We start from the raw sequence: 288,358 nt of genomic DNA, 5'->3' as shown, positions 1-288,358 counted from the left end.
GCATTTCTATACACTAGTAACAAATTATCAGAAGGAAAAAATGAGGGAAAAAATACCATTTATGATTGTATCAAGAAGAATAAAATATCTAGAAATAAATTTAACCAAGGAGATAAAAGACTTCTACACTGAAAACTATATAACATTAAGGAAAAAAATCGAAGACACAAACAAATGAAAAGGTATTCTGTGCTCATGAATTGGAAAATTGATATTATTAAAATGTCCATACTACCCAAAGCAATCTACATATTAAATGCAATCCTTATCAAAATTCCAATGGCATTTTTCACAGATCTAGAACAATCTTAAAATCTGCAAAAAACCATAAAAGATCCCAAACAGCCAAAGCAACCTTGAGAAAGAACAATGCTAAAGGCATTATAGTCACTGATTTCAAATTACATTTCAAAGCCATAGTAATCAAAATATTATGCTATTGGCACAAAAATAGACACATAGATCAACAGAACAGAACAGAGAGCCCAGAAATAAACCCATGTATATATGGTCAATTAATTTATGATAAAAGCCAAGAATACACAATGGAAAAAGAAGTCTCTTTAATAAATGGTATTGGGAAAATTGGACAGCCAAATGCAAAAGAATGAAACTGGACCACTTTCTCAAACCATACACAAAAAGTAATTCAAAATGTATTAAAGACTTCAATGTAAAACCTGAAATCATAAAAGTCATAGAAGAAAATATATGCAGTTGGTAAGCTCCTTGACACTGGTCTTGGCAATGATTTTTTTTTTTATTTGACACCCAAAGCAAAAGCAAAAATAAGCAAGTGAGACTACATCAAACTAAAAAGCTTCTGCACAGCAAAGGAACCCATCAATTAAATCAAAAGTCAAGATACCAAGTGGGAGCAAATATTTGCAAGTCACATGTTTGATAAGGAGTTAATATCCAGAGGGTCACCTGGGTGGCTCAGTTGGTTAACCATCTGACTTTGGCTCAGGTCATGATCTCAAGGTTCAAGAATTAGAGCCCTGCATCGGGCTCTGTGCTGACAGCTTGGAGCCTGGATCCTGCTTCAGAGTCTGTGTCTCCATCTCTCTATACCCCTCCCCTGTGCGCTCTCTCGCTCACTTGCTCTCTCTCTCTCTCTCTCTCTCTCTCTCAAAAATAAATAAACATTTAAAAAATTTTTAAGGGAATTACTATCCAGAATATATCAAAAACTCATACAACTCAATAGCAAAAAAACAAACAAACCCAACTGAAAATTGGGCAGAGGATCTGAACAGACATTTTTCCATTATAGATATACAGATGGCCAACAGGTACATGAAAAGATGCTTAACATCACCAATCATCAAGGAAATGCAAATCAAAACTAAAATGAATATCACCTCACACCTATTAGAATGGCCAGTATCCAAAAGACAAGAGATAACAAATATTGGTGAAGATGTAGAAAAAAAGGGAATCCTTGTGCACTGCTGGTGGGAATTTGTTGGGAAATTGGTACAGTCACTATGGAAAACAGTATGAAGTTTCTTCAAAAATTTAAAACAGAAGTATCATATGATCCTGCAATTCCACTTATGGGTATTTGTCTGAAGAGAATGAAAACATTAACTCAAAGGTTGTCTGCACCCTCTTTGTTCACTGTAGCATTATTTACAATAGCCAACACATGGAAGCAGCCTAAGTATCCACCGAGGGTTGAATGAATAAAGAAAATATGATCTAGGGGTACCCAGGTGGCTCAGTTGGTTAAGCATCTGACTTCAGCTAAGGTCATGATCTTGCGGTTCAGGGGTTCAAGCCCCACATGGGGCTCTCTCCTGACAGCTCAGAGCCTGCTGGGCTGGAGCCTGCTTCGGATTCTGCATCTCCCTCTCTCTATTCCCCTTCCCTGCTCACTCTCTCTCTCTCTCTTGCTCTCTCTCTTTCTCTCTCAAAAATAAATTTTTTGATGGGTATTGAGGAGGGCACCTTTTGGGATGAGCACTGGGTGTTGTATGGAAACCAATTTGGCAATAAATTTCATATATTGAAAAAAAAAAAAGAGAGAGACCATTACCCTTCCAACAAAGTTAACAACATTCACATAACTAAAATATACCAAAAAATGTTTTTTAAAAATGCCAAAAAAAAAATAAAAAAGAAAAAAAGAAAAAAAAAGAAAACATGATCTATATACACAGAGTGGAATATTATTAAGTCATAAAAAAGAAGGAAAACTTGCCATTTGTAACAACATGAATTAGAAGTTGAGGCATTATGTTAACTGAAATAAGTCAGAGAGAAAGACAAATACCATATGATGTCACTTATATTCAGAATCTAAAACCAAAAAAGTGAGCTCACAGATACAGAGAACAGACTGGTGGTTGCTAGAGGTAGAGGGAGGGAAAGGAATGTGTGAAGGAAGTCAAATGGTACAAACTTCCAGTTATAAAATAAATAAACACCGCAAATGTACAGAATGGTGACAATAGTTAAAAATACTTTATTGTGTATTTGAGAGTTGCTAAGAAGCTAAATCTTAAAAGTTTTCATCACAATAAAAATCTTTGTAACTGTGTTGTGAGGATGTTAACTAGAATGAATGTGGTGATCATTTTGCAATATATACATACATTGAATCATTATGTGATATGCCTGAAACTAATAGATGCCATCTGGCAATTATATCTCAATTATATAAAATTCTATAGTTATTCTTACCTAATTCATGACAGTCCTAAGCTAGTTTCTGGGATGAAGCCTCTACATTAAGAAACTTAAAGGCAAATAAGAAAAGAGAGGGGTAAACAAGTAATTATAAAATGGTAGAGTCAGTTCTAAATTAAAAAAAAAATATGGAAAAGTAACACAATAGAGGGAGTAGTATAGTATTTGTGAAGGCAATACAATAAAAGATGACTCATTCTGCTGGGAGTGTCAGAGAAGGCATCACAGAGGTCTGCCTCAATAAGAGTATGCCAGGGGAACAATGGGGAACATTACAGCAGAAGGAACAGGAAAACACCCAGAGATTTTGAAGAGTAGGAAACATTCAGGAAACTACAATTCAGTGTTCCTGGGACACATGTGGATAGGAGTGGTTGGTAAGAAAGAACACGTGCAGGAGATATATCACAGAGGACCTTATTATCCTAAGTTCGAGTTTTAATCCACAGTTGAAACAGAATTGCAAAAGGGTTTTAAGCAAGAGAGTTTTGCATCTTAGGACAATAACTCTGGTGGCAATAGGAAAGGTGAATTGAGATGGAAGAAGTTGAGAGTGAAAACTGTTGTGGTTGTCCCCAAAATAGATGATGCAAGTGTGAAATTGGGCCGTGGGAAAGGAGAGAATGGGATGGTTTACAGAGATATTTATGAGGCAAGAGTTGATGGTTGTGGAAAAAGAGACAGGAAAATTAAGGATCAGGGTGCCTAGGTGGTTCAGTTGGTTGAGCATCCAACTCTTGACAACAGTTCAGGTTGTGATATCTCAGTTCGTGAGTTTGAACCCAGTCTCAGGCTCAGCACTGAGCGTGAGCCTCATTGCGATTTTCTCTCTCCCTCTCTCTCTCTCTCTCTCTCTGCCCCAACCCCTGCTCACTCTCTCCCTCTCAAAATAAATAAACATTTTTTAAAAAGATGAACTTCAATTTTCTCTAAAAAAAGAAGAAAATGGCTCAAAAGGGAAAAGGCACAAATGTGAAAGAAACCTGCTAAAGAAGGAATAGATTCTCTTGTCCCATCCCCAAAAAAACTTTTTCTTTTCCCTAAAATCATTGAAACAAATTTCTACACTTTATATAAAGACACTTAATTATAAAGATGAAAAGCCTAGAACATTAAAATCTAATCAGATATAGCTTTACTAAGTTTTTACTGATTTTTAAATAAGCACAGTTAGATAAAACTAAGTCTTCCACATCTAGGCTTATATGTGCCTTAGAAGAAGCATACAGGTTTCATTTTTCTTGAGCAATTAGGAAAGTTTTCCATTTTTAAATGGGAAGAAAAATCCAATTTGAGAATATTTTCTTTCCTCAAGTTGCAGTCAAGTACATAATTGTTTTTTTAAATGATGATAGAAAAGTCAATCACATTATCTTCATAGTAACCATTTCTCAGGCTTACAACACAACCACATCCCAACTGGATGTTCACAGTCTCTGAAAGGATGCTGCCCTCTTCAGCATCTACCTTCCTTCCAAAGAAACTTATGCCACTTTTATGTAATTGAGGCAAGAGGATTTTCCTATTGAAGTATCAAGATAATTACCAAATCTCAGCTTTAATTGTCCCAGTGAAGAACTGGTCTGAAAAAAACAAGCTCTTAAAAATTCAGAAAGTGATTTCATGTACATTTTGTAACTTCAAGAGGGGGACTTTGCAATCCAAGTATCAGTTTCTGCAACCCCTAAAACAGCTGTGGAAGAACGCTAGGAGGAACAATACAACGAAAACAATAGAGGCATGGTTTCTTGTCAGAGAGCAATCGGGAATAAATGGAATATGTCCCATACTTCATTTAATTGGGTATAGAAAAGAACATAGACAAGACTTATTATGTAGGCACAAGTAAAGAGAAATAATATTTTAATATTAATTAAAATATTAAAAGTTGATTGGACAAGGTGGAGAAACTTTGCAGGCAAGCAGAAACACTGCTAGCTTAGTGAATGAGGACATTGCTTTTCTTAGTCTAGCTTAATGTTTGATGATATCTATGCTCTCCCCCACATCTTTTCAGTTTAGCCTTTTGCAGCCCTGAAAAGGGCCTAGATTCCCTACAGGCTTACAATTTCTAGACACCATGTGATCCTCAGAATTTTTTTTTCCACTGCCCAGCATCCATAGGTATCCTTGCCAACAATTCCTCCACTTCCTTTGGGAAATACTTTTTCACAGGGTGCAGTCTTGGTGGAACTGTAATCCAGGAGCCCTGCCCTCAACTATTGGTGAAATTCAAAGTCCCTAAAGAGTCTCTCAGAGAGATGAGATACTTCCTCTACCGACCCTCCAATGGCCTCAGAGTGGGGTCTTCCAGATTCCCTATCCTAGTTCTTCAATTTCCCACACATTTACTTTAGTTATAGCACCACATTTCTGAGCCTGGTTCTCCACACTTTCCATCAATCCCAGGGACTCTCTGAGATCCTTCCCAACCAAAAAATCTCTTTTGCTTAAGGTGACTATAAGTGGTTTCTTCTACTTGCAACTCAAATACAGTGACAGGTTCATAACACTGACAATACTGTTCATCATTTTTAAACTTTTCTAATCAATCTAAACTAAACCCAGAACACAATTTTGGTTATAGAAGAGACTCTTAATGGTAATAACGCATAGAAGGTAGTGTTGCAAGACATTATTACCACACTTCCAAAGATCTCCATAAAATACATCTTCCTCAACAGCAAAGGATTCAAGCAGATTGAAGAGTATCAGGAAACCCAATGATGCTGGGGGTTCCCAATTAGATGAAACTGTTGTTTACCTTCCCAGCATTAAATTATATCTCACTAAATCTCTCGATATCAGATAAACTTAAATTATCCTTTAGCCTCCTAGGCAGAGTTCCTACACTTAACTTAATTTCCCTTAGCCTTTCCCTAGCAGCTTTTACTTGTCTTCCCTGGGCATGTCAAGGGATGGTTTCAATAGGCAGGGCAGAGCATCCCTGAGAAACCCAGAAGAGTTTTATCAACTGGCAACAGCATATACCCTGTTTCAATTAACTCACACTCCTTACATATTAGTAATAATTCACTCTGAGCAGGTGCACTGTGTTTTTATTACACAGTATTTCCATCACTGCGCAGCTGCGTGTCCTTAGATGCGCCAGACTGAAATCAGCTTTCTCCTACCAGCAGGCTTCACCATGTCTCACTCTAGGTGAAAGGTAGAAATCAGGAGTAAAAAAAGAGTACAAATGGGATGCCTGGGTGGCTCAAACAGTTAAGCATCCGACTTCAGCCCAGGTCATGATCTCGCAGTTTGTGAATTTGAGCCCCACGTTGGGCTCTGTGCTGACAGCTCAGAGCCTGGAGTCTCTTTGAATTCTGTCTCCCTCTCTCTCTTCTCCCCTGCTCTCACTCTATCTCTCTGTCTCTCTCTCAAAAATAAATAAACATTAAAAAAATTTTTAAGTACAAATGTTAATATCCTTCTTTCACATTAAAAGGAATCAAATGTCTAACTAAAATTTAAAAGAATAAGAAATAGCAGTGAAAAAAATTAAACAAAATAAACCATTTGAAGAACTAAAGTTATTATAACACTTAAAGAATGAGAAGGGAAATGAAGAAGAGATAAAGTAAATAAATTATGTCTTTTCATTTGGAGTTAAAGCTATATTAGTTTTCTATTTCTGCATGACAACGCCTTACAAATTTATCAGTTTAAAACCACACAAAATTATTATCTCACTGTTTTCTGTGGATCAGGAGTCTGGGCACAGGTCAGCTGGCTCCTCTGCCCTGGATCTCACTAAGCTGAACTCAAGGTGTCAGCCAGGGCTACAATCACATCTGAGGCATAGAGCCCTTTTCCAAACTCACTAATTGTTGGCAGAATTCATAATCTTGCAGTGTGACTGAAGTCTTCGATTTCTTGCTGCTGTCAGCCAGGGACCGTTCTCCACTCCTAGGTCCTAGCCAGATGGCTCTCTCTTCTCTCAAAATATGACAGCTTTCTTCTTCAAGTCTGGTAGGGGATTTTTTTTTTATTTTTTTGGAAAGGCCTGGTCCCTTTTTTAAGGGCTCATCTGAATAGGTCAGGTCCACCCAGGATAATCTTTGCATTAACTAAAAGTCAACAGATTAATAATCTAATCATTAGAGTGATAGCCCATAATATTCACAGGACTCACAAACTCTCAAGAAAAAGGGACTATCCAGGGCATGCCTGCCATGGAGAAAGAATCTTTGGAGCCAATTTAGAATTCTGCCTACCACAACAGTCACGATCTAAAGTGGGTAAATCAAAATACAGAGGAACAAGCATACTAATCAAACTTATATTTAGACGTTTTACAGCTAAAAAAAAACAGAGTTAAAGATAGGTTGCTTTTGAGAAATGGATCTGGGCAGGAAGGAAAATTGTTGCTTTTTATCAAATGCTTTTATGTGCTATTTGATTTTTTTAATCCTGTACATACATTATCCCAATTAAAGCAAAGGAAAAGGAAAAGCAAGTTCATTAACAAATTATATGGTTTGTTTTTACTTCGTGTGTCATCTAAAGCTGTGAACATCCCTAACTTCTTGATATAACTCTCTCCTGTTTTTCCTCCTATCTTTCATACTAGTTGTTTCTTTTCATTTTATTTATTTTGCATTACACAAAAAAATAATGCTATTGTTGAAAATTAGAAACCACAGATAAGAGCAGTGGAAAAATCTCACATCACAGGCTCATTTTCCTATACTCCTCTTAGGTGTTCAAGTTAGTCTGCATTGACTTATTGTCTTAATCCTCCATTTACTCTCCCTGGATGACTTCATCCATTTCTGTGGCTTCAACTATCTTCTCTGTGCTGGTGATTCTCAAATATATACTTAAAGCCTTGACTTCCCTCTTGAGTTCCACACACATATTTTTAATTTTCCTAAATGTCTCTAACTACATAATGCACAAACATCTCAAATCCAGTTAAGTCCAAAATGTAATTTATTATTTGCTACTGCCAAGCCTTCTCTTTCTCATAGTTTCTCTACCAGTTGATAGTATAACCATTCACTCATTCTTTCAAACTATAAATTTTGAAGTCATCTGTCACAATTGCCTATTCCTCACCATTCATGGTCACCAAGTCCTCTTGACTATACATCAGACTAGTTCCACATCTGACACTATCTCACTATCACTGACACCACCACTTGGTCAATACTCATTTCTCTTATTTCCATCTACCAATCTCCTACCTTGCAATCTATCTTCCATGCCCCCAGAGGACATCTTCCTAAAACTAAAGTTTATCATACCACTCACTGGTTGGAAACTTTCTTTCTCCCTAATTTCCTCCAAATTAAAGCCCAACCCCAAGGCACCTGGGTGGCTCAGTCAATTAAGCGTCCAACTCTTGATTTTGGCTCAGGTTATAATCTCATGGTTCATGAGATCAAGCCCCACATTGGACTCCACACTGACAGCACAGAGCCTGCTTGGGATTCTCTCTCTGCCCCTTCCCTGCTCTTTCTTTCTCAAAATAAATAAATAAACATTAAAAAAATAAAAATAAAGCCCAGTCCAATTCTCATCCTCATCTCTATTAGCTCCTCATCCCTCCCCTGATGCTCCTTCTCACCTTGCTCCCATGCAAACACAATCTATCTTCTAGCCATGTTGAATTTCTCACCATTTTATAAATATATCATATTCCTTTATAATTACTCAATTCTACACATGTAATCCCCTCTGCCTAAAATGTTCCAGCCTCCTATCCATCCACTCTTGTTCCTCCCCTGTCCTTCTCCCTCTCACCTTCTTGCACACTGCTTCCTATAGCAAACTTCTCACCATTTTATGAACACACCTGCCCTTTAATAATCTTGTGTCTCTTCACATGCTTTTCTCTTTACATGGGATGCATTTATCCAACTCCTCATTTTTCAAGACCGAACTTGAATTCCTCCTCCTCTACCAGAGATTTCCTCACCTCCTCACAAAAAAAACTCATTCCCTTAATTCACAACATACAATTTGTAATATGATTACTGTATTTCTCATTATTATTTCACTTATTATCTTCCTCATGCAACCAAGATCATCTTCAGGACAGGTAAACTCTATTACTTGTATCTATATCATTAGTACCATATACAATTCCTGGCACATACATAATTTTATATAACAAAATTAATTTGCACATATATGGTCAGTTAATTTATGAAAAAGGAGACACTATAGTGCAGATCCATCTGGAAAAGTGAATCTTTTTCTTACCGCACACCATGTACAAAAATTGATTCCAGATGAATTATAAAGCTAAATGTGACTTAAACATAAAGCTTCCAGGGGTGCCTTCATGGCTCAGTCACTTAAGCATCAGATTCCTGATTTCAGCTCAGGTAATAATCTCACACTTTGTGAGATTGAGCCCAACACTGGGCTTTGTGCCAACAGTGCAGAACCTGCTCGGGATTCTCTCTCTCCCTTTCTCACCCTGCCCCTCTCTTGCTCACACTCTCTCTCTCTCTCTCTTAAAATAAATAAATAAATATATAAATATATAAATATATATCTATATATATATATACATACATACAGCTTCTGGAAGATAAATTTAGAATATATCTCTATGACTCTGGAGCAAGCAGAGATTTCTTAAACAGATACAGTATGTGTTAATCATACAAGAAAAGATTGCTAAATTGAACTACATAAAAATTAGGACCTTCTGGTCATCAGAAAACACGGCTAAGAAAATGAAAAAGCACATCACAGAGTAGAAAAGATATTGGCAAAATATCCATCTAACAGAGAACTTGCACGAACTATAAACCAATTTTTTATAAAAAGAAGAAAAAACAGACACAAATAGGAACAAATATGAGCAAATGACTCATAGAAGAATATAATAACCTATATAAATATGAACAGTTTTCAATTTCATTAGTCATCAGAGAAATACAAATCAAATTCACAAATGAGATATCAACATCTACTCACAGATTGGCTAAATTTAAAGACTGCCAATATTTAATGTTGGTGAGACTGTGAAACAACAGGAATGCTCATGCTAAGACACTGATAAATTCAGAAACAAAATGTTGAACAAAAGAAGTCAGACACAAAAGAGTACATACTACATGATTTTATTTACATAAATTTCAAGAAAGAGGCAAAATGCATCTGTGGCAACAGAAATCAGAGATGGGTATAATGGTTGGGCAGGGACAGAAGGCAGACTTCTGGGGATGCTAGTAATATATTCCTACCTGGATGCTGTTTACATGGGTTGGTTCATTTTGTGAAAACTCATCAAGCTGTACATTTATGACTTCTGAAGTTTTCAGTATATATGGTATACTTCAATAAAAAGTTTACTTAAGGGGCGCCTGGGAGGCTCAGTCGGTTGAGTGTCCAACTCTTGATTTTGGTTCAGGGCAGGTCATGATCCCAAGTTTGTGGGATCAAGCCCCACATTTGAGCTCTGCACTGAACGTGGAGCCTGCTTGAGATTCTCCCTTTCTCCCTGCCCCTCTCCCCTACTTGCTCTCAAAGAAAAACAAAAACAAAAACAAAAAACACAAACCTTAACTAGCACTGGTCTTACATTCTGCAGTATTAATCATTTGCTGTTTGGATTGTGATTTCTACAACCAATAAAAAGCTAAATAGCAAGTGACCATGTTTCTATTTCTTGGACTCAACTTCTGAGCTGAGATCATTACCCCAGCATGTCCAATCATTTGAAAACATTATAAGAGGCTATTATACTTGAATGTCCCTTTAACCTGTTAATTTTTCAAAGGACAAAAGTGTGAACAGGTGATTTCAATGTGTTTACAGCTAATTGTCTAATAACATTCAAAAACAGCTTCAAAGGGTTAATAAGGCATTCTGTCCATTACTGAGAGGTTTCACCAGGAAGATTTCAAGTGAAAATTTTGACTGTTATTGTCAAAAATCAAGTTACTCTTTATCTTCCTTTAGAAAGCCATGTTAGGTTACTGTGGTAGGCTAAAAATGGCCCCCAAAGATATCAGATCCTAATCCCTTAAACCTGTGAATGTTACCTTATAAGCAAAAAAAGGTCATTGCAGATGTGATGAAGGAGCTTGAGATGGAGAGATCATCCTGGATTATTCAGGTGGCCCCTAAATGCCATTACACATTTCCTTAGAAGAGGGAGACTTGACTATACACAGAAGAGAAGGTAATATAAAGACAGAGCAGAGAGACATTTGAAGATGCTGGCCTTGAAGACTGAAGTGATGTGGCTGCAAGCCAAAGAATCCTGACAGCCACCAGGAGATGGAAGAGGTTAAGGATGGATTCTCTCCTAGAGGACACTTCCAGAGGGAGGGTCACCCTGCCAACATCTTAATTTCAGCCCAGTGATAAAGATTTTGGACTTCATGCTTCCAGAATTGTTAAGAGAATAAATTTCTGATGTTTCAAGCCACATAGCTTATGGTAATTTGTTATAGCAGCCCCAAGAAAATAATACAGGTATTAAACATCAACCCCATCTCTACTTAGTAACACTGATAAACATGAAAATTGTGTAATAGCTCTAGAAATAATACCTTTTTTTCAAACTTGTCTAGTAAGGGCATTTTCACAATTTCCCTACTGATTATTATAGATGGTGGCATCCTATATAACACAGAAATACTCACAGCAAGTGTCAAGATATGAAAAATACTAGAATATAATGTTTTATGGTACATCACGGGAATCTTAAAAAATATGAATGTTGCAATGTGTCTACTCTCAAATTATCTTTTGTCTGCTAAGGGCTAGGCCTTATTACTACTTAAAACTTCAAATGATGTTAAATACAGAATGTAAGTCTTCTAGCTAAAAAACTCAGAGTATAAAAGGCACTTATTAATTCATTAAGGATTATTTAAAATGCAAGTACATCAGGACATACTGAAATTTCAGAAGGTTCTCAAACAAAACTTAAGTGCCTCACAGTAATTCATTAATCCACTTATCTTCATATGAATTCTTCAGCTAATTATAGCATATTGTATTCTTGATGAATATTTCAATGTATACCTCAATTCCCTCAAAATATTAATGTTTTATTCAATGCATACTTATGAGGTACTAATATATACAAAGCAATGTGCCAGTTGCTGATGTTGGGAGATAGAGGAGTGGGCCATAGCTAACAAAAACTTTTCTGTGTTGATTTCTGCTGTATAAAAAGTATAAGCAATAAGACAGACCTACAGGAAGATAAATATGGATAACTACATTTACTACAAGATTGCTTTTCTAAGTGCTATAAGAGAGTTTTAGGTTAAAAGGTTAGAGTTCAGGAAAAAAATAAATTTCTATACAGCTAGGGTGGAAGAGGGAGAAGGAATGAAAATCGTTCACAGAAAAGGTAGCCCTTGAATAATCTATCATGCCAAGATGAATAGTCCCAGTGGTGAGAACAGCATACACAAGTACAGATGTGACAAAGTGCCATGTGTCCCAAGTTACTGTACAGAGATCACTTTGGTTAGGACATAATTTTGCAGGAAAAAAAAAGATAAATTGGAAACAAATAGTAAAATCATTAAATGCCAGGCTAAGGTTGCTGGACTTTGTCTACTAGCCATGAAAACCCACAAGAAGTTCTAAAGCAAAGGAGTGATAAGATCAGGAAGAAAAGATGGGGAAAGCGATTCAGGTTCTAGCTCTGCCACTTACACTAATCTGAGGCAAAGTTACTTGTCTTCCTGGAGCTGTTTTTTTCTATAAATGAAGATAACTTAAATAATGACCTCATAGGATGGATGTGAAGGTCAGAAATAAATAAGGAATGTAACAATACTGTATAAACTTTAAAACAGGGTAAAAGGCATAAAATACAAAGTTTGAGAAACAGCTGGGTGGCTCAGTTGGTTAAGTGTCCGACTCTAGGTTTTGGCTCAGGTCATGATCTCACAGTTCTTGAGTTCAAGCCCTACATCAGGCACTCCACTGTCGCTTGGGATTCTCTCTCTCTGTCTCTGTCTCTCTGTCTCTGTCTCTGTCTCTGTCTCTTTCTCTCTCTCTCTCTCTCTCACTGCCCTTCCCATGCTCGTTCTCTCTCTCAAAAATAAATAAACAAACTTTAAAAGTAAATAAAATAGTTATTAAAAAATAAAAATAAATAAAATAAAATAAAACACAAAGTTTGTGCTTGCACTGATAATCCACGCAGGAGTTAATGGGCCTGAAGTATCAGTTGGGAATTCACAACTGATTCACAACTTTTTGCTTTGAAGATCTGAAGCTGAAGAAATGGAAAACCAGTATAATGGGGTACATGTGGAATTTGTACAAACTTTAATCAACTTTTTTTGTATAGGCACAATACAAATGTTTCTTTAATGGTTCACATTTTAAAAAATCCAGAGTGAAAAATCCTTCCTTTTGTCCTTCGCTTCAACCACCAGTTCCCTTACCTGGAATCAACTTGGAGTCTCTGGTATGAGTCACCAGTACCTTTTGTCTGGATTACTGCAAAAGCATCCTAATGGATACCCTGCTTCCTCCTTTGCCCATATATTCTCCACACAGCAGCCAGAGTGGTGCTTTTAAATATTTATTTTTTAAATGTTTATTTATTTTTGAGAGAAAGTGCAAGCAGGGGAGGGGCAGAGAGAATGGGAGACAGAGAATCTGAGGCAGTCTCTGTACTGACAGCAGAGAGCCCGACACAAGGCTTGAACTCACGAACCATGAGATCATGACCTGTGCGGAAGTTGGTTGCTTAACCACCTGAGCCACTGGGTGCCCCCAGAGTGGTGCTTTTAAGCATGATCACATCATGCCACTTTTCTCTAAAATGCCTTAGTAATTTCCTCTCTTATTCAGAGTAAAAGACAAAATCTTTGCTAATGTTGTTAGAGGCCTACAGGATTTGCTCCCTCCCCCATTACCTGTTTGATACTGTTTCCTCCTTCCTCCTAGCATTCCAACGTTCTGACTTCCCTGTTTTCCCCTGTTCCTTAGCACTTGTTTCTTCTACCTGAAAAGTGCTTACCACTATATCCTTAGGCCTGCTCAGGCTTCTGAGCAGATAGCTCCTTATCAGAAAGGCCTTTCTTGATCATCCTGATCACCCAACATTCCCTAACCCCGTTCCCTGATTATTTTTCTCCATTCAACTTCCATGACTGTTTACAAATATACCCAGGCTTTTTTATTCAAATGTGGTAAGGCCAACAGATGAGAAGATTGCTACTGAAAAAATAGTTTGTTACAGCTTGCAAGGGGAAGAGGAATTCAGTGCTATGCAGGGCCATATAAGGAGGGATGGCAGTAGGGGGCTGCTGTCAGGGTGCAGAAGGAGTGAGGAGGAAGCATAGGCCAGAGCCATTATTGTGGTTTTTGTGGGGAGGAATGGGAAAGACAGAGCAAGCAGCTGAGCAAGTTTAGGATTGGCTAGTTTGATTTTGGCAGGCTGAGATATGCAGATGGTCCTTAGATTCCCATATATTAAGGCATAAGCTTTCATTGACAAGTGAAAAGAATACCCTATCATGGCAGTTAACTGAGGTTTTATTTAATATAGTCAGATTAATCTTTAGAGTACTAACTGGCTTTTCTTATGTCCTCCAACATACAAAAATGGTTTTATACTTGGAAATATTTCTGTGACATAGTTTCACTATAGTCTTTTAGTAATAATTTGAAAATTTATATAATTGAATACTTTAAATTTATAATAATCTTCTTCCCCCAAAGTACTCTTTTCCCTTATCTATACTGCCTATCTAAAAAGAGGATTCATATAATTCATTATTTCAAATTTTTCAAGCATATAATCTAGTTCAATATTCTTAGACCAAAAAACTTTTATAACTGATCCATGAATTCAGCAAAGTCACAGGATATAAAATCAATGCACAGAAATCAGTTGCATTTCTATACACCAATAATGAAGCAACAGAAAGAGAAGTCAAGGAATCAATCCCATTTACAACTGCACCAAAAACCATAAAATACCTAAGAATAAACCTAACCAAAGAGGTGAAAAATCTATACACTGAAAACTATAAAAAGCTTATGAAAGAAATTGAAGAAGACACAAAAAAAATGGGAAAATGTTCCATGCTCATGGATTGGAAGAAAAAATATTGTTAAAATGTCAATACTACCCAAAGCAATCTACATATGCAATACCTATTAAAATAACATCAGCATTCTTCACAGAGCTAGAGCAAACAATTCAAAAATTTGTATGGAACCAGAAAAGACCCTGAATGGCCAAAGCAATCCTGAAAAAGAAAACCAAAGCTGGAGGCATCACAATCCCATACTTCAAGCTGTATTACAAAGTTGTACTCATCAAGACTGTATGGTACTGGCACAAAAACAGACACTCACATCAGTGGAACAGAATAGAGAACCCAGAAATGCCCACAAACGTATGGGCAACTAATCTTTGACAAAGCAGGAAAGTATATCCAATGGAATAAAGACAGTCTCTTCAGCAAGTGGTGCTGGGAAAACTGGACAGCGACATGCAGAAAAATGAACCTGGACCATTTTCTTACACCATACACAAAAATAAACTCAAAATGGATGAAAGACCTAAACGTAAGATAGGAAGCCACCAAAACCCTAAAGACGAAAGCAGACAAAAACCTCTGTGATCTCTGCCACAGCAAATTCTTACTCAACACGTCTCCAGAGGCAAGGAAAACAAAAGCAAAAATGAACTATTGGGACCTCATCAAGATAAAAAGCTTCTGCACAGGGAAGGAAACAATCAGCAAAACTAAAAGGCAACTGACAGAATGGAAGAATATATTTGCAAATGACATATCAGATAAAGGGTTAGTATCCAAAAGCTATAAAGAACTTATCAAACTCAACACCCAAAAAACAAATAATCCAGTGAAGAAATGGGCAAAAGACATGAATAGACACTTCAAAGAAGACATCCAGATGGCCAACTGACACATGGAAAAATGCTCAACATCACTCATCATCAGGGAAATACAAATCAAAACCACAATGAGATACCACTTCACACCTGTCAGAATGGCTAACATTAACAACTCAGGCAATAACAGATGTTGGCAAGGATGTGGAGAAAGAGGATCTCTTTTGCATTGTTGGCGGGAATGCAAGCTGGTGCAGCCACTCTGGAAAACAGTATGGAGGTTCCTCAAAAAATTAAAAATAGAACTACCCTACGACCCAGCAATTGCACTACTAGGTATCTATCCAAGGGATACAGGTGTGCTGTTTCAAAGGGGCACATGCACCCCAATGTTTACAGCAACACTATCAACAATAGCCAAATTATGGAAAGAGCCTAAATGCCCATCAACAGATGAATGGATAAAGAACACATGGTATATACATACAATGGAACATTACTCAGTAATCAAAAAAAATGAAATCTTGCCATTTGCAACCATATAGATGGAACTAGAGGGCATTATGCTAAGCGAAATTAGAGAAAGACAAATATCATATGACTTCACTCATATGGAGTGGAATTTAAGATACAAAACAGATGAACATAAGGGAAGGGAAGCAAAAATAATATAAAAACAGGGAAGGGGACAAAACATAAAAGACTCTTAAATACGGAGAACAGAGGGTTACTGGAAGGGTTGTGAGGGGGGGATGGGCTAAATGGGTAAGGGGCATTAAGGAATCTGCTCCTGAATCATTGTTGCACTATATGCTAACCAACTTGGATGTAAAGTAAAAAACAATAAGTAAATTAAAATATATATATATTCTTACTATGCTATTTATATTCTATATATTTATATTCTATAATCAAAATATATATATGAATTTCCACCATTATATACAATTATTTCAAATTGTCACTTGAGATAAACAGCACCATTATTATTCAAATCCTAAGTCTTGATGTAAATATTGGAAATACTGAAAATGTGAAGAACTTTTAAACCTTGAGATTATATTCATAAAAGAGATTTTACATGTTGCTATCTTCACTACCTTAAACTTAAGTGACTTTTACCAGCATGTTTTGAAGAATCTTACTCATTTTTGCAAAGATTCCCTAAGTGAGGTAAATATAACTATTAATTTGGAAAGATAAGCAATCTACAAATTATTACAATCCAAATGAACCAAGATAAATGTCTAAACCTCAGAAAAGATTTGTGATAATTTTAAGACCTGAAAGCTTATTTATTATTAATTGTTTAGGAATGATTCACAGCTATTTATCATAAGGTAAAATTCAATCTGCAATGAAGAATCCACAATTATTTAAAACCTCAAGTTAGCAAATCAATTATCTCATAATGACAGCAAGGGATACCAATTTTAGTATCTACTATTTTAAGTCTACTATATTAATAGAGATACTTGAAAAATAAAACTCTTGAACAGTAGGTATTAACATGCTAAGGCAGCACAAGTTTGTGGCAACTACATAATAGGACCCAGTAAATAATGTCTAAATATCCACAAGTGGATATAGAATATAATTCTATGAACACTAATTTCTTCAAGTAATTGTTTTATATTACTCTAAATCAGCAATATTTGAATTTTTTGGTCCAAGAATCCGTGTGCCCTCTTAAAGACTATGAAAGCCCACCAAAGAGCTTTTGTTTATGTCAATCAATTATTACCATGTTAGAAATTAAAACTGAGAAAATATTGGAATATGTATCAATTTACTTATTGAAAAACCATAATAAACTCATCATATTTTAACATCAGAGCAGCTATGCCATCACATCATGTAGCCTCTGGAAAGGGGGAAAGAATAGTCTAAGTATTATGGAAACAGTTTTGACCTTGCAGACTCCCTGAAGAAAAGAACTACTTTGAAACTGCTGCTCTGAATCTTTTGCTTATTGGCAGGAAAAGTTGAATTTGTCTATTAGATCAACAAGAAAATGCAGTTTTCAGAAGAATGAACAGTAACCAAGCCAGTTCTTAAGAGTTTTCACAAAGAGCCCAGGTCCAATGACTAAAGCAAGGGCTGCAGCTTCCATCTTGACACACGGTTCAAGTCCACAGACTGAACCAGCAACAACATAGAATTAATATGCTCACAAACAGATGTAATGTTTGTGAAATGAAAATGGCCATCAGCAATTAGTTAACTGTGACAATGCTCTTAGTTATATTTAGTGATTTCTTTATGACTGTCGAATTCATTAGTTAATTACACATCAGTACTGTAATTAACTTATAATAGTGATAAACTATGCTTCTGTTCATCTTGTGATGTTTAAAATCTCTATGTGCTAAAATTCCTAAGGATAGTTAAATAAGCTCTTGAACTAGATTTGGTAAAATAGCTACACACACACACACACACACACACACACACACACACACACATATGGCAAATGCATATTCATTTGGCATACATAAATATGCATATATATTCACAAACTTCCTAGTCTCCTTAATTTGCCATATTAATTTCCTCCTTTTAACCCAAATCAAAATATGAACATTTTTCTATTACTCAGTGAATTCTAACACAAACTAATAGACTTTTTAAATAATTTTTGATGTCTATATAGTGGACATTTGTCCACCATCAGTCTCTTGCCTGATTAACAATACTCTAAATAATCCTGATTGATGCAATCTGAATAGGCTTCAAACTGGTTGAAAGCCAAGAGAAAAAAAGCTAAATTAGTAACACCAAAAAGTAAATCCATTCTAAAACTAGAATGTAAGCATCTCAAGAGCAGAGATCTTTGTCTATTTTTTAACTGATGAATCTCAGACACTAGTACGGAGCCTAACACATAATAGGCATGCAATAAATGGTTGTAGAATAAATGAATGAATGAATAAAGGTAACTAATTATCTTAGCAACATATACAACCAAAATTTACCAATGTGAGTCATTTTTCCACATTTTCTGATTGAGACAATACAACAGTGTTCAGGTTTAACTGTTTGGAAAGTTAGGTGTCATATGGGTCAAATATAGAAAACGATTTCCTTTAAGTAAGAACCATCTCCCTAAATGTAGACTGATATTAGTCTGAAATACAGAAAGTTACTAAAGTTATTCATCTCTCCCCTGGGAGACTGTAGATTGTTTATAATACAGCTGCCAAATAAAGTAGGCTTCTCCTATTTTTCAACAGCTCTAATAATCATGAGTTGGCCTAAAAGATATTTTTTAGGTTAATGATATGCTGTCATTATAGGAATGAGCTGCCTTAAATCAAAGCAAAATAGCATTTACTATTTACAAAAGAGTTTGTTAAAGGCAATATTTAAAGAATAAATTCCCTCAAGTCTTAACAACCTAAGATTTTATTCTTAACCTAGCTTTAATCAGTATATTTTGACTTTCTTATTTCCAGTAATTTTAAAACATCCTTTTTCATTCAATGTTCTTCTTCTTTTTCTTCCACTGGGGTATTTTGTTGTAAGAAACTACAGTCAATCCTGATTAGTCCAAACCAAAAGATAACCTTAATAATTGGATACTAGGATAGCTCACAGAATTCAAGAATAACTTGAAAACATACACCCAGAAAGGGCAAGAGCAAGGGCAACTGAAGATATCAAACATGGAAGTTCACAGACTGCGTTTAAGAATGTTGCCATTGGGGTGCCTGAGTGGTTCAGTCTGTTGGGCATTGGACTTTGGCTCAAGTCATGATCTCACAGTTCCTGAGTTCCAGCCCCGCGTCTAGCTCTGTGCTGACAGCTCAGAGCCTGGAGGCTGCTTAGGATTCTGTGTCTCCTTTCTCTGCCCCTTGCCCACCTCGTACTCTGTGTCTCTCTCAAAAAAGTAAATAAACACTAAAAAAAAAAAAAAAAAAAAAGAATGTTGCTATTGATCTGATCCAGTGCCTAAAACCTCTACTCTTTATGTCTCAATTCTAAGTTTTAAATTCTTGAGAGAAAGAATGTGATTGAGCAAGGTTAAATCAGGTTAACCATCCTGGATAATTCAGTTACAGACAGAAAGTCAGTATATAAATGTAGTTACTGGGTACCCATTGCATGTGTTGAAGATCATTTCACCTCTTCTGAGTTGGCCATTAAACAGTAATCACATGAGGTGTCTACTACAAGTATCATCATAGACCTACCTACCTTTGCTCATTTATTTGTTGTAAATTGATGGAACTTTCTAATTTTTGTTGACTTTTTTCATCATTAAGGATCATTTGTGATTTTTTTCTGGCATTCAAGAAATTTTATAAATGAGTAAAAGAAAATAGCTTAAAAGATCATATCCATCTGAGACAACCAATATATGTCATGTTTTAGAATTAAACTAAAAGTGAGATTGAACAAAGTTCAAAGAAAATTAATTATCTTTGGTTGAAATAAATGTGATTTAAAGTGACATGTTCCAACAAAGAAAATGGTAATAAAAATTTTTAAATACTATTTGTCATTTCCAAATAAAGAAGAGCCAATATAATTATGGTTTAATAAAATAACACATCCCAGGGGGGTGCCTGGGTGGCTCAGTTAACCATCAGACTTCGACTCAGATCATGAAATCATGGCTCATGGGTTTGAACCCCACATCAGGCTCTGCACAGAGAGTATAGAGCCTGCTTTGGATTCTCTCTCTCTCTCTCTCTCTCTCTCTTTCTCTCAAAATAAATAAATAAACTTAAATAAAAACACATCCCAGAAATTGGAAGGATGAATTGGACAATTTGAAATAGTTTGGCTTAAATATGTTTTAGAGGGGCGCCTGGGTGGCGCAGTCGGTTAAGCGTCCGACTTCAGCCAGGTCACGATCTCGCGGTCCGTGAGTTCGAGCCCCGCGTCGGGCTCTGGGCTGATGGCTCGGAGCCTGGAGCCTGTTTCCGATTCTGTGTCTCCCTCTCTCTCTGCCCCTCGCCCGTTCATGCTCTGTCTCTCTCTGTCCCAAAAATAAATAAATGTTGAAAAAAAAAATTTAAATATGTTTTAGGACCATTTTCATTCCCCATACTTAAATCTACATTCATCAAAACAATTTTATGATCAATGAAGTATTCCTACCTAGCCAGAAAAGAGGTACTCTGTAGAACAAAAAATAATAATAATAAGGGCACCTGGGTGGCTCAGTTGGTTAAGCATCTGACTCTAGATCTCAGCTCAGGTCATGATCTCACAGTTCATGAGTTTGAGCCCCACACTGGACTCTGTGCTGGCACCATATAGCCTGCTTGGGATTCCCTCTCTCTCCCTTTCTCTCTGCCCCTCCCCTGATCATTCTCTCTCTCTCTCTCTCTCTCTCTCTCTCTCTCTCTCTCTCTCTCTCTTTCTCTCTCAAAAAACAAATACAGAAAATTAAAATAATAATAATAATAATAATAATAAAATTTAGAAAGAAAAAATAAAATCATCACTGGCTCTCTCACCATTACCACATTCATATAAATTTAAATACTGGTATTAATCAGAACAATACTCCCTGTCCAATAAATTAGGTTATTGCAGGACACACCCAGACTAGATCAATCCTTGAAACCATATAATTTAGCTTTTCTGAGTTAAAGATTGTTATTTTGGAAGCTTAGGGACCAAAGCAAAATTTTTATGGATATAGAATACAGAAGATAAGGTGCTCTAGATCACAAAAGATGTGTGGTGAGAGAAAACAGGAAAAGAACGTGTGAGCGTGAATAATGGAAATAAACTGGGTTGTGCTCTGAAAGGAGTTAAGCAAGCAGAATGGAAAGATTGGGATATATTTTTTAATTCATTATTTTACTCGTTCCTACATTCTTTCAATCAATTGATAGATAGAGGTGGACTAATGAGTGACGTCCTTGGCTACCAAGAACTGATCTATTTTGATTTCATAGCTAAAACCAGAACCCCCAACACAGGTTCAATCCCAAGAAGGAGTAAAAATTCAAAACCTCCTCCCCACAAGTATTTTACATGTAATAACTTATTTATCTTTAACTTTATGGGTTTGTAAATAATAAAGGGAGAAAGTACATTAATGAGACCAAACTGAAGATTTTTATCTTAAGAGTTCCATATGGATGAAAGATACCAAAGGAGCAATGCTGATCTTACAGATTTTCAAATTAACCACCTCAAATTGAATTTTTATGATGGGCATTTATATCCTATCTTTCAAAAGTAAATTTAGAACTTAATCTGTTTTATTTGGAGCTCAGAAATGTCAATTATATCACCTAAATTTGTGAGTCTGGGCCAGAGTGAAACATTTTAATTTCAAACCTAATCTTTTACACTAAGTAGGTAGTTCCCACATGGCTGTCCACAGTGAGGCTCTGATGAAATATTCATTAGTCTGCAGTAAAATGGGAAAAAATAAGAGCAATGCAGCAAGTTTTTCATAAAATTAAACTTACTTAATTTTTATTTCTGTCTATAATATTTGTTATAATTAATTTTTTGGAAAAATGTTATCATACACTAAATAACATTATATAATAAATGCAGGTTACCAACAACTAAGATATAACCTTATCTGGGGTTATACCTGGGTGGCTCAGTTGGTTAAACATCTGACTCATGATCTCAGCTCAGGTCTTGATCTTAGAGTCATGAGTTCAAGCCCCATGCTGTTCTCTGCACTGGGCATGAAGACTATTTAAAGAAAACAAAAAATAAAAGCAAACAAACAGAAGACATAACCCTAAATTATCCACAACTTAAAAAATCATTAAAAAAATTTTATCAGTCTGAATACAGTCAAGAGGTAGAAACCACACCAGCTATTTAAACAGAGTGATTTTAAAATAAAGAACTGGCAACTGGAAGAGTAAAAAAAGGACACAGATATCACAGAAATAGCAACTGCAGGAAGCAGCTAGCACCACCTTTATAGGGTTAGGTGAACAAGGAAAGTGGTTGTTAACATTTAGAAATGTAGAAGAGGGCCGTTGAGGAGACTCCCAACCTCTGGGGAGGGGAGTTGCTTGCCTGGTGCTTACATTGGGGGCTGGAGAGGTGGCTAGTGTTGGAGAGGTGGCTAGCCTGCAAACCATCTCAGTTAACGCTGTAGAAGGGAAAATGCAGCTGCCTGGTGAAAGGGTCACTGGACCAATGCTCACAGGATTAGAAAGAAAAGAAAACTAGAAGCCAACAGGATGGCTCAAGTCCCTTCTCTCTCCTTCAATCTCCCATTCTCCCTCTAATGCCACCTACTGGCAGAGCCTAACAGGGAGCCAGGTGACAGCAGAAATGGAGTTTACAGAGTCCAAGCCCCAGCATCACAAAGCAGAATACAGAAGGGCGTAAGAATTTAGGGACTTAATAACTAGCACAGCAACGTTGATCTTTGTTTATTAAATTTTTACTTATCTATAAAATACAATTTAGTGACTTCATTTGCAGAAACTATGAGAATGTCAGTTCTCATCCTACTTTTAATGTGATTTTTAAGGATAAAGACATTTGGAACCCTTTATCCTCTGCAAAACATTCCTAAATACATGGTCTCATTTGTTTGGTTTTGTTTCATTTTTTAGTCTTTTTTTTTTTAAGTTTGTTTATTTTTGAGAGAGAGCACATGCATGAACAGGCAAGGGGCAGAGAGAGAGAGAGAGAGAGAGAGAGAGAGAGAGAGAATCCCAAGCAGGCTCCACACTGTCAGCACAGAGCCTGATGTGGGGCTCAATCCCATGACCCTGAGATCATGACCTGAGCTGAAATCAAGAGTCACTTAACCGACTGAGCCACCCAGGCACATCTGCAGTCTCGTTTGATTCTCACAAAGCAGATAACCTAAAATATTCCAAGATTTCTGTTATGTCAATAATTCTGCTTCTCAAAAAACAGAGTAACCAATAAAGAAACTGCTTTTCTGAACCTCATTTAACAAAAAAGAGACTGACTAGAGAAGTGAAGTGACTGAGACCCTGGGAGAAAGCAAATATGCAATCTCTCACCTTTTTATCCATGTAGTCAGAGAGAAGACTGCTTGGGCACTCTTAAGAGTCAGGTTACTTACTCTCCAAGCTCCATGCAAGCACTTCATAACTCCTTTTTCTTTTTCTTTTAACATCCTTCAACAACACCCTCTCATTTGAAGCCCCCACCATTATATATAGCTACTGTTGTCATTCCATTCAAAGCACTCCCCAATGTTCATGAAGATCTCTAGCATCTGGCTCAGGATGCTCCTTGACATCCGAAGTCCTGTCACATTCCACCTGATTTAGTCACTCACATGGAGGATCCACTAAATAGTAACTGCACAGTTGTCTGACCTGGACTGCTACAACAAACTCAGCCTCTACTTGAAATCTCTCAGGAAATACTCAAAACATTGCCATCATTCAGAATCACTGCATTTCTGGAATTCTGAACTGTGAAACTAAACAACACCTAATTTCTCTAATCATCTCAAGGCTTACCTCTCAGTGAGCCTACCTCTCTAATCACTTTCCCAAACTATTGGCCTCTTTCCTTTAATTATGTCTTTCCAACTTAACCAGGAGTTATCCTTAACGTTGATTGAGTGCTTACTCTACCAGGCACTATTCTAAATGCTGTATGAGTATTACCTCATGTAATTCTCACAACACCATCACAAAAGAGATACTGCTACAATCTCATAGCCAGTTATTTCTATGCCTTCAATTTTATAGCCATGTCTTCAATGTGTATATATGTATAAGTGTGTCTCTATGTGTGTGTACATATGTATATGTATGTCTCTATGTGTGTATATATGTATATGTGTCTCTATGTGTGTGTCTATATATGTATATAGATAGACACACACATAAACATATACACACACATAGAGACACACACATATATAGACACACACAGAGAGAGACAGAGAGAGAGGAGAGGGGCAAAGGGAGAAAGAGAATCTTAACCAAGCTCCACATTCAGCACAGAGCCCAATGCAGGGCTCAATCCACGATCCTGGGATCAGGACCTGAACCAAAATCAAGAGTTAGACACTCAACTAACTGAGCCACCCAGGTGCCCCAACACAATTTTAAATAAGGATTTTCCCACCTGTCATTTTAGTAAAGATTAAAAAGAGTAATGATCTTGTGATGGAGAGAATAGAGGTAAAATATTACACTATACACCATTGGTTGACAGGCATTATATATTAAAAGAAAGAATAAAAAATAACTTGGGCTAGCTTAAGCAAAAATTGTGGCATTTATTAAAATGGGGGTGTCATATAAAGATAAATGGCTGCAATGGATCCAGGAATCACAAGAAGTTAGAACAAGGAATTGGGGAGCTATCAGAAACACAGGTGATGTTAAGTATTTCCATAGTCTCTCCATCAGATCTAAATATATATATATACCTGTATCTGCACTCAAATTCTGTGCAAACCGTGAGTAAAAAAGATTAAAAATAGGATGTGCAGTACAGTATCACTTTTGCTCAATATTAAACAAAAGTCTTTTTAAGGTATGTATTTATACTAGAAAAAATCCAGAAAAAAAATTAATATTTGGGGTCTCTGATGGTAGAGCAGGTTTCAGGCAATTTTTAGATTTTTCTTTTGGGGGCGCCTGGGTGGCGCAGTCGGTTAAGCGTCCGACTTCAGCCAGGTCACGATCTCGCGGTCCGGGAGTTCGAGCCCCGCGTCAGGCTCTGGGCTGATGGCTCGGAGCCTGGAGCCTGTTTCCGATTCTGTGTCTCCCTCTCTCTCTGCCCCTCCCCCGTTCATGCTCTGTCTCTCTCTGTCCCAAAAATAAATAAACGTTGAAAAAAAAAATAGGCATAATCTTTAAAAAAAAAAAAAAAAAAGAAAAATAGATTTTTCTTTTGGCTTCTCTGTATTTTTTACTTTTTCACCTGTACTGATATTTACTCTATTTTACCATTCAAAAAAAAAAAAAAAAAAAAAAAACCATTCCCAGTGAAGATCCTTCCTTCTCCCATTTTCTTATGGAGCTCATGGGGCAAAGAGGACATATTTGCATTCCCCTTATTCCCCCCTGCCTAGAAGCAGGTATTGATCTAATACCAATTCTTGGCAACTGAATCTCATTGAAATTCTATACCAATCACTTCAGATCATCCTATGTCCACTATTATGTACTATCTGGCAAGATAGTGTTTTTTTTTTCTACTATCTTACCATGGTTATTCAATCTTCTACTCCATCTTCACGTACTACACCTTCCATGGTAAACACTGCCAACATGGTTCCTCAGCCAATACAATTCTGATATCCTTCTCCATCTCTTGAATCACCTGCCTGCACCACTGTATCTTTGACCTTACCATTTCTTTATTTTGCCTTGCTGAATACAAGTTCCCTCCTTTCACCTGTTACACTCTTCACTCTTAATTGTTCTTATTCTATACTCTAATTATAACCATGCCCTTCTATCCCTTAATATTCTTTTAGTCAATCACCCTTTTGACACAAGTACTTCATTTACTAAGTGCTCACTGTGTATCAGGCAATACTATGTGTTGAGGACAGAGATATGTATAAGACTGAACTGAAAAACAAATCAATCTAGTAATCAAAACAAAAACAAATTGCTCAGCACATGCAAAAAAGAGAAAAATATATACAGTAATAAAATGGTCAGGAAGATAAAAATAACTATCCTGGAAGGGAGAGAGTAGTCATAAGCCTCATGAGAAAGTGGAGCTATCTCTGATAGTTTGTTGTTAGGGTACAGAAAAGCAACTAATTTTTGTATTTTGATTTTGTATCATGCAACTTTACCGAATTCATTTATTACTTCTAACAGTTTCAGTGTGAGGTCTTTATATGTCATCTGCAAAAAAAAAAAAAAAAAAAAAAAAAAGATTATTTCATTTGTTCCTTTTCAATTTGGATTATTTTATTTCTTTTTCTTGTCTAATTGTTCGGGCTACAAATTCCAGTACTATTTTGAATAAAAGCAGCAAGAGTGGTTACCCTTGTCTTGCCCCCAATCTTAGAGGAAAGGTTCAGTTTTTTACTATTAAGTATAAGGTTAACTATAAGCTTGCCATATATGACCTTTGTTACATTGAGGTACCTCCCCATACCCAGTTTGTCGAGTTTTTATAATGAAAGGATATTGAATTTTATCAAACAATATTTCTGCCTCTATTGAAATGATCAGAATAGGGCACCTGGGTGGCTCAGTCACTTAAGTGACTTCATCTCAGGCCATGGTCTCACGGTTCATGAGTTTGTGCTCTCATCAGGCTCTGTGCTGACAGCTTGGAGTCTGGAGCCTGCTTTGGATTCTGTGTCTCCCTCTCTCTCTGCTCCTCCACAGCTCACATTCATGCTCTCAAAAATAAATATTTTTTTAAAAATTAAAAAAAATGTTGTATCCTTTATTTTTAAAGTGTTGTATATCAATTAATTTGTGGATGTGGAACCATCATTGCTTCCATAGAATAAGTCCCATTGATCACAGTATATAATCCTTTGAATGCATTGTTGAATTTGGTTTGCTAACTTTTGAGGATTTTTTCATCTACATTTATCAGAGATAATAGACTGTAATATTCTTGTATTGTAGTGTCCTCATCTGGCTTTGATATAAGGATAATGCTGACCTATTAAAATGAGTTTGGAACTGTTCCTTACTCTTCTATTTTTGGAAGAGCTTGAGAAGGATGGGTATTAATTCTTTAAATGTTTGGTAGAATTCACCAATGAAACCATCCAGTCCTGAACTTTTGTTTGTTGAGAGGTTTTAATTACTGCCTCAATTTCCTTTCTAGTAATTGGTCTATTCAGATTTTGTTTTATCATGATTCAGTATTGGTAGGCTATATGTTTCTAGAAATTTGTCTATTTCTTTTATCTGTTTCTTTCCTTTGTATTTCTGTAATATCAGTTTGTAATGTCTCTTTTATTTCTGATTTTGAGGGTTTTTTTTCCTGATGAGTCTAGCTAAAGGTTTGTCTATTTTATCTTTTCAAAAACCGGCTCTTAGTTTCACTGATCTTTTTTATTGTGTTTTCAGTCTTTATTTCATGTATTTCCACTCTAATATTTGCTATTTCCATCCTTCTACTATCTTTGGACTTAGTTTGTTCTTCTTTTTCTAGTTCCTTGGTGTAAAGTAAGTTGTTTATTTGAAACCTTTCTTCTTCCTTAATGTAGGCATTTATCACTATAAGTTTCTCTCTTAGAACTACTTTTGTGGCATCCCATAAGTTCTGGTATGTTGTGTTTCCTTTTTTTTTTTTTCCTTGTGTTAATTTTTTTAATATAATTTATTGTCAAATCAGCTTCCAGACAACACCCAGTGCTCATATTTGTCTCAAGATACTTCCTTTGATTTCTTTTACCCATCTTTTCTTCAGAATCATGCTGTAATATCCAAATATTTGTGAATTTTCCAATTTCATTGTAATTGATTTTTACTTTCATAATACTGTGGCCAAAAAAGATGCTTGATATGATTTCAATCTTCTTGAATTTACTAAGAGTTGTTTTGTAGCCTAACATGACCTATCACAGAGAATGTTCCACGTGTACTTGAGAAGAATGTGTATTCTGTTGCTTTGGATAAAATGTTCTGTATATGTCTATTAGATCCATCTGGTCTAACATGTCATTTAAATCCAAGTTTCATTATTGATTCTCTGTCTGGACAATCTATCTATTGTTGAAACTGGGATAGTGAAGTTCCCCTCTATTTTATTGCTATTTCTCCCTTCAGAACTGTTAGTGTTTGCTTTACATATTTAGGTACTCAGTGCATAGTATTTACAGATGTTATATCCTCTTAATGAACTGACTCCTTTATTATTATAATCAACTTTTCTCTGCCAGTTTGACAGCATGGTCTCATATAGGAGATGAAGCTTGTCAATCAGCTCCTAATTGTCTCTCAAACCTTTATGACTGTCCAAGTCACCATCTTTGTTCTTGTGGCTCCCAGTAGGTAAGGGTATGTAAGACCCCCAACTCTTATCACAAAGGGGAGGATTACAGTCAGCACTTGTGATGCGGTTTAGAGTGGAGTTCTGGAGTCAATGGCCAAAAAACAATTCTTGAAACATTTTTGGTGCAAAAAAGGTGTTTTTATTTTAGCATGGAAACAGGACCCATTGGTAGAAAGAACTGCATTATAAGTGTGAGGAGTGACTGAATATGTAAGATTTCGTATCCTATGGAGGGGGGTGATATTAGGGCTCCAGAAAATTGAGTCTGTAAGTTTCTGGAGGTCTAATTATTGAGATTGGTTTTTTTTTCTTGTAAATCATTAAGACAATTGCAAACTGATGGAGACTCAGGTCCTGCATGACTGTGATCTCTATAACAATTTGTTTTTCCCTTTCATTAGTTCTTGGGCAGCCAGGAGTGTCTAAGGAATGTCACACATATCCCACCTTGAAGGGGGTAGGGGGCTTGGCGGTGTTAGCTTGTACTCTGCCATCAGCTTTCCTCTTGCTCCCTCATCACTTGGATGCAGGCTAATTACAACCTGTACCCTCATGCAGCAACTATAAAAGTATGTAGTTCAGTCCCTTTCAGGGAGAACCTGGGTAATGGGTATTTTTGCCTACTCCCTTTGTGTCAAGCCTAGGTATATAGTCAGAGAGGGGTATTTCTGCACCCATTTAAAAATTACTTAAGGGAAAAAAAATAGTTACAAAAGTCAAACCATAAAAGACTCTTAAATACAGAGAAAAAACAGGGTTGAATAGGGAAGTTGGGGGTGGGGAGATGGGTGACAGGCATTGAGGAGGATACTTGCTGGGATGAGCACTGGGTGTTGTGCTATGTAAGTGATGAATCATGGGAATCTACTCCTGAAGCCAAGAGCATACTGTATATTCTGTATGTTAGCTAATTTGACAATAAAATATATTTTAGATAAATAAATAAATAGGGGCACCTGGGTGGCTTAGTCAGTTGGGCATCCAACTTCGGCTCAGGTGATGATCTCATGATCTGTGAGTTCGAGCCCCGTCGTCAGGCTCTGTGCTGACAGCTCAGAGCCCAGAGCCTGCTTCAGATTCTATGCCTCCCTCTCTCTGCCCCTCCCCTGCTCACACCTCTGTCTCTCTCAAAAGTAAATAAACATTTAAAAAATTAAAAAAACAAACAATAAATAAATAATTTCCTGTTTGCTATAGCCCTATAGGACTCATGCATGCAAGCCCTGTTGGCTATTAGAGCTAGGTGGTTTGGGGGCCCATCCTTCAAACTATAGCCACAAAAGCTGGGGGCCCATACATGTGTACAAGCTCCTTCCAGAGAAATCTTGGCAATTAAGTTTTACTGTTGTATTTAGCTGAATGGAAAAGGCCATGAAAATTTCCAAGCTTCCCCCGTCTTTAGAGGATATCACAGCCAACCACTAGATACATGCTAAATTAAGTCAGACCCTCAGACAATAGCATGTAAAGTATGCAGTCAGACCCCTTTTAGGGAAAGACTACAACATGGACATTTTTGTCCCATCCCTCAGTGCTGAGCCTTGGGGGCATAGCTGTGGCAAGTGTTTACTTGCTCCCACCTATTAGGAACTGCTTCTTTCTTTGCTACAATCCTGGGAGACTCTGCATTGGCTATCAGAGCTAGATGACCTGGGGGCCTCTCCCCCAGGCAAAAGCTGCAAAATGAGGTGTCAGCTGTGTGTAGAAGCTGCTTTCAGGGAAATACTGGTGATTTGGTTTTATTGTTGAAGCAAGCCGGAGAGATAAGGCAGGGGAAGAGCCCATTGTCTCTTTTGGACTCAGGGAAGGATTGCAGAGAGCCCCTAATGCATGTTAAAATTAAAAGCTGGAGCCTCAGACAGCAACTTGTAAAGTATGCAGTTGGATCCCTTTCAGTGAAAGACTGGAAGATGGGTGCTTTTTTGCCTCCTCCCTCTACTCTGATCCTGGGGAGACAATTGTGTCAAGTGCTTACACACCTGTTGCGAACTGCTTCTTTGTATGCAAGTCTGGTGGGTCTTGTAGATGGAAAACCCTGTTGGCTTTCCAATCTAGATGTCTTTATTCTGATTTCTGCACATTAGATATAAAAGCCACCTCTCCCAGTTTGGCAGAGTAGTTTCATGTAGATGAATTTCATCAATCAGTTCCACCCAAGCTCCTGGTCATCACTCAAAACTTTTATGATCGTTCAAGCCACTGCCTTTGTTCTTAATGGCCCCCAGTAGGCAAGGGTGTGCGAGATCCATCTGTGTCACAGAAAGGATTGCAGTACCTCAGTTGGAAGTCATAAGCTGGTGTGCTAGATGTACAGTCCAAATTCTTTGTTCCCCAGAGAGAAGCTGAGTTAGGAGTTTCCTTTTAATTTTATGACACTGTACAAGGGAAGGGTTTACAGCATGTCTCAGCGTTTCCTACCCATTTGATATTATGTCTTCTGCCCAATGTGTGGAGTTGCTCAGCTAGTTTTTGGATTTCTTTCAGAGGGTACTTCTCTCAGTATAGCTGTACATCTGGTGCATCCACAGAAGAAGGGATGTTCAGGAGCCTCCTATATTGCCATCTTGGTCAGATCTCCAAATGCTAGATATTTCTACTAGACGTTGAGAAAATGGCTCACTCGGTACATGCCCTAACCTCTTCTACAATGCCAGGGCTAAAAAGCTTAAAAATGATTTCCCAATCTCTTTCACCCAGGTTTCCAGATTTTATTGGACTCTGGCATCCACTTGTGTTGGTGACTTGGAACAGCAGTGGCATAGTCTGGGATAGCAGCTGGAAGAGCAACTTCCTAAATTGGCAGGCTATTTTTTGTTCATAGCAGAAGCTCTGGAACTGATAGTTGTGGTGATGGCGTCTTTCTGATATTACAGCATCCTAACTGTGGCAAAGGAAACAATCCCTTGACAGCCAGTATCAGTCTGGGAACCATTCCTGGAAGCTCAACCTACAATCTGTAAGCTGTTTAATACTCTGTTATGAACCTCTTTCTGCTTAAACTAGTTAGAGTGAATTTTTATTCCCCTTACCGAACAATGACCAAAATACTACTATTTCCTCTGGAGAAAATTTCCATCTTGGAAGAAGATAATTTGTAACCAAGATGGCAATTCAGAGACAGATTTCACTCCACATATTTGACTTTAAGTCAGTAAAGTGGGAAACACACTCATAAACAAAGAATGGCAAGCAATGGTTTGTAATGGGCTTCAGTGGGCATTTGGGGTATTGAAATTTGGTGTAGCATTTAAAAGTATATCTGAATTCCTTGACTATAACTTAGTTTAATAAAATAACATGCTACTGTTTTCTGCTATATATTCCTTCCTCTAAGGAATGTATCAGGCATTTTCCATATAAACACATTCAAGGAGCAGTAACTACTCATCTACATGTACTGCAGGCCCTGGAAAGGTCAAGCACTGGGTTTGAACTCTAATAGGAAGCAGAAGAGTACTCAGAATCCAGGTCTCTTTAGGGCTGGGCCGTCAACACTCTTCTGCTGAATTTAGCTGCCCTTCTTTCCTCACCTCTGTGTCCTTGAAAGGCTCTTAGGATCACATCCTCTACCTTTAACCCTATTTCAAGTAGTGACTGATGAACAGCTGAGGAAGATGTGTGACACTTTCTGTGGCTTTGACTTCTATGATCCCATGATTATTTTCTAGGTGAACAAATAATAGCTATAAGACCCAGTAAGTTTTTGTAGCAGATAGTCTACAGACAACAGATATTTATTGAATGCCAAAGGTATAAAGCATTCCAAGTAGTTGAGATACATTAAAAAATAAATAAACCAAGTTCTTGCTCTTAATTCACAGGCACTGACCATTTCACTTCTGACTGTTCCTGCTTACTTCTATCACAGAGATCAAACTGAAACAAAAAAAGGCACAGACGCAGACCTTAATCTAAGATGTGTTTCTACACCTACAAAATAAAACTCAGTGAAAATCCCTTTGACTACAATAAGTAATTCCCTCCCAACAGTTTATGCAGACCTAAAAAAGTCTAGAATTTAACCATTTTATACTCCCTCTGTGTGGAAAAACAACCAAATAATTCCTCTATGGAAATTTTCTGTATCTTGATAGGGCTTTGGGTAACCCTGGCTTTTGTATCAGTCAAAACTTATCTAATGGAACACTTGAGATTTGGATATCGCTGTGACATAAATTTTACCCAACATACATAAACTGAAAATAAACATTAAACTCCAGTTAATTATATGCATGCTGAAATATCTAGGAGTAAAGTATACTTATGTCTGCAACTTACTTTGCAATACATCAAAAATATGATGGATGGATAGAAGGCAAATATAATACTATGTTAAGAATCAGACTCTAGGTAATAGGTTCTTTCAACAATTCTTTCAAATTTTCTTTATACTCAAAATTTTCATGAAAGTTTGGTTGGTGGGGAGGGAATGGTCCCCTACAGACCAATCAATTTGCACAGTGGTACCAATCCTGGGATCACAATGAGTTACACAGATAACTCTATGGAAAAAATAAAACATCAGCAGCAAATAATACAAATATGATAGATGATGAAGTGCGATTTATTTTCTAGGCATATGGAGGACAGGGAGGAAAGAACATTAAAAAGCTTTTTTTTAACGTTTATTTATTATTGAGAGACAGAGAGACACAGAGCGTGAGCAGGGGAGGGGTAGAGAGAGGGGGAGACATAGAATCTGAAGTAGGCTCCAGGCTCTGAGCTGTCAGCACAGAGCCCAACACAGGGCTTAAACTCACAAACTGCAAGCTCATGACCTGAACTGAAGTTGGTTGCTTAACCAACTGAGCCACCCAGGCGCCCCAAAAAGCTCATTTAATATCACCCTGCTACAGAAAAACCTGCAACCACTAGCTGAAAACCATGAGGGAAGTTTTTTAAAAAATATCTGCAAGGTGTGTTTTTTTTTAAGTATTTTTATTACACTTGAAAACGGAGGGTTTGGTTTCTGTTTCAGGGTAATAAACTGCCACTACTGCCTTCAAAGGAAGGGGATCACACTGAGTGAAGAGCCCTCTACTGTAGAGCACCTTGACAGGTTTGGAGGTAGGGGTAAGACAGGAAGAGAGAAGGAGGCAGAGGGAGAGGGAAGGGAAAGGGGGCAGGGAAATATGAAGGAAAGCTTAACAGAAAGAGGGAAAAGAATCTGAAGTCCAGGGCCAAGAAGGCAGAAAGAGGAACCAACTAGATAAAAGCTGAAACAAAAGAATTCAATAAAACCCCATGGTGGTGGGTGGCCAAAGGACGTTTTGAGACCTGAGAGGCTGCCTGATTCATTTGAGGTTGGCATTGCTGTTATAGAAACTCAGCTTGCTATCCTTTCTCCAAATCTTCACTAAAGGCTCTTAAAGTCATGAATGTTTAATGTGAATGGGCTTTTAGGCAGGGAGCTCAGTTTTGTTTCTGGGTCAATGGAGTGCAGAAATCCTGAGGAGGGCTTTAGACTCCCACAGGCCTTGGAATGAGAGGTGTCGAAGTCAATTTTATGGAAATCTCTAGGGCTCAGGATGAATGGGAAGTGGAGAGGGCAGACATTGGCTTATTCAAGTTAAAACTTGCCTGCAGAGGAAAAAAAATTTCAAACTCACTTTTTTTCTCATCCATTTTTAACCCAGAAAACCCTCATTGTCAGGTTTGGAAACTGAAGAGTCATCTTCAACTTTTGGTGAGCAGTCTCTTTTCATGGGGTAACACTGCCACCTACTGGTAATTGTAAAAAAATACCTTTTATAATAGTTTTAAACTTGCAAACCTTAGAGAATTGGGTAACTTTAGAGTCTTTCATTTACTGGCAAATTCTTCCTTTGTGCTCAAACACGAACTTGTAGGAGATTCCTAGTCCTCAAAGACTTTATATTATCTAATGGCAAACTTAACAAAAGCACCTTCTTACCTTTCAGGATTCAGGCATCATTTCATCAGTATAATCTTTCTTGACAGTAGATTCCCATCCTTCTGAGACAGAAATTGACTACTCCCTCCCTTGGGCTCTACTCCACCCTGTACACATTTCTTTCTTAGCACATACTACTGTACTTACTTTATTACAATTGTCTGTCTCCCATAACCAGACCATAAACTCCTTAAAATTTAAATACTGTATCTCTTCCACATTTATATCCCCAGTATCTGGAACAGAATCTGCACATTACAGCTAATATATGATAAATGAAAAAATTAATGACAATTAAAAAGCACAAGAAAGGCAAGCACCACTCTATAAAATTTTTATTAATTCAAAACAATTTTTTTTTAATTTTTTTTCAACGTTTATTTATTTTCGGGACAGAGAGAGACAGAGCATGAACGGGGGAGGGCAGAGAGAGAGGGAGACACAGAATCGGAAACAGGCTCCAGGCTCTGAGCCATCAGCCCAGAGCCTGACACGGGGCTCGAACTCACGGACCGCGAGATCGTGACCTGGCTGAAGTCGGACGCTTAACCGACTGCGCCACCCAGGCGCCCCAAAACAATTTTAAATACACATTTTAACTCTAAAAGTGCACATTATGTACTTCTTTGTGTAACTTTTACCTTGTCCAAAAAAACACGTTTTTACAAAATCCATATATATGAAATCAGTAAAGAACAAACAGGAAGTTATGTTACCACATAATTTTCCCATCAGCATATAAATGCATTAACTCTTGATTATCATAGGATAATCTAAAATAGGATATTAGTGGACTCTGTCATCAGCTCTTAAGAAAATCAAGTAAAAGGAAACACTCAGAGTAAATACATTTTATTTGATAATGAGTCAGTATTGCTAAAGAAATCTGAAGCTTGTATTACTTGAATTATCCATATTAGTTACATAACCCAGGATCAGAGAGTTGAGTTTGGGATCTATTGAGATCCTCGTATCAATTCTAGGGAACCCGAGAGCACCCAGATATCTCCTTGGAAATTAATTTCCCTATGGGGAAAGATAATTGGCTCTCGACTAAGTCTGAGTATGAACAAAAACTAAAGAACTCCTGCCTTCAAAATTCTCTGGGAAGGCATTTCCAGGGAATATGGCCACTCACCTTCAGTCAAGATAGGGTCGAAGAATGTGCAAAAGAAGTGTCAGCCTTATGACCTGGCCCTGTTTCACAATGTTTCACAGGGCTCTGCGCACATGCACTGTTAGCAGATAACCTGGACACCTTACCTAAGCAAAATCTGATGTAAATTCCTTTATGTTCTTCCCATTTGCATCAGATGTTCCATTTACCATTCATTCTTCTTTCTTTCTTGTCTTCCTTTCTAAGGTTGATCTCATCCTTTCCCAGTTAAGTTCTGAGACCTTAATTCATAAACCACCTTTCTTTAGTCTTTCTCCTTTTCCTGCACCAGTTCCTCCCTATATATTAAAAAACTCTTCATGAGTCCTGTTTCTGAAGATCCCAGTGACATATCTTAATCTCTTCTTACTTTCACTGTTAACCTTCACAAAGATTTTACTTACTGCTACAATTCTCTTCTCCTTTTATGGCACAATTCCTTGAAATCTGAGTTCTCCCAGATTCATGTGTTTGCAGTTTCCCCAAAATGACCAATAACCCCCCAGTTGTCAAACTCAGTTACTCCTACTCTATTTCTGAAGCCTTTGACAAAAGTGATTATTGCTCTTTACCAACACACGGTTCTCCCACTCTTCTGCACTCCATCCTCTTCATACTTCTCCTGATCAGTTATCAGTTTCCTTCCCTGGAACCTCGTCTGCCATCTACCTCTAAAATAGAAGGTAGAAGATGTACTAAACAGATTAGTCCTCATCTCGGTCTCATGTGACACACATTTCCTTAGGGATTTCATCCATTATGTATGTCCTCATTGACTTGGCAAAGACCTATTAATGGTCAACCATGTGACCAGTACTTCGTTCCTTGGAGCTTGTGATTTAGCAATGAACAAGAACTGGCAAGATCCCCATTATCATTTATTGATATTCTAGTGTGCATGTGTGTTGGAAGGGAAGGGTGGATAGTGACAGGTACTAAATAAATTAAAAGGGCAAATGGACAAGAAAGTATCAAAATAAATTTCTGAGCTTTGTCAGAAAAACCCTCTGAGTTCAGCTTTCCCAAGGTTGGCATAGGTCAGCCCCAAAGCATCTAGCTATGGAGCTTGCCAGTTGAGGTTTCTGAGTCTGGGTGACGATCATGTCTCAGAGTAAGCTACCTAAGCTGAGTTGTCTCTAACTTCTGGCCAGATCTCTAACACCAACAGCCATGTCAGCCAAGAAACATCACTAGGCTCTGACCAAACTGCAGGAGAAGAGTCCAAATGCTGACAGGGAGAGCAGCAGGAACAACAAAGGACATCACCACAGCAACCAGAGGAGCCTTGAGACAGTACATGAATCTAAAAATTCTGACTTCTTCAAGCAATGAGATCATAGAAGCCACCTCTCCATCACAAACCCAGATGCTATCTTAAAGTGAAAAGCTAACAGAGACCCTGAGCAGTTATATTAAAACATTAAGCACTGTTGAAAGGAAATTTTTTAATTCTTACATGAGCCTAAGTTTTAAACCTGATTAAAACAATTTCCTTGTAATTTTTGCTGCTGTTATTTGTTTGCTCCCTCATACACTCATTCCCCCAGGGAACAGGTTGAGGACCACAAATGGTATATCAGAGCTGTTGATAGCAAATAAACTCTTCACTGTAGTTATGAGTTATGAAATGGGTAGACTTATGACATGGCCACATTTATGTCTCTAATTCTGACTTCTTGCTTGAGTTCCAGATCAGGATTGCTTTTTTTTCTTTTTGTTTTTTAGGACTTTTTAAAAAATATTTGTTTGTTTATTTATTTTTGAGAGAGAGAGAGGGAAGGGCAGAGACAGGGAGACAGAGAATCCCAAACAGGCCTGTGCTGTCACCACAGAGCCTGAACTCATGAACGGTGAGATCATGACCTGAGCCAAAATTAAGAGTTGTACACTCAAACAACTGAGTCAGCCAGGCACCCCCAGACCAGGATTTCTAAGTCTGGTGGCCAGAAACAAAATGTATCTCTCCCACCTACAGACCAACTTTTTCCTGAATCCTTTGAATCATTAAAATGAATTTCTGATTCTCCTAATCAATCACATTGAAAACTTTGGAGTCTCCAAACTGTCAGAAACCTAACCTGAAACACTGCTCAGATATGTTTATTTATATTCTCACTGCCATTCTACTAACTCAGGACCTCTTTAACTCCCATCTAAAACATTACAAAGTCTCGGGGCACTTGGGTGGCTCAGTCGGGTAAATGCTGACTTTGGCTCAGATCATGATCTCACGGTTCTTGAGTTCAAGCCCCGCAACAGGCTCTGTGCTGACAGCTCAGAGCCTAGAGCCTGCTTCAGATTCTGTGTGTGTGTGTGTGTGTCTCAAAAATATAATAAACATTTTAAAACTTTTTTAAATAAAATATTACAAAGTCTCTTAACTGGTTTTCCTGGGGACCGGGCATGAGGATGGGCTTGTGGGAGTAAACACAAAGGGTACAGATGTTTGCATCACATATTAATACCCACAGAGAACACCTACCACAAAAGAGGCACAAAACAACCAAGTATACAGAATACTAACCAACTGATATCTCGTAGCTTCTGCCACTGTCCCCTTAGTGCTGGCATAATGGACAAAGTAGCCATGGTGGCAGGGATGAACATTACACAAGGACCCAACAATATGGGCTCCTTCTCACCCAGGCTGATCCAATTACTACTGCAGATTATCCAACCTGCCAATAACAGAGACCAAAGCTGTGCCCCCCAATATGGCACATTCCCTCAAAGAGATCAACCAGGCACTTAGTATCAATTGATTACATTGGACCCTTTGCACTCTGGAAGGCACAGTGATTCACCTTGGTAAGAATCAACACATATTGGTAGTATGTGCCTTTCCTGACCAGTAGGATTTGCCCTTCCTGACCATAAGGCCTTAGCACCACTTCCTGAGAGCTAACAACATTTCAGGTCCATTCTAACTACATCCAATATAATATTACTTCAGACCAAGGGATCCTCTTTATAGTAAAGGATATAAGCAAAGACCATGGGATCTACTGGTCCTATCACATACTGCAACATTCAGAAGCTGCCAGCCTAAAAGCAAAGCCATTCTAAAGGCATGGCTGAAGCACCCCTTTGGAGGTGATATCATGAGGATAGTATCCACCCTCCTCCAAGATGCAGTTACACTCTAAATCAATAACCATTATATGGGGCCACACTTGTTATAAAATACATGCAGCCAGGAAACAAAGTGGGGGAAGCAGAAATGGCCTCACTTCCTATCATTCCCAGTGACCCATTTAGCAATTTAGATTTCCCTTCCCAGCAATGCTAGGTTCTAAGATCCTAGAGGTCCTGTTCTTATCAAGGCACACAGTCCATTAAACTTTAAGTTACAACCTCCACCTGGTCACTTCAAACACCTTGGGCCAAGAGACCAGAGGGCAAGGAAAGGAGTCACCAATCTGTCAGGAGTGATAGATTTTGGTCATCAGGAAGAGGTAGGACTTCTATTACTAAAGTGCAAGGAAATATATTTTTATCACCAAGATGACAAACATGTTTGTCATATTAAAGTATATATGAAAGGTATCTCTTCACACTCTTTTGCCCAGTTTTCACAACAAATGGACAGATACAACAGCCACAGTCTGGAGACTATAGTGAGCATGATGACTAGGCCTCAGAACCTCTCAGGTATAAGGGACTCAATGACCTCAGGTTATCTGCCTAGACCAGCAGAGGTATTGGCCAAAAGTAAGGGGAGATCTAGAATTGGTAGCAGAAGGATATAATGAATTATTAGTTGTGGCCCCAAGACCAGCTGTACCAAGAAAGCCTGGAGTTAAAGAGTTAAGTCCTACTTACCTACCACTACTATTTCCAGAAAGAGACCAACCGTCCTAGAGAAGCTATTCCCAGATGAGGCAAACTTATCATATGAAGCAAACAGATGATAGTAGAAATTATCAGCACGCACTGTCCTGGATTTTCATAAGGAGCAGGGCACTCACCCCCAATGTATACAGTGAGAATACTGTATGCAGCAGCTCACAAATGGCATCTCCCCAGAAACTGTCCTCAATTGAAGGGAGCTTTCTCACGTCAAATAGAAGCTCACATCAAATAAACGGACCATGAGAGGTATAAGGGCCAACCCTGTTGCCTCAATTCAGGACAACTCTAAAGAGCCATCTCAGGTCCAGAGCTCCCCATTTAGAAGATGAACTGCATCACAGTTCAACAACTCTCTCTTGCAATCCTGCTTTATTTACTCCCTTATGGGTGTTTTTCTCAAAAGTACCCCCAAATAGATCTTCTGCATGCACTCTCTGCCCTTTTGACATGTTCCCGTTCATCTTTGAGCAACTCCTTGCTTTCTGGCATGTTAAAACAAAGCAGGTTCACATTACATGTTCCCTGCCCTGGAATTAGCCATTTCTAAAGTAGTATTCCTGAATTAGAAGAGAAATACTATAAAAGAAATTGTTGAACCTAGGTAAAAGCCTTTCAAATTTTTATTTTGAAAATCTTCAAGTTGACAGCTGGAGAAATCAGAATACTTCTTTAGAACTTACAGTAAGCATTTTCCAAGTCTGTCATTACCCAATGAGATTGAACCATGTGTGTATACTGTCAACTTTACCGTTTACCACTATTTCCTCTCTTTTTTATCTTCTCATATCCTACAGTTCCTATTCACTTTTGCTAGTATATTTCCTTAAGACTTCTCTACTCTCTGAATCCTCACACATCTGCAACTATCTTTCTCCCTGAGAAGTAACTGACAGTTTAGCCTACTATAGGATTCATGGGGTATAATTCCCTCACTAGTCCATTCACATTATCCTACCAGCATCTAGTCTCCAAAGTTGCACACAGGAAACTCAATCTCAGTCTGATTTTTTTTTTCCTTTGCAAGTAACTTCTTTTTTCTGCATAGAATCCAGTAAGATTTTATCATTATCCTTAGAGTTTGAAAATTTTATAGGGATAAACATAATACCAGTTTTTCTTATCAACCTTAATTAAAATTTGGGTTGGTGTGAGGGATTAGGGTATCCTTCAAGATGCAAACTTAGATCTTTCTTCTGACATGAGGTCTTACTATTTTCTCTTTCTCCCTTTCCCCACTTGCACTTTCTCTCTCCAAATAAGTAAATAAATAAATTTTAAAACTTTATAAGACTTTTTATGAAAAACATTAGGGCCCACACATTTCAAATTGCTCACTCCAGAAGCAATTGCTTTCAACTCTTTCTGCTCTTTAGTATTTATCCCCAGTCTCTAAATAAATTCTTATAATCTTACATTCTTAGTGACTTTTAATTATAAGCTAATACCTACTAATAACATTTATTACAAAAGATGAGAATGTAGTTCTCTTTTACATACAACCACCATTGCATGCACGCACATGCAAAGATGATAGTAGACATGCACTGTCCTGGATTTTCATAAGGACCAGGGCACTCTCCCCCAATGTATACAGTGAGAAATATATTTTTATCTCACACTCACACACACACACACACACACACACACACACACACAGGCTCCTTGGTTTTCTGAAATCTTATCATAATGATAGATCAAAATCCATTATTTTTCCCTACCCAATCTTTCTCCTCCATGCTGCCCCCACCCACTAACCAGATCTTTTCAAGGGCTGTAATATCAATACCACAGGATCGATGCAATAGGACACATATTCATTGTTTAGATTAATATCCATTGTTTATATTGACTATGTAAATACTACTGATATAGTATTTATCAATAGTTTACTACATAAAATTTACTACAATTATGTTCCCTAGTTAAAAATTATCTTTTTTCATGTTTTGCTTTCCTGTATGTATGTATGTATGTATATATATATATATATATATATATATATATAATCTCCATCCCATATTCTCCAGAATTGTGTGTAAATCTTTTCTCAATACACTCAAACCTAATAGGTATTTCATTAATTTCATCTTCTTGAAGAAGTCTCTTTGAGCCTTCTGACCTATTTCAACCTAAACTCATTTATTTCCAGGCCTGATGCACAGCTGTCATTTAGAATCTCTCTCCACCAATATTAAGTAAATTTTTTTGCCTCTCTTTTGTGTTAAGATTCTATTTGCTCAATTTTGTTTTCTTCTCCCTTGGTTTACGTCATTATTTTGATAATGCACAAGTTCCAGTAATTTCCATAGGAATACTATGTGAAAAATGAGTCTTTAAGTGAATGCCTCTGTCCCAATGTATCTTTTTGCATGTATTTGTTTTTAGTTTTTAGGTATTTCTTCCTCTTGATTTTTCCAACCCACTAATTCAGGGAGATCCCCAGGGTAAGTCTCCTTAAATTCATCTACTGAAGTGTTATTTCAAAGATTTTCGTGTGTGTATGTGTGTGTGTGTGTGTGTGTGTGTGTGTGTACTGGTTAATTTTATGTGTAAACTTGACTGGCCATAGGGTACCCACAGGAAACATTATTTCTGAGTGCAGCCGTTTCCAGAGATTAGCATTTGAACTGGCAGACTCAGTGGACTGCCTTTCTCAATGTGGGTGGGTATTATCTAATCTATGGAGAGTCTACATAGAATAAAAGGTGGAGGAAGGAGGAATTTCCCCCTTTTTTCCTGCTTCATCTTTTGAGCTGAGACATCTCATCTTGCCTTCTCCTCACCTTAGACTGGGATTTACACCACTATCTCCTCTGGTTCTCAGGCTTTCAAATTTAGAATGGATTACTCCACTGGCTTTCTTGAGTCTCCAGCTTCAGGCAGCAGATCATGGGAATTCTCAACCTCCACAGGTTCTGTTTCTCTGGAGAACCTGGACTACTATAGATTTTGGAACTGAGAGTGGGGTGCTGCTACAACAAATGCCTAATAATGTGCAAGTGGCTTTGGTACCGGTTAATGGATAGAGGCTGAAAAAGTTGAGAGATGCATACTCGAAATAGGAGCATTAAAGGGTAATTCTGGTGAGGGTGCAGAGAGAAAAGAGCTGAAGAGAAAACCTCAGTCTTCTTAGAAAATAAATAATTCTGGGGCACCTGGGTGGCTCAGTGGTTGAGGGTCTGATTTCAGCTCAGTTCATGATGTCATGGTTCACAAGTTCGAGCCCCGCATCAGGCTCTGTGCTGACAGCACGGAGCTTGCTTAGGATTCTCTCCCTCTCTCTCTGTCCCTTCCCCCACTCACACTGTCTCTCAAAAATTAATAAAGATTTAAAAACATACATTTAAATAATTCTGAGCAGAATGCTAGTAGAAGTATGAACCATAAAGCCCACTATGATTAGGTTTCAGACAGAAATGAGGAACATGTTATTGGAAACTAAAGAAAAGATGATCCTTACTATAAAGTAGCAAAGAACTTGGCTGAATTGTGTTAATGTTTTAGTGTTTTGTGGAAGGCAGAACTTGAAAGCAATGAAACTGGGTATTTCCCTGAGGAGATCTTAAGCAAAGTGTTGATGGAGTGGCCTGGTTCCTCCTCACCACTTATGGTTAAATGCGAGGAGAGAGAAATAATAATAAGACAGAATTGTCTAGCCAAAAAAAAAAAGGAAGTAGAACTTAAAGGTTTGGAAAATGAGAAACTGTTTTTGGAAGAGGACACTAAAGGTATAGCAAAGTGACCATTTGATAAGGAGATTAATACAAGTAGGAACCACAGACCTAAAACATCCATCTCAACAGAAGCCAGGTGCTGTTCTTCCAGATAAGGAAAGAATAACACCACCACCACCCACTGCCAAGGTAAATCAAAGATCATCAGAGCTGCCATTTCCATCACAAGCACAGAGTGAAAGAGCCCAGGGGACAGAATGGTTTCAAAAGGTGAGGCTGCGTCTTTCTTAGAAGAGTCTAAACTAAGACAATATGGAATCTTACTTCTCTCAGTGAGAGAATTTACATTTTAATGTGTTCACAGTTTTATAGAAATTTCCACAGAGCAAACTATAACAAACATTTAAAAGTAAATATGTTACAATCCAGTCACTGATAATTCAATAATACTAAAAATAATTGTTAAATGATTTGAAACATCTTAATGACTTAAAAATTCTTGAACAAAGAGAAAAATCACAAACTCCCTAGAAATTAATGAAAAGGTAAATACATAAAAATTTATGGAACACAGCAAAAGCCATATTTTATGCATATTTTATGCAAAAGCATAAAAAGTTATGTCCCTAAACCCTTTCATTATGAAGACAAATGACTATAATAGCAGGAATGCTATATTTATCTTAAGGATTTAAAAAAAAAAGGCACAGGGGCACCTGGGTGGCTCAGTCAGTTGGGTGTCCAACTTTGGCTCAGGTCATGATTTCATAATTCGTGGGTTCAAGCCCCGCATCGGGCTCTGTGCTGACAGCTCAGAGCCTGCAGCCTGCCTCAGATTCTCTCTCCGGCTCTCTCTGCCCCTCCCCCTCTTGTGCTCTATCTCCAAAATAAATAAACATTAAAAATTTTTTTTAAAAAGCAGAAAAAAAGGAAAATTGATAATTTCAAAATATGTTTTTTTAACTGCTTAAGAATATAAAGCAAAACAAACATTAGCAAGATTAGAAGAAATGTATGATTTCCAAGAAAACACAAACCAAATAGAAACCAAATAGAAACCCCAAACTAATAACCAAAAAAGAGACTGGAAAGGTGACTATTATTTTAAATAACACACCCAAAATACCTTTAAATGTGAATTCTAACAATTAAGGAATAATTATAATGTTATTTAAATTTTTCCATATTGAAAAGGAAACCCTCATGTAATGCTGGTGGGAATGCAAACAGGTGCATGGAGAACACTATGGAGATTCCTCAAAAAGCTAAAAATATAACTACCTTATAATCCAGCAATTGCACTATTAGGTATTTACCCAAAGGATATAAAAATACAGATGCAAAGGGGAACATGGACCCCAATGTTTATAGCAACATTATCAACAATAGCCAAATAGCCAAACTACGGAAACAGTCCAAATGCCCATCGACTGATGAGTGGATAAAGAAGACGTGGTATATGTATATACACACATACACATACAATGGAATATTAGTCGTCAAAAAGAATGAAACCTTGCCATTTGCAACAACGTGGATAGAGCTAGAATGTATCATGCTAAGCGAAATAAGTCAATCAGAAAAAGACAAATATCATATAATATCACTTATATTTGGAAGTTAAGAAACAAAACAGATGTACATACAGGAAGAGGGGGAGAGAAGAAAGAAATGAAACACAAGAGACTCTTAACAACAGAAACAAACTGAAGGTCAATGGAGGGAGGTGGGTGGGAGATGGGCTAGATGGGTGATGGGTATTAAGGAGGGCATTTATTGTGATGAACACGGGGTGTTGTATGTAAATGATAAATCACTGAATTCTACCACTGAAATCTATTAACTAAAATTAAAACATTTTTTGAAAAAAAATAAATTATTCCATACCAAATAAAAGATGAAATGTTTCCCAATTCATTTCATAAAGCCAGCAAAACTTTATTACCAAAATTTAATTTTAAAAAAAAACCCAAAACTATTACCTTTCTAATTATTTAAGTTTCTAGGACTATATAAAAAATAATAACCCTAATACTTACTGACCAAGAAACTACTTACTTTGCTCATGAATCTGCAATTTAAACAGGACACAAAGGATATAGCTTGTCTCTACACCACTCAGCATCAACTGGGGTGGCTCAAAGGCTAGGGACTGAATTTAAATAAAGCCTCATTTACTAACACGTTTGGTGGCTGATGTTGTCAGATGAAACCTTGGCTGGTGCCAGAGTATCTCCACATAGCTTCTCTATGTGGCCTAGGCTTCCTTACTCTATGGTGGCTAGGTTCCAAAGGTAAGATCCTGACAGCCAGACAGAAACAGTATCACCTTTTATGACCTAGGCTTCCTTGAAAGTCATAAGGTATTACCTCTTCCACATTCTATTAATCAGTTCAAAGTCCAGCCCAGGTTCAAGAGCAAGGGAAATAAACTCAGTGGCATGGTTCTAGAAAAGCATGTGGGACCACAAATATTGTCGAAACCAATCTTCAAAAATACCGTATGCCACAGTCCACCTTCTGGCCACAGCAGTTCTCATCCTTCCAACATGCAAAAAATATACTCATTCCTTTCCCCAATATCCACATTATCAGGCTCAGGCTGGAAGTCCAGCCTGAACAGTTCCTTAAATATAGCCCCTGAGTACAGTTCCTCTTGATGTGAAGAGCTATACACAAAAAAAGAGAAGTTATCTGTCTCCACAAACATGAACACACAATGGTGGAGCAGGCATAAGTCCATTACAAGTTTGAAACTCAGTTGGGCATATGCTGCTAGTTCCTCAACTAGGGGTCAGTTGTACTGATGGGAATGGTTTACTGTGGTTCATCTCTCCCCACTCTGGGCTATAGGTTTCATGGTAAATAGCCATGTTCTTGGCATGCTTCTTGTCTGTAGAAGTTTGAGATCCAAAGCCTCTTTTCATTTTGTACTATCTCTGTGCCTTCCGGTATAAATTAATATAAGACTTTTAAAGACTTGTGGATCAAGAGAATGAGAAAGCAAGCCACAGACTCAGAGAAGATATTTGCAAAAGACATATCTAATAAAGGACTGTTACCTAAAATATATGAAGAATTCTTAAAACTCAACAGTCAGAAAATGAATGACCAGATTAAAAAATGAGCAAGAGATATCAATAAACATCTAACAAAGAAGATATACAGATGGCAAATAACCATATAAAAAGACACTGAACATCATGTTATTAGGAAAGTACATATTAAAATAAAATACTACTACACACCTACTAGAATGGCTAAAATCCAGAAAACTGACAATACTGAATGCTGGTGAGGATATGGAATAACAGGAAATCTGATTCATTGTGGGTGAAAATGGAAAATGGTACAGACCCTTTAAAAGACAATTTGACAGTTTCTTACAAAATTAAACATATTCTTTTATAATACAATACAGCTATCACACTCCTTGGTATTAACCCAAAAGAGTTAAAAACTTAGGTCCACACAAAAACCTGCACATGGTTTATAGCAGCTTTATTCGTAACTGCCAAACCTTAGAAACAACTAAGATGTCCTTCAGTAGGTGAATGGATAAACCAAGCAGACAACAGAATATTATTCAATGTTAAAAAGAAATGAGCTACCAAACCATGTAAAGACAGGGAAGAAATTTAAATGCATATTAATAAGTGAAAGAAGCAAATCTAACAAGGCTACGTACTGTATGACTCCAACTATATGACACTCTGGAAGAGGCAGAACTATGTAAAGAGTTAAGATTAGTTTGTCAGTTGGGAAAGCAAGCTGGTGCAGCCAGTCTGGAAAACAGTATGGAGGTTCCTCAAAAAACTAAAAATAGAACTACCCTACGACCCAGCAATTGCCTACTAGGTATTTATCCAAGGGATACAGGTGTGCACCCCAATGTTTATAGCAGCACTATCGACAATAGCCAAAGTATGGAAACAGCCCAAATGTCCATCGATGGACGAATGGATAAAGATGTGGTGTGTATACACACACACACACACACACACACACACACACACACACACACAATGGAGTATTACTCGGCAATCAAAAAGAATGAAATCTTGCCATTTGCAACTACATAGATGGAACTGGAGGGTATTATGCTAAGTGAAATTAGTCAGAGAAAGACAATATATGACTTCACTCATATGAGGACTTTAAGAGACAAAACAGATGAACATAAAGGAAGGGAAATAAAAATAATATAAAAACAGGGAGGGGGACAAAACATAAGAGGCTCATAAATATGGAGAACAGAGGGTTACTGGAGGGGTTGTGGGAGGGGGGATGGGCTAAATGGGTAAGGGGCACTAAGGAATCTACTCCTGAAATCATTGCTTCACTATATGCTAATTTGGATGTAAATTAAAAAAAAAAGATTAGTTTGTCAGGGGTTGGTGGGGAGGGCTGGATGAACAGGCAGAGCATAGAGGATTTTTAGGGCAGGAAGAATATTCTGTATGATACTCTAATGATGGAGGTGTCATTATACATTTGTCCAAACCCATGGAAAATACACCAAGAATGAATCCTAATGTAAACTATGGACTACGAGGAATAATGATGTGTCAATGCAGGCTCACTGATTTTTAACAAATGTACCACTCCAGTGCACAAGAGGGGCAGAGAGTATTTGGGAACTCTGCTTTCTGCTCGATTTTGTCCTGAACCTAAAACTTCTCTAAAAGCTTTTTTTTTTTTTTTTTTTTAACTGTGTGGGCTTCCTGTGAAGCATTGTATAATCCATTCTGTTACACAAAAGCCACACCCATAAATTTCAAAATAAATCCTTGAGCTTCCTATAAGGTCCTGAGGGACAGTGCTCTTAAAATTCTTAGAGAACCTTTTGTTTAATAAAGATCTGAGGTATTGCAGGTCCTCAGATCCTTAAAGAGACTATTGTCTTTGTGAGGCATGACATTAAAATCTCCAGAGGACTCAAAGAGTTTTATAATCATTCCCTTTGGCTTCATTGTTAAACTTAATTTTCTGACAATACCCTAGAATCTCTTTCCATTAGACTTTTTTTTCCAAGTTTTTTTTTAAGCTTTTTTTCCATTAGGCTTTTCTTAAGAATTATCTGCCATCTGGAGAAACTAGAAAAGAGTTTTATTTTTGAACTCAGTAAATTCTAGTTCCTTTATATTTAACAATTCTTTCCTTAGCTTATCTCTCTTAGCCCAATCAGACTACTTTACATGCCAGAGTGGCTTATGAACAACAAAAACTTATTTCTCATAGTTCTAGAAGCTAGAAGCCCAAGATCAAGGTGCCAGTATGGTTGGGTTCTGCTGAAGATTCCCTTCTACGTTGCAAACTGACAACTTGTCACTGTTTTCTTTCATGGTGGAAGAGGCTAGTCAGCTCTGTGGGGTCTCTTTTATAAAAACATATTATAAAATCCCATTTATGAGGGTTCCACACTCATGACCTAAGCACCACCCAAAGGTCCCAACTGTTAATATCATCGCACTGGGCACCAGGATTTAATCTAAGAATTTTGGAGGACACCCATATTCATACCATAGCACTCTCTCCTATCATATTTGACTACTAACAGCAAGAAATGGCCGGAAAATATCCCTGGAAATACCTTTATCATGCAACTCATTATCATCATGCAAAACATTTCCTATTTTCCACATTACTATAAGTGACATTATTGCTAAGCTTTCTGCTATCACATATCAATAATCTTTTCATTATATATCACCTAATGATATATATATATATATATATATATATATTTTTTTTTTTTTTTTTTTTTTTTTTTTTTTTACTTTCCTTTAAATCTCACTGACTTCCAGAGCACCTGGGTGGCTCAGTCAGTTGGGCATCCGACTCGATTTCGGCTCAGGTGATGATCTCATGGTTTGTGAGTTCAAGCCCTATGTCGGGAATCTGTGCTGATGGTATGGAGCTTGCTTGGGATTCTCTGCCTCTCTCTCTCTCTCTCTCTCCCTGCCCCTCCCCTACTTGCTCTCTCTCTCTCAAAATAAACAAATAAATATTTTTATAAATAAATAAATAAATAAATAAATAAATAAATAAACCTTCACTGACTTCCTCCTTAAGGGCTATCCCAGGCTTCCACCAACAGTCTCTTCAAAGTCCTCCCATCATCTGCCCACTGTCTAGTCTTGTCTAGTTTAGCTTCAGCTACTGCTACATTTTTCGGTTTCTGTTTTATGGCACTCCATTTCCAAATACCAAAATCTATTTCAGTTTCTATGGCTGCATAACAAATTATCCCAAAATTTAGTGGCTTAAAAGACTATTTTGTTCAAGAATCTGCAATTTGGGCAGGGCTTTCTTCTGCCCCACTCAAAGGAGACATAAACAACAACAAAGAATTATATATACTATAACAGATTTAGAGTATATACGAGGGGCACAAATGAGGTAGCAGCTAATTAGCTCTGGAAAATCATAGAAAAAATAACACCTGAGCCCAAGTTGGGTGCTGACATGAAGAGGAGCAGGAATATCAAACAGGGAATCATATTTGAAAAACTGCAAGCATATTGGTATGAATATGTTCACTGAGGAAGGAGAACAGAGAGGTAAGAACTAGTAAGAGTTTGGGGCGCCTGGGTGGCGCAGTCGGTTAAGCGTCCGACTTCAGCCAGGTCACGATCTCGCGGTCCGTGAGTTCGAGCCCCGCGTCAGGCTCTGGGCTGATGGCTCGGAGCCTGGAGCCTGTTTCTGATTCTGTGTCTCCCTCTCTCTCTGCCCCTCCCCCGTTCATGCTCTGTCTCTCTCTGTCCCAAAAATAAATAAACGTTGAAAAAAAATTAAAAAAAAAAAAAAAAAAAAAAAGAACTAGTAAGAGTTGAGGCTAGAAAGGAAGGCTGAGAACACTGTTTCTATAGGAGTTACTAATAAGAGGCCTGGGATCAAATCAGCTGTTAACACTACCAGAAGCTACAGGGGAGCAGCTGCTACTGGGAACTAATGGAGACTGAAGAACTGCAACCACTAAAGAAAGGCCCCTAAGATGAGAGTCAGTTATAAGAAAGAATGCTAAGAAGTGCTGTCATGGAGAGAGGTTGTCAAAAGGTACTTCAGTGATACCTGACAGAAAAGCTACCAGTAAGAAAAGCAAGAAATGTCCTCAACTAGAACAGCCAGAATGTCAGACTGGGGTTCCTTGAGCATTCTGTACCTCTAACTCAAATGCTCAACCTTTTTCTTGGAGAGAGAGAAGGCCATTCCCACTATCTACTTACTAGGCAGAGGTAATAGTGACTATGAGAATTTCAATACAATTTCTCTCTGGAAAATCAAAAGAAACTCAGTGAGGCCTGCCGTTACTTATGCAGGCTGAATTATTCTCTCAGGTTCATGATGGAAAGCATAAACCTGGAAAAGAAGGTGGTATTTCTCTCTCTCTCCTTCCATCCCTCCCTCCTTCTCTGTGTATGTGTGTATATGTGCATGTGGACATGCCTTTCTCTCTTTAACCTATTAGATTTCTATATAACCACACATTAATAGCTTACATCAAAGCCACCAGAAGCCAATAGCATTAACCCTATACTAAATCCCGATTGTCTAGTACACGTTTTCTCCTTAAAAGTGAAGATTTTATTTGGCAGTGGCACTTTTTAGAATAGAAGTATGAACAACATTTAAGAAAAGATTACTCTATAAAATAAACACTATCTTAGTGAAACTTCCTTTCCTGAGAGAAAATCTAACTGCGCTTTGTGCCTAAAGGAGTCATGATAGCAACAGAAGATGCTGTCAGTTCCAATAGCTCAAGTGGACAAGAATTATAGCGGAAACTTCAAATAGGATCACTGGTGCAACAACTGTAACCACTCAGATAAGGATTTCAAATAGGTATGTATGAAGAATGGAAGCAGAAAAAATGGTCTCCCGTTAAACTGACAAACCATGTGCACTACTCCCAGTAGTTTAAACTTCACTTATACTTAAAAACATGTTTATATAAAACTTAAATAGAAACTAATCAGATGAAAAAGGGGTTTTGGGGGGGGGTTGTTTGTTTAAGACTTGGATTCAGGGAGCTCTACCAGAAATTGGTAGATCACTATTTTACAATTTCAACGCGGATATGACTCGGTTAGTTATCTGTGTTTTTCTGATTTCTGCCCCTGTAACCAACAGCCAATATATTGCTATAGCTTCTGTTAAGAAAGAAAAAAAAATCGAAAAGAGAAAGAAGCTCACTGACCAGAGACTGGCCATGGCCCCTATGTGGGCAGTGCCTTTGTGGCAGCATCTTATAGGCTTCTGACCTGGCTGCAGCTAGAGTGAGAGAACACTGGATCCAACAATCTCCAATTAGCTGTAAATGAGTTGGCAGAATTATATGGAACTGCACAGAACCACCATATCCAAGGAACTGCCTAGAACTGCTTTGTTGGCAGGGGCGGTGACCATAACAAGTTCTACACAGGCAAAGCTGTATCCCACTTTGGAATCTCGACATTAATATATTCTGTTCTCAGCTCTCAGACCTCAGCCCCATATCAGAGGGAACAGGAAAAGTCCCACTTGCCAACTGGCTACATTAGTCTATTCTAAAATTTACATTATTGTTTAATTATTGTTAATAATTAATTATTGTTAATTATTTAAATTATTGTTTATTTAGTAGTTATATTTAAAAGCCTTTTTAAAATGAAAATCTTTAGATAAAATCTTGACTGTAGGGCAGAAAAAAATCCTTACATTCTTTCATGTATGCAGCAGTTTCTTTATCCCAAAATCATCCCTAGAGAAATCCTAATAAACCTAAAAGGACTCACATTCCACTCCAAAATAAATAAATAAATAAATAAATAAACAAACAAACAAACAAACAAACAAACATAAAGTTCCCCACTCTATCCAAAAGAAAATAAAACAAGATGTTTTTCCTCAGTTTAACTAAAAACCTTTGAAGGTCTTCTAGCTACAACATTACCATTTGGACTAGCTGAGTAGAATCTTGTGTAATCTATTCTCAGTAGTGAACAAATATATTTTGGAGGATAGACAAGCAGGAAAATAAAAGTAATTGTGTTTGGGGATGTCTCGATGGCTCAGTCAGTTGAGTGTCCAACTTCGACTCGGGTCATGATATCACAGTTAATGCGTTTGAGCTCCGGGTAGGGCTCTGTGCTGACAGCTCAGAGCCTGGAGCCTGCTTTGGATTCTGTGTCTCCCTCTCTCTCTGCCCCTCCCCCACTCATGCTCTATCTCAAAAATAAATAAACAATAAATGAATTTTTTAAAAAGTAATTGTGTCTGGACAGTGATCTGGGTAGGAGGAGGTTGGAAAAAAAAAAGGAGAACATTGCAAACTACAGCATTAGACACATACTACAAAGTACACTCTATCATACAGCTTAAAGATTCTCAAAAACAAATCTATTTTCTGCAAAATCTCCCTAAGACACCTCACTAAACTGCAAATTCATTTTGGAGGCAAGTGGTCTAACAATACAGAAACAAGAAAAGGGAAAACTGCACAACTAGAACAAAACATAGGGGAAAAGCTCCTTGCTATTGCTGGTCTTGGAAAGGACTTTATAGACATCAAAAGCACAAGCAACAAAAGTAAAAATAAATAAGTTGGACAATATCAAACTAAAAACTTCACAGCAAAAAAAAAATTAACAAAATAAAAAGGTAACCTAAAGAATGCAAGAAAATGTCTACAAACCACATTTTGGTAATGGGTTAATATCCAAAATATACAAGGAACTCACACAACTCAATAGGGAAAAAAAAAGCCAATTAAAAGAGTGGGCAGAGGACCTGAACAGAAATTTTTCCAAGGAAGACATAACAAATGGCCAAGAGGTATATGAAAAGATGCTCAATATCACTAATCATCAGGGAAATACAAATCAAAACCACAATAAGATATCACCACACCTGTTAGAATGGCTAGTAACAAAATGACAACCATTGTGGCAAGGATGTGCACACTGTTCGTGATAATGTAAATTGGTATGGCCACCCTGGAAAACTGTATGGAGGTTCCTCAAAAAATTAAAAATAGAAATATCATATAATCCAGCAACTCCACTTCTGGGTATTTATCTGAAGAAAACAAAAACACTAATTTGAAAAGATATATACACCCCTATGTTTACTGTGGTATTGTTTACAATAGTCAAGATAATGGAAGCAACCTAAGTGTCCATCAAAAGATGAATCGAGGGGCGCCTGGGTGGCGCAGTCGGTTAAGCGTCCGACTTCAGCCAGGTCACGATCTCGCAGTCCGGGAGTTCGAGCCCCGCGTCAGGCTCTGGGCTGATGGCTCAGAGCCTGGAGCCTGTTTCCGATTCTGTGTCTCCCTCTCTCTCTCTGCTCCTCCCCCGTTCATGCTCTGTCTCTCTCTGTCCCAAAAATAAATAAACGTTGAAAAAAAAAATTAAAAAAAAAAAAAAAAAAAAAAAAAAAAAATGAATCGATAGGGGTGCCTGGGTGGCTCAGTCAGTTAAACATCTGACTTCAGTCCAAGTCATAATCTCACAGTTCCTGAGTTTGAGCCCTGCATCAGGTTCTCCGCTATCAGTGCAGAGCCTGCTTTGGATCCTGTCTCCCTCTTTCTTTGCCCCTCCCCTGCTCTGTCTCTTTCTTCCTTTCTCTCTCTCTCTATCTCTCTCTCTCTCAAAAATAAATAAACATTGGGGTGCCTGGGTGACTCAGTTGGTTAAGCGTCCGACTTTGGCTCAGGTCATGATCTCTCAGTTTGTGAGTTCGAGACCCACATGGGGCTCTGTGCTGACAGCTCAGAGCCTGGAGCCTGCTTCAGATTCTGTGTCTCTCTGTCTCTCAATAATAAATAAACCTTAAAAAAATTTTTTTAATAAAAAATAAATAAGCATTGAGCAATCCCTATCAAATAACACCAGCATTCTTCACAGAGCTAGAACAAACAATCCTAAAATTTGAATGGAACCAGAAAAAACCCCAAATAGCCAAAGCAATCCTGAAAAAGAAAACCAAAGCTAGAGACATCACAATCCCAGACTTCAAGCTGTATTACAAAGCTATAATCATAAAGACAGTATGGTATTGGCACAAAAACAGGCACTCAGATCAAGGGAACAGAATAGAGAACCCAGAAATGGACCCACAAACGTATGGGCAACTAATCTTTGACAAAGCAGGAAAGTATATCCAATGGAATAAAGACAGTCTCTTCAGCAAGTGGTGCTGGGAAAACTGGACAGCGACATGCAGAAAAATGAACCTGGACCACTTTCTTATACCGTACACAAAAATAAACTCAAAATGGATGAAAGATCTAAACGTAAGACAGGAAGCATCAAAATCCTTAAGGAGAAAGCACGCAAAAACTCTTTGACCTTGGCCGCAGCAACTTCTATTCAACACGTCTCCAGAGGCAAAGGAAACAAAAGCAAAAATGAACTATTGGGGCCTCATCAAAATAAAACACTTCTGCACAGTGAAGGAAACAATCAGCAAAACTAAAAGGCAACCGATGGAATGGGAGAAGATATTTGCAAATGACATATCAAATAAAGGGTTAGTATACAAAATCTATAAAGAACTTATCAAACTCAACACCCCCCCCCAAAAAAAAACAAATAATCCAGTGAAGACATGGCCAGAAGACATAAACAGGCACTTCTCTAAAGAAGACATCCATATGGTAACAGACACATGAAAAAATGCTCAACATCACTCATCATCAGGGAAATACAAATCAAAACCACAATAAGATACCACTTCACACCTGTCAGAATGGCTAACATCAACAACTCAGGCAACAACAGATGTCGGCAAGAATGCAGAGAAAGAGGATCTCTTTTGCATCGTTGGTGGGAATGCAAACTGGTGCAGCCACTCCGGAAAACAGTATGGAGGTTCTTCAAAGAATTAAAAATAGAACTACCCAACGACCCAGCAATTGCACTACTAGGTATTTATCCCAGGGATCCAGGTGTGCTGTTTCAAAGGGGCACATGCACCCCAATGTTGATAGCAGCACAACTGACAACAAAGTATGGAAAGAACCCAAATGTCCACTGGTGGATGAATGGATAAAGAAGATGTGTGTGTATGTGTGTGTGTATGTATGTGTGTGTGTGTGTGTGTGTGTGTGTGTGTGTGTGTATATTACTCGGCATTCAGAAAGAATGAAATCTTGCCATTTGCAACTACGTGGATAAACTAGAGAGTATTATGCTAAGCGAATTAGAGAAAGACAAGTACCATAGGACTTCACTCATATGAGGACTTTAAGATACAAAACAGATTAATATAAGGGAAGGGAAGCAAAAATAATATAAAAACTGGGAGGGGACAAAGCATAAGACACTCTTAAATATGGAGAACAAACAGAAAGTTGCTGGAGGGGTTGTGGGAGGGGGAATGGGCTAAATGGGTAAGGGGCATTAAGGAATCTACTCCTGAAATCATTGTTGCATTATATGCTAACTTAGATGTAAATTTAAAAAATAATTAAAATAAATAACAAATAAACATTGAAACAAATTTTTAAAAAGATGGATAAAATGTATATACACACATACATACACACACACACACATACAAATATTACTCAACATAAGAAAAGAATGAAATCTTTTTTTTAATGTTTATTTTTGAGAGAGAGAGACAGAGAGAGACAGAGTGTGAGCAGGGGAAGGGCAGAAAGAGAGGGAGGCACAGAATCTGAAGCAGGCTCCAGACTCCGAGCTGTCAGCTCAGAGCCCGATGCAGGGATCGAACCCACGAACTGTGAGATCATGACCTGAGACGAAGTTGGACACATAACCAACGGAGCCACCCAGGCACCCCTGGGAAAGAATGAAATCTTGCCATTTGTGACAACATGGATGGACCTAGAGGGTCCTATACTAAGTGAACTAAGTCAGACACAGAAAGGCAAATAACATACAATTTCATTCATATGTGTAATCTTAAAAAATAGGGAAAAAAAGGAACAAACAGAAACAGATTCATAAATACAGAGAACTGGTGGCTGCCAGAGTGGAGGGGTGTGAGGGGTGGGCAAATAGGTGAAGGGCATTAAGAGGTACAAACTTCCAGTTATAAAATAAGTAAGTCACAGAGATGAAAAGTACAGCATAGGGAATATAGTCAATAATATTAAAATAATGTATGGTGACATATGGGGACTACACTTATGAGCACTGAGTAATGTATATAAATGTCAAATCACGGTGTATGTGAAACTAATATCGTATGTCAACTACACCTCAATAAAAATTTTTTAAAGAAAATAAAAGTACATCACAATTTTAAAAAAAACAAGAGACAAGGTAAGGATGTAGAGCAAAGGAAATCTTTGTGCACTATTGGTGGGAATGTAAACTAGTATACCCACCATGGAAAACAGTGTGTAGGTTCCTCAAAAACTAAAAATAGAACTACCATATGATCTAGCATTCCCACTTCTGGGTATACACCCAAAGGAAATAAAATCAGGAACTTGAAGAAATATCTGCATCCCCATGTTCACTGCAGCATTATTCCTAATAGCCAAGATATGGAAACAACCTAAGTATCCATGGACAAATGAATAAAGAAAATATGGTATGTATATGTGTATACACATACATACACACAGGCGCGCAATAGAGTATTAGCCATTAGAAGGAAATCCTGCCATTTGCAACAACATGGATGGACCTTGAGGGCATTATGCGAAATGATATAAGTCAGACAAAGACAAATACTATATAATCCCACTTATATATGGAATATGAAAAAAAGCCAAGTTAAAAAAAAAAAAGAAAAAAGCCAAGTTAATAGAAACAGAATAGAATGGTGGTTCGAGGGGTTGGGGGCGGGGGGGAATGGTAAGATGTTGGTCAAAAGTACAAACCTCAGTTATAAGATGAATAAGTTCTAAGGATCTGATGTATAGTAAGGTGACTATAGTTAAAAATACTGTTTATATATTTGAAAATCACTAGATCTTAAATGTTCTCACTACACAAACACAAAAACAGTAATTATGTGAGGTGATAAAGGTGTTAACTGACCCTATTGTGGTGGTCATTTCACAAAATGTATCTGTAACAAATCATCACATTGTATACCTTAACCCTATACAATGTTATATGTTAACTGTATCTCAATAAAGTGGGTAAAAAAAGAAAATGACTAACATAGAAAAAAATGATTAACATATAACACACAAATAATGAGCAATTAGGGGCACCTGGATGGTTCAGTTGGTTAAGTGTCTGACTCTTGATTTCAGCTCAAGTCATGATCTTATGGTTCATGAGTTCAAGCCCTGCACTGGGCTCTGCACTGACAGTGTAGAGCCTGTTTGATATTCTCTCTCTTCTTCTCTTTCTGCTCCTCCCCTGCTTGTGTTCTGCCCCCGTCTCTCCTTCTCTCTCTCTCTCTCTCTCTCTCAAAATAGATAAATTAACTTAAAAAATAAAAAATGATTTTAAAAGAGCAATGAAAAATGTCTACTAATTTTACAAATTTATCCACCTGTGTTAATGTTTGCCTTCACTGACTAAACATTAATTTGGGAGAATATCATCTTGACTATAGGTACTTAAATATATAAATTCAAAACCATGCCATATTAGAAAGTGTCTGGCTATCCTTCACATTCATACATTTCTCAGGTCTCAATAATAGCATTTCCTTGTAGGCTACAGTAAGAACTATGATCTTCACCTTAAGGGTCACAGAAAGTTATTGATACTTTTTAATTTTTTTTAATGTTTATTCATTTTTGAAAGATAGAGCACAAGTAGGAGTGGGGCAGAGAGAGAGGGGGACACAGAATCTGAAGCAGGCTCCAGGCTGTCAGCACAGAGCCCGACACAGGGCTCGAACTCACAACTGCGAGATCATGCCCTGAGCCAAAGTCGGACACTTAGCCAATTGAGCCACTTTTTAAGCACAAGAGGATACAACCAGATTTGCATTATAAAAGGAAGACCTCAATTGCAGTGTGGAGAATGAATTTCTGATGTGGGGGGGGGGGTGGGGGGGGCTAGAAGGGGTAGACGAATGATCCTATTGTAAAAATTGGATAAAATAATATTGCAATGGTACATATTGAGTAGAATCTTGGATAATAATCTATGCCTAGATTATGGACTAGTGTGGTAGTAGCAGAAAAAATTAAAAGAATGAATTGCAGAGGATTCAGAATGTAAAACTGACAGGACTTGACTTTGCATAGCATTGAGGAAATGAGGGTGAGGGAGCTCTCAAAGACAGATAGACGGCTGACCCTTAACACGGTGTGAACTGCACAAGTCCACTTACATGTGGATTTTGTACAGTAATGTAAATTATGTTTCTTTTTTAATGTTTCTTTATTTTTGAAAGAGAGCTCGTACATGCAAGCAGGGAAGAAGGACAAAGGGAGGGAGAGAATCCCAAGCAGGCTCCATGCTGGGGGCGGGGAGGGCCGATGTGGCGCTCAATCTCACAACCATAAAATCATGACCTGAACCCAAACCAAGAGTCAGATGTTTAACCAATTGAGCCACCCAGGCACCCCACTCTCCCTTATTATTTTCTTAATAACATTCTCTTTTCTCTACCTCACTGTATTATAATAATACAGTATATAATACATATGACATACAAAATATGTGTTAATCAAACATTTATGTTACTGGTAAGGTTTTCAGTGAAGAGTAGGCTATTAGTAAAGTTTGGGGAGAGTCAAGTTATATGCAGATTTCCAAGTATGCAGGAGTCAGCACCCCTAACCCTCACATTCTTCAAGGGTCAAGTGTATACAGTTTATATAGATACACACACACACACACACACACACACACACACACACGCAACCATAAAACTTTGTTTTCAAAGGTAAAAAATATTTAAATATACAGTGTAATATATTAATTCCCTACAGTGGATGGCTGAACATAATTCTCTACCTCTCTTTGAATTAATACCCTTTGCAATATGACTTCATAGCTCTTCCCAACAAAAGATATAGTCTATTCCTTTACTTCTTGAATCTGAGCTGGCTTCTTCACTTGTTTTGCCAAGAGTCCAACAGAATCACATTATAAATTCTAAGCCAATTCCAAGTCTCTACTTCAGAAGTCCTTGCAATTCTGCTACCTTGCTTAGATCCCCGAAACTCTCATGTAAATAATTCTAGGTTAGCCTGCTGCAGGATGAGAGAGACACAATTGCCTCCAATGCCTCATCCAGGAGCTCACCACCCTCATAAACACAGCTATCGAGTTAAACTACAGTTGAACACAAACGTGAGGGAGCCGAGCTGAGACCATAACCACCCAGCTGATCCCAGCCTAACCTGCTGACCCATAAGATGGTGAGCTAAATAAATGATTGCTGTTTTAAGCCAGTAAGCTTTGTTAAACCTTAGGAAATTTCCTATACAACAAAGGACAACCAATAAATCTACCTAAGCTTTTGAGAGATTTATAATAGCTAGATAGCTAGATTTAATGATTAAGTGAGTGATGACAACCAGAATGAAACCAAATGGCAATGAAGGAACATCACTAGCAGCCAAGCCTCTGCCTATACATCCTAAACTAAAGCTTTCCAGTAGATTAACCCACCACATAGAACTCTCAGTCAGGCTCCCACTCAGGAAAGAAATCTATCAGAAGTATATCTACTTATTCAATAGTAAAGAAAACTCATGTCAGCTTCCAATAAACATCAATGTATCCTTTATTCTTAAATAAAAATAAGCTTGAAGAATTGCCAAACATATGAGGAAAACTGAGAGCAGGAAAGGAAATAAACTATTTTCAGAGATTATTCCCAAAGATTATTAGTCCCAAAGAATATTCAGGGAGAAACAATGTAAAAAAAAAAAAAATTCTAACCAGTACCTTTACAGAATTTTAAGATAATGTATCTATAAAACACGAACAGGATGCCATAGAAACAAACAGCACTAAAGGAACAGAGTTCTTTGAAAACAAATGACTCCTGAAAACATTTTTAAACAGAAGAACTGAAAAATAAAGGACATTTCCTGAATATACACCAAAATGAAAGAAAAATACAAGGAAACAAAAGATACAAGAAATAGAGAACAAATCTAAGAGATTCAACATGAGAGTAACTTCCAGTGAGAGAAAATCAAGAAAATACAGAGCAAATAAATAATAAAAGAAAATCTCAGAAAACTGAAGAAAAATACAAGCCTTCACACTGAAAAGGCTATATGAAATACCAATCAGATTAATAAAAATAAAATCAATATTTAAACATATTCTTTAGATTTCTGAGATGAATTATATAAGGAAAATATCTTAAAAGCTTCCAGAAAGGCAAGAAATAAGCAGGCATCAGGCTTCTCAGTAACAGCACAAAATTCTAGAAGGCAATGTGCCACGTCTTCAAAATTCTGAATGAAAAATGTTTTGAACTTAAAGCTCTATACCCACAGGTACATCAAGTATAAGAATCAAACAAAAACATTTTCAGGCACTTAAGAACCCTAAAATTTGTTACTAAGCAATGTTCTGAAGACACTGAAAATGTTATTCAGTAAAACAAAGTGAGAAACAAAGAAAACATTGGATCTAAGACACAGAAGATCTAACCCAGGAACACAGAGAAGGGAAGATCCAGAATGACAACTATGTAGCCAATCCCGAGAGTAACAGATCCCAAGTGGAACAGAAAGACAAAAGTCTCTAAAAGAACTGTCACCAAGAAGAAAATGGATTTTATTTTTTTATTCTTCTTAAGTTTATTTACTTAGAGAGAGCGTGTGTGCATCAGCGGGGGTGGGGGGAGTGTGGGGGAGGGGGGGTTGAAGCAGAGAGGGAGAGCAAGAATCCCAAGCAGGCTCCACGCTATCAGCATAGGGCCGAACGCAGGGCTCAATCTCAAGAACCGTGAGATCATGATCTGAGCCAAGAGTTGGACACGTAACCGACTGAGCCAACCATGTACCCCAGAAAGTGGATTTTATAACCCAGTATGTCAGAGAAGCCAGATAATTTTCAGAATGAAGATAGCTTGTTCTTTTGTCAATCAGAAGAAAAAACAGTAAGTCTTAACTCTAGAGGAAAAAACAATACATAAGAAAGTCAAGGTTCAATTATAAAGAAAATTAAAATATTACATAATTTTGAGGAATTTATGCAGAAGAAAAATAATCCATTTGACGGTGATCCCAGAAGCATTCTCCTTAGGGTGACGACTTTGGACATAAACAAAGAAATGTAATCACAACATACTATTTGGTTCTGTTTTATATAATCATAATAAGTTGAATAGTTAAATGCTGTTCATTGGTTTTAATTTTTAGAATAAACTGAAAACATAAAAGTTAACTATGATTACAGAAAAATTAGAACATTAACAGCAATTATTCACATAGTACTTATTTGGTACCAGGCCCTGTTTTAAATGCTTCACATATATTAAATCACTTAAGTAAGCATCATAATAATCTTGTGAAATAAGTACCATTATTATCCCCATTTTACAGTTGAGGAAAGTGAGGCACAGAAAGATTAATTAACTTGCCAGTTCATACAGCTAGGATGTCAGAGCTTGGGTAAAAACCAGGCAGCCTAGCTCTAATGTACATTCTAATCTACATTCTTAACAATGTCATACTTCTTTCTTTTAATAGAGTATAGACATTATCAACTGATAACTTTAGAGAAAATAGATATTTGGCAGGAGTTAAAAGGCAGAAAGGAGGTAAAAGAGATAAAGTAAAGGATATGAGTGATAATATCCTCACTTTATAGAATGAGAACTAAGAGATACCACTAAAAGTTAATGGAACAGGAAATGGAGTTTAGGTATATTGGAATTGCAAAGATAGAGGAAATAACATCAATAATATATAACTGTATAAAATCTGAAGTAGCACAAGAGTAGCATAAATGAACTAAATCCTCATCTTTTATGGCAAGTCATCAACAGCTATTGCCTTAGTTGATGAATCAAGAAATAATGATATAAGTACATTATTTTAAGTTATAGAGGCAACCATTAGGGGACAAAAATAATTAGAATTTTTTGCAGCATTTTAGATAGGCTAGTACAGTACAGCAGTTAAAAGTAAAGTATAAGCTCTGGATCAAAACTTCCTGGAATCAAAACCCCACCTCTAATTCATTTGGATATTATGAAGATTAAAAGAGTTAACAGATGTAGAGCATTAGAACTGTGACTAACCCATGTAAGTCAGCCTGAAATAAAGGTTAGGTGAATTAAAGGAAAGAATTAAAGGAAAGAACATAAACACATGAAGGAACACACACACACACACACACACACACACACACACACACACACACACTTACATGCAGTTCCTGACTTAGCCAGTATCAAAAATCTCATCAGCAGTAAGACTGCCACTACGAGCAGGAATAGATGTAGACTATCTCAGCACTGCTTCCGCTGGCCTGTAGAGTCATGCACTCTAGAGCAAGGTAGGGTCTAGCAATATTTGACAAGCTCAACTGTTAAGGTTCCATTTCTCTTTTATGTTGAGGGCTTACACCACCATTTGGGGAAGAACAGGCCTTAACAAGCTATACCCTTTAATGGGAAGAAATTATAAACAATCTGGGTTCCAGGATCCTGGTTCTTGAGCCAAACCTAGTGCCAAGAAGGCTACAACTTCACCTAAGAGGTGAAAACAGAATCAATATCCAGGTGTCCCCGAACAGCCTTACTTTCTCTATGTTTCTAGTGGTTAGAAAGACTGCTTCCCCATAGATTGCTTCTGAGGAGTAGAACTGGGGTTCTGATTTCTGTAGAAGACGTTAAAAATCATGGTCCCTGCCATATATCTCATTAGCTCACTAGGAAAAAAGGACACATATAAAAATATGACGAACTTTACAATACAGACAAGATAAAGTGAGTGGAATAAAGATCAGAACTTTGCAAAATGAAATTGAGTAGAGAGAAGTCAAAGCATTTCAAATAAAAGGAATACAAACAGCAAAAACAGTAAAGCAGCAACGCAAAAGGAAAGCTTAAGCAATGTTAAGTACTTCAGTTTAACTGGAAAAAAATAGATTTATATGAAACTATACCGTAGAAGGCCACAGAGATGCTGCAGCCTTCGGGGATATGTACCAAGCAGAGCCTTTGGGGGTATGTACCAAGCAGAGATATGAAGGAGTAAGATATTTCAAAAAGTTTAATCTCTTTCTTTCTACACTTACTCTCCAGATGACTCAATTGGTCTCACAATTTTAAATATCATCTCTATGCTGATGACTCTCAGACCTCCTTCCTGAACTTCACTCTAGTATACCCACATGAACCTGGACAGTCTTGCTCAGCATGGATGTCAAGCAGACATCACAAACTTAGCACATGTGAAGCTTAACTCCTTAAAATCCCCTGCCAAATCTGCCCCTCTCAGAGCTACCTACATCTCAATTAATGGCAATTCCATCCTTTAGCTGCTCAGGCCAAAGACCTTCAAATAATCCTTGACTCTTCTTTTCCTTTCATACCTTACATCCAAATCCATCAGAAAATTCTGTTAGCTCTACTTCAAATATTCTCAAACCAGAATACCTCTCACTACTCCCACTGCTATCACTGAGGTCTGAACCACCATTATCTCTGACTGGGATTGGTGGTAAAGCTCCTAACTTTGATTTCCCTACTTCCCCTCTCTCCTTAATATGGGTAACAATGATTTTGCTAACACATAAGTCAGATCATTTCACTTGTATGTTCAAAGGCTAGCCATTCATTCAGAGTAATATCACACTCCTAATTGTGACCTACAAACCGTATCTTTCCAATCAATACCTCTCCCCTAACATACACCCTTAATTACTACTACTCGTCTTCCAGCTCACTATGATCCTCACCGCCCCCACCCCCTCATATTCAAACATGCCAGGCACACATGCATCTGAGGTCCTCTGCACCTGCTGTTCCTTTTGCCTGGAATACTCTTTCCCACAGATATTCCTTTCCCACTTAATTCTTTATTCAAATGCTACCTTTACAAAAGGGTCTTCCTGCCCACTTTATCCAAAATGTCAACTTTCACGTTGACACCCCTCTTCATATACCATCATTTTTTTTTCATCTGCAGTCATCATTTAACACACTATTTATTTTGCTAATTTGTCATTCTTCTATCCTTACTAGACCAGGAGTCATACATTTGTTTGTTTTGTTGATTATTACATCCTTAAGCTCTTAAAGAGTCCTTGGCACATAATAAGCACTCAATAAATATTTGTTAAGGGGCACCTGGGTGGCTCAGTCAGTTAAGTGTCTGACTTTGGCTCAAGTCATGATCTCACAGTTCGTGGGTTTAAGCACTCCACCAGGGTTCGAGCCCTGCATCAGGCTCCATGCTGACAGTGTGGAGCCTGCTTGGGATTCTCTCTCTTCCTCTCTCTCTGTCCCTCCCTGACTCTGTCTCTCTCAAAGTAAATAAATAAACTTGAAAAAATAAATACATATTTGTTAAATAAATGAAAGAACATGGCAATGCTGTATAAAATGCATTAGAAGGAGAAGAAGTTATAGTTAGAATACCATATTCCCAAAAACATTTGTTGACTACCAACTATGATGCAAGGCTTCTGGCACAGACAAAGATGAAAAAGACAATGATGAGAAGGAGACACAATTAACTATAATCCAAAATAGCTGTTCAGAACTTTCATGTGAAAAGTTACAGAGAAAATGGTATAAAAACTGGACAGAAAATTCTATTGCTAGGGGACTAGTGTACTAATAGGCAGCAGGTGATCAGGTGCTATATTGGAGAGAGTGCCTTAAGAATGGAAAGGGTCAGATAAGATAAAGATCACTATAATGGACAGAAATAGTTGACAGGATTTGGTGACTAGCTGAAAAGGGAAAGACTTGACCACTAAGAGTTAAGCGAAAGAAAGAAAGAAAGAAAGAAAGAAAGAAAGAAAGAAAGAAAGAAAGAAAGAAAGAAAGAAAAGAAGAAAAAGAAAGAAAGAAAGAAAGAAAGAAAGAAAAGAAGAAAGAAAGAAAGAAAGAAAGAAAGAAAGAAAGAAAGAAAGAAAGAGAAAGAGACGGAGAGGAGAGGAGAGGATGAGGTTTTAAGCAGATGTAAAATAAGTCCAACATTAGACACATTTTGTTTGAGGTAACAGCAGACCACATAAGAGAAAATTTTAGGACATAGCTCTAGATTCAGAACTATGACTCAGGGTTAAGAAATACAGACTTAAAAGTTATTTTCCAACAGAGAGATGACTGAACTGAAAAAGGTAAGATTTCTAAGCAAAAGACTAAAGGCAAAAGCCATGGGAAATAGGCAAACTTATAGACAGGAGGGGAAAGAGGTACAAATGAACATGACAGAGAAAAAGTTAGAGAGGAAGAAATAAAACCAGGACACCTATATATATATGTGTGTGTGTGTATGAACCATAGCTATAGCAATTTATCCAGGTTTAAAAAAAATAAGTTACCATCCATTTTCATATTTAATAATTTTGCAAACATGTTCATTTAGGTACTCAAAATTTCAGATGAAACCAAAGCAATATTTCAGTTCAATCTTGTCTTAGAATTGTCAGACTGGGGGCGCCTGGGTGGCGCAGTCGGTTAAGCGTCCGACTTCAGCCAGGTCACGATCTCGCGGTCCGTGAGTTCGAGCCCCGCGTCGGGCTCTGGGCTGATGGCTCAGAGCCTGGAGCCTGCTTCCGATTCTGTGTCTCCCTCTCTCTCTGCCCCTCTCCCGTTCATGCTCTGTCTCTCTCTGTCCCATAAAATAAATAAATGTTGAAAAAAAAAATTTAAAAAAAAAAAAAAAAAAGAATTGTCAGACTGGTGTTAACGAGACATTTTCCTGGTAACTTCTGAAACAAACAAACAAAAAAAACAGGTAGTGTACTTTTGCACACTTAGTGGGGTATGCATAAGATAAAGGATATGATACAAGACTGTTACCTAGGAAACTACTTAACATGGTGACAAATTGCTCAGCCTTCTTTATAATGTAATTCAACCCTGCTCAGCATCTGCCCCAGTTCCATATATATAAGGAGTATTCAATATACATTCATTTATAATGATAGCAAACAGGACAAGTAAGAAAACATAGAAATAGATAAATTTAAAATAATTAGTTCAGGGTAGAGAAGGGAAATGGGAAGTTACTGTTTAATGGATACAGAGTTTCAGTTTGGAAAAATGAAAAAGTTCTGGAGATGAACGGTGGTGACAGCTGTACAATGTGAATATACTTAATGCCACTGAACTGTACACTTAAAATGGTAAATTTTATGTTATGTATATTTTTCTACAATTAACAAAAGTAACTACTTCAGCTCATATTCTGTGCTATAAGCTAAATGTTAATTCTCTAGGTACAATTGTTACACCAATATTTTTTAATCCCATGTCTCTGAATTCTGAACTCATATGACTATACTTCAGTAATGAGGAGAAAAAGCTTTGTTCCAAGGTGAAACTGACAAAGAAAAATAGAGAACAAGATGAAAACAGGTGGGATTTTTTTTTTAACATTTTACCTTTTTTTTTTTTTAATTTTTAAGTAACACCTATGCCCAATGTGGGGCTTGAACTCACAATCCCAAGATAAAGAGTCACATGCTCCACCAGATGAGCCAGCCAGGCACCCCCAAAACAGGTATTTATAATTTAAAATAATTTGTATTAATTATTCTTCCTTAATTTTACTTACTTAGCTTAATATTAAAGCTAGAATAAATTTAGCAACAACATATTAATAAGCCAACTATATAATTTTTCTTGAAGATTTTTTTTTTTTTTTTTGAGAGAGAGAGAGAGCACATGAGCAAGGGAGAGGAGCAGAGGGAGAATACCAAGCAAGCTCCAAATTCAGCGTGGAGCCTGATGTGGGGTTCGATCCCATTACCCTGGAATCAAGACCTGAGCCGAAATCAAAAGTCAGATGCTCAAAAAAAAAAAAAAAAAAGTTAGATGCTCAACCGACTAGGTCACCCAGTGCTCCCAACCATCTAATTTTTTAAAGGCTGAATTAAAAAGAAACGTTTCAAAGAGGCAAAATTTTAAATGTACTCACTACTAGTCTCATGGAAAATTAGCAACAGACATATGGGAATCAACAATCTTTAGCATACAACAGCTAAAGCAGTAACCAAATACATAGAAAATGCTCATGTTATCTGGTATCTGGTCAGCTTTCTGTGCACTTGATTTTTACCTCTGCCAGGACTCTTCTCTCTGACACCTCCTCTGTCACACAAAACGTATTAGCATATTTCCTGCATTTGTAATCCAAAACCTTGTTATCCCTGCTGGAAATGATGCAGTGCTTCACAACAACCCAAATGCTATTCATCCTTTAAGAAGAATAAATGAAGAAGAACAGAGATTGATTGAAGACCTGAATAAAGAAAAACTGTACAAATCAAATACTCCACCTCCACCTTCCTCTTCCACTTCCATTCACAAAGCATACAAGAAGTGCAATATTTACTCCCAGCTAAAAACAGCAGGAATATTGGGGCACCTGGGTGGCTCAGTTGGTTAACCAACTGACTGACTGACTTCAGCTCACGTCATGATCTCGTGGTTTGTGAGTTCGAGCCCCGCGACGGGCTCTGTGCTAACAGCTCAGAGCATGGAGCCTGCTTCAGATTCTGTCTCCTCCTCTCTCTGACCCTCCCATGCTCATGCTCTGTCTCCGTCTCTCAATAATAAATAAACGTTAAAAAAATAAAAATAAAAAGCAGCAGGAATATAACTGTCCTTTGCAGCAAACATGGCCAACTGTTGACCAAAATGTATATACCTTCTTCTATAGTGTAAGGCTGTCCCTAAGAAGTAACTGTTTAGCCAAAAACAGCATTTCTCGGACCTTCTTACATCTAAGCAGTACCCCGTGACTAATTTTAGCCAATGGGAAGTAAGTAGAAGTAACATCATTTCTTTGCCAAAGCAATTACGAAGTGCCTTCTCCATTCTCCTTTCCCTCCACTAGAAGAGGTCAATCACAAGGCATTTTAAGGATGGCAGAACCACAAGACAGAGGAATTTTGAGCAGGCAGAAGGAAAGCTGTTTCCTGAGAGGAAGACCTGCACTGAACCATTTAGTGAAAAAATAAATTGCTATTTTGTGAAAACATGGAAATTTTCATGTTTATCTGCTTCAACAACTAATATCCTTATTAACTAGAGCCTTTCTCCTAAAAAGAAAAAAGAAGGGGAGGGAGGAAAAAACATCACCATAAAAATTAACTTTACACTTCGGTTTTAGTGACTCAGAGAAAAGCATTCCTCTTTGTGGCATCTGGAAGACCAGCAGCCTGATGGCTTTCTGTCCACTCGCTATAAGGGAAGCCTACAAACTGGCATGTTCCATCATACATACATATTAATATGACAAACTAGGCAGATGGAATGGGAGCGACATGAATAATTACAGCCAAGAGGTCAGATGTGGTAGACTGAATTTTCTTGTTGTACCCTATCCTGTCCACTTATTAGCAACCAACTCATGCTTTCAACATTCTGCCTTGAATTTTCCTTGCCCAATACTCACTTTTTTTTAGTAACATTTGCTGTCTTCTGTGTTACTACAGACAACAGTTTTATCAAATATTTTTCTACTACATTATATAGTTTACCAGTTTTTCCAGCCTCCTATAATAGTTTTCTTGGTGACCACCACCCAGTCTCAAAGCCAATGACACAGTTAAAATTTTTGTTACAGCAGCACCCTACTTCTAGGTACTCATTTTTATATTAATCAGATTTTGTACGCAAAATAAGCAAGCACAAAATCTCAGTAGCATACATAAAATAAACATATGATTTCTCACTTAGAAATAAGTTCTTCAGGTGAATTGAGGCAGCTCTGGTTTCATGCTGCAGGTGAAGTTGACATCTTCATGTTTCTCCATCTGGGTTCAATGGTGCCCAACAGATGACTGGGACATGTTTTATTATACAAAGGTTAGAAACTCCCTAAGTGGCAAAGAGAAACATTTAATGCCTTGTAAGGTCTACACTCAAAACTGGTGCACTGTCACTTCCTGCATTCTCTTGGCCAAAACAAGTTGCAAGACCAAGCCTCCCATTAATTGGAAGAGGAATTATACCACGGTGGTGGATGAAGGAGAAGTGAGGAACTGCTGAACAGCTATCTAATCTACCATAATACACCCTCCTGTACAGGAAAAAAACTGTGATTGTTGTGTAGCAAAAGCACATTAATATAAGAATTGAAGAGAACACCTAAAACTCATAATTAACTATCAAGTATTAGTAGAAAGATTGAGAGAGATGTGGGAGTAAAAGTCTTCATCTTTTATAAAAGGGAGTAGACAGATGATGTTTAATCAATCAAGGAGTGTAGGCAAAGCATGTAATTTAAAGTTACCTAAAGAACCAAACACCCAAATAGTTAAAAATGTTTGTCTCTGGGGATAGGCCTAACAATGGCAGGCAAGGAATGAGAATTGCTGCTTTTCACCAAAAGTACTTTTTTGTTATTGTTACCATGTTCACGTATTACTCCAATTAAGAAAAAAAAGTAGTTAATCCTCTACTAGAAAGTTCTTGCTTAAAGGGTAGATTTTAGAAATGTTAAAATCTTCCTGTATATAAAGTGAATACTATGGAAGAAACTGTACGCTTCATGTGAATGAAAAATTTGTTATTTTTGTTTGTGGCATAGAAGTATGAGTTCCCCCCACCCCACTACACCCCTGTTAATATCCAATATAAGTGAAGAAGTAGTTCACATTCCTAGCGAATCCAGTCAAAAGCTGACAATTTTTTATATTTAGAAATTCATTTGATAATATTGTGGCTTTTAAAAATTCTTAATTTGAAAAAAGTTACTTATAAAATTTAACACTTATGTGATACTCATAACATAAGGAATTGGCACAAATACAATCCACTGAAGAAGGTACACATAACAACAAAAGGAAAGTAGAAAACAAACACTAATATATTGTATCATTCAGAGAATAATTAACTCAAACTAGGAATAGAAAACATAGGTCATTCAGGTCAAGAATTCCAACCATGGCAGGGGTGCCTGGGTGGCTCAGTTGGTTCAGAGTCTGACTCTTGATATTGGCTCAGGTCATAATGTCACGGTTCGTGGGATCGAGCCCTGCATGGGGCTCCACACTGACAGCACCAAGCCTGCTTGGGATTCTCTCTCCCCCTCCCTCTCCCTCCCTCCCTCCCTCTCTCTCTCTCTCTCTCTCTCTCTCTCTGCCCCTCCCCTGCTCATGCTCTCTAATAAATAAATATTAAAAAAAAAAAAAAAGAATTCCAAACCATGGCAGACGTCACAATCAAACATGGCATTCTTCCCATCAGAAAAAGAGAACAATCTCAAAATCGAAAATCCTCAACATAGCACTCCTTCACCTCTAAAACTGATTACACTTCGCATATCAAGTGAAACCCCTTTGCCCTGGAGCAAAGTAACATTCCAATTAATGTTGTTGTATGAAAATATTCGCTTCATTTCTCCTTTTCAGCACCTAATAGGCTTAAGAGATTTTCCCAAAGGATTAAATATTAAATTCTACAATGAGAATATTGCAGTAATTGACCATGAAGGATATATGTCTTCATGACAGTCTTACAGCTATTCAACTAGTATAACCTGAAAAAGTCTAATGAGTACGCCAGGAGTAAAGAAAGCCAAAGAAACTATTTGAAGACTAGTCAATAACTATCTAAAAGATCAGTTGTCAGCATAGGCTATTTTTGTTCAATACAGAGTTCAAGGAATCTCTGGATAAAGTCACTGAGCCATGTACTCTCTAGCCATGTACTAGAGAGAATTCAGAGTGGTTGCTGGCCTACACCTTGTTCTGAAGAAAGCTTCTTCTCTTCATCCTAATTAATCCCCACATCCATATGTAAAAGAACCAGCACATTACTCCATCCTCCTAAATTCAGCTACGTGGACTATGGCAGTGGAAACCTCACTAAAATGGAGTCAGAAGGTTCAGCAGGCAGGCAAGGAATGAGAATTCCTTGCCTCATCAACTCCACTCATCAACTCCAAATCCAACAGGAAGAGATGCACCTTGCAGGTGGATACTACTCCACTGCTCCAGTAGGAAGATTAATCCATCCCAGCTTCTCAGTTGGTGGTAACCCAGTCACAGCTCAGCCAATGAAAAGTCACAATACTTTGAACTCCCAGTTTACTCCAAAGGACTTTTTGTTTATAACAGCCTTCCCAACGTCACCCTTTTCTTCTACAGAAGAGTGTTCCTCTCCTTTTTCAGGTGGACTTGCCTACAGTTTTGTCATAATTTGCATGTCCTAGATTGCAATTCTCTGCTATTCCTGAATAAACCCATTGTTTGCTATTCCTGAATAAACTGGCAGTTTTATTTTTAAGGTTAACAGCAGGAACACTTTGCCTTAATCAATAGGAATGCCGCCAACTGTTCAGTATCCTATCTCCCAAAGATAACCCAGTCAGATTCTCTCAAGAATTTCAAATGAAGACAAAGAACAAATTTGCAAATGAAGGTATTGAGCTAGAATACCTTGTAGATTAGTAAAGACTAGCAGTTTGGGGCCCTAAGCAAAATGAAAAGGCAAAGGAAGCCTACTGAGAAAAATGAAAGAGAGACTACTGAACTCAGAGATAAAGAGAGTAAGCTCAGTTCCTGTTTTTAGTTCCCCATTCTAATCTCTGGGAGGCTCAGGTATGCTCTGATGTCTGTTTATGGATGTCCTGTAAACTCCCTATAGTGTCTACAGGAAGGAAGGAAGGAAGGAAGGAAGGAAGGAAGGAAGGAAGGAAGGAAGGAAGGAAGGAAGGAAGGGATTAGGAAGGAAGGGATTAGGAAGGAAGGGAGGAAAGAAGGAAGAGAGTTAGGGAGGGAGGGAGGAAACAGAAAAGTCCCCTCATTACTTAAGCTAGTTAAGCAACCAAAGGACCCAATTTAAATGATTACTTAGAGACAATGCCCCTTGAGTAATAGTCCTATGTGGGATACTAGCTATAATGTGAGCTGTCAAACTCCAACTAAGGTAATTAAAATCAGCCACTTACTGGTTGTAACTAGAAGTCAAGGAACCCTATTGGTTGAATAAGCTGCATCAAAAACAGCAATACTTGATTTTCAATATATTTTTAGCAACACAAGATACTCTAATTAAACACCCATCCACTGGAATAAAGGCAAGAAATCGATAATGCTATAAACACTTTAAACCTTTTTTTCTTTCCTATTTCTTTAAACTCTGAAAGGAATGAATGAAAAAAAAATAGCTCTGGGAGTGGACTTAAAGCACAGGTTTTAGCTAGCATGCCTGCTATTAGAACACAACGTGGCCACAGCCCGCATGTATGAGAGCTCTTAGGTAAAGAAATGGTAACCTGGTATCCTACATGTAATCCGGTTTTGTTTAGCCCACAGAATATTTGTAATTTGAATGAGCTGGCAATCAGGACATTTCACCCTTAAAAAAAAATTGTATGTTAGTGTCTTCTGAAAATCTAAAAACCTTCCACCTTCCCAATGGGGGAAGCATCCTCTGGTAAGTTACAGTCCTCCCCACTTACTACCACATTGCTCAAGACCCAATTCTTCTCTCACTGCTTCTGTCTCTTAGAATATGTGCTATTAATTTCTGCTTTATTGATATAGATCTTCCAATTCACAAACTTGCACAACAAATTTCTGAAAATTTGGGAAAAAATTAGGGAAAAAAAATGTGTTCCTTTGTCTTGCAGTCAGTTCATCAGGGCAGACTTTCCCTGCCCTAAGACAAATTCCCTTCAATCCATCTTTTTCCTGTAATATGACCTCACCAGGAACTATTCCAATCCATCAGACAGGGTGGAGAGAAAGGAACTGGGTTCCCAATTCTATTTTCCCAGGAGGTTCCTGTGCCTCTAAGTAAATTTATGGATGCATGTTAAGAGATAATTGGAAGGAAATTATGTTATCTCCATTTGCCAACAGTGTCTGAAACCCAGACCTTGTTTAGAAAAAAAAACATTTTTTCAAAAGATGCTTGTCTTTAGGCAATTTGCATGTTTATTGGTACCCTTAGTCACCTTTTCATGATGTAGCTAAAATAAAATCTGTCATGGTATTTTTTTCTGTTATAATATTGCAAGTGATTCAAAATAAAAGTTATATTTTTATAACTACTGTTTGACAACTTGCCAAATAATAATGGAGAAAGAGCTACAGTACAAATATATTTAATATCCTAATAACCTAATTGGAAAAAGCACTACGCTTGGCATGTTAGAAAAGAATACAATAAGAATACTGAATGTTTAATTTCTCTCCAAAAAAACACATTAATACAAATTAAGATAACTTCATGAAACTTGAATCAATCATAATAAACATAAGAAAAATGGTACAAATACTTGACCACCAACAGACCAGACCAATCAACCCACCAGAGCACATTATCTATCTTGATATTATAGTCTTATCCACTATCCGTTGCCTGGGTTTCAGATCCAAATAAGTATGGGTAGTTGCTATAGTGACAATGTGCCACTTTTGGAACTAGAAGCTTAGTACTACTGAGTACTTATGAGCTTTATAACGTCATTACTTCTTCCCACACTTTGAATCCTAGCTCAGACATGATAACTTCATGCAATGCAATTTCATTCTGCCGATATAAAGTCAGTTTTGTTATTCTATCAAAAATAGTTTATACTTTATCAAGTATAGTATACATAAATGTCAAGAGAAATAATCTAACTCTATTAACATGCTAAGAATATACATACTCAATAAAGATTGAACTGATAATATTAAAGATGTCAGATTAATAAATTATATGCCATCATTGGAATATAGTTTTATTATTATAACTAGGCAAGACCATATCTTATTAATTTGTGTCTTAGCTTATTTTCATTAATAATAGTATAACTACCATTCTTCATTTAATATGAAAGTAAAAAAAAATTTTTTTAAAAACACTAAGAAACTCAATTTTATTTTATAACAGATTGATTTATTTTTATTTCCTTTAGGAACTATTCCCACTGATTAAAACTAAGAATTAATGGTATCTAAGGAAAATGTAGTTTGTTGCTAGCAAAATGCTAAGAATAAGGAAAAATAATCTCAAATCAATCAGAGAATATCTCCAGATCATCAAAAATCAGAGCCTGGAAACCCTCATACATTGCTTCTAGTATGGAAAAATGATAACAGCCACTTTGGAAAACACTTTGGCAGTTTCTCAAAAAGTCAGAAATAGAACTATACCATACAACCTATCACTTTCATAGGTATCTACCCAAGAGAAATGAAAATATGTATCCACAAAAGTCTTGCATATGAATATTCACAGAAACATTCATAATCACCAAAATCTGGGAAACTAAATGTCCATCAATTGGTGAATGGGTAGATTTAAAAAAAATTCATAAAGTGGAATACTATTCAGCAATACAAAGGAATAGATTAATGACACGTTACATCATAAATGAACCTCAAAAACATTACACTAAGTGAAAGAAGCAGGACACAAGAGATCAGGTATTATATAATTCTATTAACATGAAATCGTCAGAAAAGGCAAATTTATAGACACAAAAAGGACATTAGTAGCTATCTGAGGATAAGACTGGAAATTAGCTGTAAATGGGCATGAGGAATCTTATTAAAGAGATGAAAATGTTCTAAAACTAATTTACAGTGATGGCTGCACCATTGGGTAAAATTACTAAAAATCACTGACTTGTATACTTTAAATGCATGAATTTTGTAACGTACAACTTATCTAAATAAGTTTTGTCTTCTTATTTAAGTCAGAAAATATCAGAGCTGCAGGGAACCTTGCCAAAACTCTCTATTTGTACAGACAGAGAAAATGAGGCCCAAAGAGGTTAAGCAAACTGTTTAAAGGTCACCTAGCTAGATCATGGCAAAAGCAAAAAAGATCAAAACTTAGCCTCATGCTCCAACTCAGTCCAGTGTTACATCTACTAAAAAATGTTCAAGGAATTTTTTTAATTATAATAATTACACAGAATTCTTTGAGACATGTTCTAGAAGCATCAAAATTTGAGAATCAAAAATTGATTAAAATATACCAAAAATCAACAAGTGTATGACATTCAGAAAAGTTAAAGCTACAAAAACTCATTTGTCACTCTTTGAGGCCCTAAAACTTACTTTCAAAATTGGTAATCAAAGAACTAAACATTTTAACTTTCCAACAGAGGGTGTATTTCGGGGTAAGTAAATGTCGCCAGTTTATAAAAGTAAGCTTCTACTTTACAGAAGAATGCAAATTAATAAACTCATATGGAATGAAAGAATTAGAAACTATCATTTTGCAACCCCTAATAAAATTATTGGGCGAGAATTATCAATTATTGTTAAGTCCATTAAGTGATAGGGGAGTTAGACATTTTTAGGAAGCAAAATAACACCTCATAGATTACTTTGTTTTAAGGAGAAAAACAAAACAAAATACATAAATTTAGGAGGGAGATCATGATGTCACCAACATAATCAAGCCTTTAGCATTAATGTCTAGGTTTATTAGAAATTCAAGCACTAAAGAGGTAAGCTTAACACCAAGAGAAAGTAGTCAATTATAGAAGGGGAGATATTTTACAGGATAGTAAGTCTCCTCTCTTTAGCTAATCAGAAAGAAAAAAAATGTGTTGGGGGGATGACTATTCTAGATTAAAAGAGACTTGAAATACATAAAAAAAAAAGTGTGGTCTTTAATTGGATTATGGTCTGTATAAAACAGCTGTAAAGGTCAATTGGGAGATAAATGGATAAATCTGAAAACACAGAATATTAGATATTAGAATATTACATAACATTAAGATGTTATAATTAAAACTGATATTTCTGCTATAGAGTTAATATGTTTTTATGGAGATGCATACTGAAGGACTTAGAAGTGGAATATCTATCTAGAGGTCTATATTCACTTCAAAATATTTCAATGTTTACGAAATAAAAAATTAAAATCCAAGTCTCAACTTCCTAACTCACTGCTGTTTCCATTAAGTGTTCATTAATGTATTCATAAGGTATAATAATTACATAGAAAGATCACTTCCATACAGAGGTTGAGAAGTGACCTACGATGAATGATAGCTTTTTTTCTCAGCAGAAAAGAACTCAGAGGTCACAACACAATATCGTTAGCAACATGGTACGTGCAAGGCACCAAAAACCATCGAAGCTGCATGAACGGAGAGCTGTGCCCTCAAAAAGTTAAAAATAATCTAGTAGAACAGCTTCTTGGTGTTTACCACAGAAGAACACGGCTGTTCCAAGATCGTAGCTAAGGCTCTGAAGCGGCAGCCTCACTAAAGCAATCCTCAATTATTACATAAAATCACTTATTCCTTTCTGACTTCACCGCCCCTTACAACCAGTTAACTACTTCCCAAGTTGTGATCAAGTAAAATGGGACACTTATTCAAAAACCCTTCTCTCAAATTAGGGGCGCCAAACTAAAGAAAACCTTTATCATAACCACAAGCTTCTTTTCAAGTGGGGCCTTTAAATCTCACAATGGGGAACTCAGAGACTCCCTCAAACCCTGAAAAGGCTAATAAATCATCTAACCAGACCTCACTGCCTTTTCTTCCCCCTCTCCCTCAAAATCCAAAGGGTGGCGCTGTCCTCACTCCTTCCCCACAGACCAGGTGTGCGCGGAGGTCACCTGCACGATGCGACCAGTAGGGAAGGTCCACCTTCGGCCTTGGTCTGGGCTCTCGGCCGCGCCGCGCCGCGCCGCCCCGCCCCGAGTTACTCCTCTCCCGACACAGCCCGTCCAAGTTAGCCCGAGAGTCCACCCGCCTCCCTCTGCTTAGTGGCTCTCTCTCAGAAATCTCAGAAACTCTTTTAACAATACTCTGGGCAGATGGATCGGCTGAGAAACACCTCGCACGCTGGCACTCTGGCTGAGTCCTTAGCCCAAGAACTAAGAAACTTAGAATGAGAAGCATCACGACCCCTCATACTGACCCTAGTTCCTCCACTTCCACAGCCTGAACGCCCAAATTAACTAACTTACACTCTTGACGGGGCTCAGTCGCCGCCAGGAGCTGGGACGAGCCGCCTAGCGCAGTAACCAACCGCGCTTCCCGCCCCGCCCCGCCGGCCTTCGTGCGTCAAGAGTCACGTGCCGCATCTCCCTTCCCTGCCGGCAACTGGGCGCTCCCCTCTTCCGGAAGTCGCGCTCAGCCTCGCCGGCTCCTCCCACCACCGGTGACGTCAAACTCAGCTTCTACCACTGCTCTGCCTCCGCGTCCAGGCGCGGGGAGGGTCGCCGTTTCCTTAGGAAAAGTCCTGCCGCTTCCGAGGCGCTAAACATTACAGGCGAGCGTTTTGAAGTTACTGAGTGTATAGACTTTGGACACGCGTGAGTAGAGTTTAAGGAGCCAGAAGCTGGCTATCTAGAAGCCACACCCGTAGAGGCCTTCCCCCCTCTCCGCAATTTCTGTTGCATTTGGTTCCGCCGAGACCCACGACGGTTCCGCCCCCTTCTTCCTTGTCATTGATGTTGTTGTTCTTGTCAGTGCCGCAGCCCCGACCGCCGGGAGCTCGAACCCGAGCCGGGGCCGCCCGGGTGGCGCGGTGGCGGCGGCAGCGGCTGCGGCTGCAGCAGCTGCGACGGCTGCGGGGGCTGCTCCGGGGACTGCGGGGACGGCCGGGGGCTGGCAGCCGGCGGCGGGGCCGGATGGCTCTGTGCGGGCAGGCGGCAGGCGCCGCGTCGCTGCCCAGCGAGCTGATCGTGCACATCTTCTCCTTCCTGCCCGCGCCTGACCGGCTGCGGGCCTCGGCTTCCTGCTCGCACTGGCGCGAGTGCCTCTTCTACCCTGCTCTGTGGCCCCAGCTCCGCATCTGCCTCCGCGTCTCCCCCGCGGAGCAGCCTCGGCTCGAATTCCTCATGCGCAAGTGCGGCTGGTTCGTGCGAGAGCTGCGTGTTGAGTTCGCCGCCGAGAATTACCTGAGCGGTGGCGGCGGCCCAGGCGACGGAGGCGGCGCGGATCCTGGGACTGGCGGGGAAGAAGTCGAGGCCCTGCAGCTCTCAACCCGTTGGCTGGAAGTGCTGCGCACCTACTTAGAGCTGGTACTGTGCGTGCTGGTCAGCATCCGGAACAACAGGTAGGCTCATCATGGACCTCCATCCATCCTCCTTTTCCCCCTCCCCCTCTCCCGGGGCCCCGTGTCGCTTCCTCCCTCTCGCCCCGAAAAAGATTCAGTGAGGATACGCCTGGAAGCTTTGGCGTTGCTTTCTTTCTTCAGTGACTGCGGGTGTCAGTTCCAACCCGGCGATTTCTTTTAGGCGGGAGGTCATAACGGGACTCATCATAACACTTTATAAACATTGATGGACTTGGTGTTTGTCAGACATCACTTCTGGCGCCTTCCAGGCACTGTCTCATTCATCCTCTCGGTGGCCCTGGGATGAAGCTGACAGGCGCCGTCATTCTTCATTTTACAGATGAGAGAACTGAAGCTTGGAGGGTGAGGCCTGTGAATGAGTCTTGAGAAAAACAAAACATAACCCAGTGTTTCTGACCCTGAACCTGTCCATTCAAGATAGTTCGTAGTGGGGGAAGAAGTAGGTATACAGCCGGTGTCTCATAGTTAAAAGACTGCGTAAAAGCAATCTTTGACAGCCATTTTTTTTACCAGGAATAGTTTTCATTAACTGGGCCAGGCACAAAGAGTAGGAGTGTTTGTTAGAGGGGTGGGGGAAGAGCCTGATCATCAGGGTTGGAAGTCCCTCCCCTTGCACTTCCAGACTCAATTTATCCCCAGTGATTCACCTAAAAGTAGCACAGTACAGCTTAGTGTTTGCGTGTGCTAGGGGAACTGGCCAGTGTCTGCAAAGAGTAAGCACATAACTGGCCTGGTTTTGCATCAGGACTTGACTGTCATTCTGGGACTAACTTCCTGTTTTCTGACTTATTATCTTTATCAGCATTTTCCTTTATTTGCCTGTTGTCCTTTCCAAAATCCTATTAGTTTTTTGTATCTGGATATTCTAACCAACCTTACAATTAAACTATGAGTTGGAAAAAAGTTCAAAAGTTCCAAAAGGAGCAACTTTCATAGTAATGATCGTTTAGCAGTTTACAAGTACATTATCTTATTTGATCCTTTCAGTGACCCTGTGAGTTAGGCAAGGCAGCTGTTAATCCTATTTTATAGAAAGGAAACTGACGCTTAACAGGGTCAAGTGATAAACGCATTGTCATACAGCATTTTCTACAAGAGCAGTGTCCTTCCTTTTGCAATAAATGAATTGTGTTGAGCAGCATGAATTATGTTGAACAGGGTTGAGAGGAGGTGCTGATTTAATGCTAGGTAGATAGATATAGATATACTGTGTCTGAATCAAGAGTGGGAGGTAAGCAGAAAGCTCCAAGTTGTACCTGGAGCATGGCTCCATCTTTCCAGTGGCCTGTGTATTTCCCCAGCTTTTCACATCAAGCCATAACATTTTCGTACATTGATTGGATGTAGCAAGAGAGGCTGTTTGAAGCTGTAAATTAGAGACTCTCAGTTGAATGTATGGCTAGAGGACCAAACGACCCAGAGTTTAAAAGATTCAGAGTCAGTGAGCGCTTAAAATACTGATGAGACCAAGAGTGGAAGTGAATTCAGTGAGCACTAATTAGATTTTTCTGTTCTGAGATCAGATGGCACTTCTGAGCAACCATCCAAAAAAAAAAAAAAATTGTGTGCCTTTGGTCCAAGTATGATCAAGCCTTACATAGTACCTAGTTCCTTTTAAGTGTTTTAATAACTGGTTGGTTGGATGCATGGATAACGTTATATAGGCAAAATAGTGATATATCACCTCTTCCTCTTGTTAATTCTTCTCTCCCTACTTCCCTTACCACTGCTGGATTTTTTGGGTTTTTTTTTTTCAGGCTTATTGAGATATAATTGACAAATACAAGTGTACCTACCACCTTTATTAGCATCCTAATCTACCTGTCTATATTGCCACCTCATGCCTGCCCTTTTGGTTCATCTATCACTTCTGTACAAATATAGCACACTGTCATCCCTGATTTTAAGGTATTCTTGTCATTTACTATATGGATGGTGCTGTGTGTTGTGCTGCTTGGTAGGACATTCATTGTATGTGTCTGGAATCAAAGTATAGTGTTATTACATATATTATCTGTACTAATGATATTTCAAAGGGTTTTTTAAAATTATCTTTATGTGCTTGGAAATAAGTTAATTTAACCTTTATTTTTGAAAATGTCTGGAGATTTTAGTAATATTAAAAGTACTAACATGAATGTTAAAAGCATAAATGGGACTAGTTTTCTTTAAATTGTAACAAATTTGAAAATGTTTTAGATCAAGTTGCTTATTTGGTAACTCTGGTAAAGCCTATACTTATTTCCTTCTGTAAGTACTTACCTACAGACTCAGGGTCAGTAAAGAAGAAAACCATTTCATTTAGAGTTTTTTGGTCTCTCCAAAAACATTAAATTTAACAACTAATGAAAAAAAGGAACATTTAATATTGTTCTTTACACTTCCAACTTAAATTTACAGTGGTTTTGCTTTACAATATCTGCCATTTTGTAAGTACCAAAGGGGGTTTGAAACCTACCAGTTCACAAGTATTATGCTTCCAATCTTTGTGGTAAATTCCTTTATATAATTTACACAACTCAGACAGTTATTTTGTTGTGTTCCAGTTATTTTCATGCACCCAGGAAAAGAACTAAAACTATAACCTTGGATTGTGGGAACTTTTCAAGGGTACTCTTCCAAGAGGATAATTGGCATTGGTTTTTGCTTGATTCCTGGGTTTTATATGCACATGTACTCTCAGAGTGACCGTAGCCTCTTTATAGGTATCTTAGGTGTTAGGAACAACTGACGAAGATCAAGGATGTCCAGAAATGTCTCTCAAAGGGTAAAACACAGTCCTCCAGGTTTCAGAGCTCCCTTCCCTTCAGGAGGCTACAATATCTGCCATTATTGTAAGAAACGGAAAGTAAGAACAAAAATACAGCAGGTATTTCTCATTCATCTGTATTATAAGTTAAATGGGCAGAATTTCTTCTGCAGTTCTGTAAGAAATTGTTCTTAAAAGTTCAAAACAACTCAGATACCACTTTTCAGATTTAATCTAGTTATTGAGTAGTGCTCGTTTGACTACTTGGGAAAAATGAGAGTTCATGGACAATAAAATTAATGATAATAGCTAATAGACTAAGATACTAAAAATACTTATTTTTAAACAGCAGGCATAGGTTCATTGCCATGATCTAGTTTATGCTTTTCTAGACTGTATAAGTATTTTACAATTTACTTTGTATGAAATTCTAAATTGGGGGAAGTACTTTTTTTAAAGATGAGTACTACAGTAGGCCAGAGAGATTTTATACGAGGGTAATTTTCCTCTTAAAAATCTGGGCTACAGCTCCCAACTACATGTATGTAGATTGACCATTCCATGGTTATGTCTGCTTATATAACCTCTCACTAGTAAAAGATCTATTAATAATAGATCTGGTTCTATTGATTTGGCATGTTCAGTGAAGAAGAGCCTTAACACTTTGTATTGTTTTCTCAACATCAGTCTACCAAAATCCAAAAACAGGCCATTTAAAAATACATCTTAAATTAGGTTAAAAATTCTTTGGACGTTTCATATTGTTATCTAAGACAGTAGGAAATACCTTTGAAGATGTTGTGTTCAACAATCCTCAGCCTTATTTTTCTTGAAATATTTTCCCCCACCATAGTGTAGTAAATACATGTAATAATAGCATCTTACTTGTGAGAGCTTTTATTATTCACTTAAAGAAGCCCATTTGAAGAATAAATATTAACATATATCGGGACTCTGACCAGTGTACCGTGTCCAAGAGACAGTTGCCCATAGAGAAGAGAGGTGAGATGATGCATACCCAACAGACTCCTTACCTTAAAACTGACAAATTAAAGTGGTTCCATAGGGATAGCCTCAAGGTCATTGAGAAATGAGGAGACTATCCTGTTAAAGAAACTAACCTCCTCAGAGAGCTGCTGTGAATTAGGGTTCTCTGTAGTCCATAGATACATTCTTACAATGACTGAGAACTGATAGATGGAGGATAGGAAATAAAACTTAGCAAAGGATTGTCAAAGTAAAATATTATTTTTTCTGTGTTAAATGAAGCTGTAGAGCAGCTTTTGAATGAAGTGATTAAATTATTTTCATTTTAATATGTTAGTTCTGAGGCAGCCTTGGAAGAGTTCACCCCACTTGATCAATATACATAGGGCCTAAATGATAGCTATTAAAAAAAAATCTGTTTTTTCCTCCAAATATTGAGAGCCTACTAGGTGCCAAACAGTGAAGACAAACTCACATTCTCATGGACTCAACATTCTAGAAGAGAAAGAAACAATAAATGAAAGAAAGATTATTTCAGGTGTGAAATAAAATAAAATCTAAATGTAAAAGAAGACTATGTAATAGTGATTAGATGGCAAGGGAAAACCTGTCTGAAAAGCAACACTTGAGATGCAATATGAGTGACAAAAGTCACCCATCTGAAGATTTGAGCAAATACCAAATTAAACAGGAAAAAAAAATTAAACACCAAAGCCTTAGGCCAGACAAATTTTTGATGTGATGGAACAGTAGGAAATTATGGCAGGACCATGAGAATGAAAGTGGGAGGGTTGTCAAGATGCTGTCTGAGTTGTAGAGGGAGGAAGAGATGGAGTTGGTTATGTGGGCTTGTGGAATGAAGTTTGAGCTACATTCTAAGAATAGAAGAAGTCACCAAGAAATATTTAAGGGCAAGAGTAATGTGATCTAATTTGGCTTTTAAGACAATCACTCTGGTTGCTGTGTAATGAATGAACTATACGAGAGAACAAGAGATGATGCGAGGAGACTTGGGAAACTTTTGCAATAAACTAGGCAGACATGATGGTAGCTTAGAGTATGGTTGGAGACAGTGGAGATGAAGAAAAGTGGATAGATGTAGAATGTATTTTGGAAGTACAGTCAAGAGGACATTTTTCTCTGTAAGAATCACTGATTTCTTGTCCTTAGTATTGTTAAAATGAACTTTTAATAAATAGCATGTTCAATAGCAATTTTAATTTTTTTTTTTTCAACGTTTATTTATTTTTGGGACAGAGAGAGACAGAGCATGAATGGGCGAGGGGCAGAGAGAGAGGGAGACACAGAATCGGAAACAGGCTCCAGGCTCTGAGCCATCAGCCCAGAGCCCGACGCGGGGCTCGAACTCACAGACCGCGAGATCGTGACCTGGCTGAAGTCGGACGCTTAACCGACTGCGCCACCCAGGCGCCCCTCAATAGCAATTTTAAACGTCAGTCTTAAGCTTTTGTTGTCTGTAATCTCTGGGATGTAAGGATGATGGTGATTCTTAGAAGGTAATTGAGTAAGTGAATTGTAAACAAGTGCTAGAAGATTGCTTTTAGTTAATGGATCCTAATAAAGCTAATAAAGAATACTATTAATAGGCCGATGACTTACTTCAGGTCCCTAAAATTGTGCTGTATAGTTTGAAAGCCACTAGTCACATACAGCTTTTTTATAGCTTTTTAATTTTTAATTTCTTAAAATTAAAGATTAGTTAGGCACACTAGCCACATTTCAAGTGCTCAAGGGGCGCCTGGGTGGCTCAGTTGGTTAAGCGTCCGACTTTGGCTCAGGTCATGGTCTCACGGTCCATGAGTTCGAGCCCCACATTGGGCTCTGCGCTGACAGCTCAGAGCCTGGAGCCTGCTTCCGATTCTGTGTCTCCCTCTCTCTCTCTGACCCTCCCCCATTCATGCTCTGTCTCTCTCTGTCTCAAAAATAAATAAACATTAAAAAAAAAAATTAAAAAAAAGAAGTGCTCAGTAGCCCAGTGTAGCTACTGGCTACCATTATTGGACAACATGGAAGAGTATTGCCATGATGACAGAGAGTTATATCGGACCACTGTTCGCTAAAGTGTTTGTTTTTGTTTGTTTCTTTTGGCTATGATCATTCATTAGCATTTGTGAGAGAAGGAAATATGTTACCAAAAGTGTTATGTGGATACAAACATACTTGGTATTAAACATGGACTAAGAAAAGAATTGACCTGAAAGAAATTCGTGCAGTGATGTAGATTATTTTAACTTTTATCCGGTTAGAAAAGTAAAATGTTACATTTTATGAGCCCCTTTACAGCACTGGGAAAGGTTTTAACCTTTTTAAGAACATTTCTTTGAAGTACCAAGTTTTTATGTATTCCCTTTGCCATAGTTCATTAGACTTGGCTGTATTAACTTTAATTTAGGGTGGCTATGTTTTGCATTTTTCCAATGATACTATTTATTTACATCAAAGAAATAATTTGGAGCTTCTGAAATGGAAGGAAATATAGTAGTTATTGCCACCAATGAAGTTCCCCAATTCTAAACGACAAAAGAGAGAACAATAAGGTCATTATGACCAAGATACCAGAAATTTTGGGGTCCCGGTTATATTAAACAGTCCAACAGAAATCCCAGAAAAAGATAAAAGGTTTTCTGGCCTCTGTAGTTAGACCTTGAGGAATATTTCTTAGGCTCATAGGTGGTTAATATTATTTTCAAAGCATTCCCTGAACTAACTCAATGAATCCACAGGCATACCTTGTTTTATTGTGCTTTGCTTCTTATTGCACTTCACAGATGTGTTGTTTTTGTTTTTGTGTTTACAGATTGACATTTTGTGGCAACCCCACATTGAACAAGTCTGTTGGCACCATTTTTCCAACAGCACTTGCTCACCTTGTGTCTCTGTGTCACATTTTGGTAATTCTTACAATATTTCAAACTTTTTCATGATAATTAGATTTGTTATGGTGATCTGTGGTCGGTGATCTTTGATGTTACAATTGTAATTATTTTAGGGTACCACAAACCATTTCCATATAAGACAACAAACTTAATCAGTAAATGTTGTGTGTTTTGACTGCTCCAATTACCAGCCATTCCCTAGCCTTTTTCCTTCTCCTCAGGCCTCCCTGAATCCCTGAGATACCACAGTATTGAAATTAGGCCAATTAATAACTCTGAAATGGCCCTGAATGACAGGAAGAATCACATGCCTCTTCCTTTATTTTTTTTAACTTTTTTTTTTAAGTTTATTTATTTAGAGAAAGAGAGAATGAAGAGGGAGGGTCAGAGAGGCAGGGGGACAGAGGATCCCAAAGTGGGCTCTGTGCTGACAGCAGAGAGCCCCACGCAGGGCTCGAACTCATGAACCATGAGATCATGACCTGAACTAAAGTCAGACACTCAGTGACTGAGCCACCCAAGTGCCCTTCTCTCGCTTTAAATCAGAAGCTAAAAATGATTAAGCTTAGTGAGGAAGGCATGTCAAAGGCCAAGACAGACCAAAGGCTAGACGTCTTGTGCCAAATAGTTAGCCAAGTTGTGAATACCAAAGAAAAGTTAGTGAAGGAAATTAAGAGTGCTATCCCAGGGAACACACAAATGATAAGTGGAACAGCCTTATTGCTGATAAGGAGAAAGTTTTAGTGGTCTGGATAGAAGATAAAAACAGCCACATTCCCTTAAGCCAAAGCCTAATCCAGAACAAAGCTCTAACTCTCTTCAGTTCTGTGAAGGCTGAGAGAGGTGAAGAAGGTACAAAAGAAAAATTTGAAACTAGCAGAAGTTGGTTCATGACATTTAAGGAAAAAAGCCTTCCCCGGAACATCAAGGTGCAAGGTATAGTAGCAATTGCTGATGTAGAAGCTGTAGCAAGTTATCCAGAAGATCTAGCTAAGATAATTAATGAAGATGGCTACCCTAAGCAACAGATTTTCAACATAGACAAAACAGCCTTCTGTTGGGAGAAGATGCCATCTAAGACTTTCAGAGCTAGGGAGGGAGAAGTCATTGCCTCACTTCAAAGCTTCAAAAGACAGCTTGGCTCTTTTATCAGGGGCTAATGAAACTGATGATGTCTAAGTTGAAAACGGTGCTCACTGACTATTCTAAAAATCCTAGAGCCTTTGAAAATTATAGTAAATCCATTCTACCTGTGCTCTGTAAATGGAACAACAAAGCCTGAATGAACAGCATATCTGTTTACAACATGGTTTACTGAATATTTTGAGCCACTGGTTAGACCTACTACTCAGGGGGAAAAAAAAAATCCTTTCAAAATATTACAACTCATTGGGGCGCCTGGGTGGTTCAGTCAGTTAAGCAGCCAACTTCAGCTCAGGTCATGATCTCACAGTTCCTGAGTTCAAGTGCCACATCTGGCTCTGTCTGTACTGACAGTTTGGGATTCTCTCTCTCCTCCACTTGTGCTCTCTCTCTCATAATAAATAAATAAACTTAAAAGAAATAGTTCATTGACAATGCACCTGTTCACCCAAGAACTCTGATGGAATTGTACAATGAAATTAATGTTGTTTTCATGACTGGTAGTTCAACATCCATTCTGTAGCCCAAGGAGTAATTTTGACTTTCAAGACGTACTATTTTTAAAAATATATATTATAAGGCTATAACTGCCATAAATCATGATTCCTCTGATAATCTGGACAGGGTAAGTTGAAAACCTGGAAAAGAATCACCACTCTAGGTGTCATTAAGAACATTCATAATTCATGAGAAGAGGTCAGACTACCATCATTAAAGGAGTTTGGAAGAACTTGATTCCAATCCTCATGGGTGACCTTAAGGGGTTCAAGATTTTGGTGGAGGAAGTAACTGCAGATGTGGTGGAAATAGCAAGAGAACTAGAATTAGAAGTGGAACATAAAGATGTGACTGAATTAGTGCAAACTCATGATAAAACGTTAATGAATGAAGAGTTGCTTCTTATGGATGGGCAAAGAGAGTGGTTTCTTGGAATAGAATCTACTGCTGATGAAAATGCTGTCACGATTATTGAAATGACAACAGAGGATTTGGAATATTACATAAACTTCGTTGCTAAAGCAGGATGGTTTGAGAGGATTGACTCCGTTGTGGGTAAAATGCTATCAAACAGCATTGCATACTACAGAGAAATAATTTGTGCAATGAAGAGTCAATTGATGTAGCAAACTTTATTGTCTTAAGAAATAGCCACATCTACCCTATCCTTTAGCAACCACCACCCTGATCAGTCAGCAGCCATCAGCATGGAGGTAAGACTCTCTACCAGTAAAAACATTTGGTGAAAGCTCAGATGTTGGTTAGCAATTTTTAACAATAAAGTTTTTTTTCTAATTTTTTTAAATGTTTGTTTATTTCTGAGAGAGAGACAGAGCATGAGCACAGAGGGGCAGAGAGAGACACACACAGAATGGGAAGCAGGCTCCAGGCTCCGAACTGTCAGCACAGAGCCAGCCACAGGGCTCCAACTCACAAACCATGAGAGCGTGACCTGAGCCACCCAGGTGCCTCAGCAATAAACTATTTTATAATTAAGGGATGTACACTTAGACATAATACTCTTGTGTACTTGATAGACTACAGTATAGCATAAAAATAACTTGTATATGCACTGACTGGGAAACCAAAAAATTCATTTGACTTAGCTTTTTATTATGGTATTTGCTTTACTGTGATGATCTGGAACCAGACCCATAATATCTTAAAGATATGCCTGTATATGGGTAGGTTTTTATAAAAGGCTGTCAAAAATTCTCATGGTTGTTTAATTCATAGGGAAATTCTTATGCTAAAAAGAAAACTAGCCCTTTTCATGAAATTTTAATACGCATATATATGTTTTGTAAAACATACAATTTAAATACGTATATTAAAATTGTATGTCCATTTAACTATGGTTGAAAAGGTAATGCAGATAAATGCAGGGGCACCTGGGTGGCTCATTTGGTTAAGTGTCTGACTCTTGACTTCTGCCCAGGTAATGATCTTACAGTCATGGGATCAAGCCGCATGTCAGGGCTCTGCACTATCCAGAGCATGCTGGGGATTCTCTCTCTCCCTCTCTCTTTGCCACTCCCTCCAGCTCTTGCTCTTCAAAATAAATAAATAAACTTTTTAAAAGTGCATATAACTGGTTTGAGAAAAGTTTCACTTTTCTGGCAAATATGATATTTTAGAGGGATTCCTAATGCATCTCGTACCTAATGTACACCTGTACCCTAAATTTGTAATATGTTAGGTATAGCTAAATAGACCCTAATTTTTGTCATGAACTAAGGTAAATATATTATTCAACAAGTATTTATTGAATGCCAGGCCCTGTTGTAGCAACCGGGGATACAACAGTAGTCAAAGAGTCCTGCCATCATAGAGCATATTCTAGTGGGGAAAAAAAAAAGACAAAAAACAAGTAAGTAAAATATATAGTATCATAGTTCATAATACATGCAGTGAGGCAAAATGAAGCAGTGAAGGGAAATGGGAATGGTGGAAGTAGAAAGGAGTGTTGCTGTGTAAAATAAGGGAATTTAAGAAACATCTCAACCACTGAAATAGTATTTGAAAGAAGTAAGGGAGGGAGCAGCCTTCTGTGTCTCTCTGGAAAGTCATTCTTGGAGTAAGTAGCAGTTAAATGGAGGAACTCAACTGTGGGACTTTGACCAAGGGAGTGCTTAAGTACGATAGCAGAAAATGCCTTGGAATATAGAACACTGCCCGCCCCATATGGGGAATGGTGATGTGGAAATCAGTAGCCCTTTATTAGGCTCTTATAAAGACTTTGACTTTTACTCTAAGAGGAGGAGCCATGAAAAAGTTTTGAACTGAGGAGTGACATATATAATATTTCAAAAGGAACATTCTAACAGAACAAACTGATGGTTTCTAGAGGGAAGGGGGATAGAGGAATGGGTAAAATGGATGAAGGAGAGTAGGAAATCCAGGTTTCCAGTTATGGAATGAATAAGTAATGGGAATAAAAGGCATAGCATAGGGAATATAGTCAGTGATGCTGTAATAGCATTGTATGGTGACATGGTAACTATACTTTTGGTGAGCATAACATAACATATAGAGAAGTTGAATCTGTTTTGTACACCTGAAACTAATGTAATATTGTGGGTCAACCATACTCAAAAGATTTAAAAAAAAAGGAACATTCTAGATGCTGTGTTGGAAATCGTTTGTAGCAGGACAAGGGTAGAAGCAACAGGCTGAGTCAGGAGGCCTTTGCAATGATCCAGGCAAGGGATGATGGTGCTGTGGACCACTGTGGGAGCAGTGAAAGTGATGAGTAGTCTGATTGTATATTTTTTATCTGGAGGCCTTCTAGAAGGAGAATGTAAATATAAGAAATTAGACATAATTGTCCAGCTAATATTATAATGCCCTTTTAATTGCTACTCCCTAAATATGTCTAAACATATTTTTCCTTTGGCCATTTTTATTCATTTTGTTTTCCTTTTGCATTAATGGTTTGTACTTTCTTTAAAAAAGAAAATACCCAGCGTGTGAACAGTTTACTTTCTGAAAATATGGCTTATCTTTGGTATTCAACTCCTTGTACCGCGAAGTACTTTCAAACAGTGCCCTGTTCATATAGTTCTTATGTAAATTTGAGTCAGTCTGTTGAATTGCCCCAGAAACTTCCTGGTCTCCCTTACTGCAGGCAGTCACTTGGAATTTTCCTTTCCCTCTCTTCTCCTCCCTCATTTCCTGCTTCATGTAAACCCATTACTTCTTTGAATTTGCTTACATCTGGCCCTCATATGAGCTATGGGCTCAAGATGGTAGGACTAAGTAGAAAGGAAAAAGCTGGTAGTGCTCTACACAAGGATTCTTCCTTCCCTTTGCCCCAAATCACTGGTCTCATCACCTGTAACCATAGGCCCAGATAAATCTGTTTTCCTACCCAGACATTCCTCATGTGTACTCTTCTTCTTTTACATCTCTTAATCTGGGAAAAGGGAAGAAACAAAGCAGAATTGAACTACCTTTTATTCAGATGTTGCTAGTAACTTCAAAAAAGAATCTCATTCTTATAAACCTCAAAAGGACTATTTTGGTTAAAGGCAAAGGAGAAAGGTAATCACCTGAAGCAAGAGACTTTGCTCCTCCATAGCTTATACCCACCTTCTCAAGCCTAACACCCTCCTGATACCAAACTCCTATTAGAGTCACCACTACAGTCATGGGGCTCGATAAGACCCAGTTGTATTGTCAGCACTGCAAAGAGCTGAATACATGTGTTCCCCTAAAATGCTAAACTAGTTTTCCCAGAGAAACAGCAATATTAAGCAACCATAAGGATATGTACCATTATTATTCCTATTTTACAGATGGTGAAACAGGCACAGAGTAAAGTGAACTTGCCAGTTACACAGAGAAATGACTGCCTGATTTTCTAACTCTTTTAATGAAATTTTCAAACACACACAAAAAATAGACACAAAGAACCTATCATTCAGATTCAGTCATTAAGGATTTTGCCACATTTGCTTTCTTTTATCTTAAGTGTTTTAAAACAAATCCAACATATTGATGTCATTTTACACTACACACTCAGTATGAAGCTCTGGAAGTAGTGGGCTTTTTTTTATATAAACACAATGCCAGTTATACACATTAATAAAGTTATTAATAATTCCTTATTCTCACCTGATTTTTTTTAAACCTTTATTTCTATGCCAAGAGTCTAAACTTACGGACATATGGACCTTAACTGCTATAATTTTTCATATCATTGGCACACAATATATATTCTAATAATTGAATGAACAAACAGTAGGAGAACAGTGTATAGGCTGAGTTTCTAAGGTGTAAGTACTTAATGATCTGACAGCTCTGGTTTTTTGAAATAGGATTAAAGAAGAATGCAGTTAAGTTGAAGAAATAAATTATCTTTTGGCAATAATACAGTCTTTTGCATGTTCCAGAAGATTGATTATCAAACATCATATGTGATTTTGTACTTTCACAACACATCTTTAGGACTTGGAGAGGGACTGGTGATAGTAAATTGTATCCTATTATTATTACCATAGAAACAGAGCTAAATTAACTTGAAGGATTCAGATGAAAGAAAAAGTTTGTAACTAACTGTAATACTTTTCCAATATGTTTTTATTACATGCCTTTTGAGCAAATGCATGTTATGTACATTGGGCAGGAAAGAACCCTGTTTGTTTCTTAAGTTCACTCACTGACTCAGCAATAAATAAATGAATACATAAATAAAATAGGTCACAGATTTCATATTTAAGTAAAAGGATTATGTGGTGCAAATGATTTGTTACTGCTATTAGCTTCAAAATGAGTCATCTGTTTATTGCCATGGTTCAGTATGTTCTATTCTAACTTTGTTGCCTAGATGTTCTTTTCAGTCCCTTATTTACCATCTGAAACAATAATGAGCCGCCTGAAGGCTATATGCAGTTTTCTTGGCTTCACCATATGATCTATAATATGATTTCAACATGATATACTTGAAGGCTGCTGTTTGAGTTGTCAGTGGGGTTTTTTGTTTTGTTTTGCTAGGTTTAAAAGTAAATTGTTGTTTTCTGTATCACTTAATTAAAATTTTCTTTATTTGGAGTGGAACAATAAGTACCTAAAAACATTTTTCCACAAATGGCCATCATATACTACTCTAAAATATGCCACTTATAATTTTTATAATAACTTTCAAAAAGACAATTATATTCTAGGACATGGTTTAATTATAAAGAACAACATGAAATGGGAGTCAGAACCCAGGTCCTCTACTTAGCTCTGCCCTAACTAGTATTACAGTCTTAGACAAGTCACCTCAGTTTCCTGATCTGTAAAGAGATGATTGAATTTGATGATTCCAAAAATCATTCTAGCTTCAAATGTGTGTTTATGATTACATAAACACATACATGATTTCCATGTGGAAATTTTATGCATTATTATTAATTTTACTATAACAAGATTATTACCATTGCATTGCTGCAAATAGAATTTTTTATATATGTTTGTTTATTTTTGAAATAGATGGGATGGGGATGAAAGATAGGGGCAGAGAGAGGGAGACAGAGGATCCAAAGCAGTCTCTGCACTTATAGCAGCGAGCCCAATAAGGGGCTCGAACTTACAAACCATGAGATCATGACCTGAGCTGAAGTCAAGAGTCGGACGCTTAACTGACTGAACAGGCACCCCACCAGAATTTTTTTTTAATCTTTGTTTATTTTGAGAGAGAGAGAGGCAGAGCATGAGCAGGGGAGGGGCAGAGAGAGAGGGAGACACAGGATCCAAAGCAGGTTCCAGGCTCCAAACTATCAACACAGAGTCCAACATGGGGCTCCAAACCATGAACTGGGAGATCATGACCTGACCCGAAGTTGGACACTTAATGGAGTGAGCCACCCAGGCCATCCCCTCAACAGAATTTTTTTAAATTGCCTTTGACTGGCATGTTTTGAACATTGCTGGGATGTTGAAAAATATTGTATAGATGGAGCTAAAACAGAAATATCCCAAAGAGTCTCCTTACATTAACTTGTCAGATTTTACTAATGTGCAGGTTGTTAGTTTATGTAATGATTTTAAAATGAATTAACTTATGGGACGCCTGGGTGGCTCAGTCGGTTAGCGTCCGATTTCAGCTTAGGTCATGATCTGACAGCTCATGAGTTCAAGCCCTACTTCAGACTCTGATGACAGCTCAGAGCTTGGAGCTTGCTTTGGATTCTGTGTCTCCCTCTTTTGGCTCTCTGGCCTTCCCCTGCTCACACTCACTGGCTATGTCTCTTTCTCTCTCTAAAAAACAAATAAACATTAAAAAAATTTTAATGATTTAACTTCTTATAATGATAAAAAAAAAGCTACATAAACCTAGTTTAAATTTATTCTCTCTGTCCCAGTTGAAGATGGCAACGTAGGAAAACTTTGAACTCACTTCCTCCAAATTACACCTATTAATAGGTCAGTTCCTCCTGAAGAAGATTTAACTAAGGACTGAACAGGTACTGAAAAACCAAAGGTAAAGAGAATGGCAAGAGAAAGCAAGAGAGACAGAGACATGCCATGGCATTAAAGAGTTACTGGCATATACAGCCACAGCTCCACCCAACCAGCAAAATCACCAATGCACACACAGTCTGCTCAGGATACACTGTACACAAGACCACTCCTTCAGCTTTAGGAGAAGTAGTTGTTTCGCCTAATGCATACAAACACAGACAGTCAAGCAAACTCGGGAGACAGAGGAATATGCTCTATAAGAAAGAACAGGGGGGAAAAAAAAACACCTCAGAAAAGGAACTAAATGAAACAGAGATCAACAATCTGCCTGATAAAGAACTTAAAGTAATGATCATAAAGATACTCAATGGGTTGGAAAAAAAAAATGGAAGAACTCAGTGAGACCTTCAATAAAAATATAGAAAATACTAAAATGCTAAAAAGAGATCATTGTAATTTTAAACAGGGTTAATACAATAACTGAAGTAAAAAACACAGTAGAAGGGGTGCCTGCCTGAGTGGCTCAGTCAGTTAAGCCTTCAACTCTTGATTTTGCCTCAGGTCGTGATCTCATGATCTCATTTTAATTATTATGCACTGTGGTGTGGACCTTTTGGGTTCATCTTGTTTGGAACTCTCTGTGTTTCTTGGAGATGGAAGTCTATTTACCTCCCTACCTTAGGGGAGTTTTCAGTTATTATTTCTTCAGATAAGTTTCTACACCTTTCTCTCTGTTTCTTTTGGGACTAATATAGTGCAAATGTTTGTTTACTTGATTTTATCTAAGAGATCTCTTAATCTATCCTCATTTTAAAAAATTCTTTTTTCTTTTTGCGATTCAGCTTGTGTGCTATTACTCTATCTTCCAGATTGCTGATATGTTCTTCTGCATCCTCAAAAATTACTGTTGATTCCCTCTAATGTGGTTTTTTTTGTTTTGTTTTTTTTAGAGAAAGAACAAGTACCCACACATGAATGGGGTAGGGGCAGTGTGAGAGAGACAATCTTCAACAGGCTCCATGCCTAGCATCGAGCCCGACACAGGGCTCAATCTCACAACCATGAGATCATGACCTGAGCCAAAATCAAGACTCTGCCAATTAACTGACTGAGCTACCTAGGCACTCCTGGGTTTTTTTGTTTGTTTTTTTAAGAATGTATTTGAACTTAAATGACCATCAAATTAATGTAGACTGCTGTTTACTTAGGATGACATGTATGAACCTCATGATAACCACAAAGCCAAAACCTATGATAGATACGCCAAAAATAAAGTGAAATATGGCACAAAAACAGACACTCAGATCAATGGAACAGAATAGAGAACCCAGAAATGGACCCACAAACGTATGGCCAACTAATCTTTGACAAAGCAGGAAAGAATATCCAATGGAATAAAGACAGTCTCTTCAGCAAGTGGTGCTGGGAAAACTGGACAGCGACATGTGGAAGAATGAACCTGGGCCACTTTCTCACACCATACACAAAAATAAACTCAAAATGGATGAAAGACCTCAATGTAAGACAGGAAGCCATCAAAATCCTTGAGGAGAAAGCAGGCGAAAACCTCTTTGATCTTGCCCGCAGCAACTTCTTACTCAACACGTCTCTGGAGGCAAGGGAAACAAAAGCAAAAATGAACTATTAGGACCTCATCAAAATAAAAAGCTTCTGCACAGCAAAGGAAACAATCAGCAAAACTAAAAGGAACCGACAGAATGGGAGAAGATATTTGCAAATGACATATCAGATAAAGGTTAGTATCCAAAATCTACAAAGAACCTATCAAACTCAATACCCAAAAAACAAATAATCCAGTGAAGACATGGGCAAAAGACATGAATAAACACTTCTCCAAAGAAGACATCCAGATGGCCAACCAACACATGAAAAAATGCTCAACATCAGTCATCCTCAGGGAAATACAAATCAAAACCACGGTACACCCGTCAGAATGGCTAACGTTAACAACTCAGGCAACAACAGATGTTGGCGAGGATGCAGAGAAAGAGGATCTCTTTTGCATTGTTGGTGGGAATGCAAGCTGGTGCAGCCACTCTGGAAAACAGTATGGAGGTTCCTCAAAAACTAAAAATAGAACTACCCTATGACCCAGCAATTGCACTACTAGGCATTTATCCAAGAGATACAGGTGTGCTATTTCGAAGGGGCACATGCACCCCCATGTTTATAGCAGCACTATCAACAATAGCCAAAGTATGGAAAGAGCCCAAATGTCCATCGGTGGATGAATGGATAAAGAAGATGTGGTATATATATATATATATACAATGGAGTATTACTCGGCAATCAAAAAGAATGAAATCTTGCATTTGCAACTACGTGGATGGAACTGGAGGGTATTATGCTAAGTGAAATCAGTCAGAGAAAGACAAAAATCATATGACTTCACTCATATGAGGACTTTAAGAGACAAAACAGATGAACATAAGGGAAGGGAAACAAAAATAATATAAAACAGGGAGGGGGGACAAAACAGAAGAGACTCATAAATATGGGAGAACAAACTGAGGGTTACTGGAGGGGTTTGGGGAGGGGGGATGGGCTAAATGGGTAAGGGGCACTAAGGAATCTACTCCTGAAATCATTGCTTCACTGTATGCTAAGTGTGATATAAATTTTTAAAAATAAAAAATAAAGTTAAAAAAAAATAAGGCAAAAAAAAAATAAAAATAAAGTGAAATAAAGCCAAATACAACACTAGAGATACTTATCCATCACAGAGAGAACAAGAGAAGCAGAAAAGAACAATGAACTACAAAAACAACCAGAAAACAAATTTAATAAATGGTAGTAAGTATGTACTTATCAGTCATTACTTTAAATGTAAGTGGCCTAAATGCTCCAATCAAAAGACACAGAGTGGTAGAATGGATAAAAACAGTAAGACCCATCTATATTGCTTCCTACAAGAGACTCATCTCAGACCTAAAGATGCTTACAGACTGAAAGTGAAGGGACAGGAAACATTCACCATGTAAATGAAAGTGAAAGAAAAAATCTGGGGTAGCATTACTTAGACAAAATAGACTTTTTTTTCTTTTTCTTTTTTTTTTTTTTTTTTGAGAGAGAGAAGCAGGGGAGGGGCAGAGAGTGAGGACAGAGGATTTGAAGTGGGCTCTGCGCTGACAGGCTGACAGCGGCAAGCCCGATATGGGGCTTGAGCTCATGAACTGCAAGGTCATGACTTGAACCGGTTCGATGTTCAATTGACTGAGCCACCCAGGTACCCCCAAAATAGACTTTTAAACAAAGATTGTAATAAAAGAGAAGGGCATTACATAATAATAAAGAGATCAACCCATCAAGAAAATAGAGGACTTTAACATTCCACTTACATCAATGGATGGATCATCCAGACAGAAAATCAATATGACATATTGTACCATCTGGACATAACAGATATATACAGACCGTTCCATATAAAAACAACAGAATACACATTCTTTTCAAGTATAAATAGAATACTCTCCAGAGTAGATGACATATTAGGCCATTAAACAAGCCTCAATAAATTTAAGATCAAAATCATACCATATATCTTTTCCAACCCAACAATATGAACCTAGAAATGAATCACAGGGGAAAAAAACAAAAAACAGGAAAACCACAATAATGTCGAGACTAAACGACATAACCTCTAAACAACCAAGGGATCAATGAAGCAGTCAAAGAATAAATAAAAAAATACATGGCGACAAATGAAAATGAACACACGACAGTCCAAAATCTCTGGGACACATCATAAGCAGTTTGGAGAGGGAAGTATATAGCAATATAGGCCTAAGAAATAAGAAAAAAAAAATCAATCTAATTTTACACATAAAGGAACTAGAAAGAGAACAAACAAAACCCAAGGTGAGTAGAAGAAAGGAAATACTAAAGATCAGGACAGAAGTAAATGACATAGAGACTTAGAAGGAGGAGGAGGGGGAGGGGAAAGAAAAAGAAGAAGGAGAAGAAAGAAAAGAAAAAGGAAAAAAAAGCAAACTGAAGAGCTGGTTCTTTGCAAAGATAAACAAGATTGACAAACGCTTAGATTGATTAAGAAAAAAAGAGAGAAGACCCAAATAAAGCCAGAAATGACAAGTAACTGATACCACAGAAATATAAAGGATTGCATAGCAATCACACAAGAAAAAGAAATGAGAGGCATCCATATTGGTAAAGAAGTTGTTAAACTGTCACTTATTTGCAGATGACATGATGCTATACATAGAAAAATCCTAAAGATTCCACGAAAAAAAAATACTAGAAAAAATGAATTCAGTAAAGTGGCAGGATACAAAATTAATAACTAGAAATTGGTAGTGTTTCTAGACAACAAAAGTGAAGTCACAGAAATTAAAAAAAAACAAAACACTACTTATAGTTGTACCAAAAAGAATAAAGTACCTAGGAATAAACTTAACCAAAGAGATGAAACTATATGAACTATAAAACACTGATGAAAGAAACTGTAGACACTAAGAAATGGAAAGATATTCCAAGTTCATGGATGAGAATATTGTCAAAATGTCCATATTACCCAAAGCAATCTACAGAGTTACTGAAATCCTTCTCAAAACACCAACAGTATTTTTCACAGAACTTAAACAAATAACACTGAAATTTGTATGGAACAACAAAAGACCCTGAATAGCCAAAGCAACCCTAAGAAAGAACAAAACTGGAGGTATCACAATTCTGGACTTCAAGTTATGATACAAAGTTGTAGTAATCAAAATAGTACAGTACTGGCACAAATATAGACACAGAGCAATGGAACAGAATATAAAACCCAGAAATAAACCCACACTTATATGCTTAATCTTCAACAAAGCAGGAAAGAATATCCAAAGGGGAAAAGAGAGTCTGACTCTTAATTTTGGCTCCAGTCATAATCTCACGGTTGTGGGATCAAGCCTTGCATAGGGCTCCTTGCTGGGCATGGAGCCTACTTGGGATTCTCTTTCTCCCTCTCTTTCTGCCCCTTCCCTGTTCATGCGCTCTCTCTCGCGCTCACTCTCTCTCTCTCTCTCTCTCTCTCTCTCTCTCTCTCTCTCTCTCCCTCCCTCTCAAAATAAATAAACACTAAAAAAAGAGTTTCCGAAGTAAAGCATTTTTATTTTCTCTAAAAACTGGGAAACTCTGGGGTTTTTTGTGGTGGTGGTAGTTTTGACAGCTGTGATTTGATTGAGAAGTGGCATTTCTGGGCCGTCTGGGTGGCTGAGTCTGTTAAGTGTCGGACTTCAGCTCAAGTCATGATCTTGCAGCTTCACGAGTTTGACACCTGCATTGGGCTCTCTGCTGTCAGTGCAGAGCTCCTTTTAGACCCTCTGTCCCCCTCCCTTTCCACTCCCCGACTCATTCTCATTCTCCTCTCTATCAAAAGTAAACATTTTTAAAAAGTGGCATTTCTGATAGAAAGGCTTTTTCTTGGAATATGAAAGCTTGCCAGCAAAAGTGACAAACACTCAGCCCTCTAGGCCCAAAATAAATTAGGTGTTCGTCTTATTATACTTATTTTGATTCTCTAACCTACTTTTGTGTGAATCTTTTATAGTAATCTCTGTCATTGGTTGACATCTGCTTGTTCTTTCTGACCTTACATACACATAGAAGTAGCTCCTAAAATCTGGCAGTTTTGATAAGGGATATACATTGGTAAATGTGGTTAATAATATCTTCTAACTGTCGACAGATCTAGAATTTTTGTTGTTTTAGTGGTGTGTGTGTGTGTGTGTGTGTGTGTGTGTGTGTGTGTGTGTGTAAATATCCCTACAGGACTCTAGGCCTACATCATTGGTACCTAATCTTTTTTGGTTAATCTGTGAAGAGCTGATGAAAGCTAGTGATCCTTCTTCCAGAAAGTGCACATGAACTCGGCATTTTACCATCAGTTTCTAGGATGGACCCCACGAACTGTAAAGCCCAATTTTTGTATCATCTGGATGTATTTTATTTTATTTTTTTTTTAATTTTTTTCAACGTTTTTATTTATTTTTGGGACAGAGAGAGACAGAGCATGAACGGGGGAGGGGCAGAGAGAGAGGGAGACACAGAATCGGAAACAGGGTCCAGGCTCCGAGCCATCCGCCCAGAGCCTGACGCGGGGCTCGAACTCACGGACCGCGAGATCGTGACCTGGCTGAAGTTGGACGCTTAACCGACTGCGCCACCCAGGCGCCCCTCATCTGGATGTATTTTAGATTATCGTGATTTTTAATTTTATAAAACTGTAAACTAGTTTTCCTTATTAAATTTGTCTTTTTTTTTTGCTATTTCATAACAATATTATTTCTTAACACACATTGAAATTTTAAAAATTGGTAAGTAGATAATGTTCATCAGAAAATAGAGATCATCAAGATTTATATTAGTAGCTAAGCTACTTTTCACTCATTCCTTTTCCATCCTAACCCCAAGTATAATATAAATCAGTCTGTGGATAAAATAATTCAGTTTAAATTTATATAAATGAATAATGCTTTAAAATCTATCAGTGAGAGACTCCTATTCATCATTCCAAGACCAATTAATTTGAGTAGTCTTATAGTTGAAAATGTTATTCTCATTAAAAGTAGTAATGCTAAAAGTCTTAGAAACTCTGCAAATAAATTGAGCCAATACTGCAGGCATATATTGTAGCTGTTAAATTTCAAGAATAACCCAAAAGAGATGGGTGGTCATTTGAGCCAGAATGACAAAAGAGTTTTAAATTTATGGGAGAAAATGGTTAATACTCATTTACTCTCTTTGTTTTTATTTCTAACTGAACCCTTTCACTCAGCGCTCAGTTCGATGACTAGGAATTTATAGAATCAGAGAACTTTACAGGTGAAGATGACTTAGACCAGAGGTTTAGTGATATGAGAACTTAACTTAGAGCAAGATTTTAAATAATATGATTAAAGTATCATCATGTTTAGAGGAAGAAATTAGATGTTGCTAAAGTGATAGGTTTTTGTCTTTTTTTTTTTTTTCAACGTTTTTTATTTATTTTTGGGACAGAGAGAGACAGAGCATGAACGGGGGAGGGGCAGAGAGAGAGGGAGACACAGAATCGGAAACAGGCTCCAGGCTCCGAGCCATCAGCCCAGAGCCTGACGCGGGGCTCGAACTCACGGACCGCGAGATCGTGACCTGGCTGAAGTCGGACGCTTAACCGACTGCGCCACCCAGGCGCCCCTGTTTTTGTCTTTTTAAATAACTTAAAAATTATTTTATTTCACAAAACTGTAGTCAGTGGATTTTTTGCATTTTGGACACTTGATTTCTCATTCAGTGCTCTTTCAAACACCACCTTTATTTCTCCTGAGCAACCTTTTACAAATATGGATAACATTATTCTTGCTGGTTATAATGTAATATTTAATATATATAATATTTAACATAAATATTTTATGTTAAAAAAACATAAATTATTATTTATATAATTTATTATATAAATTATATTATTTATATAATATATAATTATAAAATTATATAAATATATATATATTATTTTTATAATATAAATTATATTATTTAGTATATTTATATATTATTTATATAAATATTTTTTTAGCAGCATTACCTAATACTGTGAGCTTAGCAATGAGCATTACTTGGTAAATAGATTCCAGCCAGGGAAAGAAAGCTATTGGGTTGGGAGGGATAAATAAATTTGATGTGGGAATTAAAAAGACAAAATATTTTATACAAATTTGTAGTACTAGGAGTTGTGAAGTCATTTTTGGGTAATAGATTATTTGATTACATAGCAAGAAATAATTTTAGTCACAACTGAAAAGGAAAGTAGAAATAGAAAAAATGTTTTATGATTTAGATTCATTAAAACCAAATAACATCTGTGAAGTGACATAAAGAAATTGGGGGGAAAGTGTACTTTTATGTGCTAATAACTCTGATGGAATATAGTCACCATAATGCCAAGAATTGTCAAAAATGTCAAAACTTTTTGTTGATAGTTTTGGCTATTAGCCATGATTGTGAAAGACAGTTTTTCTGCTTTTTTTTTTGTTTGTTTGGTTGTTTTTTTGTTTGGTTGTTTGTTTGTTTGTTTGTTTGTTTGTTTCATATATACAGACTTGTATATTCCATCTGGGAGATAGGTGTTCTTTATTTACCACATATAGAACAGCAAAAGTAAAACCACAATTCATTAAATGAACTCCCAGTTCCACTTGTGGCACCTTGATATGTAGGAGTCTCTGATAATTATACTTAAGAAAATGTTTGGACTAAATAGATTGAAGTAGTAGAAAAAAGGAGATTAGAGAAGGACAGAAGAGAAGATAGAATGTGGATGATCTCTTTCTCCACTATAGCAGGGACAGACGAAGGCAGGAAGAAAGTAATAACCAGACCTTGATGCCAGTGATACAGATTGAAATGTTTGGGAAAAGTAAAAAAATAAACACCAGCCTAGTCATCTTAAATTTTGGGAGCCTAATTGTTAGTTAATAAGTGGAGAAAACTTGCCATGTAGACATATATAATTCATGGTTAATTTCATTTCACCTGCCTATATATCTTTCCATTCCTGTTTCTCTCAAGAGAATGAAAAAATGAGGATTTCTCCTTCCTGGGGAGGACTTGCTTTTGAATCAGTCATGGCCGGGGTGCTTGGTTGCCCCCAAGCTTCCGACTCTTGGTTTTGGCTCAGGTCATGATTTCAGGGTTCATGAGATGGAGCCCCACATCGGGCTCTGCACTGATAACACAGAGCCTGCTTGGGAGTCTCTCTCTGCCCCTCCCCCACGCTCTCTCTTACTTGCTCTCTCTCAAAATAAACAAACTTGAATCAGTCGTGCTGGCAGGTTGCTTTTTTCCACGTCTGAGATACAAATAGCAGTGGAGATTAAATATGATGTCTTCAAGATAAATGAGTTACACTCAGTGGAAAGTTAGAGATGACATCACAGGTGAAGAAAGGTGAACTTATTTGCTCCATTCATTCAAACTGGTTTTCCTCTTGATCATTTGTACGTTTTTTCAAGTTGATGGATTTGACTTGTATTTGAGTTAATAGGAGAGGTGGAGGAAGACCACATGTTTTTTTATACGTACTTTATAATATCTGCAATATACATTGGCAGTATAGTCAAGGTGTGTTTGGAGTTGTAGAATTTTTTTTAATTATATATAACATTTTCTGAAGTCACCTCCTACTTTTTTATAGTTAAAAACTACTCATTGGTCTTAGAGTTTATATTGTTACATATAGTCAGAAAGCTGAAAAGTGATGTGGGTGTTCCGCTAAATATTTTAACCATAAAACCAGCAGTATTAGCTATATACCCTTAATTATATTTCTGCTGATGACAGTATGTTTTTAAATGAAGCTAACCAGAAAACTAGAATATGCACATTATATTCTTTTTGTTTATTTATTTTGAGAGAGAGAGAGAGAGAGAGAGCATGCAAGCAGGGGAGTAGAGGGGGGAGAGAGAGAGAGAGAGAGAGAGAGAGAGAGAGAGAGAGAGAGAGAGAGAATGAATCTCAAGCAGGCTCCCAGCTGTAGGCACAGAGCCCAGCATGGCCCAAACCACGAGATCATGACCTGAGCTGAAATCAAGACTCAGACCCTGAACTGACTGAGCCACCCAGGTGCCCCTGCACATTGTATTCTTTAGAGCAGCACTGTACAACAAAAATATAATACAGACCACACGTGATTTAAATTTTTCAAGTAGCCACATTAAATAGTAAAAAGAAATGATGAAATTAACTTTAGTATATTTGACCTAATATATCCAAATATTATCATTTGAATATGTGACCAATATAAAATATTAATGAGATTTTATAGTTTTTGTATTAAGTCTTCTAAATGTATTTTTATACTTAGAGCACACCTCAGCTCTGACTAGCCATGTTTCAAGTATTTAGTAACTATATTCCCCATATTACATGGTGCAGATTTAGAATATGACAAGAAGAATATCACTAGTATGAAATTAATAATTCAGGTTGGTTTCCATCTGTCACGGGTCCCTTAAAATATATTTTATTTGTGAAAAGATTTTTTTATCTTTTCATAAATGATAAATTTAAATACATTTGTGGAGGCATCTTGGTAGTAAACTCAGTGAAATATTTTCTACTCACCTGGTATTATCACCTTACTGTTCTATGGAACTATATGAAGAAATGTTTCTAAGCCCTTTGAGGTGCTAACCTTTTCCTTACTGTCTCCCTTTAAAGGAGATTTAGTTCTCTATTTCATAAAAGAACTCCTGATAGGAAAAAAAGTCAAAGTAATGGAGAACATAATTATTGTTAATAGCTGTCAATACTCATAAACTAATCTTTAATCTCCCTTTACATAGAAGATCTATCCAGAAGAAAACATTTTTTTTAAGTCAATTGAAAACATTACCCTTAAAATAATTCTCTGATGTGATTATCTTTACAAAATCTATCCCAGGCCCACCTCCCCTTATGTATCTATTTCCCATTGTTTTCATTTATATTACGGTTTTGATTACTATTTCTATTTAGGTAACTCTTGAGCTTACCTTCCCAAAATATTCATTTGTTTAACAGATATTCATTGAACACCTATCTTGTGCCAAAAATTATTGCTAGGTACTTATAAGAAACAAGAGTTTACCCCTTTAATGAGAGAGGTAACAAATCATAGTAAAGCATATTACCGTTTAATAAAGACATTTTATAAAGTCCCAAGAAATGGCTAAAACTACAGAGGCTGAGAGGATTGCCTCAGAAAAGGCTTTGATAGAGTAGTTGGCATTCAGGTATCTATTCAGAAGGCTGAATAGAAGTTTACCAGGCAGACCAGGAGAGGGAATAGTATTACATTTAAAGAATAGTAAGTAGCCCAGTATAGCATTTTTTGAACCACATTTTGAAGGATCTTACTGTACCAAGCTAGCCATTTGCCTGTTTCTGATAGCCAGTTAGGGGTATGATCCCTTAGGAATTTTTAATCAAGGCAATACAGAATTCAGGTTTGTGTGCACCTGTGATCAGGAATATTCCTGCTTGCCCAGGAACCTGTTGGGAGACAAGCCTCCTTGTGCCTCAGGGCAGACCTGCCAACGTTGGTCTAACTGTATCCTGAAGCAGCCCTATGAACGAACTCCATCCTTATTCAGCCATGGTCTGAGGGCAGTCCCACACACCTAAAAACCCAGCAGATGGCACACTTGTCAGTGCCCCCAGACACAGGCCTGCAGAATCTGGTCCCAGCCATGGACCCTGAAACAACCCTGACACTCAGTTCTAGCCCCTCTCAGCTGCATCCTGGGCACCCCTGCCCTCCCTGAGTCCCAGAATAGGAGCCTATCTCAGGGATCTGGTGGAAATCACTCCTGCCCACACACCTAGTAACTGGCAGCTGTTTGCAGACCTAATAGCAGACCTTTGTCCCAGCACCAGCCCTACTGACAAAGGACTCAGAGGCAGTCCTGTCCACCAGGAGACCAGACAGGATCCACACCTGCCAAGGTGTCTGGTAATGGGGTCCACAAACCATAGACCCCAGTGCAGGTCCAGCAGCAGCCATGTGACTTGGCTTCACCAACTTGAATGTGGTCCTGGATGCAATCTCACAGTCTAGAGACCCAATAGGAGGAGGTCAAACTTGTCTATAAAAACTGGAAGAAGTATTTGCTCCCCCAGATACACAAGACACCGATTCAAGACCACATAGATCATTAAAAATCAGGCAAACATGGAACCACCAAAGGAAACTAATAAAGCTCAAGTAACCATCCCCAAGGAAATAGAGATCTATGAATTGCCTGACAATTCAAAATAATCATCTTTAGGGCGCCTGTGTGGCTCAGTCAGCTAGGCGTCCGACTTCAGCCCATGATCTCACAGTTCATGGGTTCGAGCCCCGCCTCGGGCTCTGTGCTGACAGCTCAGAGCCTGAAGCCTGCTTTGTATTCTGTGTCTCCCTCGCTCTCCGCCCTTCCCCCACTCATGCTCACTCTCTTGCTCTCTCTCAAATAAACATTAAATTAAAAAAAAAATAAGAATCATCTTCAAGAAGCTCAGTTACATGTAAGAAAACAGACAACTGAATAAAATCAGGAAAACAATGCATAAACATTTTTCCATGGTCATTAAAATATTGATTTCTGGAACTAAGCTTTATACCTCAGTCTTCATTTTGCAAAGCTTATGCCGTTCTTGTATTATGTTGCTTTTCATTGTGTGTAAAAAACAATCTGAAAGTAGTTCATTGGATTCTAAGTGAGTTATAAGGTAGAAACTTTTCTAGGTATCCCTTCTATTTTCTATTTTTAATATTTATATTTTTACATATTATTTAGTTAGACAGTCATTTTAAATTACTTTTCTTGTAGGAACCTCCAGAAGTTTAGCCTTTTTGGAGACATAAGTGTTCTACAACAGCAAGGAAGTTTGTCAAATACATACCTCAGCAAGGTGGACCCTGATGGCAAAAAAATTAAACAGTAAGTTGTATAGTTAGTGGAAGGGGGTTTACATTAGTAATAATTTGTTTTTTCTGAGAAATTATAAGATACAATGAGAAGAGTAATATTTTTTCTAAGAAGAACATATGTCCTATAAATTGGAAATATTTTAACTATAAAATATGCCATTCCACAGCATAAATCTTTAAGACAAATCATAGAATTTGGGTAATTATTATGATTTAAAACTGCTATTTATCTGTTTGCCTTCTCTGTAACATAAATTGTATATCATCAATCTTTTCTACCATACTGTTGCAAAATGCTGCTTTCCTAGGGTAAAGAACGTATTTTTATGTGTTTAATAGAGTTTATTCATTATATTTTAATGTGAATTTTAATGGTAGAAATAATATGGTAATACTATTTATGTGTTGGATAGACATTTACTGAGAGAAAATGGATCTCAGCATTGCATGCCATTTCATTGCCCACTTTCAAAAGTCAGTGTTTAGAGGTTAGAGCTAAATGTTAACAGGATCATTGTGGCATGTGTTCTTACAGAATTCAGCAGCTGTTTGAAGAAATACTGAGTAATAGTAGGCAACTGAAATGGCTGTCCTGTGGGTTTATGCTGGAAATAGTAACCCCAACCTCACTGTCATCTCTCTCAAACTCTATTGCCAACACCATGGAGCACCTGAGTTTGCTGGACAACAATATTCCTGGTAACAGCACCCTGATCACCACAGTCGAACTGGAGCGATTTGTGAATCTACGCTCACTTGCCCTGGATTTCTGTGACTTTACAGCCGAGATGGCAAGAGTCTTAACCGATAGCAACCATGTGCCTTTGCAGCGACTGTCTCTCCTGGTCCACAACGTTTCCGTGATGCACAAGTCTCTGGACAACATGCCAAATGATGAGCATTGGAAAGCCTTGTCACGAAAGAGCACCAGCCTCCGGGTCTATATAATGGCCTTTGATATCAAGAGTGAAGATATGTTAAAGATTCTGAAACCCAGTATACCACTAGAGAGGATTCATTTTGACAGCTACATCACTTGTGTTTCAGGAGCTATTGTTGATCTTATATCCAGGCAGTATGATAAGTTCCTCACTCATTTTATATTAATGAATGATGTGATTGACACGTCTGGTTTTCCAGATCTTAGTGACAACCGAAATGAAGATCCATTGGTTTTATTAGCATGGAGGTGCACAAAGCTCTCTCTTCTGGCAATTCACGGTAGGTGATTTATCTAAGAAAACAAACAGATCTACTTGCAGTAGATATGTTTCTTCCCCTAATCACAAGATCTCTTAACACCATAATACAGAAGGAGAAAGTATGATTTCTTTATTGCTTGCTGCCTCATCTTCTAGATTCTAGATTTTAACATACTAATTTGTATGATATTTTTTAAACAATGGTTCCATTAAATGGGTATATGCTTTTTTTCTTACCGATGCCTTTCATTTTAATGTTAACTATTCTCATTTAGAGAGAGTTGCTATTCTGACAAGTAGAAGAACATTTTACTTCCTTTTCTGGAACATGTAACACATTTACAGAATACAAAACAGAAAGACTATATGAATGTCTTAAACTCACTTTATTAGTTGTGTTTTATTATGTTTTTAAATTAATTTTGAGCCTGCATTAGTGTAGGACCGTGTGTGTCTTTCTGTTCAAGTTTTGCTTCGTAATTTGGCCAGAGGTAGCAGCAAAGAATAGATCAGTATTAAAGATAATAAAATAGGGATTTTTTACAGACAAAGAAATACCAGGTTATTGAAAGGTTAATTTCAGCCAGTGTAACCTTTTTTTTTCTTTTAAGAAATTAGAAATTAGATACAGCCAAAGCCCCTGTCATCCACTCCCCTTTATTCTTTCCCAGAGATCATCAATATCCTCAAGTTAGTACAAGTTTCTGTGACTGTTTTATACTTCACATATTTTCTACTCACAATTAACAATTTTAGCTTTGAAGTGTCACTTCATAACTTTGGACAGTGAAGCATCATAGGAAAGGATTTTTTTAGTAACTAAAAACAACAGTTTCGTATGTATTGTTAATGGATACATATGTATGAAATAAAAATTTATGATACAGCACTATCCAAAGCTAGTTATACTTTAAATGTCCTCAATCTTACTAAGTGCAGTGATAATCAGAATAGGATTACAGCACCTACCAATGCACCACCCACGGTGATGGTTTTGGAAACAATATCAAACTTAGTCTTTTTTTTTTTTTTTTCCTGAGCTAAACAATCATACTTCCTTTTCCAATCTCAATATATTTTTAAAGGAAAAGGGCCAAAGTAATAAGTGACATACAAGTTTGTGGAAAGGACTAACTTATCAAATAGACAAAATAAAATGCAAGGAAATGACAGTTCTCATCTTTTGTTTATTTTTAAGGTTATACAGTGTGGGCACACAACCTCATTGCCATTGCTCGTCTTCGTGGCTCTGATCTAAAAGTACTTGAAGTCACTGAAGAAAGCATTGATTTTGACCAAGGTGAACTGGCCGACCAGGATGTGGATCCAGTGCATAACCTTATTGAGCAGGTATCCCTGGGCCTGGGTCAACCTTGGCACGCGGTCATGGACATCGAATCACTCAGTGTCTTCACTGAACCAAATCGTCATTTTTACAGAGAGATGCAGAGCTTCAGCGAAGACATTTAGCTTTTTTTAAAAATGTACAATTCCTGTGGTTACATATGCAAGTAGGGTCCTATTATGTTTTTTTTCAGTAGTGTGAATTAATCCCTTTGTGCTGTGTTTAATCAGTATTAGCTTTATAGAATTATATATGTATATTCTACTTCTTGATCAAAGAACGTAGTCGGGTATTGGTTTAGAAGTTCAAAGTGACAGTGTATAGGGCTTTCACGGTTAATGGACTTGTTATCCAACCTTAAGGATATACAACCGAAGGTTGTCTGAGGTTGCTGGCTAACTTTATTTTTCACTGAGTTACTCTGCCTTTTGATGTTTTTATTCTTTGTGTGTCAGAGTTCAGAGCTCAGGAGCCAAAATATTTTTATACATATATAGATATATATCCATAGCCTGGTGGATTTGTATGCAATGCACCGCATTCATGCATTGTGACAGCATTTCATTAATTCTTATTTGAAATGGAAGAAGGGAGGATAGTATGATCCCAAATGAGTTATCTTTAACAGAAAAGCCAAGACTTTAACTTTCATTACATATATAATAGTTGACATCACCAATTACCATTCAGAATTTTGTATAGTACTAGGTTAGAACACTGCTTAATCCTTTTTTTTAAAAAAATGCATTTACCTAAATGTGAATACTCAAATTGTTAGACTTTTTAAAAACTATATCTGACATAATTTATTCATCAATTACATTATACATTCAAGTTAGCTTTTTAGCCCAGATTTCAAATAGTGGAGGAAGAAACTGTATTCCAGGGTAAAACCTCCTAAAGCAAAATCTTTAAAAAACCGAGCTGTAAACACATATGCTTGCAAACAAACATTAGTCGTGAAATCCCTAGCAACGAGTCACTGGATTTTTCTCTGTCAGCGCGCGTGTCAGCTGCCAAAGAATAGACTTAACTGAAGAAGTGCCCACATGCTGGCAGGGGCCGGCCCACTCTGGCCAGCCAGATACTGCTAGATTGTAATATTTAAGGTCGAATTTCGACCTGTGGTACACAGCTGTGCTGTGGCTCAGTCAGCAACCTCAGAACTCTGAAAAAAACAAAACAAAAAAAAGAAAAAAAAACCATGCACCTGTTTCACTGTGAATAGTGAATGTAAAGGAAAGAAAGGAAAAACTGAAAACTTGTTCTATCACAGGTATGAGCTGCTATGATACATGAAGAACATTCCATGAAGTATGTTTTAAAACCTTGTTATATCTGAGAGGCTTTAAAAGCCGATTTAACTGTTTCAGGGCAACCGCGGTACAGACGTGGTCTCTGTGAGACTTCCACCTGACCCCAGTTTTAAGTGGTACGAATGTTGTGCATTTAATGTTAAAGGACAGTCTGCAATAATAAAGTAAGTAGCCAACGTGGGTGCCCAGCAGTGCTGAGACCTGGCTGCTCTATTGTAAGCTTTGGAAACACAATTTATGCAACAGATGTCCAGATATGATTCTATTTATGGAAAAAGTTTATATGTATTTTACAAATGGTTTTACCATCTTATATTAAAATGACCTTTTGACAGGTGTGCACTGTTTTGTCTCCAGTGAGCACATACCATGAGGATTTTATATGTACATCAGTAGTGTGAATCCACTGGCACAGTGTGTGTAAATGCCAGATGTGGTGAGATTTTATCTTATAAATGTGATCGGATAAAATAAATCCTGACAGAAACTGTAAGGAAACCAGCTGAATGTTTGACCTGATGACTGATGTTGTATGGTTTATGTTAAATGTATATTCTTTTAATCAACGAATAAAGCATTAAAAAGTGATCATTGTAATATACTTTATTGTATGCAAAGCATGAAAACTTTTAGTGTTAAATAAACTGCAATCATCCTTATATTATGTATAATCATGTTAGCTCCTGTTGCTCCTATTGTAGGCGGGTACAGCAAAGCTTAAATTTGGGTATAGTTCATAAAAAGTCTTAAATAGTTTGAAGCGTCTCAATTTTTTTTTTGTTTTGTTTTACTAACTGGCAAAATACAAGCTTAAGAGCAAACAATAGGCTGGTTAGCACAAAACCCAAGTGTATTACGCATTTAGAATACATTACTGATACGGTAAAACTTAATTTATAGACTATATATAGGAACTTTTTACAGTTCCTGTACTGGATGCAAAAATACTTTAGTATGCCAGTATTAAGCAGTTCATAAGTCCCTATATTGCTTTAGTTTGGCTTTGTAATCTCTATTCTTGCTTGCTGAGACAAACAGCTGTCATTTATGAGAAAGCAAATGGCTCTCTTCCTTCATCTATCTTTCCTTACTCATTCCAGACACTGACTCTTTTCTAGGCATTCCCTCATCTTGGAATAATCTGGTGTTCACAAGCAACTGTCATTATACCTACTGCTTCCTTGTTTCCTAACCATATCTCTTTTGAGTGAATCAACATGTTTATGTATTTAAAATACAAAAATAGTAACCAAAATGTACGAAAAAAATGTGTTAATATCTATGAATAGCATACAAGTGAAGGCTTGGTATAGTAGAGCACTAACCTAGGCGGCAGCACGTTTTATACTCTAAGCTCTAATGCTACATGAGCAGACTCTCCCTTGAGCTTCAGTTCTGTCATGTGTAAAATTAGGGATTGAAGTTAGTTATCTAAAACTCTGATTCTTCACTAAAAGTTTTAACTGTTGTTAGCCTAGCAGCTCAGAGACATACACGATCATCTTGGAGCAAATGTATTAAATAAAATATTTTCAAAACCTAGTTTACTGAACTATATGAAATTTACATAGCTAAAATTACCTTCCCATTTCCCCCACCACCCTAGGAATAAAGAAGATAGGGAGTCGGTGGGATGGGTCTTGGTAAGGACAGTGTGCTCATAGCTGAACATACAAATTCAGAAACTAACTTGCTTGGGGCTTATGGCATGAATCAGGTGGGATCTTTATGAAGCCAGTAACATAAAGTGGTGCTAATGGAGTAACACACAAGCAAATGTGAATAACATCCAGCCATCAAACCACAATGTTTATATCAATGCTTCCCAATCTTTTTCATGTCCTGACATATACAGAATACATTGTACAGCACACTGGTATAAACTAGAAAAAACTGGAGGTGGGGGGGGCGGGAATCATTGTTTGATTATATAATTGATGAGAAAAAAAATGCAGAGGATTGGGGGTAAAATACTAAATTTGTATAGAACTTTCAAATAAAATGTCAAATGTTTTAACTGGTAACCTCTTAAAACTTTTAATAGTGTCATCAATGAGAAACACCCCACAAATAGGTGATAATTTTTAAACTTTTTTTTCACAACCATTCAAAACTTTATGCAGGTAAAATTATACTTAAATCTAACAACCCTAAACATAATAATGGTAAACGTAATGTTGAGATTTCTTGTAATGTGAATTAATTTCAAATTCAAGTGATTTTTTTCACTGAGGTATTTCAAAATAATGACGAAGCTCTAATTTGTAGTCTCCCACACGTAACCCTGCAGCTAGTTTAGTGACCACTGAGAGCACACACCAGCCACAGACAGAAAATAGCTGATTTATACACAAGCAGTTAGAAACCTGCAGGGAGCCCTCCTCCCACGCCTGAGCTTCCAAGCCCCTCACAACCAACCAGCTACATCCGGGGTTTCACACCTGGGCTTCCTACCTGCTCCATGGACACTTGGGACATACTTCTCTCACAGCTTCATAGACACTCCTTGCCCTTGATGGACAAATAAAGCCTCTGCATCACACAGGCGAGTAGTGAGTACCCGAGTCCACTCTCTATCCAGGGCACACTGTCAGACCCGGCTCCACTCTAGCTGTACGCCAAGAAGAAAATGAAAGCATCAGGAAGCAACCAGCCAGGGCTCCTAGCCACCCCAGAACTCAGCCTGGAAGGGCATCACTCTGGTACAATCTACTAGCTAGCCTGGGCTGCTGGTTGTGAAAAGAAAATGGGAGGTATACTGTGAACAAATTTTCAGTTGAATCATCCTTCCTGTCTGAAAGATAACAAAATTACACAAATGAGGGCAATAAAATGCCAAGTGTTGACAAGGAAGAGGGAAACACATTTGGAACCTGAATATCCGCTTTAAAGAGCAAATTTGAGGGGTGCCTGGGTGGCTCAGTGGGTTAAGCATCTGACTTTGGCTCAGGTCATGAGCTCACAGTCTGTGAGTTCAAGCCCCACATCAGGCTCTGTGCTGACAGCTCAGAGCCTGGAGCCTGCTTCGGATTCTGTCTGTCTCTCTCTCTCCACCCCTCCCCTCCACCCCTCCCCTGCTCATGCTGTCTCTCTCTGTCTCAAAAATAAATATTTAAAATAAACTTCATATATTGAAAAAAAAAATGGAAACCAATTTGACAATAAACTTCATATATTGAAAAAAAATAAAAATAAAATAAATATTTAAAAAATATTAATTAAGAGCAAATTCACAGTATCTTGTAAAGTTGAAGTTGCCTTTGCCCTATGACCCAGAAATATCACTTCTAGATACATTCTCTAATACCACCAACCATGGGATCAGACACAGTGCTTCTGTGGACTTACAGCCCTGGCCTGACCTTCCTTCAGCCCTACTGACCCAGAAACTAGAACTGCTGCATGGCCCACATGCTTTGAAAGTCTCCTGCCTACACCAGCACCTGGACTCCCACTGCCTGCCCGGAGTGTGTGCACACTGGCCCTGTTGATCCCAAGGGTCACTCATGGGGCTGCCATTGCCTGGCCCACCCACTGGCCCTGAAGGCCTCCCATCTGTCACCCTGACTCCGACTACATACTGGTTGCCGTTTGCCTGCTCCCCACGTGCAGCATGGACAGAGAACTTCTCTGCTGTCCCAGGGGCTGAACCACATTCTCACCAAGAAGGGCTGAACACCCCCCTACTCCAAGGTTGTCCTACCATGAGGGCCCACCCTCAGACCTAGGGGGCCATACAGAGTTTCTTTATACTCTTTTATCATATAATATCGTATAATTCTTTATATTAAGCTTTCCCTGTTTACTGTGTGGTTTGTCTCCTGATTTCACCCAGACTGCTACATAACCGTTCCAATTATCCCACAGCTTTTTATAAAAATATAATATACCGTTGTTAATGAGTCTTTCATGGATTATTTTCTGCAACAAAAATATAGGGGCGTCTGGGTGGCTCAGTCAGTTAAGCATCCAACTCTTGGTTTCAGCTCAGGTCATGATCGCACAGTTCATGGGATCGAGCCCCACATCAGGCTCTGTGCTGACATGATGGAGCTTGCTTGGGATTCTGTCTCTGGCTCTCTCTGCCCCTCCCCTGCTCGCTCTCAATCTCTCTCAAAAATTAATAAACATTTAATACATATACATATATATATATATATATATATATAATTTAACATGTATAATTTTAGAAAGCTGTGTTAACTTTTTTCTCCTACATTTAGCTTTTATACATAATGCATAAGTAATCAAAAATATAAGTTTAAATTGGTATAACTTATCAGAACTGTGTCTTTTCTAAGTAAGTTCTAGGTCCAACATGGGGCTTGACCTCACAACCACAAGATCAAGGGTTGCATGCTCTACCAACTGAGCCAGCCAAGCCCCCCAGAACTGTATTTCTTAATGAATGAGGCTGGAGTTTTTTGGTGGGTTTTTTTGGGTTTTTTGTTTTTTTCCAATTCATACTCCATGGATGGATGTTACTTGCTCCTGAAATGAGTCAGGTCCAACATCAATTCCATTACCTATTTTTCATTTTTATAAACACAAGTACTGAAACATCTTTTTCCCATAAATAAGGAGATGGGAAGACAAAGAGTTTTGTTACAGCAGTGGCACTCATTCCTCAAAGTCCTAAAATTTTAAGACCAAAAAAACACAGTGAAATATCATCAAAAATTATTTTAGGGGTGCTTGGCTGGCTCAGTCAGTAAAGCATGTGACTCTTGATGTTAGTGTCATGAGTTCAAGCCCCGCGTTGGGCACAAAGCTTACCTTAAAAAAATTGGGGGTGCCTGGGTGGCTTAGTCAGTTAAGTATCCAACTTAGGCTCAGGTCACGATCCCACAGTTTGTGAGTTTGAGCCCTGCATCAGGCTCTGTGCTGACAGCTCAGAGCCTGGAACCTGCTTCAGATTCTGTGTCTCCTCTGCCCCTCTCTGGTTCTTGTTCTGTCTCTCTCAAAAATAAACATTTAAAAAAATTTTTTTAACTGAAAAAGAATGTTTTTAATTAAAATTATTTTAGATAAGTCAGTTGAAAGAAATCATTAGAATTATTTACTTTCTCAGTACTGACACCAATATTTCAAATAGTCTCTCTAGAGTTTCAAAGGTTTGTACACCTTAGTATGACACATCATAGTGACATTAGAACCACATTAAAGGTATGTGTTTCTTTTGTAAAATGGGAGAAGAATAACTGCAAAAGGGAGGGTAGGAAAAAGAACCTGCATCTTCTTCATAAATTCATCCTTGGGAAGAACATCTCTGGAAGAGAATACACACTGAAGATAAAATGCTGGCAACTTTCCCAAAAGCATACTACTTGGAAATTCTTTGCATACTCGGAGGGATGTACCCATTTGAAAACTACAGCTCTAGAGAACTACTGCTTATACGACAAAGAAACAAATACTAAGATGCTTATTTCCACATAATTACCATAAAAAATCAGCAACCTAATGTCCATTAATAAGAGAATGAATTTGTTGTGCATATCCAGAGTGGAATACTATACAGCAGTCAAAAAGAACTAACTAGATATACATTTATTAGTATGGATGATCTCAAAATAATATTGAGTGAAAAAAACCAACAGCTGAAGGATACATGTAATGATGATATTGATGTACATTTTTTAAAGGCAAGAAAAATAAATCATAAATAAACACATTTAACTGGAAAAAAAAACATTCACGTCCTCTTTACAAGAGTGCTCACCTCTGGGGCATGAGAGCAAGAATTGGTATGGGCATGAGGGCAACTGCATCTGCGACATTTTTTCTTGAAAAGAAATATATAGTAAATGTTAAGTTTGCTCTATCTAGGTAGTAAATAAAAGGGAATTCATTATATTATTTTGTTCTTGTCTGTATTTTTAAAATATTTATCATTGAAAATGTCAGTATGATCCAAATTACCAATAAATGCATGTTTACTATTGATTTGGCTCATGATCTGGCCAAGTCTAAAATGTGACCAAGGCAAGACAGAATATAGCCTCTCTCTCACTCATGGATGAATGCATCACAGTTAAGATGAAAGAGGCTCAAATCTCTACTGAGAGTTTAAAGTCTAGGTTAGGTTGTAAGCAGAATGTTTTAATATGTCACTGCAATCAATATTTCAATTTAAAGCACTATTCTCTTTAGAGTAATTCTTATTTAATACAGGCATTAAATAAAACAACTTCAGCTATTTGGAGTATAGCCAAGGATCCAGAAGTACATATAAAACCCTTGTGGGAAGGGCACCTGGGTGGCTCAGTCAGGTTGAGCAACCAACACTTGATTTTGGCTAAGGTCATGATCTCTGGGTCATGGGATGGAGTCCCACATCAGCCTCTGAGCTGACAGCACAGAGCCTGCTTGGGATTCTCTCTCTCTCTCTCTCTCTCTCTCTCTCTCTCTCTCTCTCTGCCCCTCGCCCACCATATGCTCAGCCTCTCTCTCAAAACAACAACAAAAAACAAACAAAAAAACCTTGTGGGAACAAGCTACTCCCTGCACTAATGCTTAAAGGCATCCCATCAGAAAAGCCACTTCCACTTCCTTTTAGCTCGCTTATTCTTACTTCCAGAATAACTCTAATAAGACTATTCATCTCATTTCTCAGACCGTAGCAGATTAGATGTGGAGGAAAGGAGTGACTCTGAAAAGGAACAGAAGTTTATACACCTGAAAAGAGAACATAACTAATCTAAAGTCATTTTGGAGGAACTTGAAACAGACTCAATTACCCCTGTAATAAGCTTGAAATACATGGCAGTGATAAATATGTCATGACCCTGAACCAATAGGAAAATGTATTATCTTCAGAACATCTGTATAGTAAGTTAGTGGAACATTTAGTACATTTCAGGAAGGTTTTCACACAACATAGTTAAAAGTGTGTGTTTAAAAGAATGGACTTTAATCAAAAATATTCATTTAAATGAAACTTTCTGAGAAAACATTGATTAAATTAGCTAGGAAACAAGATGACATGTGCTGAATAACTGATGTGTGCCAACCACTGTAATAACCACCTCACTAGAAAGCACTCTACTTAATCCTCACAGCGACCCTGTAGTACATATCACACCTATTTCACATATGAGTAAATGGAGGCACAAAAAGGTTAAGAATCTTGTCCAAGGTCATAAAACTAGTCGGTGGTAGAGCAATATTTGAACCCAAATAGAACCCCCTATATTATACAACTTCTATTCTAACACTCTTAAATAATATAACCATACTGTTATTTGGCAGACAATACAGTTTTTCAACTTAGTTTTTCAAAAACATAGATATTACATTTTTTGAAGCTCCATATTCTCCATGCCCAGTATTCTTGCTGTATTTCGTGAACTGTGTTAACCACCCTTGGTATATTTCAGCATGTGTGTGCGTATTCACCAATTCTAGTGACTCACAAAGCAACAGAATAATTCATGCAGGAGGTACATGAATTTATGTCTAGCACATATAAAGTGTGGTGTGTATGTGTGAAAAGATCTGAAAATGCAAAGAATAGAATGTGAAAATGTAAACTATAGAATCTATGTGTATAATTTTCTTTTACTCTTATTTTCAATAACAAACATTATACAATTAATATATGGTTAGCCTACCTACTAGCAAGAGACAAGCAGGATAAAATTTGTCACTACCTTGTAACTGTAATTATTTCTGGAAGCTAAGAACTCTAGTTACTTGGGAATGAATATATATATTATTCAATATATTAAATATTTTATCCAATATATATATTGAATATATAAACACAGTTAATATAATGTTTATGAGGGACCAAAATTATATATTGTTTATATATTGTGTATATGTATATAAAAAATATATAGAGAGAATCTTATATATCTATATAAGATATATAAAATATAAGATATATATAAGATATATAAGATAATCTATATAAGATATAGATTATCTATATTATATATATATAATATAGATAATCTATATCGATTATCTATATAAGATCTATATGATATATAAAATATATATATAGAATCTTTATATATATATATACATATATATATAAAAAATCTGTATATATAGAATATACAAACATAGCTAAGATAATGTTTGTAAAGGACCAAAATATGGTCTGTTAACTGACTTGAACATGTTTTCTACTAAATTAGTAAAATCAACAGACTATTTTGACATCTTACAATCCAAAGGGTCATCAAATTAACAGATCTAAATTTTTCAGACTAACGTTTTTAGATTGTTGTTACAATGTTCATACTACCCAAAGTGATCTATAGATTCAATGCAATTCCTATTCAAAATTCCAATGGCATTTTCCATAGAAATAGAAAAAAATAAATCCTAAAATTTCTATGAAACCACAAAAGACTCCAAATGGCCAGAGGAATCTTGAGAAAGAACAAACCTGGAGGCATCACACTTCCTGACTTCAAACTATATTACCAAGCTATAATAAACAATCAGTAACGTTTTGGCATACAAACAAACACATATTCCAAAGGAACAAAATAGAGAACCCGGAAATAAACACATCCATATATGGTCAATTAAGTTTCCACAAAGGCACCAAGAATATACAATGGGGAAAAGGCAGTCTCGTCGATAAATATTACCTGGAAAACTGGATACTCACATGCAAACAAGTAAAACCGGACCTCTATCTAATACCATATATAAAAATCAACTCAAAATGGATGAACAACTTGCACATAAACCTGAAATCATAAAACTCCGAGAAGAAAACATAGTTGGGGGTAAGCTCCTTGACACTGGTCATGCAGTATTTTAGATCTGACACCAAAGCAAAAGCAATAAAAGTAAAAATAAACAAGTGGAACTACATCAAACTAAACAGCTTATGTATAGCAAGGAAACCATCAACAAAATGAAAAGGCAACTTACGGAATGAAAGAAAATAGTTGTAAACCATGTATCTAGAAAGGGGTTAATATCCAAAATATACAAGGAACTCATACAGCTCAACAGCAAAAAAACAAATAACCCAATTAAGAAATGGGCAGAGAGGGGCGACTGGGTGGCTCAGTCGGTTAAGCATCTGACTTCAGCTCAGGTCACAATCTTGCGGTTCATGAGTTCGAGCCCCGAGTCAGGCTCTGGGCTGATGGCTCATCAGAGCCTGGAGCCTGCTTCCGATTCTGTGTGTCTCTCTCTCTCTGCCCCTCCCCCATTCATGCTCTGTCTCTGTCTCAAAAATAAATAAATGTTACAAAAAAAAAAAAAAAAAAGAAATGGGCAGAGAATCGGAACCGACATTTTTTTCCAAAGAAGACATACCAATGACCAACAAGTATATAAAAAGATACACCACATCACTAATCATCATGGAAATGCAAATCAAAACTGCAATGATACCACCTGTTATCTATTATCAAAAACGACAAGAGATAACAAATGCTGGTGAAGATATAGATAATAGGGAACCTTGTACACGCTGGTGGGAATGTAAACTGGTATGGCTACTATGGAAAAATAACATGGAAGTTCCTCAAAAAATTAAAAGCAAAACTACTATATGATCCAGCAATCCCACTTAAGGGTATATACCTAAAGGAAATGAAATCAGTAGCTTCAAGAGATACTTGCACTCCAATGTTCATTGCAGAGCATTATTTACAATAGCCAAGACACTATAATGTGGAAACTAAGTGTTCACTGATAGATGAATAAATTGTGGCATATGTACAATGGAATATTTTTCAGCTCTAAAAAAGGAAATCTTTCCATTTGCAACAACTTGGATGAACCTGGAGGGCATTATGCTAAGTGAAATAAGTGGGAAAACAGAAACAAAGAGTAGAATGATCACTGTCAGGGGTTGGGGGTTGGGGGTTGGGAAAATAGGAAGAGGGTGCTTAAAGGGTATAAACTTTTAGTTATAAGATGAGTTAAGGCACAACATGGTGAACAGAGTTCATAATACTGTATTTTATAAGTGAAATTTACTAAAAGAGTAGAACTTAAGATTTCTCACACAAAGGCGCCTGGGTGGCTCAGTCAGTTAAGCATCTGACGGGTCATGATCTCATGGTTCAGGAGTTCAAGCCCCCCATCAGGCTCTGCACTGACAGCATGGAGCCCGCTTAGGATTCTCTCTCTCCCTCTCTCTCTCTCTCTCTGCCTCTCTCTCTGCCCCCCCCTCAAAATAAATAAACATTAAAAAAAGTTTTAAATCCTCAATTTGTTCTAGCAACCACATCATACTATTGTGCTAGATACATACTATGCTCCGTTAACTTAAAATCCATGCATCCTTGACATAGGAACTACTACCAAAACAATTCCTGAGCTCTGAAAATGATACTTCACACCTATCCTGCACCAATATTTTTTTTACATTTTCCACACAAAGGTGAGTACTATACAGCAATTTGGAAACCTTAAAAAAAAAATAGCTTTCTAGAAAAGAGGTGCAAGATTGTTCCCGTGTGTAATAGACCCTATTGTTTCTGCCTGCCCAGCAATCCATACAGAACCCTTCTTCTAACAGAAAATTTATTCCATGTAATGCAAACTGGGATTATCCTGTCCAACAAAAGGAGAGAGCTCCTGATCCCATCCTCCAACCACAAAACGCTGGTTTGGAAATGAAACTTTACTCCAAGGCAGAAAAGTAAGAGCCATCTCCAGGAACTCTGCTGGAAATTTCAAAATAAAGGCTATCTCTCTTTCTGGGATTTTAAACACTAACTATCGCATCCATATAAATCTAAAGATGCTGCAACTACATGGACAGATAATATCTCTGGGAATAAAACAGAGAAAAGTGGAGCTAAGAGATTAGAAGAGAAAGACCACGTTTTGATGACATAATTTAAGCCACTGGATATAACTGTAAAATTCCCAGTTACACAAACCAGCATTTATTCCATTGATTTTTCTCAAACTCGTTTCAGTTGCATTTGTCTTACAAGCAAGAAACATAATACAATGTAGTAAGCTTAACTGTTCTTTACAGACAGTTATCAGAGAGCTCCCATATTCCACCAAAAAACACAGCATCTCTTTTGTAGCACTCATATCAAATCGTCCAAGTAGCTACTACTTGGGGAAAAAAAAATAGGAAGCTTAGTTTGCAAAGGTTATAAGGCTAGATGCTTTTTTAAATAGATTCATAGTAAACACTGAACCACACCTGAAGCAGAATAAAAATCATCAAGTATACTCACAAAATAATTTGTATCATCTTAATCATGTCTACAAACTGTCTGGCTTTAAAAAGAAAAAACTTTTTTTTTTTTTTCAACTAACCTGGTTCCAAAGAATGTGATCTCCTTTCTTCTTAACAATCCTCTGTCCCCAGTCCCAAATTCTGGCCCCAGAATATATTTTAGGAATATATCCCTAAAAAATTATCCTAAATCTAGTGGGGTAAAGATATTATGCAGAAAGATATTAAACTCTCATTATTTAATTCTTTAAAAATTCTAAAAAAAAAACAAAACAGATTAAGCATTCAACAAGAAAAGAATAGTCAAGTAAACTATATTCACAAAAAGGAAAGTAAAACAACCATTAAAAATGATTTTACAAAGACTAATAAAAATTATTTAATTAGATTACAGTTAAGAATATAAAGTTATAGACACACATAATTACAATAATACAAAAGACATGTGAAGGGTAAAAAGACTGAAGGAAGTACAACATAAATGCAAAAAGTGGTTTTGCTTTGCTGGGTGGTGACCCTGGACTTTCTTGTGCTTTTGACCATTTTAACTTTTCTTATAGGACCATGTATTCTACTGAATTTTCTACTGAAATTTTCCACTGAAAAAAATCAGAACGTCAAAGTGGAAGAAAAAGTTATCCAAACAGGACCAAAAGGTATTCTTTCTTGAAATGTCCAAGCTTACTGCCTATCAGTCCAAAATAACGAATGCTCAGTTCACTATCTTGAACTCTGACCTACTCCTTTAACTATCCTTGCAGATGGTGACAACAGCAACAATAGAAAACTTAAGCTTCAAGGTAACAGACTAAGCACGTCCATTTACACCACCTGCCCTTCAAGGCCCCACTGAAATAAACACAAAGAAGAGCCAAGAGAAATAGACCCCCATAAAGATGAAAAGAATGAAAGAGGTCACCAACAAATGACGTTTCAAAATTTTCTGGAGGACAAAAGAACAGATGGAATTAGGTTGGGGGATAAAATAGGTCAAGAAAGCTACAGCCTAGAATCTGTTATCAGGGGCTGAGAGTCAGTATGCCTGATAGAGTCTGAAGATGGGCTCAGAGCCAGTTAGTATACTGTGTACACAACTGGGGTATGAGTGTGAAAATAGGGAGATTACTTGAAGAGCTGCACAAAGATCACCTAAAAGTTGGTACCACCATTTCCCTGCACAACCCCAAGCACAAGGCAGTGAGCCAGGACTGGTCTCCAGCTAAAATACTAGAGAGATACTCCCTAAAGAATTTAAGCCGTTTGGAACAAGCAACACTTCTAGAGTGAATGGCGGTATCCTAGATGAAGGAAGCCCTTCTAATTCTGTTATCTGGAGGACCTATACCCAATTAGCCAGTTCCCTATCAGTCATCCTAAGGAAAAGCCTGTCAGGCACAGATTCTGTCTCCACCCCCACCCTCCATCTCCCACCACCTGTCCCAACACACACAAAGATCTCCCAGGAAGAAACCAAACAAGAAAACTATCATTTGTTGCACAGTAAGAGTTATGTATAAGCTAGCATCAGCCAGCCAGTTCGTCTTCAAACTCAAGGCTAACCAAGTATATAAGGAGAAAAAGCCCAAGATAAATAAGAAGAATTATTAACCCTAGAGAAAAGAAATAAATCAGAAAAACACTTTTAAGAAACCTCTAATTTAAAACAGAGAAACTCAAAAGATTAGATCTTCACAAAAAGGACAGGATCTATGAAAAAAGTAGAAAATAGAATTTAAAATGTTCTCAAAGAGTAATGATTGCTGAAAACAAAAACTTTTATGTGAAACATTGGAAAATATACTTGAGAAAATTTTCCAGGAAAAAAAAAAAGAGAGAGGGGGAGGGAAAGAGTTGAAAAATTTGAGAGAAAAAGTAAAAAAGGAACTTACCAAAAAAAAAAAAAAAAATCCCAGAGTTTTGGGACACACATCTTCATAGTTTAAGTGCCTAACACAATGTGGCAGCCAGGAGTACACCAGTCATATCCCGCCTTCAAGAGAGAAACTGCTGCAAGTATCGTCAGCTGCCGGCCTCTAGCTGCTGCACCTTCAGCATTCACACCAAGATTGGGTTCTCTCTAGGGGTGCTCCCGCCCAGGAACAGAACATGCAAGGGTCCTAGAGCAGAGCCATTCTTACCCAGTGAGGGACTCCTCTAACCAGGCAATCTTTGTCCTGGGGATTGCCATGGGCCCAGCTCGGGCTCTCCTGGAGCCGCACTAGAATCAGAGGCTCTTCCTACACGCCCCTCCTTCCTTCCCTCCTCTCCTCTTCACAGATGTCAATCTGAATCACAATCTGAAAGGTCCTCTCCACCTAATTCTGCACTATCTCCCCTTAATCCTTCACAGGTGTTCTCCTTCAATAAATCTCTTCAATGTCTAATTCCATCTTGGAATCTGCTCAGAGGACCTGGACTAGCCAGAAATGAGTGAAAAAAGTCTCACATGTAGATGCAATCTGTGGTTTTTAGAACACCAAAGATAGGGGCGCCTGGGTGGCTCAGTCGGTTGAGTGTCCGACTTCGGCTCAGGTCACGATCTCGCAGTCTGTGAGTTCGAGCCCCACGTCGGGTTCTGTGCTGACAGCTCAGAGCCTGGAGCCTGCTTCGGATTCTGTGTCTCCCTCTCTCTCTCTGTCCCTCGCCCACTCATGCTCTGTCTCTCTCTGTCAAAAATAAACAACAACAACAAAAACACCAAAGATAAAGAAAAAAACCTAAAAAGTTTTATAAGAAAAAATCAGGTTACCAACAAAGACAACAGAATCAAAAAATTTTAAGTTTATTTTTATTTATTTTGAGAGATAGAGGAGCAAGCAGGGAAGGGACAGAGAGAGAGAGAGAAACAGAATAGCAAGCAAACTCTGTGCCGTCAGTACAGAGCCTGACACAGGCCTCAAACTCACAAACCGTGAGATCATAACCTGAGCTGAAAGCAAGAGTCGGACGCTTAACTGACTGAACCACCCAGGCGTCCTCAGAATCAAATTTCCTTCAGACCTCTCGGCAGCAACGATGGATGTTAAAAAAAAAGAACAATATATTGATATTAACTGGTACTAAAATGATGTTAAAAGAACAATGTGTTCAAAATTCTGACTTAGAATTCTATACCGGTATAAACTAACACCAAAAAAGGGAGTGGAGGGCTGAGATTTTAGGCATGAGGAAGATTCAGATTTCACATTCCCTACATCCTTTTTAAATAAATAACTTGAGAGTGAACTCTAGCAAAACACTTAAATTTAAAAAACAAAAACAAAAACAAAAACAAAAAACCCCAGCAAGATAGAGGCTCTATGAAACAGAGGAGTAATCCCAAGAAATCAGCAAAAAGGCAGGCTCTGTTCATAGGCCTAGAAATCAGCCTGGTTTGCAACAGGAGGACAAAGGACTCCAAGACTAAAATGTTTAAAAAGAAAACAGGGGCACCTGGGTGGCTTAGTCGGTTAGGGTAAGTGTCTGACTTCGGCTCAGGCCATGATCTCATGGTCCATGGGTTTTGAGCCCTGAGTCAGGTTCTGTGCTGACAGCTCAGACCCTGGATCCTGCTTCAGATTCTGTGTCTCCCTCTCTCTCTCTCTGCCCTTCCCCTGCTCGTGTTCTGTCTCTCTCTCTCTCTCAAAAATAAACATTTAAAAAAAAATTTTTTAATAAAAAGAACATACAAATAGTAAAACACACAACAGAAAAGACATGAAGAATTTTTTAATTAACACATGATAATGGCAAGTAATATGAGGGAGAGAAAAAAAGAAGGGAGAGGACTTGGCTCAAGTATAAAGTTAACCAAAATATGTCATTACTTTAGGCTATTATTGATAAACACAGGAAAAGAGAGTGGGGTAAGAAAAAAATCACTCATTGACCTTGATATTTAAGAATATTCTCTTAAGGGTGACCCAGAAATGATACTGGGATTCACAGAGAAGGAAATGTAAACTTAATACATAATTTGGCCTGATAGTGAACAATATTTAAATAATGATAATGATGTAAATGCTGTTTATTTTGAATTTTAGTTCAACTATGGACCAAGTATAGAAGATGGTTATGCTTGTATGCATATTATTATTATTAGCAACCCTGAAAATATAATGTATAGCTAAAAGAAAATAGGATTTTGACCAGAGTTGGGGAAGTGGGGAGAGGAATAAAGGAAAAAACTATTAACAAAGGTTTAATTTAAAATTACAAAGGTAACAACAGACAACTTTAACTTGGATAAATATCAAAAATGAAGAGGAAAGGAGAATGGGAATAGCAAGAGTGTGTGGGAAGTCCTAATTTTTCATCTCAAGGAATCAATACATGAACTGATAAATGTAATAAATCAAGTTGATAAATCAAGGATCAGAGGCATAAGCATACCCTCTAAAATTCTAAAACCACCAGAATTAAATAGGAAAAAAGAATTAAAAGAGAGCCTAACTAGGAAGTATAATTGGGAAAAAGAAATAAATGGGAGAAAACTTGCTATTCATCCTAAAATACTATTATTTGATTTATCCCCATTTGGTTACAGTTCTTTAATTAAAAAATATTTTAAAGCTAAATATGTTCATTTACTCTGGAACCCCAAAGTATTCTAAACTACTCAGCCCATATCAAGTCTTTCTGTCTTCTACCGTGCTCTCAACTGTTCTCCCTGCCTCCTCTATGATTTTGCTTCTTCACTTTATTGCTGTTCTCTCTCATGTTTGATTTGCCCTCTCTTCTCTCTTCTCTTCTGTCTTAAGTCAAAATAGTTCTCCTCCATCCTGGTGCAAACAAAAAAGTTCCACTTGAATGGAATGTTCTCCATCACTATTGTTTCTCTTTTTCCTTTGACTTTACAAATTTCCAAGTAGTCTAGGGACGCCTGGGTGGCTCAGTCAGTTCAGTGTCTGACTTCGGCTCTCTGTATGATCTCACAGTTCGTGAGTTCAAGCCCTGTGTCTTAGCGCAGAGCCTGCTTCAGATTCTGTGTCTCCCTCTCTCTCTCTCTGCCACTCCCCTACTTGTGCTTTCTTGTTTAAAAATAATAAATAAGCATTAAAAAAAAGTAATCTATTTCCCCTAAAACCTGGCTTTTAAACACTAAGTGTAATGATAGTCTTATAGTCCTCAATCTTCATAATACTTTATCCAAACAATTCATTTCATGAAGCCTTTCTGTTTAGCCCTTTTTCCTAAGGCGAAGGTGAGAATGGAGAGGAAGTAGAAATACCTCACAAGAAATGTTCCAGAGAACACCTGGGGAAATGCTGGCACAAAGGGTTCCAATACAAGTACAGATTGCTTTGTTCAAGAACATTTAATCTTTAGAAAACAGATGAACATAAGGGAAGAGAAGCAAAAATAATATAAAAACAGCAGGGGACAAAACATAAGAGACTCTTACATATAGAGAACAGAGGGTTGCTGGAGGGATTGTGGGTGGGGGGATAGGTAAATGGGCAAGGGGCATTAAGGAAGACACTTGTCAGGATGAACACTGGGTGTTATACGCAGGGGATGAATCACTGGATTCTACTCCTGAAATCATTATTGCACTATATGCAAACTAACTTGGATGTAAATTGAAAAAAAAAAAAAAGAATATTTAATCTTCTGTGTTTTGGAACTGAAGAAAACTTCCAAGTAAACAACTAAACTAAAATCAACCAGCTTCTCAACATAAGTATTGTAATATTTATTAGCTATACTTATCTTTCCTTTCATAATCATATTAATGTGCACGAAGACTAATAATAGAATACCAACCTGAGTTAAGGAAACATTCAAAAGATATTAAACTGAGTCCCAATACAATATTCCTATAGTGAATTTCAACATTCCCCACTAAAAACAGTAAATATCTTACAAATTAAAAGAAAAGCAAGCCAGGAAGAAAACTGTACAGGATGCTACTGAGTGAACTGTGAACACCCAGTGAACTGAGTGAAGATCCAAATTCTAAAAACTTACCATTAAACAATATCCCAGTTTTCTTTGAAATATAATCAACGTTGAGGCACCTGGGTGGCTCAGTTGGTTAAGCATCAGACGACAGTTCAGGCCATGATTTCACACTTCCCAGGTTCGAGCCCCACGTGGGGCTCTGCGCTGACAGCTCAGCCCCTGGAGCCTGCTTTGGATTGTGTCTCCCTCTCTCTCTGTCCCTCCCCGGCTTGTGCGCGCTCTCTCGCTTTCAAAAATAAATAAAACTTTAAAATATATATATAATTAATGTTGACTTTTAAGTGTATTAACCTGTTGCTTTGGTCATTCATGTTCACTTCGAAGAAAGAGTGCACATTCTTGGTAAGATAATCAAATGGGCTAAACCCATATAAAGCACTAGTTTTGAGCCCCAAAGCTATTGGGAAAAGTGAAAAAACTAACTTAGTGAGTCATATTTAGGGAAAACTAGCTGATTTTATTATTATCAATACCAAACAAGTCTTTAAGTCAATTAAAATTTATTTAATTAAGCATAAAGTTACTTTCACATTTGTCTACAACCATAGTAAATACAGTTCTTGGCAAAAAGACACAGTCTTTGGAGTTTAAAACATCCCCAACTGCAAGATTACACATATAAAACTCCCATTATTGTTTATGTGATAGTGAATTCATTAATCAAATTAAAATAATTATACTATCTAGAATAAAATAAAAAGGAAATAATTTACTCATAAGATTCATATTTAAATCATCTTTATTTACAAAATACTATCCTGAGAATTAAAATTCCATTAAGCTTCAATTTGAGCAAAAGTATAATTACTTAAGTAACAGCAGTTACTTAAACTGAAAATGAGAGAGAAGTCAAAATTACTTTTGAAGAGAGATCAAAAATATTGTCAAGTTTCTTGCTGTGGTTCTGGATGTTCAGTAGTAGGCTCATTTGAAGGTGGAATCAACCCTGATGGGAACTCACTTCTACTTTCTGGATGTGGGGGTGGGGGGAAAAATCCAGCTCTTGGGGGAAGATAATGAGGAAAACCTCTCGGTGCATAGACATTTCTCACTGTTCAAAGAGATTGGTAAAAGACATTTTTTAACTTTAAACACCTGTACCGCAGCCCTAATAAGTGATTAGCTTATAACTTACAGTACCTATATTTATATTCAAAAAGTGACACCAGAATAATTATTTGAGCTAACAAATGAATTTTTACAACACTGAGAAAAAAACAGACTCTCTCTCTTCAACTGCGTTAGGATTGAAGGGAATATCATTAATTTTAGACAGTTTTAATTTTATGAAAACCTAACATCTTAACATTTTTGAAAAGAACAGAAATGATTTCAAAATATATAAACATTACTTTTAAAAGTTTTTATGTAATGTAATTTTCACCAGACTTAAAATTCAGATCACTAATTTCCAATTCTATTTGGATATTATCCTAAAACATTTAGTTATATCAAAGACTGTCTTGGAATTCCCCAAAATTCACTTTAATTCACCTTAAACTTTAAAATAGAGGAGAAATAAGGTGAGAAATAACCATATCAGGCACATAACAACCTTCTGCCTTGTGTTTGGTAACCATGTGTTTACTCTACAGAAACCTATAGTTCTAAATGGCAATGTATAGATATAAAAGCAAAAAATGATTCCTTTTTTCTTATATGTGACGCTATGAAAAAATTTCAGTGAATTCAACAATTAGTCCAAACACAATAAACATATTTTAGGTTTTAAATAAGTAGGACTACATAGGAACTACTTATGAAAAAGACTTTTAAAAACACTTTAGCCAGTAATTTTAATGTTAAAATGTATGTTGTAATTATTTTTACTAATTGATGCAGTAACCAGTTTCTATCAAATAAGATATAAATAATTTTGGTCTTAACATAAGACTGCTACAAAAGGCCAATGATTTTCCCAATTACTGAAACACAGAGTAATTCCCATATCATTAGGATGAATCAAGTTGAGGCCTCATTACAGTCTACTAATAGTTGGCTACCTTCCCAATTTGAAGAATAACAGTATACTTGTGGTGAGAAAACTTAATATATGAATAGGAAATAGAATTATATCTTTGATTTACTCTATAAAACACATATTAGGTTCAAAGAAAAAAAACATACCTGCAAATGGAGGATGTGGTGGGCCAGGGAAATCCCTTGGTGGGAAAAAATCTCGGGAAGCTCCATACATGCTCCCTGGAGGAGGTGGAGGAAAAGGAGGACCTCTTCTCATGAAGGGGCCCCTTGTATCCATTGGAAACAATGGACCCCTGATTGGAGCAAGAGGTGGAGGAACAAAGCCAAGGCCAGTTGCTTCACTTTCGGCAGGGAGAGATGAATCAGGCACATTTAAATTCTATAACAAATTGACATACAGCAGTCACTAAAACAACAGCAAAATTTGCAGTAATGTTCCTGAAAACCTTAGGTTTAAAAGAAAGCACCTAGGCACCTCGCCAGAAAGCAGTCTATAACCGTCTTAACAGTCCCCTGAGAAAGATTCAGTTTTCTACATCAGACTGATTTTTGCTATCACAAATATTAACTCAAAAGAAAACAGTTTTAACCAAAACAAAGTAATATTCTGGCTAAAGATAAAACAGAGAGGGTACCTGGATGGCTCAGTCGGTTAAGCATCCAACTTGATTTGGGCTCAGGTCTTGATCTCACAATTTGTGAGATCAAGCCCCACAATGGGCTTGTGCTGACAATGTGGAGCCTGTTTGGTATTCTCTCTCTCCTGTCTCTCTGCCCTTCCCCCTATTCACACGCTCACTCTCTCAAAATAAATAAATAAATAAAACTTGAAAAAAAAGAAAAATAGTTGAAGAGTATCAAAATATACATTCTTTATCAAGCATATACTGAAAAAAAGAAAAGGTGTTTATATTTTCAACATAAAGTGACCAAAAGCAAAAATTGTAAACATAGTAACAAAAATATACTTTAAAACATTGAAATAAAAATCCAAGGGGGAAAAATCCAAATTCTCGTTTAACTTTAGTAAACTAAGACTCTAGTCTGTAAATTGTACTTTTTCACCACAGAGTACAATCCAGAAAAGAAACAGCTATAATGCTATGCAGGAAGTATATATAGTTGTCAAAATGGGAGAAGTAGTTTTGTATCAACAACTATATTGCCAGCTAAATTTCTATTCTAGTAAACCAAGAGACTGGAAAGCTCCTGAATACATGGATAAAATTCCACTTTCAATACTTACACCAAGATCGTCTTTGCTATCATTTCTACTGGATTCCATTTCTGAAGACATTGGCCCATCTAAACATAAAAATTAAACCAATTAAAATACATAACTGTAGGGGGACCTGGGTGGCTCAGTCAGTTAGGCATCTAATTTCAGCTCAGGTCATGATCTCGTGGTCTGTGAGTTCAAGCCCAGTGTCAGGCTCTGTGCTGACAGCTCACAGCCTGCTTCAGATTCTGTGTCTCCCTCTCTCTCTCTGCCCCTCCCTGCCTCATGTTCTGTCTCTGTCTCTGAAAAATGAATAAACCTTAAAAAAAATTTTTTTTTAATACATAACTGATCACTCCATTCCTAGAATACCTCCAGATCACAAAGAATTGATATTTCCCCACTCCCCCTGTCAGTACCTAAACCAGCCTGATACCAGCATCCTGCATTAGGGCCATAAGAACAGCTTCAGGACACTGGAAATTTTGGCACATTCAAAGTTCTGCAAAGGCACATGGCAGAGATTTTTGTGGCTTGTTCCTAGGCAACCCTGCTGTAAGAGCATCATAAGATTTCTGGAAGGTAGCATCCCTCTCCCTTCTTCCTCCTTTCCTTCCTTTCCTTTCTCCCTCCCTCTCTTCTTCCCTCCTTCCTTTCACTATTTCATTCTACCTTCCTAATTCCTCCATCAGGTAACACAGACTAGCATTTGAACTTAGCCATTATTTGAAATAAGTGTTCCTGGACTTTGTTATCATCAAGAACTGCTCAGTCTATGAGAAGGTAAATTCAAACAACCCTCTTCTCTGACCACAACTACCTATCCTTGCCTAGCCTACTCATTTAGTTATTCTCACTACACCTGTTCTTGTCACTGAAGCTTCCAGTCCTTTAGTCTAACTCTTCAGTTTCCTCCTCTCCTCATTTTCTTCCCTAATTAACTGGACTTCAGAGTCCATCACTGCATCCAGTCATCAATGTCCTTACCCCACTGGCCATATTTTACATGTGCCTGACAATGTTCCAGCCCTAGATTAATCCAAGTCTCCAATTCCATTCTGCCTATATCTGAGCTATTTACCACTTCTGAGGGTAAAATAAACCATAGATTCGTGTATAGATAGGCTCCACTCCAAGCTGATGGATTTCTAGCCATACTTTCAGCTGCTTAGTGATTAACTTTCTTTCTGTGTCTTCCACATCATGTTTCTCCTCAGCATTTTAAACCTCCATTCTCTTCAAACCTACTACACTAAGTCCCTTAGAAACTCCCTTAACTTTTTGTAATCAAACAAATAAATGTATCAGCAACTATATTCCTATCATCTTTCCTCCTATTATCATGGAAAAGGATCCTTATAGATGATTTTTGACCCTGATTCTGTGCTCAGAATCCCACCCTTACAGCTTCCTCAGAGATCTTCCTCTCTGTTACCTCCCTCCTCCCTTTCAGTTAAACCCATTCTATTAGCAAGTCTCTCCCAACTACATGAGACAGAAAAATGAGACAGAAAAAGGAAATTCCCCTACAGCTATCCTTCTCTTCTGTAATCAATAACTGTTCTATATATATTGTTTGGAATGCCTCTCATTTTGTGCTGTTCACACTGCCATCTATTTAACAACATCCACTACTCCACTGAAATTACTTTTGTGGAAAATTAAAAGACACTTTAGTCCTCATTTTATATTATTTCTCATCCTTGTTGACTACTCTCTCCCTCTTTAAATCTTCTCAGCCTTCAATTTTTGTAATGGTACCCTTCTTTCTCTCTATCTTTCCTTGCTAGTCACTCTTCAATCTCTTTGGTGGGCTCCACTACCTTAACATCCTTAACATCCTTAAATGGTGGTCTTCTCAGAGTTCTACCTCAGCCCTATTCTTTCATTCTCTTTTGAAAAATCCCACCCACTCCTATAGCTGTAATTTGATATATACTACTAATGATTTCCAGACATGTAATTCAGATCTAGATATCTCCCCAAGGACCAGAAAGCTTGAACTGCCTATTTGAATATTCATACAGGTGTATCACAGGTGTCGCTAATTTTTTAAGTTCAAAATGCAACTAATAATCTTTCTTGTCAAACTTGCTGCTGCTCCTTTTTCAATGAATGGCCCAGATGCCACAGCCAGGAACCTGGGCATCAGCCAAGACTCCTCGTCTCCCCCACAATCCCACATGCTTTCAATCCTAAATCCTCCTAATTCTATTTTCTCTAGGTCTGTTCACATCTATCTCTCCCCTCTGTTAAAACACCACCCTCACCCATGTAGATTCCTGTCACAGTCTCCTAAAAAGCTACCCTGCCTCCAATCTTGACTGCTCCCTCCAATCCATTCACATAATACAACGACAGTAATTTCTCTAAAATACAGATCTGATGATATTGTCATTTTTAAATCCTTTAATATGTTCCATTACCCTATGAATATGGTCCAAATTTTGACCAGCTTTGCAAAGCCCTAAGAACTCTATGCACTGCTTAACCTTTTTACTACTTGTTTCAGTATTCCCTGACTCACACTCCATGTGGCAGCCATAATTTATTAGGACGTCTTAACTCTTAATAGCATCTTTAAAGATGCTATTCTCTTCTCCTAGAACATGACTGCCATTATTTTGATCCAACTAATTCTGGACCTTTAATTCTCAGCTTAAATGTACTCCAGGAAAATTCTAACTATCCCACACTCGAAACACCAATACCTCATCTTGGTAAGTGCCCCATATGGTCCCATAGCATTTTGTATTCATTACTTTGTTACTGTGTAGTGTAACTGCATATAGGTCTTTACTAGACCTCAAGTTGTAAGGAATGCTGAGCTCTATTCACCACTGAAATACAGCAACTACCATAACACCTGTCAAATGGTAAGCTTTCTATAGACATTTAGTGCATCAAAAGTTAGATCCACTACCATCTCATTTCAATAATGGATAGGGATCAAGACCATGGCTCTGGACACAGACAAGCTTGAGTTCAAGTCTTGCCTCTGATACTTCCTACCTGAGCACCATTTTGAGACTTGATTTGTTCATCTATAAAATGAGACAATAGGGGCGCCTGGGTGGCGCAGTCGGTTAAGCGTCCGACTTCAGCCAGGTCACGATCTCGCGGTCCGTGAGTTCGAGCCCCGCGTCAGGCTCTGGGCTGATGGCTCAGAGCCTGGAGCCTGCTTCCGATTCTGTGTCTCCCTCTCTCTCTGCCCCTCCCCCATTCATGCTCTGTCTCTCTCTGTCCCCAAAATAAATAAACATTAAAAAAAAAATTTTTTTTTTTAAATAAAAAAAAATGAGACAATAGCGTCTACTTCATAGGTTCATTGTGAAGATTAAATAATTCACTTTCATTCAACAAATGTTTATGAGCACTAGTGCTAGTCAGATTTTAATACGTTTCAATCAGAACTCTCATCATTCTTCTCCATGTGACATATACTGACAAACCAATAATATTTATTATTATATATTTATAGAACTTTTACAAAAGTTTATACAGAACTTTTCTATTTACAAAGTACTTCAACACATATTAATTCATTTAACCTCATAAGACTTTGTCAAGTGATTAATATCTCAGTTTTATAACCATTATTCATCAATGACTTGAGCTCTTTTCTTTGTTTTTACTTATGCTGTTCATCATTACTGACACAGATCCCCACCTCTCAACCAATTTTTCAAATTCCCTCAAAAGCAGCTCAAATGCTACCTCCTTCATGGAGTTTTCCTTGATCCTTCAACTACATGAGAGTTCTCTCAGTGAACACAGCATATTTTCTAATGGAACGTACTATTCTGATCAGTATTAATTAAAGATAAAGATTTCTTTCTCCGCATTTAATTACTAGCTTCTTACAAGCAGAAACTACATCTTATTATAATTACGTTATCTGCCATATCATGTAGGGCACCTTCTAAATAGTAGTCACTTAAAAATGATCTGATTAATTGGATATTATTCAATAACAACAAAAAAAGGACATGTAAAAAATCTTAAATAGCAGTAGTTTAAAAATAAATATTTAATCACATAATACTTTCACTCCATTAAGCTTGAATCAATGGGGGAAAACAATTCAAAATCCAAAGAGTTAGAAAGAACTTATTTCATTATAACTAATAAGAGAAAATCCAGGCCATACATCTGCTTCTTTGCTTATTATTCAAAAAAGATTGATTTTCTACAATAAATAAAATTCCGTTTGCTGAGGAAACCTTCTACCAATAAATTTATTTTAATTTTCTATTTACTTTTCATTTTTTTAATGTTAAACAGTTCTGACTGGTACACTGGATATATATATTTCCCGACTTCAGTGGTTTGCTGTGAGGTGGTTTAAAGAAAAGAGTGCCTGGGGAGACTGAGTGGCTCAGGTGGTTGAGTGACCAACTTTGGCTCAGGTCATGATCTCACAGTTCATGGGTTCGAGCCCTGCGTCAGGCTCTATGCTGACAGCTCAGAGCCTAGAGCCTGGAGCCTGCTTTGGATTCTGTGTCTCTTTCTCTCTCTGCCCCTCCCATGCTTGTGCTCTCTCAAAAATAAATAAATATTTAAAAAAAAAATTTTTTTTTTTAAAAAGAGTGCCTGACAAATAGTAGGTTACTCAGTAAATGTTAGTTAAATCTAAGTAAGAAATGACTAAATAAGGTAACTGGTTAAACCAGCAACAGAGCATGCATCCAAATTATTTTTCTGGTGGATTTTCACATATCCATTTACACTAGCTTACCCTCCCTGATTACAAAACAGGATACATGTAAGTGGACTGGAAAAATTTTTATAATTAATCATGGAATAGAGTAAAATTTGCCATCAGAGGTACATATAGTAGACCCATTACAGTAGTGCCCAAACCAACCATTAACATATATGCAGATGCCATGGGTACAAACAATATATCAAGAAACATAAAACTAGAAAGTTTTCAGGAAATATTTTGGCATTAAGAGCTATTGGAGGTAGGGGCACCTGGGTGGCTAAATCCATTGAGTGTCCGACTTCAGCTCAGGTCATGATCTCATGGTTCATGAGTTTGAGCCCCCATGTCGGCCTCTCTGCTGAAAGCTCAGAGCCTGGAGCCTGCTTCAGATTCTCTGTCTTCCTCTCTCTCTGACCCTTCCCTACTCGTTCTGTCTCTCTCTATCTCTCTCTCAAAAATAAATAAACATTAAAAAAAAATTTTTTTTAAAAAGAGCTATTAGAGGTAGCAGTTACTAGTCCTTTTTTCAGCTCCCAATTCTTTAGTGTGCCATCATTATTAAAAAACACATACACATACACAAAGTATTTCTTACCCAATTTATCCAAAGATGGCATATTAAAACTTCTGAGTTCTGCTGGTCCAGACAGTCTACCAGAATTAGAGTAAAATCTGTCTTGCCTTTGTGGAGGAAGAGATGGATCAGGATATGGTTGGACTAGAAAATAAGTTTTTAAAATATTTTCATCAATATAAAAATAAATCAAGTTTACTTACATTTAATATATTGAATATAGACATTTCTCTTGCTTCCTAAAAATTGACCTATATTCTTGGTAGACAATAGTAAGTAATTTTAGGAAAATTATTCACTAAAGGCAATAACTTTACCTTTGTAGTAAACACAATTATAATATGCTACTCTAGATTTTGAAAGTTTCAGTTCAGTGAAGGAAGTAAATACATCAACATATCAAAAACATCACTGAGAAGATCACTACTGACAAAGAAAAAAGAGAGTATGTTGTAAGCATATCAAGAAATTTAGCAGAATAGACGATGATAAAAGAAATAGTCACCAAAGCAAGAAGTATTATTCAGAGGTCATCAAGGATGAAATTTTTAGTAACTTCAATATTTTGGAATTTAGCATCCCTCCAAAATGAAAGGGGAAGATCTCACAATGCTCAGATTAAGGACACCTAGACAGACACAAATCTGGGCACAGACTCTGACTCAGGTGCTTCTACAGCTAACCACCTTTGCCCCCAGGTGTCACTTATGATAACAAAATGATCATTCCTGGGTCCTTGTAGAACTCCTCATTCTTGAAAAAATGTAAGTAGTCCATCTCATCTTGGCTAGGCAATGGCAGATTTTTATACATTAGGTATGATATGCCCAACTCCAAAAATAAGAGGAAAGTCAAAGGGGGTGAATTATGTGACTCTCTCTTATCCAGATGGATAAGGAAAAACAGCTGCAAATTGCCTTCCGTGACTATTCTAAGCAGCAATTCATAATGCGAACTCCATACAATGTTGGATAGGTCACCCCTCATCTGACTCAGCCACAAGGGACCTTACTGACACACCTCTCCCACACAAAGCCATGAAAACCACTTGGCATCAACCAGAGTTAATAGAATTATATTTAATGAGCTCCCAAGGGTCAAAGGATGTGCATTAGGAGAGAAAGATCTGGACAGTCTCAGGCTCATTTCCTCCCCCTTTCAGAATCTTAGCAAAAAGCTGTCTCTATGAGTCTGAATTAGCCCAGTGAAAAGAAAGGCCAATATAACCACTGAGATCTAAAAGGAGTTTTCCCTTTCTACCGCAAACATGGGATTAATTAAATGGCAGAATTTGGCCAAGGGGATAAAAATGGGTAAACCTGAAAACTTCCCAGCTCTTTCTTTTTTTTTTTTTTTTTTTTTTAATTTTTTTTTTTTCAACGTTTATTTTATTTTTGGGACAGAGAGAGACAGAGCATGAACGGGGGAGGGGCAGAGAGAGAGGGAGACACAGAATCGGAAACAGGCTCCAGGCTCCGAGCCATCAGCCCAGAGCCTGACGCGGGGCTCGAACTCACGGACCGCGAGATCGTGACCTGGCTGAAGTCGGACGCTCAACCGACTGCGCCACCCAGGCGCCCCCCCAGCTCTTTCTTAATCAAGCCTCAAGATACCATACCATATCATTATTTTGCTTCTAAATTACATCTCCACAATATCAGCAACCTCAGAAATAAAAAATTTTGCTACAAGCTTACTATTTTATAAATCATATACCCATGTTGCCCTCCACTGGTCAATATAATTAACTCCTTAAATCTACCAAGACCTATTGTGTACATGGCAGTAGTGATACAAAGCTGGTTTTGATACAGTCCACGCTTTCATAGTCTAATGGTGACAGAAATAAATACAGTGTGGTCAATGCGTTAATAAAGAGGTATACAAATTATATGAGTGGTAGCCTAATGAATTTTGATTGGAGGAATCAGAAATGGTGTTGTTACCAAGGAGGTGAAGCTTGCCCTGAGAGAAAAGGACAGATGAACAAGTAAACAGGGTATTATGCTCAAACACAAATATACACATACACACATAAACACGCCCACAAACATACACACATGCAATATGATAAAGCTATAACCAATGAGACTAAAATAGAGAAAATAAAGACATAGTTCCTTGCTTGCTTGCTTACCTTTGTTTTTTTACCACCCTTATAAAAGAAGACATGATTAAGAAGAAAGAATGGGAGAAGGAAAAGGATCAGGGGGAAAAAATGAATAAAGGCTGCCAATAAGTGTACACAGCATTCTGAAGCAGTTTCATAAACTAAGAATTTGAATAAAATCCAAGATGTCTATGTCAAATAAAAATGCTGTCTATCTCTTTTCATTCCATAACAAATCTTGGACTGTGATAGTTCCCTCAGTACCTATTTTAATAATCTGGGGTTCTATCACATAAGAGAAACATCAAGTTGGTTAACAAGAGAAGCATAAAGATGGATAAAGGATTGGGATTTTTTTTTAGGTTTAATACTGCCTAATAACCAAGTACAATAAACATCTTCACTCACAACATGAAAAAAATAGTTTATCCTAATAATTAAGGAATTTAAATGGAATGAAAAGCAAAATTTCCAGAAAGCAGATGATAGCAGCATTGATACAGATAGGTTACGAGTCTGGAATAAAGAGACCAATGGTATAGAAAGAATGTCTAAGAAATAGATCTATGCAAATATGGACATTTAAGATAAAAGTAATATCTCAAATTGATGAACCAATATATATAATATTAAAATAACTGTCTATTCAATGGAATAAAATAATTCCTCGCACTAAACACTAAAACAGAAATCAAACCCAAATTGAAAACTTAAAAATTAAAACAAAATTCTAAGATTTTTGAAAGAAAGAAAACAGAGAATATCATTTTGATCTAGGGACAGGCCTTAAACAAAACAAAAATTCCATAAAAATAAACATGGATTAACTTACCTATAAGAAAATTTGAAACTTATGTATAACAAGAGCATGTGTAATAACAAACCAATAGAGTATTGCAAAAGACAAAAGATTAGTATCCAAAATGTATTAAGATTCCTATGAAGGGGGTCCTGGGTGGCTCAGTAGTTAAGCGTCTGACTTTAGCTCAGGTCATGATCTCACAGTTGGTGAATTCAAACCCTGCATCAGGCTCTCTGCTGTCAGTACGGAGTCTGTTTGGGATCCTCTTTCTCCCTGCTCCTCCCCTGCTTGTGTACATGCTCTCTCTCTCTCTCTCAAAAATAATTTAAAAAAAAATTAAAAAAAAAAAGAATTGCTAGAAAGCAGGAAATAAAATGGGTCAGGCAATTTGCAGCAAATAAATACAGGTAATACAAATGACCAATAAACATGAAAAGATGTTCAAGCTCACTAATCAAAGAACTACAAATAAAAAGGAGACAATAATTTTAACTCCTATTGCTGGAAGTATTCAAAAAGTTTTATATCAAGTATTGGAGAAATAAGTACTCTCAAATCCTTTATGTACAGCCACTCTTGAGGACAATATGGCAACATCTATTAACACTAAAAACAGGGCACCTTGGTGGCTCAGTCAGTTGAGTATCCACTCTTGATTTCAGCTCAGGTCATGATCCCATGGTTTCTGGGATTAAGCCTTGCGACAGCCTCTGCACTGAGCATGGAGCCTGCTTGGGATTCTCTCCCTCTCTCTCTGCCCCTACCCTGCTTGTGCACGCACATTCTTTCTCTCTAAAATAAATAAGCATTTTAAAAAATGATTCTCTCTCCCTCTCTCTCTCCTGCTCATTCTCTCTCTCTCTCTCTCTCTCTAAAATAACAAAGAAAAGGAAGGAAAGGAAAGGAAAGGAAAGGAAAGGAAAGGAAAGGAAAGGAAAGGAAAGGAAAGGAAAGGAAAGGAAAGGAAAGGAAAGGAAAATATGCTTATCCTATTACTCAGCAATTTCATTTCTTCAGCTCATCTCTAAATAACATATATGCAAGGGGTGTTAACTGCAGCATTGTTACTAACAGTGAAACACTGAAACACCCTAAATGCTCATCAAAGAACACTGGATAAATACATTGTGGTATATTTATATACAGAAATACTATATAGTAATTAAGGTAATAAACTTTATATTAAAATAGAAAGAAATCAAGAACATAATGTTGATAAAAAACTTGATAAAATAGAAAAAACTTTTTTTTTTAATTATATATGGTCTGTAAGTTTACACACACTAAATGCATGAGTAGTCACCTCTGGGAAAGAAGGATAGTAATGGCTCCAGGAAAGGAAGTAGAATAACCTCATTTATATAGTGTGCTATTTTTTTCTTTATATGTTTTATTTACATGTTCTCTCTCTCTCTCTCTCTCTCTCTCACACACACACACACACACACACCTGAAGCAAATATTAACATGCAATTTTAGAAGGTAATAGGCAAGATTTTACATTATCTTTGTTTTTGTTCCTTTTTCCATAAAACAGGAGTAACACTGTTGAGTGTTAGAACAATCAATAAAAAGCACTTAACATAATAACTGGTGCAAAATAAGCATCCAAAGTAACTACATAAGAAATTAAACATTTTATATTTATAAACCATATTAAAGCATAATAGTCACTGGTCTCATTCAAATTTATGACCATAAATTTCAAATAGATACTCAACACTGCCCTGTAATCATACTACACTCCAGTGAAGTTTGAGTTCCTTCACTCTACTAAATGGCTATTGTGTATCTTTTTCTCTCTCTTCAAATCTCTGATAACTCCCTCCGCTCATCCCAAGTTAATGATCTTGCCACACCAAGAATTGATGGAACTAGACAGCTTCACTCACCCTTACCCAGTCTCTACATCTGTACCTACTTGTGCCTTCTTTCTTTTTCAAACGAATAAAGTGACTTAGCTCCTATCTAATTTCTCACTTATAGTCTGGATCCCATCCTTTCTGTTTACCACTCAAGTGTTTCACTTTTATAATTATACTGTCTCCCATACATCATCAATTTCACTTTCTACCTTGCATTATTCCCATCAGTAAATAAATGTTGCAATATTTTCCATCTTAAAAAAAAAAAAAAAAACTCTCCCTCCCAGCTACCATTTCATCTCTCGCTTTTACTGAAAGCAAAATTTTTTGGGGCGCCTGGGTGGCTCAGTCGGTTGAGCATCTGACTTCAGCTCGGGTCATGATCTCGCAGTTGTCGCGTTCGAGCCCCGCGTCGGGCTCTGAGCTGACAGCTCAGAGCCTGGAGCCTGCTTCGAGTTCTGTGTTTCCCTCTCTATCTGCCTCTCGCCTGCTTATGCTCTGTCCTCTGTCTCAAAAATAAAGATAAACATTTAAAAAAATTAAAAAAACAAAGAAAGCAAAATTTTTCAAAACATCGTCTACATTTCTCCCCGCATCCTACTCTCTCCTCAATCTACTCTCTTCATAAAGATTGGAAAACTAAAGATTTTTAGAGTTAATTAAACATGTATAGCAGTAACCTGTCTACCAAACACAACCAATACAAATCATTAGAATTTATATAGGATCATTACAAGAAGTGATAGTGATACAGAAGATATACACTCCAAAACAAGGGGTAGCCCAAAAATGTAGAAACAACTTTTAAGCAAATACCATTCCCTAAGAGGATAAAAGCATCATTGAAGCTGTTAGGACACCTTATTAAGTATATGAAGACTCCAAAATCTCAACAAGGAGATCAAAATGGGCCTAACTTAAGACCAACTCTTATTTCATCAAGTGAATCTTGTATAAAAGAATGTTCACCATGAAGAACAATTATCTGCATAAAAGTTTACAAATTAGAGCCAGTAAAGTAAAAATCTATGCCTGCACTTCTAATGCTATCTAAAGTTGGCTTTATGCTGCTTTTGTTTCTCAAGGTAAAATTTAAAACTATCATCCTCAATTTGGCTGTATGTATCTCTTATTCAGCCCTTCAAGAGATAAAGCATGTTTTTAAACATCCAAGGCTGAAGACCAGACAATTCATAATACTATCAAAGAGCTGCTAAATCTCTTTGCTACCCCTCACATATCTTATCCAAACTAGTAAAAGATAAGCAATGACAAAAATAAGAGAAACTACATACATACTTCTTGCTCTTTTAACAGAAACTCTAAAAATATTAAAGCTTTAAAAAAGGAGGAGAAGTGACATAATCCTCCTTTAATTTACATCTGTCTACTCTAGCAGAGAATTAAGATTCTTCATTCTTTTCTATTACTTCTTCCTGATGGAAAAGGAGGCTGTGTGGCCAGTTATAGAAGTATAAGGATATTGAAATTAGTGCACTAAAATCAAAAGGAGCACTGAAATCAAGAAAACCAAGGAATAAAAAAATGAAAAAAAACTAAAACTTTGTTTCATTAAAGTATCTGTGGTTTTCTTACTCTTTTTTCTCAGCTAAAATACTACCAAAAATATTTATATGAATTTAGACGTGAGTAATACCTTTCTTGTTGGATTCTTAGTAGATTCATTTATGTATGACAAATCATTACTCTGATTAATACCTGCAGTAGAAATTAACTATAACTTCTTTGTGGTATAATTCTCAAGAATTATTTAAAAGGCTAAAAGCCAAGGTTTCTGCAAATTTGTTCCCTCATGGTCAAAAAGATATCATTTAAAGTCTAGCAGCATTAGTTTTCTTATTTGAATTATTTGCTACTAATACTGTTGAAACATGTCACTAATCATAATTTATATAAGATACAAGAATATTTTAAGATTCATGACTCTTAAAACATAATGGTAAATGCTAAATGTTAGTTAAGAGACAGTATTTTAAGATTTTCTAAAAACTCACTTAAATTATTACTCTTTGTTTTGTAAAAAAAAAAAAAAAAGAACAAGTGCAAAGAAAGCAAGGCAATTACTTAGGAACCATTTATTAGAAAAACTAAACAAAAAATTACATTATTTCTTTCTTCTAAAGAGTAATTTTAGGGGCACCTGGGTGGCTCAGTCGGTTGAGCGTCCGACTTCAGCTCAGGTCATGATCTCACAGTTTGTGAGTTTGAGCCCCAGGTCGGGCTCTGTGCTGATAGCTCAGAGCCTGAAGCCTGCTTCAAGTTCTATGTCTCCCTATCTCTCTCTCTCTGCCCCTCCTGCCCCTGCTCACACTCTGCTTTCTCTCTCTCTCAAAAATAAACATTTTAAAAAAATTTTAAAGAGTAATTTTAAAATCTAAGACATTATAGTATACAAATATATTTTTTACATATAGTTATACAAGTGAAAACACATTGTAAAAGTATAATCCCTCTGATATACTGCATTCATGATCTCAATTCTTCACCATCCTTGTACCTTTGTCTTCAAGAGGCAGAATATATTTCCTGCCCACTGATTCTAAATTATGTCATGTGACTTGCTTTGGTCAATCAAATGTTAGCTGTTCTGACTCAGAGAGATTTAAAAAAGCATGTTTTTGCTTTTCTACTCCTGTACTTCAGCAACAAGAATGAGAGACTCAAAGAATGAAGCTCCATTTCTTTTTTTCTTTTTTTTTTTAATTTTTTTTTTTCAACATTTATTTATTTTTGGGACAGAGAGAGACAGAGCATGAACGGGGGAGGGGCAGAGAGAGAGGGAGACACAGAATCGGAAACAGGCTCCAGGCTCTGAGCCATCAGCCCAGAGCCCGACGCGGGGCTCGAACTCCCGGACCGCGAGATCGTGACCTGGGTGAAGTCGGACGCTTAACCGACTGCGCCACCCAGGCGCCCCTGAAGCTCCATTTCTTATGGAGTAAAGCACTGAGTCAAGTAAGTCACTTTGGTTAAATTTCTGTTGCATAAGTTCTTATTTATTAAGAACTTACAGGGGTACCTGAGTGGCTCAGTCAGTTAAGCATCCAATCCAACTCTTGATTTCGGCTTAGGTTATGATCTCATGGTTCGGGAGACCAAGCCCCATGTCAAGCCCTGTGTCAAGCCCGCCTCCAGCCCCACCACCAGCCCTGCATCAGGTCCCGGAACAGGCCCCACAAGTCGAGTGTGGAGCCTGCTTGGGATTCTCTCTCTCCCTCTGTCTCTGCCCCTCTCCTGCTCCTGCACTCTCTTGCTCTTTCTCTGTCTCTCTCTCAAAATAAATAAACTTTAAAAAAAAAAAAAAAAAAATGAACTTGTAATGGGTGAGTTATTTAGAACATATTCTTGTTAAAATTCTAATCCAATTACTGTATGATAGGTGAATGTTAACTTATTTATATTATCCATCAATAACATTTTTTTCCTGCAAAGTTGAAAAGATTTCTAAGTTCCTAAGATGAAGAAAAATGAACTGAAAACAGCCTTGATCTGAATGCTAGTTATCCAAATGTGCTCAAATTATGAAAAGACCAAGTTATATGCTAAAGAATACTTGCACTTCCTGTATATGTACTGTATCCAATAAAAAGGATTTCATTTTTACTTTTGATTTTAAAATAAGGATTCCCAGAAAGCTGCAAAAATAATACAGAGGGGAAAAAATAATAATAATACAGAGAAGTCCTACACACCCTTTACCCCATTTCCCCCAATCTTCCGTAACTAGTGTGCAATATAATAACCAGGAAACTAATACTAATACAATGCAAGTATATAGTTCATGCCAACTTATCACATGTGTACATGTGTGTAATCACCACCACACTCAAGCTACTGAACTATTCCATCACCAGAAAGATCTCCCTCATACTACCCTTTATAGTCTCATCCACACACCTTCCCTTACTATCTCTAACCCATGGGAAACCCCTAATCTGTTTTCCATTTCTATCATTTTGTCAGTTCGAAAATGTGATATATATGTAATTATACAGTAGCTGACCTTCAGAGATTGTTTTCATTCAACATAGTGCCCTTGAAATTTATCCAAATTGTTCATGCATCAACAGTTCATTATTTCTAGTTTGATTCCACTGTAAACACAGAATACCGTATATAATTTCAATTATTTTCAATTTGTTTCATGGCCCAGGATATGATTTATCTTAGGAAATGTTCCTTTGGGGCTTGGAAAGCATGTATATTCTGCTGCTATTGGGTGGCGTATTCTATAAATGTAGATTAGATCCTATTGGTTAACAGTATTATTCAGTTCTTGTATATCCTTGCCAAATTGTCTAGTTGTTCTACCAACTGTAAAGAGAGATACTGAAGCCTTCAACTATAATGGTACATTTACGTTTCTCCTTTCAGTTCTATCACTTTTTACTTCACATATTTTGTAGCTCTCTTGCTTGCTATATAGACATTTGTGTTTGCTATGTCTTCTTGATGCTTTTTATCATTATGTGATGTTTTTCTGTCTCTGGTAATTTTCTTTGCTTTTAAGTTTACTTTATCTGATGTTAATAATAACCACTAGTGCTGTCTTCTGATTAATATTTGCATAGTATTACCTTTTCCCATCCTTTTATTTTCAACCTATCTACTTATACTATTATATTTGAATGAGTTTTGTACTCAGCAAAGAGTTGAGTCATGGTTTGTTTTTTAATTCATTCTACCAATTTGTCTTTTAACTGCTGATGTTAGACAATTTACAATCAATGTAATTAGTAATACATTAGGGCTTAAGTCGTTTTTTTTTGTTTCTATTTGCTCCCTATATCCCCTCTTCAAAGTATTTAACAGTGCAAAAACAAATGATTCCTTAGAATTATAGAATTTCTTATATTTCTGCTTACTTGTCTTAAATCAAAAAAAAATTTTTTTAATTCTTGCCAAGTTCTAACATGTTAAGGAAATATATGAAATTTACAAAGCATGCTTCATAGGACTACATTATAGAAAATCTCAGATAACTACAGAATCTATATTCCTCAGAAATTCAGTTATTTCAGTTGCCATTTTTTAACACCACTGTTTTTTAAACTAAAAACATGACCCTCATGTCAGAATGATCATTCGTCTTCAAAGCAGCTACTATAAAATTATTCTCATGACATTTAAAAAATGCTTACAATGAATAAAAAGATAAGAAATCTCAGCAGACAGTAAAAGTATTTAAAAATGAAAATTCTAAAACTGAAAAATACAATATCTAAAATAAAACTTTTCCACAGGGCATTTGGGTGGCTCAGTCGGTTAAGCCTCCAACATCGGCTCAGGTCATGATCTCACAGTTCGTGAATTCGAGCCCTGCGTCAAGCTCTGTGCTGACAGCTCAGAGCCTGGAGCCGGCTTTGGATTCTGTGTCTCCCTCTCTCTCTGCCCCTCCCCTGCTCATGCTCTCTTGCTCTCTCTCTCTCTCTCCTTCAGAAATAAACATTAAAAAAATTTTTTAAATAAAATAAAATAAAACTTTTCCTAGATAGGTTTAATATATATTAATAGCAAAATGAAAAAAACAAAAATAAATTTTTTAAATTAAAAAATATTAATAGCAGAATAGAGATGACAGAGAGAAGAGTCAGTAAACTTAAAGACAGAGCAACAGAAATTATTCAACTTTCAAAAGAAGGAAAAAAACCTGGAAACAAAATGAAAACAGACTTAGGTATCTATGAGATAATACCAAAAGTCTAAAATTATAGGCTTCAGGCAATTTTTAAAGGACATGTAAAAAATTTTCTAATTTTATGAATGAACAATAACAAAGTCAATACTGAGTTCTAGTCTCAGCTATCTACCTAGCTACTTTAACCTAAGACTGCCAACTAATCTCTTGGAGGACTGTGTGCTCTTTCCATATAATAAGGGCAGTGGTTTTATATGGATTAGTGGTTTTTAGATTTAGCTATTCCTCAGAACCTCCAAGGGAGTATTTTAGAAATATAGGCCTTACCTCTGAAGTTCATGTTCCAAAGGTCTGATCTGAAGGGGGACCCAGATATGTCTGCATTTTCCTTGAAGTTTCTTAGGCTACTTCTGAAGGTAAGCCAACTTTGAAAACCACTACACCAGATTTTACTTGGAGAGTTAGCACATGTGACAGGGATTCTTGGTATTAATAGCTTGTAAATTCTCAAAGGAAAGTTCTCTACACAGATGTAGCGATATGATAATACACCAAAATCTTGCAATCAAGTTCTTAGAGAAAGGGGCTGTAGTTTATTATCTTTATTTTTATCATAGCAAAACTTTTTAGTGAATGTTAAAGTCAAGAAAGAATCTTTGAAAGATGTTCTATGCCACTCCCCTAAAAGATTTTTTTTTTTTTTTTTTTTTGAGAGACAGAGCATGCAAGCAGGGGAAAGTGGTAGAGGGGGAGGGGGGGGAGAGAGAGAGAGAAAGAGAGAGAGAGAGAGAGAGAGAGAGAGTCTTAAGCAGGTTCCACACTCAGAGCAGAGCCTGACATGGGGCTTGATCCTACAACCCTGGGATCATGATCTGAGCCTAAATCAAGAATCAGACACCCAGTCAACTGAGCCACTCAGGCTCTGCAGGAGCCACCATTTCTTAGAACATATACACACTACTACTACAGCAAGAGCTGATTCTTGGAATTAAAGTTATTTTACCATGATATTCTTACTCTCTCCAACTCCTCAGGAAGGAATCTGAAGTAGTATGTTTTTTTTTAATTTATACAAAGCAGGCATAGCTCACTTCACATAAGAGGTGTCCCTGAAACACTGCATAAATAAAAGTTTAGCAAACTAAAAAATTTTAAATACATTCGTTGGGAGAGTAAGAGCTATTAGAAGAATAGCAGTTATTGCCTTCCTTCAGGATATTCTGCTGTGACTCTTCTGGTAAATATATTTATTTTAGCAGTTAATCTAAGGTATACTGTTTAATGAAGAAAGACAATTACAAGAAGGTGAATAGTGTAATTGCACAGAAGTGATGAGGGAATTTTTCTATTTATGTTTATGAACATATACCAAAAAAAAAAAAAAAAAAATCCTAAAATATATAAAACTAAATACCTGGAAAAGCATGCTAAGATGATGAGGGAGATTTTTTTCACTTTCCTAATTACACATTTCTTCATTGTTTGGACTTTCTAAAATAGACATGTATTACTTCTATGAGCAATAAAAATAATAAAGATATTCCATGAGAGGGTTGGGAGGGAAACAAAGCAGCTTTCTGTAACATGAACAATTACCCCTAATTATTATGGTTAGAAATTTGTGTTATTATTGTTTTCCAATATGTATCAGCTTTTCTTAAAACAGGACATACATGTACTCCTCTTTTCTTCCATTCTTCTGTTTCATATACTGCTTACCTTTGAAATATAAATAATTACACTCTCTCCATACCTGATGGAGGGATCATCATCCTACGATCCTGCTCCCATGGAGGTGAAAGGGACCCAGTGTCAGAAGGTGCTCTATGGGCATCAGTTAACCTATCACAGCTTGATTCTCCTCTTTCATTGGTATTCTGATAGTCCAGAGGATTCCCTGGGCCTCTTGAGCCTAATTAAAGAAAAAATTACAATTCTGTTTTATCTAAAAAAATATTATAAGACCTATCATCAAATGAAATCCAGGCAGCTTTTAAAAAGTGAAAACAATCAGATTCCAATGAAGTTTCCCTAAGACATATTAGACTGTAATTCCATCCTACCAAAGCCTAGGACAAAGACTAGGACAATGAGGAAAAAATAATCTTGCCATGTGTATAAACAAATAATTGCCTATAAAAGTCATTTATAAATGTTACCACCATCATCATTTACATAGGAAATCAGTGGCTAAATTATAAATTATAAATATTAACTCTGAAAAATAAAAGTATGAAGTGAATTACAAAGTAAAGACCTCTATATCAGATGGAATAAAAAAATTATGAGGTTTTTGTTGCTTACACTAATATGCCAATAGTCAAAAAGAGCATGATTCTTTTAACACAGTCATCTTAGAGGTTATATACCTATTTCAATAATTCTACAACTATTCAAAGTATTTTTAGAACAACTCTTTTAGAAATGTACTTGGATTAACTTAAGAGACACTCAAGAAATCGCATCTCGGGGCGCCTGGGTGGCGCAGTCGGTTAAGCGTCCGACTTCAGCCAGGTCACGATCTCGCGGTCCGTGGGTTCGAGCCCCGCGTCAGGCTCTGGGCTGATGGCTCAGAGCCTGGAGCCTGTTTCCGATTCTGTGTCTCCCTCTCTCTCTGCCCCTCCCCCGTTCATGCTCTGTCTCTCTCTGTCCCAAAAATAAATAAACGTTGAAAAAAAAAAAAAATTAAAAAAAAAAAAAAAAAAAAAAAAAAAAATCGCATCTCAATGCTGAAACAGGATTCTACTTCTGTCCAAAAATGATTTTAACCAGTCTGATTACAAACTTTATACCCACCAGATAAATTTGGCTTTAAAGGGCTTTTAGCAATTTCTGAATATCAAATTCACCTTCAAAAAGAGCTCACAACTCTGAAGGCAAGTCTAAAACAAGAGTTTCAAAAACAACAGCACTGTTGGAAGAAATACTTTGAACAAGGTAACACTCATTCGGATAAGGAAATCTGGCATGCTTACATTTATAAAGAAAGACCATCATTATAAAGTTCCCTTCTTATGACCACAAAAAACACAGTACCTCAATTAATATCACATATTCAATTAAAATGGAAAAAACAAATACAAAAATTTTTTCAACATTAAATAACAAAATATGTTAGTACTTCATTTATCTGTCACTGAGGGGGGAATGCGGTCTTCTCAAAACTATATTGCCCAGAAAACAAAAGCTTTTTTTCTTTTTAACCTTCTAAGGAATAGATTTTCTTAAAAAAATTTAATAGAAATCTTTCTAAAATGTCTCCACAGTTCAGTACACCTTTAAGCGACTAAAACTATTTCAACTTTTCTTGGTAACTTGTACAAATCAATATAAGAATCTTTTTTAAAAAATACATAATAATCTTTTAAAAAAATTTTATCTGCTCTCTTTTGTACAGTCAGGAGGTAAACTGACTTTTATATTCTGAAAGTAAGTCAACTATCTCTTTTCCTCATAGTTGTGTATTCCCCAAATCTTTCTTTCCAGCTTGTTCATCCTTCTAATAAGGTCATTAGAAGAAAAAGGCTAGGAAAGCAGAAAATTAAACTGGAAAAAAAATGTGCGTCAATTAGGCTGAGTTCATCTAGTGTGAAACACAGATCTTTAAAGAAGACATTCAAAGACCTTCTCTTGATTGCTTCCTTTCAGAAGACCAAAATACAGACCAACCAACCGACTACCAGGGAAAAAATTACAAACTTAAAAATGCTAAAGGTTAAAATTTTCATTCAGACTAAAAGTTACATGAAATTTACTCTAAAAAGAAATTATTTTCCTTATGTTCCATCTGATTCAAACATATATCTCATTCAAACTTTCAAATTTAAAAAGATAATAAAAGGAAGGAAAAGGGCACTATTCACCCTTCTTCAGTGAGTCATAGTAACTTTTATTCCAAAGCAACTCTTTTAAGACCTACTAATAACTTACCTAAAACTTCTGTAGCTCTTCAAACAAACAGTAAAACACCCTTGCAAATAATCTAAACACAACATTTCTCAAAAGTAATAAAAAGGAGAGGAAAGTAATTTAAATAGGAGAGGAGAAATCAAAGGTAATTCTTACTTATTACAAATATCCAATTGACTACAAGCAATCCTTGACTTATGTCATTCAACTTCTAGTGATTCACATTTGCAATTTAGCCAATTATACCTTTATTTCTAGGGAACTGTTTTTCAGATTGCTGGCTGCAAACCATCATGGTGCATGAAATTAGTCTTAATGAGCAACTTTTTTAAATGAAATGGAACAGAAATGAACACAAAATACCAGAAAGCGTCAAAAATAGTAAAGGTAGTACTACTTCATGTAAATGGCTTCTATTACATTTATGTTGGCATGTAATGTGACATGATATAAAATATATTTCTTAATATAGGTCAAAAAAACAGGAGGAAAATAGATTTGAGGGCACACATGTGAATTTCAAAATTAGTCTCCTTCCTCAAATGCTCAAAGGAAAGGTCTCCCAGGGCTCCAAGTGTCAGTCTGCAACTCACTCTTTCCCTAGGAGTTTTCAGTTCAAAGCCAACACAAGCAAAAGTTCTCTCTGAAATATCCCCAGGCTGTGGGTCCAATCAGCAGTGGGACTGGGAACTGGGAGGGACCAATGGGAAGTATACCAAACTGAGGATACAAAGACGTAAAGAGGAAATGGGCAAAGGGAGAATATCCCATAACCCATAGAAATTTTATTTTCTCATTCTTTGAAGGGAATCCCAAAGAAAGAGCTCCAAAAATATTTAAAATAATGGCAGTTTCAACAGAACAGGACAGCATCCCTGAGAGACTATTTTTGGTAAGTAGTATCCATTTGAGTATATGAGCTGTGAGAAGTTGGATTTAGTTTGGTGTTTTTATTTAGTCTCAATACTTTCCGTTCCTACCTCAGACTCAACATGCTAGATTCACTGATAAAAAGGGGGGAATAGAGACACAACACTGATGAAGAATGTTATTAGCTCTTATACAACACAGATTTGGGGCTAAAAACCTAAGACTTTTGACTTGGGAATGAACAGCACTGTTTACCTTTTAATTTTGCCACAATTCAAGGGAAAATTTTAAAGCAACTTGACAAAGTGAGGTGAGAAATCAAAAGAGGAAAACTCCAGGTACACAGGTAATGCCAGGATGAGCGCTGATGAAGTAAATGGAGAAAGACCAAGAGCTAATGCACAGGCTTGAAGTAGCTGCTAGAATTTGCAAAACCCCATACAGGGTAACAAAGCAATCTTGGGTCAGTTTCTCAAAGTATTAAATCATTTCCGTCTCCCTTAAGGCACCCATCAAAACTCTTCTTGAGAAGTACTCAAGATAGTACTTCTGTATTACTCCACTCTAAAAAGAAGGTTCTTTCTTTTACTTTCTGATTTTCTAAAATAAAAAGATCATGATAATGAAGTAAAAAAAGATTTTAGAAATTCTACATTTTAAGAATGTTTTGTTAAAATACAATTTTATGCTAAGTTATATTGTTATCATATTTCATGTATTCTTTGTAAAGTGTTGTATCATGTAGTATAATATATAGTTTTTAAGAAGTCAAATGATCTAAAAAGATTAAGGGCTTGACCAAAACATAACCTACTATACCTGTTTCTAAGAGAAAAATATATTAAAATTACATGTCATAGAGCTCCTTTTCCAAACAAAAATAACCCACAATAAGTGCAAGGAATGCCTGTATTTTCCAAAGATTTATTTTAAAGATCATTTTAAAGATAAGTTGAGATGAAAATATAAAGTAAGGAAGAAATCTAGAGTAATAAAGATGTTTAAACAATATACCTCTTCCTCCTCCCCCTGGAAGCAAAGGTGAGAGTCTGAGTGGACCCTCCAACAAAGTTGGAGGGGAGAGAAAAGCTCTCGTTTCAGATGAAGGTCGACCCAATGGTGAGGGACCATATGGGGAATGCTCTGGAATAATTAAAACAGCATATTTAAATTCATAGTTTCAGTTAGCTACACTATAGATTAGAATCCCATTTCAACAATTTCCATCAAGTCACCCTATTGTCAATTTAAGTTTAATCCACATCCTAAACACTTAGCATGCTCTGGGTTTTATTAATACGGGATAGAATTAAATATGGAACCCTGTGGTTTAAAGTCTGTCTACCAAGTGGACACTGTAGTCAAGAAAAATATTATTCTCTTGGTAATAATACACTTAAGTAACCATACAATATTAAGCAAAGGATACTGGTGATATTTTAGAACCATGAGAGGATTTGGGGGCCATGAAGTTTGTTTGGTTTTGCTTTTAATGGCAGTATGCTTCCAGACATTTCAGCTGATAAGAGTTGTAATATGGAAGGGCTCAGCTGAAATTAGGGCCAGATAGGCTAGGCCATGTTGAGCCATGAATTATTTGAGTGAAGCTCAGATTTTTCAAAATAGAAATGCAAAATCCTCTGAAGCATCAGAAACAACTTTTGATTCATTACCACTGAAAATTCAGTTTACATATACTTATTTATCAAATAAATCACTTTCTAAACCATATAACCAGGAGCCCTATCATTTTACAAACTTCACCACTCCCAAGTAATGATTATGCTTCCAAAGATCTAAAATCAACATCAGAAAGCAAACTTAAATACCACCAAAATAATACTTTTTAAATATGTTAAATTTTATTATGTAGCTTATATAACGGTCAAATGCAATTACAACAAACGATCAAAGCATTATTTAATCTTTACAAGACTTCTGCATTACGTTCAGTCAAGAATTCCTTCTGTATAATTGCCCCCCACTCCAACCTTTGTTACTATTTGAAATTAATAACCTGTTATTTTGTAATGTAAAAACATTTTCATTCTAATGAAATTAGACTCTCAAAAGTGATTTTTACAACTTTGAAATGGTTATTAAAATGGGATTCTACCTATATAAAGTTAGGTTTATTTTCCCTGCCTTAGATGCTTAATTCCAATTCAACCAAAAATTATTTTGAAAAATTTAAACTACTTGGAACAGTATGAGATCATTAAAGATGCTAACTCATTAATGAATAGACAAAAATATTAAATACATCTTCCAAAGACCTGGTCCTCTCTTGGAGGTAATTAAAGCAATCAAATCTCAGATTATTAATGTTTTCCCACCTTCTTAATTGATACTTTTAAATAATTAAAAACATCTGTTTTAAATCTTGTTTTTATAATTCAAGCAAATCCCAATGAGTAGTGGATATATAAACAGTCACAATGTTATTCCCTTTAAGCACTCCTTACTCATTTTCCCAAGAAATATTGAGTACCTTACTACATGCCTTTCACTTTGCTTTTCAAAGAGCTCAATGTGCTAAATATACATCATCTTACAAAAGCCCACTAAGAAATAAAGGCAGCAATTATTTACATTATTTCCAGGGTAACAAAACTCAGAAACTTGGGAGATTTTGCTAGAACTCAGATTAGAATCCTGGCTCCAAAATCTAAAATATTTATAAATAATAGTATTAATTTACACTAATATAAAAGGTATGTGCAATATATACATATATATGTATTTTAAATGAGGGTTTAAAAAAAAAAAAGACTACCTCTGCCAAATGCTGTATTTGGAACATCAAGTGCATAAGGATCTTTTTCTAAAAGTTCAAATTTAAACTCTGTTTCAGTTAATCTGCAAATAAAGAACAAACATCTCTAAGTTACTCATCTAAGAAAAGCACCCACATTTCAAGAAAAATGCCTCTTCCAAGTACAAGGATCTCTTCACTATCTCAATATTTACACAGAAGAAACAAATCTTTTAAAATTATTCTGACCAGTAATAAATGGAATTGTTGAATCACTAAATCATACACCTGAAATATAACACTGTGTATTAACTACACTGTAATTAAAATTAAGAAAGAAAACAAAATAAATAAATAAATCAATATTCTGACCAAAACACCTTTCCATAACAGGTAACAGGGTTCTTTCTGCCTAGTGATAGTGACGTTTTATTGAGGTTTGAAATCACTTTGTTTTGTTCTGTGTTCAAAACTAGACTTCAGTGAATACTATTACACAGAATCCAAATTTTAGAAATAGCAGGGCTTTCCAAGGTCAACCAGTTCTAATGTATCAGTTTACAAGTAAGGAAACTGAGCTAAAAGTTTACATGATTTATTCAAAATTAAAGTAACAGGATTAAAACACAGGGTTCCTAGCTCTGCATCTCACCTGCTTTCCATTGTAATGTTACCCAAATGATTCTAATCACAACACAAAATAGGAATCCAGTGAACTCATCCTACTATTTTATTCCTAAACCTTTTATCTTAAAATTGTGACTTTTTTTTTTTTTTTTAATATGGAACGCTTCACGAATTTGCGTGTCATCCTTGCGCAGGGGCCATGCTAATCTTCTCTGTATCGTTCCAATTTTAGTATATGTGCTGCCGAAGCGAGCACAAAAATTGTGACATTTTAAAAGAATCTTATTTCTAGTTCTTGATCATAAGATCTGACATAGAACATTTAATCACGCAGTTTTAATTTCAAAGTAGAAAAGACAAGCAAAAAGACTACACTATCATGGAATAATGTTAATGGTACATTCTGGCAAGAAATTAGAACACCTGGGAAGAGATGTTTGCTCCTAGAAAAGCATTTATTCTTCCCTTCGATCATACATTGTAAGCTTTTATTCTTTCATTTTATTATTGCATGGCAATGTCACCCAATACAATAAAACAAGAGAATGAAAGAAATAATAAAAATGGATTCTACCCATATCTACTAAAAGATGCCAATACTCTGAGAATTACCACATCAGAGATCTATCTTTTCTCTTTCCATCCCTTGTAATTGTCTTCTTCCTACTCAAGTTAAAAAAAAAAAAAAAAAAAAACTGGGGTGGCGGGGCAGTGCCTGGGTGGCTCAGTTGGTTAAGCCGCCAACTCCTGATTTCAGCTGAGGTCACGATCTCATAGTTGGTGAGATCGAGCACCGTGTTGGGCTCTGCACTGCTGCTTGGGATTCTTTCTTTCTCCCTCTCTCTCTCTCTCTCTCTGCCTGCCCCTGCTCACATGAGCTCTCTCTCTCTCTCAAATAAATACACAAGAAAAAAATTTCTTTAAGTTATGCTTTTTACAGAAGAACATGTAAACAATTTACTTCTCTTAAAGTAACCTAAGACAAATGTTTCAAACAAAAAATCTAGTACCTTATAATTAATAAATATTTCACCACTAGATATGCTGGATTCACTGCAAGTTTGTCCCTACAAAAATATTATATAATAAACAAAATACAACTAAAAATAAAGTAATAACTAAAGCTTAAAGTGTTCCCACTAAGATACTTACTTTTGTCTACTGTGAGCATTTTCTTTCCTTAAATCATTAAGATTTCTTTCAGCAGTCCGAGCTGCCAACTTAAAGAAAACAATACATTTTCATTTTTTTAAATACGTTTTTAAAATAACACTTATACAAATGTAAAATGGAAGATAAGCATTCACACATATCACAATACATTAGAATGCATTTCAGTAAACTCAGTGTAAAAAATTTTTAACTTACAGAATTTTTTTTAAAGGAAATGAGTTTCCTATAACCAAAAGACATGAGTCTAAGGCTGGAGTTTGATCATGTACTTGCCAATAAATGCGGTTATCTAGATGTGAAGGCAAGAATTAGCACTATTTGGTGCTGTCAATATCCAAATAACATGACAGAAGCAATGTAAGAGGACCCAAGCTTAGGGTGATGAGAATGGAGACTCAGAATCATTATGTACAGGTACTCTGGCTATAAAAGCAGATAACCAACTCTGGAGAGAAATCACTATAATTCTGTGAAACCATAAAGATCTAAAACAGTTTCACAACATGCCTGTACAGGCCATTTTTTTAAATCGCTGAATATAACCAAAGCATGCAGTCTGTTTGTTAAGATCATATTCCCACTCCCATAAGCTTTTACATTGGTTTAGTGATACTTGTATTTAATAACAGATTCGGGGCGCCTGGGTGGCTCAGTTGGTTAAGCATGTATCTGACTCTTGATTTTGGCTCTGGTCATGGTCTCACAGTGTGTGAGATGCAGCCCTGCGTCGGGCTCCATGCTGACATCGCAACACCTACTCAGGATTCTCTCTCCCTCTCTCTCTGCCCCTCTCCTGCCCATGCACAAGCACTCTCAAAAACAAGTAAATAAACTTAAAAAAAAAAAAAAATTAGAAAATCAGAGTATGTATGCTATGGGAAAAAAACTTACACCTATAATAAACAGCAAGAACATACAATATTCCTAAATAGTTTGTGGGCAAAGATTAAACTTGTATGGAATACTATATGTTTCCCAGTCATTCTGTGAACTCTCTAGTTAAACAGCAGCAGCGTATGGAGCATCAGACCTGTCCAAACTAACGCAACGCACTGGGGCAAACTTATCTATTATACAAAGGCAAATTAACTCAACCTAGAACCATAACTTTTTACAGGTTAAAAGAACTTTACTATCAAATGTATTCACTTAAAATTGTGAACTACACATTAGAATTGACTTTAACTGGCCAAAGAATAAAGAATGTTAAATACACACACACAAACAAAACAAAACCAAACCCTAGCTTAACCATATTTTAGCATTCATTATCAAAAAGATTCCAATGTAAATCATTTTCTAGTATATAATGATATAATCAATTTTGTACTAACAAAAACAATACTACACAATAACAATCTTAGTTAATAAAATATCAATTCATTCATTTAGCAACGTGTTTTAACAACACAGAATCAAAACTACTTCTAAATGTTTTCTACACAGTATAGTATTACATATTTACTCTTAATTATAGGAGACAAAACAATACAAAGTTACTAAGTCAAAAAAAGTAAATCCTAGTATGATTATAGTGCTATCAATATTAAAGATAAATCTACAAAAAATATATAAGAATAAACAGATGCTAAATGATTACAGGCTTTTAAAAAGTTTACACTTCAAAGGTTAGGTAAAACTATAATTTCAATGAATGACCACATTGTATTCAGATATTACTTACAATATGCAAAAAAGCATTCTATTAAGTGCAGGTGTTAAGCCCCTATCTTAAGAAGCTTAAATCTGTGGTAAGGACAACTATTGTACTTGTCACAGAACACATAAAAACAAAGTATTATATGAGTTCAAAGGAAGAAAACATTAACTCTAATAGGAGGGAGCAAAGAAATGCTCAAAGGAAAAAGTAACATCCAAAATTATAAAATTATTTATAACAATAAAAAAGTGGAAACAAACTAAACATTTGTCAAATGGAAAAGGTTTACATAAATTATAAAATATTCATAGAAAAATATCTATAATATATTAAGAAAGCAAGAACATAAAAACACTAATATATAGTATAATTTCATTTTTTAAAACATATACATGACTTATGTCTAAATATACTTAAAACATAGAATAAATTAAAGTGATACTGCTGATTACTTCTTGGTACATCCTTTGTAAATAGTCTGAACATTTTTTATTTAGTGAGTATACATTACTTTTATAAAATCTAAAAAAATCTTCATTTTTAGACATTAAGGGTATTTTCTGCATATTTTAACATAAAGTCTGTCATTTACTAAACTAGAAATTCAATGTATAATAACAGAGAAGCCACAGATTTAGAATCTAAAAAGTCAGAATTTTAATCTCTATTCTTCATTCTTTGATCATGTGACTTTGGGCTATTTCCCCACCTATAAAACTTAACTTATAATATCTATTTTATAGAGTTGTTGTGTGAATTCAATGAGTAATATACACAAAATGCCTTTAAGTACAGTGCCTAGAGCATTAAGAGATTAGCAAACATCAATTCCTCTCATCATGAAAAAATAATCTTTTTCTTTTTAATTTTATTTTTTATTTTTTTAAATTTACATCCAAATTAGTTAGCATATAGTGCAACAATGATTTCAGGAGTAGATTCCTTAGTGCCCCTTATCCATTTAGCCCATCCCCCCTCCCACAACCCCTCCAGTAACCCTCAGTTTGTTCTCCATATTTATGAGTCTCTTCTGTCATTAAAAAATAACCTTTATCTTACTATTCTGACTGTGGTGCGGAATGATGAAAAAAACTAAATTCATCTCCAAGCCCAGTCTAATTCATTAACAAATCTTCCACTTGAGCCCTCAACACAAAATCTGAGAAACGGGAAAAGCTTTGACATTCAACATGTCTAATTTCTCAACCTATACCAGAATCTCCACTCCAAGAAACATCCACCACTAAGAAATATCTCCCAAGCTTCAGTGTAACAAGAGTCTAGTAACAGTTAACATACACTGAGTGCTTACTACGTGTCAGGCACCTAACAGGCTTACATGAGTTATTTATTCATCACTATAACTCTGTAAAATAGGTACTACTGATATGTCTACCTTATAGGTAAAGAAACAGGTAAAGAAACAATTGTTGTTGTTACGGGTGTTGGAACCAGGATAACAACCAAAACTGGGTAACTCCAGACCCCAGGTGTTCACACATTGCACAAACTGTCTCTGCTTTAAGACTCCTAGGGACAAGTCCTCTGAAGGCCAGCTATTAACAACAGTTCTACAAATTAGATGGATCATTCTCACAATTAGTCAAAAGCCACATCCTTATCATTTCCTCATAGAGTTCTTCTGGAACACTGACATGCCACTTCTCATGATGATCTTTTTCTTGATGTGTATCAAGTAATTCAACACTGAGAATCAGATAACTGAATTGTAAAGCTTTTACAACTAGAAGAGCCTTTCGATGTCACTTAGTTCAATCTGTTGTTTTACAGATGAGTAAACAGGCCCAGTAATTTTAAGTAAGTTGTCCACAAGTAAATTAGTGGCAATCCAATGCTCTCAAAACAATCCATAAACACTGCATCACCTCCCCCAAAAGAGTATAAGCTCCTTGCAAAGTAAAAGCAGAGAAGGAAAAATCAGATTTTGTGAATAAGTGTTATAACCAAGTATTTAGTTCATAAAAAAACATAATTTCACTACCAGCAAAATTAAAAGAAATTTATTTAACACTACCTTAATTTTTGGTGTGAAAGTATATCTTTTAAACGGCTCATTTAAATTAGAAAAAAGAACAATCTGACAAAGAGAATATAATACTTACCCAATTATCATGTGCTTTTTTCTCATGGGAGATAATCTGAAAAAGAAATTCATTAAAATACTACTGATTTTCTTAGGTAAAAAATCTCACACTACCACTATGATTTAGTACACAATTCATAAACTCAAAAATAACTCAAGCATCTCTGAAAGTCAGTAACATTTTTAAAGCAAATTTTCATATACACATGACTACTCTATCACATTTTTAAAACAAAAAATGAATGTAAAGACAATTTTTGTCTAGTATATTTTTGCTTTATGCAAAAATCAACTACAATGAGTTGCTAAGAGATAATTAGTCCAAGTAAATACGAGACTCCAGTGCTGATATATGTTTATTTATTTACTTAATCCATATTCCCAAAGAAGCAGGAGACATGCCAATTTGAAACAATTTTAAAACTCAGCAATTTTAAATTCCTGGGGCACCTTTGTGGCTGGGTCAGTAGAGCATCCGACTTTGGCTCAGGTCATGATCTTACAGTTTGCGAGTTTCAGCCCCACATTGGGCTCGCTTCTATCGGCCTGTGAGCGCAGAGCCCACCTCAGATCCTCTGTCCCCCTCTCTTTACCCCTCCCCTGCTTGTACTCTCCCCAAAGTAAATTTTTTTAAATAATAAATAAGTAAATAAACAAACAAGTATTTTATTTCAGAACACTTGGCTCCCTATAAATGTTCCACAGCCACATGCAAAACCTCAAGAGACGTGGTACAACTATCAAGTAACTATACTCTTGCATCAAAACAGAGATACCAATTCGAACAAATCAGAATTGTTTAATACACACACACACACACACACACACACACACACACACACACACACACATATACCTGCCCTTGATAAGAATGAATGGTTCTCTCCAATTCTTCTTCAAGATCTTTGGCTCGCTTTCTACAAGGAATAATCATTCTACTATTAACATGCACTAAGAAATGACAGAACACACTATGTCTACTGAAAATATTAATTAAAACACCTAGAGTGTTTAATGTAAAAATAACTCCAGAACTCCACACTAATCACCTTTAAGACGTTCTAAAGTAGTATATTTTTTCCTAATATAATTTTAATATTAATTATGCTTTAAGAGTACTACTACTTGGGTTTACCTAAAACCAAAGGTTATGCCAAGATTTATATGGCATATTGGTTTGTTTTTATTACTAAGAAGCATGCACTTGGAAGAATTATTCAGATGTCTGTAATCTTAACAGAACTCTAGGAAATTAAAAGTCTCTGTGAAATAAAATGTTACTACCTTTATACAACTAATAAGATAATTCCTTCTCTTGGACAAAATCCAAGTTTACTCTTCCTAATGTAAAATTAAATATCACAACTATTTGGGATACTGCTAAAACTTGCCCCTTATTTTCTCTAGGTTTTCTATGATTTCCACAGAACTAATGACAAATGAACAAGGGAAAAACTAGACTTATCAATACTTCAGAAGTAGCTCACTCTTCTCTTTGAGGCATACTTCTCAAATTCATTAATATTGTATATATTCTTCCCCATTAGAACCAAAGAGGAAAGACCTTGAAATTAATGGATATTCATAAATTTCTTCATATTAACATAAAATAGGATTTCCCTATTTTAATGCAAGAGATTTAAAATCATGTACACTGAAAGGGAAACATTTCTCCTTTTATATTTTCTGTATAATTGCATAATAAAGCAAGATATACAAATGAAAAATAATGACAAATATCTTGGGTTTATTTGGGGGAGCTGCCTTATTATTTTTTCTAGTATTAGGTTTTTGGATACCCTCCCCACCTGAAAAAGAAAAGAGTAAAAAATATTCAATACCTATAGGTCTCCAGCTCTTCAGCTGCATGACTGATCTTTTCATCTGCTTTGGAAAGTTTCTCCTCTTTCTCTAATCGGTAATTTTCCTCTACTGTTAATTTCCTTGAAACAAAAAGTGTTTTGTTTTGTTTTGTTTTTTACTGTATGTCATAAGATAATCAATTATATCTTTTTAATAATACCACAACTGGTGCTTCTCAGAAAACAATTTGCATAAGACCACTAAAAACATCACATGCAAGAAAAAAAAAGTAGCTGCATAAATATTCCTGGTGTGGAAATTAATATTATAAACTCAAATTATAAACCACCTTGTCTAATATAGTACTATTAACACAAAAGATTCAAGAGTTTTCTATAAGACTTTTATCATGAAAATAAGATCAAAAGTAAATATTAGTAAAAACTATCATGACTATATTTTATCAAGCCTTCTTGTATAAAGCAGCGTGACATTTATTAGACAAGAAGTCACAGAGTAATAAACTGAATTTCAATAATTTTTAAATTGGTTGTTAAGTTGTTAACACGGTGATTAAGCTTCTAAGACAGTTTACACACATTTAAAAAAAATTATAATGAACCCAAAGTAAATAAAAGTAGTACTAGTAGTCCTATCTACTACTTTTAGTTCTTTTAATAAAAACAGCTAACTTACTGAGCCATTAGCATGTGCCAGAAATTGTTCTTAGACTTTTACATGCATTACTACCCTATGTAATTATCACAACAGCTCTATAAGAAGGGAAAGGAAACACAGAAAAACTAAATAAGTGAACCTAGGCATAGAGCTAGCAAGTAGTGACTCCATTATACTCTATTACCCCTGTGTTTCACATGGTATCATCAGTAACACTGGTCCCTCAAGAAATACTGAACACCACAGGAAAACACATATGGAGTCCTAAATGTGAATGTCTCCCCTTCTTCACGAACTTTGGGGAAAAACTATTGAAGAAATCCTACACGGTAGCAGTAAATGTTTTATAGTCCATAAACTACATTACCAATTGCTAAGAAATTACTCCCTAGGTCAATCGTTTCATAGGGTTAGAAGAAAATAAGTCATCTCCTCAGAAAAAGCATCAAAGTATGATGGGCTTGGACATGGAAGGAAGTGTGTTTTTACAAACCCTAGATTAAAAAAATGGCCAGAATTGTCTGCTGTAGAGAGGTAAAGTCTATGAACCTCCCCTTGAATTTGGATAGATTCATTAATGATGAAAATGGCATTATAAAAGAAGCCTGATGATATGATCAAAAAATAATCACATCTTACTTCACATATCTAAAGCAACATATCAAACTTGTATGCTATACTATTTCACTTCTCTCCAATATTTGAGTGATGAATGTTTTAATTTAAATGTAAGAATGGAATACACAGTATTTTGGGAAATTGAAGATATTTCAAATTAATGAATTGATGAAATCACAATGTGAACAACACATACAGGATTCTACTCAGTGTCCCATCCTTGCTCTTGAATATCTACAGAGAACACCCTTTTTTTTAAAATTTTAAATATTCCTCATCAGAATTCTATCATCAACCATGTATTTTTATTTTGTTCAAAAGATATACTCAGAAGTATTCCTTCCACCTCAAAATAATCCCATTTGTATCCAAATTTTACTTATATCTTTCATCCTAACCTAAAAAGGGTGCACGCCTAAGTTTACTGAAAGAAGCCATGAGTCATCCACTCTATAGCTCTTCCATTTAGTCAAGTTTATTTTTCTTTCATATCCTGGGCAGTCCCAACTGGCCCAGAAGTCCATGATGAACAGCAAGTTTTTGATTTTTAATGGATTCCAAAGAATAATTAAGTATACAGGCTGGCAATGACAGAGCTTAACAAATCCCCCATCATCCTGATGGCAATGGAATGTTGGTATTTTCTACCAGTTTCCAAATATATAAAACAGAATCTCATTCCCACTACTTATGTTCTATAAAGTCATCCCAAATCCTAAATTAGCAAATGCTGAACCATTGCTCTTAAAGGAAACAGAGTTAGGTTTCTGGGTGCTCTGTTCACAGCATTTTCATCAACCCACCAACATGTAACCCTGTGTTCTGTTTTTCAGTTTAAAGATACCTTATTTAACATATATTGTTGGTTCATTACTAATGAACTCACAGCCAACAGCATTATAACTCAGGCTGAACATAGCTTCTCTGACACAGGTGCTGTCTCTATAAGACACATCACAGTCTTCTTGCACTTAGGAACACTAAACAGCATTTTAGCATGATACCTGGGGATCATTTTAAAACAGCTAAATCAAAAATAAATAAATAAATAAAATAATAAAATAAAATAGGTAAATCACCAACAAAAAGCACCAAAATGTGGCATTACATATAGTGCAAAAAAGGACACTTGTTTACAAAATGAGAGCTGAAATAAGAAGGAAGACGGGAACATATACACTGGGAGATTCAAATTTCTTGCTATTCTGTGCATGTCTGAGAATGACCACTAAAGCTCCTGAGTACTGGTTTTAGTATAAAAATAAGTTTTCATTGGTTCAGGTCATGATCTCATGGCTCATGAGTTTGAGCCCCGCGTCAGGCTATTTGCTGTCTGCTTGTAGCCTAGAGCCTGCTTCAGATTCTGTGTCTCTCTCGCTCTCTCTCTCTGCCCCTCCTCTGCTCACACTCTCACTCTCTCAATAATAAATTTTTTAAAAAATTAAAAATAAGTTTTCATGGGGCACCTGGGTGGCTTAGTTAAGTGTCCTACTCGTGATTTCCACTCATGGTCAAGAGATCGAGTGGTGAGTCAGGCTTTGCGCTGGTCATGGAGCCTGCTTAAGAGTCTTTCCCTCTCCCTCTGCCTAACCGCCATATGGATATACACACACAAGCACGCTTTTGCTCTCTCAAAAAAAAAAAAAAAAAAAAAATACAGGGGCGCCTGGGTGGTTCAGTCGGTTAAGTGGCTGACTTCGGCTCAGGTCATGATCTCGCGGTCCGTGAGTTCGAGCCCCGCGTCGGGCTCTGTGCTGACAGCTCAGAGCCTGGAGCCTGTTTCAGATTCTGTGTCTCCCTCTCTCTGACCCTCCCGGTTCATGCTCTGTCTCTCTCTGTCTCAAAAATAAATAAACGTTAAAAAAAAATTTTTTTTAAATACAAAGTTTACACAAGTAGGCGAATTTGCAAATACAGAATCTATACATGATGAAGATCAACTGTAATAACTTTCATTAAAGGGGCTTGAAATTATATTAATTAAATCAAGGAACATTTTATTTCCTTTTATGATGAAAAATATGTCCTATAGTAGTATTTGAAAATCTGGAGTCTCCAGATAGATATCTTAACAGTCGTTTGTGCATCTATGCATTTAGAGATCAGTACACACATGCACAGAAATCTCTCAATCCAATATATAAAGGTACTAAACATATCTATTCATATACTCAACAAACATTTATTGAATAACTACCATGTGCCAAGACATAATATTAGGCACTGGAAATACCGAAGAAAAGAGAATAAAGTAATTCTCTTACGGAGTTGACATTTAATGTTGGGGGTGTGGGGGGAAGGCCAATAAATCGTCAGAGGACTTTAAGGGCTATGAAGAAAAATAAAGCAAGATAAGGGATAAGGGAATTGCAGGTATTATCTTAGTTAGGGTAGCCAGGGAAGGAGTCTCTGAAGCAACATATGAACCTAGATCCAAATGAAATGAAGGATTCAACCTTATACAGGGGAATGCCAGTCCAAGAAAAGGAGCAAGTACAAAAGGCCCTGAGGTATAGATGTGCTTGGCATACTAATGATCATCAAGACCAGTGTGGCTGGAGGGTAATGAAGGAAAACTAAAATGAATAAGCTAAAATTAAAGAGATAACCAGCAAAAAAAAAAAAAAAAAAAAAAAAAGAGGTAGACAAAGGTCAGATCTTACAGAGTCTTGTAGGCCATCTAAAAGCTTTGGATTAAATTCTTACTGTGATATGAAGGCACCTGGGAGTTTGCAAACAAGACTGTGACAACACCCATACTTTATGCTTCAGAAGGGTCATGCCACTGAAAACAACTATGCAGGAGGTCGAGTGGAAAGAGACTATTTATGAGGCTACGACAATAAACCAGGCACTAACTGATGATGGTTTAGATCAGGGTCTAGTAGGGAAGGTAGTAAAAAATGGTCAGATTCAGAATAAAAAGTATTTCAAGATCAAGTAACCTTCTTAAAAATGAACTGATGAAATATTACCCAATCATAAATTGAGCGCTCTGAGTATCACATAAGCTGAATATGCATTAAACTATTTTACTTGCCATACAGTGGAGATATGAACAAAATCTTTATTACCTGTGAAGTGTCATTTCATTTTCTTGATACAGTTCAGTCATTACTTTAAGTTTCTGCTGAAGCTTTTGATTCTCGTTTTCAAATTGTGTATTTTCTGACTGCAGAGATGCTTGTTCAGTCTGGAGATTTTTAATACATTCTATAGAAAATTTTTAAAAATCATAATTAAAGGAGTAAATATTTCTAGATGCACATTCACATTTTATAAAGATAAAAATTAGCAAAAAATAATAAATTATTCATAAATTCTTTCCAACAGAAAGTTTATAAGGGATTTTGTTCACCTAAATGCTTTTTAATATTTTAATTAAAGAACTATATAAACTGTTATAATTTTTTTTTTTTACTCCAAGATTTCCCAAAACCTTCAATATTCTATTTCTAGCATTTAATTTTCAGTTAGGAAATCAAAAAATAGTAAAATTTCTCAAGAAAGTTTTGGAGATGAGAGTTCTGAAGGGAAATATTTTAGTTCAACATTTCCTATGAAACTACTTAGACATGATGAACGCCTATTTTTATCTCATAAAAAGTGTACTAGTTAATAACTTAACTTCTAGCCAGCCCTCCTTTTAAGCAAAATTTGGATATATGTAACAGGTCAGACCAGAAATTTGGATCTTCTGATAAGAAATCCTACAAAATCATGCTAGCTTAATGCAGATCAAGATTGGAGAGGGACACCTGGATGGCTCAGACAGTTAAATGTCAGACTTTGGCTCAGATCATGATTTGGTGGTTCATGGGTTTGAGCCCGACACTGGGCTCGGTGCTTGGGATTCTCTCTCTCTCCGTGCCCCTCCCCCACCTCAAAATAAATAAATAAACTTAAAAAAAAAGATTGGGGAGAAAAATACCAGTTTTAGCTTGTTAACTGCTAACCCACCTAAAAGAACTATCTAGGAAAACAAAAAATAACAATTCTAAATAATGGATGCTATATAATTAGTACATCAATTGTTTTTATTTTTTATTTTTGTTAAATTTTTTTTAATGTTTATTTATTTTGAAGGAGAGAGAGAGACAGAGTGCGAGCAGGGGAGGGACAGAGAAAAAGAGGGAGACACAGAATCCAAAGAAGGCTCCAGGCTCCGAACTGTCAGCACAGAGCCCAATGTGGGGCTTGAACTACGAACCACGAGATCATGACCCGAGTGAAAGTTGGATGCTTAACCGACTGAGCCACCCAGGTACCCCCCATCAATTGTTTTTAAAACCTCATTTCTCTTCCAACATCATAACCCCACCTTCTGAATTCCTCTAAAATTGAAATGCCATCTCCCAAAACATGTGTAGGAATCATCACCACAAATCTTTTTTTTTTTTTTTTTTTTAAAGTAGGCTCCACGCCCAAGGTGGGGCTTGAACTCAACCTGAGGTTAAGAGTTGCATGCTTTACTGACTGAGCCAGTCAGGTACCCCCACCACAAATCTTAATACAGGACAAAACTTACTCTGTTTCAAAATCACAAAATCATACTAACATACATTAAAATTTTAGTAATGGCATACTACTTATTCTAATGGTATATAATTATTCATCTATTAATTAAACATATATATCAAAAGGATAGCTTAAAATAAATATGCTACCATTAAATGATTTTAATGTCACACCTGGTCTTTCCACAGAAATTTTTAAATCTACATCAGAAGAAATCTGTCAACCTAGGCTTTAAGCCATTGCCAAGAACTGTCACGTAACAGACATTACTGTTGAATATCATGTGGTAAAACTGGATCATAGGGATGATCTTATAAAAGTTAATAGTTTTGGGGCGCCTGGGTGGCGCAGTCGGTTGAGCGTCCGACTTCAGCCAGGTCACGATCTTGCGGTCCGTGAGTTCGAGCCCCGCGTCAGGCTCTGGGCTGATGGCTCAGAGCCTGGAGCCTGTTTCCGATTCTGTGTCTCCCTCTCTCTCTGCCCCTCCCCCGTTCATGCTCTGTCTCTCTCTGTCCCAAAAATAAATAAACGTTGAAAAAAAAAAAAAAAAAAAAGTTAATAGTTTTAATTTACTACTTTTTAATATCTAAAACCATGTTACACATACAACACTGAAATTCAAAGGTAAGTAGAGTTTTACATGTTTTTTAAAATAATTTCATTAGTTAAGATTGGAGAGGGGTGCCTAGATGGCCCAGTCAGTTGAGCGTCTGACTTTTGGTTTTGGCTCAGGTCATGATCAGGTTTGTGGGGTCGAGCCACGAGTTGGGCTCTACACTGACACCGTGGAGCTTACTTCGGATTCTCTCCCTCTCTCTCTCAAAACAAATAAATTAACTTTAAAAAATAAATAATTTCATTATTTTTATTTCATATGATATGGAAGAAACTGATAGGACTTTACCAACAACAAAAAACTTAGTACTAATTTTTCACAAATTAGAAATAAAAGTCAAAAAAACAATCAAATTGGACCTTTGCATAACTGATTCAATTAATAGTACCTTTCTGCAAAAGTACCTTTATTTAGAAAGACTTTAAAAGTATACAGATATCCTACCTGTAAGCTCTTCCTTTGTCTTATCTGCTTCAGATAATTGAATGTAAATTTGGTTTCTTTCTCCTTCTAAGGTTTTTAAAGATGCATTTAACTTTAGAGAATGGGAAAAGGAAAAAAACAACATTAATCAGTTATTCCAAAAAAGGAAAAACAAAAAATCTCAATATATCATTCCAACTTTTTAAAGTTCTATTACTTTGATAAAATGATCACCTAAAATGCAATAACCAACAATGCAGCTTCCATCTCGAAAAGTTAACAAAGTGATTAGTAGTCGTAAATGTCAAAAGAGAGGTAGAGAAGATCAGTGTCCCATCCTTAAAAAGTGGCTATTTTCATTCTATTTACCTTCAACCCATAAGTTTTAATTAAAGTAACCTTCAAACTACAGTACCACAACTTCACATAGATCAGTAAAGATCAAGATACCACTACTATGATGCAAAAGAAAAGGGATAAACCAGAAGAAAATGGACCAAGCATTTACTTCTCAAATTCGGATATGGGGCAACAGGAATAGGAAAATACTAAGACCAGAGAAAGAAGAATGTTCAGACAGAAATATGAAAATAATATGCTAAACATTTTTTATTTATTCCTTATCTTAAATAATTTGTACAGACCTTAAAATTTTTTATTATGATAAATTCTAAAAATAACAATATGAATTTCTAAAGTTATTATAAAAAGAAAAAAGCAACTGATAAAGAAAATTCTGCTCACTTTGGAAAATTTGGAATCACTTCTATGGTAACTATAAAACAGACTTTTTAAAATAGTTACTAAGGACATATGGCTTTAATCCAAATTCTATTTCTTTTCTCTATCTTTATATTTATATAGTAATGCAAACCTTAGCAGCATGAATCAGTTTCTTCAAAGCTCCTTTTGGTTGATTATCTATAGTAAAAAATAAAAACAACATTAAATTGGGAAAATAGTGCCATGCCACAACAGACATCCAAATGATTTTACTAGTTCATGCAACTAGAGCCTTGTAATCTCTATTCTTGCTACAATAAAGAATTTGAAATAAGGCAGAATGGCCTTGGACATGCTCCCAAGAAGATAAACAAAAAAGCACTGCAAGTACCATAATATTGTCAGATTCTTCACGACTCTCTCTAGAAACAAATTTGTAACAAGAATCTGGTATTCACCCAATACAGTCCACCGTCTCAACTATTCTTAGGATCCTTCAGCATATAAAATATAAGTGGAATTATACTCCAAATTAAAATAACAATAAACGAGCATGCATTTCTATTACAAAAAGAATTGCTTCTTGCAAGACAAAGCAGAAGTAAAAAAGTACAAACAGAACCAACCATATGGGACTGTAATTTTCTTCCAAGCATTAATGCTATCATCAAAGAAAAATTTTTAAAAAAGCATACCTTCTGTTCCTTAATACATGTGTTAATATGTAAGGGGTAGAGAGAGAAAAAAGAGAAAGGTCACAAAAGTCAGAAGAGCTACCACAGGGAGAAACTAGTGAAAGATGCACAAAACACTTCTGTACTCTTTTTGCAACTTCCAATGAATCTATAATCATGTCAACATAAAATTCTCTTTTCAAGTCAAAGGAATTGGTTTGAAAATACAGGGAGCAGCTACAGTGAACCTAACTCCTGAGTTTCCAGACCACAACCAGCAATGGTGATAACAATTTGGGGTGGCCAAGATTAAAGTACTGAGCCATCTAATTAATACAAAGTATCCTCAGGCATTCACCAGTATAACACTCATTTTTCAAACTACCCACCATCCACCCAATTAGCAGACATGGCAGGAAAAATAGGCCCTGAAATGATTATGATGCAATGTGAAAATTGCTATAATGAGGATATGTACAACATATAAAAAGAACAGGAAGGAAAGAGGCTATAAGTCTGTCTGAGGAGATGGAGAAAGATTACTGAAAAAGCTGTATCCCAATTGAAGCTTAACAATAAGGAACGGTGTGAGAGGGACAGAGTATTAGAGACAAATGGAGAAGATGTGCCAAACGAGAATTGTATAAAGAACATGGTACACATAGGAAACTAAAAGCAAATACAAGAGCTACTTATCATTTTTAGCAAAAGAGGATGAATCACGACTTCATACCCAACTGCATACCATTTTCTGATTCACTCTTCATTTCCAATTCCAAGTTATCATCATTTGTTAGGTCTTCTCCAAGCACAGCAACCCAATCTTTCATCTTTATCAAACGTTCAGTCAGAGACTTGACATTTAGTAAAGAGAGAAAAACAGAAAGAGAAGGTAATAATGCCTTTTGCTAACTGATTTACAACTTCTGAATGTGTAGTTATAGTTTAAAAATCAATCTACATAGATAACAGTACATGACCTCTTATTCACCAGCTGATATTGAGACATATACTCTGAAAAACTATAATATTTATTGATTATTAAACTCTGCAAGTTAAAAACCACACTTGGTTATTCCTAAATCAAATACGATACTGGATAATGGTCCATTTTTGCTAAATATACTGCCTGACTATAAAGTAACAAAATATTTACTATATTACATTCTTTCCATACCACAAATAACAGTAGCCATTAACCAAACAGTAAATTTTGTGTGAGATCAAACACCTGCAAGTGAGGTACATGATATATAAAAAGAACACAGGCGAGCCTGGGTTCTATCATAAAATAGAACCTGAACTAGTACATTACAGGTTTTCCAACAGTACTTTTTTGATTTTCTTGAATAAAGAAAGAATTTTCATTGTAAATAATGAAATGACTATGCCATATATTTCTGTGGAAGGGCCCACCTAAAAACCCACTCTGCTCTGTAATTTCTACCCTTTGATCTGTCCCTCTTGAGAGTTCCAGGCAAAAATAACATGGCCTAAAGCTTTGAGTAGAGCTTAAGATTAGCATCTCATTCTTATTCTGCTTAGGAAGAATCTCAAGTTCTTTAGTAGAGTAAGTTTAGGGAAAAAATAAAAGAACATGCCAAATCATGAAAACAACTAAAGCTGGAATCTTCAAAAAATTCATAGCAACAATGTAAAGAGGATAAATGAATAGGTTTCAAGATGGCAATGTTCACTTCACTGCATAGATTACAGAATGTTAGTTTTATATCTTATTACTTGATACTCACACCTGAGTATGTTTGCAGCTTGAAAGCATAAGATTTAAAAGAGAAGGCAGGAAAAAGGGCTAGAAAGGGCAAATAAGGAGTAAGGAAAAGTGAACAAATCCTAAAAGTAAAAATAAGTTACCATATTCTTATTAGAGTCAAGTTTCAATTAGACTTATTTTTTGAAAAGTATTTATCTCCGTGAGAGTACATACAATAGCTAATCTAGGTATTACAGATATTCAGCCAATACATATAACTTCATCTGTCCAATTTCTAAAATTCTTTCCAACCTCTTTTTATCAAAAGAAACAGATGGCAGTCTAAAAGACAAAGGTAAAATCCATTATTCTTTTTTCTCTTCACTCAACACCTAGGCTAAAATACAAAGGACAAAAAGGACATACAGAATGTTGATATATAGACTACAAATCTAAAAGTCTTCAAGGAACACTTGGGAGCAAGATGATAATATCAGTACAAATTAAAATGAATGCCCAAGAAGTACACACCCTCTAATTTGACCAAATAAATTATAAAAATAAAAGTTTCAAAAAACAAAAATTTTCAAATTTCAGAATTAGTATAATATTCTAGCTGCCTCAGTCACTAAAACCAGAAGGCCCATTTACCTTGATCTGATTTTCTTTATCATACAGAACTTGCTCTGCATATGCTTTGGACTCTTCAAATGTTATTTTCTGTTTATTAAGTTGACCCACTTGTTCTTTCCATTCTTCAGCTTCTTGTAAAAGCTAAAATTCAAACCCAACCAAGAAAAAAAAAAAGCAACTTGTTATTTTTCATACTTAGGTGTGAATGAATTTATTTATATATACATACATGATTTTTTTTTAATTTTTTTAACATTTATATATTTTTGAAAGACACAGAGAGAAGGAGCACTAGTGGGGAGGAGCGGAGAGAGAGAGAGAGAGAGGGAGACATAGAATCTGAAGCAGGCTCCAGGCTCTGATGCCCAATGTGGAGCTCAAACCCACAATCTGTGAGATCATGACCTGAGCTGAAGTCGGACGCTTAACCAACTGAGCCACTCAGGTGCCCGTAGATATAACTTTAATAGATGTTATACGACACAATGTGTTGCTGAGAAGGGAAGGAGAGGGTTAGACAGGAGGAAAGAAGGGAAGGAAGGGTGGGGTCCTGTTTTCAAAGAACTTTCAAGAGGGGTAATGTAAAATAAGAGACACTTAAATATTGTTCAACTGATTTACATAATAAATTTTTATTAAATAAGAGGTTTTTTGAGACATACATATGTTAGATTTGGTCATTTCTTACCATCCCTTAAATAATATATAACATGCCGTAACTTATTTGTACTAAAATTTGTTTTTTATATCATGTGATGTTTTGTAGTTAGGATAACTAAACTTCCAGAGATACCATTAATATGGAATACATCAAATTCTGCATAAACAATCTTTTACTTAGTATATACTTTTATAGAAAAAATTTTCTGAACATGATACAAAAGGCAAGGATCATTATAAAACACAGATTTGACTACATAACACTTAAAAACCTCACAAATCAAAAAATAACAAAATCTAAAAGCAAGTAACTAGAAAGGAACTCTTAAAAATATATGCGGCAAAGGATTAATAATCTTAAGATGCAAAGAGCTGTTAGAAGTCAAAAGAAAAATAAGAAAAAAAATGAATGAGCAAGCAATTCACAAAAGAAATGGCCCATAGAAATATAAAAGTCCAAATCTATTAAAACTTTAAAACTCTATTCTATCAAACAATAATTATTGGATTTCTCTGCAAAACTAAGGCATCTTTCCTAGCACAAGAAAACTAAACTTTTTCTATGCGTGTATAACACAATAAGAGAACACCAACAGATTAAAAAAAAATGAGGATTTTCTTGCAGAAAAAACTTTGAATTTGGTTATTAGTGGACTCTAGTAAATGACTTAAAGAAATTGCATACCCAGCATGCAGTCTTAAGAAGTTAGAGGAGTATATTAGAACATGGCATCAGTGAATGTAGGATAGTTTATTTTAAGAACTTGAGTGATTAAAAAGGAGTTAAATGAAAGTAGATGTAAAGAATAAGACAATCTAGGTGAAAATTTTTCAAGATAGAAAAGGTCAGTTTTGATTATAACAGCAAATTTAACACAGCATTTACGACCACTTTCTCCTGAAATCTACTAAGATAAGAATAAATTTACTAAAAGATTTAGGGGAGAAAAAAAGAAGCATAAACCCACAAGAAAAAAAGAAAACAGGTGATGAAGAAAAAGGCAATTCTAGAAGTGGAAAGCAGAAAGAGATATAAGTATGGTAAGAAATACAGCAGAGCAGACAAATCTGAAATCTACATAGAAGATGGGAAAGTCCAAATGTAAGTTGACTTCATACAACCCAAAATGCTTAGAATTTGGAGGCACCAATACTAGGGCTGTAAGTAGGATTGAAAAGAGGAAGACTGAAAGTTTGTATAAAAAATGAAAAACAAAAAACAAAAAAACAGAAAGTCCCTGCACATACATACACATACATTTTGACTCTCCATCCATCCTTCCCACTCACCCATATCTCTCACATGCATGTGCGCACACACACGCACACACATATAGGTCTGGCAAAAGCCTAGAAGGTTATTTTCTGGAGAGGTAGAAAATGAAACTCTGGGACACTTGGCCCAGGTGAAAGTGTGAGTAAAATATTGAAAACATAAAAGGATAAAGTAAAAGCTGACTTAATGGATAGTGACACACCAACAACCCCCACCTGTCTTAGCTGCTTGCCACACTGTTGGCAAACAGGCTTATCCCTCTCAAACAGAAACTGTGGAGGAATTATCCCTGTGGAAAATGATCTTCAAATACCAACAACTGGGGATCTTCCAAGGAAACACCCTAGCCAGATTACCCTACAGAACAGCCTCCCAGTAACACACACTGAGCTTCCAATTAGATATAAAGAGCTTCACTATCAAATGAGCAGACTGCCATGAATCACCTAATAACTGACTTTAAAAAGAAACTTAGTGGGGTGCTTGGGTGGCTTACTCGGTTAAGCATCTGACTTTGGCTCAGTCATGATCTCACGGTCTGTAGATTCGAACCCCGCATCGGGATCTGTGCTGACAGCTCAGGACCTGGAGCCTGCTTCGGATTCTGTCCCTCCCTTGCTCACACTGTCTCTCTCTCTCTCTCAAAAATAAGCAAACATTAAAAAAAAAAAAAAAAAGAAAAGAAACTCATAGATAAAAGACATAGACCCAAACAGAAAATAAAGGAACTCAAAGTAAACAAAACAACTCAGGGAACTGAAAAACACTTCAAAAAAGAAAATAATAATAATAACAATATCCTCAGCAAGCTAAGACACGGCATCCATAAATGAAAAAAAGGCATAAGCAAAACAGGGGCACCTGGGTGGCTCGGTCGTTAAACGTCTGACTTCGGCTCAGGTCATGATCTGGAGGCTCAGGAGTTCGAACCCCGCATCAGGCACAGTTCTGACAGCTCAGAGCCTGGAGCCTGCTTCAGATTCTGTGTCTCCCTCTCTTTCTGCCCTTCCCCCCACTCGTGCTCTGTCTCTCTCAAAAATAAATAAAAACATTAAAAAAAGAAAAGGCAAAAACAAAATAAAAAAGACCACTTACAATTGAAAAATATAGGAGAATAAGTCAACAAAACTTGCAAAGAAAGAAAACAAAGAGGACATCTTTTGGGGGGGGGAAGGGGAGAGTGCGTGCATGCACACATACAAGCAGGGGAGGAGCAGAGAGTGAAAGAGAGAGAGAGAGAGAGAGAGACAGAGTCTCAGGCAGACTCCACACTCACTCAGCCTGAGCCTGACATGGGGCTCAATCCCAAGACCTTGGGGTCATGACCTGAGCCAAAATCAAGAGTCAGACACTCAACCAACTGAGGCACCCACATAGCCCAAGAGGACATATTTAAATAACTACTATATAATCATACAAAAAAATCCCAGAAAAAGCATGAAATAATTTCCCAGAACTGAATCAAAACCAAGAGTTTCCATATTAAGAGTATGAAAAAAGACTCACACATCATCATGACATTTCAGAGAACTAGAAACAAGGAAAGATATAAAAGCTTCCTGGGATGGAACAGGTGGCTGGCTCAGTCAGTCCGTCCATCCGACTCTTGATTTTGACGTAGGCCATGATCTCACAGTTTTGAGATTGAGCCCTATGTCAGGCTCCGAGCTGATTCTCTTTTCCTCTCTCTGCCTCTCTCAAAATAAATAAATATTTAAAATCTTTCAGGGAGGAAAAGAGCAGATCACAAAAAGATTCAGCAATCCAAATCTCATCTGACTTCTCAAAACCAATACTGGAAAGTGAAGACAATGGACCAATATCAAAATTTCAAGAAAAAAAACTTTTCCAATCCAGAAGATATCCAACCAAAATGTCAATAACCTTGAGAGAAGACATTCTTAGGCATGCAAAGTTTTTAAAAGTTACCTTCTATACCTATCTCTCAGGAAGCTAATCAAGAAAATTAACCACAAAAGAGCAAGTCTTGGATACAGGAAATAGAAGATCCAACACAAGAGAAAGACAAGGGAATAGATGGGAGTGAAGTGAAATCTCAGGACAACAGAATCATTAACAGACCTAGAGAAAAAGTTCCTATTGGACCAGGAGGATGGAAGGCCTCAGGAAGGATTGCTTCAAGAAAAAAATAAAATTAGTACATTAACAAAGCATTTGAATGCACAAAGTTATTCAGCATCTCCAGAAGACAGATCTCCATGGTATATAGGAAACAAAACTAACCCTAGAGCAAATAAAATTTTGGGTAAAACAGAACATGTAGTAAGAGCACATCACGTGGCTTAGCTATAACATTTAGAAAACTGTAAATAATGCAATCAGATGAAAAACTGTCCCATGGAAAAATTTTAACTGTATTGGGAGAATACTGAGACACTAAATATATGTGGGTGTGTGGGAGTATCTCTACATATGAAGAAGGAAGAAGCTAAATCCTCATTTGCTCTAACCACCAGAACTGCTTCTATCTTTAGGCCCCGGACCCATAGCTTCAATCATTCTCATGGATATTCGCTGCCTTCCTTCACTCTGGCTTTAAGGAGTTGGTCCTAAATCCTATTTGCTGTGATTATTAAAATTTGCCCTGGCTCGTTTTCACTACTGGAGGAAAAAGGTAACAGGAGTATACACTTGTGCACCCTATATCAAAGACATATCAAAGGATATTCAGGAGACTGTCCTCCTTTCCTGCTTCCCGGGGAAAGCCTAATCTTGCCGCCAGGATGGGTCAGTCATGAGTATGCCCAGAACATTTATAACTATGTAGTCACAGTTAAAGAGTCCCTACAGAGTACAAACCTGTTTCTGGCTTTCCTGAAGTTGGGAATTTTCACTCAAAGCATCTTTTATAGCTATCTTAAGTCGTTCTTCATTCATTTGAAATATTTTGAAGGTCGTTTTGGCCTAAGTAAAACACAACATATCAAGCTTATAGGAATTAATTTAATATTATAACTCTTTTTTATACATACTCCCTAAAACATGGAATTAAAGTAAAAAAAACATGACAATATTAATAGGAAAGACAGTACAGGCTACCAGAAAAAAGGCTACCAGGGTCCAGTCAAGGCTCTGCCACTACCTTGCCATGTGACCTTGGACAAATGATTTAGCCTCTTTTAACCTTTTATGTGCTTTCTAGCAAATTTTGTTAACTTTTTATTATCTGCCTCTTTTTTTTAAATATGAAATTTATTGTCAAATTGGTTTTCATACAACACCCAGTGCTCATTCCAAAAGGTGCCCCCCTCAATACCCATCACCCACCCTCCACTCCCTCCCACCCCCCATCAACCCTCAGTTTGTTCTCAGTTTTTAAGAGTCTCTTATGTTTTGGCTCCCTCTCTCTCTAACCTCTTTTTTTTTTCTTCCCCTCCCCCATGCACTTCTGTTAAGTTTCTCAGGATCCCCATAAGAGTGAAAGCATATGGTATCTGTCTTTGTCTGTATGGCTTATTTCACTTAGCATAACACTCTCCAATTCCATCCACGTTGCTACAAAAGGCCATATCTCATTCTTTCTCCTTGCCACGTAGTATTCCATTCTGTACATAAACTACATTTTCTTTAACCATTCATCAGCTGATGGACATTTAGGCTCTTTCCATAATTTGGCTATTGTTGAAAGTGCTGCTATAAACATTGGGGTACAAGTGCCCCTATGCATCAGCACTCCTGTATCCCCTGGGTAAATTCCTAGCAGTGCTATTGCTGGGTCTTAGGGTAGATCTATTTTTAATTTTTTGAGGAAACTCCACACTGTTGTCCAGAGCGGCTGCACCACTTTGCATTCCCACCAACAGTGCAAGAGGCTTCCCGTTTCTCCACATCCTCGCCAGCATCTATAGTCTCCTGATTTGTTCATTTTAGCCATTCTGACTGGCGTGAGGTGATATCTGAGTGTGGTTTTGATTTGTATTTCCCTGATGAGGAGCGATTTCATGTGCCTGTTGGCCATCTGGATGTCTTCTTTAGAGAAATGTCTATTCATGTTTTCTGCTCATTTCTTCACTACATTATTTGTTTTTCGGGTGTGGAGTTTGGTGAGCTCTTTATAGATTTTAGATACTAGTCCTTTGTCCGATATGTCATTTGCAAATATCTTTTCCCATTCCGTTGGTTGCCTTTTAGTTTTGTTGATTGCTTCCTTTGCAGTGCAGAAGCTTTTATCTTCATGAGGTCCCAATAGTTCATTTTTGCTTTTAACTCCCTTGCCTTTGGGGATGTGTCAAGTAAGAAATTGCTGCGGCTGAGGTCAGAGAGGTTTTTTCCTGCTTTCTCCTCTAGGGTTTTGATGGTTTCCTGTCTCACATTCAGGCCCTTTATCCATTTTGAGTTTGTTTTTGTGAATGGTGTGAGAAAGTGGTCTAGTTTCAACCTTCTGCATGTTGCTGTCCAGTTCTCCCAGCACCATTTGTTAAAGAGACTGTCTTTTTTCCATTGGATATTCTTTCCTGCTTTGTCAAAGATTAGTTGGCTATACTTTTGTGGGTCAAATTCTGGGGTTTCTATTCGATTCCATTGGTCTATGTGTCTGTCTTTGTGCCAGTACCATGCTGCTTGATGATTACAGCTTTGTAGTAGAGGCTAAAGTCTGGGATTGTGATGCCTCCTGCTTTGTTCTTCTTCTTCAAAATTACTTTGGCTAGGGGCGCCTGGGTGGCGCAGTCGGTTAAGCGTCCGACTTCAGCCAGGTTACGATCTCGCGGTCCGTGAGTTCGAGCCCCGCGTCAGGCTGATGGCTCAGAGCCTGGAACCTGTTTCCGATTCTGTGTCTCCCTCTCTCTCTGCCCCTCCCCCGTTCATGCTCCGTCTCTCTCTGTCCCAAAAATAAATAAACATTGAAAAAAAAATTAAAAAAAAAAAATTACTTTGGCTATTCGAGGCCTTTTGTGGTTCCATACAAATTTTAGGATTGCTTGTTCTAGCTTTGAGAAGAATGCTGGTGCAATTTTGATTGGGATTGCATTGAATGTGTAGATAGCTTTGGGTAGTATTGACATTTTAACAATACTTATTCTTTCAATCCATGAGCACAGAACGTTTTTCCATTTCTTTATATCTTCTTCAACTTCCTTCATAAGCTTTCTATAGTTTTCAGCATACAGATCTTGTACATCTTTGGTTAGATTTATTCCTAGGTATTTTATGCTTCTTGGTGCACTTGTGAATGGGATCAGTTTATTTGTCTTTCTGTTGCTCCATTATTAGTGTCTAAGAATGCAACTGATTCCTGTACATTGATTTTGTATCCTGCAACTTTGCTGAATTCACATATCACTCCTAGCAGACTTTTGGTGGAGTCTATCAGATTTTCCATGTATAATACCATGTCATCTGCAAAAAGTGAAAGCTTGACTTCATCTTTGCCAATTTTGATGCCTTTGATTTCCTTTTGTTGTCTGATTGCTGATGCTAACACTTCCAACACTATGTTAAACAATAGCGGTGAGAGTGGACATCCCTGCCGTGTTCCTGATCTCAGGGAGAAAGCTCTCAGTTTTTCCCCATTGAGGATGATATTAGCTGTGGGCTTTTCATAAATGGCTTTTATGATGTTTAAGTATGTTCCTTCTATCCCGACTTCCTCAAGGGTTTTTACTAAGAAGGGATGCTGAATTTGGTCAAATGCTTTTTCTGCATCAATTGACAGGATCATATGGTTCTTATCTTTTCTTTTATTAATGTGATGTATCACATTGATTGATTTGCGAATGTTGAACCACCCTGCAGCCCAGGAATGAATCCCACTTGATCATGGTGAATAATTCTTTTTATATGCTGTTGAATTCGATTTGCAAGTATCTTATTGAGAATTTTTGCATCCATATTCATCAGGGATATTGGCCTGTCATTCTTTTTTTTTTTTTTTTTGCTGGGTCTCTGTCTCGTTTAGGAATCAAAGTAATGCTGGCTTCATAGAATGAGTCTTCATAGAATGAGGGAAGTTTTCCTTCCCTTTCTATTTTTTTGGAACAGTTTGAGAGAATAGGTATTATCTCTGCTTTAAATGTCTGGAAGAATTCCCCAGAGAAGCCATCTGGTCCTGGACTCTTATTTGTTGGGGAGATTTTGGATAACTGATTCAATTTCCTCACTGGTTATGGGTCTGTTCAAGTTTTCTATTTCTTCCTGTTTGAGTTCTGGAAGTGTGTGGGTGCTTAGGAATGTGTCCATTTCTTCCAGGTTGTCCAGTTTGTTGGCATATAATTTTTCGTAGTATTCCCTGATAATGGCTTGTGTTTCTGAGGGATTGGTTGTAATAATTCCATTTTCATTCATGATTTTATCTATTTGGGTCATCTCCCTTTTCTTTTTGAGAAGCCTGGCTAGAGGTTTATCAATTTTGTTTTTAATTTAAAGTCTAGTTTGTCTGATATGAGTATGGCTACTCCAGCTTTCTTTCGACTTCCAGTAGCATGATAGATAGTTCTCCATTCCCTCACTTTCAATCTGAAGGTGTCCTCAGGTCTAAAATGAGTCTCTTGTAGACAACAATAGATGGATCTTGTTTTTTTATCCATTCTGATACCCTATGTCTTCTGGTTGGAGCATTTAGTCCATTTGCATTCAGTGTTATTATTGAAAGATATGGGTTTAGAGTCATTGTGATGTCTGTAGGTTTCATGCAATTTTTTCTGTTTATCACATTGAAGATTTCCTGCCATTCCTTTCTGGCCTGCAAAGTTTCAGTAGATAGGTCTGTCATTAATCTTATCGGTCTCCCTTTATATGTTAGAGCATGTTTATCCCTCGCTGCTTTCAGAAATTTCTCTTTATCCTTGTATTTTGCCAGTTTCACTATGATATGTCATGCAGAAGATAGATTCAAGTTACGTCTGAAGGGAGTTCTCTGTGCCTCTTGGATTTCAATGCCTTTTTCCTTTCCCAGATCAGGGAAGTTCTCAGCTATGATTTGTTCAAGAGCCCCTTTCTCTCTCTTCCTCCTCTGGAATCCCTATTATACGGATATTGTTGTGTTTCATCACATCACTTAGTTCTCTAATTCTCCCCTCATACTCCTGGATTTTTTTATCTCTTTTTCTCAGCTTCCTCTTTTTCCATAATTTTATCTTCTAATTCACCTATTCTCTCCTCTTCAATCTGAGCTGTGGTCGCCTCCATTTTATTTTGCACCTCATTTATAGCAATTTTTAGCTCCTCCTGTTTCTTAGTCCCTTGATCTCTGTAGCAACAGATTCTCTGCTGTCCTCTATACTTTTTTCAAGCCCAGAGATTAATTTTATGACTATTATTTTAAATTCATGTTCCGTTATATTGCTTAAATCATTTTTGATCAATTCGTTAGCTGTCGCTACTTCCTGGAGTTTCTTTTGAGGAGCATTGTTCCGTTTCATCATCTTGGGTAGTCCTTGAGGTAGCTCCAAACTGCAGGGCACTTCCCCTGTGCTGTCCGGAGAAAGTTGTGTTGGTGGGCGGGGCCACAGTCAGACCCGATGTCTGCCCCCAGGCCGCCGCTGGGGACACAGTCAGACTGGTATGTACCTTATCTTCCCCTCATCCAGGGGCAGGACCCACTGTGGAGTGTTGTGGCCCCTGTCTGGGCTGCCTGCATACTGCCAGGCTTGTGGTACTGCTTTGATGGGATCTGGCATATTAGCCGGGGTGGATCCACAAGGTGCACAGGGCGGGAGGGGCAGGCTTAGCTCGCTTTGCAGTTGTTGTCCCCTGTGAGAGGGGCCCTGCGGCACCAGGAGGGAGGCAGACCCAATGGAGGGATGGATCCACAGAAGCACAGGGTTGGGAGTTTGTGCTGTGCAAGCAAGTTCGGTGATGGGAACTGTTTCCCTTTGGAATTTCGGCTGGGGGATGGGAGAGGGAGATGGCGCTTCCCAGAGCTTTTGTTCCCCAGCCGAGCTGAACTCTGTCTTCCAGGGCTCAGCAACTCTCTCTCCCGGCGTTGTCTTGCCCTCCCCGCTCTCTGAGAGCAGAGCTGTTGACTATTAACATTCCAGATGTTAAGTCCCGCTGGCTGTCAGAACTCACTCTGTCCAGCCCCTCTGCTTTTGCAAGCCAGACTCGGGAGCTCTGCCTTGCCGGACGGACTCCCCCTCCACTGCCCCGACTCCCTCCTGCCAGTCCATGTAGCACGCACCGCCTCTTCGACCTTCCTACCCTCTCCCTGGGCCTCTAGTCTACGCTTGGCTCCAGAGAGTCCGTTCTGCCAGTCTTCTGGTGGTTTTCTGGGTTATTTAGGCAGATGTGGGTGGAATCTAAGTGGTCAGCATGACCTACTACGCAGCATCCTCCTACGCTGCCATCTTCCTTGTCTATCTATTATCTGCCTCTCTTAACAGAATTTAAACTTATTGAGAGCTTTTCTATTTTATCCACTAATGGTAAGTGCCAAGCACTTTCAACGGTGGTACACAGCAAGAGCTCAATAAATACTTGTCAAATAAAATAAAATGAAGTTTCCTAAAGTACCTTCAATAAAAGAACTATATCTACGACACCTATATCTCAAATTCTAGTATTATATCTCTTTCTTGAATCATAAAATAATAAAATTAAAATGATTTTCAAAAGCAACAGACCTTCTAGACTATTTCAACTTACTTCAGCCACTTGTGATTTGAGAGATTTTGATTCATCCTCTAGAGACTGTATCCTTTTTGAAATATCCACCATCTGGAAAGACAGTATCAATCTATAAACAAGTATTCACTAAATTTTTTTGGTTTCCAAGAGGCCATATATCTTAGATATATTGTTATCCTAACACTTTCACTCAAAAAATGCGGACTTAAAATTAAGAAAACTTGTCAGCCATATGCTTAAAGGGATTTTATGTGAAAGTTAGACAACAGTAATTCATTTCATGTTTACTCTTCATAACATTTAAGTTCTATAGGCTCAAGATAAATCCCCTAACATCACATCTTACTAAATAATCTCACACACATCTAGATCTTCCTTACTACAGATTTTAAAATAACAAATAAAGGAAAGTTAAAATGTTTTCAAAATGACTTATGAACAATAAAAAAAAATCCACTAAGTATGTGATAATTCAACTTTATTTATGTAAGCTACCTCCATAGTACACATAGAAAATTTCTGTAAGAATACACAAGAAACTTAACATGGTAACGGTAAACTGTAACAAATAAAAAAGCTACTGGATCTGGAAATTTTTACTCTCCCCTTAACAGCCTTCTGTATTTTTTTGGATTTTTTAGAGTACATATAATACTTTAACTGATACCTATTAAGTTTTTTTAACTCAATAAATTTCCTTTTCCTGCAGTCTCCTCAAACACAAATACCTTACCAATTCATCTTGTTCAGAATGCTTAGATTTCTCTTCTTTTAATTGGTTTTCCAGAAAAAGTATTTCATCCTCAAGTTCAGATTTAGAGATGTTCAGCTTTTCATAGACTGCCTAAAAGAGAAAGCCAACTTTATAAGATAGACATAGGATTTTTTGGTTATGATAAAGCAGATGAGTATAATCAAATACATATATTTCAAATTAAATAAATTTCATTTACATATTAGTTCATTTTTATAATATTTAAATAACAGCAATACTAGCAGAGGTCAGCAAACTTTTTCTATAAAAAGCCAGTGAGTAAATATTTTAGGCCTGTAGGCCATGTAGTCTCGGTCCCAACAACCCAACTCTGAGCATGTAGTGAGAAAGCAAAGACATTATGTAAATAAATGAGCATAACTGTGTTCCAATAACATTTATTTACAGGGGCACCTGGGTGACTCAGTCGGTTAAGTGTCTGACTCTTGATTTCAGGTCAGGTCATGATTTCATTGTCGTGAGATGGAGCCCCATGTCAGGCTCCACAATGGGCATGGAGCCTGCTTAAGATTCTCTCTCCCTCCCCCTCTGCCACTCGTGCACTTGCATGTACTCTCTCTCTCTAAAAAAAAAAAAAAAAAAAATTTTTTAATTTTATTTACAAAAAAGTAGAGAAACCAAACAATCTGATTAAAAATGGCAGAGGACCGGGGCGCCTGGGTGGCGCAGTCGGTTAAGCGTCCGACTTCAGCCAGGTCACGATCTCGCGGTCCGTGAGTTCGAGCCCCGCGTCAGGCTCTGGGCTGATGGCTCAGAGCCTGGAGCCTGTTTCCGATTCTGTGTCTCCCTCTCTCTCTGCCCCTCCCCCGTTCATGCTCTGTCTCTCTCTGTCCCAAAAATAAATAAACGTTGAAAAAAAAATAAATAAAAATGGCAGAGGACCTACATAGACATTTTTCCAAAGAGGACACGTAGGTGGCCAACAAAGAAATGAAAAGATCCCCAACATCACTGATCATAAGGGAAATGCAAATCAAAACTACAATGAGGTATCATCTCACACCTGTAAAAATGGCTAAAATCAAAAAGACAAAAAATAACAAGTGTTGGCAAGGATATGGAGAAAAAGGAACCCTTGTGCACTGTTGTTGGGAATGTAAACTGGTATAGCCACTGTGGAAAACGGTATGGAGATGTCTCAAAAAGTTAAAAGCAGAAATACTATATGATCCAATAATTCTACTGCTGAGTATTTATTCAAAGAAAACTAAAACACTAATTCAAAAAGATACACACTCCCATATGTTTATTGCACCCTTATTTACAATAGCCAAAATATGGAAACAACATTAAGTGTCCATCAATGGATGAATGAATAAAGAAGATGTGGTATATATACAAAATGGAATATCATATAACCATAAAAAAGGATGAGACCTTGCCATTTGTGACAATGTAAATGGACCTAGAGATATTATGCTAAGTGGAATAAGTCACACTGAAAAAGACTAATACCAAATGATTTCATTCATATGTGGAATCTAAAAAACAAAACAAATAAACAAAAAGCAGAATCAAATCTATAAAATCGGAGAACAGACCGATGGTTGCCACAGGAAAGGCAGTGGGGAGATAAGCAAAATGGCTGAAAGGGAGTAGGAGATACAGATTTACAGTTATGGAATGAATAAATCATGGCAATAAGAGGTATAGCACAGAAAATATAGTCGAGACTGTAATAGCATTGTAAGGTGACAGATGGTAGTTGCACCTGTGATGAGCATAGCATTAAAGTATAGTGATACTGAATCACCATGTTGTAACATTTGTGTCAACTACACTCAAATAAAAAAATTAAAAAACAAAAACAAAACAGAACAGGTGCAGAACCCAGAATATACTTTGCCAACCTCTGCTCTAAAGCATTATAAAGGAAAAAATGAGAAGTCTGATTTAATATAATTAAAGATATAATAAAAAATAAACTAAAAAATTAATCAAGATTGCTTCATAGTAATATTCTGAATTGAATTATGACATATTTTCTGGGACTTTTTAATTTTAAATGATTAATCACTGAATTATTCCAATTTGATTTTAAACACTGTAACAAACATACCTCTGATATTTGTGATCCTTCAACAAACTTGTTTAAAAAAAAAAAACCAAAAGATTCAAATAATTTAATGGAAGCCAAGAAAAAAGAAAGAACAAGTACATACTATATTATAGTAGTTAAAACACTTATTTCTATATATTTTCCCAAATTTGGTTACTTGATTATATGAATTCCCGGATTTGAGTCAAAATTAGTCTATTGTTTCGATTTTATCTACCAATTCAACCATGAAATTTTTGTAATTCTATCACATATAGTTTATGCTCAATTACATTTACCAATTTTAAAAATAAACACTACATGGTTCTTCAAATTACTAAAATCAGACAAAAACTTCCAAAATGTTCATTTTAATTTTACTGCTAGATCATGTAAATTCAATGCCTTAAAAATAAATCGATGTGTTTTATTTTACCCACAATACTACCAAACTTGAATAAATGCTTTTGCTGTCCAGTTTTTGCTCTTCTGTTAGACGGCTAAATTCCTTATACAGTTCCTTTTTTTTTTTTTTTAATCAAACTAGTAAGTTACTACTGGAACAGTAGTTAAAATAGGTCAATAAATAAAATAATTTCAACATGTTCTTGAGGATATCAATAGGTAACAAATGAAGAAGGAAAAGATTAAGAAATATATTTCATTTGGAATTCTATTCATAACTTCCTTTGGACTCTACTAGTTAATTCTGAAACATGACCTATAGACTTTTTTAGTTTTTATTTTAATTCCAGTGAGTTAACATCCACTGTTATACTTATAGACTTTCTGATGATTTTGGACATCAGTGATTCATAACAGCCAAGCTGCACTAACTAAATATGTACACCAAAGGTACTATGTCCATTGTTTTCTACTTTATTTTAGTATGCTTTTTACAACACTTCCAACTCTAACCAGTAATAAGACACTCCTATTATTTACCTTAATTTGTTGCAGCTTAGCTAAATGACAAATTTTTAGTATTTCCCTTCTTACTACTGGCCAAATCATACCTGGCTCAGGAGAGCTGACTATACATATCTCTTCCAAACTCCACATTCAGTAACATCATGCTGGTACCTTGAAACTGGGAATATTTACACAATCGAACCCAGCAAATGCTACAAATAAGGACTCTGGCTTTTCAGAGAGCCAGCTGTTAAACATTTACCAGAACATCACTGCTTAAAGCTTTGGTCTAGGGGGCCCTGAGTGGCTTAGTCAGTTTAGCATCCAGCTCAACTCTTGACTTGGGCTAGGTCAGGATCTCACGATTTGTGGGTTCAAGACTCACGTCTCTGCGCTGACAATGCAGAGCCTGCTTGGGATTCAATCTCTCCCTTCTCTCTGCCCCTCCCCTGCTCGCACATCCTCTCTCTCTCAAAAATAAACATTAAAAAAAAAGACAAAAAAACTTTGGCCTAATTCTAGTCAGCTCTTGACACACTGGGAATGAAGTAAAGGCAAGTACTACCATAATTTACATAATTTATTGCCAGCTACTCCTAAATTTATGAAAACAAATCCTATTTTTCCTTTCTAGAGAAAACTGGGTCAAAAAAAGGGATGGTTACCTTAATACATTTCTCAAGAATGAAGAATAAAGAGCTTGTATATGGCCTTAGATTCTAGTAAACTGGTAAACTGAATATGCCTCACTCAAAACAAGTTAGCAAGAGAGCTCAAATTTTTAAATATTTTATTAAAAATTTATAAAATTAAATATTTATAAAATATTTAATTAATAGTTTAAAATATTTTATACTAATGTCCTATTTCTTTTTTTTTTTTTTATTTTTTTTTTTCAACGTTTATTTATTTTTGGGACAGAGAGAGACAGAGCATGAACGGGCGAGGGGCAGAGAGAGAGGGGGACACAGAATCGGAAACAGGCTCCAGGCTCTGAGCCATCAGCCCAGAGCCCGAAGCGGGGCTCGAACTCACGGACCGCGAGATCGTGACCTGGCTGAAGTCGGACGCTTAACCGACTGCGCCACCCAGGCGCCCCCTAATGTCCTATTTCTTATAGTTAATGTTTTATTTAAGTTTTAACATCTAGAAATGCTCTTACACATTTAACATAGTTTTGAGAAGATACACTGTTCTTGAAATTTGTTATTCAGTAAGAATCTTTCTCCCAGCTTTTTTTTTTAAATGTTTATTTATTTATTTTAAAGAGAGAGAGAGAGAGCATGCATATGCAAGCAGAGGAAGGGCAGACAGAAGGAGAGAATCCCAAGCAAGCTCCATACTGACATAGCAGAGCTCGATGCAGGGCTCAGACTCACGAACCATCAAGTCATGGCCTGAGCCAAAATCAAGAGTCGACCACTTAACTGACTGAGGCACCCAGGTGCCCCACCCCCATCTTTTATAATTATATGTATTATTTGTTTTTACCTCCAAACTTTGCGCTTCTGTTGACTCCTTCTCAAAGCTGGCATCCTTCAAAGATGATTCTAAGCCTTCATACTGAAAGAAAGCAACACTGTAAGGAAAAGCTCTATAAATTTTATTCCATATTTATCTGAATAGGCATCTAAGAAGCAGACAAAATCCACTTCCACGTGTATGTTAAATTTACTTCAATTTACTTAGCTTTAAGTTCTTCAAATATGACCACTATAATAGAGACTGGGCAGCTAACACACTGGCTTGAACAACAAATGACAGAACTTCACCCTTAAAACTAAGAGAACGGTCCCAAGTCCCTATTCACTGAGGAAAAACTAACTCAAACTGGCCATCAAAATTTTCACTTGTAGTTCAAATCATAAAGCAAATAAAGTAGGCAATATTAAATCTTTAAAGGTGCAAAATAAGGAAAATGAAACATACAATGAGATAAGATTTGGCAAAATGCACTTATTTCAATGCTTTAAAAAAAAGGTGATTAAATAGAAGATTAGGCTATTTGGACCAACCTTCCACACTAAGAACAAAAGATGGTCGAAAACAAAACACAACAAAACAAAAACAACAGGACATGTCTGAAGGCCTTGGAGAGCAAACCAAATAGTGAGAATTTATGATAGAACAGGGTATCCTCAGAGAACCAAGTCCAACATTTGACTATCTTTCTCCCTGCCCAAAAGCAGAGGATGATAGGACAAGAAACCCAGCAGAGATTTTAGTAGAAGTGGGGACCTGAGAGGGAAAAACTTGGGAGTTCAAGACCTAATGAATAGGATGAGCCACAAAGCTCAGGTTTTATGATGGGGCTCTGTGGTAGGCTGAAAAAAGACCTCTCCAAATTCTGTCCTAATCCCCAAAATTTCCAGATGCGATTAAGTTAAGGATCTTCAGATGGGGCAAAAATACAGCATTATCTTGGTGGACCCAACATAATCCCAAGAGTCCTTAGAAGAGGGCGGTAAGAGGATCAAAGTTAGGAGAAGAGACAATGGGAAGATGGAAACAGAGACTGGAGCAATATAGCTAAGAGCCAAGGAATATGGACAGCCTCTAGAAGGTGAAAGAGGCAAGGAAAAGATTCTCTCCTGGTGCCTCCAAAAGGAAAGAGATCTGCTGACACCTTCATTTTAGTTTTATATAAGACTGGTTTTAGATGTATGACCTCCAATGCTATAAGAAAATAAGCCTGTGTTACTTTATGTTACTAAGTTTGTGATAATTTGGTACAGCAGCAATGCAAAACTAATACCAACCCACACTGGCTATCTTATAAGAAAGTCTAAACCGGAAACAGACCAATCCCTTGAAATGAGGCCAAATTTCCAAACATTTTAATCTGTAATTAAAGTAATCTACGATTTGTAATGTTTTAGCCTAGCTGCCTATGAGAAGCAACAGCAAATCCTCACTACAGAAACATCACCCACAACTTCAAATTTTTCTCTACAAATAACCTGGCACTGACCAACACAAGATTTGACTAAGAACCAAGAGAAAAAATGAGCAAGAGAAACAGACTCTTGAGGGATGCAAATAATAAGAGTTTTCAGTCAGACATTAAAATAAGTAAGTTTGGGACACCTGGGTGGCTCAGTGGGTTAAGCCTCTGAATTTGGCTCAGGTCATGATTTCACATTTGTGGGTTTGAGCCCTGCATCTAACAGCTCAGAGCCTGAAGCCTGCTTTGGATTCTGTGTCTCCCTCTCTCTCTCTGCCCCTCCCCTGCTTGTGTTCTATCTCTCTCTCTCAAAAAATAAAATAAAAAAATGTTTAAAAAAATTTTTTTTAATTTAAAAAAAATGTAAAATCTTAAAAAAGAAAAAAATTCCAGCTAATCCATTTGCAGAAATTGCAAGCTGATCCCAAAATTCACAGAAAATGTAAAGGACTCGGTGAGAATAGTCAAAATTATCTTGAAAAAAAAAATGAACAAAGTTAGAAGACTTACACTTCCCAACTTCAAACCTTTCGACAAAACTACACTAATCAAGACAGTGTGGACTTGGTATAAAGATAGACATAACAGATCAATGAAATTGACTGAAGAGTCGAAACTTCACAACTTTAGTCAATTGATTTTCAACAAGTTACCAAGATAATTCAGTGCAGAAAGAACAGTCCTTTCAACAAATAATGCTAGGAAAAACTGGATATCCACATGCCAAAGAATGAAGCTGGACCCCTACCTAATATAATTTACAAAAATTAATTCCAAACAAATAAAAACCTAAACAGAAGAACTAATCCCATAAAACTTTTAGAAGGAAATATAGGTGCAAATCTTTGTGAGTTGTTTTAGGCAATGGTTTCTTAGATATGACACCAAAAAAAGTATAACCAACAAAAAAAAAAGTAGATAAACTGAGCATTATCAAAATTAAAAACATTTGGGGCCACTGGGTGGTTCAGTCAGTTAAGCATCCAACTCTTGGTTTTGGCTCAGGTCCTGATCTCCTGGGTTCAGGGCTCAGGTCCCACATTAGGGTCCATGGTGACAATGCAGTTTGCTTGGGATCCTCTCTCTCCCTCTCCCTCTCCCTCTACCCCTGCCCCGCTTGTGCTCATGCATGAGCACATTCTCTCAAAACAATAAATAAAACTTTAAAATAAAAAAAAATTGAAAACATTTATGTTTCAGGAGCACCTGGGTGGCTCAGCTGGTTAAGCTTCCGACTTCAGCTCAAGTCATGATCTCACAGTTCGTGAGTTCGAGCCCCATGTCAGGCTCTATTGACAGCTTAGAGCCTGGAGCCTGCTTCAGATTTTGTGTGTCCCTCTCTCTCTGCCCCTCCCCACTCACACACACACACACTCTCTCTCTCTCTCTCTCTCTCTCTCTCTCTCTCAAAAATAAATTAAATAAAATTAATTTATTAAAATAAACATTTAAAAAAATTTTTAATAAAAAAAATTTATGCTTCAAAGATACCACCAAGAGAGTGAAGAGACAACCCACAGAAATGAGAGAAAATACTTGCAAATCACATAATCTAATGAGAATTTCACATCTGTAATATACAAAGTTACAACTTGATAGTAAGATGAAAGACCGATTTAAAAATAGGCAAAGGAACTGCAGAGACATTTCTCAAGAAAAGATAAACAGTCAATGAGCACATGAAAAGATAAGTGCTCCTCATAATTAGCCATCAGAGAAATGCAAATTAAAATCACAGTGAGATAACAGCTTCATACTCACTAGGATGGCTAAAATCAAAAAGACAGATAGTAACAAGTGTTTGGAAAGATGTGGAGAAACTAGAACACTCACAAACTTGTGGTAGGAATGTAAACTGGTATAGCCACTATAGAAAACAATCTGGCAGTTCCTAAAAAGTTAAACACATATCCATCAATTGCACTCATAGGAATATACACCAAAGAATTGAAAACACATATTCACATAAAACTTGTACACAAATGTCCATAGCACCATCACTTGTAGCAGCCAAAAACAGAATAACCCAACTGACAAACACATATATAAATTGTGGCAAAGAAGAGTATTTGGCAAAAAAAAAAGTACTGATTCATACTACAACATGGATGAACCTTGAAAACATAATGTAAGTGAAAAAAGCCAGTCACAAAGGACTATATATTATATGATTCTATTTATGTGAAACGTCCAGAATAGGTGAATCTAATGTTTATTTATTTTTTTTTTTTTTGAGAGAGACAAACAGAGAGAGAGAGAGAGAATGAGTGGAGGAGGGGCAGAGAGAGGGAGATACAGAATCCAAAGCAGGCTCCAGGCTCTGAGCTGTCAGCAAAGAGCCCGATGTGGGACTCGAAGTCACAAACTGTGAGATCATGACCTGAGCTCAAGAAGGACATTTAAACAGACTGAGCCACCCAAGTGCCCCAGAACCGGCAAATCTATACACAACATGGATGAAACTTGAAAACATTTTACTAAGTGAAAAAAAAAACAGACACAAAGAACCACATGTTGTATGATTCCATTTATGTGAAATGGAACACAGAGCAAACAAAGTTATAGAAAAAAAAAAGGTAGATAAGTTGTCTAGGGCTTGGGAGTAGGGGAAACTGGGTGAAGGGTGATAACTAAGGGCTACAGGGCCTCTTTGGGGGTAATAAAAATGTACAAAAATTATGGCAATGGATGAACAGCTGTAAATATACTAAAAGCCAGTCATTTGTATACTTTAAATGGCTGAACTGCATAGTGGGTAAATTATATTACAACAAAGCTGTTAAGAAAAAGCTATACTATCGGGGTGCCTGAGTAGCTCAGTTGGTTGAGTGTCCAACTCTTGATTTCAGCTCAGGTCATGATCCCAGGGTGTAAGACCAAGCCCTGCCTCGGGCTCCATGCTTAGTTCTCAGCATAGAGGCTGCTTAGGATTTTCTCTGTCTCCCTCTGTCCTTCTCACCCACTTGCGTGTTCTCTCTCTCTAAAATGTTTTTAAAAATTTTTTTAATTTTTAAAAACAAAGAAAAAGCTATACTATTTAGATGACTTTCAAAAATCACCAGATACCAGGGAATAAATCTAATAAAACATGATGAGGACCTCAACACAAAAATTTAAACAATAACAGAGAGGTTTTAAAAGATGTTAATAAAGGGATATACTATATAGTCCATGGATAAGAACTCAACATTGTAAAAATGTCAGTCCTCTCCAAATTGATCTATATATTCAATGTAATCCCAACTGAATTCCTAGCAGCCTATGTGTGTAAACTGATGAACTGATTTAAAATCTATATAGAACAGCAAAGTACCAAGATCACCAAGACAATCTTTAAAAACAAACATGGAGGTTTACACTGTCAGCTATCAAGAATCGTTACAAAAAGATAGATTAAAAAGCATGATATTGGCACAAGAATTTAAAAAACTGACCAACAGAACAGAAGATATTACAGAAATACTCAAATATATACAGCACTTGATTTAAGATGACACCACGGAACAAAGGAAAAGATGGTCTTTTCCATAAACAGTACTGGTTAATTCAACATCCATCTGAAAAACACTGAATCTTGACTTCCAAATCACACCATTACAAATTCAATTACAGGTGAATTAAAGATTAATTAAATTTGGGTTAAACTGTTTTCCCCAAAATTTATATGTTGAAGCCTCAGTACCTCATAATGTGACCGTATTTGGAGACAGGCCCTTTAAAGAGGTGATTAAGTTAAAATAAAGGCTTAAGGATGGGCCCTAATCTAATCACATGATGTCCTATAAAAAGAAGAAATTTGGACACAAAGAGAGATACCAGAAACAAGCACCTGGACAGAGGAAAGACCAGGGGAGGTCCAGGCAAGCAGGCAGCCACATGCAAGCTAAGGAGAGGAGCCTCGTAAGAAATCAAACCTGTCAACCCTTTGATCTTAGACTTCTAGCCTCCAGAACTGTGAAAAAATTAATTTCTGTTGGGTAAGCCACCTGGTCTGTGATATTTTGTTATGGTGGCTCTACCAAATTTATACAAAGACTAAATGAGAAAAGTAAAACAAAGCTTCTGAAAGTAGCACAGAAGAATATCTTCATAACCTTAAGTAGACAAAAATTCTTAAATAAGAAACAAAAAGCAGGCATCATAAAGACAAGATTAACAAATGAGACTAGGTTAAAATTAAGAACTTCTGCTTACCATTGAAATAAAAAGGCAAACCACACAGTGAAGGAAAATATTTGCAATACATACGCCTAACAAAGGACTTGTGTTCAAATATAGAAAATATTCTACGTATCAAAAAAGAAAAAGAGATAACCATACCTTTTCAAATAAGAAAAATAAAAACAAAACAAAAAACCCTTAAACAGGCAACTTCACAAAAAAGATATCCAAACAACCAATAAACATATGAAAAAGGTGCTTAACCTCATTAGTCAGGGAAATGAAAATGAAACCACAATAAAACATCACTATGCTCTTACCACAGTGGTTACAATTAGTAAGACTGGTAATATGAAGAGCAACTGAACTCTCACACTTTGCAAACAAGCACTAATAAACTTACACAGAAGTTTCTGCACTGCAAAGTGTAAAGTCTTCCAGCTCTAACACGTATGTAACATTTTCAAAAATGTCTTACCTCTTTCTGAACAAGGCTAAATTTTTCAAGTAGTTTACATTTTTCATCAAGCAGTGTAGAAAGTTCTATAGCCAGCTTGTTCTCTCTTCCTGAAAAAAAAAAAATTGTATTATATGTAAATTGTTTTAAGGTTCAAAATTATGAACAATAATGATGAGATCTATAATAGAAAAAAGAGCTTACCCACATAAAGCCGGCTTCTAACCTGAAAAAAAAAATTCAACAAAATTATATTAAAACAAATACATATTTAAGTAAATCTGACTTATTTAACTTCTATTACCAACTTAAAAATAACTGGTTTCTGGGGCGCCTAAGTGATTCAGTTGGTTAAGTGACTGACTTCGGTTCAGGTCATGATCTTGTGGTTCGTGAGTTCGAGCCCCACATCAGGCTCTGTGCTGACAGCTGGAGCCTGGAGCCAGCTTCAGATTCTGTGTCTCCCTCTCTCTCTGTCCCTCCCCCTCTTGCAGTCTCTTTTGCACGCGCGTCCTCGCACTTTCTCTCTCAAAAATAAACATTTTTTTAAAAGTTAACATAAATAACTGGTTTCTTACTGCCTTAGTATGAATATACATTAACTGAGAGTGTTCTTTTTCCAATGGAAAAAATGCTACATATTAAAGTCTCTCTATTGAAGATTCACATTGTATATAAGCATACTGAAGGTTCTGAAATAACTCAACCTTAAAGATAGCAGTTTCATTTCATTTAGTCCATTGTTCTTCAAATATATTTTACCCTAAAACAGGTTCCTTCCTATTTCAGGAAGCCCTTATTAACATCATGTTTTCCAAAATAACAGTTTGAGAAATGTTTACCACAGGACCATGGATCTGAATAGACTTCAAAAAATGAAGGAAAAACTCCATTTGTAAAGGGATCAGGCTTAGGGAACTTAAATGGGGACTTAAATCATCTACAAAGATATATAGGTATAAAATTAAAAAACAAAAGTTTTAAGGTCAAGGTACAGTGGAATCAGTATTGATGAGGACTAAATCAGTGCACTAAATCACATTAAGGAACGATCTCAAAAGGTAACAGGAAGCTGAAAAAAATTAAAAAACAAAAGTTAAGACACATGGAAGACAGAAGTAGAAGGGACAAAATCCAAAAAATAGTCTCAAAAAGAGAAAATGAAATGTAAAATGCAGAAGATAACTCCTAAAATTAAAAAAAGATAAAACAGGGGCAGCTGGGTGGCTCAGTCAGTTCAGCATCCATCTCTTGATTTCAGCTCAGGTCATCACCCGAGGGTGATGGGGACTGTGCTCCATATCAGGCTCCACGCTGAAGAGTGGAGCCTGCATAAGATTCTCTCCCTCTCTCAGCATGTCTGTGTGGCTCAGTCGGTTGAGCAACCCACTCATGATTTCAGCTCAGGTCATGAACCCAGGGTTGTGGGACAGAGCCATGCATCAGGCTCCATGCTGAGTGTGAGGATTCTCTCTCCCTCTGCCCCTCTCTCCTCCTTGCACTCTCTCTAAAATAATTTTTTTATTACAAAAAAAAAAAAAAAATTCTCTCTGTCTCTCTCTCCTCTCCCCCACTTGTGCTTTCTCTCCCTCTAAAACAATAAGTAAATTAATATAAATAAATAAACAAGCAAACAAGCTCTCATATTAAAAGATTCCAGAGAATTCTAAAAATATTTTAAAATATTCAAACTTAGACACATTATATTGAAATAACAATGTCAACTTAAAAGATCCTAAAAGCTTTCACAGAGAAAGATCATTTATAGATCATTTATAAATAAGAATCACACTGCCATTAGACCTTTTAATAAGTAACATGAAACGTAAAAAGACAAGGAAGTAAGGCTTTTGAAGTATTAAAAGGACAGAACTTTGAACCTAGAATGTTTATATCAAACAAATTACCATTCCAAGTGAGGACTTAATTCAAATATCTTGAAGCACTCAAAATAAAGTTGCAGAAGGTTTGCCACGCAAAGATCTACACTAAAAACAATTTTGAAAGAAGCATTCAAATATGGGAAGAAGTAAATCCAGGAGACCCTCAAGAGATACATCAAGTAAGGGCCAAGTATCTTGGCAATAATTTTTGTGGTTTGTAAGGGATAGGGACAGAGTAGAGGAGAAAGTTAAAAACAAAGAAAAGAAGAAATATATCTGAGTAGTAAAGTGAAAGAAACCAATGGATGTGAGAGTATGTTAAGGTTCTTGTCTTCACTGTAAAAAGATTTACTTACCAATGTAAAAGAATTTAAACATAAAAAGTGGAATAAACAAAAAAAATAAAAAATAAAAAATAAAAATAAATAAAAAAAAAAGTGGAATAAACAAAGCTGAAAGAATTTAGTCCAAATACATCAATAATCATAACATATGTAGACAGACTAAACAGTGAAAAAACAAGAGATTGCCAGAATAGACATAAAAGAAATTTACAGAGGTACCTGGTTGGCTCAAACAGTTAAGCATCAGACTCTTTATTTTGGCTCAGATCATCAGGCTCATGATTTTTTTTTTAATTGTTAATTTATTCTTTTAATTTACATCCAAGTTAGTTAGGATCTAGTGCAACAATGATTTCAGGAGTAGATTCCTTAATGCCCCTTACCCATTTAGCCCATCCCCCCTCCCACAACCCCTCCAGAAACCCTGTTTGTTCTCCATATTTAAGAGTCTCTTATGTTTTTGTCTCCTTCCCTGTTTTTATATTATTTTTGCTTCCTCTCCCTTATGTTCAGCTGTTTTGTATCTTAAAGTCCTCATATGAGTGAAGTCATATGATATTTGTCTTTCTCTGACTAATTTCGCTTAGCATAATACCCTCTGGTTCCATCCACATAGTTGCAAATGGCAAGATTTCATTCCTTTTGATTGCCATTGTACACATCTTCTTTATCCATTCATCCATTGATGGACATTTGAGTTATTTCCATACTTTGGCTATTGTTGATAGTGCTGCTTATAAACATTGGGGTGCATGTGTCCCTTCGAAACAGCATACCTGTATCCCTTGGATAGATACCTACTAGTACAATTGCTGGGTCATAGGGTAGTTCTATTTTTAATTTTTTGAGGAACCTCCATACTGTTTTCCGGAGTAGCTGTATCAGCTTGCATTCCCACCAGCAGTGCAAAAGAGATCCTCTTTCTCCGCATCCTCGCCAACATCTGTGGTTGCCTGAGTTGTTCATGTTAGCCATTCTGGCAGGTGTGAGGTGGTATCTCATTGTGGTTTTGATTTGTATTTCCCTGATGATGAGTGACACTGAGCATCATTTCATTTATCTGTTGGCCATGTGGATGTCTTCTTTGGAGAAGTGTCTATTCATGTCTTTAGCCCATTTCTTCACTGGATTATTTGTTTTTTGGGTGTTGAGTTTGATAAGTTCTTTATAGATTTTGGAGACTAACCCTTTATCTGATATGTTATTTGCAAATATCTTCTCCCATTCTCCCAGTTGCCTTTTAGTTTTGCTGAATATTTCCTTCACTGTGCAGAAGCTTTTAATTTTGATGAGGTCCTAATAGTTCATTTTTGCTTTTGTTTCCCTTGCCTCCGGAGACATGTTGAGTACGAAGTTGCTGCAGCCAAGGTCAAAGAGGTTCTTGCCTGCTTTCACCTCAAGGATTTTAATGGCTTCCTGTCTTACATTTAGGTCTTTCATCCATTTTGAATTTATTTTTGGGTATGGTGTAAGAAAGTGGTCCAGGTTCATTCTTCTGCATGCCCTGTCCAGTTTTCCCAGCACCACTTGCTGAAGAGGCTGTCTTCATTCCATTGGATATTCTTTCCTGCTTTGCCAAAGAATAGTTGGCCATACATTTGTGGGTCCATTTCTGGGTTCTTTATTCTGTTCCATTGATTTGAGCGTCTGTTTTTGTGCCAGTAGCGAACTGTCTTGATGATTACAGCTTTGTAATACAGCTTGAAGTCCGGGCTTGTGATGCCTCCTGCTTTGGTTTTCTGTTTCAAGATTGCTTTGGCTATTTGGGGTCTTTTATGGTTCCATACAAATTTTAGGATTGTTTGTTCTACCTCTGTGAAGAATGCTGGTGTTATTTTGATAGGGATTGCATTGAATATATAGATTGCTTTGGGTAGTATTGACATTTTAATAATATTTGTTCTTCCTATCCAGGAACATGGAATATTTTTCCATTTTTTTTGTGTCTTCTTCAATTTCTTTCATAAGCTTTCTATAGTTTTCAGTGTGTAGATTTTTCACCTCTTTGGTTAGATTTATTCCTAAATAGTTTATAGTTTTTGGTGCAATTGCAAATGGGATCGATTCCTTGATTTCTCTCTCTATTGCTTCATTGTTGGTGTATAGGAATGCAACCGATTTCTGTGCATTGATTTTATATCCTGTCACTTTGCTGAAAGGCTCATGACTTTATGACTCATGAGTTCCAGTCCGGCATCAGGTTCTACACTGAAATGTGGAGCCTGCTTAGAATTCTCTCTCTGCCCCTCCCCCGCGTGCTCACGCATGCACGCTCTCTCTCTCTCTCTCTCTCTCTCCCCAGTCCCTCCCCCGTCTCTCCCTCTCTCTCTCAAAATAAATAAACTTAAAAAAAAAAAATTTACACAGGATGCACATTAAGTAGAAGGCCATAGAAAGGCTAAAATGTACAAGGACAGAAAAAGACCTATCAAATATCACCCAAAAAAGTTGCTATGGCTATAAAAATGAGAGATAAAAGAAACCTTAAGACAAAAGAATCACTAACATTAAAGAGAGTTACCAGATACTGACAAAAGGTTCAATCCACCAATAAGAGATATAGCAATTCTAAACATGTATCCATCTTATAAAATATGCTCAAAATATGTTAAGCAACAACTGCAGAACTACAAAAAAATTATAAATCTATCAAGAGAGTGAAATTCAGTCAAATTCTCTTCATTCTTGATAAAAGAAAGCAAAGAAGAAAAGAACAAGAATATAATACATGAACAACACAAATTAGTCTTCCCCTAATTGATGAGATACAGAATGATATACATGTATCTGCTCTCAACAGTAATCGGTGGAAAATAATTAAAAAAAAAAAGATCTACACAGTCCATGCATTTGAACTCTTAATACGTGGCGTGGCAGATGAGCAGGAAAATGGTTGTATCTTGGAGTTAAAATTAGACCGAATCTTTACCCCATTCCAGGCAAAAAATTACATTCAAGATCAAGGACATGTTAAATGCAAAATTTTCAAAGAATTTCTGTTCTCTGATGAGCAGACAAAAACATGGTAAGGAAGATGAAACAATGTTTCATACTGCGACACTGGCAACAAGGATAGCTTAAAAGGTACAAACTCACAACTAGTAGCAAATAAGCCCAGAGATCTAATGCACAGTATAGTAACTATAAACAACACTGTATTATAATCATCAAATCTGCTAAAAGACTAGAACTTAATTATTCCAACCACTAGAAAAAAATTAACACATAATGTAACAGAGGTGCTAATTATCACTAAAATGGAAATTATAATATATAAATGTATCAACATTTATAACATTAATTAACATGTGTACACCTTAGATTGAGAAAATGTTACATGTCAAGTATACTTAGACAAAAACAAAGAAATTATGAAAAATATTTTAAAAAGGAAAAAAAAAACAGGTGTGCTCAGTTGGTTAGGCATCCAACTCTTGATTTTGGATCAGGTCATGACAGCACAGAGCCTGCTTGGGATTCTCTCTTCCTCTGTCTCTGTACCCCCAAAATAAATAAATAAACATTTAAAACAGAAAAAAGAAAAAGGAAATAGAAAATGGACAAAAGACTTGAGGAGGCAGTGTACAAACTAAACAAATGGCCTTTTAACACATGAAAAGATGCTCAACCACAGTGGTAATCCAAGAAATACAAATTACAACCACAATAAGAAAATAAATGCATACCTTCAAACATGGCTCAAATTTAAAAGTCAGTCAGTATCAAGTGTTAGTAAGTATGTGAAAACAACTAGAACACTCATTAATTTCTGGTAAAAGTGTCAACTAGTATGAAGACAACTTTGAAAAATAAATTTGGTGCATCTACTAAAACTGAGTACATCTACATATACTATGATGCAGCTATCTCTCTCCTAGTTATATAAACAAGAGAGATGTATACATATGTTTCCCAAACAGCCCATAAAAATGTACATAGCAACACTTTCCATACTAGCCCCAAACTGGAAACAACCCAAATATTCATCAACAACAGAATGTTAAATAAAATGTGGCATATTCATAATCAATCAATCAAACTAAAGACACCATCAAGAATATCTAAACTACTCATAGAAAAATGGCAAAAGACCTAAATAATTATTTCCAAAAAGAACAAATACAAATGGCCAATGAATTTATTAAGAGATTTCAATCTACTTGGTGATCAAGAAATTAAAATCAAGACTATGATAAGACTCCATTTTATACCCACTCAAAATGGCAATAATAAAGAATGTCAACAATAACAAATGTTGGAGAAGAAAGAGAACAAGTGGATCTCTAGGAGCTCCTATATATTGCTTGTGTGAGTGTAAACTGGTATAGACAATTCGGAAAAGAATTTGTCATTATCTTTTCAAAGTAAAACCTCCACATACCCTATAACCCAGTAATCTCACATTAAGTTTACTCCCAAGAAAAACTTACAAATATACTACAGGAGACATGTATAAGAATATACACAGCAGCACTATTTGTAACAGAAAAAAACATGGAAATAACCCAGATGTCCAAAACCATAAAATCTACATATAAACTGTAGCATATGCTTACAATGTAATATTCTAAAGCACTCAATACGGAAAAAACCATAGCCCTATCCAAATATGTGGATAAATCTTAGCAACAGAGGATGAACTAAAAAAGTTACAAGATATGTCTTATGGCATTATACCAAATAAGATTATATATTATACTTGAGAAATATATGTAGATATGACCACCAAAAAAAAAAGAAAAAAAATTTAAGGCATGGGAATAATAAACACAGGATCCAGAGCAAGGTTACCTCTAGCACAAGGAGAAAAGGGGATGAAATGAGGGAAGATCACCTAATGTAAGTGATAGTCCATGTTTTGGTTTCAAGTTGAGTGGTAAATTCACAGATTCTTAGTATATTGTTAACAATAAACACAGATTAAAATAAATAAATAAATAAATAAATAAATAAATAAATAAATAAATAAATAAGAAATACAGGTAGGGTATTAGTGTAGAATACTTCTACAAATAAAGTCTTTAACATTTTTACACTTAGAAAAATTCTTCTAAATCCATATTCAATTTCTAGTAGCCACACATTAACACGAGGAATACACATAACAGGCTAATACGTTTGCTTAAAATAAAAGATAGATTTCTTTTTTTTAACTTTTTTTTAAATGTTTATTTCTTTTTGAAGGAGAGACAGAACATGAGTGGAGGAGGGGCAGAGAGAGAGAGAGAGAGAGAGAGAGAGAGAGAGAGACACAGAATCCAAAGCAGGTTCCAGGCTCCGAGCTGTTGGCACAGAGCCCAACACAGGGCTTGAACTCACAAACTGCGAAATAATGACCTGTGCCAAGTTGGACAATTAACCAACGGACCCACCCAAGAGCCCCAAAAGATATATTTCTTATGTTAATTTTTCAACCTGAAGACAGATGAATATTCTCTTAGTATTGGTTACTTACCGATCGAAAACTTCTCCACAAAAACAAGAGAACAGCAAAAACTCCAACAACACCTGCACATATTACCATTTCCCATGGGAAACCATAGGGATTAGGACCTGGTCTCATATCTTCAGGCAACACTGCCACAACCTTCAAGACAAAGAAAATTAACTTCTCAAAAATGCACGTTTGATAAAAAGTGTCGATTACAAACTGCTTGCTATACGTGGAATGTTTGTGGCCCCACAAAATTCCTATGTCGCAACCAAATCCCCAGTGTGATGGTTATTTGGAAGTGGGGCTTTAGGGGTGGTGATTAGATCATGAGAGTGGAACCCTCATGAATGGGATTAGTGCCCTTATAAAAGAGACCACAGAGAGTTCCCTTGACCTTTCCACCATGTGAGGTTATAAGAAGAATGAATCAGGAAGCATATCCTCACCAGACCCAGGATCTGCTCCGCCTTAATCTTGGCCTTCTCAGCCTCCAGAACTGAGAACAATGTTACTTGTTTAACAGCCACCCAGTCTGTGGTATTTTATTATAGGACCCCACATAAACTAAGACACAAACATAAGTACAGGTTTATGTGTAAACACTCTTAACATCCATTTCATGAAATAAGCTGCCAGACTACCAAACAGAAGGTATCACGTGTATTTTTCTGGCAATTTTCAATCATCAAGTGATGAAAAATAGCAGTATGGTGAAACGCAATGATTTCAAAACTGGAGTTCTACAGAGATGCCTCAGATTTCCGAGAATAAGAGGAGGAGAGATGGCCAAAGAAAGAATCTGAGCTCAGGTGTTCTTATCCTGCTATCAACCAGTTTAGGTTTTATGTATAGAATATACTGGGTTCCATTTAAGATTTCCCCATGGGGGGGGGGGGGAATAGATCTGCAGCTTAGAGAAAAAAAAAAAGTTTGAAAACCAATGATGAAGTTTTGGGTTTTGAATCTGAATGCCTCTATCTACCCTATTTCTGTGGCTCCATTCTCTTATCTATCATGGGATTAATGCTGTTTGAACATGCATGACAGGTACTCAGGAAAGGTTAACCATTTCCATCAATCCTCTTTCAAAGACCATGATCTTGTAACCATGGCCTTTCTATACTACTTCTCTCCCTCTCAGGTCTTCAGCACAAAACAGCTTAAGGCTTTTACAATTCCTTCTATATTTCATCTTTCTCTGGGTCAGCTCATTATTCATCCTCACCCAATGGGGTTATTCTTTTCTTTGTTACCAGGCCCCAAACATTACTCAAACACAGAAAGGAGAATAGTACGGAGAAAAAGAAAAATGTCCTTTTAAGAAAAAACCTGCAGTCTAATCAGGTCTGTTTCTTTCCAGAGTTCAACCCAAAACCCATATGAAAAATCTTTACTTTCTAAGATCTTTCTACCTAGAACAACACCCTTTAATGTCTATTCTCATTTCCCAGATCTGTTTTATAACTCTGATCCATATTAAGTACCCCTTCCAAACTACTGTCTGTTATTCATTAATCTGTATTAAATAAACCTGATTATACCTCTTCTAAAAAAAAACAAAAAACAAAAAACAAACCTTTAATTTCTGTCTCTCCCTACATTTACCCCCGTTACTAGTTCACCAGAAATGTGTTAGTATTTTTTAAAAATTTCCATCAAAGAAAAGCCCAGGACCAGATGGATTCACTAGTGAATTCTACCAAAAGTTTACAAAAGAATTAATTCCAATCATTCTCAGACTCTTCCAAGAAACAAAAGAGGAGAGAACTTTTCCTAATTCATTCCATGAGGCCAGTATTACCCTAGTATGACAGCCAAACAAATATATCACAGGAAAAGAAAAACACACATCAATATATGATGTAAATGCCAAAGTTCTCAACCAAATAATAGCAAACCAAATCTAGCAGCATATAGAATGAATTATATACCAAGTGCCATTTATACCAGAGTACAAGGTTGGTTCAACAAATAAAAATAAATCAATATTATATACCATATTAGTAGGGAAAAAAAATCACACAATCATCTCAATAGACACAGAAAGGACATTTAACAAAATCCAACATCCTTTATGATCAAAACATTCAACAAATTAGGACTGAAGGGAATTTTCTCAACCTAATAAGGGACATCTATGAAAAACCAACAGCTAACATCTTACTTAATGATGAAAAATTGAAAGCTTTTACCTCAAAGCTGGAACAAGGGGGACACCTAGCTGGCTCAGTCAGAAGAGCATGTGACTCTTGATCTCAAAGTCATATAAGTCTGAGCCCCACGTTTGGTATAGAGATTATATGAATAAATAAATATTAAAATAAAATCAAGACCAAGAAAAGGATATTCACTCTCTCCATATTCACTCAATATTGTACTGGAGGTTCTGGCCAAGGCAATTAAGCAAGAAAAAAAAAAATCAAAGACACCTATATTGTAAAGGAAAAACTAAAACTACCCCCATTTGAAGATCACATAATTTTACATACAGAAAATCCTAAATAATCTTAAAATTCTAAAATAAGAAGTCTTAATAAGAAACTATTAGTGCTAGGGGCGCCTGGGTGGCGCAGTCGGTTAAGCGTCCGACTTCAGCCAGGTCACGATCTCGCGGTCCGTGAGTTCGAGCCCCGCGTCAGGCTCTGGGCTGATGGCTCAGAGCCTGGAGCCTGTTTCCGATTCTGTGTCTCCCTCTCTCTCTGCCCCTCCCCCGTTCATGCTCTGTCTCTCTCTGTCCCCCAAAAAATAAATAAACGTTGAAAAAAAAAAGTTTAAAAAAAAAGAAACTATTAGTGCTAATAAACAAGGTCAGCAACATTGTAGGATACAAAAATCAATACAGAAAAATCTGTCCTATTTTCTATACAATAGCAATAAACAATCTGAAAATGAAATTTAAAAAATTACTATTTACAATAGCATCAAAAAGAGTAAGAGACTTAGGAATAAAGCAAACTTTATACTTTGAAAACTACCAAACACTGTTGAAAGAAATTTAAGTTCTAAACAAATAGAAAGACATTCTATGTTTCAAATTAGAAGACTTAATACTGTCCTGATGGCAATACTCCCCAAACTGATCTACAAAATCAATGCAATCCCTATCAATAGTCCAATTGCCTCTTTTGCAAAAAAAGGACAGACTGATCCTAAAATTTATAGAGAAATGCAAGGTATATAGCAGTTCCTTCTCTATAGCTATATAACCATACACAGACAGACAAACAAGAAAAAAAAAAGAAAAGAAAACAATGTTGGAGTACTCACACTCCCCTATCACAAAACTTGCCATAAAGCTATCATAATCAAGACAGTTTAGCAACGGCCTAAGGATAGACACATAAACAATGGAACAGAAATGAGTATCCAGAAATAAATTTATGGTCAACTGATTTTCAACAGCAGTATCAAAATAAATCAGTAAAGAAAGAACAGGCTTTTCAACAAATGTTACTAGTACAAGTGGATCTCATACCATAATTCGAAATGGGTCACAGACCCTAACGTTAGAGCTAAAACTCTTAAAAGGAATCATAGTTGTAAATCTTTGTGACCTTTTTTTTTTTGGAAGTTTATTTATTTATTTTGAGAGAAAGAATTGGGGTGGGGGGGAGGAAGACAGAGAGAAAGAGGGAAAGAGATAGAATCCCAAGCAGGCTCTATGCTGTGAGTGCAAAGCCTGATGCAGGGCTCAAACCCACCAACCATAAGATGAAATCATGAGCTGAAATCAAGAGTCAGAGGCCCAACCAACTGAGCCACCCAGGATCCCTCTAACCTCATTTTAAGCAATGGTTTCTTAGATATGACACCAAAAGCACAAACGACCAAAGAAAAAATAAATTAGTCTTCATCAAAATGTAAAACCTTTGTGCTTCAAAACTTTTTTACTGTATTTATTTATTTTGAGAGAGAGTGCACAAGCAGTGGAGGGGCAGAGAGAGAAGGAGAGAAAGATAGTCCCAAGTGGCGCTCAAACTCACAAACTGTGAGATCATGACCTGAGCTGAAATCAAGAGCTGGACAGTTAACAAACTGAGCCACCCAGGGACCCCAAATCTTCACGCTTCAAAGGTCACCATCAAAACAGTGAAAAGATGGGGCACCTGGGTGGCTCAGTTGGTTGGACGTCCAACTTCGGCTCAGGTCACGATCTTGTGGTTCGTGAGTTCAAGCCCTGTCAGGCTCTGTGCTACCAGCTCAGAACCTGGAGCCTGCTTCCGATTCTGTCTCTCTCTCTCTCTCTCTCTCTCTCTGCCCTTCCCCCGCTCACTCTGTCTCTCTCCCTCTCCTTCAAAAATAAATAAACATTAAAATAATAATAATAATAAAATAAATTAAATAAATAAATAAAAATTAAAAATAATAATTTTTTTAAAGTGAAAAGACAATCCACAGACTGGGAGAAACTATCTGCAAATCATGTATGTGATAAGGATCCTGTATCCTGAATATATTAAAAAAACTCCTATGACTCCAACAACAAAAAGGCAAATAACCCAACTTTTTTTAAATCGGTAAAAGAAAGGAATAGATATTTCTCCAAGGACGATACACAAATGGTGAATAAGCATATGTACAAATGCTCAACATCATTAAAATTAGAGGAATGGAAATCCAAACCACAATGAGATATCACTTTACACTCACTAAGGTGGCTAAAAACAAACAAAAAAAAATTATTGGAGAGCATGTAGAAAAATTAAAACATTGCTGGTGGAGATATAAAGTAGTGCAGTGTCTGTGGAAAACAAAAACTTAAACATATGGTAAATATGACCCAGTAATTCCACTCCTAAGTATATACCCACGAGAACTGAAGACATTCACAAAAAAACTTATACACAAATGCCCACAGCAGTATTACTCATAATAGCCAAAAAAGTGAAAACAACCCAAATGTCCATTAACTATATGGATATTCAAAATGTGGCATATCCATACAATGGAATATTTTTCGGCCATAAAAAGGAATGAAGTACTATTACTAGCTACAATATGGATGAATCTTAAAAGTATGCTAAGTAAAAGAAGTCATAAAGGCCACACATTACAGGATTCCATTTACATGGAATGTCCAGAATTGACCAATTCATAGAGACAAAAAGTAGATTAGTAGTTGTCAAGGGATGGAGAGAGGGGAGAATTGAGAATGACTGCTAATAAGTACAGGGTTTCTTTTGGGGGTGATGGAAATATTCTGGAATTGTGGTGATGGCTGCACAACATAGTGAATATACAAAAAAAAAAAAATCACTGGACACTATAGGGGCACCTGGGTGGCTCAGTAGGTTGAGCGTCTGCCTTCAGCTCAGGTCATGATCTCACAGTTCATGAGTTCGAGCCCCACGTCGGGCTCTGTGCTGACAGCTCAGAGCCTGGAGCCTGCTTCGGATTCTGTGTCTCCCTCTCTCTGCACCCCCCCCCCACTCATGCTGTCTGTCTTTCTCTCTCTCTCTCAAAAATAAATAAACATTGAAAAAAAATTTTTTAAAGATAAAAAAAATCACTGGACACTATAAAAGACTGAATCTTATGTGAACTATAGCTGAACAAAAAAATATTTTTTTAACTAAAAAAAAAAAAAAAATTAAAAAGCAGAACGATGTTGTGCCATCCTAGCCCCCAGGCCCATGTGGTGAGCATAGCAGTTTTTAGCAAAGAAATCATCCACGTAAAAATACATTCACAGGAGAAAAAATTCTGCAAGAATTCTGCAATTCCTCATGTGTCTCTCCATTCACAGTCCTATAAAAACTAAGTTTTGATTATTGTTTTCAGTGAAGAAAAGGAAATATGTACAATCAGAAATCATCACTCATGCCACAATATACTTCTCTTCCAATAAACCCTCTTTCTGTGAATGAAGAAGCTGCCATAGCCAGAAACCTGGGAGTCATTGTAGATGCCTTCTCTCTCTCATTCTTCACATCCAACGGACAAAATCCTACCCATTTTGGCTCTTAGCTACTAAATATTTTCCCCATTCAATATCCTCTTCTTTATCACTACTTGACAACTCTGTCATCTCTTCCCTACACCCTGTTTCTAGTTTTGTTTTCCTTACATTTCATCTATACACTACTAGTAGGAAGCTCTATTTAAACTGAAAGTCTAACCACTGAAATTCTTCAAATGCTCTCCAGCACCTACATCAACTGGAACCTACTTATGTCTCCAGCAACCATTATTGCACATCATTCCGAGCCTAGTTTGTACTCTAGTAAAACTGAGTTCCCTGCACAGACGATGTTGTTTCATGCCTCCTCTGCTTAAGCTACTCGGTTAGCCTGGAAAGTCTTTCCTAAACACTCAGGAAAATACAATCTCTCCCACCCTTCAATTTCCTTAGCACTTTCTGTGTATGCTTTGATAAGCACTTCATCGGTTTCTACTTTGTACTGTTTTTTGTTTTTGTCTTCTCTCCTTTAACAGACAGCATGATACCAGAGGTCCAAACTCAGTCCATTTAGATTCTCCACAGAACTGTCATACACACACACACACACACACACACACACACGCACACACACACACACACAAAATCACTATACACGCTATAATTGAATGACTGAATACCATAACAGTATTTTTAATACAGATAACAAGAAACCAATAATCGCAACTGCCCCAATATTTTAAAAGACTTTTTAATGCAAATAGTCTAAAACATAGGGATAGAAGTGCCCCAAAATATGTCACCAAAGACACCGATAAACACTTGAGAAAAATCTATGCAACCTGATTATAAACTGATCTTAAAAATATATAGAAATTTTGAACACTGGGAGTTCAATATCTCCAGATTTTACATTAACACGACGTTTTATACTAAACACACACACACACACACAGAAAGAAACGAAGAACAATCTCAAGGTAAAGTATCTCAAAAGAGCATTCTTTAGTAAAAGAAAACGCAGAATTATAATCCCAACTCCCCATCCAGGCTTAGGTGTCCTTTCAAGACAACTAGAAGTTTCAGCACTAAAGGGAATTCATTTCAGAGGATCAGTCCTTAAGTTTCTCACAGAGGGAGAACCACGTGTCACTGACCCGTGTTCAAAATAAATAACATGACGGAAAGGGAAATCGTTTTAGGAACCCGAAAACATTTAACACACCTTTGCAAAATCCCGCTAGGCAAATGCTCTTTTCACCTTCCTGATCTCCTGGTCCCCTTCCATCACCTAAAAAACCACCTAAGCCGCCTATGAACCAGCCTCGGACACAGGCCCGAGCCCGACAGCAGGTGAGGACTGGCTTCAGGACCTCTAGCCACGGCCGCTCAGACCTCAAAGCCAAAGTCGGCGGCTTCCTTCCCCAGGAGGCTCCTGCGACCCCTGGGCCAAGTAACACTGATCGCGCCTGGACTCACCCTGCGTAGCTTTTCCAGTACCAGACCCAAGTACGACTGACGGGCAGACCCGGGCCCCTCCATGGTGCCAAGGTTGCCTCAGCTATAGCGGCCGCAGCCCGGGCCTGGCGGAGCCACAACAAGCAGCAGAGAACACACAGCTTTCAGTCCGGAACCCAAACCTGCACCGGGCAACAGGAGCAGACCACTGCTGAGCCGGCTGCGGGGGGTTGCTGGAGAGAAAGAAACCGACAGGCCTCAAGTGTGCAACGCTCTCCAACCGGGAAGCCTCGCCTCTAGTTACACTCTATGTTCTGAACATCCGGAGGTCCATACCCATCCCTCAGGAGCCTGCAACTAGCCCTCTCCTCACCGTCCACCCCTCGATTTGGTTTCGGCCAGGCCGAGGCGGGTAGGCTGGGAGGCGGGGACGCCAGGATGCGGTAAGTTTCCCCTCCATCTTCGCGCGAGGTCCGTAGACGTGTCCTTGCCTTTCGTTCTTAAAGGGGCCGGCGCTCTACCTGGCCAAGCCGACCACCCTTGGAAGTGGAGGGTCTCGAGGCAGAGACAGTGGAATTTGGCCTCAGGCTCTGCGCTGTAGTGTGGGCCACTAGCCCAGAAGAGTGGGGTTACGGCTCAGGACTCTCCCCCCTCCCCGCCCCCAAAATCTGGCCGCAGTAGCGGCGAGGCTTCTCTTGGAGATCCCTAGGCGTCAAGCCTCACGGGGTGAGCGCGGCGCGGCCCCTCGACCCAAGGGCAGACGCCAGGCCAAACACCAGCTCCCAGCACTTTCCTCTCGCAGAACATCAAGAGTCACCCCCACTGAAGCCCTGACGGCATCGTACCCCGGGGAACGCTGCGGGCCCAAGGAAACTGGCAGCCGCCTTCTTTCCAGTCAGAAAATGGCCTGCAGGGCCCGTGCCTGTGCATACTGTCAACCGCGTCCGGACTTTGGACTTTGGACAGGAAGGCGTCTCGGGTCAGCCGTGGTTCAGACAGAGTTTAACCTCTCCCACGCTAGAGAACTTCGATCGGGTCTCCACTGCCCAGAGGAGGTTCGAGTGGTTTACGCATGTCTACCTAAGTTACCTGGGCACTTGCTAGACAGAACTGTCTTAAACTCTATGAGCTCCTCGTTGCCCAAATGCCAAAGCAGACCCCTGTGGACCTTGGCTGGACGACTGCTGTTCTCCTCTGAGAAGGGGAGCAAAAAGTAGCAGCTGAAAGTAGCACCTTGCCTTCTAAATTTAGGACCCTATTTTTAGGTATGTTGAATAAAGTACGGAGGGCTGGATTTGTTCGTGGGAGACTTTTAGCTGACATAGGTGTAAAGGATAACCCCTGGGTCTTCCTTGCCAGCAATGATAATCCTCGACAAGCTCGGCTTTCTACAAGTCCTCAGGGAAGCGACAAAAAGGAGCAGATGCTTCTTCCAAAACAGGTCACCCGAGAAAACTCAATAGTTGAACAAAATCTTGAATCCTTAGGAAATTTCCCTAATGTAAGCTGGCAGCAACAATTGTGCCAGAAAGAATTTAAAAAAAAAAAAAAAAAATGGCCAAGTTCACAGCAAATGATTTGAGGGCCCAAATGGGGCCTAGTTTTTTGGAACTCAAAGTGCTCTCTTTTGCCACATCAGCCTAAGGAGTTTCAGGAACAATCGGTATCAGAAACAGGAATTGCTTAATAATTCTCCATTTTTAAGATATTACACAACCTTCATATATGCTGGTCAGTGTGTATTGAAATTAAATTACGTTAATAGCTTATTAAAGTCAAAACAGAAGCATAACCAGAATTTTACACTTAAAATTTCAGAGAATCTTAGAACAATGCATTTAGAGCATTGTATTACTTGATAAAAATTCTTTAATGTCTGAACATTTTCAGGAAACTCTAAAATCATTTTCAGCTTTCAGGACTTATTTATAACCTAAAACATTTTTTTAACTCTTTTGCCCACCCCTAAAGCAGTCTGTGCCCTTTTCCAATTTTTCAATAATTACCATTCCAAATATTAGGAACATAGATTAGGGACGAAAGAATAAACGAAGTTTTTGAAAACTCTAAAAGATTCCCCTGTAGCAAAAACACAGTAAAACTTAAATTCGGTGCCAAATTCAAACCTAATTTCTCTTTTGTACACTTAATAGTCATATAGAAACTTACCTCTTCCTCTAGATCTTTCAATTCCATTTTTTAAAAAGTTCATGTTAAAATATCTTAACATATAAATAAAGTTCTACTAAGTTCCCCATATCCTTGAGAAAGATTTCAGATTCTAATACATCCTGCACTCTTCTGTTTAACACTGACTGATCCTGTTTTGACACTTGTGTGGTAAAGGGGTACTGTAGGTGGAGTTGTGACTACCAACCTATAATCCAATTTCATGGACATCACTCCTTATTAAATTTTTTTTTCCTTAAATATCATGTGCATTAGTATCCTCTTAAAAATCTACAATTTAAAAAAGATATCCTGAATTTGATAACTGATAAAAATTAAATTGAATGTTTTATTTATAGTCTATTCATATAGAATACATAGTTTTAACTATATAAAAGACATTCAAAGATTGTTCTCAAGAAGACATGGGATTTTGCTGTCTTATCTAGGCCTGCTTTGAAAGAAATGGAGAACAAATGCTCCTATGTTAGTCACAGTAACATTAGAAACATGCTAACCAGTAAACTTTGTCCTCAACCTAGAAATTGATTTCCCTTATGCGGGCCCTATTGCAAAGCTGTAAGTACTAGTTACGCCCGTTTAATTAAACATAATTAAACGATGTCGCAGGCTATAGGATCTAGTCCCTTGGAAGAAAACCAAACATGCTGAGCCACGCTTTCATTCTGTGTACTAGCGATTTAAGAGTTGTTCTCAGAGCATATTGAATCAGGAGTTACCTGTTGAACAAGAGCTAGGTAATTTCCATTGTTTACTCCACATATAAATGAAACATTCTAGTTACGAATAGATAAATGTTAGAATTCAAAGAGTCTCCTCAATTATGAAATAACCTAGATAAAAAGTATTAATTCCTATTACAAACAATTCAAAGAAAGTTATGTTGTGTACAAAATCTAACCGAAATTACTAACAAATAGAAACAATTACCTGAAACATCTAGATAAAAGAAAAGGAAACCCTTTCACCTAAATTTAACTGGAAAATTGCTCAGATTTTCCATTTACTTGCAGCTTTTCAAAACTATGTTATGGGAGTTTAGTAGATGCACGAAGATTGTTAGAATTCTAGACCTGGCAGGAAGTCTTCAGGACATTTGGTCCAAATATTATGAACTTAAAGCCCTATAAAGGCCGAACAGGTGAAATAAATGCAGGGAAATGAAGAATTCCTGTGTATTCAATGCAAGCACTATTCCCCTTGAGTTTTTTTGGCCATGTGAAAATGAAAGACTATATATTACAGTCTTCTACTTTTTCAAGAGAACCCAGAAATTCAGATTTTTGTATTAACTCACCTTTTAAATGTTGGCAACTGGTTCATAATTTTTTAAACAATGCACAAGTCAGCTTTAACCAGCAGTCTGTCATCTGGTCTCAGCTTCTGATGCTAGAGTTTTAAACTTGAGACTGCCCTACAGAATAAGTGACTTTCCAAGGTCACGAGATAATTTTTTTTTTAATGTTTTTTTAATGTTTCTTTATTTTTGAGGAAGAGAGAGAGAGAGACAGAGTGTGAGTGGGGGAGGGGCAGAGAGAGAGAGACACACACAGAATCCAAAGCAAGCTCCAGGCTCTGAGCTATCAGCACAGAGCCCGACATAGGGCTCGAACTCCCAGACCTTGAGATCGTGACCTGAGCCAAAGTCGGACGCTTAACTGACTGAGCCACCCAGGCACCCCAAGGTCACAAGATAATTAACACAAACCTAAATAAAATATTTCATGTCTAAAAAATGTCAACCAAAAAAGTTAAAGTAAAATGTGTTTAACTATATCTACTGAGTCCACAAAAATAAACATACTTAGCATAGCCTTTACTAAATAGCACTTAGGAGCAGTGAATATAGCATACTGATTAATAAATTATTGTTATTTTTTAATTTAGTAATTTCACTAGTATAATTTGAGAGGGAAGGGTTGACATGGGAGGGATGTGTCAAGAGGACATACAAATAAGCAGAACTAATTCCATGGGGAGTTGAAAGTTTTATTATATCTTTTTATTTTTTTTAATGTTTATTATTTATTTTTGAGAGAGACAGACAGAGTGTGAGCGGGCAATGGGCATAGAGAAAGGGAGACAAAGCAGGCTCCAGGCTCTGAACTGTCAGCACAGACCCGACACAGGGCTCGAACTCACAAACAAACCACGAGATCATGATCTGAGCAGAAGTCAGATGCTTAACCGACTGACCCACCCAGGCACCCCTATTATGACTTTTTATAATCATTACTATTAGTTTTTCTTTTCTCTTTTGATGGAGCAGATTTCTAAGTAAAGTTTTTAATCAACATCTTTAAGACCAAATCATACAGAGTAAATTAATCACTATTCTGGCCTTATTTACCAGGTAAGGTCAACTCTCTGGAACTTAGCAAAGAAATAAAGTGAAGAGGAAGCCTCTGAAAACAAAATGGTATATGTTATTAAGCCCAGTTTTCACTAAGATTCTTACCACAGTCACCACCATCTACCTGGTCACCCAAGCTAGAAACCTGGTAAGTTATCCTCACTTTTCCATTTTCCTCCCATGCTACATTCAATCAATCATTAAATCCAATGAATTCTGTCTACAAAAGATCTATCTAGTTTGTCCTTTCAATTATTTTAACAACCACCATCAGATATTAGATCAAAAGTTTAAAAACGTGGCTAGTGGGCCAAACTCGATCCAAAGAACGTTTTATCTGACCAATATGGTACTTCTTTTTGTTTGTTTGTTTTAAAGTGTATTTACCTATTTTTGAGAGAAAGAACAGAGGGGAGGGGCAGAGAGAGAGGGAGAGAATCCCAAGTGGGCTCTGTGCTGACTCAGGGCTCAATCTCACACAGTGAGATAATGACCTGACCTGAAATCAAAAGAGTGAAATGCTTGGGGCGCCTGGGTGGCTCAGTCGGTTAAGCGTCCGACTTCAGCTCGGGTCACGATCTCGCGATCTCGCGGTCCGTGAGTTCGAGCCCCGCGTCAGGCTCTGGGCTGATGGCTCAGAGCCTGGAGCCTGCTTCCGATTCTGTGTCTCCCTCTCTCTCTGCCCCTCCCCCATTCATGCTCTGTCTCTCTCTGTCCCCAAAATAAATAAACATTAAAAAAAAAAAAAAGAGTGAAATGCTTAACCACCTGAGCCACCCAGGTGGCCCCTAGTATTTCTTTTTAATGTGAATATTTGCTAGCATTAAAAATCAAGAGATTTCACACAAAATATCCACATCTCCACTTTTCTTGAAATATCAGAAAATCTGGTAAAACCAGGCTAAAGGTAAATAGCAGCTATATACTTTGGAGAAAGCATACACACTCTAGTTAGTTACAGTTCTCATCTTTACCTATGCTTCACTCATTTCATTTGAGTTTATATACCCTGTTTTAGACCTTCACCATTTATTTCCTAAACTAATACAATAAGTCTTCCTTTTAACATTTTATTTTATTATTTTTTTAAGTTTATTTATTTATTTTGAGAGAGAAAGCAAGCACAAGCAGGGGAGGGGCAGAGAAAAAGGGAGAGAGAGAGAATCCCAAGCAGGCTCTGCACTCTTAGTGTAGATGTGGGGCTGAGTGCCTGATATGGGGCTCAAACTCACGACCCTGTGATCATGAACTGAGCCGAAATCAAGAGCCAGGCACCCAACCAACTGAGCCATCCAGGCACCCCTAAGATTTTATTTTTAAGTAATCTCTATACCCAATGTGGGGCTTGAACTCACAACCCCAAGATCAAGAGGCGCATGCTCTACTGACTGAGCCAGCCAGGCACTACCCCACCTTTTGTTTTTTTTTTTAAGGATTTTACAATGCAATAAATTCTTGACCAGGCCTGCCTTTGGTCTTTACCTGTTTAATCCTTATTTGATATTTGATAATATCGACAGATAGACTTTATAAATGCAACTTTTTCATTTTACTCACTGCTTAAAACTTCAATAGTGCCCCATTATCTACAAGATAGAGTTCAAATTCCTATTATAATATTTGAAGCTATTCTTGATTTAATCCCTATATAATCTTCATTATCATCCTATTTTTAATTAGACTAAATTGGTTATAATTCTCCAAAAATGCATGATCTATTCCACTTACTTTTATTTTTTTTTTTTTAATTTTTTTTTTTTCAACGTTTATTTATTTTTGGGACAGAGAGAGACAGAGCATGAACGGGGGAGGGGCAGAGAGAGAGGGAGACACAGAATCGGAAACAGGCTCCAGGCTCTGAGCCATCAGCCCAGAGCCTGACGCGGGGCTCGAACTCACGGACCGCGAGATCGTGACCTGGCTGAAGTCGGACGCTTAACCGACTGCACCACCCAGGCGCCCCTCCACTTACTTTTAAAAATGCTCTCTCCTCAACCTAGAATGCCCATCTTTTCTTTGTGTGGCTAACTCCTCCTCTTCCTTCAAGGTAAGCTCAAGTATGATCTCTGAGACACTTTCCCAGGCTTCTCTTCCCCCACCATATCCAGCTACCACTTCTGGTCAGTCTACTAGAGCATCCGTAGGGTGATTAATGTATCAGTAGCCTCCTTTGTCTATTACAGAACTGTATTATAATTATTGCTTTTTTTACCTATGTCCTCCAACTAGAGTAAGCTCCTTAAGGCAACTACTGTTCAATTACATCTTAAAATGTAAGAAGATAAAAGTGCTTCTTCAATTATTTATATGTTAGAGTAGATGAGAAAAGGAAATAACATTTGTAAAAGGCCTTCTATGTGCCAAGTACTATCGCTAAGCCCTGTGGAATATCTCATTTACAATAAATGAGATAGGATTTAATAGGATTTACAATAAAGGGGTGCCTGGGTGGCTCATTCAGTTGAGCGTCCAACTCTTGATTTCAGCTCGAGTCATGATCTCACAGTTTATGAGATTGAGCCCCGCATTGGGCTCCGTGCTGGCAGCATGGAGCCTGTTGGGATTCTCTCTCTCTCCCTCTCTCTCTGCCCCTCCCTCTGCCACCCCCACTTTCAAAAGTAAGTAAATAAACATTTTTTTTAAGTGGAAGATTTTGGAATTTTTGTTATGGCTTGGTTAAATTTTAAGATATTTGTTGCTTTTGTAAGAGTCTTATAATGTACCATTTTGAGATCCCAGCTATCATTCAGATATTAACAATTTGCTTAAGATTCATTTTAGCTCCTATTATTTCCAAGCTATATCATTCAGTATAATTCTCCTGATTTGAAAAAAAAGGGAATAAAATAGAAAGAAAAAAAAAACAATGCTCATGATCAACAAAACTTAAGGAAAGGTTAAAAAAATCCTTAACAATATCCATGCAACAAAACATTCATGTAAGGAGAAATCCTACATGTAAGATTTTATAGAAAGACCAACATTATGTAACATTTGCATAAGAGGATTCACTTAAACATCATTTTCAGTTACTCCTATATTTAGAAAATAGGTAAAATTATTGGAAAAGATTTAAAAGGTCAACTTACCCTTTCTGTAAGAATTATAATTGATGAAAATGCAGTATTCATGAAATCATAAATGTCAATTTGAAATAAGTATTTCAGAATCTGATACTCAGAAGCATCTTCTGTCAATTTATAAATAAAAATATGTTAACACTTGATGTGATATAACTTTTGCATCTAATTTCTTCCTTAATTGCTGCATTAGAGAACAAATAACTTGTTTCTTACCTTTTTGAGCAATATAATTTTGAGAAGACAGAGAGTAATCAGTTGAAAACATTTGATTGTTTGGCAGGGTATTTTCCACAGATCTGTCTATTTCCTGCTGAGTAGGTCCTTCAGTATCCAGTGATGTTTTTGATTTTTCATCATTATTTTTAGAAGATGGAGTTTCGAAATGTACTTCTTTATTAATTCTTGTGGTTAACTCTATTTCAGATACCATATCTGTGAATAAATATAGAATTGTTTAGGGGGGTTTGTTGTGGGCTTCCTTTTGTTTTCTAGGCAGGTCATTCTTTGAATTTTTGTGGTCATTGTAATACTTCATTACAGAAAGAATTCCATAAAACATAAACTTCAGCTTGCATTAGTTCCTACTGCGAATGTAATTAATTACCACAGACTTAGTGCCTTAAACAATACAAATATATTCTCTTAGAGTTCTGGAGATCAAAAGTCCCAAAACCAGGGTGTTGGCAGGGCTGTGTTCTTTCTGTTGGCTCTAGAGGAGAAATCTATCTCCTTGCCTTTTCTACTTTTTTGAGGCCACCTGCATCTCTTAGCTCATGGCTCCTTCTTTCATATTCAAAGTCAGCAGTACAGCATCTTATAACCTCTCCCTTACTCTAACCCTCCTTCCTTCCACCTGTAACAAACCTTGTGATACTGGGATAATCTCTCCTTCTCACATCTGCAATATGACATTTTGCCATGTCAAGTAACATATTCACAGGGTCTGGGAATTAAGACATGAACATTTTTAAATGGTCATTATTTAGCCTACCACAATGCTTTTCTTTATTCTTTTACCAAGGAAGAATTTTTAAGACTGTATACAATTCTGTTCTCTACATTGCCTTTTTGTCCTAAAACCTATTAAAAAAAAATAAAAAATAACATAACTGTCAACAAAGATGCTGTTGTGCTATTATATAAGCTTATGACTAAGAATAAGACATTAAATAGCTCTCCATAGGATTTCATTCCTGTTAGATATATTTATTATCCAAGAAAGTATAATATTTAAATCCTATTGCAAAAATATATATCCCCGCCATTCAAGAAAATTAGTTACAATAGATTTTTCTTACTTTATCTGTTAGAGAATCAGAAATAGTCAAAATGACCAAAATTATTTACCATATCTACAGCCTCATTTTTTATACAAAAGATTTATTTAAAAACCAGTAAGACCCTACTATATCATGACCTTGTCACACTGGGCTTTTAACACAAGACTTGCTCTACAATACTGGGAGGGGGCACATAAAACAAATCAAATTGATTCAGAAGCATAGCAATTAAGAAATAAAGTAAATTTATTTTTTATTTGTTTTAATGTTTACTTATTTTTGAAAGAGAGAGCAAGATAATGACCTGAGCCAAAGTCGGATGCTTAACCGACTGAGCCACCTAGGTGCCCCCCAATGAAAGTAAATTTCCTTTAATGAGAACTCAGAATTAAACTTCAGAGGGACTCAACATCATACTTCCATTTGGGGACTTGATACAAAAATTTAATTTGAACTGCTATTAGCAGGTGGCAGGAACCACCTTCAAATGAATCTTCAAATTAGAAAATACTGTTTCACCACCTGTTGGGGATAAGTTGAAAATGGAATAATTTAGTATGGTGAGTAGCTATTTTGATGATCACCTCGCCTGGATACTTTCCCATAACCATTCTGCTGGTTGCTGTAATCACCATATATATGGTAGTTGTTGTAACCAGTGTAATAATATACTCCATAACCGCCTATTCTATATAATGAATAGAACAAACTGAGCCAGTTACACAAAGAAAGACAATATTAAAGTTCACAACAATTAACTTCCAAGTTCTGAAACCTAGTCCACTAGGTATTACATGTCTACAGTCCATAGTTGCCAGGATGTACTATTAAATATAAAAGCCATTATCACTCAAAGTTTTAATGAGATTGCTCCAAAGAAGAAAGAAAGCCCACTACCAAAGAAACTATATTAGCCATTTGCACAGAAAGGTACCCATAGTCTTAGGATATTTGAAACAAATTTGAAAATGACAAGGCACCAATCAAATCTCAGGTATTGTACTTTTTCCATTCCCTTGGAGCTTTGTTAATTTCAAAGTCCAATTTTTGTTTCCCCTTTCAGCCCATGTCCAGTTTATAGCATATCATATTATCCAGCAGGTATATTAGAAAACAATGAATAGGGGTGCCTGGGTGGCTCAGTCGGTTGAGCAACCGACTTCGGCTCAGGTCATGATCTCGCGGTTTGTGAGTTTGAGCCCCACGTCGGGCTCTGTGCTGACAGCTCGGAGTCTGGAGCCTGTTTCAGATTCTGTGTCTCCCTCTCTCTCTAACCCTCCCCCGTTCATGCTCTGTCTCTCTCTGTCTCAAAAATAAATAAAACATTAAAAAAAAAAGGAAACAATGAATAAATAGAAGCTTTATAAATCCTAAAATCAAATACATCCTTTATATCAAGTGAAAAATTTGAAAGATATGATTGAGAGCAATCTTTATTCGTTAATAATTATAAAATGTTTTATATTTTATTTTTTTAAAGGTTCTGAAGTTTGCAATTTTTAAAAACTTGTTAATGTTTATTTATTTTTGAGAGAGAGAGAGAGAAAGAGAGAAACAAAGCATGAACAGGGAAGGTACAGGGAGAGAGAGAGACACGGAATCCAAAGCAGGTTCCAGTCTCTGAGCTTTCAGCACAGAGCCTGACATGGGGCTTGAACTGACAAACCTTGAGATCATGATCAAGCCAAAGTCGGACACTTAACCGACTGAGCCACCCAAGGACCTCATAGGATATTTTCTATTTTAAAGCACATTATATAATTTACTAATTTACTAGAGTATGTTGTATAAAAAATATAGATAGTATAAGTTCACACTATATTCTTGACTTTATTTATTTTGGCAATTAAGAAAAATTGACAGCATAAAAATAACATTTTGTATGTTTATGTTGACGAAATAGGGAAAATACTGATACTTTTAAGTAGAATATAAAAGTAAAAAACTCAAGATATTCTCATTCAACTGTTAGTAAAATACATTCTTCCATGAGTATACACAGGTATGTGCTTATTTTCACTTTCAGACCCAAAACACCATAAAGTTGTGCTTAGAAATCAAATTAAAATCAACATGGGGCACCCGAGTGGCTCAGTTGGTTAAGTGTCCAACTTCTGCTCAGGTCATAATCTCACAGTTGATGGGTTCGAGCCCCGCATTGGGCTCTGTGCTGACAGCTCAGAGCCTGGAGCCTGCTTCAGATTCTGTCTCTCTCTCTCTCTCCCCCTCCCCCACTCGCACTCTGTGTCTCTCTCTCTCAAAAATAAATAAACATTAAAATCAATACTAAATTACGTTTTAGATTTCATTCATATACTATGAATGTGTCTGGCAAAGGCAAAGCTACATGTTTTCTTAATTTGGTAATCTCATGGAATTAACATCTTGCTTCAATGAGTGTCCTAAATTTGAGAGGGAATTCAAGAAATTATAAATCTTCTCACTGCTTTTTTACAGAAGTCATAAATCTGTACTGTCAGAGAAATTTATATAAGTTTTGCATTTCAGTGTAAGAAGGCTAATAGAGATTTAATTACAATATTCCTGATTTTTCTGATTTTATGCTACATATTAAATATTTAAATGTGTATACCTTTCAATGATAATATACCTGAGTTCAAATTTATAATGAAAATATATATGCATGTCTTTTGAGAACCTTCATTTTAAAAGGATTATCTGGGGCGCCTGGGTGGCTCAGTCGGTTAAACATCCAACTTCAACTCCAGATCATGATCTCACAGTTTGTGAGTTTGAGCCCCACATCGGGCTCTGTGCTGATGGCTCAGAGCCTGGAGCCTGCTTCAGATTCTGTGTCTACCTCTCTCTCTGCCCCTCCCCTACTCGTGCTCTGCCCCTCTCTGTCTTTAAAAAATAGATAAATGTTAAACTAATTAATTAATTAGTTAATTAATTAAAGGATTATCCTTGGGGCACCTTAGTGGTTCAGTTGGTTGAGCATCCAACTTTGAATCAGGTCACGATCTCACAGTTTTTGAGTTCTAGCCCCACATTGGGCTCTCTGCTGTCAGCACAAAGCCTGCCTTGGATTCAGTCTTCCTCTCTCTCTGCCCCTCCCCCCTTGCAGGACACTCTCTCTCTCTCTCTCTCTCTCTCTCTCTCTCTCTCTGTCTCAAAAATAAACATTTAAAAGGATTATCCTTCCCCAAAATTAATTTAAAAAAATTTTTAATTTGAAACATATATGTCAAAGTTTACCACATTTGTATTGTTGCATCAGATATTCATGTGCATACTAATAGCCATTTATTTTAAGACAATTCAATTTTCAAACATAGTTTAAACCAATCATTTGACTGAATTAACTAATCAGAGTTAAAGGGGAAAGAAGTTCTAACCATTCCTAGCCTAAAGCATTCAGGTAAAATGTGGGATTTACTTCTCAGTTACTTTTTTGTTTTTACACTTATTTATTTATTTTGAGAGAGAGAGAGAGAGAGAGAGAGAGCATGAGCAGGGGAGGGGCACAGAAAGAGAAAGAAAATCCCAAGCAGGCTCTGCATTGCCAGCACAGAGCCCGATGCGGGGCTCAAACCTACAAATCATGAGATCATGACCTGAGCCAAAACCAAGAGTCAGATGCTCAGTTATTTTTTAAGACAAGGATAGGAAAGTATCAGTGCAGTTCTGAAAAGCAGTATTATTGCTTATAATAAGACAATTATTCAGTGTCTATTGCTCTTTCAATTATGAATTTAACATGGCAGTTTGGTGCTGTCACTTATTTAGCCTTGTTCAAAAGATGAAAGTCCCAAGTAGGCAAACACAAATCAGTAACTTACTCTTACCTGTGGACATAAAAGTTAAAACTGAGCAATCAGCTCAGGAACCTGAATACAATGGGACTGTTGTAAATGCAGGATTCAGTGATCTACAATGATGTTTAATGGCATTAGGGGGAAAAAAAAAGGCTTAGTCTATTATTAATTACACTGAAACTTGTATGTGTTTAAATTCTTTTAAAATATTGTTTTAATTGCATTTAAAATAAATACATATGTTAAGAAAAATGAATACTTCCCATAATATCTTTTAATTAAATTAATTAAATTAATTTCAGGGTATTATTTTCACATGACTTAAACCAAAGCTTTAGGACTTACATTAGATGTGTAAATCTTGGTGACTCAGTCGGTTAAACATCCAACTCTTGATTTTGGCTCAGATCCTGATCTCCTGGTTAGTGAGATTGAGCCCCAAATGGGGCTCAGCGCTGACAGCAAGGAGCCTTCTTGGGATTTTCTCCCACTCTTTCTGCCCCTCCCCCACTTGTGCACGCTTATGCACACATACACACGCTCTCTCTCTCAAAATAAACATTTTTTAAGAAGGATTTACATTAGATACAGATATGCCTTTCTTACAATTGTTTGTAAACAGAATTTTAAGTCAAATAACATAATGAAGAACGTTTTATATTTAGCTATACTTGGAAAATTCATTTAAATAAGTTCAATTGGAGTCCTTTTGTAAAATAGTTAATATTGCAATATAAATAACTTCCCTAATTTATGTGTTTTGTAAATACCTATATCAGTATATTAGTTTTTCTGTAAATCTGGTTATCTCAGGTTTCAGCCTTTCATAAATATTGATTTAAGATCCAGTGATTCATTTTTTTAATGCAATCTTTCTGATTAACGCAAGTTTTCACTTGGTATTTCCTAAAAGAGTTATTGAAATTATCTAAAAATATTGGCTGCTATAGCTGTTTCTCCAATAGCCAGAAAGTAGGGCCTATGGATTTATCTGAATCCTTTTAGTATTACCTTTTTAAAATAAATTTTAGGGGCACCTGGGTGGCTCAGTCAGTTAAGTGTCTAACTCTTGACTTCGGCTTGGGTCGTGGTCTTATGTTTCATGAGTTTGAGCCTTGCATGGGGCTCTGTGCTGCCAGTGAAGAGCCTGCTTGTGATTCTGTCTACCTCTCTCTTCGCCCCTCCCCTGCTTGCCCTCTATCTCTCTCGAAAAGAGGGAAGGAAGGAAGGAAGGAAGGAAGGAAGGAAAGAAGGAAGGAAGGAAGGAAGATTAAAAAAATAAATAAATTTTACATGACCCCAGGTTGTTTTGCATTTAATTAATATCGTAATATTTTGGAATAATCTACTTTATATATATAGAATGACCTATCTTTTTTAGAAGCTTAAAGGAATTTCCTAATATTTTCATAAAATCCCTCAAAATTAGTTGTAATTGCATAAATGTCCTATTCTCGTTTGATCTCCTGTTTTCATATTTAGAAATTCTCACCAAAATAATATAAAAACAGGGAGGGAGACAAAACATAAGAGACTCTTAAATATAGAGAAATATAGAGAACAAACAGGGTTGCTGGAGGGGTTGTGGCTAGGGGAATGGGCTAAATGGGCAGGGGGCATTAAGGAAGACACTGGGATGAGCACTGGGTGTTATATGTAGAGGATGAATCACTGGAATCTACTCCTGAAATCATTATTGCACTATATGCTAACTAACTTGGATATAAATTTATAAAGAAAGAAAGAAAGAAAGAAAGAAAGAAAGAAAGAAAGAAAGAAATTCTCCTAGCATCACTATATGAAATAATAAATAAATTCTACTAAAGTGATGTTCAGTATGCCTTGGAGTTTTTATAAATATGCTTAAAATATTTTCATATATCTATATTTTAAATCTTCTTTATTTCATATTGTTTTGATATTGTTTTGCTTTATTTTAGTCTCATTTATTCTTCTCAATTACTCTTATCTGCTTTTTCACAAATATTCCTTTAGGATCCAACAAGTGTAGAACAAAATCATTTCCTCTTTAGGCTTTGACAATCTATTTTTAGTCATGCATTACACGTACCCATTTCTCATTTAGCAAAGGGTAAGAATATAAGTCTACATTCTAGTTGAAGGTATTAATTCAGTTAAGAGCTCACTTTTTGGAGACTATTAAGAAATAACAGGGGCGCCTGGGTGGCGCAGTCGGTTAAGCGTCCGACTTCAGCCAGGTCACGATCTCGCGGTCCGTGAGTTCGAGCCCCGCGTCAGGCTCTGGGCTGATGGCTCGGAGCCTGGAGACTGTTTCCGGTTCTGTGTCTCCCTCTCTCTCTGCCCCTCCCCCGTTCATGCTCTGTCTCTCTCTGTCCCAAAAATAAATAAACGTTGAAAAAAAAAAAAATTAAAAAAAAAAAAAAAAAAAATAACATATAGTTCTTCTGAAAATTCAAGAAAATCAATCATTTCGAATGGAAATTATGTGTTTCCTGAGTGTGCAACATTGTTGATCTCTTCTTATGAAAGGTTATCTATCATCCTAAGGTTCAGTTGTTCCTGTATTATTGGCCAATATTTGCAGTTTCTAATCTGTCCATCAGAGAGACATCAGAATGGAAATGTGAGAAAGTCATTTTATATAATTCTTTACTTAAAGTAGAATCCACGTTTCTAATCATAGAAATTGCTAAATACTTAGATGCTAGATCTAGAAGTATCCTGTGATACTCTGCCCCTTTCCATAGTTTTCTGTTTAGCTCCCAGAATTGATAGAAAACCGTTCAAATATAGTTATATTGGGAAGGTGTTAATAAGCTAAAAAGTTAATGTAAATGCGCAGAAACCCTCATTAATGAAAATAGAAAGTCAGTGCACATTGTTGAAATTAATCAAAGCAGAATATAAAGATTCTATTTAGAAAATAAAAGAAATTTGCTTGAAAGAAAGAAAGAAAGAAAGAAAGAAAGAAAGAAAGAAAGAAAGAAAGAAAGAAAGAAAGAAAAATTATTGTCCCTGGGACAGAGGAGAGAGTAGAGGTGGACAGAAGCAACAAGTTGCTTTTGTATAAAAAGAAAAAAAATAGGCTTAGCACTATTTATATAAAACCTGTTTACATATACTACTTTGATAAAAATTAAAATTTATTGTAAAATACCTTAAGATCTTCTTGGAATATCTATGTATCTCCAATCATTCTTTTTACCTTGGTATTTTATTTTATAATACTAAGATCTAATTCCCAGAGTAAACCAGAAATTAATAAAAGGGTAGTTGATAAGATTGTTATTGACTTTTGAATATGCTGAGAAACATGGATTTCTGGATTTTTTTAATCTGATTTGTACTTATAAGAATAAATTATGTTTAAAAAATAAGTTACATAATAGATATTTTTATACAAACCTGACTGACTGTATCTGCTTTTCAGCATCATAACTTTAATATTATCTGTTTGATAATTTTCAACTGAAAATTCTTCTGTTTCATCATTGTCAACTACATTATTTTCATCCTGCATCTGTTTGGGAGATGGCAATTCTGTTTCCTTTGGAATGTCCTGGAAGTTCCAAGGATTGTCAAAATTATATAAGAAATTTTTAAAATATGGTAATGTATCAGAATCATCTGTTTTCTCTAAGACTCTTTCATTCCCTACTTGATCTTCAGTTTCTATAATTTTTATTGTTTTTATTTCTTGTTCCTTATCAGGGTCAAATTTACTTTTTGGAAGATGTTCATGTTTATCTCCTCCACTTCCTTCTTCACTTTTTCCATCATCTGACATAATTTTATCTTCATTGGTATATACAAAGCCTAGCATACCAAAACCAAAATCAAACCAATTTGGTTTGAGAATTGAGCTATCATTGGTGATTGTGTCTTCTTTTTCTGTTAATGTTTCTGTGCATGGAACTGTAGATTCTTCCTCAGATGGTATGGAATTAGGAGCATCTTGTAGTGGTGAACTTCTGTCTTCAGGCAATAATTCAAGCCCTGTATCCTCACCTCCAAAACCTAAATAACTTGTAAAACCACCCCCAAACCAACCAGTGGCTTGAGGACTGATGGAACCTAGTTCAGACTGTTTCTTTGGCACTGAATTGAATTCCGATTCTGGTTCTTGATTTTGTTCTGTCTGGGGCTCATCATTATTTAATTCCTCTAGGTCATTCTCATCTTTTCCTGCTACTTTTCTGCTTGGAAATGAACTTTCTTGTAGAGGTTCAACAACTGATTCAAAAGTCTTTCCTTTAGGTTGTTCTCTTCCAAATCCAAACCATCCTTTCACTTCAGACACAGTTGAGGATGGTGGGATATGAACCACTTCAGGAATAGAATCCTCTTCCAGACTTCCAGCTTCCACTTCTTCCCAATCTTTTGATTCACTAGAACTTCTGATATCTTCAGGAGCCTCCGATGTTGGAAATTGATCTTCCAACAAAATACTTTCAGAAGTTGAATAAAATCCAGATTCTGTCTGAAAATCATTTTCATATACACTTAATTTTTGGTCTTTATCTTCTTCATAAGGATATATGTTTTTGCCATCACTGTCTTCATTTTCAAATGTGTAGCTTACTCCAAGAAGACAAAGAAAATCAGATTCCTAATAGAAAAAAAATTATGATTGACATAAATACACTAAAATTCCTTATTCCTCCCTAAATCATTTAAAATGAATGACTGTGATTTTCCCAAGACCATAAAACTAGCTCAACACACAGCATAAACTAAAATCAGATCTCCTAACCTCAAACATTTATATCACAACTGACTGCTCAGGGTCGATGATATACCTAAATGAAAAATCAAGGCTTTGAGTATATTCTGAAAATAAACTCCTGATGAAAATGTATATATGTCCACAAAATCTTGCTTCTCCTAAGAGTGCACTGAAAAGGCACATTCAGCTGCGTGGTGATTTAAGAGAGGGGAATTTCACAGCACATGATGACAGTTCAGACAGACCAGAGACTGTAAAGCATGGAGGCCTGGTTAAAAGTTGCAGTACGGCACAAAAACAGACACTCAGATCAATGGAACAGAATAGAGAACCCAGAAATGGACCCACAAACGTATGGCCAACTAATCTTTGACAAAACAGGAAAGAATATCCAATGGAATGAAGACACTGTTTTCAGCAAGTGGTGCTGGGAAAACTGGACAGCAACATGCAGAAAAATGAACCTGGACCACTTTCTTACACCATACACAAAAATAAACTCAAAATGGATGAAAGACCTAAATGTAAGACAGGAAGCCATCAAAATACTAAAGGACAAAGCAGACAAAAACTTCTTTGATCTTGCCCTCAGCAACTTCTTACTCAACATGTCTCCAGAGGCAAGGGAAACAAAAGCAAAAATGAACTACTGGGACCTCATCAAAATAAAAATCTTCTGCACAGCAAAGGAAACAATCAGGAAAACTAAAAGGCAACCAACAGAATGGGAGAAGATATTTGCAAATGACACATCAGATAAAGGGTTAGTATCCAAAATCTATAATGAACTTATCAAAGTCAACACCCAAAAAACAAATAATCCAGTGAAGACATGGGCAGAAGACATGAATAGACATTTCTCCAAAGAAGACATCCAGATGGCCAACTGACACATGAAAAACTGCTCAACATCAGTCATCATCAGGGAAATTCAAATCAAAACCACAATGAGGTACCACCTCACACCTGTCAGAATGGCTAACATGAACAACTCAGGCAACAACAGATGTTGGCAAGGATGCAGAGAAAGAGGATCTCTTTTGCATTGTTGGTGGGAATGCAAATTGATGCAGCCACTCTGGAAAACAGTATGGAGGTTCCTCAAAAAATTAAAAATAGAACTACCCTATGACCCAGCAATTGCACTAGTAGGTATTTATCCAAGGGATACAGGTGTGCTGTTTCTAAGGGGCACATGCACCCCGATGCTTATAGCAGCACTATCAACAATAGCCAAAGTATGGAAAGAGCCCAAATGTCCATCGATGGATGAATAGATAAAGAAGATGTGGTATATATATGTACAATGGAGTATCACTCGGCAACCAAAAAGAATGAAATCTTGCCATTTGCAACTATGTGGATGGAACTAGAGGGTAGTATACTAAGTGAAATTAGTCAGTCAGAGAAAGACAAATATATGACTTCACTCATATGAGGACTTTAAGACACAGAACAGATGAACACAAGAGAAGGGAAGCAAAAATAATATAAAAACAGGGAGGGGGACAAAATAGAAGAGACTCTTAAATATGAAGAACAAACAGAGGGTACTAGAGGGGTTGTGGGTAAGGGGCGTTAAGGAATCTACTCCTGAAATCATTGTTGCACTAGATGCTAACTAATTTGGATGTAAATTTAAAAAAATTTTTTTTTAATTGCACTAAAACATTTAGGCTTCTTTTATTGAGATATTACATAGCCAGTTGAGGTGGGGAATCCTCTTGTTCATCTCACAGAACAACCAAATAATCAAGAAGAAAAATGGTTAAGTTATTATTATTACTACTATTTTTTTTTAATTTTAAATAGTCTCCATACCCAATGTGGGGATTGAACTCACAACCCAGAGTTCAGGAGTCACGTGCTCTACTGACTGGGCCAGCCAAGGACCCCAAAATTGTTATTTTTTAATCTCATGGTATGAAACAGTGATATGTGCTGCTCTTTGGATATGATCATTATGAAATGAGAATACAGTTCAGAACTTTTAAAAAGTAAACTTCAAAATTAACATTTTACAATGTTTTAGGCACTGCAATCTAGTAAGTGCTTGAGAACAGACTCTGGAACCAACCATCTGGGTTTAAATACTGACCCTGCCAAGTTCATCTCTGTGATCTTGGGTGAATTATATGACCTTTCTATGCCTCAGTTTCCTCATCTGTAAAATGAGAATAATGACAGTACCTACTTTATAGGGGTGTTGTGTTGTGAGGATTAAATGAATGAAATGCTTGGAATAGTAGCTGTCTATAGTAAACACTAAACTAACCTAGCCCAAGTAACACTACTTCAGATGACCCAGTAATGCAAGGGGGAAAAAGCCCAACACCTTGCTTCTATTCAGTGCAATTCTGAAAGGCCATCCCAGGTTCAGAATTCCTTGAATCAACTGAGACCTTTGTTGCGACTACATCACAGTTCAACTTCTCTGTCTGCCCAAAGCTGCTTTTTCTTTTGATCCCTCACAGGTGCTATTCCTGAGTTTTCCCCAGGAAACCTCGTGAGTGCAAAGGTCTACCTCAGAATCTGTTCCCAGGGAACTTGACCTAAGAATGTAGGGTGTCTGTATACTTACTATGTGTTCTGCATTGTTCTAGATGCTGAAATTCTACAGTAAACAAAAGGGAAACAAAGTAATTATGAAATCTAGTAAGTGCTATGGAGGACATAAATAGGAATCTGTGGTTAAGATGCAGTAATTCCACAAGAATCATGAAAGCCTCTCTGAAGCACTGATGCTTAAGTGGTGACATAAAGGATAAGAAAGAACCAGCCAAGTGAAAAACTTGGGGGAAAGAATTTCAACAAAGGCAACAGCCTGTTTGGGTCTCTGGGCTGGGAAAGTGTTTGGCATGTTCTAAGAACAGTCAATAGGTGAGTGTGGCCTGGGGCATAGTGAGCGAGGGGAGAGCAGGAGCAGCTCAAGTAGGGCCAGGGTGAGGAGTCAGGGCTTGATTCTAGGTTCAATAGAAAGCCATTAAATGGCTGTAAAGCAAAGGAATGGCATCTGATTTTTTTTGGGGGGGGGGGGGCTTGGTTTTTGTTCTTATGAGATCCATTGCTCCATTCCTTTTTGGAGAATGAATTTGAAGAGAGCAAATGTAGAGATGAGGAAATCATTTAGAAGGCTATTGTAGTATTCTATTTTCTTTGTTTTTTTAATAGGCTTCATGCTCAGCACAGAGCCCAATTCGGGGCTTGAACTTACAACCCTGAGATCAAGACCTGAGCTGAGATCAAGAGTCAGATGCTCAACTGACTGAGCCACCTAGGCGCCCCTATTGTAGTATTTTTTTTTTAATTTTTTAAGTATATATTTATTTTTTGTATTTTAAGTATATATTTATTTTTTGAGAGAGACAGAGACAGCATGAGCAAGGGAGGGGCAGAGAGAGAGAGAAAGAGAGAGAGAGAGAGTCCCAAGCAGGCTCCACACCACCAGCATAGAGCCAGATCTGGGGCTCAAACCCACAAAACTGAAGGTCATGACCTGAGGCCCAAACCAAGAATTGGAAACCTTACTGACTGAGCCACCCAGGCACACAGTATAGTATTCTAATCAAGCTACCCTATGACCCAGCAATAGCACTGCTAGGAATTTACCCAAGGGATACAGGAGTGCTGATGCATAGGGGCACTTGTACCCCAATGTTTAGAGCAGCACTTTCAACAATAGCCTAATTATGGAAAGAGCCTAAATGTCCATCAACTGATGAATGGATAAGGAAATTGTGGTTTATATACACAATGGAATACTACGTGAAATGAGAAAGAATGAAATATGGCCTTTTGTAGCAACGTGGATAGAACTGGAGAGTGTTATGCTAAGTTATGCTAAGTCATACAGAGAAAGACAAATACCATGTTTTCACTCTTATGTGGATCCCAAGAAACTTAACAAAAGACCATGGGGGGAGGGGCAAGAAAAAAAAAAGTTAGAGAGGGAGGGAGCCAAACCATAAGAAACTCTTAAAAACTGAGAGTAAACTGAGGGTTGATGGGGGGTGGGAAGGAGGAGAAACTGGGTGATGGGCACTGAGGAGGGCACCTGTTGGGATGAGCACTGGGTGTTTTATAGAAACCAATTTGACAACAAATTTCATATTAAAAAAAAAAAAGAAATGATGAGGCCTTGGATTAGGGCTATGGGGAGAGTGAAAATGATGAGTAGACAATATACTCCATATATATTTTGGAGATAAAACTGACAGTATCAGGGATACCTGGCTGGCTCAGTCAGCAGAGAATGTGACTCTTGAGCTCAGCGCCATAAGTTCAAGCCCCACATTGGGCATGGAGTCTACTTTTAAATAAATAAATAAATAAATAAATAAATAAATAAATAAATAAATAAGAATTCTGTCTTTAAAAACAAAAACGAAAATTGACAGTACCAGAAATTATACAGTAAATTGACTGTTAATCCCAGAATTTATGATGGGAAAGAGCCACATAATAGACAGTTTGCGTGACTAGGCTGACTCACTTCACACTGACTTTATTTAAGGTGAGTTGCCTTAGCCTAGAATCTGAATTAAATGGGCTAATCAGACTCATATATTGAAAAGTCACCTTCTGGGGGCACCTGGGTGGCTCAGTCAGTTGGGCATTGACTCTTGATTTTAGCTCTGGCCACAATCTCATGGTTTGTGATTAAGAGTGAGAAGTCTGCTTGGGATTCTCTCTCTCTTCCTCTTTCTCTGTCTCTCCCCAGCTTGTGCGCTCTCTCTCTCTCTCTCTCTCTCTCTCTCTCTCTCTCTCTCTGTCTCAAAATAACTGAAAATAAAACTTTAAATAAATAAATAAATAAATAAATATTTTTAAAATTAAGTGAAAAGTCACCTTCTGATTCCCTTTCTCATTATCAAGCCCAACATTATCAAATCCAACATTATCGAGCTCACTTAAAACTCAATAGCAAAAGAGGTTGCACAGATATAAGACCCAGAGGGAGTGATGGGAAATAAATTCTGTCCCAGTAGGATAATAACATTAGTAATAATATCTAATACTTATATAGCACTTACTAAATGCTGTTCTATATACTTTACCTATGTTCATCTTTCCCCATAAATTTGTGAAGTAGCACCATAATATAATCATTATCTTTACTTTACAGATGAGAAAATTAAGGCATACAAAGCCATAGTCAGGCTTTGAACTCAGTCTACTTCCAGAATCTATGTTCTTCACTACTACACTCTACTGCCTGTCAGCTTTTCAGAAAGCAATATGCCTGTCATCAACTTTGTCTTAACCTAATTTTATTCACATATTCAAACTATTCTTAGAGTGAGTTCCCAAACCAACTATTTTATGTATTCACTATACAAGATACTTAACCAATAGACACTTATACTACAGAAAACTATTTTAGCCAAGAAAATTTAAATGCAATTAACAACTGAAATGTTATTTAATACTCACTTTAGTTGATATCTGAACTTCCTCAGATATGAATACCTCTTCAGTCTGGACTGCGTCTCTGGGAAAATATCCAAAGTCCTTTCCTTTCTACCAAAATGAAGAATGAAGATTAACAAGGAAGAGTTATCAAAGCAATAATAATTATTGGGCCTAATTTTGTCCCATGTCCTTGGCTTTCATCTATATTAAATCACAAACATTAATTGGCTTTCATTTGCTGTCTAAAAGAAAGTAAGTGAAATCATATTCCTTTTTTTTTTTTTTTTTTAAGATTTTCTTTTTAGGGGTGCCTGGGTGGCTCAGTCTGTTTAAACGTCTGTCTTTTTTTTTTTTTTTTAAGTGAGCAGCAGGCAAAAGTTTATTAGAGTATAATATCAGAAAGTAAGAATACCATGGGAGCTCTCTTTACACAGAAGTGGCATTCAAAAGTGAATACCCTGTGTCTGACTCTTGACTTCAGCTCAGGTCATGATCTCACAATTCATGGGATCAAGCCCCACGTAAAGCTCTGTGCTGACAGTGCAGAACCTGCTTGGGATTCTTTTCCTCTCTCTCTCTCTGCCCTTCCCCATTTCTCTCTCTCTCTCTCTTTCTCCCTCTATCTCTTTGATTTAAAAAAGATTTTGTTTTTAAGTAATCTCTACACCCTATGTGGGACTCAGATTTACAGCCCCCAAGACCAAGAGTCACCTGCTTTACTAACTGAGCCAGCCAGATGTGCCTGTTATTCAAAACAATAGTATTAATTTGAGGGAACAAAGAGCCAAGTTGTAAAATGTCACTTTTTTAAACTTCAGAGGGAAAACCATCCTACATACTCATTTTCTTCCTTTTTATGTTTGTTAATGACCTTCCTTACCCAGGTGGACCACAGATTTACACTAGTAAACATGGGCTATCAAAAGGCAGAAGAATGGTGGCAGTAGCCAAGTTAGATGGAGCTGTGACATATTCAGCATTTTTTAGGATAACAGAATCAAGTAAGATGTTTAACTCTGAAGGGCCAAGATGGATTCATCAATACAGCAAAGATCTGTAAGTCCTCCAGGGAGGATTTTGTTCCATAAAACTTTTCTGGGGCTACCTTGGTAGCAGAGATCTTCTTAATCCAGTTTAATTACATGTAGGATGTCCCCTGAGAGTGAAGGTTTCAGCACTCTTAGCCCATTTCCTATCCCAGGCAAAGTTGAAACGTGTTTTGGTCCTTTCATCCAGCACCATTACATCTCAACTGTGATTCTCCAGCTCTGCAGTTGCGGCAGCTGTTTGGAAACTGACAGTCTGTGGGTGAATTCCATAGTGTGGTCTCTTAAACAGCTGCCTGCCTGGGTTAATCACCTAATGCACAAAACTAAGTATGCTTGAAACTTCACCCTGGCTCTACACATTGCATGCCACTTTTGTGTGGAACTATCATTCTCATACATAGTAAGCAAGAAAGAATGCTTTCTTTTTCTCTTATGATACCTACTGTGTCATTTTTCTTACAGCTGCATTGGTTGCCTCTAATGTGTTCAAAGACATACACTGGCATGTTTAAAGGACCATAGCAGTAAGGAATCTTGGGAACTACAGAAGCCAAATAATTCTGGCCATTGAGAGTCAGCCGTTCAGTCATACAGCCCCTGCTGCTAAAAAAGCAGGATAGATCCAAGTAGAATCTTCTCCTTCAAATAGTGATCACAAAGGCTACACAACAGAGAAATCTGATGCATATTCAAAATGGAAATGATGGGGGCGCCTGGGTGGCTCAGTCGGTTAAGCGTCCGACTTCAGCTCAGGTCACGATCTCGCAGTCCGTGACTTCGAGCCCCGCGTTGGGCTCTGGGCTGACAGCTCAGAGCCTGGAGCCTGCTTCCAATTCTGTGTCTCCCTCTTTCTGACCCTCCCCCGTTCATGCTCTGTCTCTCTCTGTCTCAAAAATAAATAAATGTTTAAAAAAAAAATGGAAATGATGTGTGCATCAGGTGGGTCATGCTTGTTCAGCTTGGGAGTAAAATTGCTTACCATAGCATGTTTTCATTATCGTTGGTGTTGCCTAGATGTCCCATAATCTCCGCTGGCACTTTTAAAGTAATTTTATTCTCCAAGTAAATATAAAACCTAAGTTCAGAAACTATGCATGCTACATAAAAATAATTTCTTTTTTTTTTTTAATTTTTTTTTTCAACGTTTATTTATTTTTGGGACAGAGAGAGACAGAGCATGAACGGGGGAGGGGCAGAGAGAGAGGGAGACACAGAATCGGAAACAGGCTCCAGGCTCCGAGCCATCAGCCCAGAGCCCGACGCGGGGCTCGAACTCACGGACCGCGAGATCGTGACCTGGCTGAAGTCGGACGCTTAACCGACTGCGCCACCCAGGCGCCCCAAAAATAATTTCAAGGCACTCTTAAGTTCTCTATCCCAACCAAACTGCCTTCCCAAAACACTACTTTTATAGAAATTCTGAAACCAAGAATGAACATGACCATTTTTCGTTTGTTTAAATGTGTTAAATATTTAAATTAATAAATATTTTAAATATATATTACATATATGTTATATATGTAAAGTGCTTTGAAATTATTAAAGTTCCTTTAGAGATGAAAAGCAGCTTTTCTGTGCAAGCTAGTCATTTACTCTACATTCAGTTTTTAAGACTAGATACTTACACTTCCTGCCCACAAATCTTCCCTTTCTCCTGCAAGTTTAACATAAACAGATATCTCTTCTCCCTTAGTGAAGTTCAGGTATCGGCAGTCAGGTCCTCTGTAATCTCTCATGGCTAAGACTCTGCTTATTAAAGCTATGTAAACATGTGAAGAAAAACACACAATTTAAATTAAAATGTTATTTATCTCCCTCCCATCTTGCCCTCCTCCAGTATATCCTATGTATTTCCAAATGCTAATTGCTTCATATCATTTATCACCTCAAAAACCTACATTGACTTCTCACTGCACACAGAATAAATTCTAAGCTCTTTGGCTTGGTGTCCAAGGCTATCCATAACCTGCTCCTCTTCCTTATTTAAAATGACTTCCTCTTATTCCTTTACAGTCAAGTTCATCTGTCCATTGTCCCTGGAATATGTTATTACCATCTTGTCAGGAAGGAAAGGTAAAGATAATTCGTTTTCTTCCTGGTACCTACTACAGTAGTTAGTCCCCCTTATTTGAGGGAGATACATTCCAAGACCTCTGTGTCTGAAACCACAGATAGGGCCAAACCCTACATACTATGTTTTTCCCTATGTATACATACATATAATAAAGTTTAATTTATAAATTAGGTACAGTAAGAGATTAAAAACAATAACTAATAGTAAAATTGAACAGTTATAACAATATACTATAATAAAGTTATGTGATGCTGGGGCATCTGGGTGACTCAGTCAGTTAAGTGTCCAACTGCAGCACAGGTCATGATCTCACAATCATGAGTTTGAGCCCCTCATTGGGCTCTGTGCTGACAGCTCGGTGCCTGGAGTCTGCTTCAGACTCTGTGTCTCTCTCTCTCGCTCTCTGCCCTTCCCCTGTTCTCTCTCTCACAAAAATAAACATTAAAAAAATTTTTTTAAATAAAATAAAAGTTATGTGATGTGATCTCTTTCTCAAAATATCTTATTTTACTGTACTTACTCTTCTTGCAATGATGTGAGATGATAGAATGACTAAATAAAATGAGATAAAGTGAGGTACATGAGGTAAGCACTGTGACGTAGCATTAGGCTTCTGTTGACATTCTGACTGTATGTCAGAAGCAAGATCATCTGCTTCTGGGCCATGGTTGACCGCAGGTAACTAGAACCATGGAAAGTGACCCATGGGTAAAGGGGACTACAGTATATTCTAGGCATTATGATAGCTCTTTCATATCTTTATTTTATTGAATCCTCAAAACAGACCTATACAATAATCTTGTATCGATCTAACAAATGATCCTTTAAACCTTAGAAAGTTGGTCGCACACTTGATAAATGGTGGAGCCAGATTTGCACTGAGGTTATTTGCACTGCAACATGTGCCTTCCATATTCTGAGCTTTTTCTTTCTGCTCTTTCCTTCAGAAACTCTTCAGTCTGTCTTCATGGTCAACTCATATTCTACTTCTTCTATGAGACATCCTGAATTGGTCCAGCCTGTTCTGCCCTTCTCTGAACTTCAATATTACCTATTATTCTTATGCTGTATTGATATTTACTTTTTCATGTTGACCTGTCACTAGAATGAAAATTCCTGGAGGGCAAGAAATTTATCTGACATTTCATTTTATTCTTAGGTATACACTCCTACCCCCCCAGACCCAACAAATAATAGGCCCTCAATAATTATGAATGGTCATAACCCCATATACTAGATCTAGCCCTTCAATACATAAAGTAATATACATATTACCTATTATAATTATACTAACATATGTAAAACATTTTGATTAAGTCATGCAATTAAAGTTAAAATAATGTTATAAATTACTATGAATTTGAATGTTCCTTTCTATGTTGGTGTCTGGCCCTAAGGAAACTAAGATGAAGAATAAAGAAGGAAAGAAAGATTATTATTGTTATAAAACATCATCTAGTAAATCTCTATATATCAAATTGCATATCCAAATGATTAAGGAAAATGTGTACTCATAAAAATTTACTTATAAATTATTTACATTTCTACTAATAATATTTTGGATTTTTAATTTACATATTGCAAATTAAAAATAATTCTCACATACTGGAGAGATAGAATATATGTAAAACAATTGTAATATATTGTGATACTATTCCTTTTGTACCATAATGCTAAAAACAGAAAATAACTTCTTAACCAGTAAAATGAAAATTAATTTTTCTTTGTAAAAGAAAGGAGAAATTTAATGTTCAAGGATATAAATAAAATTATGCACTCCTAACACTGATTTTAATATTTTTACATAATAAATGAACACAGAAATGATTGTTTGATAAAGTTTAGACGATAATACAAATCAATACAAATCAATTATAGCTATCTTAAAAACTAGGAAAAGTGCTGATTTGTTTGTTTTTGAGGCCTGGATTAATATCTTTATAATTTCCGATATATTTATATATCAGGCTGATCTTTGCCCCTTGATATATTTATATTAAAAACTATTACAAAATGCTTTGCTTCTAGCATTTTCTTTTTTTAGTGAAGTATATTTTATAGCTGCAAATATTTCTCAATGATATTAATGCTTACTTCTATCATACATGCCCACAATAACATATTATGTCATTTCAGAACCTCAGTTTAAGAGGAAAAGAAGGCAAAAAAGAAAAACAAACTTACTTTCACATTCCAAGTCACCACATTTTTTAAAGTCTGCCAGCAGTTTTGTGCCCTCCAGACACTTTGTCAGAGAAATTACCAAAAGGAGAGTTCTGTGAACTCCAAGCGCCGCCATGCTAAAACAAGCAGGAATCTCAAACAAGGTTTAAACCAATTGTTTAGGCCATAGACCTGTTTATGCCAGTCAAAACAAGAGATATCCCACTTTCTCTACTAAATTTAAGACAAAAAGTTTTGTTTTTTTTTAAATCTCTTGATAATTACATTTTTCAATTGGTGTTTAGATTTAACTTGAGGGACAAACGCTGTCTGTTCACAATCTGCAGTGTCAGGTCTCCAGATAATACATAATGGTTTAATAATTAACAGATTTTTAGTTGGACTCATGGATTGTAAAAGTGACCTGTGTAAAACCATCCGACTTAAAGGTACCTTGCATTCAACAGGACAGTTCTTAAACCTGTTTTAGAATTCATCTCTTTCTGTTAAAGTCTTCAGGTAGATCAATCAATAAATGCAAACTGAGTATTTGTCTCATGCAAATACCAACATCAATGGAGAAAGTATATAGTTATATGTAGAAGCAGTAATAATTTATATTAAAAGCATGGTTTTGAAATATGATGAAGGTTATTTGAAAAAAGTCCCACTTTCATATTTTAAAAACCTTCAGTGTTACTATGAAGTTGAAAATTGTAAGAGTAATAGTTAATTGGGGCACCTGGGTGGCTCAGTTGGTAAAACGTCTGACTCTTGATTTCTTTTCAGGTCATGATCTCACATTTTGTAGGTTTGAGCGAGCCCCATGTTGGGCTCTGTGCTGACAGTGCAGAACCTGCTTGGGATTCTCTCTCTCCCTCTTTCTCTGCTCCTCCCTGGTGCATGTGTACTCTCTCTCAAAATAAATAAATAAACATTAAAAAAAAAAAACTAAGAGGGGAGCCTGGGTGGCTCAGTTGGTTAAGCGTCCGACTTCAGCTCAGGTCATGATCTCATGGCTTGTGAGTTCAAGTTGCACATCAGGCTGCGTGCTGACAGCTCAAGCCTGGAGCCTGCTTCAGATTCTGTGTCTCCATCTGTCTCTGCCCCTTGCCTGCTCATGCTCTGTCTCTCTCCTTCTCTCTCTCTCAAAAATAAACATTAAAAATTAAAAAAAAAATAAAAAGTAATAAAATAAAAATAAAAATAATAAGAAGAAAACTAGTTAAAACGTGGTAAGTACTTCATATGTTCCAGGTATTGTCTTAAACAATTGTATGGTTTAACTCCCACATCAACTGTCTAAGGTAGGTAATATTATCATCCCCATTTTGCATATGAGGTAACTGAGGTACACAGAGATAGATTAAATCACTTGCCGATAGCCACACAGTGAGTGGAGAAGAAATTTAAATCTAGACACTCGACTCCCCCTATTCATACACTATACTTTGCCACAACAGAATGATGTCTATTACCATCTGAAACAAAACTATTCCAGACACAACAAGTACAGTATTATTCCATGTATTTAAAATTGCATATTTCTGGGGCACCAGGGTGGCTCAGTCAGTTAAGCTAAGGTCATGACTCAGCTTTTTTTTTTTTTTTAAAAAAAAAGCTCAGCTGAGGTCATGATCTCACGGTTTGTGAGTTTGAGCCCCTCATCGAGTTCTGTGCTGATGGCTCAGAGCCTGGAGCCGGCTTCAGATTCTGGGTCTCCCTCTCTCCCTCCCCCCCCGCCCCCCCCCCCCCCGGCTGGTGCTCTGTCTCTCTCTGTCTCTCAAAAATGAATAAATGTTTAAAAATTTTTTAAATAAAATAAAATTGCATATTTCTGTCACTGGAGAGAGATATCTACAAGAATCCTCCCCCATACAGTGAGAACATATAGTATGATTCCAAGTTGTGTTCACTTTTTCTTTGTACTTTATTTGCCTTTTTTTTTTTTTAAATCAGGGACATAGCAAAAATAAATAAACAAAAAAATCAGGGGCATATCTTGTTGTAAAATAACAATAAAGCTATGAAAATCAGTTATTTGAATGTTATTGCTGCTTAAAAAGGATCAAAGCCCTATATTGGGACTTTCTATGTAAAACACTAGATCTCAGTAGATCTGGGGAAACCACACCTGTCTACTTCAATCTTGAGAAAGTATTTTTCTAAGTCCTTCTTTGCTGTACCTCTTCTCTATATTTGGGCATGCCACAGTGTACATGGTTTGCAGAATATAGCAGTTGTGTGACACCACACTTCCCTCTAGTGCTTGACATAAATAAATATCTAGCACCTGAGCAAGCTAAGGTGAAGGGCTTTTATTTCAGGATCCTAAAACAAAACAAAACAAAAACAGTGTTTTTTGTTCGTTTTCCAAAAACAAACTTTAGTAAGAAGCCGCCTGTGTCAGATCAAAGATTTTTACATCTTTAGAAAGAATCTGATACAGCATGAATTTGAGGATCATTTGGCTTGCAATCAGAACACTGCATAGTTATATACATGCACACCCAAAAAGCTTTAGGTTAGTTTCTTGAAAACTTTTACAAGTCTAGAAACTTGTCAAAGACATTTAAAGAAGGATTAACTCTTCAGCTTCAAAATTTGGCACAGAATTATTTGCATAATTTATAATATCAAATCAAGAATATTTATTAAAATTATTTATACTTTTTGTATTCAATATTAAAGACATTACAGCTAAATTGTGAACTAATTAATTTTGTTTTCTAAGACTTTTTTTTTTTTTAATTTTAAGCAATCTCTACACCCAGTATGGGACTTGAACTCACAACCCCAAGATTAAGAGTCACATGCTTATTTTGTTTTAAGTTAGGAACCCAGCTAAATTTAAATTGTCTATTGATTGGCTTTAAGGAAATGTGAGTCAAGAAAAACAGGAGAAAATTCTTGCCTAAGATACTAGCCTGGAGATTTTCTTCTACTAGAAATGTTCCTACTTTCTTACTATATAATATACTCAGATTATTTCACTGTATTTTCAGATCATCACTTAAATATAATTTAACAAGATATCTGAAATGTGGTAGCATAATGTCAACCATCTCTAACAGACCCAAGTGTAGATGTGGTACGTGAAAGAGATAAGAACATTTGGTTTACAGAAACCAAAGCATCAGGGCACCCGGCTGCCTCAGTTGGTTAAATATTCACCTTCAGCTCAGGTCATGATCTCACAGTTTGTGGGTTCAAGCCCCACATCAGGCTCTGTGCTGACTATTCAGAACCTGGAGCCTGCTTTAGATTCTGTGTCTCCCTCTCTCTGCCCCTCTCCCACTGGCACACTGTCTCTCTCTTAAAAATAAACGTTTAAAAATTTTTAAATAAGAAACCAAAGCATCAATTTTTACCATAAAGATGATCATATTATGCTATTTAGATATTATCTAATTGCTGATGCATTTTTCAGGTCAAGTGTTGGGTCAATATTAAAATATAATACTGCTAGACATTTAGATGGCTAACAGACACATGAAAAGATGCTCAACATCACTCATTATCAGGGAAATACAAATCAAAACCACAATGAGATACCACCTCACACCTGTCAGAATGGCTAACATGAACAACTCAGGCAGCAACAGATGTTGGCGAGGATGCAGAGAAAGAGGATCTCTTTTGCACTGCTGGTGGTAATGCAAATTGGTGCAGCCACTCTGGAAAACAGTATGGAGGTTCCTCAAAAAATTAAAAATAGAACTACCTTACAACACAGCAACTGCACTACTAGGTATTTATCCAAAGGATACAAAAATGCTGATTTGAAGGGGCACATACACCCCAATGTTTATAGCAACACTATCAACAATAGCCAAATTGTGGAAAGAGCCCAAATGTCCATTGACTGACAAATGGATAAAAGAAGATGTATGTATATCACAATGGAGGAGCACTTTGGTGGCTCAGTCAGTTAAGCAATTGACTTTATCTCGGTTCATGTTCTTGCTGTTTGTGAGTTTGAGCCCCAGGTTGGACTCTCTGCTATCAGCACAGAACTCGCTTCAGATCCTGTCTCCTCTCTCTGCCCCTCCCCCACTGGTTCCCTCCCTCTCTCTCTCTCTCAAAAATAAACACACTTTAAAAAAATAAATATATATGGAAATGCAAGCTGGCACAGCCACTCTGGAAAACAGTATGGAGGTTCCTCAGAAAACTAAAAATAGAATTACCCTATGACCCAGCAATTATACTACTAGGCATTTATCCAAGGGATACAGGTGTGCTGTTTTGAAGGGACACATGCACCCCCATGTTTATAGCAGCACTGTCAACAATGGCCAAAATATGGAAAGAGCCCAAATGTCCATGGATGGATGAATGGATAAAGAAGATGTGGTATATATACACAATGGAGTATCACTCGGCAATCAAAAAGAATGAAATCTTGCCATTTGCAACTATGTGGATGGAACTTGAGGGTATTATGCTAAGTAAAATTAGTCAGCCAGAGAAAGACAAAAATCATATGACTTCACTCACATGAGGACTTTAAGAGACAAAACAGATGAACATAAGGGAAGGGAAACAAAAATAATATAAAAACAGGGAGGGGGGACAAAACAGAAGAGACTCATAAATATGAAGAGCAAACTGAGGGTTACTGGAGGGGTTGTGGGAGGTGGGATGGGCTAAATGGGTAAGGGGCATTAAGGAATCTACTCCTGAAATCGTTGTTGCACTATATGCTAACTAATTTGGATGTAAATTTTAAAAATTTTTAAAAAAATTAAAAAAATAAATATCATAAATTGCAATATATATACATACATATATATAAACACATACACAATGGAATACTACTCAGCAATCAAAAAGAATGAGATCTTGCCATTTGCAACAATGTGGATGGAAATGGAGTGTATTATGTAAAGTGAAATAAGTCATAGAAAGATAAATATCATATGATTTCACTCATATGTGGAATTTAAGAAACAAAACAGATGAACATACAGGAAGGGAAGGAAAAATAAGTTGCAAACAGATAAGGAGGCAAACCATAAGAGACTCTTAACTAATAGAGAACAAACTGAGGGTTGCTGGAGGGGTGTTGGTTGGGGGGATGGGCAAATGGGTGATAGTCATTAAGGCAGGCACTTGTTGGGATGAGGACTGGGTGTTGTATGTAAGTGATGAATCACTAAATTCTACTCCTGAAACCATTACTACGCTATTAACTTTCTTTGATTTAAATAAAATTAAAATAAATAAAAATTTTTTTTAATTTAAATTAAAAAATAAAATATAATACTGCTGCTGAGGAAGATTTCATGGTAACACTCAGTCAGAAATACTGATTTGGAAGAACTATGGCATTCTTCAGAGACGATACAGGAGATAAGAGTACTTACTGTATAAAGCTAAAGAATGAATCATCAAAGCCACACATGTTCAGTATCTTAGAGCTAATATCACAGAGCAACCCTTTCCATTACAATACAAAGACAAAATCATGAATGCTGTGCTTCTGCTTGGTGATGTTATTTCTGATACTATATAATCAGAAATACTATATGTTTCTGATACTATATAATCTGATACTATACTATCTTGTCTCTTAGTACATCAGATTTCCTAAAATGGGAACATATTTTCTTTACCCAGCTGCCTGTTACTCTATAAATACGTAAGATAGAGAAACTTGATTAGAAGGTACATGGGATAAGCTGAACTAATTAAGCTGAGATAGTTTTTACTAGGGAGAGGGTACTAGAACAAAGCCTTTGAAAACAGTTACCATGGTAGATAGATGTGCAGTGAGAGATAGGCCCAAGAAAGATTAAGATTCAGACTGGTGTGGAAGACATAGAGATGGCCCTTCCATATTCTCTCTTTAAGGTAAGACCTTCTGCTCACCAGCAGGGAGTACAGGTAGCAGATAGGCTCTGGCAGACAGCGACTTCAAGGTCTTTCTCAGCTGCAGAGAGCCACCTTACCCAAGATCACCCCTTCCTGCATGATCTGGCGAATCTAGTGGATAAATGACAAGAGAGTACAAAGGTGCGAGGCATTTCAGCCCAATTGAGACACTCTGACAGGCATTCCTCACTCCAGAGTTCCCTGTTGGGTTAACTGAAGCTTTGTAGAGCTGCACTGTAGTTTGACTTCACCTTTTGCCTAATCCTGCTTTCTCCCCCTTCCTTTCATTAGTGGTGATCCCTTGAACCCCTAACTCTTTTCAGCATCTACTTCTAGAGAACACAACCTCAGACACTAGTGATCCAAAGACACAAAAGTGGGAGGTGGCAGAACATGCACATTTGGGGCCACGATATGTGCTTGTCACTCCATGGCTCCTTTTACCTTTGTTGCTTTTGTGTTGCTGAAGGCCATGTTTTAATTCTGCCTGCTTTTTCTTATTCTGCCGGTATTGGAGTTCTAACAGGAGATAGACGGGTGTTCCATTTTGAGAGATGGCACTACTCTATCATTGAGGAAATTTTCATGAAGGGCTGTTTGCAACAGTGTGGACACTGTTCAGGGTTCAGGGAAACCAACAAGGCATGTAACATCCCCAGCCTGAAGGAACAGTGACCACTGTCTGGAGAGAACTATGGGAGAGGGCTGCCGAACAGGAACTCGAAGACATCAGTAAAGGAACTCAGTCAGGAAAACTTCACTCTTTTACTTTTCTGAACTCCCAGGGGTAACTTTCATTGACCAAATCCAGCCAGATGCCAGAGAATAAGGAAACCCTTTGAAGTAGCACTGAAGATCTGTGTTCCAGGGACACAGAACACAGTGGCAGAGTGAAGAGTGGATTAGGAAGAGCAATGAGAGAATATCCCACCCACTGTCATTATTCCTTTACTATGTGTTTTTTTTTTTTAATAGTATGCAACATCTTCAACATACGTGTGAGATATTTGCTGATCAGGGGGCTGAATTGATTAGTCTCATCTATGTATTGGAAAGGAATTTAATTTTGTTGAGCACCAACTTTGTACTAGTGAGCTTAATATTTCAAATATAAAAAAATTTCAAATATAAATCTTATCCTTCAGGGTAAACATTATTTATTGAATGCCCATAATGTGTCAGACACTCTTCTAGGGACTGGAGATATAGGAGTGAACAGGACAAAGTCCTTGCTTTCATGGACCTCTCATGCTAATGAAGGAAGGCAGAAAAGAACAAGCAAACAAATAAATGAACAAGATAAGTGCAGGTAGTGATAAGTTACTGTGGAGAAAAGTGTCTACTTAGATAAAGTTGTCAGGGAGGGCATCTCTAGAGAGTGACATTTGACTTAAGATAGGGGAATAGGAAGACAGAACATTTTGTGCAGACAGAAGACTTAAGGAGGAGATCATACTTCATTGTCTGAAGCTTGATTACCAATGATTTAAAGAAAAAAAATGAAGGAATCATATCAGATGCATTCCAGTATGTAAGAGACAAAGCTTTAAGGTGACAAATAGGGGCTCCTGGGTGACTCAGTTAAGCATCTGATTCTTGGTTTCGGCTCAGGTCATGATCTCACAGTTCATGAGTTCAAGCCCTGTGTCAGGCTCTGACCTGACAGTGCAGAACCAACTTGGATTCTCTCTCTCTCTGACCCTCCCACTCTCTCACTCTCAAAAAAACATAATAATAACAAACTTTTTTTAAAAAGTCAGAAATACCTTGGTATGTACAATCAAGAAACAGAAAGGCAAGTGGAAGTGGTAGATGAAGTAGGAGACATAGAGGTCCAATCATGCAGGGACTTTTGGCTGTGGAAGTAAGTGTAAGTTTTACTCTAAGTGCAATGGGAAGCCATAGGAAGTTTTAAGGAAGGGAATGACATTATTTGTATTTTTATCATATAACTTCATGTTTTTGTTTTGCTAACTTCTACTTATTCTTCAAGTACCTTAGATTAAATCTTTTAATAAATACATGACTCAATAACTTTTTATTGAAAGAATGAAAGAATACATGTATGAATGAATAAATGAATTGATTTCAAGAGCAAGATTCTTTATGCTTCATGACTAAATGAAATTCTATCTTCAGTTGTGCTGCTCAACTACTGTCTCTCATTTCAAACAGAAAGTCAGATAATCCTTTTGATTGAATTTTCTTTTAAAAATATGACAAAAAAATAAAATAAAATAAATATTACAAAAAGAATTAGGTCCATATGTATCTTTGTCATGGTTTCATATTAGTAGCAGCAGTAAGAGTGTAAATATCCAGCAAACAAAGTTTTAGAAAGCCTTTGGATTCCCAAATACTGTAGGAAATGCTTAACAGGCTGCTATATGAATAGGTTAATGAGCAAAATTAATTCCTATTAATTTCCAATCATCAATAGCTTAGTGTCTTTTAAGAACCAATATGGGTCAATTTTATATACTCTTATGCCATCTCTTCCAAAATCATCCTCCTTCACTCTGCTGCTATCCTGTCCACATTTATGCAACATTTCCTTCTTGCCTCTTTTGGTGTCCACCTCCCTAAGTACCTCATCCCCCAGGTGTCTTTTTTTCTTTTTTTTAAGACTTTACTTTTAGCGGCTCCTGGGTGGCCCAGTCGGTTAAGCATCAGACTTCGGCTCAGGTCATGATCTCACAAGAGGGGCTCCCTCTCTCTCTGCCCCTCCCCTGCTTGCATGCACACACACACACACTCTCTCAAAAACAAAAATAAAAGATAAACACAAAGCAAGGGAGAAGGAAAAGTCAAGGATGACTCTGTTTCCTAGTTGGACAACTGAGAGAGAACGTGGTGGTGCCATTTACTGAGACAGGAGCACAGGAGAGGAGCAGGTTTGGAAGAGAGACAGACGAAGATCATGAATTTGGTTCAGGACGTGTTAAGTAAATGAAAGTAAAGCAATGAAAATTATTTCCAGAAAAAAAATTAAAATTTGATGATTTTAAAAAAGTACTCATAAGCCTGTTTTCAAAAGCGTTATTAATTTTGAAACAATTTTGGAACTTCAGAAAAGTTGCTAATACAGAGTTGCTGTATACCCTTCACCCAGCTTCCCCCAAGTCAACACCTTATATAATCTTATATATAAGTCTAGTACAATGTTCAAACATAATAAATTAACATTAGTACAATATATTAACTAAACTACAGACTTTACTATAATTTCCCTAGTTTTCTAACTAATGTCCTCCTTCTGTTCAAAGATCAAATCCAAGACACTATATTGTATTGAGTTGTCCTATCCCCTCAATCTTCTATGACAACCTTCTGTGACAGTCTCTTATTCTTTCCTTGCTTTTCATACATTGACACTTTTTAATGTCCCTCAATTTGCATTTATCTGCTGCTTTCTCATGATTACACTAAAGTTGTAGAGTTTGTGGGAAGAATATCAGAGTGGTGTACCCTCCTCATCACAGCCTATCAGAGGGGTATACATGGTATCAATATGTCTGTTACTGCTTATATTAACCTTGATTACTTAAGTTCTGCCAGGTGTCTCCAACGTAAAGTAACTATTTTTCCTCTTCCATATTCTGTTCATTTGAAGGGAGTTACTAAGTCCAGCCTACTTTCAAGAGAGGAGAAGCTAACTCCACCTCTTCGAGGGAGGAATATCAAAGCACTCAACAGTAAGTTGTCCAACAGTAAGAAAACTGGCCCATGGTCTGTAATATATTTACTTATCGTTCAACCCTATCATACGTGTAAAATAGTTTCAAAATTGATAACCCATACCCTGTGGTAAACAAGTTTATAAGAATTAGATGTTTAGGTATAAGTCTTTTTATCTTTAGCCTTACAGTAACTAATCAAAACACTTTTTACAGTTATTTAAGTCAGCTCCTTTCTTTCCCATCCCTGTTAGTGTGGTTGTGTCATACAGTTATAATTCAATTAGATTTATTTGCCATAGCCTACATTCCATCTTGGGTCTCCCTGCCATTCAAGTTGATTTTTTTTAATTTGCATACAGTAAAATTAACTCTTTATAGCATTCAATTCTATGGGTTTTGATAAATGCATAGTCATGTATCCACTACTACTGTACCATACAGAACAGTTCAAAGTCATTTTATTTTATTTATTTTATTTTTTTAATGTTTATTTTTTATTTTTGAGAGAAAGTGCCAGCAGGGGAGGTGCAGAGAGAGAAAGGGACAGAGGGTCCATAGTGGGCTCCTCATTGACAGCAGAGAGCCCAATGTGGAGCTCCATCACAAACCACGAGATTGTGACCTGAGCCTAAGTCAGACACTCAACCAACCAACTGAGCTACCCAGGCATGCTTCAAAGTCACTTTATTATTATTATTTAAAATTTTATTTTTATTTTTTTAATTTACATCCAAGTTAGTTAGCATCTAGTGCAACAATGATTTCAGGAGTAGATTCCTTAGTGCCCCTTACCCATTTAGCCCATCCCCCCCTCCCACAACCCTCCAGTAACCCTCTGTTTGTTCTCCATATTTAAAAGTCTCTTATGTTTTTGTCCCCCTCCCTGTTTTTATATTATTTTTGCTTCCCTTCCCTTATGTTCATCTGTTCTGTGTCTTAAAGTACTCATATGAGTGAAGTCATATGATATTTGTCTTTCTCTGACTGACTAATTTCACTTAGCATACTACCCTCTAGTTCTATCCACATAGTTGCAAATGGCAAGATTTCATTCTTTTTGGTTGCCAAGTAATACTCCATTGTACATATATACCACATCTTCTTTATCCATTCATCCATCGATGGACATTTGGGCTTTTTCCATACTTTGGCTGTTGTCGATAGTGCTGCTATAAGCATCGGGGTGCGTGTGCCCCTTAGAAACAGCACACCTGTATCCCTTGGATAAATACCTACTAGTGCAATTGCTGGGTTGTAGCAATTTTTATTTTTTAATTCTTTGAGGAACCTCCATACTGTTTTCCAGAGTGGCTGCACCAGTTTGCATTCCCACCAACAATGCGAAAGAGATCCTCTTTCTCTGCATCCTCGCCAACATCTGTTGTTGCCTGAGTTGTTAATGTTAGCCATTCTAACAGCTGTGAGGTGGTATCTCATTGTGGTTTTGATTTGTATTTCCTGGATGATGAGTGATGTTGAGCATTTTTTCATGTGTCGGTTGGCTATCTGGATGTCTTCTTTGGAGAAGTGTCTTTTCATGTTTTTTGCCCATTTCTTCATTGGATTATTTATTTTTTGGTGTTGAGTTTGATAAATTCATTATAGATTTTGGATACTAACTCTTTATCTGATATGCCATTTGCAAATATCTTTTCCCATTCTGTTGGTTGCCTTTTAGTTTTGCTGATTGTTTCCTTTGCTGTGCAGAAGCTTTTCATTTTGATGACCCCTCAAAGTCATTTTCAAGTTAACATTTAATCCAAAAACTTATTTTATCTGAATTATGTGGAGAATTCTTAATTTTGCCAATTCTTTTCCTGAGGTTTATTAATTCTTTAGCAAAATAGAAAGATACTTAAAATATAAGATTACTGAAAGCAAAATAAATATATCTTTTGATCATTTCAAGATAAAATTCCAATAAAGGTTACCTTTGAACCTTTCTACCAGTTCAAAGTTTAAGGTGCTTAAACAAATAAATGTATCTTTTGTGACTTTTTTTCATTAGTCAAAGATTAAATAAATCACACAAATGTGACACCGAGCATGTAAAAAGAAATGCAAAATAAAAATCAATTCTAAGACTCACTGAATTTAATTAAAATACATTTGGAAATATAATAACTGGTTTTTAAAATGTTATTTCTTACATAAATAATATCCATGACCCATTCTGATCCCAATACACTGCCAGGCAATTTTGTCTGCTTTTATATAACAGTCCTCCAAATAACCTCCTAATGACGTGGTGGCAGAAGGTGGCAGTGAGGAAGGAAGAGAGAAGTAACTGGAAGGTTAGAAAGGGAAAAAAAGCAGAAACCTCAGTCTCTGCGGCCTTAAATGAGGCCTGAATGAGGTGAGATGGGTGCAGCCTGGCTCCAGGCTGTGAATCCTGGCCTCTCCTCCACAGGCAGCCTCACAGAGCAGAAGGGATTAGAGATAGAATGGATCCAACAGTTCAAGCACACACATTTTTTCTTCTCCTAAGCCTGTATCTACAGGATAACACTCAATGATTCACCACACACAAACCTCCTATTTAGTTTAAAAAAGAACAAAAGTAGGGGCACCTGGGTGGCTCAGTTAGTTGGGCGTCTGACTCCAGCTCAGATTATGATCTCGTGGTTTGTGGGTTCGAGCCCTGGGCAGGGCTCTGCAGCCTGGAGCCTGCTTTGGATTCTGTGTCTCCCTCTCTCTCTCTACCCCTCTCCTGCTTTCTCGCTTTCTCGCTTTCTCTCTCTCTCTCTCTCTCTCTCTCTCTCTCTCTCTCAAAAATGAATAAACATTAAAAAAATAAAAAAGAGCAAAAGTATACAATCTGACTAACCTCAGGAATAAGCACTGGTACCGTTCTAATTCAGCCAACTGTATTAACAATGTACTGTTAATGATAAAGACAATAAGAATTCATTTGAGAAGGTATTTTCCAAGGCTTTGTCCATCAACCCGAATTAATCCACTAAATCTACTCTAATTGTACTGCTAAATATACCCAGGCTTTAGCCTCAGGAGTAACTGTGACTTGAGTTCACCATAGCTTCATAGAAGGCAATCATATAACAAAGGCCTCAAACATTTTGTATTACTATCACGGTAGGAGTTTATTTTAAATTTCTCCAAGACATAATATTTTTAAACACTATTTATCATTTATGATGTATACGAGTCTACACTTTTCATTACAACAAGATTTCACACAACAACTATCTTAAGTGTATGTTTTTTGGCACCAAAAAATAATTTACTTGACATCAAATCAATAAGATCCAGGGCATTTACTAACTTAAAAAGTTTTTGGGGGGGGGCACCTAGGTGACTCAGTGGGTTAAGCATCCAACTTTGGCTCAGGTCATTATCTCACAGACAGTGAGTTCAAGACCCACATCGGACTCTGTGCTGACAGCTCAGATCCTGGAGCCTGCTTCAGATTGTGTCTCCCTCTCTTTCTGTCCCTCCCATGCTCGTGCTCTGTCTCTCTCTCTCTCAAAAAATAAACATTAAAAAAAAGTTATTTTTGTGGGGCAAGGTTGCTAGTTGAGATCCTAGAAAACGTGGCCTGATGTCATCCTGGCCAATGACTCTGAGGAGCTGACAATTTATGGGTTTTTTCCTGGGTCATGTGAGATTATGTTCTGTTTATTTATCTCCCACAATGTGATGAAAGAAATCTTGGGAATTTATCTTCACAAGCCACACTATTTTGGAAGTTTCTGGAATTATCTGAAAATTGTTTTATTATGGTTTGTGTAGGAATGACAAATTCCCTTTCCAGTTACAATTTTTAAAGCATGTTAATCATGTCCTTGCTCATTTCAATAGTGCAGATCTTACCACCCAAGGAAACTCCAAACAAGGTCTCTACTATTGGATTAACTTTACTGCTCTCAATTTTTTTCCCATAAGTTACCCCTCTGGACTAAGCTAATGCTTAGTCTAACTGAAGGGACATCTGATAGCAACTCTTAGTTAACCTCATAAACAGTGAGAATAAGTGAGTAATTAGTATTTGGATTGGAACATATTATGAGATCCTGGGAAATAATTGCCAATACTTTTCAAATAGCATGTTTCTTAAACTTGCAGTAAAATGAATTTCTATTTCTCAGCACATATGTAAATTGATGGCAAAAGGAATGATCTTGAAGGCAAGAGAGATTTGGTTGGGATTTCAAGTTTCCTACAGATAACTACAGAAGCAAAAATTCACATTACAATCATTGCATACTATGACTAAACTTGACTCTGTCATAACTTCTAATATGTTTCCAAGATCTCATACCTATGCCATCTTAAACATCTCATTCCCAAAGCCCTCAGTGAAGAAAATTTGCATCTTTCAGCATTAAAGTTCCTTGTGATTAGTCCTCCTGAACTTTTAAGCATGTGCATTATTAGAAACAACACTACAGGAGGCCATGACATTGTCACTAGTATAGCTATGAGGTGTATGAGTCTGTGACTCACCTGGACAGGACAAAGTACAGAGATATCCCTCTAAACTCTTGGGAAAGTAATGACTCTACAAATGTCTTCTGTGTATCATTCTTCGTGGCCCTTTTTCTTCCTCTTATCCTCACCCCATTTCCTCCTTCAAAAAAGTACAATTTTGGCTTTGTGAAGTGCTGCTAGTTTTGACATCAGTCTAGGATTCTGAATCGAATGTCATTTCCCACCATAGTTGTATGATAAAAATATAAAAACAGGGTTTCTGTGTGTTTATAAGGAATTTTTATTATTTTTTAAATTGATTTCTTAAAGTTTATTTTGAGAAAGAGAGAGAGCACATGCAAGTGGGGGAGGGGTAGAGAGAAAGAGAGAGAAAGAATCCCAAGTAGTATCCGCGCTGTCGCACAGAGCTTGATCTTACCAATCACAAGTTCATGGCCTGAGTTGAAACCAAGAGTCGAACGCTTAACCTACTGGGCCACCCAGGCGCCCCTATGAAGGATTTTTTAAAATAGCCTCATTGGCTTGTTACAAGTATAAATACTATATAAACTCTATCTAAAGTAGGTTCTGATATATAATTAATATTCCTATTAATGACAAAAGAAATATGTGAGGGGTGCCTGAGTGGCTTAGTCGGTAAAGCATCCAACTTCTGCTCAGGTCATGATCTCATGATTGGTGAGTTTGAGCCCCACATGGGGCTCTCGGCTGTCAGCATAGAGCTTACTTTGGATCTTCTGTCCCACTCACACTCTGACCCTCCCCTGCTCATGCCCTCTCTCTCTCTCTCTCAAAAATAAACATTACAAAAAAAGACATATGTAAAACAATGATTAAATAAATAAAAAGTACAGAGGAGTTTTGCCATTATTCTTTGAGCTTCCAAAATATCTAGAAATACTTTAACAATGTAGCTACCTGGAAAAATGTAGGAACATGGTTTGAAATAATAAAAATGTAGTTGAAGAAGTACTTTTTATTTTGGAAAATACTAAGACCTGATATCGTGAATAGAAACAAGAGAAATGCCATCTGTACTATCTTTGTTTAAAATCTACAAGTACCCAGTTTCCAGTAGGTCACCAAACTATAACTTTATAGAATTATAACAAAATTTATCATGGTCTTCTAATATAACTTTATGAATTTTCATATACGCCCCCAAGGATACATGGAATATTTCCACATTTTTTAATTAGTTATATTTCCAGAGTTGTCTACCTGCTAGATGATGGGCATGGGTACTTTGAAGATTATGGGTAGTTGGAAATAAACTTACCCCTGTGATTTCCAGAATTAAACAACTCTTAAAAAGTCATTATTAAACAGAACTGTATTATTAAGGGTAAGCTAAGATATGCTATGGCAACAAATAAACCACAAAAATCTCTTTGACTTAAAAAAGCAATGGCTGAGGCACCTGGGTGGCTCAGTCAATTGAGCGTCTGACTTCAGATCAGGTCATGATTTCTCAGTCTCTGAGTTCGAGCCCTGCATCGGGCTCTGTGCTGACAGCTCAGAGCCTGGAGCCTGCTTCTGATTCTGGGTCTCCCTCTCTCTCTGCCCCTCTCCTGCTCACACTCTGTCTCTCTTTCTCAAAAATAAACAAACATTAAAAAAAAAATCAATGGCTTCTTTCTTACTCACAAACTCAGTCATCCAACTTCACTTGGTGGCTTTCTTCCACATGGTATCTCAGGGATCCAGGATCCTTCCATTTTGTGATTTTGCCATCTTGAACATGTAGCCTCTGAAGTTAATATAGAAGGAGTAGAGAATGTGTGAATGATAATGGATGGATTTTTTTAAAGCTCCTTTTGATGCTTTTTTTTAATGTTCATTTATTTTTGAGAGAGAGAAAAAGAGGGAGAGAACAAGTAGGGGAGGGGCAGACAGAGAGGGGACAGAGGATCCAAAGCAGGTTCTGTGCTGACAGCAGAGTATTATCTCCTCTGCCTACTACCACTGGATAGAACCTAATCACATGGCTACAAACTAACTCCAAGGAAGGCTAAGAAATGTATACCCACAAAGAAGAAATACTTGGTGTCTAGATAGTGTCTAGCCAGGTTTCCATCACAAAAAACCCTATAGTATGTTCTGTGCAAAAATTTATTGTTAGTCCTGAACTAGGCCTATAGAAAGATGTGTAACATTTATCTTGGCTTCTGTAATTTCAGCAATAGCATGACTTCTTTAAATGAACACTAAACTGTGATTTTGTTCAAATAGGTAAGTACTGAACAACTGTGAGTATGAGGTCATGTTCCCTGACAATATGTAGAACATGTAGAACTCTTCTATCTTGCCTATTAATGCTGAATCATATGCTTTAACTCAGCAGAATGGAGATGAGACTGATACTGTTTTATGAAAGCTGAGGAGTTCAAGAGGTCTAATGACTAAATAGAAAGTTATCTCCCAGACCTACCTTGAAGGTAACCCAAAGGAGGGCTTGAGGACAGTCCAAGAATTCTCAAAAATTAATTTTGCAATTCTCCAACACACAGAATGATCCAGCCATAATGTTCTAAATCAGCACTGTCCTATAGAAATAAACAGTGAGCCATATATGTAATGTTCTAATACCCACATTAAAGATAAAAAGAATCAGGTGAAATTTGAGTATATTTTATTTAAGCTAATATAATCACAGTGTCATTATTTAATTATATAACTATTAATTTCCTATTCGTTGCTGTAACAAATTACAAGACAATGGCTTAAAACAAACACATTTGGGGCACCTGGGTGGCTCAGTTGGTTGAGCCTCCAACTTCGGCTTCGGTCTTGATCTCATGGTTTGTGAGTTCAAGCACCACATCAGTCTCCTGCTATCAGTGTGGAGCCCTCTTCAGATCCTCTGTCCCCTTCTCTCTCTCTGCCTCTCTCTCTCTCTCAAAAAAAAAAAAAAATAAACATTTAAAAAAATAATTTAAAATAAATAAATAAAACACATTTAGTTATTTAATTATTCACTAATTCACCTATTTTTCTGTAGGTCAAAAGTCCAATGAAACCCTCACTTGGCAAAAATCAAGGTGTTGGCAGGGCTCTGTTCTCTCCTGGAAGCTCAACAGGAGAATCTGTTTCCTTGTGTTTTCCACCTTCTTGGAGGCCCCTTCCTCTATCTCAAAGCCCATTAACATTGCATCCCTCTGTGTCTTTTTTCTGTAGTCACATCTTCCTTTCCATTTTTAAGAACTCTTGTGTTGGACTGTCAATCTAACTCTATAATTTGGGAATTCTTTTTATCAAACTGTTCATAAGCAAAATAAACATAATCTTACTATCCCAACTGCTCATAAGCAAAATAAACATAATCTTACTATCCCATGCCCGACTTCTGCTCAGGTCATGATCTCATGGTTCGTGAGTTCCAGCCCTGCCGTGAGTTCGAGCCCCGAGTTGGGCTCTGTGCTGACAGCACAGAGCCTGGAGCCTACTTCCGATTCTGTGTCTCCCTCTCTCTCTGCTCCTCCCCTGCTCACACTCTGTCTCTCTTTCAAAAATAAATAAAGATTTAAAAAAAATTTTTTTTAAACAACCCACAAATCTCAGTGACTTAATACAATAAAAATTTGTGTTTTTTTCACACTACTGTCTGATGTGAGTTGTCCTTGATGTAGCTAACATAGCTATACCATCTGAAATATGAAGCATCCAAGGTCACTATGGAAGAAGAGAGATGGAGAATCACATCCAATGCTATTAAAGACCAGAACTGCAAGTTTATATTACTTCTGTCTACATTCTGTTGGCCAAAATGAAGTACATGGCTCCACTTAATTGCAAGTGAGAGGAGAGGAGGTAAGTTTCATCTTTCTGTCTGCCCAGGAATAATGATTACACAGTATCACCTCTGACTTAGAGGTAGAGCTTTTCACACTCCAGAGTTCCCCAACTGGGACATGGACCTCTGGGGGACATTCTTACAAATGTCAGGTTCATGAAGTTTTCTTTACCATTCTCAAGGGAGCATTTTTTACTATCTTGGAACCTCCACTCTCATTTGACTATTTTTTTTTTTAATTTTTAACGTTTATTTAGTTTTGAGAGACAGAGCTTGAGTGGGGGAGGAGCAGAGAGATAGAGGGAGACACAGAATCTGAAGCAGGCTCCAGGCTCTGAGCTGTCAGCACAGAACCCGACACAGGCTCAAACCCATGAAACCCAAGATTATGATCTAAGCCAAAGTCAGAAGTCCAACCGACTAAGCCACCTCTCATTTGACTATTTTTTAATGTGTACTAATTTTTAATTTTTATTTTCAACTGAGAAGATTAGAAGTTAAAATTCAAACCTGCAGAAGTGAAGGGATATCAAACAGAGTAATTAATCGTCATTAGTCAGGGTTTTCCTGAGAAATAGAACAATAGTATGGATGGCTATATGTAAAGAGATTATAAGGAATTGGCTGAAAAGTTCTAGGATGGGCAGTCAGCAAGCTGAAGATCCAAAAGAGCCTATGATGTAGTTCCAATCCAAGTTTGTAGGTTTGAGATTCAGGAGACCCAGTAGTGTTTCAGTCCAAAAACCAGCAAGCTCAGAACTCAAGAGCCAATCATTCAGTCCAAGTCCAAAGGCTGAAAAAAACCCTATGTGCAGTTCATAGTAGTTAGGCAGGAGGGGTTCCCTCTTACTTGTAGGAGGGGCAGCCTTTTTGTTCTATTCAGGCCATTGGATGAGGGCCACTCATATTAGGGAGGGCAATCTGCTCTACTCAGTCCACCAATTCAAATGTTAATCTCACCCAAAATACCCTAACAGGGGTACCTGGGTGGCTCAGTCGGTTAAGCAATGGACTTGATTTTGGCTCAGGTCACAGGTCATGATCTCAGGTTGTGAGATAGAGCCCCCAAGTTGGGCTCTGCTCTGAGCGAGGAGCCTGCTTGGGACTCTCTCTCTCTCTCTCTCTCTCTCTCTCTCTTTCTCTCTCTGCCCTGCCCCTGCTCATGTGTGAGTGCACTCTCTCTCTCTCTCAAAGTAAATAAACTTAAAAAAATAAAAGACACCTTCACAGACACATCAAGAACAATTTTTAACCAAAAATCTGGGCACTCGTGGCCCAGTCAAGTTGATACATAATATTAACCATCACATAATCCAAAAAGCAGAGGATGAACTTGAGTCCTTATTTAATATCCAGATTTTTATTACTATGCAAATGAAAATCAGCATTCTAGTGTCTCTTGTGGTCCAGAAACCCCATAAAAAAACCAAAAAAACCCAACTTTGATACATGTATCAAAAAAGTTATAATAAAGCCATCATTGGTACAGTGTCACTTAAAACAAAATTTTCAGAGGGGTGCCTAGGTGGCTCAGTCAGTTAAGCATCTGACTCTTGGTTTTGGCTCAGGTCATGATCTCATGGTTCAAGGGATCCAGCCCCATATAGGGCTCTGTGCTGCTAGCACAGAGCCTGCTTGGGATTCTCTCTCTCCCTCTCTGCCCCTCACCGGCTTGCACCCTTTCTCTCTCTCTCAAAATAAATAAATAAACTTAAAAAAATAAAAAAGAATGAGTTGTCCCAGAAACCTCCAAAAGTGCCCCTTAGTATCCCTGCTTTCTATCATGATAAGCTCATCTTGTACATTTCCTGCCCTAGATCTAGGGTCAGCCATTTCTTCAAGGAGCCCTGCTTCTTTTTGTTGGAAAATAGCATTCAGAGACTACAGCACTGGGATGCCTCACCACTTTTGGACTGTCATTATTTTTATGCCCACTCTGTAGACAAAGCTAGGAAACATGTGAATTTTTGAAAGAACACTAAATTATGAATTCATATAGTTATTTCCAAATCAAATGACATTAGAGTTTTCCCTTAAATTCTTTGATTTTATATTTTTATTTATATTTTATATTTTTGTATCTTTTATTACACAGAAAATATTTAATGAAATTAACATAATTACTTGTTTATGCATTATATATATACATATATACATATATATACACATATATACATGTGTGTGTGTGTATATATATATATATATATACATATACATAGTGCACAAAGTAGTTTCAAAGTGACAATACTAATATTACCACTAACAATAGAACTACCAATTACAACTGACTATTTTATTTACTTAAGATATATCCTGCCAGGAAGGTATATCAAATGACTGAGTTTTAAAGTCATTTCAAATACTTTTTTCTGTGTGGTTATACCATCAATGATATACTCCAAAGTTCACTTGTATCTATTTGTTTCACATTTTTAGGGATTTTCTTTTCCTTTTGATTCAAGTTTGTTTATTTTTTTTTTTAATTTACATCCAAGTTAGTTACTATCTAGTGCAGTAATGATTTCAGGAGTAGATTCCTTAATGCCCCTTACCCATTTAGCCCATCCCCCCTCCCACAACCCCCCCAGCAACCCTCTGTTTGTTCTCCATATTTAAGAGTCTCTTATGTTTTGTCCCCCCTCCCTGTTTTTATATTATTTTTGCTTCCCTTCCCTTATGTTCATCTGTTCTGTGTCTTAAAGTCCTCATATGAGTGAAGTCATATATTTGTCTTTCTCTGACTAATTTTGCTTAGCATACTACCCTCTAGTTCCATCCACGTAGTTGCAAATGGCAAGATTTCATCCTTTTTGTTGCCAAGTAATACTCCATTGTATATATATATATATATATATATACCATATCTTCTTTATCCATTCATCCATCGATGGACATTGGGTTCTTTCCATACTTTAGCTATTGTTGATAGTGCTGCTATAAGCATTGGGGTGCATGTGCCCCTTAGAAACAGTACACCTGTATCCTTTGGATAAATACCTACTAGTGCAATTGCTGGGTCATAGGGTAGTTCTATTTTTAGAGGAACCTCCATACTGTTTTCCAGAGTGGCTGCACCAGCTTGCATTCCCAACAATGCAAAAGAGATTCTCTTTCTCTGCATCCTTACCAACATCTGTTGTTGCCTGAGTTGTTCATGTTAGCCATTCTGACAGGTGTGAGGTGGTATCTCATTGTGGTTTTGATTTGTATTTCCTGGATGATGAGTGATGAGCATTTTTTCATGTGTTGGTTGGCCATCTGGATGTCTTCTTTGGAGAAGTGTCTATTCATGTCTTCTGTCCATGTCTTCACTGGATTGTTTTTTTTTTGGGTGTTGAGTTTGATAAGTTCGTTACAGATTTTGGATACTAACCTTTTATCTGATGTGTCATTTGCAAATATCTTCTCCCATTCCGTCGGTTGCCTTTTAGTTTTGCTGATTGTTTCCTTCGCTGTGCAGAAGCTTTTTATTTTGATGAAGTCCCGATAGTTCATTTTTGCTTTTGTTTCCCTTGCCTTTGGAGATGTGTTGAGTAAGAAGTTGCTGCAGCTGAGGTCAAATCTTCCAGATTGTCCATTTTATTGGCATATAATTCCTCACAATATTCTCGTACTATTGTTTGTATTTCTGCTGTGTTGGTTGTGATCTCTCCTCTTTCATTCTTGATTTTATTTATTTGGGTCCTTTCCTTTTTCTTTTTGATCAAACTGGCTAGGGGTTTATCAATTTTGTTAATTCTTTCAAAGAACCAGCTACTGGTTTCATTGATCTGTTGTTTTTTGGTGTCAATAGCATTGATTTCTGCTCTAATCTTTATTATTTCCTGTCTTCTGCTGGTTTGGGGTTTTATTTGCTGTTCTTTTTCCAGCTCTGTAAGGTGTAAGGTTAGGTTGTTGATTCAAGTTTTTTATATGAACCATTCACATGGTTCCAAAGTCAAAACTATAAAACAGAATGTAGTAAGCGAAGTCTTTTCAACCCTTTTTGTCCCTCAATTTCACAAAAAAAGGGCTTTTTTTAAGGGTACAGAATTGGACCAAATTGTTAAGAAAGCCTGATACCAGAGGGAGGTTCAACAGAGCATTGTTGGTAATAGCCATAGGGGAAAAAATTAGCTATTAATGAATTAAGACTTATTCAAATCAGTTAAACATGTTATAGGTCCAACCTATAACAAAAAGAAATTTTCTTGTGGCGCCTGGCTGGCTCAGGCAGAACATGCGACCCTTGATTTCAGGGTCATGAATTTGACCCCCACATTGTGTAGAGATTAAATAAATTTTAAAAAAAGAAATTTTCGTCTTTCTGGTGAAGTGCCTTACTTGGTTTCTTTAACTATGATTCAATCAGTCACTGGAGAGAGGAAAATAGTCACAGAAGTCTTCACTATAAACAAGAGGAAAACAAAGCAGCTTCCTGCAGACTGGAAAGATGTCTCCAAATTTTCTATTTATAAACAACTAACTGAATATATGATGCAAGGAAAAATTCCTATTCAAAATAGCAAATGACACATGCACACAAACCCTAGGCCTACACTTAATAAAAATGTGCAGAACCTATAGGAAGAAAACTAAAATTTTACTAACATATATGATAGAATAAATGGAGAGAAACACTAGTTTGTTTAGTCAGAGTCAATATTCTAAAGATGTTGATTATTCCTAAGTTATAAATTCAATACAATCAACGTCAAAATTAGTTTTTTGGAAACTTGAAAAGTAATTCTAAAGTTTTCATTAAAGTACATATTGGGGCACCTGGGTGGCGCAGTCGGTTAAGCGTCCGACTTCAGCCAGGTCATGATCTCGCGGTCCGTGAGTTCGAGCCCCGCGTCAGGCTCTGGGCTGATGGCTCAGAGCCTGGAGCCTGTTTCCGATTCTGTGTCTCCCTCTCTCTCTGCCCCTCCCCTGTTCATGCTCTGTCTCTCTCTGTCCCAAAAAAAATAAATAAACGTTGAAAAAAAAAATTTTAAGTACACATTATCTTGGAACATTTGGAAAAGTATAATTGGGGGCATCCCTACCTGTGTGCCCCTAATCCCAGCTGGTCTGCCTGCAACCCCTTGAGTGACAGCCCTAGCTCCCTGCACAACCCCACTTCCACCCCGACAAGAAGAAAGGAACTATCGTGAGCCAGGAGAAACTCGCCACACTGCAGGCACAAGTACGCACGGGTGGAAAAGGAACTGCTTGCAGAAAGAAGGTGGTTCACAGAATAGCTACAGCAGAAGAGAAAAAATCTTTAGTTCTCCTGAAAGAATATTAGGAGTCAACAATATCTCTCACACTGAAGAGGTGACTATATTTACAAATCAAGGAACAGTGAGGCATTATCACAACTCTAAAGTTCAGGTGTCTCTGGCAGCCAGTACTTTCACCATTACAGGCCATGCTGAGGCAAAACTGCTGACAGAAAGCCTATCCAGCATCTTAACCCAGCTTGGTACAGACAGTGGGACTAGTGTAAGGAGACTGGCAGAAGTTCTGTCTAAACTCTCTGGGGATGGAAAAGCATCACTTGCTACTGAAGCGACTGATAATGAAGTTCCAGATCTTGTGGATAATTTTCATGCATTTCCAAGAATGCAACAATGTGATTGGAAGTTGGCTTCTGAAGAAGACAGAACTCAAAGAAGTTACTGGGAGATGCTACTTTACAGTAGCATCTGCTACTATTTATAACTGCTTTTTAAAATTTTGTTCATGAACCTGATAAAATCTAGATCTGATAGTTTTAAGCCCAAGTCCCCTAGCCACTAGCAGCTCTTTTCAGTTTTTTGCTTGTCACAATTCATTCTTCCAGCTAATTAAGCTGAAGAAGCCTGGGAATAAATTTTGAAACAGAGGTTAATGAAGTTCTTTGCCTAGTTAAAAAAACAACACATAATTGGGGGAGAATTTAGCACACTAGATATTAAAACCTACCATAACACAACCTTAGTGCAACAGCACTCAACTGAATAGAGTCTATAAATAGACCAATGAAAATATGTTAATTTGCTCTATGATTACATTTCAATATAGGGAGAAAGACAAAACTATTCAATAATTATATTGGGATTATTAATAGCAACTTTTTTGAAAAAGTTGATTCCTATATCTTTTTATTTAATGAATCATTTTATGATAAATTAAAAATTAAATGTAAAACAACCTGAATTATAAATGTCCTAGGAAGTATATTTGACTCTTTATTATGACAGGTAAGCTGAGAAAAGTGTCCTTATTAAAAAACATTAAGTGATGGACCTTAATATGCTCAAAAGACATACGAAAAAATTTAATTAAAAACAAAATATGGAGGCGCCTGTGTGGCTCAGTTGGTTAAGCATCCGACTTCGGCTCAGGTCATGATCTCACGGTTCGTGGGTTCAAGTCCTGCGTCAGGCCCTCTGACAGCTCAGAGCCGGGAACCTGCTTCGGATTGTGTCTTCTTTTCTCCTTGCCCCTCCCCTTGCTTGTGCTGTCTCAAAAATAAATAAATGTTAAAAAAAAAAAAAAAGCAAGAAATCTTAAAAGCATTTATGAGAGCCCAAGGAAACTGCTTTCAACTTAAAGGCAGAAGGTGAAAGAGTTTTTGCAGGGACAAATACCAAACAACTCAAATACTGTATCTGAGAAATGAATCAAAGGAAAAGAAATGAGATCCATAAAAATATCCCTTAAGAGAAGTAAGTATTTTATGCACGATAAAATTGATGTTGTGGATTGTTGGACCAGAAAAGGAAGAAGCCACAGGCACTGAACTTTCCCTTTTAACTTAAAAATCAGGTGCCTTATATATACCATGAGAAATGTTTACATATGTTCATCAAAACACATGGACAAGTATGTTGGTAGTAGCACTGTTCATACTGGCTTCAAACTGTGTGGAAACCACACAAATGCCCATCAAGAATGGAATAGATACACAGATTGTGGAATATGCACAAAGTGGAGTAATGCACAGCAAAAAAAGATAATTACAAACTGCAAAATTAATGAACCTCACAAACCTAATGTTGAACAAATATAAAAGAATCTGTTTATATAAAACATAAAACAGGCAATAACCATTATCCTGATTCCTAACAAAATGCCATGTTCATAGAGTGGAAGATTCAGTGGGGTCGATTCCCAAATTAATCTGTAGATTCAAAGCAATTCAGTCAAAATCCCAACAATTTTTGTGTGTGTGTGGATATTCAAAGGGTGACTTTGAAATTTATATGAAAAAGCAATAGGCAAGAATACCAGCAGAGTCAAGTAAAGCAAGGTGGAAGAATCTGCTCTATCTGATATTAAGACTTAATATGAAGCTAAGGTATGCAAGACAGTGGTATCAACTCAAGCATAGAATAGACCAATGGAACAGATTAGAGAGCTTAGAAAGAGAACCATGAATATATGGATACTAGATACAAAAGATGGTACTGCAGAGTAATGTAGAAGGCACAAACTTTTCAGTAACTGAGATTGGGCAATTTTACATTCACCTGGAAAAAAGAAATGAGAAATAACCCCAAAATCACAGCATACACAAAAACCAATTCCAGGGAAATAATCGAGTTACATAAGAAAAGGTAACACAGCTTCTTAAAGATAAAATATGAGACTATTTTCTTGACCTTGAAATGAGGAGAGGCACTTAAATTTTTAAATTTTTTAAAATGTTTATTTATTTTTGAGAGAGCGAGAGTGGGGAGAGGGCTAGAGAGACAGGGAGACACAGAATCTGAAGCAGGCTGCAGGCTCTGATCTGTCAGCACTAAGCCTGACACGGGGCTCTAACCCACCAACTGCGAGAGGAGAGGAATTTTAAATAAGACACATAAGGAATTAACCATAAAAATATGGATAAACTTAATATTATAATCAAGAAATCTTTTTTAAGTTTATTTGAGAGAGTGGGGGAGGGGCAGAGAGAATCCCTCCGAGTCCACGTGGACAGGGCCAACAGCACAAAGCCCGATGCAGGGCTCGAACCCATGAACCATGAGATCAAGACCTGAGCCAAAATCAAGTCAGATGCTTAACTGACTGAACCACCCAGGTGCCCTACAAAATTTTTTTTTTAACTTTATATGTTTATTTTGAGACAGACAGCATGAGCAGGGAAGGGACAGAGAGGAGAGACAATCCCAAGCAGGCTCAGTGCTGTCAGCACAGAACCGGATGTGGGGCTCAAAATCATGAAACTGAGAGAGATCATGACCTGAGCCAAAATCAAGAGTCAAGACACTTAACCGAGCCACCCAGGAGCCCCTAATCAAGAAATCTTCTTAATCAAAAAAAAATACCATTAAAAAAGTGAAAAGCCAAGCTACAAAGTAGAAGATATTTGCAGTGCATATATTCAATAGACTTATTTCCAGAATAAATACAGAACTCTTAAAATCAAGAAGAGACAGTCCCCAAAGAGGATATCTAAAGGTTTTTTCAAAAAATGTAAAACATAACCACATTAGTCATCTAGAAAATCCACATTAAAAAATATGTAACTTGTGACCTAGTGATTACACTCTTAAATATACCATATATCCATGCATATGTTTACCAAGACATGAATGTTCTATAGCAGACTTGTAAGACCCTAAAATTGAAAACAATCTCAATATCCATATATTGGTGATAGATATTAAGTGACATACAAAAATGAGTCACAGAAACATGTGGGCAAAAGAAGTCAAAATACAAAATACATTATGATCTCATTTATGTAGAGTAAAAAATAGGAGATGAAAAAATAAACCAATGTTGAGAATGCATGAACCACTTTCAAAACTATGAAGGAAAGCAAGTAAGTGACTACCATAAAGTCAGGATAGCGTTGTATAGAAGATAAACTGACACACTGTAAAATTTTGAAATTTGAGCAAACATTGATTTGAATCTGGGCAGCACTAAACTCCTGTCAAGAGCTAGGGGAAAGGCTCTTATAGAGCAGACAGGAAGCAAAGCAAGGAAATTATTTGATTGGCTATAGCTGAAGCAATTGCCTTATCTGTGAAAGCCAAGTTGCTGTTTGTGATTGGCTGTCTGTAGGTTTTTCAATTTCCTAACCTTGAGGCACCTCAAGGAATTTACTGTTTTAGGTTTTAGTTTGCTGAAGTAGGCTACCATGGATTAGAGCTTCCTTGTTTTAGTACGTGGTCATGGTAGGGCAGGAAAGGGAGGGAGAAATCATTGGAAGGGATTCTTGGGTCCTGGCAATATTCTAGTTCTTCACCTCAGCAATTACATAGGGGTTAGCATTCTGACAATTCATAAAGTTGTATATGGTGTCTGTTAATCTCAATAAAAGAGCAATCTGTGGGGCGCCTGGGTGGCGCAGTCGGTTAAGCGTCCGACTTCAGCCAGGTCACGATCTCGCGGTCCGTGAGTTCGAGCCCCGCGTCAGGCTCTGGGCTGATGGCTCGGAGCCTGGAGCCTGTTTCCGATTCTGTGTCTCCCTCTCTCTCTGCCCCTCCCCCGTTCATGCTCTGTCTCTCTCTGTCCCAAAAATAAATAAACGTTGAAAAAAAAAAAATTAAAAAAAAAAAAAAAAGAGCAATCTGTTTATCCATGTATGAGTCAGTTACTTAGGAATACATTTCCCAAATGATATCTAAGACCTTTATGGAAAAACATTAAAGGAAACTGAATGGAGATATTCATGTTCAGAGTTTGGGTCACTCCTAATCCACTCATATCCACTATCCCCAAACCTGTTCATTCTAGTCCTCATCTCAGCTAATGGCAATTCATTTCTAGTTGTTCAGGTAAAATCTTTACTCATCCTGACTTCTCACAACCACCACAGTCCACCAGCATATCCCCTGGGAAATATCTTTACCCAAAACCTGATGACCACTTTTACAACTTAAACATCTTGGTTTAAGTCATTATATTTTGCCTAATTATTGCAATAGTCTCGTTTCTGTTCCTGCTCTTGGCCCCATTTCATCTTTTCTCAGCACAGCAGCCAGAGTAATTCTCTTAACATAAATTTTATTATCACTTCACCTAAAACTCCCTATAGACTTAAAATGGCCTGTAATGCTTTGTACCAGCTGCTCACCTACCCCCATTACCTCTCTGAAATACTTTACAACCTTTCTCCTTGGTTACTCTGCTCCAGCCATAATGGCTCCTAGCTGCATCTTGGTTCACTGTTTGAAACAAGCATACTTTATGTGCTGGAAGAGACGCAACCAAAGTTTGAAAGACAGAATGAATCACAGAAGCCATGTTAAGGACTTGTCGTAATTTACTTATAAATTGCCTATAATGCACAAGGCCCCATCCTAAGTATTTGAAATAGAGCAATGGGTTAAAAATAATTTTAAAAACCTTGTTCTCGGGGCGCCTGGGTGGCGCAGTCGGTTAGGCGTCCGACTTCAACCAGGTCACAATCTCGCGGTCCGTGAGTTCAAGCCCCGCTGTCAGGCTCTGGGCTGATGGCTCAGAGCCTGGAGCCTGTTTCCCATTCTGTGTCTCCTTCTCTCTCTGCCCCTCCCCCGTTCATGCTCTGTCTCTCTCTGTCCCAAAAATAAATAAATGTTGGAAAAAAATAAAAAATAAAAAATAAAAAAATAAAAAAAATAAAAAAAAAAACAAAACCTTGTTCTCAAGCGTGCATTCAAGTGAGAAGCAAATAAACCAAAGTTCAATGTTAACTATATAATGGTAAATGTTATGAAAATAAAGCAAGTGGACAGTGATGGCAAGTAGTGATTTTAAGAAAATCAGAGTACTCAAATGGCAATAGAAAGCAGTTGTAGGCATTTGAGTATCATTTTTTGGAAAAGATAATGCTAGGGGACATAAAAATATTTAAGAAATTTTCATATTTCTCAGGTTTATTTTTTATCAAGTTGCAATCTTCTTCACTGACTTATTAGTACGAAGATCCAACCATGTAATTTGTTTTCTAGGCTAAGTGTTTTAATGGAATTACCTCAAGAAGGAAAACTGGTTAAGACTTTACTCAAGGATTTAAAGTTCTTCTTTTTTTGGGGGGGTGGGGGGTACCTGGGTGGCTCAGTTGGTTAAGCAGCTAACTTCGACTCAGGTCATGATCTCACGGCTGGAGTTCAAGCCCCGTGTCCGGCTCTGTGCTGACAGCTCAGAGCCTGGAGTCTGCTTCGGATTCTGTCTCCCTTTTTCTCTGCCTCCCTTGCTTGCTCTTTCTCAAAAATAAACAATAAAAAAAATTTTTTTAAACGTTTTAAGTAATTGAACCCCAAAACATTTTAATGACTTGTTCTGACAAACACTGGTTCGTGTTACTTCACCATATAATCATTAGTAGCTTTACTTTCAAATTTATGTCAATTTATAATTTATTACTTTGGTGGGATTTGTTTAACGTAATTACTAAAGTGTATTTGTGTATTTACTGGAGTTCTAGAAATAGTGCATAAATGAGCCCTATTTGGAAATACAACTCACTGAAGATCAAACTATCTTCTATGTGCAAACCTTGGGATTTCAGTTAATCAAGATGTTTCCTAAACAGCTCCTTTGAGGTCTCCAAACTAATTTCAGTCCTTAGTCTTGAGCCCTATCCATCTTCTGCTTCTAAATTTTCCATTAACAAGAATTTGTAACATCTAACAGGAGGACCCCATTATCTCTTTTCCCTAGGAAACTGTCATTACTTTTACATTCTTCTTGTATCTTTGTAAGGAACCAATTACATGGTTCTCTGAAAATAAATTCCATATAATTTCACTTCTAAGGACAAAGCATTAATTGGAAACATCAAAAAATCAAAGACACCCCCCACCACCACCACCAAAAAAAAAAAAAAAATCCTTCAGTTTTAAAAATGAAGTCTTCCAGGGGTACCTGGGTGGCTCAGTCAGTTAAGTGGCTCACTTCGGTTCAGGTCATGACCTTGTGGTTCACAAGTTCAAGCCCCACATTGGGCTCTGTGCTGACAGCCCAGATCCTGGAGCCTGCTTCAGATTCTGTGTCTCCCTCTCTCTCTCAAAAACAAATAAAACATTAAAAAAAAAAAAAAATCTTCCAATTTAGAAGTACATATCACTAGTTATAAAATTTAAAATGGAATTCTTGGGGTGCCTGGGTGGCTTAGTCAGTTAAGTATCTGACTCTGATCTTGCAGTTTGTGAGTTTGAGCCCGCATGGGACTCCACGCTGACCACCTGGAAACTGCTTTGGATTCTGTGGTCTCCCTCTCTCTCTGTCCCTCCCCCTTCTCTGTCTCTCTCTCAAAAATAAGCGTTAAAAAAAAGAATTTAAAATAGAATTGTGTATATATATATATGTCAAAATTTAAGATAATTAAAAATTGAAATTCCAAAGATCTTTTTTTCTCTCCATGCATTACAGCCCCATTACCACTTTCAACAACTGAGCTTAAAGCCAAAATTAATTCCTGAAAAGCATCATGACAAGTGTTCAAGTTTTCCAGGTAAAAATGAGTGAAAACTTAATTTTTACAAAGGACCTTAATACATACAATTATTTTAGATTCATCTAATAAGGATTTTAAGGACCAGGTTACATTTACGGTTATCCCTTTTAAATTTTTACCAACCTTTTCCTTATCATGTTATACAGGATAAAATTTATACTGCATCCCAGAAATTATTAAAACCCCCGGATGAAGTTACTCGGTGGAAACTAGCCCAGGAACGCAGGTAGCTAGCTCTGCAGTTTCAAAAGTTCCACTCACTTACTGTTTAATAATTATTCCAAGAAGGGATTTTTTTAGAGTACTTGAATATGTCCTCATATTTTTACAGTGCTGGAAATACTTATTGACGTTTTCACTGTCACCATTTACTTGTCAAGGGAAGAAATAATTTTCAGTCAAGCCTAATACTAGTCAATGTTATGAACTCAAAGGCCATTTGCAATTAAAGTGCTCTCCTGTGTAAAAGCATCAAAAAGTTAATACAAGTACTAGTCTTAAGCAGTCACACAAGTCTAAGCCACATTTATTTGCACATGTATAGTAATGGCAACAGATACTCCAAATTCATACAAATTGATAAAACAACAAAGTTAATCACTTGGTACACTTGTGTGTTATCTTGCTTACAGATTCAAGTGTAGATGAACTTCCTTCATTCTGTAAACTTTCATACAATACTTAAACAAAAACTCTTGAAAACACATATTGGCATGTTTCAGTTAGAGCCAACACAAAAGTTAAGACAAGACCACAAACTCAAAAACCAAGTTTAGAGTATACTTTTCTACCTCCCTCCCCTACAAAGTGATTATTTTCTTCAATAGATGTATATGCTATATCACACAAGTAGCCATGGAGACAAAAGAATGATGCTCCCATAATCATGAAGAAAATGCCAACCAAATTATACTGTTTTAATTTATCTACCAAATATATGATTTATATATGAGCAACAGGGGGAAATGCTTAGATTAAAATAACAAGGGAGATTAGAAAAAAATAGTAAATGACTTTGAGAATTATGTTCCCCCTGAAAACTGCAAAGATCTGACTTTGACAACTCAAAATAATCATCTAAGGCAAGTAAAAGTGAAGAAACCTTCAAAGACATTCTAATCACGTTCAGTATCTAGTGATAAAAGCTGAAAATGATATCAAGAGGGTATTTATTATACAAGTGTCAACGAGGACATCCCAAAACTAATGAAAGAAATGCACATTTATTTCTACAAAAGCAAAGTATGGTACAGAATTAGAAGGGAACAGACTTAAAGATTTACCTATTAAAATATACAGATTCTTACTGAAGAGTATAGGATTATTTAAAAAAGATGACAAGGGATGTTAATCTTTTTTTATTATTATTATTTTTACATATTTTGGAACCTCACATAATTTTGATAAATAACTCTTACAAAATTATGCAAAAAGTACAAGAATGTCTGGTAAACAAACAGTCTGTATTTTCCAAAAAGATTTTTTACAACATGCAATTCTTAAGGCAGCATCCTCCTTACAAGGAAAGGTAATCCTTTTACTCATCAAGAAATCTTCTGCTGCAAAGAATAGGCTAAGAAAGCCTGGCTTCTTCCATTAACGCCTTTTGTCTTTCCTGTCTGATTTTCGGTCTCTTTCACTTCTTGAAGATCTTTTGCCTGATCGACTACTCTCTGATATAGACCTCTTTCTGTCGGACCGAGAATTCTTATCCTTTGATCCTTTTGTATCTCTACTACTACCACCTTTCGAAGATTTGTGACTTCTTTCTAGTCCTGATGTATCCCTTCGCTTCCGATCCACGCTCCTTCTGTGCTTTCTATCTCTATTATGTCCCCGGCCCCTACTCCGACTTCTACTCTCACTACTACTAGTAGTGCTGCTGCTACTGTCTCTGCTGCTGCTGCCGCTGGTGCTGGAGCTGCTACTGGAACTACTTCGACTGCTACTGCTGCCACTGCTGGAACTGCTTCCACTGCTGCTACTGGTTGAGCTGCTACTGGAACTACTAGTGCTACTGCTGCGACTTCTACTCTTGCTGGTTTTATTTCTAGCTCGACCTCTACTTCTGCTCCTAGTTTTGGTTTTGCTCTTGCTCTCTGGATGTACTGTTAAGACTGACTCTACCGTCACCTCAGTGAGTTTTACAGATTCCACAGGAAACTCCTTCCTTTCAGGTAGTAAATGCCCTTGCTCCTGAATAACCTGAATTGGTGGCTGTAAAACAGCTAATGGCAAAGTCTCAGGATGAGAAAGAGGCTGAGGTTGGAGTACTGCTTGGGATTGGGGCTGGGGCTGGGACTGGGGCTGGGTCTGGGTCTGGGTCTGGGTCTGGGACTGGGACTGGGACTGGGACTGGGGTTGGAGCTGGGGCTGGGGCTGGGGCTGGGGCTGGGGCTGGGGCTGGGGCTGGGGCTGGGGCTGGGGCTGAAGCTGAGGCTCAGGCTGGGGCTGAGGCTGAGGCAGGGGCTGGAGGTGAGCTACAGGCTCAGGCTGAGGCTCAGATTCTTTCTCTTCTTTCTCCTCAGGCTCATTTTCCATTTCTAGAGCACAGGCATTCTCTTTCATGGGAGAAAGAGATTTACATTCTTTATCTGGCTCAACTTCAAATTCCATTTCTGGCTCCAGTTCTTTGCTAGTTTCATTTTCTGAAGGTTCTACACTTTCAACTTGATTGATTTCCATTACCTCCTGCTCAGTAATTACATTTTTGACACTCTCAACCATCTCTAGCACATCCATAACTTCGTCAGGTTGACTATCCTGCTGCTTCTCACCTTCCCTTATCTCAGTTTCCTCCTCCATCTTGACCTCCATTTCCTGTTTTTGTTCCTCCTCCTCCTGTTCTTTCTCTGCATCACTATGTACTATACCTATTTCCTTTTCCTCTTCCTCTCCTGCTTCCTCTATTTCTACATCATTGTGCTGATTACCTGTCTCCTCCAACTCTTCCTCTCGCTGAGCCACCTTACCCTCTTCTTGTTCCGCCTTCTGTTCTTCATTACGCACCACCTGATGCTCTTTTTCCTTCATTGATTGTCTTCTAGGCCTAGCCTCCATTTTATTTATTTGTTCTGCAAATTCGATGCGTCTACCTTCAAATAAAGCTAAAGGGTAAAAACATACATGTATAAATAATTAAAAATCCTCAAACTCACAATTTGACACTTAGTCACAAATTGTCATCAAGCTTTATCTAAATGTCTTTTTGTAAAGAGATAATGACACAAGACTGATCATAGCAAGCAATTACAAATTGACATAAAATGACACAAGCAAAGATCCCCCCGAAAACCTATTATCAGTAGGCAACTACACCACATTATCCAACTGATGGAAAAACAAAACAATTTTTTGCCATTTTACTTCATGCTGGATGAGAAATAAATTTTGTTTGAAATACAATCATTTTTATGCTATCATATCATGCATTAATTTTTCTGATCCCAGAAAAACACTAATCATCTAATCACCATCTCAGCAGTGTCTATCCTTCCATGTGTGCTCTATGGATTACATCAATGTTCACTTTTGTCTTGCTTCATTAGCATTTATATCTGGCTAAAAAGAAATCGTCTCATTCAGACACCTAAGAAATCTATGTAAATACTGCCTAAAACATGGTAAGTTTCAGGTTAAATTCCATTATAAATCAAACACTCCTGCTTCAAACCCATTACGATCTCACAGAATCTTTAAAAAAAAAAAACTACTGATACACAATTACAGGAAACATGTATACGCTGAGTGTGTCACCTTATTCATTAAGAAAATTTCACTGTATCTCTACATGTACACTTACCATTCATTTTTCTCTGTGACTCTTCTATTAATTTTTGGGTAGCTGGACACATTCTTCCAGGAATATAGAACAAATGGGGCTTTGTCTTAGTTCTTATATATTTAATTATCTTGGCATTATGCTCATTCCATTCCTCTTGCTAAAGAAAAGGTAAAAGGTCAGGTTTTCGTAAACATGAAGGATTACCAATCTTAGAATTCCAATTCTGAACTACTACTCACCAGCTGCGCAAGCTCAACCTTCTGTTCTAAAAGCCGCAGTTCTGTCTGTTTAGCACGCCTCTCTTCAAACAGTTCTCTCCTCTCATTTTCAACTTGTTTTCTTTCTTCTTCTGCCTGCACTTCAAGTTTTTGTTCAATTTCCTGGCGCCTCTTTTGCTGAAAATAAGCGATGATCTTTAACAACTTATTACATATCGTGATTATATGAAACATTACAATTTTACTAAGTTATCTGTATGGGTTTCATATTTGCAATTCAGGATACCAGCTAATTCAAACTTAGTACTTAGCATTTGAAGCTAATCCCAATTTCTCTTTCATGAAAGGCAGACTGAAGCCTTTCCATTTAAAAATTGAAATACCATGGACATTAGCCATACTATCAATAACTGTTCCATTTAACATAACTTTTAAATAAGGTTCTTTCATAATTAACCTAAAAAAGAAGAGCACTGTCTTTGTAAGTTATCTTTAGTTATTCTTTCTCCTGAATCAAAGAATGTGACAGAAGGGACATCCTATTTTCGAACATGATGCTTTGAAGCCTTTTATATTCTCTAGGGAAGTTAACATATAAAAGCTATAATAGAACTTTATTAATCTATAACTGAATTGTTATCTCCCTTTCCACCACAGTTCTCCCTTGAGAACAACTTGGGTGTTCAACACCAAGGACACAGTTTTGTAGGTTTAATAAAACAAAAACTTCTACCAAGATTGCATAGTTAAACAAACTGTGGAAGGCAGGGAATGTTTAGGCTTTTACATCCAGAGTGCTATGTGGAATTAGTGAACTACAATGCTGATTGAGTTCCACTCCCTTGTTTGAAAGAAAGTACTTTGGGGCCTAAAGAATGACAAGTCTTCTCCAAGACCACAAAATAAGACTGTTGTAGAGCTGGGATCAGAACCCAATTCTCCTGAGTCACAGACCAAGGCTCTTGGCTCTATAAAGAGAAGTTCATTCTGTTACTTCACAGGACCTCAAAAAGAGACCAGCTAAAAATATAACAAATTCAGAACATTTTACAAGTTTTTTTCTCAGCTTCATTTTAGGCTTACAATTCAGTCTCAAGAGCATTTCCACTTTTCAAAACATGTAATAAACTACTTTGATAACTTAAAGGAAGCAAAGGAAAATTGTAAATACCCTTTCAGTAGCAACAGTGGATTCTTGTTTAAATTTCTGAAGAGTGCCCATCAACAAGCCAAATATTCGTCGGTTCCTAAAGAACAGAAAGAAAAATTCAATTTCAGTAGGTTCCACTTTTAAGCTCACCATTTCCTAAAAGAAACATACTACAGGCACTTGAACAATTTTTAAAGATAAATTTTCCTAAAATTGCATTATTTGACAGGAATTTTCTCACACATAAAAAACTAAAGATACCTTTGCTTTCCCTTTTCATCCATATTTTGATCCTGGATAAGGTCTCTACGTGTGCGTTCTTTGGAGGTAGCTACAACTGAAGACTGCAAAGCTGGCTGCAGGAGAAAACAAATCTCAGTAATTTAACAAGCATATTCAAGGGTGGCACTCCAAAACATACTAAGATGGTATAGAAAGTTCTTTTGATCTCAGTTACCTTTTTAACATCATCATCCTCTGGGTCGCTTTCTTGGCGTGATTCTCTTCTTGTCCGACGCTCCCCGCCCAGCCTAACATAGAAGAATTTTAAAGGCCAAATTTTAAAATTTGATTTAAGTGCATACCAAGGTCAAGTGATTACTTTTATTATGACTTTATTTCTAGAAGTCTCATTTTATCAGTCTCCATCCCATTCTACTCTATCCTCTGGTAGTAAAAGGATAAAATGTGTCACCAATGCTTAATCCAAATATTGATATCCTGTGTTTCTCAAGTGGTTAAATTTTTATAGTACAAAGCAGAAAAGTGGCACAAACTATTTTCTCAGTCTTATTCTTCTCATGATCTTTATTTTGGTAAAATGTCTGTTATTGTTAGTGAAGAACTGAGTTCTGAGGGACATCGGCTTAGTTCAGTCAAACGTAAGGGGAACAGAATCAAGGGAAGTGGTATACCGCTCAACTCTAACACAACTGAACAGTATTTATTAAATACTTAAACTTACATGCTACCTCAGAAAAGAGCATACAAGAATGTCTTCGGAACCTTTCCTCCAACGTACCTAGTGACTGCCCCTTCAAGGTCTCTCTGTTTGGCTGGGGGTCCTCCTCCACTATCTGAGAATCCACGCCTGCAATTAAAAATGTGCAAGAGAAAACACTTGAAATTTAAGATAAATGATATTTCCCTTTAGCAAGACAATTTGAGTTTTAAAAAAAACCCTTCTAATTATAGCAACCACAAACAAGCATTCACTCCAAGATGCTTTTTAGCACTTTTTTAAAAACCACAAAAATAAACCAAGTTTACACAAAGCTGGTAGTTAATGTATTCTTCAGTCTCTAGTTTTACATATAAATGAAGTTCCAAGACAAGTACACGGAAAACTACAGCTGATCACAGCTTTAAACAAAACACAAACATTTCTAACATTGACCCTACCACGAATCTTTAGACCAACACTTAATTTAGTATTAAGTCTGTACAATCTTAGCATGTAAATGAAGTCCTAAGAAAATCTTACCTCAGCAATAAACTACCACGTCCTCTACCTCCACCAGGACCAGAAAGGGCCAGCAATCTGGCTTGGATAGGCCTAAAAGATATTTACAAACCAGTAAGAAAACCATGTGGACTTATTTAATGTTACCCCACATTCCACGGATGCGGTACATCATAGAGAAAAATGACCAGAAAGGTTCAAATAACACGGTTTCAAATACACGTGCTTGAAACCAGACAGGAAATACTATTTTAACTCCCTTGTTTTTTACAAAACCAGCATCACAGGAATTATATTTACCTCATTGCCACTACCCATTAATAAGCTTGGATCAGGCCCGAATTTCGCCAACTCCAAGGAAGCTGCACGTGGGCAAAAAGCCTGCGGGGGAGAGGCGGCGGCCCGCGTCCCAGGAGGGTCTCTGGACCAGCACCAGGCCGGGTAGCCGCCGGATGGGGAAGGGGCTTTGTGCTGCAGTTCCCGGCCTGCAGGGCCGAGGGCGGGAATCGGCAGCCCAGGCCTTCAAACACGGCAGGAAGCCATCCGGCAAGGCTAGGACCCACTTTCCTTCCTCGTGCACCTGAGCCCCGAAACCTACGTCGAGGACCTGGGAGACTCCTCACCTCGTCCAGGACGGGGTTCTCCCGCCTTCCCGGGAACAGGCCTCGATGTTCTAGTCTTCTCAAGGCTGGCCGCCCTTCCCGCCCCCAATTCACCCCAGCTTGCTAGCTATCTCTCGGACCCGACATTTCTCATCCACCTCTTACCTCACGTCATTCGGATCCCGTCCAGTGAGCTTGCGAATATTCTCATCCACGTTCTTTAGGCTCTCTTTGGCCTTTTCTAGCTGCTCCTGCAAAGTTCTCACCGCGACCGCCATCTTCTCTCTGCAGCAGGCTTCCAGACTGCTCTACAGGCCGCGCCTGGCTGTGTCGCGCTGCGAGACGCGAGAGGACTGACAGCAGGGCCCAGCCAATGACTATAGGCGTTGTTTTTCGGCCTCAACCACTCAGCGTCCGGAAGGGGGAGAAGCTGACGGCCTCTGTGGCTCGGGGCCAATGAAAAGTCTTCTAGGTGGTTGCCTCCCTCCCCAATTAAAAGCGGGTGGTGGGGCCCCGCTTCTAGCGCAGAGCAGGGGCGCGTTTGAGAGTTCCTGGGTCCTCGAAGACGCCGGCTCACGGATCTGCTCTTGTGGCGCGGCGCGCAGAGTTTTCCAGCCCTTTTAACCTGTGATATGACGTGCTCTGTATCGTTTTAACCACCTAATCACATCAGTGAGATGGAGGCGAGTCTATTTAACCCTCTCCCCAGTAAATGATCAGATTAGGAAAGGGTGCGGCCATTCTGTTGGTGCGCATGCCCAGAGAGGAGTTGGAGGGGTGGCGCAGTCCTCCCTTCATTGGATTAAACCAAAATGAGGGAAGCAAAAATGAACATGAAAAATCATTAATCGTAATAGCTAACAATTATTTTTTTCGATACTAAATGAAACGTTTTACATAACTTGTCCCTCACAAACCAAAAGCTTGAATAAGCTGCCTGTTATTACTGATAAGGAAATTGAATCAGTAGATACTGTAACTATCTCTAGGTCACGCCAGCTGAGAATCAGTGTTTGATCAGACCCTCGCAAGGGTATACTAGATGAAAATACCGACGAAAAGACTGCAGGTATCCTCTACACCCGGCCTATACAACTGGTTTAAGATGGGGTCTGAAGTAGCGGCCCTATTGTTAGTTGTGTGTGTACGACAGTGTCCTCTAGCTCGTGGTTCTGCTCCGTGTACAGAGCCAACATGAGAACTGTTTTGTTCCAGAAATACATTTACAAATTACAGCTCAGAAAACATTTCCCCAAGAAACAGTGTTATAAATTACCTTGGTTCTCATCGTCTATTAGCCGGGCATCAACCTTGCACCAAGCATTAGACAACACTATTTAACTCTAGTTACCATTTTAATTCTTCTCTTTAAAAGCTCCTATTGAGCATCACCAGTAATCCAGGCTCTGAAGATAAAACCTAGAACAAGATCGCTGTGGTTCCTGCTGTGGAGTTTGTAGGCTCTTCAAGGAGCAAAAATCATTCATGTAACTCATTCACTCATTCAATAAGTATTTGCTGAGCACTTACTATGTGCCAGGCACTTTTCTAGGTACTTTCATAGTGTGCAAAAAGATCTTTGTCTTCAAGGAGCTTGGAGACAGACAATAAACATAAGTAAATTACAAAACATGTTAGAAATGGACAAGTGCTATAGGAAAAAAAAGTAAAACTGGGTAAATGGGATAAGGGTTGATAAATAAGAAATTAATTATGATTGTAAACATACTTAGTCTCCAATGATCCTTACTACAAGGCTGTGTAATAGATTGAACATGAAGCATAAGATTGTGGTAATAGTAGATCCTAACCACCAAATGTAACAATGTTTACATGGGAAAATGCTTTTATTTTATTTTTTTAATATTTTTTGGGAGAGTGCAAGCGGGGAAGGGACAGAGTGGAGGGGGGAGAGTATCTGGAACAAGCTCTATACTGACAGCAGAGAGCTCAATGTGGGGCTCAAACTCAAGAGCCCTGAGAGATTGTGACTTGAGCTGAAGTCGGATGCTCAACTGACTGAGACACCCAGGTGCCCCCATGAGAAAATGCTTTTAGAGGCAACCAAAAACATAGGATCTGTTCCTACTTCCATAGGACCTATTACTAGGATTCTAGACAATTCAACAATTGATGGTGGTGATGAAGGGAGAATGCAGTCAGGACATAAGGGACCTGATTTCATATATGGAAATATTAGTGCTGGAAAAAGTAAGATTATGGTTGCAAAATAATCTTCGAAATTCACTACTATTGTTAAATAACAAAAACTAAACAATAAATTTTAAAGATCTAATTAGCTTTATTAATTGATTCATGAATTGGGCAGCATCCCATCTGGCAAGCAGAGGGGGAGCTCCAAAAGGCTACAAAAAGGGAAAGATTTTTAGAGGTAGGACAAGGAAGTCATAAACAAAAAAAGGATTATTTGAAGTGAGGTCACCTTCCTTTGGGGACAAAAGGGCTTATAAAGTGGCTTACTACATCTATCTTTGGGGGTTAGAGAGGGCCTCTGTGACAGATTACCTTGTTGGTGCTGGCCAGAAATATTCGTAACTGACCAGTTAAGACTACATTTCTGGTGGAGGTAAGCTCCAGTTTGGTGAGGGGCCTAACATAAATGACTCCATTTTGGCCCTGTGGTTTTCTTTCTAACAGTGTTTTCAAAGGCTTAGGTGGAATTTTTATGTGATGTTCTAAAAACTGATCCAGGGGCACCTGGGTCGCTCAGTCAGTTAGGCTTCTGACTTGATCTCAGCTCAGGTCTTGATCTCAGGGTCCTGAGTTCAAGCCCTGTGCTGGGCTTTGGACTGGGCATAAAGACTACTTAAAAAAAAAAAAAAAAAAGAAAGAAAGAAGGAAAGAAAAAAGCTGCCATAATTCTAATTATGGAACATGATCTTAAATATCTGTGGAAGAATATGGAGAATTGAGAGGTTATTGTTAACAACTTGAGAAAACTCAGTATGTTAATTTGGGGGAAACATTAATTGGGGGAAAAAATCTTCCTTGTGAATTACTAAGTAAAGAAACAATCACAGGCTAAGCAACACTTTTAAGCCAGAATTTGCCAAAATTTAAGAGGTGCACATGATCTAGCTATGTATTTGCATCTGTGTAGTAGTTAAATCCCACATCTGCCGTAGATTCTTATGAACTACTTCTCACAGTGAAGTTGCTTTTTTTTTTCTTCTTCCTCCTCTTCTTTTTTTAATTTTTATTTCTTTTGAGAGAGAGACAGCATAAGCTGAGGAGGGACAGGAGAGAGACACAGAATCAGAAGCAGGCTCCTGGCTCTGAGCTGTCCGGTACAGAGTCTGGAACCACAAGATCATGACCTGAGCTGAAGTCCCACTAGCCAACTGAGCCACCCAGGTGCCCCTGTATTTTGTTTCAAGTACGTCCTGTTCTTTTCTTACTTCATCCCGTTTGACCCTTATACCCCACTCCCAGTAAACTTCCTTGTGGCCATAATGACTCTAAATCTTTTTGCATACCCAGGCTTAATCCACAATGGATTGGGCTAATTTCTCAATATGTCTAAACTTTATAGCCTGAAAAAATGATTTATTCATTTCTTTTTTTACAACTTTTCTCCCTATTGAACATGTGGCAAAAATAAAAGCTTTTGATGAAGCTAATTGTCAGTTCTAACACATGGCTAGGTAACACACGGACGGCAGCGGGAGCTCCTTTTGTTTTATTTTATGCTGCTCCCTCTCTCCCCCGCCTCCGATATCGTCTGGAGGAGGAACCTTTACCCTATGGGGACGCGAGGAGTTCAGCACGGAAAAGGAACTCTGTGATCATAGAGCTGGCGGAATGCCGGGGTAGAGGGGGCCGGAAGTTGATTTTCGCCCCCCGCCCAGGGGCCGGATAGGGTCTCCGCTGACTCCGTTTGGTTCCGGCTGCTGTCAGATTCCGTCGTTGGGCCTGAGGGCTTGTTGGCCCTGGGGTGGGCTCGCCCCGGTACCGGCCTCACTCTTGTAGCAGCCTTGGGGAAACGGAGCGAATTCCTGGTCTCCTAGCAACCAGGGACCGGCTGTGGACTGAAGGAGCTGCGGCGCCACAGTGCAAATCGCTCAGGCGCTAGCCGGAACCCTTGAGCCCGGCCGAAACGGGAGCCTAAACTCTGCGCTTGGAAGAATAAGCAGGAAATGGCGGACGAGGCGTTGTTTTTGCTTCTACATAACGAGATGGTTTCTGGAGTGTACAAGTCCGCGGAGCAGGGGGAGGTGGTGAGTTCTCCCACAGGCCCTTGAGGTCCTTTCGCGGTGACACTTTTTGTTTCTTCTCAGTTCTTTCCTTCAATCCCTGTCCTATCGCCACCCAAAACCTCCCGAAGTGTAGACAAACTGGTCCACCTCCAAGTATCCTAAGACTAGAACCTGTGAGCTGTCTTCAGTCTTTAATCCTCTTCTCTTTCGCATTTTCTGTTTGACACTTTTTTTGGGTCCAGGCCCATATCTGATTCCTGCAGGTCACAAAATTTCTTACTTTTAGCCTTGTTGCTACCATGATTTATGGCAGGGTTCATTGCAACGCTGATTTTGGCACCCCTGCTTAATTCTGTCACTTCCAGCACTACCACTGGACATACTTGAGAATCAACCCCTATCCCCTCTCCGTAACCCTCAGTATTCACGCTTCTCGAAGACAGAAGGCTAATGAGATTTAAGATTAAAGGAAAGTTTGCAGGCGTTACTATAATTAGGAAACAAATTTAATTTTAAAAAATGTTATCTAGTGCCCTTATGTGTCAGAGGTGGTTTTGTGTGTTGGGAGTATAGTAATGAACGAAACAGTGACTCCATTTTCCTGGAGGTTACCTCTAATATGTGGGAATCCTCATTCATTCACTGATTCATTCAGAAAATATTTATCAGGTGTATTGTGAGCCTGACACTGTGCTAGATAAGATCATAGTTACTGGGGAATAGGGGTTCAATGAATAATTAATGTATTGGGTAGTAATTAGGGATAGAATCATGGAGTTGTAATGATTATTAAAAATGAGATATTCCTAAGTCATGCTCAAGTCAGAAGCTCTTTGTATAATGCTGCTGATAAAGATGGGTGGAAAGTGGGCAAAAGTAAAGGCACAGATGTATGAAAGAGTGTGGTGTATTTATGCTTAAATATTTCACTGTGACTAAATTGAATGATTGGAGAGTGAGAAGTGTTAAAAGCTGAAGCTAGGGGCGCCTGGGTGGCGCAGTCGGTTAAGCGTCCGACTTCAGCCAGGTCACGATCTTGCGGTCCGTGAGTTCGAGCCCCGCGTCGGGCTCTGGGCTGATGGCTCAGAGCCTGGAGCCTGTTTCTGATTCTGTGTCTCCCTCTCTCTCTGCCCCTCCCCCGTTCATGCTCTGTCTCTCTCTGTCCCAAAAATAAATAAACGTTGAAAAAAAAATTAAAAAAAAAAAAAAAAGCTGAAGCTGGAAAGAGTCCTGTATGATTAAAGAATTTGACCTTCTCCGTGGAGAATTTTTAAAGAGGGGAAAGACATGGTCCATTTGCATTTTAGGAAGATAATCCCGTGTTTAGGTTAGAGAGAGAGGATCTTTGTAGTGAGAAGAGTTGTTAATTCAGGGGTCCAGGCAGGAGATGATGAAGATCTGAATTAAGACAGAAGAAGAGAGAATGGTTTGTAAAATAGGAGGTAGAATCTCAAGGACTCAGTTAAGTATAGGAGTGAAAGCTCAGTGTGGAGCCTGCTTGGGATTTTCTCTGTCTCCCTCTGCTCCTCTCCTCTGCTCATGCATTCTCTCTCTCTCAAAAAATGAAATAAAATAAGTATATAAATAAGTAAATAAGTAAAATAACATTAAAACAAAATCTTGGGTCATGAGTTCAAGCCCTGTGGATCTGTGCTGAGCGTGAAGCTAAATACATAATAAATAAATAAATAAATAAATAAATAAATAAATAAGCAAGCAAATAAACAAACTACTTTAAAAATAAATGAATAAATAAGCAAATACACAAACTACTTTAAAAATAAATGAATAAACTAATAATACTTTTCTTTGCTTATTGCACTTTGTTTATAGTAAGGAATTGAAAGTACATATAAGCCAAAAGGATTTTTAAAAGTTATGTAGCATAGGTGCCTGGCTAGCTCAGTCCATTCAGTATGTGATTCCTAATCTCAAGGTCCTGAGTTCAAACTTGGGCTTGGAGCCTGGTTTAAAAAAAAAAAAAAAAAATTAGGTGGCTGTGAAGACTAGAATCCATGTTGGAATCTAGGTGTATGACGGTTCATTGTGTTAGTGTCTCTACTTTGAGTGTATTTCAAATTTTTCATAATAAATGTAAAAGAAAGACACGTAATCCTGACATTAAGCTGTAGTTTTTATATACGTTTTCAGAGATGAAGTCATTAAATTCTGAAGTGAAATAAAGGGGGGTGCCTGACTGGCTCAGTTGGTGGAGCACGTGGCTTTTGATCTCTGGGTTCTGGGTTTGAGCCCCACATTAGGTGTAGAGATTGCTTAAATAAATAAAATAAATAAACTTTGAAGTGAAATAAAGGAAAGAACCAGTAGTTTTTACCCTTCAAATCAATGATTTTCAAACTATGCTTGGAGAGGAATTAAATTTTTAAAAATGGCATAATTGGACATTTACCAATTTATGGAGAATAGATTTTTTAAAAGGTTAATAGAGAATAAAATATTCTCAAGTTTAATTTTCTTTAAAAATTTGGTACCCACTAGTGAGCATTCACAGATGCCAAAGTGAATGAACAAGTAGCAAAGTCAGGAGGTATTTACTAGGGCATAATTCAAAAGCTTACGTGATCATAGTATTTGAGAATGTCTACATAAACATAGTTCCTGCTAATCAACATACTCTTGGGTGATTCTACAAAAAACGTATTGTTCCACAAAACTTATGGGTTACTTATTCTACCTGAGCATGCTTGTTTGTTCTCACCTGAACATGTTTTGAAATGAGTTGGAGAATAACAGAAAAACGAATGACTGTGATAGTATATTTGTGTGCAGAGCATTATGACAGCATAGGACCCAAAGGAGTGTCAAGGAAGGCTTTTGGGAGAATGTGATACTTGAACTGAATTTAAAGGATGTATAGTCCGTGGAACAGCATGTGCTAAGGAGTGGATGCACATGGAACTCTGGAGTTGCTGCAGAAATTTCAGAGTGGAAGAAGGAGAGATGTTTGTGGATATATGGCTGTTAGTAAATCTGGTTAACCAGGATCATTTAAGGAAAGGCACATAATGCCATGCTAAGGAGTTGAACTTTATTTTGAAGAGGAGAGGGTGTTAAAAGGTTCAGTAGAGAAATAACCTGATTTGTTTTTTAGAAAGTCTATATCAGAAATATAGGAGGTAAATCAAAGGAAGAAAAAACTAGAGACAAAGAGGTAATTTGGAAGGCATTAACTGGAAACCAGTAGGGAAAAGAGAAGGGCTAACTTAAGTAGTAAGGATAGAGAGAGATGGATTTTGAAAGCATGTAGATAATAGGCTTCGTAGGACTGCAGTGCATGTGGAAGGTTGGGAATAAAGAGGTAAAGTAAATGGCAGTTTTTTGGTTGGGGTAACTAGATGAATAGTAGTTCTTTTAATGAAGTTAAGGAATTTTAGAGGCAGCACAGGATGAGGACATTAAAATAATATCATTTTGAATATGCCTTATTTGAGGAAACTGTGGGACCTCTAGATGGCTCTGTCCCATGAAGTCTGTACTATAAAAGTACAGATTTAGTTGTCACAACCTCATTAGTAGAATACATGGTTCCTTAAAAAAAAGTTGAGCAAATAATGAGGCCTATGGAAGTTTCCACTTCCACTAAGAAGTGGAAACAGGCTCCATTATATAAATATCCATGCCATCTTGGAGCTGTATTCTAGCAGAGGGTGGGGATAGAGGGACATGGACAATGTGAAATTATATAAAATTCACAGTAAAGTATATAGTATGTTAAGTGATGAAAGAAGTTCTTTGGAGACAAATTAAGCAGAGAAATGGGATAGGGCATCAGTTATCACCTACGTGGGGCTGGAACTCACAACCCTGAGATCAAGAGTCATATGCTCTACCCACTGAGCCAGCCAGGCACCCTACTTTTAGAGGGCTTTTTAAAACACAGATTACACTGGGTTTCAGAATTTGCAGCTTTTGATGCTAATGTTGCTGGTCTTGGGGCATGCTTTGAGAATCACCAGAATAGAGAATTTCCAAAGGGGAATAATTTAGTTTTAAAGAAGATAGTAAAAAAGAGCCTCACTGATGTGGGTGGGTGGGAGGATGGGTGAAATAGATAAGGATGATTAAGAATATATTTATTGTGGTGAGCACTGAGTAATCTATTAGAATTGTTGAATGATTATATTGTACACCTGAAAAAGCGGGGCGGGGCAGGGCGGGGGGTGGGGGTGGGGATGGACCTCATGAGATGGTGACATGTGAGTGAAGACTTGAAGCAAGGGAATTGGTCATGTGGATATCTGGAAGAAGAGTTGCCCATGCAGGAACCCTGAGGTGGGAGCATGCCTGGCATATTCAAGGACAGTAAGAACACTGTAGCTAGAGCCCATGTGAGTGAAGAAAAGTAGAAAGTTGAGACCTGAGGGGTAGAGAAATCTGGATTGTAGAGAACTTTGTAGATGATCCAGAGGATTTTGAGAGTCTTCAGCATAGCGGTAGTATTTACAGTCTGAAGACTGGATGAGATTGTCAAAGAAAAAACAAAGCAATTGCATGATTTCTGACATAGGATGGTGGGATCATCAACTAAGACACATTGAGGACTGGAAAGCTTGGATGACTCTAAGAGACATTTTGAAGCCAGGAACAATAGAATTTAATGACTGCCCAAAGGGAGTGACTGGTGGAAAGGTGATACTTTGACTTCATTTCTATAACTGAGGAGAGAAGAATAGTTGAAAATGGAAAAAAAATGTGTAGAGGGAGTAATTAGGCAGAGGCTTTGGCGTTTCTGAGAAGTAGTAACAGTTCCCTGTTTACCTTACTGCCTTATGAAATGATTAGTACTAAGATAATTGAAATATAACTTATAATTCACTTTTTCTTAGAATATTTTAGTAAAAAAAGTATAAGTACTTTTATATTTTTAGTCAACATCTTAAAACAATTTTTGAATACTGATATTTTGGTATTCTAAAAATATTCAAAACAATTATTTTTTAAAATAGGAAAATGGACGCTGTATTACTAAGCTGGAAAACATGGGGTTTCGAGTGGGACAAGGATTGATAGAAAGGTGAGCAGTATGGATTTGAAAATTTTCTTCCAGGTAGGTTATAAACAAAGATGATCCATTTCAAAAGATTGCATAAAATTTGAAGTACTTTAATTTTAATTTCTAAATTTTATTTATCCTGTATTCTTTAACTCACAGATTGAAATTTCTCTTTAGTTCTGATGCCATTTTAACTCGGTTAAAACTTTTAATATCAGAAGAAAATATATATTTGTATTTTAGACATTTTTCCTAAAAACTTTGGTGTACTATCTAAAATCTTGTTGCATTTTTGGGGTGCCTGGGTGGCTCAGTTGGTTGAGTGTCCGACTCTTGATTTTGGCTCAGGTCATGATCTCACAGTTTGTGGGTTCAAGCCCCATGTTGGTGCTAGGCTGACAGCATTGGGTGCGGGGCTGATATCTTGGAGCCTGCTTGGGATTCTCTGTCTCCCTCTCTCTCTGCCCCTTCCTTGCTTGCGCTCTCAAAAATAAATAAGCATTTTTTAAAAGCTTATTAAAATAAATAATAAAATCTTGCTGCCTTTTCTACTTAAGGTCTAGTAGGTTCTTTAACCTAAATGGATTTTTGTTTAAATGCAAGGGATGGAAATTCTTTAGAGTCTATGTTAATGTATGTACTAATTTTTCAATTTATAGATCCAGTCTTAAGGTCTTATTCCTTTCTCATTATTTGAATAGCTGAACTCTGGTTATATTTTATATAACAATACCGTGATTATGCCCAGCTTTTTTTTTTTTTTAATGTGCTAGAATTAATTTTACTTAAAATTGCAGCTTGCTATTAGACTAATTTTCATACTGTAATTGCATAACAGAATGTAAATTGAGATGAGATCTCCTTTGCTTGGTGCTTATCACTTTGTGACCATCAATAAATGTTCAGTGCTGTTCTGGCATTTCAAAATTAGTGAATAATGTGACCCTCCTGCTTTCTTTGGAGGAAAAATACTGATTACTTTTAGTTGATCTTTTTAGGTTTACAAAAGATACTGCCAGGTTCAAGGATGAATTAGATATCATGAAGTTCATTTGTAAAGATTTTTGGACTACAGTATTCAAGAAACAAATCGACAATCTAAGGACAAATCATCAGGTATTTAGGCAAATTAAGGTCTATTTTTTAAAGTCCTTTGACTTAATATAAATGTCCTATTTTAGTTATTTATTATATAAAACTTAAAATAATTTCTAGTCAACTTTGAAATGTTTCTCTTACATGTTATTAATACATCATGATTTTTTTTCTCTAATAGGATACAGTGTATAAGAACAAATAGATAGTTATCAGTAATCATAGCTGTTTCTTTCCCCCAAATAAAAACGTTATCTTAAGTTTTAAAAAGTAGCAGAATGTCAGAATGATAAAGGTTTTAGGATTTGGTTCCTTAGTTATCATTACTTAATGGTGATTATATGTAGAACCACAAATATATCATGTTTGTCTTTAGAGTAATTTCTGATGTCTAATTTATAGAGCATATTTAAGTAACTCTTGCATTATTTGTTGCATTGTTGGCCATTTTTCTATTAAAATAATTTGTTAAATAAAATTTAATAGATTGGGTCACCTGGGTGGCTCAGTCGGTTAAGCTCCGACTTTAGTTCGGGTCATGATCTCACAGTTTGTGAGTTCGAGCCCCACATCAGGCTCTGTGCTGACATCTCAGAGCCTGGAGTCTGCTTCGGATTCTGTGTGTCTCTCTCCCTGTCCCTCTTCCTCCCTCCTTCTCTCTCTCTCTCTCTATGTCCCTCCCTGACTCACACTCTGTCTCTCTCAAAAATAAGTAAACATTAAAAAAAAATTTTAAGAAAAAAAATATAATAGATAAAATTTAATAGATTGCATGGAAAATTATGCATTTAAATAGATTTATAAAACTCAAGGAAATATTTTAGAGTGGATTTGGCATTTTGATTAAATATTAGAAAATGAAAATAATGTATCTAGTAGTTACCAGTACTTTTCATTTTTTTATATAACAATATTACTGTTACCTTGTAAGTATTGAAATGCTAATGAGAGGAAGTGAATTTGGTTATTGGCTTTCTAGATATGAGCTAATAATATATAACTGTTAATTCCACCTGGACATGTATTTCTGATTCCTTTGAGTTCTTTAAGGGTAGGAACTATCTTTTGCATCTTTGTATCTATAGTATCTTAAATCTTTCAATAAATATTAGCTTTATAAAGTTCTCAACAATTCTTCAGCCTACACACTGCAAAACTCTTTCATTTAAAGAAATTTGACCAATGGAAAGGAGAGTTTTAATAACTTACAAACTCTTAATTGTTGTGAGGAGAAAATTTTTAAGGACTACAGCATACGTTGACTCTGGATATTTTTTCTGTTTTTGAAACAGGGCATCTATGTACTTCAGGACAACAAATTTCGCCTGCTTACTCAGATGTCTGCAGGAAAACAGTATTTAGAACATGCATCTAAGGTATTTATTGGAATAGAAGATTGGGATTTTCATAGGGAAGAGTATGATGTCAACCACAACAGAGTTTTGAATTTAAAATAGGTTTTAAAGTTGTTGTTTTTCTTGTTTAAATGCTTTTCTGTGAAATAGGAGACAGGTGTTCATCATACTAAAATAATCTGTATTAACCAATAGCTGAGTAGGCTTATGATGACTAATGAAACACTATAACAAAATGCCATTGAAATGTAGATTAATGTTAGATTCTTGAATTTAGCATAGGTGTATCAGAAAAGATAGTCAAACTTATAAAACTGGTATTAACTGTGCAAAACTACTCACCTGAGTTTATATTTATAATATCCTTTAGCTAATTAAAAATTTTTTGAGGGGTGCCTGGGTGGCTCAGTTTGGTTAAGCATCTGACTCTTGATTTTGGCTCAGGTCATGATCTCGCAGTTCATGAGATTGAGCCCTGCATCGGGCTTCGTGCTGTCAGTGTGGAGCTAGCTTAGGATTCTCTCTCTCCTGCTCTCTCTGCCCTCCCCTGCTCGCACCTGCATGTGCACTCTCTCTCTCAAAATAAATAAATAAACTTAAAACAAAAACTTTTCCCTGTTATTAACGTGTTTCTAAGAATACGTTTTTTGTGTTAAGTATATCTGTGTTTCTGTGTTTTGTCTAGTTTTTGTTTTTCAATCTCAGGTAGGAATCAATAAGTAGATCAGCAGATATATTAAAGCTGACAAGTTTAATGTAAGGGTTCTTTTGAGATGATTAAAATATCTGGGGCAGTATGAGCTATTATTTATCTGTAAACATTTATCTGTATATAAATTATCTAACAAAAGCATTATAGTTATAGTGGAAAGAGCATGGAATTGGAACCAAATAAATCTAAATTTTAAACTATGCAATTTACAGTTTTGTGACATTGGATAAGTTATATAACCCCCTTTGGACCTTAATTCCCACATTAATAAAGTTGGTTATAATAGTACCTATATTATTAACAATCTCTAAAGTCCTTTCCAGGTCAAAATTTCATGACTCCAGATTTAATTACTGATCAGTACCCATTTATGTAATTATAACATTATCTATATTATTCATAGATATATTGTGTTATTGGCTGTCATGCAGTACAAACATATGCATAATCAAAAATTCCTTGGACAATTTATTTTTTGGTTCCTGTTCTTATCTGGCTTTCTGTGCTGTAGCTCAGCCCCATTCCCTTTTTTTTTGTTTCCATATGACAGGGTTTCCCACATTGGTACTGTTGAGATTCTGAATGGGATAATTCTTTGTTATGGCAGATTGGCTGTAAGTCTTGAACAAATCAAGATTCTTGGTTGTAGAAAGCAGACACCAACTCTGATTGAATAGGGGAAAAAAACATACAGAATTGATGAGAAAGCTCAGAAAGCAGGCAAGAACTGTAGAAGGTTAGGGCAGCCAGAAAGACAGCCCAAGTCACTCCTCAGGCAGGGTCTAGTTAGAGTCCTTTGCACTAAGAGACACAAGCCACGTTTGCTGCCTCTAGAACTAATTCTAACCTGTTTCCAGGTTGTTTTTTCACTCATTCTAGATTCAGAGTCTGTGACTGGAGCACCCAAGTCACGTGTCCATGGTTTAGTTGCCAGGAAGCTGGGAACTTGTTTTAACAATCATAATTTTCAATAACTTAAAAAATTCTTCCACTACCTTTTTTTTTTTTTTTTTAACGTTTATTTATTTTTGAGACAGAGACAGAGCATGAATGGGGGAGGGGCAGAGAGAGAGGGAGACACAGAATGGGAAGCAGGCTCCAGGCTCTGAGCCATCAGCCCAGAGCCCGACGCGGGGCTCGAACTCACGGACCGCGAGATCGTGACCTGAGCTGAAGTCGGCCGCTTAACCGACTGAGCCACCCAGGCGCCCCCCCACTACCTTTTTTTAAACAGCAATGACTTATTAATAGGAAGGCTTGACTCAATGTCATATTTATCAATAGCATTGCTTTCTTAGTAAATCCTTCATATTCTTTACATTTTCTTCCTTTCAGTATTTGGCATTTACCTGTGGCTTAATCAGAGGTGGCTTATCAAACTTGGGGATAAAAAGTATTGTAACGGCTGAAGTGTCTTCAATGCCTGCCTGTAAGTTGAATTCACATTTCTTAAAAATGTGATTATTTTTAGTGATTATTTTTCAAGTCTGGTGGTTTTTGTTTGTTTGTTTTTGTTAACTTAGAGTTAACTTAGAGGAAATTTAAAATGCTAAAACCATTTTGTTTTACTTTTACCAATTTTAACATTTAATGTAGTAATATGTAGCATCCCTATATTCATATTCAAAGATTTTAAAATTTATAATGGTAACAATTTAAGAAAGTAGGCTAAAGTAGTCCAAATTTATAAGACAGCTTAAGTGATGATTCTTAACTTTTAAAGGAAAAATTTCTGCATTATTCTTTTAAGATAGCAAATTGCCCTATAGCATTGAAAATGTCTTTTTTAAAAAGTTTTCTAGGGGCACCTGGGTGGCTCAGTCGGTTAAGCGTCCGACTTCGGCTCAGGTCATGATCTCATGATTCGTGAGTTCAAGCCCCACATTGGGCTCTCTGCTGTCAGCGTGGGTCCTCTGTCCCTGTCTCTCTGCCCCTCCCCTGCTCATGCTCTCTCTCTTTCTCTCTCTCTGTCTCAAAAATAAACACTGAAGTTTTCTAGAGTACATCTATTATATATAAAGCTATATAAAGCCAACTAGTCTTTTACTGCTAAACTCCTTTCCAAAGATATTTTCACCAGAGCTACCAACCAAGAATAAAATTGACTTGAGCATCATTGTATTTCCTTTTTATTCACAATGATAATTAGCAGTGAAATACCCAAAAGGTAGGAATCACAAAGAGGAGAAGCAGACATCTATCTATTCACAAAACAAATAATCACCTCATAAAAATGAAATTTGCTTTGTTGAGTATTGTGAAAAGTGTGAAAAGTTGTTTGACATAGCAGGTTTCTCCATTGAAACTACTTTCTAATAGAACAGAAAATTGATGTTTAAGCTTGTTTTCTTTGTACCTAAGTCAAGGAATGATTTTTCATTTTTCTTTTTTTAGGTAAATTTCAGGTGATGATACAGAAGCTCTAAAACATACTGAAATGCAAGGCAAGGCTTCAACAGTGTAAAGAGATAAATTATTCGTGTATAAAGTATTTCAAGTAGTTGGACATTTGTATTGATATAAGCTATTTGCTAATTTATGTAATGAAAGATGCACTCTTAACCAGGAGTAAGATTGTATTTTATAAATTTAACACAGACCAAGTTAAAGCAGATAAAGACACATTCTACCATAACATAGATTTTACTAAAACTATTCAGAATGAAAACCTGATTTCAAACAACTAAACCCCAAGATTTAGAACCCTTATTTTAAACATTCATATTTGCTCAGACTGGTATGTATTTAACCACAGATAGAAAAGCAAAACTCAGGGTTTGATAAATTAGCATTAAGAAAAGTATGCATCAGGGGTGCTTGGTTGGCTCAGTTGGTTAAGTGTCTGACTTTGGCTCAGGTCATGATCTCGTGGTTCATGACGTTAAGCCCTGCGTTAGGCTCTGTGCTCACAGCTCGGAGCCTGGAGCCTGCTTCAGCTT

General features: G+C 37.1%; 4 protein-coding genes, 1 non-coding gene and 1 pseudogene across 19 annotated transcripts; 3 read left to right on the top strand and 3 right to left on the bottom strand.

The window, feature by feature from the left end:
* Positions 1 to 77,331: 77,331 nt before the first annotated feature.
* FBXO33 (F-box protein 33) lies at positions 77,332 to 109,818 on the top strand. The gene is made up of 4 exons (XM_030319011.1): positions 77,332 to 78,097; positions 105,184 to 105,294; positions 105,820 to 106,505; positions 107,685 to 109,818. Exons 1-4 carry the CDS (start codon positions 77,490 to 77,492, stop codon positions 107,954 to 107,956), a joined length of 1,677 nt encoding a protein of 558 aa, XP_030174871.1. The 5' UTR covers positions 77,332 to 77,489; the 3' UTR covers positions 107,957 to 109,818.
* Positions 109,819 to 126,758: 16,940 nt separating this feature from the next.
* MIA2 (MIA SH3 domain ER export factor 2) lies at positions 126,759 to 235,940 on the bottom strand. 14 transcript variants are annotated; one of them, XM_030318998.1, is made up of 31 exons: positions 235,627 to 235,940; positions 232,994 to 233,127; positions 230,341 to 230,427; positions 223,587 to 224,790; positions 215,354 to 215,572; positions 215,147 to 215,247; positions 200,179 to 200,310; positions 192,701 to 192,722; positions 192,518 to 192,606; positions 186,426 to 186,497; positions 184,044 to 184,070; positions 181,943 to 182,053; positions 181,228 to 181,299; positions 175,447 to 175,551; positions 170,709 to 170,831; positions 169,092 to 169,200; positions 168,368 to 168,376; positions 167,824 to 167,870; positions 166,971 to 167,061; positions 164,467 to 164,605; positions 160,135 to 160,236; positions 159,150 to 159,210; positions 158,313 to 158,348; positions 154,509 to 154,576; positions 152,751 to 152,833; positions 150,989 to 151,117; positions 146,949 to 147,107; positions 134,781 to 134,903; positions 129,505 to 129,563; positions 128,403 to 128,637; positions 126,759 to 127,326 (listed from the first exon to the last, which is right to left on the bottom strand). In XM_030318998.1, the coding sequence occupies exons 1-31, from the start codon at positions 235,739 to 235,741 to the stop codon at positions 127,160 to 127,162; spliced, it is 4,230 nt and encodes a 1,409-aa protein (XP_030174858.1). In that variant the 5' UTR covers positions 235,742 to 235,940; the 3' UTR covers positions 126,759 to 127,159. The 14 variants fall into 14 exon arrangements, with proteins under 14 accessions (XP_030174858.1, XP_030174861.1, XP_030174859.1 ...); XM_030319001.1 differs by lacking the exon at positions 150,989 to 151,117; XM_030318999.1 differs by lacking the exon at positions 168,368 to 168,376 and having other exon boundaries at positions 235,627 to 235,939.
* Positions 153,506 to 153,612, bottom strand: LOC115517321. Its single transcript, XR_003969785.1, has one exon. It is a non-coding gene; the product is annotated as a U6 spliceosomal RNA (small nuclear RNA).
* A 21,376-nt stretch (positions 235,941 to 257,316) lies between the features above and the next one.
* Positions 257,317 to 259,089, top strand: LOC115517061 (annotated as a pseudogene).
* A 7,218-nt stretch (positions 259,090 to 266,307) lies between these two features.
* PNN (pinin, desmosome associated protein) lies at positions 266,308 to 273,376 on the bottom strand. The gene is made up of 9 exons (XM_030318997.2): positions 273,192 to 273,376; positions 272,446 to 272,517; positions 271,984 to 272,052; positions 271,420 to 271,492; positions 271,224 to 271,318; positions 270,984 to 271,059; positions 269,834 to 269,989; positions 269,613 to 269,751; positions 266,308 to 268,917 (listed from the first exon to the last, which is right to left on the bottom strand). The coding sequence occupies exons 1-9, from the start codon at positions 273,302 to 273,304 to the stop codon at positions 267,407 to 267,409; spliced, it is 2,304 nt and encodes a 767-aa protein (XP_030174857.1). The 5' UTR covers positions 273,305 to 273,376; the 3' UTR covers positions 266,308 to 267,406.
* A 3,515-nt stretch (positions 273,377 to 276,891) lies between these two features.
* On the top strand, positions 276,892 to 287,981 carry TRAPPC6B (trafficking protein particle complex 6B). Of its 2 annotated transcripts, none has more exons than XM_030318996.1 (6): positions 276,892 to 277,264; positions 282,211 to 282,278; positions 283,256 to 283,373; positions 284,645 to 284,728; positions 286,755 to 286,848; positions 287,214 to 287,253. In XM_030318996.1, exons 1-6 carry the CDS (start codon positions 277,184 to 277,186, stop codon positions 287,219 to 287,221), a joined length of 453 nt encoding a protein of 150 aa, XP_030174856.1. In that variant the 5' UTR covers positions 276,892 to 277,183; the 3' UTR covers positions 287,222 to 287,253. The 2 variants fall into 2 exon arrangements, with proteins under 2 accessions (XP_030174856.1, XP_030174855.1); XM_030318995.1 differs by lacking the exon at positions 287,214 to 287,253 and adding an exon at positions 287,814 to 287,981 and having other exon boundaries at positions 276,893 to 277,264.
* Positions 287,982 to 288,358: the final 377 nt, after the last annotated feature.

Source organism: Lynx canadensis, chromosome B3 (assembly GCF_007474595.2).
Source record: "Lynx canadensis isolate LIC74 chromosome B3, mLynCan4.pri.v2, whole genome shotgun sequence".
Taxonomy (NCBI): Eukaryota; Metazoa; Chordata; class Mammalia; order Carnivora; family Felidae; genus Lynx; species Lynx canadensis.
This window is presented reverse-complemented; position numbering and strand designations above follow the sequence as displayed.

What these genes read in the sequence shown, in the direction of transcription:
- MIA2 (XM_030318998.1), bottom strand. Translation starts at nt 235,741, where the DNA reads ATGGCGGCGCTTGGAGTTCACAGAACTCTCCTTTTGGTAATTTCTCTG. An exon ending in CAGAAGCGCAAAGTTTGGAG is followed by an intron (nt 184,071 to 186,425) that starts GTAAAAACAAAT and finishes TTTTTAAACAAG; the next exon opens with TTTGTTGAAGGATCACAAAT. An exon ending in TTCATTCTTATCAAGGGCAG is followed by an intron (nt 158,349 to 159,149) that starts GTATATGTGTGT and finishes TTTCTTTTTCAG; the next exon opens with ATTATCTCCCATGAGAAAAA.
- PNN (XM_030318997.2), bottom strand. Translation starts at nt 273,304, where the DNA reads ATGGCGGTCGCGGTGAGAACTTTGCAGGAGCAGCTAGAAAAGGCCAAA. An exon ending in AGGATGATGATGTTAAAAAG is followed by an intron (nt 271,319 to 271,419) that starts GTAACTGAGATC and finishes TTTCTCCTGCAG; the next exon opens with CCAGCTTTGCAGTCTTCAGT. An exon ending in AGGTTGAGCTTGCGCAGCTG is followed by an intron (nt 269,752 to 269,833) that starts GTGAGTAGTAGT and finishes CCTTTTCTTTAG; the next exon opens with CAAGAGGAATGGAATGAGCA.
- FBXO33 (XM_030319011.1), top strand. Translation starts at nt 77,490, where the DNA reads ATGTTGTTGTTCTTGTCAGTGCCGCAGCCCCGACCGCCGGGAGCTCGA. An exon ending in GTCAGCATCCGGAACAACAG is followed by an intron (nt 78,098 to 105,183) that starts GTAGGCTCATCA and finishes CTTTTCTTGTAG; the next exon opens with GAACCTCCAGAAGTTTAGCC. An exon ending in GATGGCAAAAAAATTAAACA is followed by an intron (nt 105,295 to 105,819) that starts GTAAGTTGTATA and finishes GTGTTCTTACAG; the next exon opens with AATTCAGCAGCTGTTTGAAG.
- TRAPPC6B (XM_030318995.1), top strand. Translation starts at nt 277,184, where the DNA reads ATGGCGGACGAGGCGTTGTTTTTGCTTCTACATAACGAGATGGTTTCT. An exon ending in GGACAAGGATTGATAGAAAG is followed by an intron (nt 282,279 to 283,255) that starts GTGAGCAGTATG and finishes TGATCTTTTTAG; the next exon opens with GTTTACAAAAGATACTGCCA. An exon ending in ATCTAAGGACAAATCATCAG is followed by an intron (nt 283,374 to 284,644) that starts GTATTTAGGCAA and finishes TTTTTGAAACAG; the next exon opens with GGCATCTATGTACTTCAGGA.